This window comes from Heptranchias perlo, chromosome 9 (assembly GCF_035084215.1).
Source record: "Heptranchias perlo isolate sHepPer1 chromosome 9, sHepPer1.hap1, whole genome shotgun sequence".
NCBI classification, from domain to species: domain Eukaryota; kingdom Metazoa; phylum Chordata; class Chondrichthyes; order Hexanchiformes; family Hexanchidae; genus Heptranchias; species Heptranchias perlo.
The window spans coordinates 25,697,505-25,900,641 of NC_090333.1; the positions used below are offsets into that span (position 1 = coordinate 25,697,505).

Sequence of the window (203,137 nt, forward strand, 5' to 3'; positions counted from 1 at the left end):
AAATCTAGGCTTATATCTTCAGTAGGTTAACAAATTGACGTATTCACAAACATGTAATCGGGGGCATAAACTCAAGCTCAGAAGAGGGAGCCTCTGTGTAAGGTAGTTAAATCCAAACTGACAGGTTAAATTTAACAGCCTCACTGAGAGTGTGGTAAATAGGTGGAACAGTTTGGCCGGGAAAATAGTGGAGGCAAACAGTGTTGTCTAGTTGAAGAGGGCGCGGATAGTTTTTTTAATGAAAGAAGTTCTAAAGGATGGGGTACAGTGTGTTTTTTTTAACTTTGCGATTGACCAGATGGTATAATTTTTTTATCATCCACAATACAGAAGAAGGATTATTAATGGTTTTATTGGTGCTTGTTTCTAACATGATTTCATTGAACTTTCAAAACAGGGTAATTTCTTCCTAAAATCAATTTGCTTAATTGATATCTGCACAGTGTGGTTCAGTAGCAAAGTGAATTGTATTAGCTTGCCCGGATAGGAATGTAATCAGCTTTATAAGTATTAATCAGTTAGCATTAAGTCCCATTGCTTTTTAATGGCACTTCTAAATCCAATAAGGAATATTCAGGAGAAACTTCTGTACCCAGAGAGTGGTGAGAATGTGGAACTCACTACCACATGAAGTAGTTGAGGCAAATAGTATAGATGCATTTAAGGGAAAGCTACATAAATGTATGAGGGAGAAAGGAATAGAAGGATATGCTGATAGGGTGAGATGAAGTAGGGTGGGAGGAGGCTCGTGTAAGGATAAACACCTGCAGAGACCTGTTGGGCCGAATGGCCTGTTTCTGTGCTGTAAATTCTATGTAATTCTGTGATTAATGTAAATTATTACTTAGTATTCATGCCTTTCACAAGCAAGAGCCATGTTTGTTGTTACTTTTGCATTTTTGTCCAATATTTTGACCGATACTTAGAACTTTTTCCAACTTTACATTCAGTTTTGCCAACTTCTTTTCCATTTTTTTCAATGTCCATGTTTTTTCCTCCTGTGCCACAAATGGTGGCACTATAGGTCAGCAAGGACACGGATAATGGATCAGTGGGACTTGGTATGGGATAGGATATGGGCAGCAGAGTTTTGGATGAACTGTAATTTGTGGAGAATGGAGGATGGGAGGTCGGCCAGGAGAGCTTTGTAATAGTCCAGTCTGGAGATGACAAAGGCATGGATCAGGGCTTAGTCAGTAGATGGGCAGAGGCAGGGGCGGAGGTGGGCGATGTTATGATTTTCTGTTTTAAAATTGGATTATAATTGTAGTCAAACCTAGAAGGAATAATAAGGCAGATTTTTGACTCTGTTCCTGGTTCAAAGAGTAATTATTTTCCTTTAAAATATGCCGCTTCAGTAGGCATCCCCCAGACAGAAGACTGAAACATTTTTCTTTTTCCTCAGACAGTCATTATAATCATTGCCACCCCTGCTCCTGACACTGCAGACAGTCGATGAGGCATAAATACAATAAACTGAGTTTTCTCAATAAAGGATGAGACCTTCTCTCTGCAAAACCCAAATGTATTGTTGCATTGCAGAAAATCCTATTATCAGCCTGCAAGGATATAACATTTGCAGTCACTGTGAGCTAATTATTGGGATTAGACTTATCTTTGTAGGGAAGAAATGCCTGCCCTTTTTGCTAAATGATGCTGTTTTGCTGCATCAGATCCCTGTGGAAGTGAGACAGTCTGACTTTTCATTTTGTCTTTCCTCTCTTAGTCCAGAATGGATCTACAATCTTTTCCACTTTATTGTAAAAGCAAGATATAAGAATGTAGTGACTGTTTTTATCTCTTTAGCATTGAAGATGGATTTTTTTTTTGATCTGCCTTTGTTGCCCTCTCTTTGCCAAGCATCAATCCTGGACGACAGGGCAGGAAAATGAATTGTCCTCAAACTGTTGCAAACCCTGCCTAGAAACCATCAGGCAGGAGTTGCATGAGAGGGGCCTGGGAATTATTTTCCTTACAATTTTCTTTCTTTATCTCCTTGTGGAGAAGTGTCTGTTAACCACTTGCAACCTCTTCAAGATATTACAGCTCTAATCAAAATCCTGGAACTCCCTTCCTAACAGCACTATGGAAGAACCTTCACCACACGGACTGCAGCGGTTCAAGAAGGCGGCTCACCACCACCTTCTCAAGGGCAATTAGGGATGGGCAATTAATGCCGGCCTCGCCAGCGACGCCCACATCCCATGAATGAATTTTTAAAAATCGGGAACCTACGGATTTGAAGTTTCAAATGGGCCTGGGTGAAACTGGGATTGCCCCACTGGGGACCAGTAAATGGGACAGAGCCTGGTTCCACTGGGATTCCACAACGTGTTTTTGTTCCACTATTTCTCTGGTGTGGGGGTGGGGGGAAGGAGGGGGGTAAAGTGCAATGGAGCGCAATCTTCCTTTCATCCTCCTATGTCAAAGGGGAGTTCTCACCTACCTCAGGAATTCCACCCTTTGCACCCTCTGTAGGCCTCTTTGGAACTCAAGCCTGTAAAAAGGCCCTAAACCTTTACTAAAGAAAAATAATCAAGCCCAGAGGGGAATCAATGATCTTCTCCAAGATGCATGCTTGCACCAATGGCAGCAGAAGAACTAAAGCACATTTCTTTGGGGCCTCCACCATCAGAGCGGCATGATGTTGCTCTGACATTCAGCTGGCAGTTCGGCTGCCCACCCCAGTCATGCAGATAATCCTGTCCCCGGGATTTGGGATGGGGCCTCCGGCCTAAGGCTAGGGAATGTGGGGGTTCTGTTCTACCAAACTTACACTGGCAGAGTGCACCTCCAAGAATTTTAGACCTATGCTCTAGGGAATCATGGAAAAGAACCTTTGTCCTACTGGTCTACGGTATAGACTGATGGATCTGGTCCTGCCTCGCTATCTTCAGCAATTCTTCAGGAATAATTCATCCTTCTGCTTTTTATATCTTGGTTTTACTGGTTCCTTAACCAGAGATGACATGTTGAACAATATCATGATGGCAGAGCTACCTTATAATAAATTATAGGAGTCAAGGTTCTCATTTCTGGCTAGCTAAACTGCTCAAATTAAATTTTCAAAACATATTTTTGTCTGATGGCCAAAGTTTACAATCAGTGGTTAATTACCATGCAGAAATGCAGACAATGGCAGTCTAACGGTTGGATGGTAATTACACTAATACAACACCTAATTGCTGGCAAAATAGCCTCAACAACAAGAGACAAGATGATTCAGGTCATAACCTTTTATTAAAGTAACAAATTTTCTTGTAGCTATGCTTTCAGACTAAAACTGTCTGCAACATCAGAAGCAAGCCCAGTGGTAATTAAAATCTGTCTAAAATGAATTTTTTATTCTACTGTCTTCAGGGTACTTACTTAATTTGCATGCCTGAACTGGGAAGGGGGCTAAAACATTTCAAATGAATAAACAATTACGTTTCTTGGAACTTTTTTTTAAACTGCATCATTTGTTTTTCGGAAAACACGGCAGGGATAAATGTTAAACATTATTTTGACTCTGAATCAATCTATATTAAGCTGATTATTTATTGGGAAAAGTAAATAAACTTTTATACAATCCAGTTCTAAATTGTCCCATGAGATTCTGGTGCCAGAACCAGACACTGACAATTGAAGAGCTGCTTTTCATTCTCCCCCTCTCAGGCCACAAGTTCTTGGCCAAAGGGACAGCTGACCTGATCCCTGGCTTACACCAATGCTATTGTATAACTGGCTACTAGAAGAGTGTTGTCCAATATAAATTGCTGACTAGCCACACATGTGGCTACGGCAATACCATTTTAGCCAAATGCACTAATTTTAATAGAAAACACCTTACATACACTCACACGATACAGGTAAGTGTAGTTCACACATGTATTTTTAGTTAACAAACATCTACCACCATTCAGTAACCAGCAACAACAACAATTTGCATTTATATAGCGCCATTAACGTAGGAAAATGTCCCAAGGTGCTTCACAGAAGCATTATCAGACATAAATTGACACAGAGTCTAAGGTGATATTAGGAGGGGTGACTAAAAGCTTGGTCAAAGAGGTAGGTTTTAAGGAGGGTCTTAAAGGAGCAGAGAGAGGTGGAGAGGTTTAGGGAGGGAATTCCAGAGCTAGGGCCCCAGATGGCTGAAGGCATGGCCTCCAATGGTAGGGTGAAGGGAGTGGGGGAATGCATAAAAGGTTAGAGTTGGAGGAGCACAGTGTTCTCAGAGGGCTGTAGGGCTGGACGAGTTTACAGATATAGGGAGGGGCGAGGCCGTGGAGAGATTTGAACATAAGAATGGGAATTTAAATGAAAACACTCACAACGATCAAAGAGCACGCACACACTCCGCTTTTCGTCTTAACATTTTACCAACAAACATACAAAAAGATTAAAGTACACATGCCTATTTTGAGAATGAGATCACATACCCAACAACATTTTTTATTTATTAATCAATAATGCAATTAGCCACATCTAGATTCCTAAATAGTCACATGTGGCTAGTGCCTAACGTATTGGACAACTCAGTACTAGAAGGCATTCAACTTTTCATTTGGATGCAGGTTACTGGTCTCGCTCATACCACTTGTATTCAATCCACAAGCAACTGATGTAAGGCAAGTTGTCACATTAGTGCTATTCATTGGACTATTGGATGTTTACTTGTTTACTGCCTTCACCAATTCGGAGGGGGGTGAACAATTCAGCATCTGTAAAGCCTGTAGGATTAATCTAGTTGTTGATTTCTCTTTATTTTACATTTATATTTTGAATAAATTTTTCTTCCTATCAGGGTGTGTAAATGTATTGCAAGGTGTAGAAATAAAGCATATGAACCAGAAGGTTGCAGGTTTGATTCCTTGTCTGTACTGATTAATCCATTTTCATGCAAGGCGACAGTCAGGGCACTATATTTTGCCTCTGTGCTCTGGATTATGGATGAGAGAGAGAAAAAAATCAGCATTAACAACTTCTTAAATTTTTTCTTGTAATACAATTGCTTTTCTGGTTTCAAGGAACATTTAAGAGTGTAAAAGGTTAAATAAGATTGAAACAATCAACATTTTTTTTCCTTTCTTGCCTGAGTTGAGCCCTGTCCCTTGATGTGCTGCATGTGGCATTCTTTTTGCCACAAGTGCAAGGTTCGCTCTGATTTTGGTCATATATAATGAGCTGCATGTTAACTGTTCTGTGCCTTAATGATCAATGATAAGGCCACAGCCATCTCAGTAATGAACCCAAGTCTATGACTGTGGTCTCAACATAACATTTGTCACACATGGCATATGAGCTGAAAAGAAACTATTTAAACTAATCACCTTGAGTTCTTCTTTACCATCATACTTTCCATAAGGGATGATGTCATCACATTGGAGAATATTAAGGTAGCATAACTTCCTGGAATAATGAGGCAGAATCATTTTCTGAACAGTCAGTAATTAACTTGGTTAGAGTGTTTTGCTAAGAATGATACAAAACTTGGCAACATAGTAAATAGTGAGCAGGATAGTAGCAGACTTCAGAAGGATATAGACAGACTGGTGAAATGGGCAGAAACATGGCAGATGCAATTTAATGCAGATATGTGTGAGGTGGTGCACTTTGGGAGGAACAACATGGAGAGGCAATTTAATCTAAATGGTACTATTTTGAGGGGGGTGCAAGAGCAGAGGAACCTGGGGGTGCATATTCACAAATCTTTGAAAGTGGCAGGGCAAGTTGCTAAGGCGGTTAAGAAAGCATCTGGGATACTTGGCTTTGTAAATAGGGGCACTGAATACAAAAACAAGGAAGTCATACTAATCCTTTACAAATCACTGATTAGGCCACAGCTGGAGTATTGTGTACAATTCTGGGCACCACACTTTAGGAAGGATGTTGAGGCCTTGCAGAGGGTACACAGGAGGTTTACCAGGATGATACAAGGGATGAGGGTCTTCAGTTATGTGGGGAGATTAGGGAAGCTGGGATTGTTCTCCTTAGAGCCGAGGAGGTTAGGGAAAGACCTAATAGAGATATTCAAATTATGAGGGGTTTATTGCAGCAAGTACAGTGGAACTGTTTCTTCTGGCAAGTGGGTTGGCAACCAGAGGTGATAGATTAAAAATAATTGGCAAAAGAACTAGAGTTGAAATGAGGAGAATTTTTTTTCACACAGAGGATTGTTAAGATCTGAAATGCCCTACCTGAAAGGGTGATGGAATCAGTTTCCATAGGAACATTCAAAAGAAAATTGGACATGTACTTGAAGAGGACTAATTTGCAGAGTCATGGGGAAAAAGCTGGGGTGTGGGACTAAATTGGACAGCTCTTTCAAAGAGCCGGCACAGGTAAGATTCTATGATTCTAATCTTCCATATTAGCTGCTGGAATAAATTCATGCTACCAGTCATTAATCTCCATCTCAGCCTCAAGCACACCTAGATTTACTATAGCATAGGTTAGACTAGGGGTGTCCAACATGCAGCCCTATAGCCACAGGATCCTGAACCCTGACAATCTGACCCTGGCAACTCCATCCTATTTGTGCTTTCATTTCTTATTCACTGTTTCGTTCTGTTTCAATTTTGTAGGGTTTGATGGTTTGGAAAGGGTAGTGCTGTTGCATCATAGGTGGATAAGTCCTAAAGCAGGACATCAGTTTGTATCAGCAATTTAAGATATATGCAAATGAATAGGAACATCAGGGGTGAATTTCCAGGTGGATAATCCTGCTAGTCTACTGTAACTTCAGTGGAAGAGCCATGGAAATCCTGAGAAAACAGCAAAATCTCCGCTTACTCCATTGCTGGGGTTCCCGCTGCTCTCTGCTGAAGTTACGGTGGACAAGTGAGAAGATCCCCATAGAAATCCACCTCCATAAATTTAAGCTTTATCTGTAGCCCTGACATGCATCTGTACAGTCCACGAAGGCAAAAGCTTGGACAGTCTAGGTTAAATGCCTAGAAGAGCTGTCTCTCCTCTGCTGCAAAAACACAACTACAAAAGCACTCTTACTGAATCAGTGTGACACTTTTAAAATTTTTTATTCATTCATGGGATGTGGGCGTCGCTGGCAAGGCCAGCATTTATTGCCCATCCCTAATTGCTCTTGAGAAGGTGGTGGAGAGCCGCCTTCTTGAACCGCTGCAGTCTGTGTGGTGAAGGTTCTCCCACAGTGCTGTTAGGTAGGGAGTTCCAAGATTTTGACCCAGCGACAATGAAGGAACGGCAATATATTGCCAAGTCGGGATGGTGTGTGACTTGGAGGGGAACGTGCAGGTGGTGTTGTTCCCATGTACCTGCTGCTCTTGTCCTTCTAGGTGGTAGAGTTCGCGGGTTTGGGAGGTGCTGTCGAAGAAGCCTTGGCAAGTTGCTGTAGTGCATCCTGTAGATGGTACACACTGCAGCTATGGTGTGCCGGTGGTGTAGGGAGTGAATGTTTAGGGTGGTGGATGGGGTGCCAATCAAGTGGGGTTGCTTTGTCCTGGATGGTGTCGAGCTTCTTGAGTGTTGTTGGAGCTGCACTCATCCAGGCAAGTGGAGAGTATTCCATCACACTCCTGACTTGTGCCTTGTAGATGGTGGAAAGGCTTTCGGGAGTCAGGAGGTGAGTCACTCGCCGCAGAATATCCTAATTCTATTTCCCACAGCAGACATTTTGGTGACCTCCTTTAATAAGATTGATAACAGTACCAATTAGAGCAGAATTATGGACAGTTTTGTACTGTGAGCTGAGTTAAGGCTATAGGAGCTGGGGCTAGGTGATGCTGTACTTCAAACACTAATAGCCAGAAGAGTCACTTAATTTGTCAGTTTGGCTGAATTTGAATGATGATCACAGATGTAAAAAAACAGGGTTCTAACTGTGCCTCTTCTTTTCCGGTGTCCTCAGTATTGTTCCTGCTGGATGGCTTGCCATCACAAATGATGTCTCTGTTGTTGCTTTCCATTAAATTCCCTGCCATAGCATCTCACTGAATCAATTCTGTTGCCAAGAAGTGATCTCTGTAGTCCTACTGAGAGGGTTTTACTTTCAATCATCCACAAATATGTGGTCAGCATTCACAGGTATGGTGACAACACCCAACTCCAAAGATGTCACTATCTGTTTGCCCATCCAACATCAAGTTCTGGATGAGCCATAAATTCTTTCAACTCAACATCAGCAAAACCAAAGCCATCCTCTACAGTTCATGTCAGCACCTGTATGCCTCTGGCCCCAGCTTCATCAACCTCCCTGGCTGCACATTCATGCTGCACTAGAGGATGCCCAACCTCAGCATTCTGCTCGACCTTGAACTGTGCCACTTGGTCCACATCCAGACAATTGCCAAGACTACAATTTCCCTCCTCTGCAGCATTGCCTGTTTGCACTTAACCCTGTTATCCCTTTTCTCCCAAAACACAATTCCACACTTTCATCGCCTCACAAACTCCACTTACTCCAGAACTCTGTGGCTCAAGTCCTACCCCATACAAAGTTCCACAAAGTATCACCAGCATGTCCTTGCCAAACACCACTAGCTCCGCATCCCCCAAGGTATCAATTTCTAAGACCTCAATCTCATTTTTAAAATTCCTTTACAGGCGTACTTCACTTTACCTCTGTAATCTTCTCCACTTATATGTTACACCTCACATACTCCGCTCTTCCAACTCAGGACTAATGTTTATCTCCCACTCCCTCCACCCCAACACTGGAAGCCAGTTTTTCGGCCAAAATGACCTGCTCTTTGAAACTGTCTTCCTAAAACAACCTTACCTTGCTACCTCTCTCCTTTCCCTTAAATGCCTCCTAAAAATATTTTTACCATACCTTTGATTCTTCCTCTCTTCCCCTTGATCCTCGCCATCTCCTATTCAGCACTCTACTCTTCTCCTCATAAAGTACTCAGGGATGTTCTTCTACATGATGGGCACTTTAGATTCAGGAAAACCAATGAATTACGAGAACAGTTCCTCTCATAATTAAAGGATGATTTCAGCTGCATTTTCAATTCTGTATAATCGGTACTAATTGCTGATGATATGTAGTGGGCAAAGCTCCCCATTTGTTTTATTCTGTGTATCACAATCATAATTTCTTGTGCCTTTAATGCCTATGGAGCTGAAATTCAGCTGGTGGCATGAGTGAATTTGTTCTGCCACATTTCACAGGTCAACTCTCTTTTCATGAAAGGGCCTTGAAGGTCATGCTGGGGGAAGTGATACCAAGGAGGCAATGCCATTTTTGGATATGAAGAACACCCTCTTCAACAACCAGCAGTCAGGGCTGCCTGGGAAGAGGTGGCGAAGCAGGTCAATGCAGTTTCTGCAATAAAGAAGTCGAATTGGATAAATACTTGAAAAGGAAAAAATTGCAGGGCTATGGGGAAAGAGAAGGGGAGTGGGACTAACTGGAAAGCTCTTTGAAAGAGCCAGCTCAGACATAAATGGCCTCCTTCTGTGCTATATGATTCTATGATTCTCCCAGATAAGGAAGAAATCCAACACCTTGAATAAGTTTGTACGCTAAGTGATTGCTGTATTTTACTCTTTAAAGTACTTGCAAAACACATACACATAGACAATCAGGTACATAACTGCATACTCACATGGGATGCTTCCTTACCGTACATAAATTCAGGCATGACTCACATTTTGTCGTCCCTGGAAACTTCACAATGCTCTCACTGATGGAGAAGGAACCAAGGCACACGTACACACTGCATGGTCTTGCACTCTTGTTTAGGACACCAGAGTTCATGGTGGATATTTGGAGGTCCCATTGCAGGAACTGGCAAGGTTCCATGACTTCCTCCCTGGTGAAACACAAGATACAGCTTCTCCGACATGTCCAACAGAATTGTGGGCTATATACACGGCTTCTTGGATCTGCTGAGTCCTCCTCTGATATAGGTCCACCTGTGTCCTTTCTTGGCTGAAGAATCCATCTTCATCCTTTATCTCCCTAAAGGCAAGGAAAATTTGCAAAGAAATGCCCACAGTGTACTCAGGGTGATATTACCTATACTTGGGCAAATTGTCTTGAATAGTAGGGTGCAGTAGGTAAAAACAAACAAAAGGGAGGAAATTACTCATCTCCCTCAAAATGACCATTGAGTGATACACCAAGGCAGTAGAACAGGCAGTGAAAGGAAGCTCAAGTAGATCAGCAGATATATACAAATTTAGGTTTTCTCCTCAGCTTTGCTTTACAACTGGTGTTAACCTATTTAAAACAAATGGGTTAATGCTGGAGTAAAAATAACACTTAGGTTACATGGTGCATTTACACACTAACTATAACGTGGCAGCAGCTTCCACTGCTAAAGCTGCTGTGTAAACAAGGATTCATACTTTCAATCTGATTATGCATCAGGCTAAGACATTGTATGTGAAAACCCCAGGAGATGGTGGGGGGAGGGGGTGCAAGATATCACATCCAAACCGCAGATTCCAGACTGCAGTGTAAACACCATCCTCTGGAGTTCTCTGGAGTTAGAGTTTGACAGTTGGTTTGTCCCCAGCTGGAGTATTGTGTCCAGTTCTGGGCACCGCACTTTAGGAAGGATGTGAAGGCCTTAGAGACGGTGTAGAGGAGATTTACTAGAATGATTCCAGAGATGAGGGACTTAAATTACGTGGACAGACTGGAGAAACTGGGATTGTTCTCCTTGGAACAGAGAAGGTTGAGAGGAGATTTGATAGAGGTATTTAAAATCATGAAGGGTCTAGACAGAGTAGATAGAGAGAAACTGTTCCCATTGGCAGAAGGGTCAAGAAAAAGAGGGCATAGATTTAAGGTGATTGGCAAAAGAACCAAAGGTGATTTGAGGAAAAACTTTTTTACACAGCGAGTGGTTGGGATCTGGAATGCACTGCCCGAGGGGGGGGTGGAGGCAGATTCAATCATGCCCTTCAAAAGGGAACTGGATAATTACTTGAAACGAAAAAATTTGCAGGGCTACAGGGATAGGGCGCGGCAGTGGGACTAGCTGGATTGCTCTTGATTAGAGCCGGCATGGACTCGATGGGCCGAATGGCCTCCTTCCGTGCTGTAACCTTCTATGATTCTATGAACACTGCACAGTACTAATGGGGGCAACCTTAAAAGGCTGTAGTGTTGCGATATTAGAGCAACAACCTGATCTCAAAATAAGGAAATAAGATTGAATTTGGGGGAGCCAGTGTGGAGCAGCTCTCCGAACCCACAGTCAATACGAGATTGATCCACTCTCAGCTCACTTGGGGGAAGCATAAATGCTCTCTCGATGTCACCTGTCTGCATGTATGTGTCCATGGGAATTCAGCCCCTTCAAATGGTGGGCTAGTAACCATCCAACCAGTTCTTCCAATGTCAGTAGCACTCACTGCTTAACAAAAATATTCAAAATAATAATCAACAGAAATAGACAGGAAAAATGAAATGTTACAGTTCATTTAGAATTCACTGTGCTAGATTTTTAGTGCAGGGCACTGATGAGTTTTCTCTTTAGATTAAATGTAGCTTTTTTATTTCCTTAGGCAGTTTTATTATTATTGTTCAGCTTTTGTTCTTGTCATAGTGAATGTTTTAAGAACTTGATACTTGCTCACTTAAAGTACATTGTATCAGCACGAACAGAATGAGTCATGACCTTTTGAGATGATTATGTGTGTTGTTCAAGAATACGTCAGTCAAACTGAAACTGTAAGCTTCAATTGTAGATCGGCTGTGAGGATTCAGCAGCATTCATATTTTGGCTGCGTTTCTTTTATTTGTAAAAGTCTCTCAAAAGCATATGCTCGCTTCTTGTTGAGAAATGAAGAAAGTAGTTTGGGTATCTAGAGAAGGCAGGCTCATTAGTGTGATGGCTCACCACACCACAAGACCCTAATGGTGACCAAAAATTGATAATGAGGTTTTGTTTTTATTCGTTCATGGGATGTGGGCGTCGCTGGCGAGGCCGGCATTTATTGCCCATCCCTAATTGCCCTTGAGAAGGTGGTGGTGAGCCGCCTTCTTGAATCGCTGCAGTCCGTGTGGTGACGGTTCTCCCACAGTGCTGTTAGGAAGGGAGTTCCAGGATTTTGACCCAGCGACGATGAAGGAACGGCGATATATTTCCAAGTCGGGATGGTGTGTGACTTGGAGGGGAACGTGCAGGTGGTGTTGTTCCCATGTGCCTGCTGCTCTTGTCCTTCTAGGTGGTAGAGGTCGCGGGTTTGGGAGGTGCTGTCGAAGAAGCCTTGGCGAGTTGCTGCAGTGCATCCTGTGGATGGTACACACTGCAGCCATGGTGCGCCGGTGGTGAAGGGAATGAATGTTTAGGGTGGTGGATGGGGTGCCAATCAAGCGGGCTGCTTTGTCCTGGGTGGGTCGAGCTTCTTGAGTGTTGTTGGAGCTGCACTCATCCAAGCAAGTGGAGAGTATTCCATCACACTCCTGACTTGTGCCTTGTAGATAGTGGAAAGGCTTTGGGGAGTCAGGAGGTGAGTCACTCGCCGCAGAATACCCAGCCTCTGACCTGCTCTCGTAGCCACAGTATTTATATGGCTGGTCCAGTTAAGTTTCTGGTCAATGGTGACCCCCAGGATGTTGATGGTGGGGGATTCAGCGATGCTAATGCCGTTGAATGTCAAGGGGAGGTGGTTAGACTCTCTCTTGTTGGAGATGGTCATTGCCTGGCACTTATCTGGCGTGAATGTTACTTGCCCAAGCCTGGATGTTGTCCAGTAGACAGTTGAGGTACTTGAAATGCTAGCTGTACTTAATGCAGATAAGTCACCCGGTCTGGATGGGATGCATCCTAGGTTGCTGATGGAGGTATGGGTGGAAATTGCAGAGGTACTCGTCATAATCTTCCAAACATCCATAGATACGGGGGTGGTGCCAGAGAACTGGAGAATTGCAAATGTTACACCCTTGTTCAAAAAAGGGTATAAGGATAAACCCAGCAACTATAGGCCAGTCAGTTTAACCTCAGTGGTGGGGAAACATTTAGAAATGATAATCCGGGACAGAATTAACAGTTACTTGGACGAGTATGGATTGATTAGGGAAAGCCAGCACGGATTTGTTAAAGGCAAATCGCGTTTAACTAACCTGATAGAGTTTTTTGATGAGGTAACAGAGAGGATAGATGAGGGCAATGCTGTTGATGTGGTGTATATGGACTTTCAAAAGGCGTTTGATAAAATGCTGCATGGTAGGCTTATCATCAAGATTGAAGCCCATGGAATATAGGGGGTAGTAGCAACATAGGTACAGAATTGGCTAAGGGAAAGGAAACAGAAAGTAGTGGTGAACGGTTGTTTTTCGGACTGGAGAGAGGTGTACAGTGGTGTTCCCCAGGGGTCGGTGCTGGGTCCACTGCTTTTCTTGATATATTTTAATGACTTGGACTTGGGAGTACAGGGCACAAATTCAAAATTTGCAGATGACACTTGGAAGGGTAGTAAACAGTGAGGAGGATAGTGATAGACTTCAAGAGGATATAGACAGGTTGGTGGCATGGGCGGACATGTGGCAGATGAAATTTAACGCAGAAAAATGCGAAGTGTTACATTTCAGTAGGAAGAACGAGGAGAGGAATATAAACTAGAGGGCACAATTCTAAAAGGGGTACAGGAACAGAGAGATCTGGGGGCGTATGTGCACAAATTGTTGAAGGTGGGAGGGCAGGTTGAGAAAGCAGTTAAAAAAGCATATGGGATCGTGGGTGTTATAAATAAAGGCATAGAGTACAAAAGGATGGAAGTCATGGTGAACCTTTATAAAACACTGGTTCGGCCACAACTGGAGTATTATGTCCAGTTCTGGGCACTGCAATTTAGGAAAGATGTAAAGGCCTTAGAGAGGGTGCAGAAGAGATTTACTAGAATGATTCCAGGGATGAGGGACTTTAGTTACGTGGATAAACTGGAGAAGTTGGGGTTGTTCTCCTTGGAACAGAGATGCTTGCGATGAGATTTGATAGAGGTATTCAAAATCATGAAGGGTCTAGACAGAGTAGGTAGAGAGAAACTGTTCCCATTGGCGGAAGGGTCAAGAACCAGAGGACATAGATTTAAGATGATTGGCAAAAGAACCAAAGGTGACATGAGGAAAAACTTTTTTACACAGGGAGTGGTTAGGATCTGGAATGCACTGCCCGAGGGGGTGGAGACAGATTCAATCATGGCCTTCAAAAGGGAACTGGATAAGTACTTGAAAGGAAAAAAATTGCAGGTCTACGGGGATAGGGTGGGGGAAAGGGACTAGCTGGATTGCTCTTGCATAGAACCGGCACGGACTCGATGGGCGTAATGGCCTCCTTCCGTGCTGTAATCTTTCTATGATTCTATGATTCCAAGAAGCAGCTGCTTCCTCACAGAGAGTGAGGGAGGGAGGAAGGAAGAAAAATTGTTGGACAAGCCAAAATCTTTGACCATTGGTAAAAAGGCCACTTCCTGCTTAAATCCCTGATACTGGGTTGAAACCAGTTTATCAGGCTCCCTCTGAAATATTAATATATTTCATAATTTGATACTTCAGAATTATCCACATTTTATATAGAATTACATAGAATGTACAGCACAGAAATAGGCCTTTCGGCCCAACTGGTCTATGCCAGTGTTTATGTTCCACTCCAGCCTCCTCCCTCCTTATTTCATCTAACCCTATCGACATATCCTTCTATTCCTTTCTCCCTCATGTGTTTATCTAGCTTCCCCATAACATCTATGCTATTCACCTCAACGACTCCTTGTGGTAACGAGTTCCACATTCTAACCACTCTCTGGGTAAAGAAATTTCTCCTGAATTCCTATTGGATTTATTAGTGACTATCTTATATTTATGGCCCCTAGTTTTGCACTCCCCCACAAGTGGAATCATCTTCACTACATCTACCCTATCAAATCCTTTCATTATCTTAAAGACCTCTATCAGGTCACCCCTCAGCCTTCTCTTTTCTAGAGAAAAGAGCCCCAGCCTGTTCAGTCTTTTGTGATAGGTATAACCTCTCAGTTCGAGTATCATCCTTGTGAATCTTTTTTGCTCCTTCTCCAGTGCCTCTATATCCTTTTTATAATATGGAGACCAGAACTGTGCACATTACTCTAAATGTGGTCTAACCAAGGTTTTATACAAGTTCCCTGCTTTTCAATTCTATCCGTCTAGAAATTAACTCCAGTGCTTTGTTTGCTATGTTTATGTCACTACTTCTAATGATTTGTGAATCTGTACCCCCAGGTCCCTCTGCTGCTCTACCCTATTTAGACTCTTATTATCCAAGCAGTATGTGGCCTCCTTATCCTTCCTACCAAAATGCACCACCTCACATTTATCTATATTGAAATTCATTTGCCAATTACACACCTCCTGTCACTCAAATATGTTGGTTCATATCAGAATTCATATCTGTAAATATTGTGGCATTAGATGGTCGACAAAGGACAATTCTGATGAGACTTCCCTGTTTAGACATTTTCTTGTATTTTAATTTCTTTCCTATATATTTGCTCTGTAGACAAGAGTATAAAATGGAATATTAAAGTCTGTTCAGTGATGATTTTACAATCCTAGCCCCTTTGGGACTATCCCGAATCAGGCGTACATCTCAGGCATTCACTCTCAACCTAAGGTTGAGGTAGCCAAATCCTAAAGACACTGAATGGGTCTGAAGGTCTGGTCTATCTCTCCCCAAGGGCAAGGGATCACCCGAGAATATTACCGTCCTCAGATAGCGTTTTTTAGTAAGTTCCAGCCAGATTGTAATATCCCGGATATTGTGAGGGTCCAGGGGTTTCTCCTCAGTAGTGTACCTCTTCGCCAAAAGAGTGTACAGAGATGAGGTTCACGAGTTAGTGATACAGAAGACTATGCAAGACAATATAAAAACGATACAGAGTTTTATTGATGAAATAATTTGCAATCTACAGCTGGTGAGACCAGTCAATTGCAACATTAACAGTTTCCCACCTAGTGGTATTTGGGCAGTAGCACCCCAGAAATCGTGGGGAAAAACTTGCCTACCCGTTTCTGCTGTCACCATTATATCAGGGTATTTGGAATAGGTAGCCCGGGCGGTTACCTGAAGTAAGCACACGCCTAATTTAGGTCGTTAAATTGGGGCTCTATAATGTCAATTAGGATCCTGATGCCATTTTAGGACTCAATTGTGCGGAGCACATGCCTCCCTTCTTCTGGGCCCAGAGCTGGAGGGCTGCCCCTTGATGGGGGCATGTTTTCCAGCTGCAGCCAATTGGCTCTATGTTTATGAGGCCATCCTCAAAATTTACTGAGCCTCCCACTGGCACTACTGGGCAACCGGCCACTCAAAAACCACACCGAGGGAAAAATCTGTCAACTGATAGAAAACATCATACTGACAGATGTCAGCCATGACTCATTGATAGCACTCTGAGTCAGAAGGTTGTGGGTTCATGTTTCACCCCAAAGGCCTGAGCAATAATTCTAGGCCGGCACTCCAGTGTAGTACTGAGGGAATGCTGCACTGTCGGAGATGCTGTCTTTCAGATCAGATGTTAAATCGAGGCCCCGTCTGCCCTCTCAGGTGGACATAAAAAATCCCATCGTACTCACACCCCCTCTTTCCCCCCTCCCCCTGCCATCCTCCTTAACCTTTGCTGCCTTCAATATCCAATGTGGGTGTGACAGTAGCTCACTGCTCTCCTCTGTTCCCCCCATCCCTTCTTCCCCCCCACTCCCCCCGCCTTCCCCTCATCTTTCTCCCTTTCCCCCCACCCTCTCTCTTCTTCCCCCTGCCGTCCTCCTCAACCTCTGCTGCCTTCAATACCCAATGCGGGTGTGACAGTGGCTCACTGTGCCCCCCCTCTTCCCTCCCTCTCTTCCCCACTCTTCTGTCCCTCCTTCATCCTCCCCTCCCCTCTCTTCTTCCCCCCACCCTCTTCCCCTGTTCTTCCTCCCCTCCCCTCTCTTCTTCGCCCCACCCTCTTCCTCCCTCTTCTTCCTCCCCTCCCCTCTCTTCTCCACCCCTTTCTTCTTCCCCCTGCCATCCTCCTCAACCTCTGCTGCCTTCAATACTGTTAATCACTCCACCTTCATCAAATATCTCTTCCACAGCTCATCTGCCTGGCACTGCTCTCTCCTGTCACCTCCAATTGTTTTATTCCTCTTGTGATCATATGGTTACCTCTTACGTTATCTTTAGAAATGCTGGGGAAAAATTTGATAAGGGCCGTTTTTGGGCACAGGTAGCATGATGCGCTATTACCCCACGCCCAATGACCCCTGCGCAGGCAAGACTCAAGTTTCAGCCCACCCGAGAACTTACCTGCAATCAGTGTTCCATTCCAGGCCTTGCACGTGGAATCGATGCAATTCGCACTTTACACCAACAGGGGGAGCTCAATCTCTTAAAGGGAGGATGTTTCTTAGAAATCTCTTAAAGGTAGCTGGTACCTGTTATTTGCTGAAAATAACTGTCTACTGTCTGCGCGGAGTCTGAACGGAGATCAGACATCGCACACGTAAAACACAGATGCAGGTTCCATCCCTATGTTTACATACTGATGAGTTATGTTAAAACATTGAATAAAGGTTGCACACTACTAAATCCCACATCCTCCAACCTGCACGCCAGACCTTACCAATCTGCCGATCTGAGTTGGTACCAGGCCTGCGAGAGTGCATGCACCAAGGTTCTTGGATGATGCACTAGAGGCCTTGGTGCAAGAGGTGGATAGAAGGTGGGACATCCTATATCCGAGGGGGAGGAGGGGCCAGAGGCCCACCAGACATATATCCAAAAGGCAGTGGGAGGCAGCGGGGGACGAAGTCAATGCCAGGCGCACAGCATCATGAACATGGATGCAGTGCAAGAAGTTGTTCAATGCTTTGACATGAGTGGTCAAGGTGAGTGAGGTCAACTGTCAAGTGGTGTCTCATACCAACTGCACCATGCACAACACCCCCATCACCCACATACCAACAAACTCTTTCCATCAGTACTCAACTCTTCCAACCAGATGCTTCCTCTCACCCTTACACATTACCACTGTTGCAAGCCACCCAACCACAACTCACAGGCCACACACACTGGCAGCTATTCAACCATGACAGGCATATCACCCAGATGCATGTCCTGCTTTCTTGCAGGAGAAGGTGGCGCATATCAGGAGGCAGCAAGTGGCAGTGGCATTTAGCCCCTCAAGCCTGTTCGCCATTCAATGAGATCATGATGGACCTGTGGCCTCATTCCATATACCTGCCTTAGCCCCATATCCCTTAATACCCTTGATTCACAGAAATCTATCAATCTCAGATTCAACATTTACAAGTGAGCTAGCATCAACTGCCATCTGCAGAAGAGCGTTCCAAATGTCTCCCAACCTTTGAGTGTAGAAGCATTTCCTAACTTCACTCCTGCACGTCCTAGCTCTAAATGTTAGGCTATGTCCCCACGTCCTAGTATTCAAGTCCAGGAGACCTCCAAAAACAGTTAACAAATGCCTCGGCAGTCAGAAGCAATAATCCAGCCACTAACCTGTAAATCCTGCATGGTCCCTTTAAATAGCGCTGCTGGTGGGTCCTCCATGCACTAAGACACGTTCAGATGGTCGGGGTTAAGACTGTGCATTGAGTTGAGCATTAAGTCCCAAAATGATGTCTATCACTTTAAATCAGCATTGCACACTGATTGAAGCCATTTTCTCCCTACTTTACATGATTCCAGTGTTCGTTATCTGCGCCTGCACGAACTCCTATACCAAGATGGCGTCCGGCGCATGTCATGCTGGAAATGTGCGTGCGCATCCAAGACACCAAGTTGGATGTCAGAGAGGCCGTGTAGCGCTGAAACAACGGGCGCCACACGGCCCAGTTTAGCGCCGTTAACTGGATGATTAAGGTTAGATTTCACATGTATGCTGATAACACCCAGTTCTACTTTGCTATCTCTTCCATTGACCCCATGTTGTTGCCATGTCTCAATTTGCCTGGATGGTGCAAAACTTCCAGCTTAATGACAAAACTGAAGTCATCCTCTTTCGCTCCTATAAACACCTATACTTCGCTGGCCTCAAATGCATTAACTTCTCCGGTTGCTACCTTAGGCCAAGCCCCGAAGTGTGGACCTTTGGTGAGCTGCATCGGCCCCCACCACGTACTCCATTCCCTCACCACTCATTCCATCCCTCTCCCTGGCCACTGTCTCAGTCTGAACCACACAGTTTGCAACCTCGGCGTCCTTTTTGACCCTGAGCTGAGATACCGTTCTCATATCCTCTCCATCGCAAAGACCGCCTACTTCTACCTCCATAACATTGTCCGTCTCCGTCCCTGCCTCATAACCTATATGCTGCTGAAACCCTCATCCATGCTTTTGTTACCTCCAGATTTGACTATTCCAATGCTGTCCTGGCCAGCCTCCCATCTTCCACCCTTGAATTCATCCAAAACTCTGCTGCCCATCTCCTAACTCGCGCCAAGTCCTGTTCACCCATCACCCTTGTGCTCGCTGACCTACATTGGCTCCCGATCCACCAACGCCTCAAATTTAAAATTCTCATCCTTGTGTTCAAATCCCTCCATGGCCTCCTTTCTTCCTATCTATGTAACTTTCTCCAGCCCTACAACTCTCAGAGAACTCTGCGTTCCTCCAACTCTGTCCTCTTGCATATCCCTCACTTAATGCGCACTACCATTGGCAGCTGTACCTTCAGCTGTCTAGGTCCTAAGCTCTGGAAGTTCAAATTTCCAGCATTTCTGGTTTGCTTAAACTGGCATTTGGAAAGAGTGATTACCACAAGAATCCTCAGCTGGTAAGAAATGTGACACATTAACCACGGTAGTACTCAAGTCTGCCACAGTGTTCCCATCAGATTGGCTATCAGGGAAAGTCCAAGAAAGCCTATTTGATAACACTTCTACTTGGGAGAAGCTATCAGGTGGAAGCCTAATGTAGTTAGCAGACTGACGAGCACAAGCTACTTGTCTAACTCTGTGAAAAAAATGCAATTTCACTATACAGTTGAACAGAACCAGCCTGTGGCGTACCATTGATTACATTTTCTAGGCTGAGTCTGTCCTTGACCTCTTGGTCTTTCCTCTTCCACAATCTAAGTCTCACTGTCCTTCCTCGATTATGTCTCCGCTACCGTAAAAGCACGAGCAACCGAAGTAAAAATTGCAGTCATTTAAGACATTGCTGAACTTACAAACATGCTAAAAGAAAAGTAATTAACCCTACTATAACAAAAGCTCAAAAGTTATTTAATGTGGAAGATAGTACGCTTGTTTATTTTAATCGGAATTGGCCCCAATTACTTGCTTAAATAATATTTTAGTTAAAGTACACTATTTCATTAGCCCTCAATTTAATATTACATGAAAAATGTAGAACAGTAGTAATTATCATCAGCAAGGACGACAAACCACAATTTATATATATCTGGTAAAATTACAGCAACCAGCACGATGTGGGCAGATTGATCTATATATTTAGATTTGCTAATACATTTGCTGCCTAAAGCACAAGTTATATTTTAGTAGTGTTGCAAAAATATAGCCTGACTCATTAACAAAGGTCAAGTTGTTAATATAATCTCAAGCCGAATAATTTTCAATGATTACAGCAAACAGCCACTGAACTGAACGATACCGGCAAGAGACGTAAATATTGAAATAATGGGCCCATCTCCAAGGACAACACAGCTTTGGTGGAGATGGGATCTATATCCAGCAAGTGTCAATTGCAAAATGCCTACAATGGTATAAAAATGGTTCAATAGGACCAACATGTATATTAAATAGTAAAGACACAACTTCGGGCCAAAAATGCTCAGCCCACTCTGCCAATGAAAGTACAGTGCAGCGGGCATCTGTGACCTCCATTGGCGGGCACTCAGACCATGTGGGTGCTCCTTCGGCACCTGCCAGAAGAGGGGAAGATGGGAAAGGTGTCACAGGCAAACCACTTTGCCCAACAGACACCACCGGCGCTGACTTCTTTTTCACAGAATGGCCATTTATGGGGACACTGAAAGGCCTTTGTGCTGGAATTCTTCTGGGGGGGGGGAGGAGTCAAAACCTGGATCTCCAGGTGACCACTTCAGTCACTCAAAGGACCTGGACGCTGGGTGCATCCCGGTGCTCAGGTCATTAGTGAGGCCAGGGCCGAGGAAATTCGCATTGTGATAATTCCCTCCCCTCGGCCCAGCCCCCTCTGATATCAGGGGCCATGCTTGCGGCAGATAGACGTTCCAATGGCCCTAGACCCCGGCACAAAATTGCATCGAGCAGTCTTCTGGGCAGAGACCTGCCGCCTGACAACTACTGCCATCTCGCTCATGGACCTCAGCATTTTCGGGCCAATGGCACAAAGTCTCCTCCTTCAGATAATTAGCTGCTTAACTAAATCTGAATGGCTTTTTTTTAAGACATTGGTCATATTATATAATTATATCAAGCAATACTACTGATTATTCACTGAATGGTCTAGGTCAGTAAAAGGGATGCCTTTGCCTGGGACCTTTAATGTTAGAGGTAAGTCTTGTTGGCAAAGTGGAATTCTCTAGCAACAGGTTACTGATCTTGGTTGTGTCTTTGTGAGGGTAGGAACCTCGCAGAGTTGACATTTGGCTACAAAGGGAGGGAGGGAAAATTAGCGGTTAATTCACTCTACCCTGCTGTTGCATGCTGCATCACAGGTCGACTCATCCTCGATATCAGCAATGGCGCTTGGTACTAGAGACCTGAAAGAGGGAGTCGAAATTAATAATTTTTTAAAAATTATCCTATTGTCCAAAGACTCCAGTTCTTTAAAAACAAGCAACCGTAATCATATCTATATTAACATAATAGAGCACAGTATTTCCTCTTTCCATGTTCAACCAGTCACAATCTTCAACTTACTATGCAAGAAATCACAGGTTTCACAAGAAATGTCTGCACGTTCTTAACAAGTATTAATGAAGTTTAAATGTGATCTAAAAGGAAATCCAGATGTTCCTCATACTTGTATGAAAGGCACACCCACAATCTTTGCACCACCTGGTGGATGAAATCTCAGCATTATACTGGTGAATAAATTACACTTACTAAACTAGCAAACAATATTCTGTCTCAGGTCAGTCAACCCATCAGCCCACACAAAATGCTTGGATTCCCCAAACTCATTTTTAATTAACATATAATTGCAAGACCCTGTTCATTTAAGTACCATTACTATATCACCATAAAGCTTTATTTCGTATTCATGATAACAGAAAGGTACACCTATGCCAAATGCTTACAAAAGCATGAAAATGACTGAACCCCCGGGCTGCTAAAACCATATATATATATACACAAAATAACCTGTTTGAGGAAACAACAATGGGAATAAAAATCACACTTTGACCAATAGTCTTTATAATTTTTTTTAAAAAGTAATTCCTTTTGAGTTTTTCATTCATATGCACATCAAATGATGATCCTGTAGATTTCAATTTCATTCTCTCCCCTCCGACCCCCAGCCCGCCCAGGAAGTGGGAATGGGGTGGTAGCACAATGAAAATTGCGGCACAGCAATTATCGCCTCATTCCTGCGGACATCTGTAGCGCAGTCCTAATCGAGGGGTGGTAATAGGAGAGCTTTCCCATTAAATCTGGAGTCAGGCAGGGCTGTCCTCTCTCCACGGTCTTGTTCATATGTTGTATTGAGCCGTTTGCCGCGTCCATCAGGAAGGAAGCAGGTATCGGGGGGTGACGATCCCAGGAAGTGGAGGCTCTCAGGTTAAGGCTTCCCTGTCCGTGGACAACGTCACCGTTTTTTGCTCCGATTAGCAGTCGGTCCACAGACTGTTAGGAATCTACGACAGTTTTGAGCTGGCCTCGGGGCCAGAATGAACCGAAGTAAGAGTGAGGCCATGCTCTTTGGCAGGTGGGAGACCGATCCTTTGACCCCTTCACCATCAGGTCCGACTACTTGAAGGTGCTGTGGATCTGGTTCGGGGGGGCCCTAGGCCTGCACCAAGAACTGAGAGGGGCGGGTCATCAAGGCCAAACAGAAGCTTTGTACCTGAGTGGGGTGCTCCCTCCCCATAACCGGCAGGAACCTGGCGATAAGGTGTGAGGTACTCGTGGTGTTGCTCTACGTGACCAAGGGTCTGGCCCATTCCCCGCCAATCCACCATCACAGCCACCCGAGCTATCTTCCACTCTGTTGGGAGGTGCAAGGTAGAACTCGCCCGCAGGGACACCATGTAAAAGCCCCCGGACAAAGTGGGGTGGGGGGAAACAGTGTCCCCAATGCCTTTCTGATCCTGATGATGGCCACCTTTGCGTGTGGCTGCCTCAGGATGTGTGTAGAGCACCAGTATGCAAACACCAAGGGCTCGATTTTAGGGTCGGGTTACCTGCGGGTTTCCAGCGGGGGGGCCCCGAAAATCCCGATCTCCGATCACGTGACCGGATTCGGACGAAATCCCGGCCACTTCCGGGTACCGCGCTGACGTGCGGGGCTGCGCGTGCAAGCCCCGCTGGTGGGAATCCCGCAGGCAATTAAAGCCAGCGGGGTTCCACTTGAGAGCACTTAACTTGCTCGTTGTGGTCAGTTAATGAGCTGAAGCAGCTGTCAAAAGAGGAAGTGTGGGATTTTACGGTCAAAGCAGTCAGTTTCCCACACTGGGGGAAACAGGACCCTTCAAACCAGGCGTGTTGCAGCCAGCAGCCTGTGCCAGGTGCCAAGGTGCGCTCCACGGGGGAGCGCCCTCACCCACGCAGGAGGCCACCGCGTCACATAGGGCAACCCCTGCCCTCCACCAACCCCCGCCAAGCCAGAGGACAGACCGACACGAAACCGCAGCCCCAGTCCGAGGACCCACCCACCTACCCTGCACAACCCCTCACACCAACACCTGCCAGATGGGTGGTGCGTTGACATCGTCGGAGGACGAACAGGATGACCAGCCCCAGCAGCCTCGCAGTCCACGCCGTCCGCCTCGGAGAGGTGGGGCCCCCCAACACGGTGCTGCGGCACACCCACCTGCACAGCAGGAGGGAGGGCAACCGCAGAGAGAGATGCGTCGCAGGAGGCACTACCCTCCGCACAGGGTGTACAGAGCGAGGCTCAGCTTCATGGACCTCTCCGAGGAGCAGTGCATACGGAGGCTCAGAGTCAATCGCCAGGTAGTCGCCGACATCTGCAGCCTCCTTAACGACGAGCTGCTCCCTGATGGACCAAGCAGCATCTTCTTACCTGTCGCCGTCAAAGTCACCACTGCCCTCAACTTCTTCGCATCTGGTTCCTTCCAGGGTGCCACCGGGGACATCACCGGGGTCTGTCAGTCCTCTGCACACAAGTGCATAAGGCAGGTCACCGATGGGTTGTTCCGCAGGGCCTCCCACTACATCAACTTCGCCATGGACGAGCGCAGCCAGATGGAGAGGGCGGTTGGATTCCATGCCATGGCCGGCTTCCCACGGGTGCAGGGTGTAATCGACTGCACCCACATCGCAATACGGGCACCTCCGCATGAGCCAGGGCTGTTCATCAACAGGAAGGGGTATCACTCCATGAACGCCCAGCTCATCTGTGACCACCGCCAGAGATTCCTACACGTGTGCGCCAGATACCCCGGCAGCTGCCACGATGCCTTCGTCCTCAGGGAGTCCGCCGTCCCGCCCATCCTGCAGGCACCCAACGCCGGCAACGGCTGGCTCCTCGGCGACAAGGGGTATCCCCTCCACACGTGGCTCATGACACCTCTGAGGAACCCCATCACCGAGCCGGAGCGTCGGTACAATGACAGCCACACTGCTACCAGGTCTACAATTGAGCAGACCATAGGGCTTCTCAAGATGCGCTTCAGGTGCCTTGATCGTTCTGGGGGAGCGCTCCAATACACACCATTCAGAGTGGGACGAATCATAGTTGTCTGCTGTGCCCTGCACAACATGGCCCAACAGAGAGGGGTGCCGCTGGAGGAGGCCCCATCCACACCCGCCACCCACATTGAGGAAGGCGAGGGCGAGGAGGAGGAGGAGGAGGAGGAGGAGGAGGAGGTGGAGGCGGAGGAGGCGGAGGAGGAGGACGCGCCCGAGGATGTTGGACGACCCATGCGCCGAGCCGCGACTCACCGGGATGGTCGCCGGGCCAGGGACGCACTCATACGTCAACGGTTCTCCTACAGTCAGACACTGCGAGGCGCTCGCATCTCCTCACCTGCACATGCGAGCGGCCATACCAGCCCCCTCCACTGAAGAGTGCTGCCAGTAATCCTGCACCCACAGCAGTGTGCCCAATGGGTGGCAGCAGGTGTTCGCCGTCATGATGGCCTCCACGGAACGCAACTACTGCACAAGCCGCGGAAGAATGGACGAGAGGTGGCAGGAGTGGTGAGAATAGACTATTTAATATGTGGAATGTGACATCATTTAAGAAACAAAGTACAAAATAATAAACACCCTGGTGTATTCCCTTTGTGATTATAAGGCCTTTGGAATTCTTCTCCGGGAACCCCTACGTGGTGCTACCCCTGTGGCTCCAGCAGAGGTAGTGGCAGGTTGCTCGTCTTCTTGCCTTGACCGGGTAGATGCTTTTGGCGGACGGCCCCTGGGTTTCGGTGCCCGTGAGGGCACCTCCACAGACTGCTCCTCCTGCACCGGGGCAGGGGCAGACTCGGCCACCTGGAGAGGAGGCACCATTGCGGGTGCTGGTTGAGAGGTGGGCGACGGGTGGGACGTGGGGACGCCTTGAGAGGCGTCCCCGCTTCCATGTCCCCGGTCACCATCATCCCTCTCTTGGCCTCGGCCCACATCACCCCTTCCACCCTGATGGACGGCAGTTTGGATGGCATGTGTGAGGCCTTGCAAGGCCACCCCAAGTGTATCCCTCAGCCTGTTGGTGGCGTCGGAATGTTGCTCACCCTGAATCCGTACAGACGTTGTGAGGGCCTGCAAGGACTCGAAGTGGAGCTGTGCGTGACGCTCGAGGGAGGCCAGCCTGTCCTCCACCGCAGACAGTCCCGCACCTACCCGCGACACTGTGTCGCCGGTACCCTCCTGTGCCTGCGCCACCAATGCCCACATGCAGGAGGTGGACTCCTCCATCGCCTGCGCTATTGTGGACAATGCGCGCGGCACCTCTGCCAGCACCTCAGCAATTAGCTGGTGGCCCTCGACGACTCTCCTTTTCTCTGGTGGCCCCCTGGGTTCAGCATCTGGGTCCGGCTGAGCAGAGCCTGGAGATGAGTGCTCCCTCCGTCGCGGACCCTCCGCGGCTGCCCCTGCCACCAGGGTCTGCTCATGCTCACTCGTGCGCAGTGACTCACCAAGTGCTACCCCAACTAGTTGGCGAGGGGGACCCACCGAGGTGCGTGTCTCTGCGCTGGTGGATGGTTGGCTCTGATGTGACGATGCACCCTCAGAGACCGCCATGTCCTCTGAGGAATCGCCCTCCATGCTCGCTTGATCCAAAGACGCACCTGCAAGAGAACAGAGGGCACTTTGAGGCATGTGGACCAACTTGACAGTGCGCCTGATGGCAGGTGATGATACGGTCACTCGCGATCATGGGTGTTGAGTGTCAGCTTTCCCTTACCGGCCGTTTCGGCAGCGACACACTCGCCATCGGCCACCGACAGGCAATGTCGCGTGCGGGCGAGGTCGAGCGCCTCCACCTCTGCGTCGGTGAGCTCCACCACTTGCGGCGGCCCACCTCCGGTGCGTGCCCTTTCGCGGTTGTTCTTGCTACTCTTCTCCTGTGAAGGCAAAACACAGATGTGTGAGTGGGTGCGTCTTGCATCGTGAGACGCATCGAGCATCGGTGTGGTTGGGTTGAGCGTGGCGCGGAACGGATGGGAGGAAGTGTGGGCCACGTGCCCATCCCATTGCATGGGGATTGGGGTGTGTGGTAGTGTTCGGGTGGGGTCAGGGACGGTGGGTACTTGCGTGCACGGCGAGGATGGTGAATGAGTGGCTGTGAGGATTGCTGATGGAGCGCAGTGGTGGCTGTGCAGGAGGGGGTTGTGATCTGCTTGGCGTGATGGTGGGGACGGGATGTGGGAGGGTGCGTTGGTGTACTCACCTTGCCAGACCTAGTCAGGTCATTGAAGCGCTTGCGGCACTGCTCCCAAGTCCTTGGGGTGTTGCCCCTGCTGCTCACCTCCGCCGCCACCTCTGCCCATGCCTTCCTGGTTGCGGCGGCAGGGAACTTGCGCCCATCTTCTGGGAAGAGTGTTTCCCTCCTCCTCCTCACGCCCTCCAGCATCAGCTGCAGTGCCAGATCTGAAAAACGGGGCGCAGCCTTTCCCCTTGGTTGAGCCATTCTCCCAGACCTCTTGCTTGCAGCAGGAGGGGCTTTGGGAGACTGCCCCTTTAACTGGAGCTCCTACATCGCGTCGACGGTACTGCGCATGCGCAGCCGGCCGGCACGCAGCTGGGGAGCGCAGAACCCGGAAGCAGGCCTTAATGGGTCCAATTATCCCGCGATCGCGTGGGGGACGCACACAATTACCCGTCCGCGTTTTCGACGCTCCCGGAGGACCACCCGCTGGGAACCCGCAGGCCTGCTAAATTCGAGCCCCAAGTGTCAATACGTGCTGAGTTTCTACCTGTCCACCACACTGAGAAGGCTAGGTCTGGCCACGCAGGCTGATCGGACACAGGATGTCCCATCCAGCTGGACCATACCCCACCACCTATCCCAGGTGGAGAAGTTCCTGAGGAGGAACTCCTTCAACCACAAGGCCATCAGACAGTGGTCGGCATGGAACGTTCTGAGAGTTCTGCAGGGAAAGGAGACGGTGGATCCAAATCGGGAAGTCCCCCGTACAGACGATCGATGTCATTTGGCAGAACATCTCGTCTCCAGAACTGACCAACAGGTACCAGGACATAGCCTGGATGGTGGTGAGAAGGGCCATCCCAGTGCAGTCCTTCCAACACGCACGGTATCTTAGTGCCACCGCGAGCTGCCCTCGAGGCTGCAGCGGGGTGGAGCCTGTAATCCACCTCTTGATGGACTGAAGCGAGGTGCGGCCTACACAAAGGCTCTATGGGGAAAGGCTAGCGTGTATATACGCACTGTTTTTGAATTGTAAAAATGAAATCATAGTGAGTTCAATCTGCTTTGTATCGGTTTGAATTATATTGATTGAAATTGTGTCTTTTTACATTGAACTGTATGTATCTTTAAATGTTATGAAATAAAGTATATTTTGAAATATTAAAAAAGTTAATTGGACCCTAATGCAATTTTGAAGCACCAATGGGCAGAACATGCACTGCCACACACTCCACCCATTGGTACTTGATATAGAGCAGCTTAACCAACGGTCCTTAAAGGGACTGTCCAAAAAAAAGTAAGAAAAGGATTTTAAATTATTTTTTGTGGGGTCAGGAAAAACATTCATGCCCCCCACCCCCCCAACCCTCTGCAGTCCTTCTCTGCAATTGCCTTTGCTTCTCCCTTTAACCTACCTGGTCTGGCCTCCGTAAAGGAGCTGCCGGATTTACCACCCTCCCTGATCGGCAAACTGCACCAACAGTGTCACCAGCTTCCCAACAGAATTCAAATGGAGCCCAACCATGAAAATATTTGGGCCTCCCTTCAATCGCTTCCCTCGGGCAGACAGTGAGCTCACTCTGCCTGCCTCCTGACCGATGGAAGCGATCACTTCAAAACTAACCCCAAGATGTCAATATTTTAGGTCTGAATATTTGTTACAGACATTTTAGTTCCTTTTCTGAATTTTCCTTGCTTTCTTATCTTCTCCTCACAGCTAAAGAAACGTCAAACTGCATTCTCGCGTACATTGATTTTCATTTGTAAACACACCAAGGAGTAATAATCCAAAGCAGCTGAAAACAGCAATCTTCTCTTCCTCACGTTCACTTTCTCAATTTCTCGCTCCTCCTCTCTCTCTCTCTCTCCCTCTGCATCCTCCTTCTCCACTTTTGAGTTTATTTTATTGAATCTTGTAGCCAGAAGAAAGCAAGCACTGGTCTGGTGTCAGCTTATCACAGCAGAATGACAAAGCCAGATCAATATTTGACAAACACATGACTCAAAACACCACCCTCTAATAATATTTATTGCAAACCATTCTGCTAGAAGACTCTGAGGGTTAGATTAATCATCAGAGACCCTCCAACCACAGCAGGGTTCTCATTAGACTCAACTGCATCATAGGTATCTCTGTTACTCTAGTATAAACTGTATGTTGACGTTCGATTATGTGACAAATGGTTCATAACAAACATATTTGGATAAATAAATCAAGGTTCAGTTTAAAGTGTCTTGATTGCCATGTAAGTAGGATATAGTCAACACATTCTTCATCACTGCGTGTTGCAGGAATGGAATTTCAACGAGTGAAGCCATGTACTGAAAGAATTCAGACCAACCCTTGTTTACTAATCTATCTGAAACACTGTCCTCCAGCTCCCTTTATAAAGAAATAAAATTTTGATGTGACATCAGGACAGCATTAATCTTTTTTATATTTTGTACCATAAACACCTTGAATACTGGCTAGAAGGCGTCTTAAATATATAATGGGCTGAACTTCAGAATTAACCCTTTCTCCCTTGCAAACATATGAGCGATCTGTCAAAATTTGTGTATTTTGAGCCCAGCTTTTACACTCTCACATTAAACATCCTGGTCGAGAAATTGGTTCATGTGGAATGATTCCTGTGCAGAACGGGTAGGCCTGAAGCCCACGTGATATTGGGCATTGGGCCTAATTTATATCAGACCGGCAAGCTGCTGACACCTACTGGGAGACCCCAGCCAGCTCACTAGTTATTTTTAAAGTCTCACATTTACCCAGGTGGCATTGAACATTTGTTAAATAATTGAGCACATTAGCATTGACTGCAGAATAGTGAAGGATTAAAAACTGATTCCCTCTTCCCAGAAAGACTAATAGGGTAAATTTTGCACGGTCCTGCGCCACATATTGAGAAATCACAGACAACAAGCTTGTTATTTTCCAACATTCTCTGGCTGCAAACCTTACCCTAATATCGAAACTCCCCCTCCTGGAGGTACAGAATACCTCTCTCCTCCTCCCAAAACCGACACTTCTGATATTGATGATTTACCACCATAGGGTGGTCTCGAGCACCCTGGTATTGTATTAGACTGTCAGCAACATCTAGTCAAGGAGGCCCAATCTCTTTGAACTCTGGAACTCAAGGATCAAGCATAGGATGTATTCAGCGGCAGTAGTCACCTAAATAGCACAGAATGGGATAATTGTCCTCTTCGGAAATTATTTTAATATTTTCTCACCTTTTCCGCTTCTGAATTTCCTTGTGATATGCAAGACACCTGTCTAAGACACAACCTTCCTCCAGGGATGTGCCACTAAAGCTCTTGGACTGTATTTTAGAAGGAATATTTAGTAGCTCAAGGTCACTCTTTTTATTCTCCCTCCCTGTGAAAAACTCCACCTACCCTCCCTGTGAAAGCACAGATGAGATTGACAGCTCACCATTTGGGGAATAGCAGGTGGATGCCCCTACATTTTATGGAACAATACGCTGGGCACCCAGTGTACCATGTCATTGTATCTCCTTCAGACTAATATCCTTATACAGAGCACTTATTAAAATGGTAAATATTAGCCTTATGTCAGAGTCTTCTCTTATTACCAAATGCACAATTTAAACTGTAATGTGCAGACCAAGCTTGCTGCATCTCACATTTGTATGACTAGATCACCTCTTGTCTGAGCTACCAAGAGCTCTAGTAAGATGGCTCCAGTCAATAATAAAAGAGCACATTGTAGCTTGGATGAAACTTTCTCAGTGACAATTGGAGAGCTGGCTCTTCTGAATATCTAAATGTACAATGAAGCCTGTTCCAGGATTCAACTTATAGGTTTTTACACTGTGCAATACTAGTCGAGTGAGTCAGGTGGACTTGAGAAAGAGAGGATAAACAATCCAACGCAGGACAAAAAGGGGCAGGGCAGGTAGTCAGTGAAAAATAGTAAGAAGGAAAAAAAATAACAAACAGCTAGAAATTAAACAGAGCACTTATTAAAACGGTAAATATTAGCCTTTAGTCAGAGTCTTCTCTTGTTACCAATGCTGTATTTAAACTATAATGTAAAATGCTGTCCATTCTTACCATATTGCCTCCTATTACAATGTTGTCCTTTCCTGCCTTTTGGGTGTGGGAAGGGGAAACAAATTTGCCAACCTTGCTGCTAGTGTATGAAAAGTAGGTTACGGAGTAAAATGGTGAATACAATTCTGGACGTTTTATATTCAGTGACATTCTGCTTTTGCCATTTTATAATTCATTGACATAGTAAGGAGGTGGCAGCAGACCTGGAAGTAATGACTGCCTTCTGCTCAGTCCTTGGTTTGGATTCAAGTTTCTAGATATTGGTCACAGGTAAATAGAAAGCAGAACCTTCACAGATACAGTCAGAGTATTCTCTGCCACTTTTCATCCATGTATGATCTGTAGAGATGATTCACATACCAAGATCGATTTTAGAGTTCTTAGATTCCAAAAGTGCCATTGAATTATCTTCTTTTCTAACCAAAGTCCACCAATGTTTGCAGATTTTTTGATGCCCCTAAGATGGTCACCAACAGCGTTCGGCATTTCTTTCCAAAAAAAGTTAATCCTAAATCTCGTATCTGCCACAAGACTTGGGCTGTTCTGCAGGATGGTGCTCTACGCATGTTGTGCAACAACATTTGTCTCTCATGTTTCAGTGGTCAGAACTTGGACACTGCTGTGCAGGATCATCTCCAGGTCTCACAGCTGCACTACAACATCCATTAGACCTAGTACTTCCTGTAAGGGCATTCTCCATAGTTCTCAAAGATCTATTATACCACTGGCTGAACATTGCATTTCCTGTAAGAACCCTCCAACAGGTCTCGTAGCTCATTTCTATACATGCTGAACTTAAGTCCCAACGATGTCCCATGTAGTGGCTCAATACCTCTATTCCCAAAACAGAAACTAGCCAGTGAAAATACCAGATAAGAAAAGGATGGTTTAACAGTCAACGAAGAGCACACTGAGATTCTCCCTGTAAGAATCAAATAGAGATTGCAGTGAGACTGTTCCTGTATCTATCAGTTAAATGAGGAGTGCCGTGTCTTCCTAGATCAATTACTAGTATATCCACATATAGAAACTACATATGATGCTTTTCACCATGTAGTAAATTGCCATAAATATTTGCAATTCTTTTCCTGAGTGCATTTTTATAACAGACATTTTGTGCTACATTCTGTTTTTAAATAGTTTTTGCAGTGCCTTAGTTGACTTCTATAAGTATATTGAGAAATATATTGTGATGAAATGGAAGAGGCATCACAGATCTTGGGATATATGTGCGAAAAATTAAACATTTTACCTACAATTTAGTTCGGTATTGGCTTCTGGAATTCTGCACAGTGCATAAGGGGGTTAATAAACCACTTCACTCATAGAAATCATGTCCCTGGGTAACACAATACAATGTTGCACCTGTTGTTCAGTTGATCTCCGAGCAATTTATTGAAGAGCTAAGCCACTCAATTCAAATGCTAACCTGGTGTGTGATTTGTTCAGATATGTGTCTGGTTTTTGAATTGAACAGAGACTTATCTTAATTCACAAAGCTTTGGTTAATGTTTCCGATCCATGGGAAGGCCAAGTGATTCCCCACAGGGAGGAAGGGAAAATTGAAAGAATCACCTGGGTCCACTCTTGTGAAGTTCCTAGTGGCAGAGTAACATCGGTGGACTCCTGGGAACAGGCAAGATGTCAATTTTCTTAGCTGAGGAATGTGCGGGATACGGACAGGAGAGCAAAAAAAGGGAAAAGTAGTAAAATTAGTTACAAAAAAGAAAATCGATATGGAGAGGTTAATTCACTATTATAGCAACACATACGTAACTACAACATACAGCTTGATGGAGGTTTGGGTTTATGTGCTGGCTGCAAAACCAAAGTTTAGAGACCCTGCTGGTTAATGTATTTTTTTCCATTTAAAGATATTTATTTAAAAAAATTATTTGGACAATGCATTGACTGGGATGGGTGCAGCTGCAGCAACACTCAAGAAGCTCGACACTATCCAGGACAAGCAGTCCACTTGATTGGCACCCCACACACTAACTTAAACATCCTCTCCCTCCACCACCAATGTACCATGGCTGCAGCAACTCACCAAGACTTCTTCACAGCACCTCCACCACCTAGATGGACAAAGACAGCAGGTGAATGGGAACTCCATGACCTCTAAATTCCCCTCTATGTCACACACCATCCTAACTTGGAAATATATTGTCGTTTCTTCATCGTCGCTGAGTCAAAATCCTGGAACTCCCTACCTAACAGCAATGTGGGAGTACCTTCACCACATGGACTGCAGTGGTTAAAGAAGAAGGCCCACCACCACCTTTTCAAGGGCAACTAGGAACAGGCAGCGACGCCCACATCCCGAAGAATGATTAAAAATTCTGTTCTTGTATAAAATGCCTAATGTTGAAGCACTTGAAGAACAAAAATAAACTTAAAATGATCTAATGCTGAGAGACAAGTTAGTGAACCTGGAAATATTATTTAAATGGTACTAATAATTAAACTGACATCTAGTTAAGGCCTATTAATAATCTCAGTGTTTAATACTGTAGTTCTCATTGTGAGTTTGCTGAATGTAATTTCTAAACAGGCAACGTAATGGAAAATGTGTTTGTACAAAAACAAAATATAAAAGTCATTCCATCCCCAAAGGTTAAAGCTGTATTATATGTGCCATTGACTGTTTCCTAGGAGACCAATTCCTGCTAAACAAACTGAATCTTTTGTAATAGCATGTTAAGACATTCTATAGTGACTTAGTTTCATTGCAGTCATTCTTTTTCTTTCCCTCAATGTCACATAAACCATTGATTTTTTTGTAAAATATATTGCATAAAGGAAGGAGGACAATGAGGTGCAGAACAAGTAGGCACAAACAAAGCGGGCATTCATCAAATGTATGTGACAATGGTGTCAGTGGAATCCAGTTCTGATAACCAATCTGTGGAAAATATTATTCATCCATTTGATGGAGTGAATCTGCCAGTTATGACATTGGTCCTGATAAATGGAGCGGGGTACTTCGTTATTGTGTGAAGCAGGTCTCAAACTGCTGAAATCTTAGGTAGAACCCACAACTCTGAAACAGAAAAAATATGCAGCTTGCTAGTGAGGCACCAGTATGCAATGTTACCTGGCAACCAAGACCCTCTATTGGTGTTATTGGTTGTATGTCTAAAATTTGTTAAGAGACTCACACTGAGCTCAGCACTAACCTCACGAAAGAAACATAGATCTGACTCCGATGTTTGAGGCCCAATTCGCCTAACTGTAAACAGTTGGATGGATATGTTTAGGATAGGCAAAATTTATTTTATACAGTTGGGAAAGCAGGAAATATTATAATGGAAAATTAATATTTTTGTACCAAATTATTTTTATATAAGTGTTAGAAAGATGTTTGACTCTTCATATATATACCGTATCTAAAATCTTATATAAGTGAGAAATATTTCTACAGCTTTACTGCCAGTCATGCAGTCTTTGTCACCCATAAACATAAAATGTATAAACTATTTACTGGCCATGGGTTTTCTCAACAACAAACTGAAAACTTCCAGTAATAATGTCATATTCATTAATTCTATGATGTGGAGATGCCGGTGATGGACTGGGGTGGACAAATGTAAGGAATCTTACAACACCAAGTTATAGTCCAACAAATTTATTTTAAAATCACAAGCTTTCGGAGATTATCCCCTTCGTCAGGTGAATGAGTGAAAACGTTCTCAAATCGCATATCTTATACTAGGCTGGGACAGCATCACACCAATCAAAAGATGTCGTTGTTATTCAAACAGGCCAGTTATGGAGAACAGCACGTCCCAGTACACTGGATATACATTGTGTCAATTACACAGACAGACAGAAAGAAATCCAAATGGCAGAGAGAGAGAGAGAGAGAGAGGGAATATTAAAAACATAATTTTTTTTCCCCTTTTTGCTGGTGGGGTTATGTGTAGCGTGACATGAACCCAAGATCCCGGTTGAGGCCGTCCTCATGGGTGCGGAACTTGGCTATCAACTTCTGCTCGACGATTTTGCGTTGTCGTGTGTCTCGAAGGCCGCCTTGGAGAACGCTTACCCGAAGATCGGTGGCTGAATGTCCTTGACTGCTAAAGTGTTCCCCGACTGGGAGGGAACCCTCCTGTCTGGCGATTGTTGCGCGGTGTCCGTTCATCCGTTGTCGCAGCGTCTGCATGGTCTCGCCAATGTACCATGCTCCGGGGCATCCTTTCCTGCAACGTATGAGGTAGACAACGTTGGCCGAGTCACAGGAGTATGAACCATTCTAATTCTAGACAGTGACTGACAACTTGCACCAACAATATGGAGTGAACTAGCAATCAGCATTGGTACCTACCTGCTACCAATATAAAACAGACCAAAAATTGTATAAAAATATATTACAAAATTTATACTACGTATATTACAAAAAACAGGTACCCTAGAGTGATTTGAAGACTGCAATCTAATCTCTGCAAATGTAACGAGAAGACACATCTTTGCTTTTTCTTTAGAAAACAAGTCATTATTTATAACATGAGCCCTGAATTAAACAGAGAGCTGAGCAGATCAGTGGCAAAATCAGCAGGATAACTCTCACATGTTCACGTCCTATCTGCCCTCTTAAGAGTGTGATTGGTTCAGTCAGACCTGAGAAAAGGGAAGAAAATAATTACTTACAGAAAAATAATCTACAGAAACAAATAACTGAAAATGCTGATATGTGTGTCTATATCTGACGCTCCTTAAAACCTACCTATTTGCCAAGCTTTTAGTTACCTGTCCTAATATCTCCTTATGTGGCTCAGTGTCAAATTTTGTTCGATAACGCTTCTGTGAAGTGCCTTGGGTCGTTTTATTACGTTAAAGGCACTATATAAATGTAAGTAGTTGTTGTTATTGTGTCATTCTTAGAAGGCACTGGGGAGGAATTTTCCATTGAGTTTATCTGGCCTCTAACCATTTTCCATTGGACAACCACTCAAGTAGTCATGGCATACCACCTATGTGGGTGGATTCTCTTAATTGAGTGGGTGCTGGAAATAGCTGTCTGGTTCAGACCTTGCTTTTTAAAGATAAGCATAGTGATCATGACCAAAAAAGCAGCTCTCATCACTTCATCACCCAGCAAAAAAAATTTGCTGTTGTCCTTCAATATTGCTGGTGGTGTGTTCTCAGCAGAGCAAAGATTCAAGCCATGTGAATTCACACCACATCCACCATACTTCATTGTTGACTCATACATAGCTTCCTCCCCAATATCCGGTAGTATTCCATATTTCAAAGGTATAAAGACATTGGAATATCAGCAGCAGCAAGTTGAAGTATTTAAATGAGGTAACTATATCTTCAGCAGTGGAAAATAGTGATGGTGAAGACAGAAACTATTTTCCAGCAATCTAGGGCAGACAGGGCTGGAAATGTGCTCAACAGCATGCTCTGTATCAGCCATAACTCAACGGTAGCAATCTCGCTTCTGAGTCAGAGAGGTCATGGGTTCATGCCCCACTCCGGAGACCTGAGTACATAATTTAAACCTACACCTCAGGACAGTGCTGAGGGAATGCTGCTCTGTCAGAGATGCCATGATTCAAAGAACAGGAGTAGGCCATTCAACCTCTCAAGCCTGTTCCACCATTCAATTAAATCATGGCTAATCTATACCTCAACTCCATTTACCACCTTTTCTGCACATCCCTTACCTAACAAAAATTCACCAGTCTCAGTCTTGAAAAATTCAATTGACTCAGCATCTACAGCCTTTTGGGGGGAGAGTTCCGGCTTTCCACTACCCTTCGTGTGAAAAAGTACTTCCTGATTTCACTCCTAAATGGCTCAGCTCTAATTTTAAGATTGTGCCCCCTTGTTCTGGATTCCCCTCCAGAAGAAATAGTTTCTCTGTTTCTACCCTATTGATTCCCTTTATTATTTTAAAGACTTTTATTAGATCACCTCCCAAACCTTCTAAACTCAGGGAATACAAACCAAATTTAACCCTTTAAGCCCTGGTATCATTCTGGTGAATCTGCACTATACACCCTCCAAGGCTAATACATCTTTCCTGGGTTCGGTGCCCAAAACTGAACGCAGTATTCCAGATGGGGCCTGACAAAGGCTTTAGACAACTGAAGCATAACTTGTCTTTTGTTTTCTAACTTCTTTGAGATAAAAGCCAACATTCTATTAGCCTTTTTGTACCTGTGTACCAGCTTTTTGTGATTTGTGTACATGGCATCCAGCATTCAATGATCGGCAGAGGGGGCATAGGAGGTAAGATCAGGAAGGGGCCTCTGCAAATTCTTTCTCACTACCTTTCTCCTGCTGGCACCCCTCGCTCGGCCTGCTGCAGCAACTCTGCCTGTGGCTGTCAAGGTTACCGAGGCTCTCAACTTTTATGCCACAGGCTCCTTTTAGGCTGCAGCTGGTGACATCAACGACATATTACAGTTTGCAGTCCACCGAGGCTTTCTACACCAGGAGGAACCCCTACATCACATTCCCCATGGACAGAGTGAAGCAGGAAGAGAGAGCACCAGGCTTCCCCAGGATCAAAGGTGCCACAGACTGCACCCACATTGCCCTGCATGCTCCCCATCACCAGCCTGGCATCTTTCTTTATAGAAAGGAATCCCACTACCTGAAGGTGCAGCTGGTTTGCGACCACAGGCAGTGCATCATGCAGTTCTGTGCCCGGTATCCTGGCAGCATTCATGACTCATTGGTCCTGTGCCAGTCCGTCTTTATTCCAGCCAGGCCATCAATTTACAGGCTAGCTACTGGGTAACTAGGGTTATCGCCTCCAGACACGGCTCATGACTCCTGTCAGGAATCCGGGTACAGCTACACAGTTGGCCTACAACGAGAGCCAGCCCGCCACCAGGAATATAATTGAACAAACAATCGGCATGTTCAAGCAACGCCTCCGCTGTCTGCATCGTTCCAGAGGAGCTCTGCAGTATACCCCTGAGCGGGTATCCAGATTTGGGGTCATCTGCTGCATAACTTTGTCATCATGAGGGACCAGCCCTTGTTCCCATTTGAGCAACAAGAAGTGCAGCAGCAGGAGGAGGAGGAGGAGGAACATGGAGGAAGAGCAGGAGAGGCATTGACCACCAGTGTCACGAGCTGTCAGAGTTCTGAGAGAGTAATTCATCTAAGAGCGCTTCACCTAATCCATCTCTCCCATTCCAATACACCAACAGATCTGCAATCCTTATCACCACCATCCTTATCGCCACCATCCTTATCGCCACCATCCTTATCACCACCATCCTTATCACCACCATCCTTATCACCACCATCCTTATCGCCACCATCCTTATCACCACCATCCTTATCACCACCATCCTTATCGCCACCATCCTTATCGCCACCATCCTTATCGCCACCATCCTTATCGCCACCATCCTTATCGCCACCATCCTTATCACCACCATCCTTATCAGCACCATCCTTATCGCCACCATCCTTATCACCATCATCCTTATCACCACCTTCCTTATCACCATCATCCTTATCACCACCATCCTTATCACCATCATCCTTATCGCCACCATCCTTATCACCACCATCCTTATCGCCACCATCCTTATCACCATCATCCTTATCACCACCATCCTTATCACCACCATCCTTATCACCACCATCCTTATCACCACCATCCTTATCACCATCATCCTTATCACCACCATCCTTATCACCACCATCCTTATCACCATCATCCTTATCACCACCATCCTTATCACCATCATCCTTATCACCACCATCCTTATCACCACCATCCTTATCACCATCATTCTAATGCCGTCCTTCAGTCCAGCTTTATGAGTTTGCCCTCACTTCACTACAAATATAAATACCAACACTAAAAAACAAATTTATCAAACAACTCAATTACATATGTGCCTAATAGTTAACAGATATAATTAATAATCACCCTCGAGCCAGCCCTGTAGTGCCTGTCCTGTATGCTGCTTTCCCTATCTTAGTGCTCCTATGAGTTATTTCCCCAGTGGCTACAACTTGAGAGTTGGAAGGCCGCTGAGCTTCCATTGAAGACACTTCAGACGGCTGTGGTGGACGACCTCGATCAGCTCTGGACCTTGTTGGCCCAGCTACAGACTGCACCATCTTGGTCTGGGCCGAAGCAGTCCAGCCCAGCTGGCTGTGTGGAAACAACAATAGCACTGGTGGAGTGAATGGCGGGGCGTAGGCATGGAGCCATGGCCACTCTCCTAGGACTGTGCCTCAGCACTCCTGTGGCTCTGCGCGAGAACAGGTTGCAGGAGTGACATGACACTCTGGAAGCCCCTGTCAATAGTGGCCCCCAAAGCCAAGATGGCAGCCGGAGCTTCCATGACAGTTGAGAGAGCTGTCAGGAGAGGCTCCATGACGGTGGTCGCTTGCTCCATGTTGGCAGAATAGTCTTCAAGCTCTGCGTGAAGCCTTGATACAAGTTGGAGCTGGATTCCTCCATGCTCTATGACATTGTGCATAAGCTCGCTGGCCAGCTGCCCAGTGCCCCTAGTATATTTCCCGGAGAATGCCCAACAGCCTTCTTCACTAGCCTAAGCCCTTGAAGTCAGCATCTGAGTCCTCTGCAGCAGAACTAGTATGTGATCTTATCTTTTGGCGAGCTGGCACCTGTGGTGTCCTATCACCCAGCCCTAGCTCCTGCACACTTGTGATTCACTACATGAAGACCCCTCCTCTAGCCTAATCTTTAAAGTACGCGTGGCACCAGTGTCTGAGCTGGTGCTTGCAAGGGTGAGATCAAGTGACGCTGCATCGTCAGGAAGGCTGGCCTCCGTCTTCGTGAAGTGGTAAAGGTATGTGCACACCTTCAGCACAAGGAAACCTCCTGCTGATTACCATCTACCGTCCTCCCTCAGCTGATGAATCAGTCCTCCTCCATGTTGAGCACCACTTGGAGGAAGCACTGAGGGTAGCAAGGGCACAAAACGTACTCTGGGTGGGGGACTTCAATGTCCATCACCAAGAGTGGCTCGGTAGCACCACTACTGACCGAGCTGGCCGAGTCCTGAAGGACATAGCTGCCAGACTGGGCCTGCGGCAGGTGGTGAGCGAACCAACACGAGGGAAAAACTTACTTGACCTCGTCTTCACCAATCTACCTGTCGCAAATGCATCTGTCCATGACAGTATTGATAGGAGTGACCACCGCACAGTCCTCATGGAGATGAAGTCCCGTCTTCGCACAGAGGACACCATCCAACGTATTGTGTGGCACTACCACCGTGCTAAATGGGATAGATTCAGAACAGATCTAGCAGCTCAAAACTGGGCATCCATGAGGCGCTGTGGGCCATCAGCAGCAGCAGAATTGTATTCCAGCACAATCTGTAACCTCATGGCCCGGCATATTCCTCACTCCACCATTACCAACAAGCCAGGGGATCAACCATGGTTCAATGAGGAGTGTAGAAGAGCATGCCAGGAGCAGCACCAGGCGTACCTAAAAATGAGGTGCCAACCTGGTGAAGCTACAACTCAGGACTACAAGCGTGCTAAACAGCGGAAGCAACATGCTATAGACAGAGCTAAGCGATTCCACAACCAACAGATCAGATCAAAGCTCTGCAGTCCTGCCACATCCAGTCGTGAATAGTGGTGGACAATTAAACAACTAACGGGGGGAGGAGGCTCTGCAAACATCCCCATCCTCAATGATGGCGGAGTCCAGCACGTGAGTGCAAAAGACAAGGCTGAAGCGTTTGCAACCATCTTCAGCCAGAAGTGCCGAGTGGATGATACATCTCGGCCTCCTCCCGATATCCCCACCATCACAGAAGCCAGTCTTCAGCCAATTCGATTCACTCCACGTGATATCAAGAAACGGCTGAGTGCACTGGATACAGAAAAGGCTACGGGCCCTGACAACATCCCAGCTGTAGTGCTGAAGCCTTGTGCTCCAGAACTAGCTGCGCCTCTAGCCAAGCTGTTCCAGTACAGTTACAACACTGGCATCTACCCAACAATGTGGAAAATTACCCAGGTATGTCCTGTCCACAAAAAGCAGGACAAATCCAATCCGGCCAATTACCGCCCCATCAGTCTACTCTCAATCATCAGCAAAGTGATGGAAGATGTCGTCGACAGTGCTATCAAGCAGCACTTACTCACCAATAACCTGCTCACCGATGCTCAGTTTGGGTTCCGCCAGGACCACTCGGCTCCAGACCTCATTACAGCCTTGGTCCAAACATGGACAAAAGAGCTGAATTCCAGAGGTGAGGTGAGAGTGACTGCCCTTGACATCAAGGCAGCATTTGACGAGTGTGGCAGCAAGGAGCCCTAGTAAAATTGAAGTCAATGGGAATCAGGGGGAAAACTCTCCAGTGGCTGGAGTCATACCTAGCACAAAGGAAGATGGTAGTGGTTGTTGGAGGCCAATCATCTCAGCCCCAGGACATTACTGCAGGAGTTCCTCAAGGCAGTGTCCTAGGCCCAACCATCTTCAGCTGCTTCATCAATGACCTTCCCTCCACCATAAGGTCAGAAATGGGGATGTTCGCTGATGATTGCACAGTGTTCAGTTCCATTCGCAACCCCTCAAATAATGAAGCAGTCCGAGCCCGCATGCAGCAAGACCTGGATAACATCCAGGCTTGGGCTGATAAGTGGCAAGTAACATTCGCACCAGACAAGTGCCAGGCAATGACCATCTCCAACAAGAGAGAGTCTAACCACCTCCCCTTGACATTCAACAGCATTACCATCGCCGAATCCCCCACCATCAACATCCTGGGGGTCACCATTGACCAGAAACTTAACTGGACCAGCCATATAAATACTGTGGCTATGTGAGCAGGTCAGAGGCTGGGTATTCTGCGGCGAGTGACTCACCTCCTGACTCCCCAAAGCCTTTCCACCATCTACAAGGCACAAGTCAGGAGTGTGATGGAATACTCTCCGCTTGCTTGGATGAGTGCAGCTCCAACAACACTCAAGAAGCTCGACACCATCCAAGATAAAGCAGCCCGCTTGATTGGCACCCCTTCCACCACCCTAAACATTCACTCCCTTCACCACCGGCGCACAGTGGCTGCAGTGTACCATCCACAGAATGCACTGTAGCAACTCGCCAAGGCTTCTTCGACAGCACCTCCCAAACCCGCGACCTCTACCACCTAGAAGGACAAGAGCAGCAGGCACATGGGAACACCACCACCTGCATGTTCCCCTCCAAGTCACACACCATCCCGACTTGGAAATATATCGCCGTTCCTTCATCGTCGCTGGGTCAAAATCCTGGAACTCCCTTCCTAACAGCACTGTGGGAGAACCGTCACCACACGGACTGCAGCGGTTCAAGAAGGCGGCTCACCACCACCTTCTCAAGGGCAATTAGGGATGGGCAATAAATGCTGGCCTCGCCAGCGACGCCCACATCCCATGAACGAATAAAAAAAAAATTAAAAGGGAGGAACAGCGGTTAGCTTTTAGTGTGAAAGGAGAACCAAGAGAGAAGTGGCTGGTAAAAGCAACTGCAATTTGTCATGCAAGGTGTGTCGGGTGAGATGGAACGAATAAGGGAAAAAGAGGATACAGTGATAAGAAAATTGGCGCAACATCTCCTCCAGTGTTGCCAGTCGCCACGGCCATGACTCTGCTCCTGCCCACAATGCCCCAGCACACTTTCTTCGAGGGGGAAGAGGGTGTGCTGGTGGGCTCGGCCTCCTCTGTTGGCAGCCTGCTGGCTGGAGTTGTGGGTGACCTTCTCCTGCAAGAAAAAGGGAGTGTGTTAGTGACAGGGTCGTGAGGTGTTTAGAGAATATGCCTGTCATGATCGAATAGTTGGTATGAAGTGTGTAAGATGTGAGTTTTGGGGAAGTGAGGGTTGCAATAGTGGTGAATGTGCGAGTGTGAGGAGAAGGAGGTGTAGTGACATGTGGTGACGTATGATGCAGTGACTGTAGGAGTGTGAAGGGAAGCGAGGGAGGAGAATATTGTTAGTATTGTGACTAGTGAGGCAGGAGGTGGTGGAGGTGTGAGCAGAGAGTAAGAGTATTGATACTTTGACAACTCTGGTGAGATCGTTGCATTCTTTCAGCTTTGCAGCCATGTCCTGGGAGCTAAGCCTCTGGAACTGACCTCCTCTGCGATGTCTTCCCATTGCCAGCAGAGTTGTTGCCTGGAAGGCTTTCTGCCCCTCTAGGGGTTACAGGACCTCCCTTCTCCCATCCACTGTCTGCACCAGGACCTTCAAGACAGTATTGGTTAACCTTGGTGCCCCGTCAATACTTGCTGAAGCCATTTCTGTGTACAAAGCTGTTTCCCTGTAGTGTGCAGCTGGAGTGCACCTCCACTTTAAGAGGTGCCTTTAACCGACGTCAGAGATGCCCAATAATCAGCAGGCCGCACGAATATTATGTGCTGCCTGGGACGACACCAAACAGGCACATGCAGGTTCTCAATTTCTGCTCCAAGTGCATCTGGCTGAAGTTGAGTAGAGGCATCTGCAATTCCATAGCAAATCTGTTAATATTAAGAACATCCATCTGTTTAATACCGAGGACACAATTAAACAGCTATTAGATGAATTTATATAGGGGTTGTGAGCAAACTGCAGGTAGTCACACAAATTATGATTTCTAATTTTATATTTTAAAAAATTCCACAGTGGTTTTATTGTTGCAAAGTATGATTTATTAAGAGTGTGGGAGTTTTGTTTAATTCACAGCAGTAATGCAGAGCTCTAATTTGTCACTAAAAAAAGTGAATTAATTGGAAAATAATCACTCATCGAGGTATAATCATCAGAAGGGAGAACACATTTGACTAAAATCGCCTCAGGATTCCATTAACCTGAGTTTGTATTCACAATGAGATCACTTTCTCTACATGATTAATAATGCTACACAGCTGTGTGACATCAAGAGCACAGGATAAAGAAACAATTCAGAAATGATTTACTTTTTTTGTATTTGGATGAGAAATATCAGTGCTTTACATTTTTGGTTTCCAGTGTCAGCATGAAACACTGCCAGATCAGGTATAGCATGGGCCAGGTGCAAAGTGAAGCATTATCTACTTTGCTCCAACAACAAAAAAATATAAGTCTTTATTATAGCAAGACATAAGAACTACTAGATGAGAAAAGACCAAGGTCCATCTAGTTCGCCTTCTACCATCCTGGTAATCACATACTAGAAGGATAATGGACTTCAAAAGTATTTCATACCAGGGTGAGAGGGGGAACCAGGCACTGAGCAAGAGTGACTAAAGATGAGACTGGAGAGATTTTGACGAGGCTTATGAAAATGGGAAAACTGATGTTGTAAGGTGGAGGAATTTAGCGTGAGAATTCTAGAGCGCCGAAGAGTACGATGGTAAAATCTCTGCTGCCAACGGTGGAGCGGGGGTGGGGGCTTCACAGTTTACCGAAGTCAGAAGAACAAAGCTGGAGGAGGTTGCAGTGGGGCAAGACTATGGAGGTATTTGTAAATGAGGATTGCAGTTTTGAACTCAATGTGATGGGGAATGGGGAACAAATAGAGGTCAGCAAGGACAGTGTGATAAGTGGATGGGACTTAGTATAAGATAGGACTACTGCACCAATTGGATGGTTTTCCATTTCTCACACCAGTCATCCTTTACATCCTTCCATGCACAACAACTTGCTTCACAGGAGCGTAATCAGGCAAAAATTAACACCGATCCAAAGACGACGACATTAGGACAGGTGACCAAAAGCTTCAACAAAAGAGGTAGATTTTAAGGAGCGTCGTAAAGGAGGAGGGGTGGAGGGCGGAGAGGTTTAGGGAGGGAATTCCAGCACTTGGGGCCTAGACGACTGATGGCAAGGCCACCAATGGTAGGGTGACGGAAGTGGGGGATGTACAAGAGGCCAGAGTTGGAGGAATGCAAAGTTCTCGGAGGGTTGTAGGAGGTTACAGAGATATGGAGGAGCGACGCCATGGAAAGATTTGAGGATGAGAATTTTAAAATCGAGGTTTTTCTAGAGCGGGAACCATTATAGGTTAGTTAGCATAGGGGTGATGGGAAAATGGGATTTGGTGCACGTTAGGTTATGAGGATCAGAGTTTCGGATGAGCTTAAGTTTATGGAGGGTGGAAGATGTGAGGTCGGCCAGGAAAACATTGGAATACTGGAATCTGGAGGGAACAAAAACATGGATGTGGGTTTCAGCAACAGACGACCTGAGGAATGGGTAGAGATTGACAATATTATGGGGGTGGTAGTAGGCGGTCTTTGTGAAGGAGAGCTCAGCTCAGGGTCAAATAGGACGCCAAGGTTGCGAACAGTCTGGTGCAGCCTGAGACAGTGGCCAGGGAGAGGGATGGAATTGGTGGCTAGGGAACGGAGTTTGTGGCGGGGGCTGATGTCAATGCAATCATCCACAATAAGGTCATGAGCGGCAAGGTTCACAAGTGAGCAGACATTCTGGAGGGAGATGCGGAGAGGGGCGGTGATTGTTGATCTGCTATCAGATTCCACGGGGTCAGTGGTGGGACAGGAAGGAAGTTGGCAAGATTAGCCCCCAATGGGGTGGGAAGGTCGGCGAGAGGATAAGATGGGGCAGTTGGGGTTGCTGCTTATAAGGAGGCAGCGACGAGGGACTCAATGGGCTCTTCGGAAAATACCACGCGAGGCACAGAGCCGCAGTATTTTGCTATTGATACCATATCCCTTCGTAGTTATTAATGCTGCTAACTCTCCAATTTTGTTTTGAATGCTTTGTGTGTTTATATACATACCACTCAATCCTGACTCCAGATTTTTGACCTTTATTCTTTTTCCTCGTTTTCTCATTTTTTTTGTTATTCCTCGGCTCTTCTGTGACAATGATAACAGGAGGTTTCCCTGCATTGCCACCTCTGTGTCTAACGATGGTAGTGTAGTAGTTATGTTACTGGACTAGTAATCCAGAGAAAGTGGGGATAAAATTGGGCCGTGTAGTGCCCAAACCTCAAAAATGGGGTCCGTGATGCACGCGCACACTTCCAATGGGAAGTGCACAGGACGCCATCTTGGTAAAGAGGTTTGCGCGCACACGCCTAACGACCGCCGGTATGCAACGCTGATTTGAAGGCATGCTGCTATTTTGGAACTTCACACTCCAGCCAATGCCCAGTCTTAACCTTGCACAGCTGAACATGATTTAAACGGCACGAAGGACCCCGCCCCACAACCACCAGCGCTATTTAAAGGGATGATGAAATTGTTACAGGTTAGTTGCTGCATTATTTCTTCTGGCTGCTGGTGCATTTGTACTTGTTTTCGGAGGTTTCCATTACTTGGATAAAGTTTCAATACTCTACAGGGAGTGGGCTGGCTGGCTGACAGGCAACAGCAAGGGCACTGGCGGAGTGGCAGCAAGATGCTGTTATCCTGAGAGAGGACAGCAGGTTCATGTTCCATGGGGCCACTGCCATTTTCCGCCTCCTGTTGTGCGCCACCTTCTCCTGGATGAAAGAGGGAAGTCTGTCAGTAAGTGTCTTGCGAGATATTTGGGTGATGTGACTATCATGGTTGAATAGCTACCAATGTGTTTGAAATGTAAGTTGTGGGTGTGAGGCTTGCAACAGTGCTAAATTTGTGAAGGTGAGATAAAGTATATAATTTGAATAGTTGAGTACTGATTGAAAGAGATTGGTGGTAGGTGGGTGATGGGGATGTACTGAATTGAGTAGTGGATGAGGCTAGTGGTGTAGTTGGTATGATCTGCTACTTGAAAGTTGAACTCACTCACCTTGACAACTCGTGTTAAATCATTGAACTTCTTCCTGCACTGCATCCACGTTCTTGGAGCTATGCTCCTGGCATTTACCTCCTTGATTACTTCCTCCCACTGCCTCTTGAGCATATGTCTGGAGAGCATCCTGCACCCCTGCAGATACAGGATGCCCCTCCTTATTTCCACCTCTTGCACCAAGGCCTCCAGTACACCATCAGAGAACCTTGATGCACAGGCGCAGTCATTCTTCAAAGTATCACTGCACAGATTCTGTTTTGAAACAACTCCCACCACTTCTTGCAGCCACAATGCACCTCTCCTTTAAGAAGTTGCCTTTGAGAAGTGCAAGCCACTTGCGATATCGGGGCCCCCTGTATATGCGTGCAGCCAATCAACAGCACAGGTAGCGCTGGCTGCACACAGCAAACATTTAAAACAGCAGGCAGCACAAATGTTACGTTGGTTTAAGGTTTTTAAAAAATATGTACGACAGGATAAGCAACATGAAAAGGACAAGTTTCTGTGTCTTTGTAACTCAGTTCTGATAAAGGGTCAGATTGAATGATGTGGTATTATTTACCCTCACCCTTCTCGAAGCTACTGAAAAATGAAAGTTGACTGTTTTAAATTAGTTATATCAGCATACCCTCAATCCAGGTAATTCTCCACCTGCCTTTGGGCTGCTGTGGGGTCTGGGACTGAAACTGAAGTGATAGTGAGCCAGTTTATTCTTATGAATGCAGAATGCACTACCAGTTGAGATTGTCATAGGTGTGTGTTGTAAAAGGTTTCAGTTCATAAGTTAACAATGTATCTGGGCTTAGATCCCCAATAAAAAGGAAACAAGCGCTGTTAAAGTAGTTGTTTAAACTTCGATACAACTTATTTTCATATTTATATATATCTGTAATCCTTCCAGGATAAATTAATTTTTGGCTTGAAAGGCAGTAGGCTCCAAAATGCCAGAAAATGCACCAAATAAAGTCAAAAATCAGCATACTCAAATTCATGTTATGGATAAGGAAGGCCAATCGTGTATGGGCTTATACAAAAAAGTACAAAAGTAGGCAGCCAAAGCCTTATAGGAAAAATGCAGGAAAAACATGAAAAGCCTGCCAAAATCTGAGAACTCAGCGTGAGGCATTTCAATCACACATTTCAAATCTGCTGTATTCATTTTATTAAATTCCAAATCCTCCCCCATGACACACAAATAAATATATTCTATTAACCTGAGCTATTATCTCAATGATAGATGTGTCATAAATGGCACTGGATTATGAAGTGCAGAATTACATTTCTCAGTTCCAAACGTGTGTTGCTAGAATCTTAGCATTACCGTGACAAATCCTCATTATTAATTTACTGTAAATCAACAAAACTGCCCCCTGTTCTGTCATCTGCAACATCACTCTGAAGTTTGCTTCTGATCAGGCTGCATCAAACATGTCTTTAACAGAACAGGATCCTAACATTGCTGCAAAAGAACAATGAATTTTGACAGCTGGGCAATCAAGCTGCTCAGTTAAGTGCAAAAGCAAGCATATGTGATCAGTTACACACTGACTGTGTCACAGGAAAGATAATTAGGTGTGAAATGAAGCAGGGCAACTAAATGTCTGCAGGGTGGACGAAATAATCAATCCATTCTCCCCTCTCTCACTCCCCAAGAATTGTAAACAATTTTACAACACCAAGTTATAGTCCAGCAATTTTATTTTAAATTCACAAGCTTTCGGAGGTTTCCTCCTTCCTCAGGTGAACGATGTGAAAATGAAATCCTCGAAATGAAATCGCATTTATAATTCACAGAACAATGCTTGGTGATTACAGACAGTTTTTTCAACTGCCCGTTGCCAAGGCAATCAGTGTGCAGACAGACAGGTGTTACCTGCCAGGTCTCAGAATATACAAATCACCAAAAAAAACAACAAACAAAAAAAAAACAGAGATAGAGAGGTAGAAACATAGAAAAGACAGCAACTGACCCGTTATATTAAAAACAGATAACATTTGTTCGCTGGTGGGGTAACGTGTAGCGTGACATGAACCCAAGATCCCGGTTGAGGCCGTCCTCATGGGTGCGGAACTTGGCTATCAATTTCTGCTCGACGATTTTGCGTTGTCGTGTGTCTCGAAGGCCGCCTTGGAGTACGCTTACCCGAAGGTCGGTGGATGAATGTCCATGACTGCTGAAGTGTTCCCCGACTGCTGAAGTGTTCCCCAAGAATTAGCAGTGTTGGAATAGATTACCAGGGCTGCTTACGTTAAAGTCCTCTTTGTGTATCGAAGCTGCAACTACACCAAATTAGCAATTAGCTGTGAAATTTAAACTGGTAATTGCTTGTGGGACTAGGAGGTGTCACTTATTGGCATATGTTCATTCACTTCTGGGGTGTGGGTTTGAATTCTGTCCAAACTGACAGGAAGAGATTTTTCTTTTTTTCAGATTGTTAGTTTGTCACAGTTGATGGTACTCTCATCTTTGAGTCAGAATGTTGTGGGTTTAAGCTCCACTCCACAATTTGAGCACAATCTCGGCTGACAGTCTACGGCAGTATGACATTTTCAGAGACATTATTCTTCAGATGAGACATTAAACTGGAAGTCCCACCTGCCTGTTCTGGTTGTTTAGGTGGACATTAAAAATCTCAGTGCCCTTGTCAAAAGTTCTTCCATCAACCAACACCACCAAAAACAGATTACCAGTCATTCATCTCATTGCAATCACTACACTTCAAAGTAATTCACTGTATGTGAAGTGCTTTCAGAGCTGATGAAGTGCTCGATAGCTGCAAATCTTTCGGATGTTTCGCTGCAGTAACACGGATTGGGGAATTAGGCACAGCAACTATGAAGGCAGATTATGGAAGCTGGAATATTTACATGGGCGAAAAGGCTTGGGGGAAGAACTTGTTGAATTCTTCAAGAGTCTAAGGGCTACCGATAAACTGAACCCTAATAAATTGTTTGACATAAATAATTAACCAGAAAAGGGAAGGTGAACTTGCAGTTTAGGTTCAATACTTCTGAAAGTGGGACAGACTGCCCAAGGAGATAGTGGAAGTGGAATGTGTCAGCAACTTCAGGAGGGAGCTGGATAGTTTTTAGACAGAAGAAGCAAATCAGGGTTATGAGAAGTAGAGGTATAGGTGTGATTTTTTTCTGAACTTTAGGATAGCCAATAGGATTGTAAGTCTTTACAAGTACTGTTCCTTCCTATATCTCCATGCAGTTGAAATGCAGGATATGTATGATTGTTGAATTAGAGAATAGAGTATTTGCACTCATGGTGCAGGTGAAACATTCATAGTTGAACAGGAGTAGGCCATTCAGTCCCTTGAGCCTATTCCGCCATTCAATTAGATCATGGCTGACCTGTATCTTAACTCAGTCTACGCATCTTCATTCCGTAACCCTTAATACCCTTGCCTAACAAAAATCTACCAATCTCAGTTTTTAAATTATCAATTGACCCCCAGCCACAACAGATTTTTGGGGGAGACAGTTCCAGATTTCCACTACCCTTTGTGAGAAGAAGTAGTTTCTGACATCACCCCTGAAAGGCTTAGCTCTAATTTTAAGGTTATGTCCCCTTGTTCAGGACTCCCCCACCAGAGGAAATAATTTCTTTACCCTATCAACTCCTTTGATCATCTTAAACACCCCAATTAGATCACCCCTTAATCTTCTATATTCAAGGGAATACAAGCTTGGTCTATGCAACCTGTCCTCATAATCTAACCTTTTTAGCCCCAATATCATTCTGGTGAATCTGCACTGCACCCTTTCGAAGGCCAATATATCCTTCCTGAGGTGCGGTGCCCAGAACCGACTGCAGTACTCCAGATGGGGTCTAACCAGAGCTCTGTATGGCTGTAACATAACTTCCACCCTTTTGTATTCCAGCCCCCTTGAGATAAAGGCCAACATTCAATTAGCCTTTTAAATTATTTGTTGTACCTGTCTACTTGCTTTTAGTGATTTCTGTACTTTGACCCCTAAATCTCTCTGCTCATTCACAGTTCCTAGCTTCTCTCCATTTAGAAAATACTCTGATCTATCTTTCTTGGGTCCAAAGTGGATGACCTCACACTTTCCCATGTTGAACTCCATCTGCCATAGTATTGCCCACTCACTTAATCTATCAATGTCCCTTTGCTACTTTTTGCTCCCATCTACACTGTTTACAGTACCACCTAACTTAGTGGCATCAGCAAACTTGGATCTACAGCTCTTTATTCCTTCATCCAAGTCATTTATAAATATAGTGAAAAGCTGATGCCCCTGTACAGATCCCTGCGGGACACCACTAGTCACATCCTGCCAATTTGAGTACATACCCATTATCCCTACACTCTGCCTCCTACCTCCTAACCAATTCTCTATACAAGCCAATAGGTTGCCTCCAATTCCATGCGTTCTCATTTTTGTTAAGGGTCTCAGGTGAGCATTGGGAACAGCTAAAGGATGGCATAAGGAGCATGAGAGAGAGGTGAGGGAGACAAAAGAGGCTGGCAGAAGTGGCAGGGATTGGGTTACAGTAAAGAAAGGTGGTGAGAAAACCAAGAACACCATTGGAGTAATATAGGGAATAACAATGTCATATTGGGTTCAGGCATTGGATAATACTAAGGCTGTTACTGAAGACAACGAAGGGGTAACTGAGGAAAAGCCAGAGCAGCTTGATTGGACAAGGTTAAAAAGCTAGGGTGAAGAACGGAGAAGTTATAGTAGTTGGGGTTAAATAGCAGGACGTGTGGACAGTTACTTTTGTTGTAAAGAAGAGCAGTCAATGGTCATTTGTGAGAGAAAGAGACCAAGGTGTTCTGTGTTGTGAGGAAACTGGAAGAAAGGGGCTATAAAGTAGTGTACTCTGGGTTATTACCAATCATTAGAAAATGGAGTACATAAATGGGTGGAGATCTGAAATAAGAACTGAAAATGTTGGAACTATGCAACAGGTCCGTCAGCAGGTCTGTGAGATGGATATCTGTGATATTTCCTCTCCTTTTTTTTAAAAAATTGAACTCTATTAAGGGGTTTGCTTATCTTTCAATTTTGGTGCATAGTCTAAACCCAAAACATTAACCAGCCTTTTCTCTTTACAGGTACCGTATTTTCAGCATTTTCAGTTTTGCGTACAGAAATAGAACCCTGGAAGCAAGTTGAGTGACAAGCCAGTTGGTGATGGTCAAATAACCTGGATAATTTTAGTGATAAACCAAGTTGGTACGGAAGAGATACGATGCATCTAAACAGGGCAGAATAAGAAAGATTGGTTACTAATGAAGGGGAAAGAATTGCGATTAATTGAACTAGATATGGAGGGAGAAGGGGAGAAGACTGCAATTACATATAAACATAGCTTGGTCCAGAAGGGGTAGAAAATAACACAAAGTAAAATGTAATTTCAGGTAAAGTAATGGAAACTTAATAAACTTAGGAGAAAGTAGAGTACAATGAAGTTACAGTGTAACAGCAGGAAATTATGACAATAGAGATTGCAGAAATATGGCTCACCTTAGAAAGACAGGAATAAATTCACCCCTCTATACCTTGCCCTACCCTTGTCCTGGCACACCTTTCTGCACTTCCCTTACCCCCAAAATTCACATCAGCCCCATCTACTGTTTCTCCACCAACAAACTCCTTTCTATATCTCCTGTCACTTCCAGATGTGCTCACAGCTTATCTTTGATCCAACGGAGGCATTCTCTGATGCACTCATTGTGGTACGTTGGTGGTTTTGCTCCCCATCCAAATTGCCCAATTATCCTATTTCGGCATATCTCCCACCTAACCTACTCCTCTGGATAATCTAAAATGGCCATCCTATAACCTTTCCTTTGATGCTCCCTGGAACACTTCTCCTTTGTCCCCTCAGACAGCGCACAGTTGATCAAACTCCTTTGCATTGCCCTTCAAAATGTCCATATCCTCATAAATAAATTCCTTATCATCCACAACCTCATTGTGGAGGAGTGCATCAACATGTTAAACCTTAGAGACTTAGATTGTAGATGACAATTCTTTCCATCTCACTGAGGACGTCACCCCTAGTTTTTCATTCAATCACATCACCCACCAAACCACCATGGTGGTGGCATAGCTATCATCTCCAAATCCCTCCTCAGCCAATCTCCCTACTATTACAGCTTTCTTTACTTTTGAAAACCTCATGCTTACCTGTGCTTCAAAATCTTCTTCACCTACCAACCACCTCAGTCTTTTCTTTACTGAAATCTCCTCCCCAGGTCACCTTCAGTCTCTGTACAAAGTGATTCCTTATAATTGGTGTCTTCAGTCTCCATATTAACTCACCCGTTTCATCTCCACTGTCTTCTTTGCCCTCCTTTCCTCAATCTCACCTTCAACATTGACTCCCCCACCCACACTCACAGCCATCATTATTATACAGGGCCGAATGCCTCAGATGTCTCTCAGATCATATCATCTTCCTCCAAAATGAACTGAAAAATATAGGAGATTGCAGTTTAAGTTCCAGCGTTGCCAGACTATCAAATATGTTGGGCTCAAATATATTAGTTACATAATCTCAAAAGTCTTGGTGGCATGGGGCGGGAAGAGACAAACAGGATCATACACTGAGATACTTACAATGTGAGGTTTCTATTATTCTAGCTGCAGGCAGTAAGCATTAAATAAACCCAGTGGAGTACTGAATCTTCATTTGCTATCTTGGAACTGCTGCAGAATCAAATAATAAAAGGAAACCTAACCACATTGCTGAATACTACAAAGTGATGGATACATCACCAAAGTAGTAAAGGTCACTAATATGAGCAAAAAACTTTTGTATTTGCATCGATTTTTTTTTTCCACTCACATTAAGAGGACGTGATCTAATAAAGCATCATTAATTTGACTTGTCTGCATTACACCATCTAAACAAGTTGTATTTTGAATAATATTACCTGTTTTACTTAGAATGTAATAAAACAGATGAGGTTTGAATACAAATACATTTGTACTTGTTCTGACAGTTTGGCAATGACTTTGTAGAGAGGAACTGTCACTATCGTGTCTGAAATTAGATTCACACTTTCAGGAATAATTATTTAGAATGATTCAAAATGCAGGAGCCAGGTCCATCAAAATATGTTTTTTTAACATCGAGTTACATCGAAACTACAGCACAGAAACAGGCCATTTGGCCCAACTGGTCTATGCCGACGTTTATGCTCCACGCGAGCCTCCTTCCTCCCTACTTCATCTAACCCTATCAGGATACCCTTTTATTCTTTTCTCCCTCATGTGCTTATCTAGCTTCCCCTTAAATGCATCTATACTATTTGCCTCAGCTACTCCTTGTGGTAGCACGTTCCACATTCTTACCACTCTGGGTAAAGAAGTTTCTCCTGAATTCCCTATTGGATTTATTTGCGACTATTTTATATTTATGACCTCTAGTTTTGGACTCCCCCACAAGTGGAAACATTTTCTCTACGTCTACCCTATCATTGTCCTGAAGACCTCTATCGGGTTACCCCTCAGCCTTCTCTTTTCTAGAGAAAAGAGCCCCAGCCTGTTCAGCCTTTCCTGATAAGGATATCCTCTCAGTTCTGGTATCATCCTTGAAAATCTTTTTTGCATCTTCTCCAATGCCTCTATATCCTTTCTATAATATGGAGACCAGAACTGTGCATAATACTCCAAGTGTGATCTAAGCAATGTTCTATACAAGTTTAACATAACTTCTTTGGTTTTCAATTCTATCCCTCTAGAAATGAACCCTAGTGCTTGATTTGTCTTTTTTATGGCCTTATTAACCTGCCTCGCTACATTTAGTGATTTATGTATCTGTACCCTTGGATTCCTTTGCTCCTCGATCCCGTTTAGACTCCTTTATCCAAGCAGTATGTGGCCTCCTTATTCTTCCTACCAAAATGCACCACCTCACACTTATCTATACTGAAATTCATTTGCCAATTACATAGCCATTATGTAAGTTTATTAACGTCCTCTTGTGTTTTGGCACATTCCCCCTTTGATTTAACTACAACCCACAATTTGGTGTCGTCCGCAAATTTTGAAATTGTACTTCGGATTCCCGAATCCAAATCGTTAATGTAAATTGTGAACAACAGTGTTCCCAGCACCCATCCCTGTGGAATACCAGTTCCCACCATTTGTCAGTCTGAGTAGCTACCCTTAACCCCTGCTCTCCGTTTTCTGTTTTGTAGCAAGCTTACTATCCATTTTGCTACATGTCCCGAGTCCATATGCTCTGACCTTAGCCATGAGGCTACAATGGGGTACCTTATCGAAGGCCTTTTGAAAATCCAAATATATAACACCTACTACATTACCCTTGTCTACTCCTTCCGTTACTTTTTCAAAGAATTCAGTAAGGTTGGTCAAACTTGACTTTCTCTTCTGAAATCCGTGCTGACTATTCTTCATTATATTTTTGTTCTCTAGATGTCTTTCTATTACATCTTTGAGTAAAGATTCCATTATCTTTCCGACCACCAATATTAAGCTAACTGGTCTATAGCTCCCCGGACTTGTTCTATCTCCCTTTTTAAATATATTAATAACAATAGCTGTCCATCAGTCCTCTGGCACTATTTCCTTTTCTCATGAATTTTTATATATATGCATTAGTGCCTCCGCTATCTCCTCCCTAACTTCATTTAATATTCACAGATGCAATCCATCCAGACCAGGGGTCTTATCCTCCCTAAGTTTGATTAGTTTATCAATTATCTCCCCCCTTTTCTTCTTAAATGTTTTAATATCTTTTTCGATCTCTTTCTCTAATATCCTACCCACCTTGTTAGTCTCCCTGGTAAATACAGAGGCAAAGTAATTATTCAATATTTCTATCATTTCGCTATTGTTACCTGTGAGTTTATCATGTGCATCTTTAGTAGCCCTATCCCTATCATGATTTTTCTTTTGTTATTTATGTGTCTGTAGAATACTTTATTATTTCTTTTTATATTCCTTGATAATTTAATCTCATAGTTCCTCTTTGCTTTCCTAATTCTTTTTTGACTTCTTCCCTAACCTCTTCATACTCCCTTTTGTCATCCTCTCCTTTATTGTCTATATGCTTGGGGTAAGCCTTTTTCTTTAGTTTCAATTTTACCCTTATCTCTTTATTCATTCATGGTGTTTCATTATTGGCTAGTTTGATCTTGCTGTTTAGAGGAATATATTTCTCCTGAACTCTATTGATGACCGTTTTAAATATTTCCCACTGCTGTTCTATCTTGTCTGTCAAAATTTTTTTCTCAGTTTACCTGCCCTAGTTCCATTCTCATCCCCTCAAAATTAGCTTTTTTCCAATTTATTACTTTGGTCTTTGTCTGTCTTGTCTCGTCTTCTTCAATCATTATTTTAAACCTTATAATGTTATGATCGCTGTTGCTTAGATGTTCCCCAGCGTTCTGGTTCATTTCCTATTACTAGATCCAGCAGTGATTCCTCTCTTGTTGGGCTTCTCACATACTGGGTAAGAAAGGAGTCCTGCACACACTGTAAAAACTCCATTTCATTTTCTCCTTTCCTTTCTTCTTACCAGTTTATTTGGGGCTAGTTGAAATCTCCCATGCTTATTGTTCAATGATTTTTTTATTCATTTCATAGATTTGTCTACATATTTCATCCTCCACTTCCCTTCCACTATTAGGTGGTCTGTAGAATATACCTATTAACATGATCGATCCCTTCTTACCCTTTGTCTCAATCCATATGGATTCTGTTTCTATCCTAATGTTAAGTATGTCTCTTTTTTCTATAGCCATTATGGTATCTCTATTAATACAGCTACCCCACCCCCTTCTTCCATCCCTATCCTTTTTAAATACATTAAATCCTGCAATATTTAACTGCCAGCCCTGTTCCTTATATAATCATGTTTGTTATCCCTACCACTTCTGGCTCCTTAGGAACATAGGAACAGGAGTAGGCCATTCAGCCCCTCGTGCCTGCTCCGCCATTTGATAAGATCATGGCTGATCTGTGATCTAACTCCATATACCCGCCTTTGGCCCATATCCCTTAATACCTTTGGTTGCCAAAAAGCTATCTATCTCAGATTTAAATTTAGCAATTGAGCTAGTATCAATTGCCGTTTGCGGAAGAGAGTTCCAAACTTCTACCACCCTTTGTGTGTAGAAATGTTTTCTAATCTCACTCCTGAAAGGTCTGGCTCTAATTTTCAGACTGTGCCCCCTTCTCCTAGAATCCCCAACCAGCGGAAATAGTTTCTCTCTATCCACCCTATCCGTTCCCCATAATATCTTATAAACTTCGATCAGATCACCCCTTAACCTTCTAAACTCTAGAGATTACAACCCCAATTTGTGTAATCTCTCCTCGTAACTTAACACTTGAAGTTCCGGGTATCATTCCAGTAAACCTACGCTGCACTCCCTCCAAGGCCAATATGTCCTTCCGAAGGTGCGGTGCCCAGAACTACTCTCAGTACTCCAGGTGCGGTCTAACCAGGGTTTTGTATAGCTGCAGCATAACTTCTTCCCCCTTGTACTCTAGTCCTCTAGATACAAAGGCCAGCATTCAATTAGCCTTATTGATTATTTTCTGCACCTGTTCATGACACTTCAATGATCTATGTACCTGAACCCCTAAGTCCCTTTGGACATCCACAGTTTTTAACTTTTTACCATTTAGAAAGTAACCTGTTCTATCCTTTTTTGATCCAAAGTGGATGACCTCACATTTGTCTACATTGAATTCCATTTGCCACAGTTTTGCCCATTCACCTAATCTATCAATATCGCTTTGTAATTTTATGTTTTCATCTACACTGCTTATAATGCCACCAATCTTTGTGTCATCGGCAAACTTAGATATGACACTTTCTATGCCTTCACCTAAGTCGTTAATAAATATTGTGAATAATTGAGGCCCCAAGACAGATCCCTGCGGGACTCCACCAGTCACATCCTGCCAATGTGAGTACCTACCCATTATCCCTACTCTCTCTCGCCTTTCGCTCAGCCAACTTCCTAACCAAGTCCGTACCTTTCCCTCGATTCCATGGGCTTCTATCTTAGCTAACAGTCTCTTATGTGGGACCTTATCAAATGCCTTCTGGAAGTCCATATAAATAACATCCATTGACATTCCCCTGTCCACTACTTTAGTCACCTCTTCAAAAAATTCAATCAGTTTGTCAGGCATGACCTACTTTTCACAAATCCATGCTGGCTCTCTCTGATTAACTGAAAATTCTCAAGGTGTTCAGTCACCCTATCCTTAATTATAGACTCCAGCATTTTCCCCACAACAGATGTTAGGCTAACTGGTCTATAATTCCCGGGTTTCCCTCTCTGTCCTTTCTTAAAAAGCAGAGTGACATGTGCAATTTTCCAATCTAGAGGGACAGTTCCTGAATCTGGAGAACTTTGAAAGATTACAGTTAGGGCATCTGCAATGTGCTCACCTACTTCCTTTAAAACCCTGGGATGGAAACCATCTGGTCCTGGGGATTTATCACTCTTTAGTGCTATTATTTTCTTCATTACTGTTGTTTTACTTACGTTAATTTTATCGAGTCCCTGTCCCCGATTCAATATAAGTTTTCTTGGGATTTCCGGCATGCTATCCTCTTTCTACTGTAAATACTGACGCAAAGTAATTGTTCAACATGTCCGCCATTTCCCCATTGTCAATGACAATATCCCCACTTTCAGTTTTTAAGGGGCCAACACTGCTCCTGACCACCCTCTTTTTCCTAATATAACTATAAAAGTTCTTTGTATTGGTCTTGATATCCCTTGCAAGTTTCTTTTCATACTCTCTTTTTGTAGCTCTTACTATCTGTTTTGTGACCCTTTGTTGATCTTTGTATCTTTCCCATTCGCCAGGATCTGTGCCATTTTTTGCCTTTTTGTATGCCCTTTCCTTACGTCTTATACTGTCCCTCACCTCTTTAGTTGTCCATGGCTGTTTTTTTTTGGCAAGTTGAGTTCTTGCCCCTCAGGGGTACAAACTGTATCATGTTAAATGTTTCTTTAAACATTTCCCACTGATCATCAGTCGTTTTACCCATTAACAGATTTGCCCAGTTTACTGTGGACAGTCTCTGTCTCATCCCATTGAAGTCGGACTTACCCAAGTCTAGAATCTTAGCAGCTGATTCACTTTTTTTCCTTTCAAACACTACATTGAACTCGATCATGTTATGATCGCTATTGAATAGATGTTCGCGTACAGTTAAGCCGTTAACTAAATCTGGTTCATTACTCATTACTAAATCTAGTATGGCTTGCCCCCTTGTTGCCTCTAGGACATACTGCTGTAGAAAACTATCCCGGACACACTCAAGAAATTCACTACCTTTCTGACAGTTGCTAGTCTGCTTTCCCCAATCTATGTGAAAGTTAAAGTCCCCCATTAAGACCACTATGCCTTTCTTACACGCTTGTCTAATCTCTGCATTTATACAATCTAGCACTTCAGAGCTGCTGCCAGGGGTCCTACACACAACTCCCACTATAGTCTTAGATCCTTTCCTATTTCTCAATTCAACCCATAAGGTCTCTGTTGGCTGCTTACCTCTCGTTATATCCTCCTTTATCATTGAAGTGATTTCCTCTCTAATCACTAAGGCTACTCCTCCCCCTCTTCCATTTTCCCTATCTCTCCTGTAGACCTTATAACCCGGTATATTTAGTTCCCAATCCTGACATCCTGCAGCCATGTCTCAGTAATAGCTATCACGTCATACCCTCCAATTTGAATTTGAACCTGTAGTTCATTTAATTTATTCCTTATACTCCGTGCATTTGTATATAGAACTCTTAGTTGGGCCACACACCCTAGCCTGACCTTCAGCTTTGATGCTGGGTTAATCGCCTTACACCTTCAAGTTTTCACTTCATCTGTAGTGTCTAAAGTGCACTTTCTTTCTGCTGACCTACGCTTTTCCCTTTCACTTGTTCTTGAACAACTTTGTACTATTTGTATTGTAAATTTCCCCTGGGTCTTCCCCTCTGCTCTCAACTTTACTCCCTTCTGTCTCCCCGCTCAGGTTCCCATCCCCCTGCCACTCTAGTTTAAACCTTGCCCAACAGCACTAGCAAACACCCCCGCGAGGACATTTGTCCCGGTCCTCCTTGCTATGAATTATTGCCTCCAGTTCCTCCATTTTGTTTTGGATGCTGTGCACATTGCTGTACGGGCAAATTAATTTGTTTTTAGTAATTGTTCCCCTCCCTTAGTTTTTAACAGTCATTTTGCACTTACGTTCTATAACTATTAGTTCCCTGACCATTTATGTTACTCTTGTTCCTTAACTTGATCTGACTTTTACTCTCATTTCCTATTTCTTTTTTCTTCAGACTTGTGATACCTTCCTCAGAACCCTCCCCCGGTCTTACTGGTTTAAAGTCCTATTGACAACCCTATTTATCCTTTCTGCTGGGACACTGGTCCTGGCCCTGTTCAGGTGGAGCCCTTCCCAGTGGTACAGCTCCATCCTGTCCCAGTACTGGTGCCAGTGTCCCATGAAATGGAACCCCTCCTTCCCTCACCACTCTTTCAGCCACGCATTCACCTTCCTGATCTGTCTATCCCTATGCCAATTAGCACACGGCTCAGGTAGTAATCCGGAGATTACCACTCATGAGGTCCTGCTTTTTAATTTAGTTCCTAGCTTCTGATATTCCCTTTGCAGGACCTCCTCCCTTTTGGTCAAATGTAAAACTGGTGAAACTGTAAAAACACTCAAGATTTGGATGTTTGTTCAGCTTCATTCTTGTCGAGTTATTGTAAAATTGCCATTTAGGAATATAATAATTGCTGTACCTATTGATATCTTGGAGCCAAAGGTAAGTCCCACTTTCACAGCAAGTATTGATGGACCATGTGCCTTGTACACTCGCACATCACTCTCACACATATGTACTTCAAAAGTACTTAATTGGCTGTAAAGCGCTTTGGGGCGTCCTGAGGAAGTGAAAGGTGCAAGTTCTTTTCTTTCTTAAAGATATTCAGGGTGAAAAGTGCAATCAAAAGCAGGTCCATGAGGAGTCCCATCTAGGCTTTCAAGCTTGCAAGTGGTCTCATTCAAGATAAGATAGGAGGAAACTTTGTTCTTGTAATCATGTGTGTTACAATTCAGGCTTATCTCAACACCCTTTATTCGTGCTCAATGCAATAAGGCTGTTTCCACAGCAAGCCTACATGTCCAAGGAACTGGGAGGGAGGTGAGAGGGAATGCAAGCCGCAAGCAGGGGCTGGTTACAACCAGCTTTGCAGGAGGTCTGGAGCTGTGCAGGAGAAGACGAGGAAGCAGGGCACTATTTTACATTTATTAAAATTCAATGGGTTGTTATTTTATATCTATTTATTAAAATTAAAAATACATTTACAGAGGGAAGCCATTTCGTAGGGGTAGTACCCAGAGGCCCCAGGAGAATGTGAGGAGGTGGCCAGCACCAGGGGGAACAGGCAGGAACCCGTAATCATTTTAAATTTTAGAGGGGAGGCAGGAAACTGAAAGGCAAGAGCTTACATGGAGAAGGATGCCAATTTAAAACTGAAGTGTAAAAAAATAGATAACATTTAAAAGAAAGTTACCTGAAGAGAAAACAAGTCTGAAATTTTTCAAAGACTGCACAGGGCCACTCAGTGGCCAAATCATGTAACTGCAATTCCTGTTTTGTTGGTACAGGGTTTTTCCATTATATAATGGGTAAAGCCGTCAGAAAACTGTGACAAAAAAACGTGACTGGAAATGTGCACAGGCATGAGGTTTATAATAAGATATATAGATATTGCATAGAATAGCACTTCCTGTAAATATCATGCTTACTTCTTGTACCACTTTTTCCATCATGTAAAATACAGGACCAGAAAAAGGTCACTGGTGTCCTTCTGGCTGGTCCCATAGTCGAGGGAACATTATATCCTATGATACCTCTCACAACCATCTATCAGATTTTTTCTCCAGGTATTTATCCAATTTCCCCCTGAATTTACCGATACAATCAGCCCTCACCGTCTTCCTGACAGTCCATTTCCATACATTTACCACCCTCTGCGTAAAGAAGTTCAATCTAAACTGGCTTTTCACCCCCTAAGTTTGAGGCTATATCCCTTGTTGTAGTATCTGAGTATTTTATCGACATTTATCTTGTCTATACCCTTTAAGATCTTGAATAAAGCCACACTTACCCCAATCACACTTTGTTGACAAGCTCTATTACTAATGTATCCTCTAACTCACCATAAGCAATGTCGTGTGTTATCTATCTATCTATCTATCTATCTTTTCTATAGATCGTGGGAAGTCAGGCAAAATGTTCGATAAGCAGAGGATTATATGTTGTGACAGAGAATGTATTATTGCGATGGTACCTTTTAGGTGTTAGGAATAAAGGAAATGTTGGTAAAAATAAATTAAATGATATAGAAAAATTATGTAGAAGTTGATAAAGTAATTTTGAAAATAAATGAAATTGTATATTGGAAGGTTTTATGTAATTGTAGAGATTTGCATACAAAAGGAATTTTAAAACTTAGTGAAATATGAAATGGTGTATTAAAATGTATAATGCAATGTGTGTATAATTGCATATTCTGTGCAAAGTAAATATTTTTAATTGTATGGCATATTTTGTACATAGATATATAATTAAAAATATTTATAGAATGTTATATTTGTGTGTCTGCTAAGTTTATTTTAGTGAGTGTGTAAAAGCAGGTATACAATATGTAGGAAGTTCTTAAGCAGAAGATTTGTTGTTTTCAAAGGAGTTGGGGTCATGCTGGAATTTGTTATGTATGTGTGAAGTTGGATATGTGACAGATGGTCAGGGGTGGTTTGGAGAGTTTGTACTGGGGAGGAATGAAATGTTAAGGGGGGAAAGAAGAGGAAACAGTGGGGCTATGGGGAGGCTGGTGATAGTGACAGCAGTGAAGACGGATAGACTGGAGCCCGTAAATAGATGGCCTGGTGAAGACTAAGGTCAGTGTGGGAGCTCCACAGTGATAAGGACGGTAGGCTAGAGCCAGTAAATAGGAGGCCAGACAAAGATCAACGGGGGGAATCAGGACGGCAAGGAAGCCCTGCAGCATTGAGGACATTAGGGGCTGGTAAATAGGAGGCAGCAGGCCACAACCTGGGAGGCAGGCTTGCAATTCACAAGATGTGGATTGGCTAAAAATACAGTGTTTTTATTATTTTTATAAGTTGGGAGCAGGAAAGCTGGAAGCAAAATACTGCAGATGCTGAAAATCTGAAATAAAAAGAGAAAATGCTGGAAGCACTCAGCAGATCAAGGCAGCATTTGTGGAGAGAGGAAGATAGGGTTAGTGTAGACTTTGTCTACCTGTACTTTCAGACAGCCTTTAATATGGTACCTCACACTAGGTTACTTCACAAGATATACTCTTGTGGTATCAGTAGGGATTTGAAACGCTGGATTAGGAATTGGCTCCAATCCTACTGCCAAAAAGTTGTAGTTAACGGATGTGGTTCAGCCTGCAGGCATGTTACTAATGGTGTCCTCCAGGGATCGGTCCTAGGCCTACTACTCTTCACTGTCTTTATTAATAACCTGGATAGTGGTGTTGGGAGTATGGTCAGTAAGTTTGCAGATTACACCAAAATCTGTGCAAGGGTTTAGACAGTAGAGGAGTGCAATCAAATGCAAAAAGATTTAGATGTGCGAGGGGAGTGGGCTACACAATGACAAATGGCTTTTAATCGAGATAAATATAGCTTCATGCATGTTTGTAGGGCCAACACAGAATACACGTATCGTTTGCAGGGAACAATATTGAAAGAGGTTAAGAGAAAAAAAGATCTTGTGTTATTGTGCACAGATCATTGAAGGTTCTTGGCCAATGTAGAGAAACTGTAACAAAAGCCAACAGGGTATTGGGTTGTAATAATAGAACCATTCAGTATAAATAGTGAGTAAGATGAAACAGAAAAAAGGGACATATGACAGATGTCAGGTCGATAACACAAATGAGAACCAGGCAGAAAATAGAAAGCTCAGAAGGTAAGTTAAAAAGGAAATAAGAGGGGCAAAGAGAGAGTATGAGAATAGACTGGCAGCCAACATAAAAGGGAATCCAAAAGTCTTCTAGAGGCATGAAAACAGTAAAAGGGTACTATGAGGAAGGGTAGGACCGATTAGGGACAATAAAGGAGATCTACTCATGGAGGTAGAGGGGATGGCCGAGGTACTAAATGAGTACTTTGAATCTGTCTTCACCAAGGAAGAAGATGCTGCCAGAGTCTCAGTAAAGGAAGATATAGTTGAGATGCTGGATGAGCTAAAAATTGATCAAGAAGAGGTACATGAAAGGCCAGCTGTACTTAAAGTAGGTAAGTCACCTGGTCCGGATGAGATGCATCCTAGGTTGCTGAGGGTAGTAAGTGTGAAGCATCCTAAAGGCGGAGAGAGAGGTAGAGAGGCTTAGAGATTTAGGGAGGGAATTCCAGAGTTAGGGCCTAGGCAGCTGAAGGAACTGCTGAAGGCAATGGTGGAGCGAAGAAAATCCGGGATGCGCAACAGGCCAGAATTGGAGGAGTGTAGAGATCTCGAAGGGTTGTAGGAGATTACAGAGATAGGGAGGGGCAAGGCCATGGAGGGATCTGAAAACAAGGATGAGAATTTTAAAATTGAGATGTTGCCAGACCGGGAGCCAATGTAGGTCAGTGAGCACAGGGGTGATGGGAGAACCGGACTTGGTGCAAGTTAGGATACGGGCAGCGGAGTTTTGGATGAGCTCAAGTTTACAGAGTAGAAGTTGGGAGGCCAGCCAGGAGAGCATTGGAATAGTCGATTCTAGAGGTAACAAAGGCATGGATGAGGGTTTCAGCAGATGATGAGCTCAGGCGGGGCAGAGGCGAGCGATGTTAAGATGGTGGAAGTAGGCGGTTGATGATGGTGGGGATATGGGGTCGGAAACTCAGCTCAGAGTCAAGTAGGACGCCAAGGTTGGGAACAGTCTGATTTAGCCTTAGACAGTGGCCAGGGAGAGGGATGGAGACCGAAGACAATGGCTTCGGTCTTCCCAATATTTTATTGGAGGACGTTTCTGCTCATCTAATACTGGATGTCGGACAAGCTGTGTGACAAATCAGAGGCAGTGGAGGGAGTCGAGAGAGGTGGTGATGAGGGAAAGCTGGGTGGAACCACTACAGTCCATGTGGTGAAGCTGCTCCCAGTAGGGAGTTCCAGGACTTTGACGATGAAGGAACAGTGATATATGTCAAAGTTGGGATGGGTGTGTGACTTGGAGGGGAACATACAGGTGGTGGTGTTCCCATGCATCTGCTGCCCTTGTCCTTCTAGGTGGTGGAGGTCACAGGTGTGGGAGGTGCTGCAGTGCATTCTGTAGATAGAACACACTGCAGCCACGGTGCACGGTGGTGGAAGGAGTGAATGTTTAAGATGGTGGCTGGGCTGCCAATCAAGCAGACTGCTTTGTCCTGTGTGGTGTCCAGCTTCTTAAGTGTTGCTGCAGCTGTATCCATGCAAACAAATGTTTGCAGTGTTTTGTACTAGACTGGGTTCCTAGATCTGCAAACTCCACTTCAGAGCCACCTTATTCAACACCAAGGAACATTCTTAATACAGTTGATTCTATTTAAAAATAAAAGGAAAATACTGCAGATGCTGGAAATCTGAAATAAAAACAGAAAATGCTGGAAATACTCAGCAGGTCAGGCAGCATCTGAGGAGCGAGAAACAGAGTTAACGATTCAAGTCAATGACCTTTCAGTTCTGATGAGGTATTTTCTGTTTTTATTATAGTAGATTCTATGTCTGAAGTGCAAACTACAGCAGTGTGATTGTACTGAGCTTACCATAATTTTCAAGTTATGATCATGTAACAACTTTAGCAACGGCCGTGACCAATGGTAGAACGATATCATCCAGTGATTGATTTTTCTGTTTACAAACCTATTAAAATTTTAAAAAACTATTGCAAACTGCAGTGGCTGAACGATTTTTAAATGAAGTCTTTAAATCCTACTGCTCCTTATCCTCTGTTCTGGGGACTTTAAAAAGTTCATCCAAATTCTCTCCTATAAAACTTTCGGAGGGCTCTGCATTTCCCCCTGCCTTTAAAAAAAACTGGAAATGTGAAATAAAAACGAACAGTTCACCCGAAGAAAAGGTGTAAACTCCCCTAGCCTGTTCTCCTGGTGGATAGCGCCTGTCCCCAATGTAAGTTTCCAGCTCCCTTCCTGCCTGCTGCACGTCAATTTCACTCCGTGCTGCCGAACGCCCCGCAATGACGTCACAATGGAGAGTACGACCCCTGACCCGTCCCGTCGCGATGCACGCGAGTGTGATTGGCTAACAATTTAAAGCTCCCTGCTCTGATTGGTGTCATTCGCGCCGGCAAATTTGAAAGTTGTGGCGGGAGTTTCGGAGTGAATGAACCCGGGGGGACCCGCGCCTCGCTCGGAGTGAATGAACCCGGGGGGACCCGCGCCTCGCTCGGAGTGAATGAACCCGGGGGGACCCGCGCCTCGCTCGGAGTGAATGAACCCGGGGGGACCCGCGCCTCGCTCGGAGTGAATGAACCCGGGGGGACCCGCGCCTCGCTCGGAGTGAATGAACCCGGGGGGACCCGCGCCTCGCTCGGAGTGAATGAACCCGGGGGGACCCGCGCCTCGCTCGGAGTGAATGAACCCGGGGGGACCCGCGCCTCGCTCGGAGTGAATGAACCCGGGGGGACCCGCGCCTCGCTCGGAGTGAATGAACCCGGGGGGACCCGCGCCTCGCTCGGAGTGAATGAACCCGGGGGGACCCGCGCCTCGCTCGGAGTGAATGAACCCGGGGGGACCCGCGCCTCGCTCGGAGTGAATGAACCCGGGGGGACCCGCGCCTCGCTCGGAGTGAATGAACCCGGGGGGACCCGCGCCTCGCTCGGAGTGAATGAACCCGGGGGGACCCGCGCCTCGCTCGGAGTGAATGAACCCGGGGGGACCCGCGCCTCGCTCGGAGTGAATGAACCCGGGGGGACCCGCGCCTCGCTCGGAGTGAATGAACCCGGGGGGACCCGCGCCTCGCTCGGAGTGAATGAACCCGGGGGGACCCGCGCCTCGCTCGGGCCACGTCAGTCGCTAGCACCCTCGGTCCTGGTATCGGCCGGTGTGATTATTAGACGGATACTAGGGCGGAACATTAAACTTACACGAGTCTGTGTGGAGGGAAGAAGGGGACAAGTATCCAGCCTGAGGATTGATCCAGGGAAACAAATCCTGAGAGAGATTCTAACTAACTTGTGGATTGATCCATAGAATTAGAACTACACAAGGTTTAGAAACGTAAAACGGATAATATGTACAGTGAATTAGTGATACCCAGTAACTGAAATCTGCTGCAGGATCAATCCACATTCTGTGATTGACCCAGATAATCAAGTAAGTAATGCAAATGGTTCGGTGTGTTGTAGGAATGTTATAGATAATCCCGTGTACAATTAGGAATGAAGCCAATCCAGCACCACCAAGTAACTTTCCAATGGTACGATCTGCGACTGCAATTTGTTTGTGCATGGCAGTTGGATACACCAGAGTTACACTGTAATTCATCTGTTACATCCTTCTGGTGAAGGGAAAGCCAGTTCTGGGTCCCAGCATATGCACATAACGTATATGTCGGTATAATGACACAGGTACACATAATTATTTATGGGAACATGTGCACATCATACAAAGTAGTTTGGAAATTGTTTAAATGAGCTGGAAAGCGGTGAATTCCGTTTTAGAACAAACAACTGGTCTCTGAGGGAAACAGCTTGTAAATTATTTCTGACAAGCAGAAAATGCTGGAAACACGTAGCAGGCTGGTCAGCAATTGTGGAGAGAACAGACAAGTTTTCATTTCGGGTGCCAACCCTTCTTCAGAACAAGGGCCTTCAGATGAAGGGTTTGTACTCAAAACATAAGCTTGTCCCTTGGTCTGGGTGGAATTCTGACTTTCTACTACTTTTGGAGTCCAGAGCTTCTTTTCTGTTGTTTTTACTCTGTGGAAAAGCAGACTCTTAAGTGTTCCCATTTCAGTGAAACTTCATTTCATTTCACTGCTACCGTATTGACTTCAGTGAGTGTGGATATAGTAAAACTTCGGGGACTGAGAGGTATAGTCAGAACATTCTCCTTTAACCTCTGGGATTGGCCTTGAAGCCAGGTCATAAAGATAAGTGGAGTTCTCTTATACAGATAAAAAACAGAGCCTTTAGTCATCTGTGGGCTCAATGAAGTCTGTGCTTTTTGTTTGCTTGTGTGTGTGCAAAATGTCCAGTGTATTTGAAACCAGCCTGGCAATCATAGGAAGCAGAATAGAGTATTTTCTTGGTGTTGAGTGTCTGAGTCTCTGTGCTGACTGCCACAATTTTCACTCAGTGATGTAACTGAATCTGTGACTTTGCTATTTTCTCCATTACACGAAACTCAGTTAGAAATACTCAACATGCCAACACCTGATACAATAATACATCTAGTAACTAATGGTTTTATTTCAAATTGCTACGACAATTTTTGTTTTCATTCCAGGAATAGCATGTCCCCTGACCCTTCGAGTGCTGAGGTCCAGTGTAGTGTTACGATTGAATACCTCAACCAGGCTGGCCAGGCCACCAAGCGCAAAACTATTCGTAATGCCTTCCTCACCCTTGGACGCAATGAATTCCGAGACATTCTTCTCCAAGTACATGATGGGAAGCTGTCGCAAAACTTTGTCCTACGTGAAATCCAACTTTTCACGCGATTTATTCGGGATGGGAAGAGTTCCATCAAACTGGTTCCTGATAATATTCAGATCTTAGTTTCGAATTGTCCACCAGATAAGCTGAAAGTACTCTTTAAAACACTTTCTATCAAATACGCTGCAGATAAGAAGATCAGCAAACAGGTGAGTGACCGAACGCGGCTGCTCTCCACACTCCCACGAACATTTGATACAATCAGTCCTGTACAGGCTCGGGATGTGAAAAGAGCCAACGAGCTTCAATCGCAGGGAAATGTGCAGATACCAATTTCTACTAAAGGACTGAAGAATCAAATAGGTAACACTGGCCCAAGCAAGCAGATCAAACGACCACGGACCATTTCATCAGAAAACTGCCTGGTATGTAATCTTTTCCTAAGCTTCTTTATAGCGCTAGGTGGCAAATCAGAATGCCAAAGGGAAAACAGAAAGGTGGTTGGTTTGGAGGCTGATGTGGTATCACAGCTTTGGTGTACCAGTGCACTGTTATGGACCAGTTGTGCCTATAGCCAGTTTAAGTGTTAAGAAAGGCATCAAGCAGGAAATCTCTAACTTCTTCCAGTTCTGACGAAAGGTCATCGACCTGAAACATTAACTCTGTTTCTCTCAACAGATGCTGTCTGACCTGCTGTGTATTTCCAGCATTTTCTGTTTTTATATGCAGGAAAGAGATGCTTCTTTCATGGAGAGATGGAGAAGGTTGTAGGGTAGTTTCCCTCTGCTGTCCTTGTGCATCTATCCTTCTAGGGATCAGGGATAGGGCAGCATTGACAAAGGTCTGCAAGCAGTTTACCTACCTTCTAGGCCAAGGGACTGTGTGGAGATGGGGGCAATAGCTTTAAGAAGTTTTACTATGGTATTTATTATATAATGTGCCTAAATGAGGAGAAGCCTTACCAGCCCACATACAGCAAAAAATACTACATTTTTCATACTAGAGACTACATATTTTTTTTTGTTCTAATGTGCAGTTGGTGAACATTCCTATCCTTTTTACCTTTTGAGTACTGGGTTTGACTTCAGCCCAGGTGAATAGGGTGAAAGTCTGTTCTCTTTGTTAGCTGTAAGACTCCAGCGTGAAATGAGTTTGAACCAGTCCCAATTTCTACTGCGGGTGAATTTGCCACAATATCTGCCCATTATTTGACAATGTAAAACCAGTGTATCTACCAACCCCATTTGTAGGTTAAAAATTCTTGGCCCTTCTGGCACACTCTCTCGGCCATTCTGACGGAAGTGTGCTGGAAGGGCCTGGGTACAAATCTTTGAGATCTGATCTTGCCTGGGAGCTCCCTGAGGCCTTTGTTGGAAGGCGGTGCCTCTTCCTGTCCACAAGCAAGGCCATAGACACAGAAGAGGCAAGTGTAGGGCCCAAGGCCAGGTCTCCCTACATTGGGAGTTTCCACTTCCCTGGCCTAGGAGCAGGATGGGCAGATTTGGCGGCTGGTATGCCCAGTGAGAAGGCCCACCTTAGGGGTGCAAGCTAGAGACTGGCCTCGAAGATATAGGAATAGGAGTAGACCATTCAGCCCCCTCAAGTCTGTTCTGCCATTCTATTAGATCATGGCTGATTTGTATCTCAACTCCATTTACCCACCTTTGCTCCATATCCCTTGATACCCTTACCGACAAAAATCTATCGATCTCCGTCTTGAAAGCTTCAATTGACTTAGTATTCACAGACTTTTAGGGAGAGAGTTTCAGATTTGTACCCCTTTGTGTGAGATTTCTTTTTAATATATCGATACCCTTACAAATGGGCCCAAGTGGGCACGTTGCTCTTCTTTCCAAGGGGTAGGGTCAGCATTCCCCCACCCACAGTCTCAGCTGACTATGCCGTAGTGCATGGCCTCGGTAGGAAGGCAGGTGCCCGAGTTGCGCCAGTAGTGGTGTGGGTGCCCGCCGATGACATCTTGTATTAGGTGGCTTCCCCTGACTCAGCATACTGCTGTGTTGTCAGTGACAGGGGTCACTGGTGCGTGAGATCCCAATGTAATTGCTAGGATTGCTGGCACACTGGTTCTCTGGGCCTGTCTCAGTCAGTTTTTACTGGCCAAGCAGTAAAGCTTTGCTTGTACTGGTATATAAGTCCCAATTATGGTTTACAGGTCATTTACAAACCTGTGTGAAACTGCTCCAGCACAAGAGTTTACAGCAATTGAGGTTAAATTATTAGCCTCTTAGAGAAGCATGAGGATGGTTTGTATAGTTAATAGAATGCTATTCTTATGTAGTGGAGGATAATCTGTGTTTGGGCTCAATATTAGAGCTCTCTCTACATTTTATCTTTGCTATATCTGATATGGAAGTGCTTGATGCTGACACTGTAGCAAGAAATTAAAATAAAAAGAGAGCCTTTTTGATGTTTGTGTGTTGTCCTGATGCAGGTTACAGAACTGAAACCTGCCAAAAAGCCCATCTTGTCAATGCTAGTGGGAAGGAAGCTTTCGAAGGAACAGTCACATGTCCTTGGCATGATCCTCAAAGGAAAGAATATCTTCTTCACTGGAAGTGCTGGTAATTCAATAGCTGTCGTTAGGTTTAAAGAGGCAGATTATGGAGATGTTTCCTATAGAAAAATACTGTGGTCCGTGGCTCAAATTATAAATTATTTAGTCTGAGGTGGTTCAAAATATTATACAACAGTAAAGTAGAATGTTTGTTTGGGTCTATGATGAGTCCAAGTAAGGAACAGGCGGAGGTTTAACTTCTAGATTTATCCTGGAAATGGCAGAAATCCAACACAGCCAGGCCCTGCCATCTTCCAGTGGGTTCAGCCAGAGTTAGGACCAGAGTCCTGTGGAACTCTGAGGAAATTTGGGACCCCTCTGTTCCTACCTCTTGACCCTGCATTTTTACTCCAGGCCAGGATAGCTTAATTCTTTATTAATTTTGTCAAATGAAGTCTGTGTGGACCGGGAGGCTTGGTTAGTTAGCATGTTGTTATTTCACCTCTGCAATCTGGGTTGAAATCCAGGCCAGACTAATCCTTTCTCTGTTAGCTCTGAGGAATGTAATCAAAATTAGATTTTGCTAAATCAGTGTTTTGTGATTGCAAGTCCACAATACAAAACTTTCTATACGTAGGCATTGCCTGGAGCTAAATGGACAAGTATTACATAGAGAAGGGGAAGGCTAACATCTGAGGCAGAAATGTCCCACAGGATTGATTTTCTGAGGTTGGATCTAAGACACGTTGTTAGGACAGAGGTGACAGAGCTGCACCTTATTTCAAAGCTGTAATGGACTTGACTTGAGGTCCTTGGTGTTGACTGAGATAAAAGTTGTAAAATATCCTTTTACCGACACTGATTCTTCTCACCATATGTGTATAAATGTGTACTTTCCTAACCACTCACATGTTTTTTAATTTGTTTTAATTCCAAGGAACTGGGAAATCTTTCTTGCTGAAGAGGATTGTGGGAGCATTGCCACCAAAGAGTACGTATACCACCGCCAGTACTGGAGTGGCTGCCTGTCACATTGGAGGGACAACCCTCCATGCATTTGCAGGTCAGTTGTGTACCATTGAGAGATTTTACTCTCAGTTGCCAGTAATGAACCTGACTCCAATTTGGTTAAATTGGGGCTGAGATGATTGGCCTCCAAACAACCACTACCGTCTTCCTTTGTGCCAAGTTGTGTACCATTATTTAGTCTGAGGTGGTTCAGGTAAAGACGGCAAGGCCGGGCTGTGTTGGATTTCTGCTATTTCCAGGATAAATCTGGAAGTTGAACCTCCGCCTGTTCCTTATTTGGACTCATCATAGACCCAAACAAACATTCTACTTACTGTTGTATAATACTTTGAACCACCTCAGACTAAATAACGGTACACAACCTAGCACAAAGGAAGATGGTAGTGGTTGTTGGAGGCCAATCATCTCAGCCCCAGGGCATTGCTGCAGGAGTTCCTCAGGGCAGTGTCCTAGGCCCAACCATCTTCAGCTGCTTCATCAATGACCTTTCCTCCAACATAAGGTCAGAAATGGGGATGTTCGCTGATTATTGCAGTGTTCAGTTCCATTTGCAACCCCTCAAATAATAAAGCAGTCCGAGCCCGCATGCAGCAAGAGCTGGACAACATCCAGGCTTGGGCTCATAAGTGGCAAGTAACATTCGTGCCAGGCAATGACCATCTCCAACAAGAGAGAATCTAACCACCTCCCCTTGACATTCAACGGCATTACCATCGCTGAATCCTCCACCATCAACATCCTGGGGGTCACCATTGACCAGAAACTTAACTGGTCCAGTCACACAAATACCGTGGCTACAAGAGCAGGTCAGAGGTTGGGTATTCTGCGGCGAGTGACTCACCTCCTGACTCCCCAAAGCCTTTCCACCATCTACAAGGCACAAGTCAGGAGTGTGATGGAATACTCTCCACTTGCCTGGATGAGTGCAGCTCCAACAACACTCAAGAAGCTCGACACCATCCAGGACAAAGCAGCCCGCTTGATTGGCACCTCATCCACCACCCTAAACATTCACTCCCTTCACCACCGGTGCACTGTGGCTGCAGTGTGTACCATCCACAGGGCTGCTTCGACAGCACCTCCCAAACCCACGACCTCTACCACCTAGAAGGACAAGAGCAGCAGGTACATGGGAACAACACCACCTGCACGTTCCCCTCCAAGTCACACACCATCCCGACTTGGAAATATATCGCCGTTCCTTCATTGTCGCTGGGTCAAAATCCTGGAACTCCCTTCCTATCAGCACTGTGGGAGAACCTTCACCCCACGGACTGCAGCGGTTCAAGAAGGCGGCTCACCACCACCTTCTGAAGGGCAATTAGGGATGGGCAATAGATGCCGGCCTCGCCAGCGACACCCACATCCCATGAACAAATATTTTAAAAAGTCATATCACCTGTTCTGCACTGGGTAGAGTTGCGTCTGTCTAGGAGTCTTGAAGAAAGTGTGCTTTCCACCCTGCCTGGGGTACCTTCGTCTTCTGTTTACTTCTTACGTCTTCTGCCCCGCCAGGGGTGACCTCTTGGAACCCTTGTCCTCAGTCCTACTCCGCCTGGAGCTACATCTGTTGATTCGGATCGTTTGTTGAATTTTCGAGTAGCTGTTTGGCTGGCTTCAAATGCTACAAGTCCCACTCCTGCTAAATCTCTACAACCTGATATCAGTGCGAGGTGCTCTTTTTATGCCACTTTTGGGGGGTGGGCCCATGGCCAGCTATTGACAAGGGTCCTTGCTCTATTGGGGTCTCCCAAAAAGGCGAGGTGTCCAATGGTGCCTTGAGTTCTTTGTCTCGAAGAGAAAAAGGGATCAGCCTCCCTGTTATCTCCCACCCTTCAGGGGATTGCAAAAGCAGCTTGTATCCCACCTCTGGCCTCAACCAATCAGGACTTTACACAGTGGCTTGAGGCTGTTTTTGCCTCACGTTATCGGGTCTTGCCTTTGTGTCAAGGCTGGGAATCCATGGTTCCCTCGGCCTCCCCTGATTCCCTCAGATTCCAGACCAGGTCCTCCCTTCACTCCTTCTAATTCCAAGCCAGGTTTTATGGGCCTGCCTTGTAAGGCTCCATTGTTTTATGACTACCCTGTATCTGATAAGAGTCCTAGCTCCAACCCAATCAAGAATCTTTCAGCAGATAGCATGAGCAAGCCAGAGGGTGGAATGCGGAGGCTGGGTGCCTTTCTTGCATGTTGCTGTAATCTGAGAGCCCCCTGCCCTGATATCAGTCCTGCTCGATTCATACATCCAGCACCAGAGTATTTAATGACATACAATCATACAAAAGAAAAAGATACACGTGCAGACAGCATTATAGCTACCTCACTTGCCCACTGTACTATGAGCAAGGTACAGCATGGTGCAACTTTCTATAGTAAACTGGCACAAGACTAGGAATGAGCAAAAGGTTGTTTGGTGATATTTCAGCCACAGGACCACCAAGAGGGTCCAAATCAAACTGCACGTAACAAAAAAAATAAAGCACACAGTGGAGTGGGGAACTTTCCCGTGCCACAAGGCCTCTCAACAAGCTTGTAGCAGCAATATTCACTAATGCTGTGAACCTGACGATAAATTTTTTATAAGTCTAAAACTATTCAGTTTGTGTTTTCAACTGACCATATACAGTATAATGAATTCTCTCAAACTTTGAACTGTGGAGGTTTAGGACACAGGAGGAGGCTATCAATCCCATCATGTCTGCCGATTTTTGCTAGAACATTCCAAAATTAATCCTGCTACCCTGCTCTCTTCCCATTGCCCTGTATCTTCCTATGCTTCAAATGTCTATCCCCTTTTCCCTTAAAAGAAAGTCTGTTTAATCTCCAGGGAGTGATTAGCAACCCCAGATAAAATTCAAAAAAGAAGTGTGATATTTTTCTGTGGCATCCCAAGGTAATATAATGAAAACTCCAGGATATCAGCCATTACTGTCCAAATTGTTAACCAGCTCATTGCATTCCATACTGGAGTACAGAACTGGAGCCATTTTGTCTGTATTTTTGATGAAGCCGGTGACCTTCACTCTCAAACTTACCCAGCCTATCTGTCTGAACAAACCTCTCACTTCAGATGACATTAACACTTATTAATATTTTTCATTTCATTTATTTTCACTTGATTGAAAAATTCTTCAAACTTTTGTTGTCATTTTTTCAGTTGAGGGACTATTTTAGACTTTATTCTTTTATTACAGTTCCTACAATTTTTGGAATTTTTCTTAAGAAATGAGAACAGAAACAGGTATCAGCAACAGGTTGTCAATCATCCTCAGCACCAACTTGGCCATAAAACTTGATAGGGTCCCACTGGCTGCTGAAGAACCCACATTCACCGTACCCTGTCATAGGGCTTTTACCATGTTCTATGATTAGACAAAGTACACCAAGACCTTGTGAGAAAAACAGAGGGGCGAGAGAGAAAATAGGCCGCACACCCAATTGGTCCTTTACCAATATAGATGGTGGCTAATCGAGAAAACTGGATCAAATTCACACCGCTCAACCTGCCTCTATTTGTGTATACATGTGTCTTTCCGTGACAAAGTTATATAAACCATTGTATTATTAAAACAATTTATCATTGACACCTTTTGAGTAGAGGGTGTAGTTCACAGCTCAGATTATCTGGCTGTGCAGGTCCAACTGGCTAAGGATTCCAGATATCTTCATTTACCTACAGGCAAAGCTTCAAGCTGTTCCTTTTTAAGAGGAAGAACTCTTTGAGGAGCAAATTTAGAAAATGTTTGTTTTTTTAATGAAAGAAACACTAGGATAACACACAAGCCTCCCAATTATGGCTAGTGATGAGGTTCTATGAGTCTATCAAGTGAACAGACTCCTACCCTTGGTAAAAGGGGGGGATTTTTTTGAGGCAACAGGGGAATGCCTAAACACCTCAAATTAACAGGCCCTGACAAAAAAAAAGCAAAGAGCCAGGATCGGGTTGTCTCACTGCCAAAGTCCAACTATCTTGTCTTAAGGAACTAGTAGGGGAGTAGAATTGGACACTGTAAATGATTAAAACATTGTCACAAATGAAGGGGACTGTCTAAGAATTTGATGAGATTGAGGTAGTGGAAGGACCAAAGTGAACATTCGTCTCCTGTGTTACAAATTTTTAATTTATTTTGTCATTAGGAATCGGTTCAGGAAAAGCTCCCTTGCAACAGTGTGTCGAGCTGGCTCAGAGATCTGGGATCCTAAGACACTGGCAAAGCTGCAGACACCTTATCATAGATGAAATCTCCATGATAGATGGAGAATTCTTTGACAAACTCGAAGCTGTGGCCAGGTATGTCATATGAGCTGCAAGACCACTGATACAGTTTCTTCCTTTTCCATCTCGATTAAACATTCCTGACTTTATAATAAAACTGTATGTTGTAATGTTATCACTGCTTCACCTACCGTTGCTGCACCCTGTCAGTGGTTGAGAGGACATGTTCTCCATGGTTGACCATTAGGAAATGTGTGAGTTCCCCAGAGTAACTGGCTGTCAAATGTTGCCATCTTGCTTGTAAGGAGTCATCCGGCCTGTGCGCAGTGCTTTCACACAATAGCACATGAGATCTATTTTGTAAGTCCATTTGACCAAGGCTGCTAATGTTCCTTTGTACTTTGTGCTGTTTTACTGGTTATCCATTACAACATGCAGCTTATTACCTGTCCCTAAATGGTGCATTTCTAATGAACCTGCTAATGCTGCAGTGGTTTCTGTAAGTATAACTACTGTTACCAAGATGAAAATACTTATGGTCTCGCAGCTTGCTTTCTGTTCATGTAACATGATTGTGGTGATATTTAGCAGACCATTATCATAAATAGGGTAATTTGGCGACATCATCCAAAGACATGGGGTTAGCTTCCATATGTACACTAACGACACCTGGCTCTACCTCTCCACCACCTCTCTCAACCCCTCCACTGCCTCTATGCTGTCTGATTGCTTAACTTAGACGAGCCGCAATTGGGAAGATCGAAGCTATCATCTCCGGCCCCTGTCATAAACTCCATACCCTCGCCACTGATTTAATCCTTCAATTTCCTTCTTTGGCTTGGTGTCAATTTTTGTCTGATTGCGCCTCAGTGAAGCGCTTTGGGACATTTTTCCATGTTTAAGGTGTTGTATAAATGCAAGTTGCTATTGCAGTAAACATAAATGGATGTGATTACAATGGGTTTTTATAGAGTAGCGGCACTGAAGTTTTCAGTGGGTTCTTGTTGCCAAAGGGCTGATTGTTAGCTTGTATTTTAATCTACTTGAGGTGCTCTGTCCCAGAATGGAACTTGCTGGAGGCTGCAGTATACTTAGAGAACAGCAATGTAGAACATGACACACGTGCAGGGATCTTGACTTGAGAGACACTGGCAACTGCTTTGTTGACCTTTTTTATCGCTACCTAATTACAACACGACTGAGTGAGGCTCAGAAAATCCCAAGTATTAGTGCAATATAATTTTCTCAATTTGATATAAAAAATAAATAACCTATTCATGAAATGTTTCTGGATGACTCTCCCATTCCCTTGTAGTCACTGGTCAGTGAATGCCTTGAGGTTACACAGTGTTCTTTTTTGCTGTTGCAGGATTGTCCGAAAATGCAATGAGCCATTTGGTGGAATCCAGCTGATAGTTTGTGGAGATTTTCTACAGCTTCCTCCAGTGGCCCGGACCAAGGAAAAATACAACTTTTGCTTCCAGGTAATGAGTTGACTTATTTTACTTGAGAAACAGTATTTTCAAGGAAAGAAAGATTTCCACCACCATGTTTCTCAAGCGGTGCTCAGTACAATGAAACACTGATAGGCTCAGGTAGCTATACCATTGTATCTGATCCTGATGCAAGAGCTGTGATTGGGTTTTCTTGCACAGCCAGTACCTAACAGAAGACAATTACAAGTTGTCAACATGTAGTGCAGAGCAATCTGTATTTTCACTGTAAATATATGTAACTGAGAATGGCAGGTGTTACCATTTTTGAGCATGTCAAAATGGTCAGCGATTCAGCATCAACTGCCAAAAGTGTAAAAAGCTGGAGAGCCAGGATAGAATACTAGAGCCTGGTCTTCTGTTGCTTCCAAGCTTTTATTCACAGAGATCACCCTTACACATCACGCAGCCCCCTAGATAAGCTCCTTCCTATAAATGGACACATGAAAGTCCCCAGTTGATACCCACCACCTGAATACAATTAACACTAATATTGATATAAACCACATGGATACAATTAACAAAAGGGATTTCAGCCACTCCTTTAACCACTGATGATGTTTTGAGGATTTTGTTTCTAGTTCTTTGTGTTTGTGTTCAAAAGATTCAGTAGCCGTGCAATAGGTCTTTGGGAGGGAGAAGTAAAATGGCCAACTTGAACGAGATGTAGGGTGTTGACTGATCTGACTAGATTTGGGAGTTGGTTTTTATTATGATCTTGGTTGATACCGGATCATAATGAAAGGCTGCTCACAGAGTTATTTTCAGCTGCAAATTATGAAATAATTCACCATCCTCCATTAAATGAAGAGAACATACAATGGAAGATGGAGGGAAGAGGATACACTATGAGCGGAAGGAGAGAAAGTGAAACAAAGAGGAAAACAAACCTGGAGAATACAGAATTGTGCACACTGCAATGCATTATTTATTTCACAAACAGGAAAGAATTTACAGGAGATGACATTCTGGTCTGTTCCATTTCTTGGATTTCAGGAGCCTATGTTCAATTACTCAGTAAAGTGAATGTACTTTGCACTTTATTTAAGGCTAAGAGTTGGCAGAAGTGTATCCACATGAACATGGAGCTGATGGAGGTGCGAAGACAAACTGATAAAACTTTCATTGCAATGTTGCAGGCTATACGGCTTGGGAGGCAAGTATCCATCTTCGCAATGAGTATCTTGCATAAAAAACATCTTGTACCTCCAATTTTTAGTGATGCATTTAGTGACTAGTTCTTGTGTGTATGTGTGAGAGAAATTAGATATTCCATTAAGATGGATGAAACTTGCTATGTTTGACAAAAGGAAAATCTGTCCAAAGCAGACCGGGTATAGCCAGTCTGAAGCAGACTATATTAATGAATTTAAGCGGCAATTGAATGTGTTTATGGAGTGATGGAGAAAAAGGGATTGAGGGATATGGTAAGTAAGTGCCATTGATCTTCAAAAATTGATGAACTTTTGGGCCTAATAGCCTTTTCCAATTTCCAAAAGTTCTTGTATATTCTTACTAAAGGTTTTCTAAGTGTCAAATAAAAGTTCACCATGATTTAAATACTTGCAATTTTGTTAGTGATAACATCACTGAGCTGGGCCAAAAAAGGATCTGTCCCCTTCTCCAATCCCATGTGTTGAAAATAGCAGGCCATGATTTATTTTCTGTATTTTTCACTTAAGAGCAACATAGTAGGACAAATTATGTGGGCCAGTGAGAAGTAGTTGTGTCAGCCTTGGCTCAGTGGTAGCACTCTCTCCTCAGACTCAGAATGTCGTGGGTTCAAATCCCACTCCAGAAACGTGAGCACATAATCTAGACTGACACTCCAGTGCTGCACTGTTGGAGGTGCTGTCTTTTGGATGAGACGTTAAACCAAGGCCTCATCTGCCCTTTCAGGTGGTTGTAAAAGATCCCATGGCATTGTTTGACGAAGAGCAGCGGAGTTCACCCTAGGGTCCTGGCTGATATCTATCCCTCAACCAACATCGCTGAAACATCACCAGATAGTTGGTCATTATCTCATTGCTATTTGTGGGACCTTGCTGTGCACAAATTGGCTACCACGTTTCCCCATATTACAACAGTGACTACATTTCAAAAATAGTTGATTGGCTATAAAGCGCTCTGGGACATCCTGAAGTCATTAACGGCGCTGTATTAATCTCTTTCTTTCCAAATATAATTTTGATTAAAATTAATGGAGGTTCTGTTTTAATTCAGTTTTGAAGTCCATATTCTCTTGACTTTTTTTAAACAATGTTATTGAGGTAATAGCCACATCAAATAGAATTTATAGGACCTCAAAGGTAGACAAATCACCAGGCTTGATGGTTTACATCCGAACATCCTGATGAAAGCTTGGGAAGAAATAGCAGAGGCTCAGAATATAATTTCCCAAAACTCTGTTGAATGGAAGATTGTGTCAAGAGAACTGGAGTCTGGCAAATGTGAGGCCAACTGATACTGGGATAAGCTAGAAAATTATCACTCAGTTAGTCTCACTTCAATTATTGGTAAAAGAGTAGAGTCTATATTATGGGATCGTATTAGAAAGCACTTGTTAACCAGGACCAGTCAGCACAGATTTCTAAAAAGCAGGTTAACCAATGTAAAAGAATTCTTTGAAGAAATAAAAAATGATAGATGGAAAAAAATGCAGTGGATTTTTAAATAGCATTTGGTAGGGTGCCACATAGGAGACTTACCGAATTGAGGGGAATGTGGCCACAATAGATAGAGATATGGTTGGAGGGTAGAAAGCAAAGGGCAGGGGTAAAAGGACTGGACAGATGTGTTTCACAGGGGTCTGTGTTTGGGCTGCTCATACTATATACGTAAATAATCTAGATTTGGGAATTGAAGGAACAATATTGAAAATTGCCAATGACACTAAATTGGGTGGTATTGCAAATTGTGACAAGGATTATGAAAGACTGCAGGAGAACATCGATAGGCTAGCGGGATGGGCCAATAGGTGGCAGATGTAGTTCAATGTAGAAAAATGTGAAGTAATACATTTTGGAAGTAAAGACAGGGAAAGGAAATGTAACTTAAATGGTAAGATTTTAAATGGAGCAGAGTGACCTTGATGTATAGATAGCTAAAAGTGGAATTAGATAGGGCACAAAAAGGTAAAAGGAATCCTTGGTTTTGTATCTGGAGGCATAGAATACAAAAGCAAGGAAGACTTTAGGCCACAACTGGAGTATTATATGAAGTTTGGGGCAGTTCATTATTGGAAAAATATAAAAGCGACAGAAAAGGTGCAGCATAGATTTACTAGGATGTTACCGGCGATGAAGGGGCTACTGTTACAAAGACAGACTTGAGAAGTTAGAGCTTTTTTCATTCGCTGAGAAGGTTAAGGGATGACCTGACAGTAGTCTTCAGGATTATGCAGGGTTATGACAAGGTCAATAGTGATTGACTATTTGCATTGGTTGGCAACATGGAAACAAATCTAAGATAATCACAAAGAAATAAAAGGGAATTTAGGAAAAAAACATTGAGGGTGGTTAGAATGTGGAATTCTCTGCTACAAACAGTTGTTGAAATAGAGTCCATAAATTCTTTTTAAAATAAATTAGATGGTTGCTTGAGAAAAGAGGAATATTAAAGGGGATGGGGAATGGGCAAGAGTGTCGATTGAGACTATCTGGCTCATGTGGAGAAACAACATTGGTGCGGACTTGATGAGTTAAATGGCCAGTATCTTTGCTGCAATGTTCTGTGATTTGGTGATTAGCTTAGCAATAAGTAGTTGCCTCATGTGGCCCCTATTATCTTCGCCATTTCTTCTGTTTTATAACTCTGGACCTATTTAGTAGTTAATGCACTGGGCTTCTGACTGGAATATCACATTAACTGGCACTCCACTGCACCTGCCCCCCTGGGGTATTCTGTGTTGGTGGAGTGCACTATATATTTGAATAGGAAGGCGTAGATGGTGAAACACGGGCAAGATCAATCCTGTCACTGAAGGAAGACTCATTCTGTTGACTGTCTTGAAAGCAGCATCAATGGTGGAGGTCTGATTATTCTGTAGATGTATTTTGGAAATTACTTAAGGCTGTTCTGAAAAACAAATCTCTTGTAATCAGATGCCCAGAAGAGGTTGCAGTCCGATTGATCAACACAGCCTATCAGAAGATAGATCGAGATGGAATCCTAGCAACGCGACTTTGCACGCACAAAGACGATGTGGAATTGACCAATGAGAGAAGGCTCCAGCAGTTACCAGGTAATGGATGAAGATCCTGTGTAGAGTTCTGTGACTGATCCAGCCAAAGCCTGCCCTGTACTGCTGACAGACTTATTAAGCATTTACTTTATTGCAAACTCCAAATGTGCCTATTTCCAACCAGATTATCTGACCCATCAGGTTTTTAACCATTCAGCATTATTTGTAATTCCACAGCAACTGTTTAGTAAACAAAGGGTACACTTTGGGGATCTCATTGGATATAATCATTATCCATTAATGGGCCATCCAGTTTGTATTTATTGAGTTACATTGAATTATTCAGTGGACCTCCGTTGTGGGTCCTGATATGTTTTCTCTTTACACTTGGGTTTGTAATTTTATTTAATTTGAATATATTTGTGTTCTGGGAACTACATGCAGTGAAGATGAGAGAACTGCTCTGATGTCCTGATGATGTAGCTGCTTGTTCTGTGGGTGAGCAGTTGTCATGACAGTGCAGAGAGGAACTGCTCAATATGATGTCTGACTGTTAGTAGATTTGTGAGGTTGTCTGTTAGGAACAGGCCATTCAGCCCCTCGAGCGTGTTCCACCATTCAATGGGATCATGTCCAATCTGTATCCTAACTCCATTTTCCTGCCTTGGTTCCATATCCCTTAATACCCTTGGCTAGCAAAAATCTATTGGTCTCCGATTTAAAATTATTAATTGAGCTAGCATCTACTGCTTTTTGTGGGAGAGAGTTCCCCTTTGTGTGAAGAAGTGTTTCCTAACTTCTCTCCTAAATGGCCTGGCTCTGATTTTAAGGTTACGTCCCCTCATCCTGCACTGTCCCACCAGCGGAAAAAGTCTCTCTCTATCTACCCTATCAATTCCTTTCAAAATCCTAAAAACCTCAATCAAATCACCCGTTAACCTTCTATGTTTGAGGGAATACAAGCCTAGTTTATGTAATCTTTCCCATGGTGCCCGAGTAACACTGTGGTGAATCGACGCAGCTTTCCATCAAGGCCAATATATCCTCTTTAAGGTGTGGTGCCCAGAACTGTACACAGTACTCCAGATGTTGTCTAACCAGTGCTTTGTATAGCTGCAGCAAAACTTCCTCCCCTTTATATCTAGAGGGCTAGAATATTAAGGCTAACATTCCATTAGCCTTTTTGATTTTTTTTTGGTACCTGACCACTACATTTTAGTGATCTGTGTATGTGGACCCTTTAATCTCTTTGGACCTCCACTGTTCCTAGATTGTCACCATTTAAAAAAATACTCTGATCTATTCTGGCCTAAAATGGATAACCTCGCACTTGCCTGCATTGAAATCCGCAGTTTTGAACACTCACTTAATCTATCAATTTCTCTTTGTAATTTTATGCTTACATCTACACTACTCACTATGTCACCTATCTTTGTGTCATCGGCAAACTTGGCTTTATGGCTCTCTGTTGCGGTTTCTAAGTCATTAATAAATATGGTGAAGAGTTGAGGTTTCAGCACACATCGTTGTGGAACACCACTCGTCACTTCCCTCCAATTCGAGTACATACCCATTCTTCTAGTCAAATTAAAATAGTTTCAGTACAAATCTGATCAAGCAGGTAATACTTGTTTTATGACTTCAAAGTCTCTTGCTTTAGGTCTTCATAGTCTGTAAGTTGTGGTGATCCCCTGATGAAATCAGCTACTTTCAATGTGCAGCTTTCCATTTTGTTTTCCTTCACCAGGTGAGGAATGCTGGGAAGTAGAACATTATCACAGTCAGTATCAAGCAGTCCCAGTTCTGCTGTAACACAAGTTAAATGCAGGGTAAAGCTCCTCCCATGCTGTCTTAACCCCAGCCTCAGAAGAGCACTGCACTTCATCAGCATGAATTATTCTGTTTTCCTTATGACCTCTTCTGAGGGAGATTACAAATTTAATGCTTAATTATGGGGAGCTTTCTGTTGTAGACCCATTTTCTGTAGGATCTGGATTGAATCCAATTTAAATGTATTTCACTCAGTCCCTAACATCCAGCTGTGAATAAACTTCATCTTATTGATCTGGACTTGAATACAGCTCCCATTGGTGAAGGGACATTGTGCTAATCCACTGTGCCAAATAGCCAAAGCTTTCTGCAATAATTAAAAATAAATGTAAAGTAGCACTGGCTGAGTATCTTTGCAGCTTTAATGTTAGCAGGATACACATTGGGGAACAAACAGTAAGATATCGGCTAACTCCTTGCTATTATAATACACAGGAGGAAACATAGTAAAGCTGCTCAGTGAGGAGGTGAGCATTATTAGAAACTTTCTTTACATGTTTTTAGAAGTTTTTTCAAATGCTGAGTTAAAAGTCTTCTGATGGTCGCAGTGGTGTTACTGATTGGGGGGAAAAAACTGCTTGATAGTCCCAAGACTTTAATTAGTATCGTGTGAAGTCCATTGCAGCAATTTGCCAACTCCCCTTTCTCTTTATTTTCATTTCCATCCTCTTCTCTCCTCACACATTACTCCCTATTCTACAGCTGTGAGGGTGGTTCTGTGAGATACTACCAAATAGTAGACCATAGGGATCATTAGGAGATGAATTAGAGTAGCATGCGTGGGCAATTGTTCCATTTTTAAAAAAATTGAGAATCCTTGATGCAGGGGCCTGCAGACAGTGCAGAAAACTATGACAACTGGAAAAAGTAAGAGGGAGGTCATGAGTTAAATCAAGTAATTGTCAGATAACGCCATGTTTGGGTTTTAAAAGTCTGTGGAAATCTTTGCCTCCTTAATCTTTTCCTCCTTCTACAATCCACGGATTTGGGAAAGAATGCTGTCATGAGTCTTTATTTCAAAGCAGTGAAGTTGTAGAATGTTAGATTTGGAGGTTGAGGAACAGGAAAGAATAGTTCAGAGGAGCAAGGACCATAGTATTGATAAGAGTAAGACCATAAGAGATAGGATTAGGAGTAGGCCATTCGGCCCCTCGAGCCTGCTCCGCCATTTAATGAGATCATGGCTGATCTGATTTTTACCTCAACTCCACTTTCCTGCCCTTTCCCCATATCCTTTGACTCCCTTGCTGATCAAAAATTTGTCTAACTCAGCATTCAATGACCCAACCTCCTGGGGTAAAGAATTCCAAAGATTCACAACCCTCTGGGAGAAGAAATTCCTCCTAATTTCTGTCTTAAACGGGCAACCCCTTATTCTGAGACTATGCCCCGTGGTTTTAGATTCCCCCATGAGGGGTAACATCTTCTCGGCATCTACCCTATCGAGTCCCCTCAGAATCTTGTATGTTTCAGAGAAAAAACAAAAGAATTGGATACCAAGCTTTTTCTTGCATCCTAATAGGAATGGGTATTAGAATGGCCTCCTTCTGGTACGAGCACTTGATTTTCCTGGCCTCTGTTCAGCTCTCTGATACTGAGATCAGAAGCTAGCTATGTGCAGGAATCGCAGCTATAGGCATCAGTCCTACCACTCTGTGGTTACAACGTCCTGGAGCTCTGGTGTGTTCCATTGCCTTTAAGCTCTCACCTCTTAACATTCAGATAAGTCATAGGATTAGGAGTAGGCAGAGCAGCCTTGAGGACGAGTTCATTGAGTGCATCAGGGATGGATTTCTTGAGCAGTATGTAACTGATCCTACAAGGGGGCAGGCAACCTTGGACCTGGTCCTGTGTAATGAGTCAGGATTAATTAATAATGTCCTAGTTAAGGATCCCCTTGGAACGAGCGACCACAACATGGTTGAATTCCATATCCAATTAGAGGGTGAGAAGGTTGATTCTCAAACAAGCGTACTGAGCTTGAATAAAGGAGACTATGAAGGTATGAGAGCGGAATTGATTAAAGTGGACTGGGAAAATAGATTAAAGGGTAAGACGGTACATGAGCAGTGGTGTTCATTTAGGGAGTTATTTTACAACTTTCAAAATAAATATATTCCACTGAGGAAAAAAGGGTGTAAAAGAAATGACAGCCACCCGTGGCTAAGTAAAGAAATCAAGGATAGTATCCGACTAAAAACAAGGACATATAAGGTAGCCAAACTTAGTGGGAGGATAGAAGATTGGGAATTCTTCAAAAGACAGCAAAAAGTAACTAAAGGATTGATTAAGAAAGGGAAGTTAGATTATGAAAAGAAATTAGCAAAAAATATAAAAACAGATAGCAAGAGTTTCTATAGTTATATAAAAAGAAAAAGGGTGGCTAAGGCAAACATAGGTCCCTTAGAGGATGAGACCGGGAAATTAATGGTGGGAAACATGGAGATGGCAAAAATGCTGAACAAATATTTTGTTTCAGTCTTTACAGTAGAGGACACTAAGAATATCCCAACACTGGACAAACAGGGGACTCTCGGGGGGGAGGAGCTAAATACGATTAAAATCACTCAAGAGATGGTACTCAGTAAAATAATGGGACTCAAGGCGGATAAATCCCCTGGACCTGATGGCTTCCATCCTAGGGTCTTGAGGGAAGTGGCAGTAGGGATTGTGGATGCTTTGGTGATAGTTTTCCAAAATTCCCTGGACTCAGGAGAGGTCCTGGCAGATTGGAAAACTGCTAATGTAACACCGTTATTTAAAAAGGGTAGTAGGCAGAAGGCTGGAAATTATAGGCCAGTTAGCTTAACATCTGTGGTGGGTAAAATTTTGGAGTCTATTATTAAGGAGACAGTAACGGAACATTTAGATAAGCATAATTTAATAGGACAAAGTCAGCATGGCTTTATGAAGGGGAAGTCATGTCTGACAAATTTGCTTGAGTTCTTCGAGGATATAACGTATAGGGTGGATAAAGGGGAACCAGTGGACGTAGTGTATTTAGACTTCCAGAAGGCATTCGACAAGGTGCCACATAAAAGATTATTACTTAAGATAAAAAATCACGGGATTGGGGGTAATATTCTGGCATGGGTGGAGGATTGGTTATCAAACAGGAAGCAGAGAGTTGGGATAAATGGTTCATTTTCGGACTGGCAACCAGTAACCAGTGGTGTTCCACAGGGGTCGGTGCTGGGTCCCCAACTCTTTACAATCTATATTAACGATTTGAAGGAGGGGACCGAGTGCAACATATCAAAATTTGCAGATGATACAAAGATGGGAGGGAAAGTAGAGAGTGAGGAGGACATAAAAAACCTGCAAGGGGATATAGACAGGCTGGGTGAGTGGGCGGAGATTTGGCAGATGCAATATAATATTGGAAAATGTGAGGTTATGCACTTTGGCAGGAAAAATCAGAGAGCAAGTTATTTTCTTAATGGCGAGAGACTGGAAAGTACTGCAGTACAAAGGGATCTGGGGGTCCTAGTGCAAGAAAATCAAAAAGTTGGTATGCAGGTGCAGCAGGTGATCAAGAAAGCCAACGGAATGTTGGCTTTTATTGCTAGGGGGATAGAATATAAAAACAAGGAGGTATTGCTGCAGTTATATAAGGTATTGGTGAGACCGCACCTGGAATACTGCATACAGTTTTGGTCTCCATACTTAAGAAAAGACATACTTGCTCTCGAGGCAGTACAAAGAAGGTTCACTCGGTTAATCCCGGGGATGAGGGGGCGGACATATGAGGAGAGGTTGAGTAGATTGGGACTCTACTCATTGGAGTTCAGAAGAATGAGAGGCGATCTTATTGAAACATATAAGATTGTGAAGGGTCTTGATCGGGTGGATGCAGTAAGGATGTTCCCAAAGATGGGTGAAACTAGAACTAGGGGGCATAATCTTAGAATAAGGGGCTGCTCTTTCAAAACTGAGATGAGGAGAAACTTCTTCACTCAGAGGGTGGTAGGTCTGTGGAATTTGCTGCCCCAGGAAGCTGTGGAAGCTACATCATTAGATAAATTTAAAACAGAAATAGACAGTTTCCTAGAAGTAAAGGGAATTAGGGGTTATGGGGAGCGGGCAGGAAATTGGACATGAAGCTGAGTTCGGATCGGTCAATGCCCTGTGGGTGGCGGAGAGGGCCCAGGGGCTATGTGGCCGGGTCCTGCTCCGACTTCTTGTGTTCTTTAGATTTGTGGTTGGGATCAGATCAGCCATGATCTTATTGAATGGCGGAGCAGGCTCGAGGGGCCGATTGGCCTACTCCTGCTCCAATTTCTTATGTTCTTATGTTCTTATGTTCTTATAACTCTTTGACTGCGAGAAATGTTAGATCTTAAGCATGGCTTTCAAATCATGGACTGAGGTTGAGAGGAAGTGTCTGGTGTATTTTTTTAAAAATTGCAAGTTTACTCCCAATTTTCATGGCTTGTATTTAAAACCTATGGCTATTCAGCACTCGCATTTCAGCTGTGGAAAATGTTAGATTTTGTCTGAATTCTGGTTCACTGATCTCCATTTGATGCTAAACAGGGTCCTGTTTGGTGTGTTTTTAATAGCAAACTGGAAGGAAGGGGTGAAATATATTGCCCTAATATTCACGTTTTTATAAACTTGTTCCTGTTACATATGTATCTTTCGTGTCTGGACAAGAAACTTGTTGATTTTTCAAAACAGTGAAATTAATGGGGCAATCTTATTCCATAAAATTTCAATGTCATGAGCAAGTTTGTATGAAAAGTAATTTGTTTTGGTTATGCAATTATTGAAAAAAATGACTTCAATTTAAGTGATCGACATAGAATCATAGAATGGTTATAGCACAGAGGGAGGCCATTCGACCATCGAGTTCATGCCGGCTCTCTGCAAGATCAATCCAGCTAGTCCCACTCCCCCGCCTTTTCCCCTTAGCCTTGCAAATTTTTTCTCTTCAAGCACTTATCAAATTCCCTTTTGAAAGCCACAACTGAATCTGCCTCCATCACCCCCTCAGGCAGTGCATTCCAGATCATAACCATTCGCTGTGTAAAAAAGATTTTCCTCATGTCGCCTTTGGATCTTTTGCCAATCACCGTAAATCTATGGCCTCTAGTTCTTGACCCTTCCGCCAATGGGAACAGTTTCTCTCTATGTACTCTGGCTAGACCCTTCATGATTTTGAACACCTCCATCAAATCTCCTCGCAACCTTCACTGCTGTAAGGAGAACAACCCCAGCTTCTCCAGTCAATCCACATCGCAGACACTCTTTGTACAAGTATCTCTTAATGTGGTTATATGAATGTTAGTCACTATTCTCTGCATGTGGAAGTGATGTATTGATTCTGCATCCAGGTCTAATCACCAGATTGAGGTTTTTGTGCAGCCTCCCTTCAGGAGCAAATTGGGTCCCTTTATACCTGGACAAAGCATGATCTGTTTAGCTGTACTGGCTTGTTAATGAGACAGTTGGACTTGAGCAGGACTTTGTAACAGTTCAGTATTATCCTATAATACCTACATTTTTATATTATACTTATTTTTTTTGGTGCTCATCATGTTGAGGGATATTAGTGTTGGACACCCGGTATCAGTGTCGAACACAGATACAAGCTAAAGCTCCTCCTATTCTGGCCCAATAATGTGCTTCAGTCCCAACCATGGATGAGCACACCCTATTGCACCAGTATCACTAATCTTTTTCCATTTGTCATACCAACCACCCTTGGGCCTTATAAATGAGAGACATAGAGAGGAGGGCAAAATCAGCAGCAGTACCTGGGATGGGATACAGGGAGATGGTGAGACTGTGCCCTCAGACCTCCTTTTTAAAAAAAAAAAATCTTGTGTGTTCAACATTTGTATCCTTTTCAGGCTTTCATGCACTTCAGTATTGAGTATAACTACAGCTTAAGTTATAATCCCATCTCGCAGTGCACTTTTAGTGTAATTACTTGCTTTTGCATGTTATAAGCTTTTATTCAGGATTGTTCTTGAGTTGTCAGCTTTGTGGGAACTGTGTCAGTTTTTTAAAAACTGTGGGTCTAGATTGGTAAATATGAAGCCTAATAGAGTAGTTTAGTGCTCTTGCCCATTATAAGCTGAATTAACACTCATGTAGGACCCTTGTAACCAGCAGACAGAAAAGATTTCATCCCATCAGTCTACGCTGGATTTGAATGCCAGTTCCAGAGGTGAAAGCCCAGTGTCCAACCCACTACATTATCCAGTTCCCTTCCTATGTATAATTTTAGTTTTACGATGCCAGGGCTGGCATTTTGATTTGGAGCAGTTTGAGGAACCTCAGCTGTGTATTATTGTCCAATTGTTGCCTGATTCTGTTTCCAATGTACTTCGTACTGGAAATGATAGACTATAATGTGTGTGAGAGACAGCAAAAGTATAGAGGCCACAGGGAACTGCAGGAATAAGAATGTACTTAAAAATATATTAAAAGCTTGTTTTTATTCGCACTAAAAATATTCTCCAGAAGGATGAGGGTCAATTTTTTTGGTTTTGGGGTGGGGTGGGGCGGGGGGGTGGTGGGGGAAGAGATGGAATTTTTTTGGGTTTTTTTTTCCCTTACGCCTAGCAGCATTACACCGACACCTTTGGTAATGTTGAGCTGGGAGCTAAATGACAGTGGCTTCTTGATTTTTCTGGTCTCTGCTCAGGTCTCTGACACTGATCAGAAATTAGCTGTGTGTGTAAAATCACAGCTCTAGGCATGAGTCCTACCACTCTGTGCTACAATGTGTTGGAGCTCTGGTATGTTCCATTGCCTTTAAGCTCTCACTTCTTAACATTCAGATAAGTCACAATAAGCCACTCTTTGACTGCAAGAAATGTAAGACCTTAAGTAGACTTGTGACCTATTACCCTTGTACTGCAGAGGAGGAGCTAGGTGACTGAATTGACTGTAGTCTCTGTGAAGTACTCTCCTGCTCATTTTTATCTCTGTGTTTACAGGAGAGGTGCACACATATGAGGCTGTTGATAGTGATCCCATGTTCACACAAACATTAAATGCACAATGTCCAGTAGGACAGACACTGCAACTGAAGAAAGGGGCACAGGTTAGTATTTACTATCAAAGTCTACTGTCTCTGCACTAGATCTGGTTAGCTCTGGTATTTTAACTTCTTACTCCTTTTATTTATTCCCTCTTTTCCTTCCACCCCCTTACTGTGGGTAGCTGTCGATTTTCTTTCTCCATTAGACCCTAGGATATGATTTATATTTAAACCTGTTTGATGTCCTGGCTCAAAACAGTGCTAGACTATATTGCCCATTGATAGCCAGAGGAAAATCCTGGATGCCAGTGTAGAAACAGGGAGACCCTGTTGTCTGAGGCAGTAACCAAGGGATATTTCATGTATAGGGACACCTCTGACCATACCTGTTCTCCATCTTGAACTGGTTTGCTTTGTTCCGTAGGTGATGCTGACTAAAAACTTGGACATACAGCAAGGGATGGTGAACGGTGCTCGAGGAGTTGTCATAGGCTTTGAACCCGGAAATAAATGTAGGTGCTCATGCGTGACCACTGAAGCTGTCGTGAGGTGGATGAATGTGGTTATAATTATTTCAAAAGTAGGAGAGGTGGGAAAATGTTTTTATGCTGACTGATTTCCATCCAGCAAAACAGAACAATAAGGAATTTTAGTGGTACTTTTGATAGTAAGAGGGCAGTCAGAAAAAGAAGTGCGACCCATAAAAGGTAAAAACAGGGCACAACTGAGGATGAAGATATGGTTAACCATCCCTAGGCTTTATAAACGAGACACTACTGGGGAAAAACACAAGTAACATGTTCTCTAATTGCTACCAATCCTGTGTTATTTAATTAATTTATTAACTAAATAAATTAAATAAAATTAAATTTTTTCATTGTAAAAAAAGTTAATAAACATACCTTAAACAATGTCGCCTGGACCTCCCTTCTCTGATCTCGATATCCGATGTCTCCCCTCTGGCCTGTCAATCAGGCTGGCTGCCGGGCGCGAAACCCATAAGAGGCATTGATTGGCCTCGTTAAGGTCGCAATCTGTGATCATGGTCCGCCTACTTCCCTTCCGCATTCTGCACCTGCAAATACCCCCAACCTACCCCAGCACTCTTCCCGCTGGCATGAAAATCATGCCCAATATGTCAGTGGGCAGAACAAATGCAAAACGTTGCATGCAGGAGGAAAAAATGGATATTGTAAGTAGCCAGTGAGTTATGTCAAGATAGCTAAGGGTCAAATTGAGAGAGACCGGGAATATTAGACTCAAGACTTCACAGTGCTTAACACTAATAAACCAATTATTGTGTCGCAGCAATCAAAACAAATGGAAAGCTGAACTATACAGCCAAAATGTTAAAATACAGGTGACAGGAAATTACACTTAAATTGCACAGTGCTCTGGTCAAACCATTCCCTGTGTACGGTGTCCAGTTCTGGTCACCGAGATACAAGGGAGGAGTCTTGGAGACATGAGACCGATCCCTTGTTTCAGGGGATTGAGGTATGGGGAAAGACCGAAGAAACTTGATCTTTTCAGCTTTAAAATAATGTGATTTGAAAAGGGAGTGCATCGAGGCATATAGAATAATAGTGTAGAAAAGGTAGATCTGCAACATTATGATACATTAAACTGATAATTGGCACAGTGAAAGGAAGATTTAGGACTCCTGTCGGGTAGATCATAACAAAGAGTCACTACCTGTGGGATGGTGGAGGTAGAGTAGTGAAGGCAAAATCCCTGGAAGATACAACTGGATGCTGTGATGTGGAGGGGCTAAATGGTCTTCCTTGTCCATACGGTGTTTCCAGGGACTCGAGAAACTGTTTTGGATATATTAAAGATGCCCTTTGTTGTATTCAATATTCACTTAGTGCTGATTTCCCTGGCATTGCATGTACCATTGGGAAGGGTTCAGAGCAGAATTTGTCCCTAAGGCACAAGGGAAGTGGAAAGTTGAGTCACATCCTAGGTGCTACTCTTTTGTACACTTGCTTATGTTGAGCTTCAGAACAGTTGAGAATGGAAAGAAAGTTGCAGGAGAATAATGTGTGATCCAGAGAAACCTAAGGATCAGGGGAGGGAGGAGAATAACATTAGGTATTGAATGAGAAGTTTTTGAGTTGAATGTGAGAAACTAGGTGGTTCTCCATACATTTTTGGTTTTGACTGTGTTGGGTCTCTGTATATATCATGTGCCAGCCACAGAGTGGTTATATGTTACACAGACCTAACTCAATAATTGAAATATATGTTCTATTGAGAATTTTTTTTTCCCATAGCATTGCCCCAGGTGCGATTCTTGTGTGGTGTAACGGAAACGATAAAGCCAGAACGTTGGTTGGTTAAAGCTTTAGGTGGGATCTATTTGACGAGACAGCAGCTGCCTCTGAAGTTGGCCTGGGCCATCTCAATTCACAAGAGTCAGGTATGCAGTCTCCTTTAAAGGTGCACCTTGCACAAGATGTTGTGGTTTTGTGGCAGAAGGATTATACACTCTATAAAGATGTATTTTGGGATTTTTGAAAGAATGCATTTATATATCACTTCTCTCATAAATCTCTCCAAGCACTTCATAATTAATTACTTTAAAGTGCAGTGAGTGCTATGTTGGCAAATGCAGCAGCATTTTGTGCAAAGGTAGTGTTGGTTGAATGAGGAATATTGGCCAGAACATTGGGATAAATCCTTGCTCTTCTGGTGGTCCAGTTGGCGCTATTCTAAGAACAGTCAGACCAATTTAATGTCTCATCTGAAGGACAGCACCTCTGATCGTGCAGCATTCCCTCAACAGTATCAGCATAGATAATGTAGATCTGTCTGGAGTGGGCCTTGAAGCTATAACCATCTAACTCCAAGGCAAGAGTGCTGCAAACTGAGCCATTTGAAGTTATACTGGAAAATATTTTCAATTTAAACTAACTTGTATGTGTAAATTTGAAAATTCAGATACTATTTTCCCTAATTGTTTATGGATCACATCCTCCTAAAAGCTGCTGATAAATGCACGTAAACCCTTGGTATTAACATCTTAGACAATCAACCCACATATTTGGCTGCATTACCTCCTTAAAATGGAAGTCCAGGAGCCTTTTATGTTTAAAGTATTTCCCAGTACTTACGTTTTTTTTAAAAATGCACAACTTAAAAAAAAATCATTTATTTTTAAAGAAAAAACTTTGGATTTCCACACTGAAGTGAGACCTGATATTTCAGGTTTCCTTCCTTCCTTGGCAGCTCTGGCAGTGTTATGAACTGAGGTGCTACTTGCATCCTGGAATGGTCCATTAATTTTAACTGGGGTTGCAATTTCAGAACGCAACGGGAGCTAATCAGACAACACAATACCAGTCGTAAGCCAGTTCCTCATATCTGTGTTTATTTTGTTTTGGTGTTGAAATCCTCATTCAGTGCTCCAAGGGTTAATATATCATTTTTTCACACTGAATGCACAAGGAACGGAACAGACATTTCATAGACTGACTGTGGCTGATATTTTCATTCTGTAGCTTCAAAGCCTCTCCTCCAAGCCTCCTGGGCACAGATATAGATTCTTGTAGGTGGGGCTCTTCAGCTTTGCCAGTTAAGCTTGTGATCTATGTATAAAGATTAATTAAGAGATGGCTTAGGGCTCTGCAAGCTTTTGTTGGAGAGGGAGTCAGTTACTGGAAGAGATTACATTTGATGGACACTCTAGGCACTGCAGTTCTTTTGACACGTTTCCACTAACCAGAGGGAACAGTCTGTGCCTGGAATTGGCAAATGGAGAGAAAACAAATACACGTGTCCCTTTTGTTTGTTTCCGACAAATGCAGACAAACAGATACAATTCATAATACAGATTTTTTTTTAAAAAAGCAAACTTGGAAATCTGAAATAAATAAATGCTGCAAAAATGCAATGGGGTACATCTTGACTTTGTGCGATGGTGTAAAACATGAGATAGCGAATTGGCAACGCATTGTACATCTCTCCCAATATTTTATTTTTTTAAATTTTATTTTCATTGTGGAAATAAAAATCAGGAGGGATGTAAAATGGGCTGCCGATTCGCTATCTCGATTTTGTGCAATAATGTCAAACATGAGATTTACCCCAGTGGGTCTTCACAGCATGTAAAAAGAGAAAAATTAGATTAATGCTTTGGGTCATCCCTTCATCAAAATGTTCTGCAATTCTGATGAAGGGCCTATACCTGAAATGTTAACCTACCTTTTCTCTCTTTCAGATGCTGACATAAAATAGAAGATACTATTGTCTACTTAATTCATAATTTGTTCCAAATTTCCTATACAATCAGAATTTTTTTTTAAATCCTTGGTTTCTTATTCTTTGTTAGTGCGCCTCACCACTAGAAGACTAAGTTCTTCTCAGAACCTTCTCCAAAATCGCTGTTGAGATTATGAACTCCCTGCATTGGGAAATCATGGTGTGAACCTACATCCTAGCACTCCATTTAAATATGAAAACAATTCTCTTTTGTGTGGAGTTTGCTTTTGGTCTTGCATGTCTTGTTGATCTTAATATGTTGATATATTGAATATATCTAGCTTTACAATGTTAGGTGGGGGAGCGAATAGGAAGATTGGGAAGAATGGGCTAGAATACAAATCACTAACCCTCCCCCATCTAATTTCTCAACCAACACATTAGACAATATTCGATTTTAAGATGAGACCATTATTTATCCTTTTTGTGACTCTCCTTACACCATCTCCAGGATGTGACCTGCTCCCAGGCTCTTCTGAAACAGGCAGTAAAGAGATGCATGGGAGCCTGAGGTGACTGACATTTTCTCTTTGTGTGTGTCTCTCTCTCTCCCTCTTCCTTTCCCTTGTATCCCATCCCTGGTGACTGCTTGCTGTCTTCCCATAATAACATGGATGAAATTGGGAACTTGAAATGTAACTGCTGACCCATTACCTTTAGCGATGGCAGCTTTACTTGTGGTCTCTTCAATTTTTATATGTATAAATATGGACTGGTTTATGCTCTTCAGAAGATCACACAGCCTCATGGTCTGTCTGCACACTCAATAAAATGAAATGGCATATTCCTTTTTTTTTTGAAGCTTTGTTTCTATTCCTTTGCTTGCTCGCCTCCCTCCCCCCACTCCTAATCCCATGAGAAGCTCCTAGGTTCTCCTTGCAACCTTCCCGACACCATAGTTGAGACTAAGTGCTTGCTGCTTGAGGAAATCGGGTATTTGTGCTCCTGCCTGTGGCAGCAGCATTTCTCCAGCATGTCTCAATCTCTCAAAGATTAGTTCTTAAAAGCTGTGCTTCATCCCATTATAATCCCCCAAACAGAAGCAATATTGAATAGAAAAATCATTTGACTTTGGCTTGGTTGTGAACTGCTGGGACTCCATGTGTCGAACCAGGAAAACACACATGATATTTGTTGAACATTTTTTTATTGGACCAGCATCATACATTTAAATGTTATTCCTGATTCAAGAATTCTATGTAACTGTGGGAATTGTGCTTGGTCAGGTGTGTGTGTGTCTGGAGTAACAATATTGTGATTTATCTTATTTGTCTCAGGGCATGTCATTAGACTGTGTGGAGATCTCGCTTGCACGAGTATTTGAAAGCGGTCAGGCATATGTGGCTCTCTCTCGTGCTCGAAGCCTGGAAGGTCTTCGAGTGATGGACTTTGACAGAAAAGTGGTCCATGCTAACACTGACGTCCTACGTTTTTACAGCAGATTAAAAAAAGAGCGGATCCTGATGCAGGTGAGCGAGATCTGAAGGGGGGAAGGTACGTCAGGCCTAAATTTCAGTCCTCCGAATTTGTCAACCTGCAGCCCAGGTTCAGAGGAGGGCACAGCTCCAATATTCACAAGGTCTACTTTGGGTATAAATTTGATTTGTTTTAGTTTTCAATATATAATCTATTTTATCATGGAAACTACTGCTCTGCAGGAACCCTGACATTTTTTTATACTCTGAACTAATCAAATATTTTTCATATTCTAAATCCGTAGGGCCGATTTTAACTCCCGATGGGAGGATGGTAATCCCGCGTTGGAGTATGAGTCGAAGGCCCGGCAGGTTTTGACTGTCGGGCCTCATTTGAATGCCGCCAGTCAGCTGCTTAGCCATTTTTGGCAGAAAGCATCAATTGGCTGGTGGGGGGGGGGGCTCGAAGATTGGGCGAATAGGAGATGGAGCTGCTCTATTTTAGCTGCTGCCTGCTCCTTTCCCACCAATTGGGGAGAGTTAAAATTCCCCAGCATATGCCATTTTCTGACCTGTTACCAGATCTTTGCCACTGTTGCTTGCCACCTTTCCAAATAGATTCATCTGATGAATGGATAATTGCAGGAACAAAATGTGTTCTATTGCTTGGTACTGCACTGCATTTGTACTTCAATTACATTACTTGTCTACCTCCTTTACACACTACGAAAAGAAACTTGAAGGGATTGGCTGCTGTAGTTGGTTAGTAAATTGTTCTTTCACCCCTGGGACCTTGGTTTGAATCTAGGCTAAAACAATAGAATAAAAAGTCTCTCATCTATTCTATCCCGGCTGGAAGATTACCATGTGAAAAGAGCTGCAATAGCACAGATCCTAGAGAGTTCCAGATCACAGAACAAAATTGTCTATTATTAAGCACTAAATTGGCAATATCACTTTTGCCACAAAGCTGGAAATGGAAAGGCCTGTCTGGAGCATTGAGGTGTGCTTTTCTGTTTTTGAGGGTTAAAGTAGAGGCAGGGTAGAACAGTGAATATCAGGGTTTTCTGGGGAGGCCTCACAAATAATGATAAACACTCCTAAGGATCCCTTATCCTAACTTCCAAAAGACAGTCACCCACCCAAAGGATAACACTGTAGAAATGTTTTTTATCAGCATACCGCAACAGAAATAACATGCTAGTGAGTCAACAAATGCAAAAAAAATATAGAATAGAAAATTCCCAAGACATTGGGCACGCTTTTATCATGCTGGCGGGAGGAGAGCGGTGTGGGAATTTTCTGGTGCGAAACCTGGAAGGGAAGTAGGCAGATCGATCACAATGAGGCCAATCAATACCTCATCCGGGTTTCACACCCTGATTGACAGGCTGGCTGCCTATCAGCAGAGACCAGCTACGCATCTGAGAAGGGGGAGGGGGGGAGAGAGAGAGAGAGAGACCTCATCAGCCGTTGGCGGAGATGTTAAATTCGGATTCTGTCTGTCTATTCAGGTGGACATTAATGATCCCAGGGCACCATTCAAAGAGGAGCAGAGAGTTCAAGGTGTCCTGGCCAACATTCATCCCTCAACATTTTCACCTGGTCATATTAACCGATTGCTGTGTGCAAATGGCTGTTACATTTGTCTACATAACAGTCACTGTACTGCCAGAGTATTCATTGTACGTGAAGCACTTTAAGACATCTAGATGATGTGGTACGATGTAAATACCCTTCCTTTCTTTCTTTCCTTCCTTCATCTAACCATTCGGAAGGTGTTTTATCATTAGTAAAGAGTCATGAGCTCAAGAATGATTCCGTATTAACTGCAATTTCCAGCCTGCAATCTTGCGCATTTCAAGCCTGTGTACCCAGTGATTCATCAACACAGCATTTTTTTAATAAAAACTTGAAATGGGCAGAACATAATAAAAGTTTTATCACTGCACTTTGGCTGAATTTTAAAAGGAGGTTTAATAGATCATTGAACTAGTCAACTGTTGAAAGTGGTGTTAGGAACTTCGAGAAGCAATATTAATGGTTAGAAACATATTGATTTGTTGCAAATGATAGGTTGTGCCTTCAGCATAGTGTTGGGAATTTCTCCAGAATCTATAGTAACAGGAGTGTAAACGTTTTTCCTGGAAAGTTTGCAAGAATGTTTGTGCTGCAATGCCTGTTGAATTATTTTCTCTCTTTTAACTGTTCTTTGTTTTGTTAATTGGGTGCTGATGAGCTTTGAACTTATTTATTCCCCTTCCCCTTTGTTTCAGTCCTCACTGAATGGCTACATTGAAATGGAAGATCAGGAAAACCAGATTCCTTTTAGACAGCAGAGCGTGCTTTGATGAAGATCCTCCTCTTCTCCAGGCCTTTGAGAATCTCCATTTTAATCTTGATTTGTTGTACCTTGTGCTGATTTTTAATATGTATTTTAAACTTGTCTTCCATTTTTAATATTTTAAACTAGCAATGAAATAGCACTCTGTGGTATATACAGTATCTGAGAAGAAACCAGTGGTGTTGAAAATGGAAATGTCAGTGGCAATTTTCTAATCCCCAGGAAGGACGTTTGTCTCCTTCACCATCACATAAATCAACCCTTGTTTAATAAAAAAAAATGAATTAAACTGACTACATCCTGCCTATTAATTGAAATGTTTCTCTCCACCCTTGTATGTTGTACAATTAGCACCTCACCCCAAATCGCTCCTCTCCTCTTTCTTTCCTCTTCTCCCCCCCACCCCCCACCCACCCATGCAAATAAATATATACTTTTCTCCCTTCCCCTCTCTCCTCCACTCTTCAAAATGTTGACTTTTTGCTGAGTTATTGTTCTATGCTTGCAGAGTACCCTCTGGTACCTCACCCACATTGCCATTCTTCATATTTGAGCAATAACCTGGCTACGTACCTTAGGCAGCACATTACTGCCTTTGAAATAAACAAATAGGAAAATTTAACGGGCTTTGTATCCCATGAATAATTGTTCTGTCCCTTCAGGTATATGAGACCAATTGTATTGCTTCCCTGCAGCTGCCTTTTAATGAACCTGTACAGACCCAGGATTGGATCTGGAATCATCCTGTTCTGTTTACCTCAGTTGCTTGCAGGCTTCAACAGCACAGCTACTGAGGGAGTTAAATAGTTTTCCGCATTGTGAAAAAGGCTGAGAAGGAAGAACTTTAAATTCCTGCAGTTGAGCACATAATCTAAGATGACAGTTCAATGCAGTAGTGAGTGAGTGCTATCGGTAGAGGTGCTGTCTTTCACATAAGATGTTAAACCAAGGCCCCCACATAAATGTAAAAAATCCTTTGGGATTACATGAAGAGCAGGTAAATTTTCCAGGTATCCTGGCCAACATTTATCGCTAAACCAAATATGAAAACAGATTAACTGGTCATTTATCTCATTGCTGTTATTTTGGGATCTTGCTATGTGCAAATTGGCTGCTATGTTTCCCTACATTACAACAGTGACCACACTTCAAAAGTAATTCATTGGCTGTGTAATGTTTTGGGCTGTCCTGCTGAAAAATGCTATATAAATGCACATTCTTTCTTATTAAATTTCCATGTTTGTTTTTAATTCCAGTGCTAACAAGTGGAATATACAACCTAAACATTCACTGCCTTCACCACCGGCGTACAGTGGCTGCAGTGTGTACCATCCACAGGATGCACTGCAGCAACTCGCCAAGGCTTCTTCGACAGCACCTCCCAAACCCACGACCTCTACCACCTAGAAGGACAAGAGCAGCAGGTACATGGGAACAACACCACCTGCACGTTCCCCTCCAAGTCACACACCATCCCGACTTGGAAATATATCGTCGTTCCTTCATCGTCACTGGGTCAAAATCCTGGAACTCCCTTCCTAACAGCACTGTGGGAGAACATTCACCACAAGGACTGCAGCAGTTCAAGAAGGCAGCTCACCACCACCTTCTCAAGGGCAATTAGGGATGGGCAATAAATGGCCGCCTCGCCAGCGACGCCCACATCCCATGAACGACTAAAAAAAAGCTCTGTGCCCCCCTTAAACTGCAAGGATGACTGCTTAGCAGGCATACACGCAATGACCACAAATGTGACAAATTCTTGATTACTATAATACGTTTGAATGTAACCATTTCCTTACAGCATGTTTTTATTATTAATTTCAGGACATTACCTGAGGTGCATCGTTTTCTTATCCCATCTGAACTGCATTATTAATCTAGTGCTACTTTGACAGCTCTAGTACTCCATCTGCTGGTAGGGAAAAAATGGCATCTGTCAAGATGCAAGATGCAGAAGATGACTTGAGAGCAGAAAACCCACAGGCAGTCCCTCCCAGCGTAGGGTCACCCAATTTAAAGACTAGAGGCAGATTGTGACGCCACTAGGGGAACATCTGGTGGTTATGCTGCAAATTGCGACTCTGGGTGCCTGTCCTCCCTCCCCTTCCCCCAGGAACATTACAGAACAGTTTACAATATTCACAAAATCTTTGGGGTCCAGGCCTGGAACATGGGGCAGGTAGGGCCCACTTCTGCCACTAGTATGCTGCTTTCACTAGGTGTACCAGTTGCCGACCCTGCCCCAATCTGTTCATTCGTCATGGAGATAGGAACCACTGTTGTGAGGTGCCCGTTCCATTATACACCACTGGCCTTGTTAGTTAAGTTCTGATAAAGATAAATATTAAGATTCATTAAGTTGTCATGTGTAATAGGATACGTATCAGCAGAGTGCTTTCAACATAAAATACTCTCTCCCCATGGTAGGGCGTTGGGGAGAGTTATAGAACAAAGAGATCTAGGAGTACAGATTCATAGCTCCTTGAAAGTGGAGTCACAGGTGGATAGGGTGGTGAAGAAGGCATTCAGCATGCTTGGTTTCATTGGTCAGAACATTGAATGCAGGAGTTGGGATGTCTTGTTGAAGTTGTACAGGGCATTGGTGAGGCCACACTTGGAGTACTGTGTACAGTTCTGGTCACCCTATTATAGAAAGGATATTATTAAACTAGAAAGAGTGCAGAAAAGATTTACTAGGATGCTACCGGGACTTGATGGTTTGACTTACAGGGAGAGGTTAGACAGACTGGGACTTTATTCCCTGGAGAGTAGGAGGTTAAGGGGTGATCTTATAGAAGTCTATAAAATAATGAGGGGCATAGATAAGGTCAATAGTCAAAATCTTTTCCCAAAGGTAGGGGAGTCTATAACGAGGGGGCACAGATTTAAGGTGAGAGGGGAGAGATACAAAAGGATCCAGAGGGGCAATTTTTTCACTCAAAGGGTGGTGAGTGTCTGGAACGAGCTGCCAGAGGCAGTAGTAGAGGCGGGTACAATTTTGTCTTTTAAAAAGCATTTGGACAGTTACATGGGGAAGATGGGTATCGAGGGATATGGGCCAAGTGCAGGCAATTGGGACTAGCTTAGTGGTATAAACTGGGCGACATGGACATGTTGGGCCGAAGGGCCTGTTTCCATGTTGTAACTTCTATGATTCTATGATTCTATGAAGTAAAAAGTATAAAATTGATGTATCCCATCTTCGACATCTCCCAATCACCATCCAGTACCAAATGGATAATAACCTCCTTTGTTTTCCATTCAGCCAGTTGCTAACAGCTCTCGTAGCTAACAACTAATTAGTGGCTTTGTATAGGAGAATAAACTATTGTGAGGTCCCACATTGCTATCGGGAGAAGTAGAAGTTATAGGAACATAGGAATTGCTAAATGAAAAAACACCAAGGTCCATCTAGTTTGCCTTCTACCATCCTGGTAATCGCATGGTACAATGATAATGGAGTTATCTCTGTTAACAATTAAATTAACATTAAAAAAGCACTCCCTCAATGCTCACCCTCCCAGTGTTAATAATACTTGATGGTTTTAAGTTATTCCTTCCCTTATCTGGAACTTTTTAGCAATGCAGCATGTTTTGCAGGTGGTATACCATCTTAATTCATAATTATTAATGGAAATACATTTCTTGAGGAATAAAAACTCCATGGGAAAAGTGATCCAACTGTGGCTAACTAGAGATGTTAAGGATAGTATTAGATTAAATGAAGAGGCTTATGTTGCCAAAATGGTGCCAAAAAGAGTAGTAAGCCTGAGAATTGAGAGGGTTTTCAAAATCAGCAGAAGATGACCAAAAAATTGATAAAGAGGGAGAAAACTGAATGTGAGAGTAAACTAGCAAGAAATATAAAAACAGATTATAAGCGGTTTGACAAGTATGTAAAAATGAAGAGAGAGCGAAAGTAAACAAGGGTCCCTTAAAGGCACAGACAGGAGAAATTATAATGGGGAATAAGGAAATGGCAGAGACATTAAACAAATATATTGTATCTGTCTCCACAGTAGAAGACACAAAAAACATACCAGAAATAGTGGGAGGAAGAGTGAGGAACTTAAAGTAATTAAGATTAGTAAAGAAAAAGTACTAAGAGAAATTAATGGGACTAAAAGTCAATAAATTCCCTGGACCTGATGGCCTACATCCAAGGGTTCTAAAAGAGGTGGCTGCAGAGATAGTGGATGCATTGGTTATGATCTTCCAGAATTCCCTAGATTCTAGAATGGGCCCTGTGGATTGGAAGGTAGTAAATGTAACCCTGCTATTCAAGAAAGGAGGGAGAGAGAAAACAGTGAACTACAGGCCAGTTAGCCTGACATCAGTAGTAGGGAAAATGCTAGAATCTGTTATTAAGAACATAGTAACAGGGCACTTGATAAATCATATAATTAGGCAGAATCAACACGGTTTTATGAAAGGGAAATCGTGTTTGACAAATCTATTAGAGTTTTTTGAGGGTGTAACTAGCAGGGTAGATAAGTGGATGTAGTATATTTGGATTTTCAAAAGTAATTCGATAAGGTGCCACACAAGAGGTTGTTATACAAGATTAGGGCTCATGGGATTGGGGGTAATATATTAGCATGGATCGAGGTTTGGTTAATGGTCAGAAAACAGAGAGTTGGAATAAACTAGTCATTTTCAGGTTGGCAGGTTGTAACTAGTGGGGTGCCTCAAGGATCAGTGCTTGGGCCTCAGCTATTTACAATCTATATCAATAACTCAGGTGAGGGGCCGAATATGTTTCCAAGTTTTCTGACCATTCAAAGCTAGGTGGGAAAGTAAGCTGTGAGGAGGACGCAAAGAGGCTGTAAAGGGATATAGACAGGTTAAGTGAGTGGGCGAGAAGGTGGCAGATAGAGATATGTGAAATTATCCACTTTGATAGGGAGAATAGAAAAGCAGAATATTTTTTAAAAGCTGAGAGACCAAGAAATGTTGGTATTCAGAAGGATTTGGGTGTCCTTGTACATGAATCACAGAAAGTTAACAAGCAGGTGCAGCAAGTAATTAGGAAGGCAAATGGTATGTTAGCCTTTATTGCAAGGGGGTTGTAGTATAAGAGTAAGGAGGTCCTGCTGCAATTATATAGGGTTCTGGTGAGACCACACCTGGAGTATTGTGTACCGTTTTGGTCTCCTTACCTAAGGAAAGATATACTTGCCTTGGAGGGGGTGCAACAAAGGTTCACCAGATTGATTCCTAGGATTAGAAGATTGTCCTATGAGGAGAGATTGAGTAGAATGAGCCTATATTCCCTGGAGTTTAGAAGAATGAGAGGTGATCTCATTGAGCTGTATAAAATTCTTAGAGAGCTTGACAGGGTAGATGTTGAGAGGCTGTTTCCCCTGGCTGGAGAGTCTAGAACTAGGGGTCATAATCTCAAGATAAGGGGCCATTTAGGATCAAGATGAGGAAAAACTTCTTCACTCAAAGGGTTGTGAATCTTTGGAATTCTCTACTCAAGAGGGCTGTGGATGTTTAGTCGTTGAGTATATTCACGGCTGAGATCGATAGATTTTTGGACACTAAGAGAATCAAGGGAAATGAGAATAGGGCGGGAAAGAGGACTTGAGGTAGAAGATGATAGAAGCATAGAAAATAGGAGCAAGAGTAGCCATTCGGCCCTTCTGGCCTGCTCCGCCGTTCAAAATGATCATGGCTGATCGTCTAACTCAGCACCCTCTTCCCGCTTTTTCCCCATATCCCTTGATCCCTTTAGCATTTAGAAATATATCTATCTCCTTCTTGAATACATCTAATGACTTGGCCTCCACTGCCTTCTGTGGTAGAGAATTCCAGAGGTTCACCACCCTCTGAGTGAAGAAATTTCTCCTCATCTCGGTTCTAAATGGCATACCCCATATCCTGAGATTGTGACTCCTGGTTCTGGACTCCCCAGCCATCGGGAACATCCTCCCTGCATCTAGTCTGTCTAATCCTGTTAGAATTTTATATGTTTCGATGAGATCACCTCTCGTTCTTCTAAACTCTAGTGAATATAGGCCTAGTCAACCCAATCTCTCCTCATATGTCAGTCCTGCCATCCCAGGAATCAGTCTGGTAAACCTTCGTCGCACTCCCTCCATGGCAAGGACATCCTCAGATAAGGAGACCAAAACTGCACACAATACTTCAGATGTGGTCTCACCAAGGCCCTGTATAACTGCAGTAAGACATCCCTGCTCCTGTACTCAAATCCTCTTGCAATGAAAGGCCAACATACCATTCGCCTTCCTAACTGCTTGCTGCACCTGAATGCTCGCTTTCAGCGACTGGTGTACAAGGACACCCAGGTCTCGTTGCACCTCCCCTTTTCCCAATCTATCACCATTCAGATAATGATCTGCCTTTCTGTTTTTACAACCAAAGTGGATAACCTCACATTTATCCACATTATACTGCATCTGCCATGTTCTTGCCCACTCTAAATCACATTGGAGCCTCTTTGCATCCTCCTCACAGCTCACATTCCACCCCAGCTTTGTGTTGTCTGCAAACTTGGAAATGTTACATTCAATGAGATCAGCCATGATCTCATTGAATGGCAGAGCAGGCTCGAGGTGCCGTATGGCCTACTCCTGCTCCTATTTCTTATGGTCAGGGAGATAGCAGCACGCAGGTCAATCAGACAATCTGCATCCCTGATTATTCTGGTATTTCAGATAATCTCCCATCTCCAATAATTACTCTTAAACTATTCACTACAGGGCTCTTCTGAACACTGTTTCATATCTACCTTCTCCACTAATGACATCCTCTTCACAATATTCTGCACAGTCCATCCCCTACCATCTTGGTTCACCTCCGTGGCACTGCCCTTGCTTGTTTCTATTGCTACCTGTCCCACCGTAGTGAATGTATTTTCTACAAGGCCTTCTGGCTCCAGCAGAATCATCACAAGGGTACCACAAGGTTCCAACTTGGGCCCTTCCTTTTCCTTATCGACATGCTACTTCTTGGTGACATCATTTATAGGCAATGGGTCAGCTTTTATATGTATGTTGACAATATCCAGCTCTACTTCTCACCAAGGCGACTAAGAGATGAAGGAGGCAAGCTTGTACTGGAGAGTGATAGGTTAGCATGTAGAATCATGGAATGATACAGCAAAGGAGGCCATTTGGCCCATCATGCCTGTGCCAGCTCTTTGAAAGAGCTATCGAATTAGGCCCATTCCCCCACTCTTTCCCCACAGCCCTGCAAAATGTTTGCAACATTTCCTCTTGTGCTTGGAATATCTATTTCTCTTTTCCCCCTGTCCTTTTTCTGATTATTGCTCATCTTTTCATTTTCAGTTCTGAAAAAGGGCACGGTTGTAAACGTTCACCCTCATGTTCTCCCACGGACCGACGGTGTGCTTCACCATTATATATTTTTCCAGCAGTTAAAAGTTTTTTGCCTTTCACTAGAATGACAATGTTGTACAAAAATTCTCTATTTTTTTTCCAAACTCACAAACAAAATGAGATTGGGGCCGAATGGCCTACTCCCGCTCTTAATTCGTATGTTCGTAAATCTGTTAACAATTTGCCGAACACCTTTTCATGAAGACGGTGTCTCTTTAAAATCGCTGATTTAAAGTCTGGAAATTTTAATTAAACTTCTTCGATTCCCAAACGATCAGAGGAACTCCCGGACTGGGACGGGAGGGTTTCAGGACAGGCGGCTCTGGTCGCGGCCGCGCACCGAATGTCAGAGCGAAACGCTGAAAAATATTCTCACTTTTCCGTTAAACGCAACAAAAAAAACAAATACGTCACCAGACCGTTCCCGGCGGAACTTCGCCCGCGGGTCAGATCATTGGAAGAGGAAGAGATCGGTGAAACGCGTTCCGACCGGACCGGACCGGACCGAGCCTCAGCGGCATCCGTAACCCGGGATTGCGCAGGCGCGGTCTGGTGCTTGGTTTTGTCGGCGGCAAATTTGAGCGAGAGAAAAATTAATGGAGAAAAAGAAAGAGATAGAAAGAGAGATAGAGAGAGAGAAAGAGATAGTGATAGAGAGAGAGAGAGAGAGATAGTGATAGAGAGAGAGATAGTGAGAGAGAGAGAGAGAGAGATAGAGAGAGAGAGATAGTGATAGAGAGAGAGAGATAGTGATAGAGAGAGAGAGAGAGAGATAGAGAGAGAGATAGTGATAGAGAGAGAGATAGAGATAGTGATAGAGAGAGATAGAGATAGTGATAGAGAGAGATAGAGAGAGAGATAGTGATAGAGAGAGAGATAGTGATAGAGAGAGAGAGAGAGAGATAGTGATAGAGAGAGAGATAGTGATAGAGAGAGAGATAGTGATAGAGAGAGAGATAGTGATAGAGAGAGAGAGAGAGTGATAGAGAGAGAGAGATAGTGATAGAGAGAGAGAGAGAGAGATAGAGAGAGAGATAGTGATAGAGAGAGATAGAGAGAGATAGAGAGAGAGATAGTGATAGAGATAGAGATAGTGATAGTGATAGTGATAGAGAGAGAGATAGTGATAGAGAGAGAGATAGAGAGAGAGAGAGATAGTGATAGAGAGAGAGAGAGAGATAGATAGTGATAGAGAGAGAGAGATGGAGAGAGAGAGATAGTGATAGAGAGAGAGAGAGAGTGATAGAGAGAGAGATAGTGATAGAGAGAGAGAGATAGTGATAGAGAGAGAGAGATAGTGATAGAGAGAGAGAGAAAGAGATAGTGATAGAAAGAGAGAGATAGATAGATAGTGATGGAGAGAGAGAGATAGTGATAGAGAGAGAGAGAGAGAAATAAGAGAGATAGTGATAGAGAGAGAGAGAAAGAGATAGTGATAGAGAGAGAGAGAGAAATAAGAGAGATAGTGATAGAGAGAGAGAGAGAAATAAGAGAGATAGTGATAGAGAGAGAGAAATAAGAGAGATAGTGATAGAGAGAGAGAAAGAGATAGTGATAGAGAGAGAGATAGAGATCGAGAGAGAGATAGTGATTGATAGAGAGAGAGAGCGAGAGAGATAGATCGTGATAGAGAGCGAGAGATAGATAGAGAGAGAGATAGATAGATAGTGATAGATAGTGTTAGAGATACCCCGAGTCACTGCCAGGTAACAGCGGCAAAGCGTAGCGCAGGGGGAAAGTGGTGGGGGTGGGGGGAAGGCGAAGAAAGAGGCCTGGGGATAGCAGGTAGGACAGGACTGGGCGAGAAGCTACTCATCGTACTGTCTGAACTGGGGTAGGTGCGCAGAGAAACTGACCTGAGACTGGCACAGGGAGATTGACTTGTAACCCGAGGATTGGTACAGGGAGACTGACTTGTAACCCGAGGATTGGTACAGGGAGACTGACTTGTAACCTGAGGATTGGTACAGTGAGATTGACTTGTAACCCGAGGATTGGTACAGGGAGACTGACCTGTAACCTGAGGATTGGTACAGGGAGACTGACTTGTAACCTGAGGATTGGTACAGTGAGACTGACTTGTAACCTGAGGATTGGTACAGTGAGATTGACTTGTAACCTGAGGATTGGTACAGTGAGATTGACTTGTAACCTGAGGATTGGTACAGTGAGATTGACTTGTAACCCGAGGATTGGTACAGGGAGACTGACCTGTAACCTGAGGATTGGTACATGGAGACTGACCTGTGACCTGAGGATTTGCACATTGAGACTGACCTGTGACCTGAGGATTGGTACAGGGAGATTGACTTGTAATCCGAGGATTGGTACAGGGAGACTGACCTGTAACCTGAGGATTGGTACAGGGAGACTGACCTGTAACCTGAGGATTGGTACAGGGAGACTGACCTGTAACCTGAGGATTGGTACAGGGAGACTGACCTGTAACCTGAGGATTGGTACAGTGAGACTGACCTGTAACCTGAGGATTGGTACAGGGAGACTGACCTGTAACCTGAGGATTGGTACAGTGAGATTGACTTGTAACCCGAGGATTGGTACAGTGAGACTGACCTGTAACCTGAGGATTGGTACATGGAGACTGACCTGTGACCTGAGGATTTGCACATTGAGACTGACCTGTGACCTGAGGATTTGCACAGGGAGACAGCTGCAATCTAAGGACTGGAACAGAGACAAACCAGGGAGGGACACAAACAGTGTAATTCAGGGATTGGGACAGAGGGATGCTTTTTAAATAGCTTGAGTGGAGCCAACCGTGAATATAATGGTGCTCTGTTTGATTTAGTTATGTTCAAGAAATGAGGCAAATCAGGAATTGGGCAGAGATCTGATCAATTAGTGGATTTTGAGCTAATCATGTTTACATTGCATAAGAGATATACTGTAGGAGACGGAGTGTTTGAGATTGTTAGTGTTTAGTATTTTTTGAAAAATGGAGAGTAATTGATATAAAATTGAAGAAAGTGAGATTGTAAAGGAAATGATACTATCCAGGTAATTTCATACCATAAAGAAAAACAAACAATTAGTAATGAGAGGGGAAACAAACCAGCTCTACATAAAATTGAAGAATAAGATTGTGGAATGGTATCTAAGGGCACAGTAATTGTATAGCAGCGATTTATAAAGTAGCCCAAATTTATCAAAATTTAAAAAATTTTAAGAAAGCTCAGTCCAAAGGGAGAAACCACACAAGTGGAAACTGGAAAATAATTGCTAGGTGATGGTTAAAACCTGGTGACTGCCGTCACTAAAACAGTAAATAATCTGCTCAACAATGGAATAGAGAATGGAAGCTAAAGAAATCCCATTGTTCAATGATTGTGGACTAGAAGTTGGATGAGACAAATGGTTCAGCTAGCTATTCAAGTGAAGAACATCATGGATTTTTGATGGGGGAAAAAAGAAACTTTAAAACTAATCGAATAAATAAATATTCTGAGTTGCAGTGGAATCACATTTACAGAAAATGGTAAGTATAGTAGAAGAGTGATTGAATCAGCTGAGTATTTAGGACATAACTTTCAACTGTCCTGTTTTTAATCAGGATATCCCAACCAGAACTGCTGAGGAAAGTGGCAGCAGCATACTCATTTGGTAGCGCACTCAACACTGAGTCAGAAAGTTGAGGGTTCAAGTGTCATGACAAGACTGGAGCACATAGCATAGGCTAATATTCCAATGCAGTGCTAAAGGAGTGCTGCATTGTCAGATGTGCCATCATTTGGATGAGATATTAAATCCAGGCCCCGTTAGTCTTTTGTGGTTCAGGTCGATGTTAAGGACCTCATGGCACTATTTGAAGAAGGACAGTGAGTTTTTCCCCAGGGTCCTGGTCAACATTACTTCCCCAACCAACACAACTGAAAACTGTTTAACTGCAGTTTGTGAAATCTTGCTGTGTCCAATTGGATGCTACATTAATCTACATAATAGTCACTGCACTTCAAAGTGCATTATATGTGAAGCACTTTGGAATATTTCTGAGGAATGAGTAGGCACTATATAAATGCAAACCTTTCTTTCATACAAGATTCCCAAGCTGGCAAAATCAATCGATTTGCCAACTGTACAGAAAACCGCCCTCTTGCCCCAAACACCAACTTAACTTCTACCCTTCAACACACTGCAGGTTCAGATGTATGTTTAGGGCTTAACACCAATTTTCTTTATATTTACTTGCCAATCTGCTTTACACTTAAAATACACTAGAAGCAGTTCTTAGATGGGTTGCCATTTGTAAACAGAAATGTTAGTTATTTGCTAGTTATGGTGACCTTTCAAACAGATGCAAAAGCTAAATTGTATTTTTAAACTGACTGTTTACATGTTGTAGTAAGTTGAAGCTTATTACAATGAAACTGTTGTCCTAACTGTTTTTGTAAATTTGTCATTTTTCCTTCCATAGAGAAGAAGTCTTGCCCCAAGTCAGCTTGCCAAGCGAAAGCCAGGGCATTTATCTGATGATGAGGATGCGGTACAGTAATCTAATGCACATTTGAAATGGCTGAACTATTAATGTCTTTTATTTATGTGCTTGTGTGTAAGTTGAGTCTGTGTAATGTGCTTTGTAAAAAAAAGTTTTTTTCAATTGATTATTACTGCACCTAATGCGAACAACATTGTGACAAAATAATGGAATGTATCCTTTATAGTATTGGTTAGGGGATGGCATATGACAAATGTAAGGATGCAGCTCTCTGTCCATGAAGAGCAGAACATCAATGTGATGGCTTATCAGTAGAAATTGCAGTTCTTCAGGTGAGCCCAATTGAAATTCAATGAAAAGCAAGTTAAGACAAAGAAAACGTGTTCCATACTTTGTTGTTGTTATACAAAAAAAATGGCCTGCCCAGAACACTTCTTGTAACTGATCGTGTGCAAATTGCAATGAAGTGGACTCTCCTATTTACGTAATTTCCAGCGTACTACTGGGAGGGCTTCAGTAGGCCAATGGGTTTTTCTCATCCTAGACTTTACTTATGCTGTTCGGAATATCACTTCGAAAAAGTTAACACTGGAATTTCTTCCTCACCACTGACAATAATCATGTTTAAAATATATAAAATAATTTATAGAAGTGTGAAATCAAATAAGGTAGGATAGGAGGGGTGAAGGTTGGCCAGAATTGAAGTTTTTTGATTTTATAGATCTATGTACTTTAGGGCTGGTAGGTCAATTCTTGTCTCATTTTCCCATCTGTTGTTAGGGAGTCACTGGACTAAAATCCTCATATGACTACTTCTGCTCCACACGATGGAGCTCTTGAATGTACAGTATCTTCGAAATCCCTGATATTTTGGCGGTAGGAATGGATGAGAGACTAATGAAAAAAGCTAAAATATGTAGTTTCGTATAAAATCAAAAAGTGTAAGATCTTGAAAAAATTAATTTCATTTTTTTATTACAGAATCCAAAACGGCGAAAGCTAGGATCCGAGCGTAACAACTGTGAAAGTTTTCTATCACCGTTTCGGAAACCACTAGCACAGCTGACCAATCGGCCAGTGTGCCTTGACAGCAGCCAGCACGTGAGTGGCCAGTGCTACAAGTAATTGATTATGGGGAAGGAACTTGAGAGTGGAAGGGTGTAACATTGGGGTAGAGCTGGGGGAGATTGAATCCTGGAAAGTGTATATGTGGACAGCAAGTGAGGATAGGATTAGATTTGATTGGGATGCCTTTAACCCCATGATTTAAAAACTGAAGATTTTAAGCTTATGTGTTTTTAAAATTTATTTATTTTCCTCCTCAGAAGAGGAAGAGTGAAAATGAACAAATTAAAAAAAACATTGCTCTGGCTGCGCGGAGGTACATGAGAATAGCATGAGTTCGCTCGGCTTTCAAATTATATATTATTTACAAAGAAGTTCTTTCCCAAAGCATGTTTCCAGTATGGCTCAGTTGAGATCTCAGTGTATGGTAATGAAGTGTTTCAGGGGAGGGGGAATAGGAGACAGAAACCTGGGTTCTATACTTTGCACCAAAGTGCTGTGTCATTGGGCTGCCAAGGAAGCTGGTCTGGATATAACGCCTGTTATATAATGAGAAAAGGCCTTCATGTTACCTAAAATATTATCATTTTGGTTTGGGTTATTCAGCGTGCAAAATATGGTCCTAAGACAGCAAATAGGATTTTTTTCTGTAATTCCTAATACCAGGCCATCTTTGGGGTCCTCCTAGTTGCATTGGTGGAGGCCCAGATAATAAAGAATTTGCATTTATATAGTACCTTATCACCCCTCTCAGAAAAATTCCAAAGTGTTTTACATATAATTAATTGCTTTCAAGTATAGTTGTGCAGATGAATGTGACAGCTATTATGTGAGCAGCAAGATTCCACAAACCAATCAGACGAATGATCAGTTAGTCTATTTTTGATGGTATTGGTTGAAGGAATAATGTTGGCCAGGATACCGAGGGAACTCCCTGCTGTTCTTTGAATAGTGCCATAGGATTCACTTAAATCGCTGGAACAGGCATATGTACTACATCAGTACTACACACAAAATTAGTATGCAGGTACAGCAGGCAATTAGGAAAGCAAATGGCTTGTTAGCCTTTATTGCAAGGGAGTTGGAGTACAAGAGTAAGGAAGTTTTACAGGGCTTTAGTGAGACCTCACCTGGAGTACTGCGAACAGTTTTGGTCACCTTATCTAAGGAAGGATATACTTGCATTGGAGGTGGTGCAACGAAGGTTCACTAGATTAATTCCTGGGATGAGAATGTTGTCCTATGAAGAAAGGTTGAGTAGAATGGGCCTATACTGTGGAGTTTAGAAGAATGAGAGGAGATCTCATTGAAACATATAAGATTATGAGGGGGCTTGACAGGGTAGATGCTGAGAGATTGTTTCCCCTGGCTAGAGAGTCTAGAACAAGGGGCATAGTCGCAGGATAAGGGGTCGGCCATTCAAGACTGAGATGAGGAGGAATTTCTTTACGCAGAGGGTTGTAAATCTTTGGAATTCTCTACCCAAGAGGGCTGTGGTTGCTGAGTCATTGAATATATTCAAGGCTGAGATGGGTAGATTTTTGGACTCTAGGGGAATCAAGGGATTTGGGGATCAGGCGGGAAAGTGGAGTTGAGGTCGAAGATCAGCCATGATCTGATTGAATGGCGGAGCAGGTTCGAGGGGCCGTACAGCCTACTCCTGCTCCTATTTCTTATGTTCTTATGCAGTCTTAATTTAACACTTCATCCGAAGGACAGCCCCTCTGATAATGCAGCACTCCCTCAATACTGCACTGAAATATTGGCCTCAATTATGTGCTCAGGTTCAGGAGTAGAGCTTGAACCCACAACCTCCTGACTGACTATTAACCTCTATTCTAATGTCTTGGTTTGTGGGATCTTGCTGTGTGTAAAATAGTTGCCGCATTCATCAGTAACTACAATGTGTGAGAATGGCTTTTATTCTTTTTTGTTTTCTCCCCCTGCTTATTAAGGTGACCACTTTTACATGTTTGGCACCCACTCTCACCATTACGCAACCATAGGTCAGGCACAGCGCTGATTAGATGCAGAGTAATGCCAGCATAATACTGCCCCAACAGTCTCTGAAGACTATTTCTTCCTTTACCAGTGTCACCATTTTATTTCCCACATTGGGCGTGGTGCTAAATTGGGGGTGATTTTGTGATGGGAAGTCCCATCCATTAGGAACTTGATTGAGGTGGCCAAAACTTATTTATTGTAGGACCCATATAGCCATTAGATACAGGTGACTTTTATCTATCAGTTTGAGCTGGATTTGAACTCAGATCCTAGAGATGAAATGGCACTGCACTTTATTTTGTAGTTTTGCACTCCTATTTTCCATTGGAGGTCTTCACTTGAGAACTATGTCAGGTGGTACGACTAAATTTAGGAACTTGCCAGAGGCCATATGTCACAGTAGAGGGAAATCTCAAAAATCAGACTTAATTTCAACATTATTAATCAGGATGTCAATAGGAATATACAGGACTGTAAAGGACTATTGCAGCCAATCTAGCCAATCTCAATGGCTATTCGAAAAAGTATTTTAAAACTATTGTTCATGATTGTATTAGTAAAAATGATATACTTGCTGACATTTTCTTTTTCTGTTCCCACAGGAAGCTTTCATTCGCAGCATCCTGGCCAAACCTTTCCGAGTGCCTATTCCAAACTACACAGGTATAAGCAACAGCCTGTCTAGTAAAATCTGCTCTTTGTCAGTGAAATACTATCAATAGCTTCTGGTAGAATAGTTATATAATAGCGTGACTAGATATAATAACTAGATTATGTATTGTAGGGCAGTAGTGTACTAGCTGCCTCAATAGTAAGAATTTTTAGTTGATCTGTTAACTTTGAATATTGTAACTGGATCACTTTTATTTATGAAATAATGGATATCGTAGAATCATAGAAAGTTATGGCACAGAAGGAGACCAGAGTGAGTTCCAAGACTAATCTAATCCAGAAGTTCTTATGGTTTATATATAAAATTATTGTGCCGATTTGAAAATTATTACAGTAATCCAACCAAGGAGATCATAAAGAACAATGGTGAAGCTTGAACAATTCACATCACCTAAACTCTGCTATTAAATTGTAACCCTGAAATAATTACCTGGTTTCTAATGTTATTTACAATATTGATATCTTGTGGCATTTATGAAAAAAGTAATTAAACTTAATTTTAAAATATTAAACAATATTAAAAATAATCTGTTATCCCCTTATTATTTATACATTATTTGCTCTCCATATCAAATTTATTTAAAAATGTCTTCATTCTGTTCCAATATTTAGCTTGTAATCCTCAGTTTACATTTGTACTTTGTGTAATTATCTGTCATTCCTTCTATTGCTTTAAAATGTTTACTTGTGCAAAATTACATTTACCTTTTTCTATTTAGCAACCTATGCATATGGTTTTTAAGGTATACTATAACTGCATAATATGTGATTACATTTGAGATTTTTATTAAAGCAATTGTTATGTTCATATATTTATAAAAGGAGGGAAAGGAGTGAGCATTGAAGTTTGAGGCATGCCTGTGTCTGGGGGGCAGATTGGGGGTGGGGGGAAGAAAAGAGAGAGAGGGAGTGAGAGTAAATGAATGATGAAGTCTGGTATGTAGTGGGGTCCAAGCAAGGAGTGCCACTAAGGCAGGAATAGGGAGGCCTGAAATTGAAGGAGTGAGTGTATCTGGACTGAGGAAAACGGGAGAGTGCCTCATATCAGGAAAGAGTGGAAGAATCTATTCTTATGTGGGAGCAAGAGTGGATTGAGCAGGGCCTATAAATTGGGAGTGCAGGCTTGGGAGCGGGAGATAACTATATCAGGTTTACGGCTGGGAAGGAGCAGAGAAGTGTGCAGCTTAAGCTGCTGCAGGTTGAATGGGAGTGAAGGAGTCTGCAAAGAAGTCCAGGACCTGGAGTCGTGCAATGACTTCTGGGAGTTGCCTGATTATATCACAGCAGCCCCACAGTGCTTTTGTGTTCTTTGAGCATGTGATGGAGGCTGGGTTGTAGGAGTTGTATGGTTCAGAACCATGGACCTCAGCTGGACAGTTTACGTCCAGGGATCCTGGGGGAAGCAATGGCCGAGGCGAGGACTATAATTTTCCAAAATTCTTTGGAAAGGAACATTTTGGCAGAGGACTGGAGAATGGGTATTGGGATATCTGTCTTCAAAATCCAGAAAATTAGTCTTCCTTCAATAAGAATATGTAAATGGAATCTACCTTAAATGGGAGGTTTTAAGAGGAGCAGAGGGACTTTGGTGTGTACATAATACAGGTCATTAAAAGTGCCAGTATATGGGGCACCAGAAGGCAAACAGAATCTTAGTTTTTATTTAGAAGCATGCAATACAAAAGCAAGGAGGTAATGTTTGAACTTGTACAACATTTTAGGTCACAGTTGGAGTATTGTGTGGAATGTGGGGTAGCTCATTGTAGGAAGGATATGAAAGCAACAAAAAAGGTGAAGCTTAGATTCATGAGGATGTTACCAGGGGTGAGGAGTTACAGTTATGAAGAGAGACTTCAGAAGCTAAGGTTTTTTTTATTATTGAGAAGGTTGGGGGAGGGGGCAACCTGACAGGTTTTTAGGGTTATGATAAGATAATAGTGATAGACTCTTTTCACATGTTGTGACATTTAATGAAGGGGCATAAGTTTGTTAATCGCAAGAAAAATTAAAGGGAAGGTTAGAAAAAATTTTTTTTTACACAGGTGGTGGTTACAATGTGGAAATTTCTGCCACAAACTTGTTGAAGCAGAGTCTGTAGAATTAGTTAGTTGCTTGATAAAGAGGAATATTAAACAGGGACGGGGGAGTGAGCAGACAGTGGAATTGTACAGGGCGGCTCATGGAGAAGAACGCATGCACATACTTGATGGCTTCTTTATGTGCTGTAACAGACTATGATTTATGTATTTTGTGTGTTTGCTTACTAAAATGCCATAGCAAAGGGAAATTTAATAATCAAAGTGTGGGACCTGTTCAGAAGCCATGGATGATATGCACCATTGCATATGTTCAGTCTTAACCTGGGCTCTGCATGGGAATCTGAGTGGAGTTGCCCTCTCTGGGTATATGCATAAGTATATTTTTTAATTTTCCAATGCATACACGCATGCAATGTTTGGGTATCCATCACATGCAACCAAATAAATGTGTGCTAGATTGGCTAACACTTGTGCCTATGGATCAAAATACTGTGGGTTTGAGCTCATAAATTAAGCTGACACTCCAATACATTAATGAAGGATTGCTATATTGTCAGAGGGGCTAACGTTTGGATAAGATATTAAACTGAGGCTCCATCTTTTTTATGTTAAAGATCCCACAGCACTATTCAAAGAAGAGCAGTGTTCTGGCCAACATTTCTTTCTCAACAAACAACTGGACATCCATTTAATTACTGCTTGTGGAATGTTGTTAGCATAGAACGGCTGCAGTGTTTGTATATGCAATGATCACTCCACTCCAAAAGTAATTTAACATGCGACACCTTGACATAATAAGGTGAATACTAATGCTAGTAGTATTTTTTAAAGTTCATTATTAAGGAGTGGACGCCACTACATTTCTGGTAATCACCGAGACTTCAATGCTTCCAGAATTGTTCACAGCGTGAAACCTAGCTCGAGGCTAATTTTATATTGGGTGCAATTCAGAGCAAAGAACCTTTATCAGTCTGGAGACTGAATCTGCTTTGGGCACCACTTGTCTTTGATAAAGGAGCAAACGAGACAAGACCTGCACGGCCTATTCCACATCAATGTTGTGTGAAATATTTGTGAATAACTATCTCTTGCACGCATGTCCTACTTAGGTTCCCTTGGACTGAAGGCACTGGGAATTAAGCGTGCAGGAGCCAGGCGATCACTCCATGATCCGTATGAAGATGGTGCTTTGGTACTCTACGAACCTCCACCTTTGAGTGCACACGACCAACTAAAAGCTGACAAGTGAGTAATAAATATCAATTCTTCTTTATCAAAGGATTTATGGGGTGTAGCCATGTCCAATAACATTGTTAGCTTGCACTTAAATGTTTGTACCAAGTTATATAGATCAACTATTCCAATGCAGTCCTGGCCAGCCTCCCACCTTGAACCCTCCGTAAACTTGAGCTCATCCAAAATTCTGCTGCCGTATCCTAACTCGCACCACGTCCCGTTCACCCATAACCCCTGTGCTCACTGACCTACATTGGCTCCCAGTCTGGCAAAGCCTTGATTTTAAAATTCTCATCCTTGTTTTCAAATCCTTCCATGGCCTTGCCCCTCCCTATATCTGTAACCTCCTCCAGCCCTGCAACCCTCCGAGATGTCTGTGCTCCTTCAATTCTGGCCTCTTGTGCATCCCTGATTTTCATTGCTGCACCATTGGCGGCCATGCCTTCAGCTGCCTGGGCCCTAAGCTCTGGCATTCCCTCCCTAAACCTCTCTGCTTCTACCTCTCTCTCCTCCTTTAAGATGCTCCATAAAACCTACCTCTTTGACCATGCTTTTTGTCACCTGTCCTAATATCTCCTTATGCGGTTCGGTGTCAAATTTTGTTCGATAATGCTCCTGTGATGATTGTTGGGATGTTTTACTAAATATAGTATATATATATATATATATATATATATTCAAGTTGTTGTAAATCCATGATAACTTTATCTGTTTTCCTCATTTTGTCTTATGGGAATCTGTTAAATAGAATCTGCTTAGTCAATCAAAATATCTGATCTGACTGATTGTACTATGGTGGCAGTACAAGCATAAGATTGGAGGGCGCATCCAGCTGGATGATTTTGGAGTACTAGCGCATAACAGATTCCTAGAAGCTGCTGGTGACTGTTGGTCACAGCATGGAACTGTTCCAGCATACCAGACCTCAGGATTATAATTTGTCTTGCATTAATCAGTACAGTACAGTTTGGAGAGACCATTTCCTCTCTTTCCCCAAATAAGAATGCTGTATTCTCCAGGTTGCTGATAAAATTGGTGAAATCTGTGATAAAAATAGATATTTTTTTGTCTAGTTTTGACTGAGTTGCTGTCCTGTTTAATTCAGGCACTAGTCCTAAGGAGTTTTTAAAAAAATGTAGCTACAGTTAGATTCTTAGCCCAAGTTTCACTCAATACAAATATTGCAAATTTCATTGGTTGTCTGCAAAGCTTGAAGAAGGAACCAAGCTACTTTCAATTAAACTCAGCCGGTATGATTTGTTCACTCATGCGTCTGACAGCCATTTATTTTCAAAGGTGGTAGACTATTCACATCTAAGAAGTCATGCCAATGGTCTTCCTGGTTATTTATGGAGCTGCAGCTGTTCAAATCTGACAGTCAGTTTCCAACTTCCAAAAGATGTCATTTAGACCACCACAGCTCCTGCAGTGCTCAGAAATAGAACAGCTCAGTGTTTATAAAAGTTATCTATAAAAGAGCAGCCTAGCATTTTAGATTCTAACTTTTCATTACTTCCCTTTCAAAGAGCCAAGTAGAAGGATTTCTACTATAAATATATATAACAAATATGTATATTATCACTTTTTTATATGCTTGTTCGTCTTGTGTTTGCTTAAACTTAAAATGAGGTCTGGTGTTGTGATGCTCTATTGCTTATTGAAGATGTGAACGTGAACGTGATCCTATGGAAGCACATTTTAATTTCAGTAGCTAAAATAATTAACAGAAGGTTGTTCTGTTCATTAACAAAAGCTTACAGAGATATCAAGGTTCGTGCTCTAAAAGACGTAAGAATCTCAGACTCACTTTTGAAAACAGGGTAAAATATGGAGACTGAAACTTGTAGAGTAAGAATAATATAAAAGACCCAAAAATATAACTGAACCCAACACCACTGGCCAGATTAAAATGCCCTCCTTTTGAAATGAGTGTAAATTTTACTAAATGATTGACTTTCTTCATAATTGGCTTTTACAGTATGAGAATGAAAGCAGGGAAACTTCAGGTCAGCACATTGGGATTATACCTATGATCATCTGACTTAAAATGATTACTGATTTTTAAATAAATGAGAATGGAAAGAGAGGAATCTAAATATAAGAAAATTAAACCTGATCAGACAGAACTGGCAAAACAATTTGAAAATGATTAGTGCAGTGAAAAAATCTGGATATTGGGGCAGTACAAGGACTGAAATTGCCTCACAGAGCCTTCTTTACTGCACATTTTAAACACCAAAAATCAAGAAAATTAGGAAAAAAATAAAAAATGTTCTCATAAAACATAAAATGAAAAATGTGATGAGAGTCGGGTAAATAAGTAGTAAAGCCAGGCGGTAGCCTGTTAATGTCAAGAAGAATCAACATAATTTGCATCAATCTGTTGTTTAAATTTTCCTCTTCCCTTAGAGAGAAGCTTCCAGTACATGTGGTGGTGGATCCTTTCTTGTCCTCGGTCTTAAGACCACATCAGAGAGAGGTGGGTTCAGGAACATTTTCGGTGTAAAGCTGTTAATGTCATTTGTGGCTGAGAATATGCTTTGTTGATGTATCGTGATGCACTTCAACATAATTATTGCACTGCTTAAAAAATGGGCAAACCCTCAAATAATATGTAGCTAGCATGAAGTAGATTTATCTTGATGTGTTGGGGCAGGGGCAAGGGAAGTTGAATGTTGAGGTGTCACAGTGTTTTGAAATGCTACACACTGGCATGAATCTGGGCTTGTGCCTGCAGCTTCTCCACACTGTGAGTTACTAATCTCGGCTATGTCACTACAGGGAGTTGCTTCCCTGCAGAGAGAAGAAAAATTGAAGGACCTGATTAAGGCAGATCTTGGGTATGTCCTAACATCTGGCTATAACGTGGCAGTGATCTGAGAGTATGTGCCCAATCCATCCTCTCAGCTGCAGAAGATTTGTGGCACGGAGAGACGACAGATGGGGGCAGGAGGAAAGAAAACATCTCAGGAGAAACTCACCCTTTTAAATCTGAATATTACTCTGTAACAATAATGGTCAGTGGGCAACCTGCTCCTAAATCTCTGCCTATGCAGTTTGTGACCTGGCTAATAATAGGTGCACCTGAGTAGAATAGGGATGACACTTTATATTTTCCCTCCCCACTACCTGTAGAGGAAGGACCTGGCGTCCACTGAGTGTCTTCCATCAGACAACATGGGATCTGTTTAAAATCATGAATATAAATCTGTGACTTTCCCCTTGAGGTCCCAAAAGTAATTTGCTGCCTCTGCCTAGTTTGAAGTAGTAGTTCAATACATGTCTCTCTTTCAGGGTGTGAAGTTTATGTGGGACTGTGTGACAGGCCGGCGTATTGTGGATGGCTGTGGCTGTATTATGGCAGACGAGATGGGATTGGGGAAGACTTTGCAGTGCATTTCCCTGATGTGGACCCTCTTGCGACAAAGCCCAGATGCCAAGCCAGAGATTGAGAAAGTCATTGTAGTGACTCCATCCAGTTTGGTGAAAAACTGGTATAATGAGGTGGAGAAGTGGCTGGCAGGAAGGTTACAACCACTGGCTATTGATGGAGGAACTAAGGCAGAGATTGACAAGAAATTGGGTAGGTAAATTTATTAAAAATTTGTAAGACAGTTGTTTGTCAGATTGGCTCAGCTTGTCAGATGGTTTTGGGTTCAAACCCCACACCAGGACTTGAGCACATAATCTCAGTTGATATTCAAGTACGGTACTGAGGGGTTGCCGTCTTTCAGATGAGGTGTTAAATCAAGGTCCTATCTGCATGTCAAGGTGGATATGTTTTTAAAAACTAATGAGAGGATAGTACTCTGGAAAGATGAGATCAAATGGGCTGTAGGTTTGGGTGAAGAAGACCCCATCTTGTGAACAGTAACTTCACTTAGCAGCTTTTTGGCTAGAAGCCAAGGATGGTTGGAAAAAATGGACTCTGCTTGGTGGCTGCTGACTATGCTGCAAATTTGGACTGATGTGAAGCAGGCTTGGCAATAGTGCAGGAACACATACAATTAATTGTAATTTAAAATATTTTTTATTCTTCTAATCCTATTTACAAGGTTTCTCTAGTTTAATTTTGCAAAAACAGGAGTGAATTTTATATTCCTCTATGAATGCATTCCTTATTCTAAGTGTTAGTGGGTTCAGTCTGTTTGGAGACTGATCTTGGGCACATTTCTCTCTCTTTTCTACATGTCAGCCTTGGTTCAGTGGTAGCACTCTCACCTCTGAGTCAGAAGGTTGTGGGTTCAAGTCCCACTCTGGAGACTTGAGCACATAACCTAGGCTGACACTTCAGTGCAGTAATGGGGAGTGCTCCACTGTTGGAGTTGCCATCTTTTGGATGAGACGTGAACTGAGGCACCGTCTGCCCTCTCAGGTGGACGTAAAAGATCCCATGGCACTATTCATTGGTCAGAGGAAAGTAGAGTTCAGAGTGGGGGTTCCAGGCTGGAGGAGATCACAGAGATGGTAAGGAGTGAAGCCATGAAATGGTTTAAATACCAGATGACAATGTTAAATTTGAGGTGCTGAGGAACTGGGAGCCAATGTAGGTCAGCAAGGTGATGGGGCTTGGTGTGGGATAGGACACAGGCAGCAGAGTTTTGGACAAGCTAAAGTTTACAATTGACAGCGATTATAAAAAGTTTTAAGTACATCGTATCATACTGCAGAAAATTATTTTACTGATAAACTTTATTGTTTGAGAATGCTCAAACTTGATAGGCCTCCATTGTAACTTGCTGCTTTAAGTAGAAACCCATATCCTGACTGTATGATTTATTTCATATTCATCTTTTTCCTCCCTGCACAGCCACGTTCATGAGCCAGCATGGGTTGCGGATTCCAACTCCAATTCTCATAATTTCTTATGAGACATTCCGGCTACACGCTGAAGTGCTTTGCAGGGGTGCTGTTGGTTTGGTCATCTGTGATGAGGTAGAATGCCATGTAACTTAGTTCAGTCTTCATGTTATGCTGCAATTGAACCACACTGCCATTCTGTGTGAAATCTGACCAATTAGGGTATATTTAGTGCTTGACCAACTTTCATTTGCTTCATATTTTGCTTATATTAACTGTCGCAACGTGTATACATGATAGCATATCTACTCAATTCACAAGATTACAAGATAATTTTAGATGGGGGAAGGCTATTTGGCCCACTTTAATTCATCCATCCAGAGAGATCCTAATGAATGTCCCCCCATTTGTAGCATCAAATTGTTTCTTAAATGATTTGCCTGCACTACTGTATCTAAAGTTTATTCCACACACTGATCGTTCTTTGTGTGAATTAGAATTTTCTGATCTCAGTCCCAAAATTACATCTTAGTAGTTTGACCCTACAGTTTATTTTAAAGTAATATTCTGGGTTAAGTTTTTCTGTACCCTCAACAATATTGTATGCCTCTATAACTTCACTTTTAGACACATCCTTTCTAGGCTGATTGCCTAATAAGCAACAACATTAATTCACAATGTTCCTTAAGTTCTACATCTTACCTACAGATTCGGAACACACCGTGTACAAGCTGATTATTCACTTATGACATATGCCTCAGTATCGGTTCCTGTACGAGTGTAGTGTGCAGCAAAAGCTAATGTTTCATTTAGGTCTGGTATGCTGTGGGTTGTGTGTGACTTCTATGCATGATGTATGTGTAACCACCATGACAGAAATTTGAGGAGAGGTTACATGATGAGGTTAAGGATCTTCAAGGGTACTGTACCTCTGTAAATAGTGTATATCTGCTGTACGAGTGATGTACGATCCTGTGTGAAATATATTTGGTATCTGCGTGCATGCAGTGTGTATTGTATAACTTTGAAAGGAACATTTCACTTTTACCACAAGTTAAATTTTAATTTCTTCCATATTTTTGTAGGTTTTTAAAATTAAAAATGATATTTTAAAACATAAATAGAATTATGCAAGCGAAAGCTTTCTAAAGTACTCTGGTCTGTTTCATTTAAATCACAGGGCCACAGGTTGAAGAATTCAGAGAACCAGACATACCAGGCTCTGAACAATCTAAATGCCAAGCGCCGTGTGTTGATCTCTGGAACTCCAATCCAGAATGACCTGCTCGAGTACTTTAGCCTTGTACATTTTGTTAATGCAGGAATACTCGGTAAGTATTTGTTTCAGTTGTATGATTTGTACAGTCTTATTTTGGTTAAAATTGGACCATTGCAAACATTTACCATAACTGCAGAGTCCTTTCTATAACTAGTCGTTGGTTGCACTCTACAAATGAAATATCAGTTTCTGAATTGAATTCCTTTCTGCTCAACATGATGAGAATTAAAAGCTGTAAAGATAATCTAGTACCTAAAGGTTCACTTCATGTAGCTATTGGGACTTAGTTCTCCAGAAGATTCATATTTGTTCAAACCTTTCTTCTCTTAAGGGACTGCACAGGAATTTAAAAAGCGATTTGAACTGCCCATCTTGAAGGGCCGTGATGCAGATGCAAGTGAGAATGAAAGACAGCATGGTGAGGAGAAACTAAAAGAATTGATCAGCGTTGTGAATGGGTAAGAGAACAGGTATTTAAGAAAATAAATCTTTGGCAAGAGAATTACTGGTATTATGCTGGAATACCTCCTGTATCTTTTTTTGTATTTGTTCTTGGGACATGGGTGACACTGGCAAGGTCACATTTATTGCCCATCCCTAGTTGCTCTGAGAAGGAGGTGGTGGGCCTCCTCCTTGAATTGCTGCAGTCCTTCTGGTGATGGTGCTCCCACAATGGTGTAAGGAGTTCCAGGATTTTGACATAGTGACGATGAAGGAATGCCAATATATATCCAAATATGAATTAAAAACAGAAAATTCTGGAAATATTCAGCAAGTCAGGCAGCATCTGTGGAGAAAGAAACAGAGTTAACATTTCAGGTCGATGATCTTTCGTTAGAATGGAAGAAGTGAAAGATTTAACAGTTTTTAAGCAAGTACAGAGCCAGGCAAAAGGGGGGATGGAAGGAGGGTGGGGAGGGGAGGAAAGAACAAAAAGTCTGTGATAGGGTGGAGGGCAAGAGTGATTAAATGACAAAAGGGATGATGGTGCAAGGCAAGGAGGGCGGTAATGGGACAGGTTAGGAAACAAAAGATGGGTCTGTACTTGCTTAAAAACTGTTAAATCTTTAACTTCTTCCATTTCTGACGAATGATCATCGACTTGAAATGTTAACTCTGTTTCTTTCTCCATAGATGCTGCCTGACTTGCTGAGTATTTCCATCATTTTTGTTTATTGTTTCAGATTTCCAGCATCTGCAGTATTTTGCTTCCAAATATGAATGTTGTGTGTCCTTAAGGGGAACTTGGAGTTGATGATGTTCCCATGACATTGCTGCTCTTGTTTTTCTCAGTGATAGAGGTTGCAGGGGAGATAGGTGCTCAAGTTTACGGATGTAAAATATGTCAAACTGTGACTTGTATACTTCATCTTACAATATTTACTTTTCATGGTAAAGACTCCTTCCTTGTTTGTTGCTTATATGTGATGGCCTCAATTGATAAGTGCTGTAATCATTAACACCCCAAAACTAGCAGAAGTAAGGATCCCGACGAAAAATTTGTGAATGCATTTAGTTATAAATCCAATTTATTTCTGACTTTTTTCACTCCTTTTTTTAACCTGGGTTAACAGATGGTGCCTTCACCTGGGTATGCGCTTTCTGATTTGTTCTATCTTACTTATTGCCCCCCCACAAATCCTCATTTCAGGTGTTTAATTCGAAGAACATCAGATATTCTCTCCAAATACTTGCCGGTGAAGATTGAGCAGATTGTCTGCTGCAGGTAATATCACTAATTTAATATTGTATGTGTTTAGTTATATTATGCCTAATCCAGATTCTTTAATGCAAAAGCCAGTCGACCTACTCCTTGTTTCAGTTTAAGTCCTTCATCTCGACTCAGCAGGTCTGAACCAGGACACAGGGTAATATACTCCTTATTTTATACTGACACACAAGTCAACACTATAGAGAGCAGAGGGGTAACGTGCTCCTTATTCTGTAGTGATACACAGGGGTACTAGACGACGACTCCTGCATGTAGTTTTGGCCACTGAATCTCAGGAAAGATATATTGGCCTTGGAAGGGGTGCAGTGCAGATTCACTAGAATGATACCAGAATATAAAGGGTGAAATTATGAGTACAGGTTGCATAAACTTGGCTTGTATTCCCTTGAGTTTAGAAGTTTGAGGGGTGATCTAATCAAGGGGTGTAAAATGATTAAAGGATGTGATAGAGTAGATACAGAGAAACTATTTCCTCTGATGGGGGAATCCAGAACAAGAGGACACAATCTTAAAATTGGAGCTAGGCCATTTAGGAGAGAAATCAGGAAACACTTTTCCACACAAAGGGTAGTGAAAATCTGGAACTCTTACCCCCTAAAAAGCGGTAGATGCTGGGACATTTGAAATTTTCAAGACTGAGATTGATAGATTTTTGTTGGCTAAGGATATCAAGGGGTATGGAACAAAGGTGGGTAAGTGGAGTTGAGGTATGGATCACCATGATCTAATTGAATGGCGGAACAGTTTAGAGGATCTGAATGGCCTAATTCTGTTCCTATGTTCTTCCCATTGAACATGATCAGGACTGACTGCATAATGCAATCCTTATTCTTTATCGATAAGCAGGAGCAATCTTATGGTGAGCACTGTGGAAGGAACTAATACACTCTAAAATAGCACAGCCATTTCAGTGCAATTTTATCAGAATCTGTGCAATGACTTCTATTCCGAGTATCAGGGAATTACTTCTGTTGGAGGGGAAGATAAAAAATTATTTGGGGAAGCTCAGCTCTGTAAATCCAACTAATGTGCTAACAGAGGAAGCTTTTGCTGTCTTTAATAATGATTGTAAACAATTTTACAACACCAAGTTATAGTCCAACAATTTTTATTTGAAATCTACAAGCTTTCGGAGGCTTCCTCCTTCGTCAGGTAAATGTGTAAATGTACATTTACCTGACGAAGGAGGAAGCCTCCGAAAGCTTGTAGATTTCAAATAAAAATTGTTGGACTATAACTTGGTGTTGTAAAATTGTTTACAATTGTCAACCCCAGTCCATCACCGGCATCTCCACATCTTTAATAATGATCACATTCATCACTACTGCAGTCTTATTGGTTTTGCTCTGCATGACATTTTTTAAATCAAATAATATATGACTAATATGACCTGGGCAGTTATAATTGAATTACAGTTGTCCAGTTGAATATATTTACACCCATCTTAAGCAGATAGATGCTTCTATCACTGGAGCCTGCTTTCTTTTGAACCCCCCACCCATCTGCAGCAGAAAAGGATAAGAAAATTAGATGAATCTGCACTTCTCCTCCCCCATGTCATTCACTTCCATAATTTTAATTAAACTTCTTCCTCTTCTCTTTAGACTCACTTCTCTGCAGTCAGAGTTGTACAAGCTGTTCTTAAAACAAGCCAAACCGGCATTAGAACTGGAGCAAGCTCACAGTGGGAAGATGAGCGTCTCCTCTCTCTCTTCGATTACCTCACTGAAAAAACTTTGTAACCGTGAGTAGTAAAATAATTGGATTTGGATTCATTGCTTTTGTGTCTTAATGTCTGAAAAGCTAGCTGTTTGAAATAGAGATTTCATGCTTTATCAAAAGCAAAATACTGCAGATGCTGAAAATCTGAAATAAAAACAGAAAATGCTGGAAATACTCAGCAAGTCAGGCAGCATCTGAGGAGAAAGACAGTTTTTTTTTCAAAAAATATACTTTATTCATAAAATTTGCAGAAATACAATACAGTTGTCATATCACATTCCAAACGTACGCAGTACAGATTATACAATTTGCAGGTTACATCAAGTACAGTTCAACGAACACATTGTACATAATTACAGTTCATGACACTCTTGGGTGCCTCATTGCATTACACTCAATACAGATTATTGATTACAGGTATGTTACAGATTCTTTACAGGTACATTACATCAATTTGAATTTTACATTCTGCCCGAGGGGGTTTTTCCCTGATTGCAGCCCCTCTGTATACAATGGCGGGAAGGCTCTAAACGGTTGCCTTTCCCCACAGAGCCTTTTCGGCGGCCGCACCCAGCTTCAGTGCGTCCCTGAGCATGTGGTCCTGGACCTTGGAATGTGCCAGTCTGCAACACTCGGTCGAGGACAGCTCCTTGCACTGGAAGACCAGCAAGTTTCGGGCAGACCAAAGAGTGTCTTTCACCGAGTTGATGGTCTTCCATCAGCAGTTGATGTCTGTCTCGGTGTGCGTCCCCGGGAACAGCCCGTAGAGCACAGAAACCTGTGTTACGGAACTGCTCAGGACGAACCTGGACAGATACCACTGCATCTCTCTCCAGACCTTCTTTGCAAAGGCACATTCCAGAAGGAGATGGGTGACGGTCTCGACTCCACAGCAGCCTCCTCTGGGACAGCGCGCGGTGGCGCTGAGAGTCCGGGAGTGCATGAAGGATCTGACGGGAAGGGCCCATCTCACCACCAGCCAAGCTATGTCTTGGTGCTTGTTTGAAAGCTCTGGCGATGAGGCGTTCTCTGCCAAATGACATTGGCAGCCTGCTCGGGGAACCAACGGACAGGATCCATCATCTCATTTTCCCGCAGGGTCTCGAGGACGTTACGTGCGGACCACTTGCTGATCGCCTTGTGGTCAAAGGTGTTTTTCTGCACAAACTTTTTAACGAAGGACAGGTGGGGCGGAACAGTCTAACAGGACGGAGCGTTCCGTGGCAGCGTGGCCAGGCCCATCCTTCTCAACACCGGTGACAGATAGAACCTCAGCACGTAGTGACACTTTGTGTTTGCGTACCGAGGGTCTACGCACAGCTTGATGCAGCCGCACACAAAGGTGGCCATCAGGATGAGGGCCATGTTGGGCACGCCTTTCCCCCCTCTCTCTGGAGATTTGTACATCGTGTCCCTGCGGACACGGTCCATTTTTGATCTCCAGATAAAGTGGAAGATAGCTCAGGTGACTGTCGCGGCGCAGGAACGAGGTATGGGCCAGACCTGTGCCACGTACAGCAACACCGAGAGCACCTCGCACCCGATGACCAGGTTCTTGTCCACGATCGAGAGGTATCGTCGATCCCATAGTCCCAGTTTCTGCTTCACCTTGGAGATACGCTCCTCCCAGTTTTTGGTGCACGCCCCGGCCCCCCCGAACCAGATCCCCAGCACCTTCAGGTAATCCGACCTGACGGTGAAGGGGACAAAGGATCGGTGGGTCCAGTTCCCAAAGAACATGACCTCGCTCTTGGTACGATTTACCCTGGCCCCCGAGGCCAGTTCGAACTGGTCGCAGATGCTCATCAAACTGCGGACAGACAGCTGATCCGAGCAAAAGACGGCGACGTCGTCCATGTACAGGGAGGCCTTGACCTGAGTCCCTCCGCTGCCTGGGATCGTCACCCCTCTTATGCCCGCATCCTTCCTGATGGACTCTGCAAATGGTTCGATGCAACACACGAACAAGACGGAGGAGAGAGGACAGCCCTGCCTGACTCCAGATTTGATCAGAAAGCTATCTGATTCCCACCCGTTGATTGAAACTGCGCTACTGATGTCAGTTTAGAGCAGTTGGATCCAATTGCGGATTCCCTCCCCAAACCCCATTTTGGAGAGCACGTCCATCTTGTATGTGTGGAATATTCTGTCAAAGGCCTTCTCCTGGTCCAGGCTGATCAGGCAGGTGTTCACCCCCTGTCCTGTACGTAGGCAATCGTATCCCTGAGTAGCGCCAGGCTATCAGAGATCTTCCTGCCGGGTAGGCGCAGGTCTGATCGGGGTGGAACACCACCTCCAGGGCTGACTTGACCCGATTGGCGATGACCTTGGACAGAATTTTATAGTCCACGTCAAGTAGTGAGATGGGTTGCCGATTTTTGATTTCTTCCCTCTCCCCCTTCTGCTTGTAGATGAGGGTGATGATGCCTTTCCGCATGGAATCTGACATGCTGCCTGCCAGGAGTATACCCCCGTACGCTTCCAGCAGGTCTGGGCCTATCCAGTCCCACAGAGTCGAGTACAACTCCACCGATAGTCTTACTCCTCTCGAAGGAACGGACGGCCTTTGTCATTTCGTCCAGAGTTAGCGGGTGATCTAGACTCTCCCGCTTGCTGTCGTCTAGAACCTCCGTGATAGATGACAAGAAGGACTGGGAGGCCGCGCTGTCTGTGGGCTTCGTGTCGTACAGTCCGGCATAAAAGGATTTGCAGATCCTCAGTATGTCGGGCTGCGAGGACATGACCGAGCCGTCCTCTTCCTTCAGGCTGCTGAACACGGAGCTCTCTCTGTGCACCTTTTGGAAGAAGAAACGCGAGCAAGTCTCGTCCTGCTCCACGGAGCGGACTCTGGACCGGAAGATGATCTTGGAGGCCTCGAGGCAAAGAGCGAGGCTTGCTGGTCCTTCACCTCTCTGAGTTCCTCCCCGACATCGATCCCCATCGACTGCAGCAGGAGAAGATTCTGCATGCTTTTCTGGAGTCGGGACGTTTCCCTCTGCCTCTCTCTCGCCTTCTGAACACCTTTGAGGATGAAGAACCTCTTGATGTTCACCTTGATGGCTTCCCACCAGTGCGCTGGGGAATCAGAGGGGCTTTACGGTTCTCCAACCTTTGTAATCCCTCTTCAGTTCCTCAATGTTTCCCAGGGTCAACAGTTTCACGTTGAGCTTCCATATCCCCCTGCTCAGAGTTAATGTATCAGGTCAATGACCTTTCATCAGAATTGGAAGAAGTGAAAGATTTAACAGTTTTTAAGCAAGTACAGAGCCAGGGAAAGGCAGGGGGAGGAAGGGGAGGGGAGGATAGAACAAAAGGGAAGGTCTGTGATAGGGTGAAGGGCAAGAGTGATTAAATGACAAAAGGGATGATGGTGCAAGGCAAGAAGGGTTGTTATGGACAAGTAAAGAAACAAAAGATGGGTGTAGAGGAGCTGTAAATGGCAACAGCAGAACCATTAGCAGCACCTGCTGTCTGAGAAAATGGGTGCAGTGGTTATGGTCTGAAGTTATTGAAATCAGTGTTGAGTCTGGAAGGTTGTAAAGTGCCTAAACGAAAGATGAGGTGCTATTCCTTGAGTTTCATTGGAACAGCGTAGGAGGTTGAGATCAGAGAGGTGGGAGTGGGACGGAAAATTAAAATGTCAGGCGACCGGAAGGTCAGGGCCCCCCTTGCGGACCTTCCCACCATCCAGGGCCCCAAACACTCTTTCTAGGTGATACAGCGATTTACTTGTACTTCTTTCAATTAAGTATACTGTATTCGCTGCTCATGATGTGGTCTCCTCTACACTGGCGAGACCAAACGCAGATTGGGTGATCGCTTTGCTGAACACCTCCGCTCAGTCCGCAAATGTGAACCTGACCTTCCGGTCGCTTGCCATTTTAATTCTCCGTTTTTGATTTGAACATAATGAGATGTAGGAAAAGCAAGCAGGAAGGCATATTTGAAGCTTACAAGGAATTAAGGTTCAGAGAAGCACTGATCATTGTAGTGTCAGTAAAATAAAGAGTTTGTGATGGGTTTTGCCTATTTTGTGCACAACAAGGTTCCACAAACAATGTGATAATGACCAGATAATCTGTTTTTTTAGTGATGTTGGTTGAGGGATAAATATTGGCCAGGATACTGGGGAGAACTCCCGTGCTCTTCTTCGAAGAGTGCCATGGGATCTTCTACATCCACATGACAGGGCAGACGGGACCTCAGTTTACCGTCTCATCAAGTGTTGGTCTAGATTTTGTACTCAAGTCCCTGGAATGGCACTTGAACCCACAACCTAGTGACTCAGAGGTGAGAATGTTACCACTGAGACAGGGCTGACACCTAATGTCAATAGATAAAAAATTAAAGGTGAAGCTGTCAAAGGTAAGATTGCACTTTTGCAACTGAAGAATTGAATAAAGGCAAGATTTCATTCCCCCATTGAAGAACAAGATCAGACGAATTATACCAGTAAACACTATATTTCAGACTATTAATACTAATTATGAGATTGGATTATGCAATGTCACCTTAGGCCTGGGACCCGGTTTCAAATCTATCCCAGACTGAAGGGTTTAAAGTCTCCTCTCTCAGCCTAGTTCCTGTGGGCATGCAGAACAAAACTCTCTGTATTTTTGCCATAAATTGGCCTTGCTCAGATACCACTAGGATGACTGATGTGCAGATGGGAACATTCATAACTGTTGTAGTAGATGTGTCCTTCTGAGGTTGGGAGTTAAGTCACATTGCTGGGATAAAGTAGAGGGAACAGGCTTGCTGTACGTCTCAAGGCAACCAATTGCAATGCAAAGGCCTGGGAGCAGTTTGCCTTGGAAGTTGGCGGAATCCAAAGAATGGGAGGGAAAAGAAATAAAAAGTAAAATTGTACAGAAATCAGGGTACACTTTTTTTTGACACCATGAAGGAATTAGATCAAAAACGAATAATTCCCTTTATGTGGGGAAAGCTGTCACTTCTGTTTTTCCTAATGTTCAGTATCATCTTTTCTGCCCAGACCCAGCATTGATCTACGAGAAATGTGTGGAAGGTGAAGAAGGATTTCAGGGAGCACTCGATCTCTTTCCATCAGGATACAGCACAAAATCAGTGGAACCTCAATTGTCTGGTAAAACTTCAAGTCAATGCATATTAAACTTGGGCTGGGGAAAAAATCCTTTTTTAACTCAGCAACTGGTGAAATGTCATGTGGCTTTAAAAGCAATCAGATTGAAGTACATTTCCAGGTTTAATATTTAGGTTTGCATAAAGAATTCTCACTCCTGACCGCTGTCCAGTGACCATGCTGTAGAGTGTTCATGTAAGGGTGTCAGGTGAGGACAGAATTGGGCTTGACAGTGACATCCCCATAATTGAATGGCATGTTAACTGTTACTGTCTAGAAGGAAGGTCACTTGGGTGAGGTGCCTGCAGGTGTCCGGAGTTCATAGATCCAATCTAAACATTCTGTGCATTCCTTCTATTTGCTGAGTGTAATTGACAGCAGCCTCTCTCCCTGTGATGTCTGCAAAACAGTGGTGTCACCAGATGCTTTTGTATTGTTTTTTTGGCCCGTCTCCTGCAGCTGCCAGCCACATCAACCTGCCAGATCCTTTAGATCGGTGAGAGTAAGTCCTGTTTTTCACCTGGGTGTTGCTGACTGTTGCCAATGATAGCAGCATGTTTCAGTGATGATGTTGTGATTTTCTGTCACGAGGTTATTAGGCATGAATGTCTCCATTCCTCTGTAGTGACGTCATGACGTTCCCACGTGCACGTTTCTCCAAAAAGTCATGGCCAGCCTGCATGTGTACTGAACATTTGGTTCTCAGTGCAGCTCATTTACAAGAAGGCTGATCACATGTTACTAAACTCACCTCACTGTCCTGAGACCAAGGATGCAATGTAAAAGCAGCTGCCACTTTCAGCCTGACAGCAGGCAAAGCTTTATTTTTTTTAATACTGTATACACATGCGTGTGCCAACAACTAGTTGTTAACATTATAGGATTTAAATGAATGTTTGGAATGATTGGGTTTAGATAAAGTAAATAAAGAGAAACTGTTTCCATTGGTGGAAGGGTCGAGAACCAGAGGACACAGATTTAAGGTGCTTGATTGGCAAAAGAACCAAAGGCGACATAAGGAAAAACTTTTTTACGCAGCGAGTGGTTGTGATCTGGAATACCCTGTGGTGGAAGCAGATTCAATTGTAGCTTTCAAAAAGGAATTGGATAAATATTTGAAAGGAAAAAATTTGCAGGGCTACGGGGAAAGAGCACGGGAATGGGACTAACTGGATTGCTCTTCCAAAGAGCCAGCATGGGCTCGATGGGCCATATAGCCTCCTTCTGTGCAGTATCCATTCTATGATTCTATATTTTGTAGCTGATACTGGTACTCGAAAATTTTGCAAAGGAAGTGTCAGGGAACAAAGTAATAGGATATCAGTCAGATGACTCACTGATGCACGTCTAGCTTATATTATTTCTACATTATAGAAAAATGTTTGCTTACAAATATTTATTATGGGTGCGTCAATACAGTGGTGCATCCCAATGCACTGCAGATCAGTGATCTAATCACTATTTTGAAAATAAACCACCGATGCTTACTAGGATGTTAAAAGAAAATGTCTCCCACTCAGAACAGGCCTGTGAAGAGCGACTGTTAGGTATTTTTTCCCTCGGTATGTTTTCTAGTATTACTACAGTTCTGGAAATTTCAGACAGAAGGAGGTCATTTGGACCATCATGCCTGTGTCAGTGAGCTTGAGATTGAAGCTAATTACTATAATCCCATTTCAAGCTCTTTCCCTGTACGCTTTAATACTTTTCTCTTCAAATGTTTATCTAATTCCCGGTTCCTGCGATGAACTCTACTTCAATAGCCTCTTGCAGTGAATTCATATCCTAGTGACCCTTTGCATGAAAAGAATTCCTCTAAATTCTCCCTTTATGCTTTTAATACTAATCCTAAATGTATGCTCCCTTGTTACTGTTTCACCACCTAGTAGAAATGATCTCTATTTACTCCCTCAAATGCTTCAAATACTTCGAACAACTCTATTAAAACTCCCATAACTTTCTCAACTCTCTCATCATAACTACTGTTGGGGGCAAGGTCCGGTTGCAGCATCTGTATAAAGTACAAACTGTCCCCCTTTATTAAGGGGGGATTTTGCTGGAGCAGAATTTTCTTTCTGGAATGTTCCGGGCCAAGACCTCAACCTGGAAGACTTGTCGTGGTTGTCATTTGTGCTACTCCATTGTACTAAATGCTGGACCAGCATGCAGTGCATTCAGGGAAGATGATATGCGAACGGTGGGAATTCTGGCTGAATGTTTTTGATATCTGGCTTCCTGGGGGCAGGCAAAATTACGTCCCGCCCATGCTGCCAGAGGAAATTCCCTCATTGCTATCTTTGGGCAGAGGCCTGCGTAACCGGGTTCCACCCAATTTTCCACTCTGCCTGCAATCACCCTGGGTAACTCCCTAGGTATACCTCAGGTCCTGAGGAAATTCAGGGTCCGGGCTTTACAAACAAACACCTTTGTCTTGAACAGCATGTGAAATACTCCTATTTCAATATTTAAGTGACAGCGTGGAAAATATACTTTTAATACAAATTCTTTTAATCCTTCCACGTTTTACTGTTTTTTGTTCCAGGCAAGATGCTTATCCTTGACTATATCTTGGCCATGACTCGAAGTACTAGTTCGGATAAGGTGGTGCTAGTATCAAACTACACACAGACTCTGGATTTGTTTGAGAAGCTCTGCAGAGACAGGAGGTGAGTTGTATGACATTATAAGTAAACAAATGATATATTGGACCAGTTTGGATTTCCTACATAATGTGGAAAAGAGGAACTCTCCTTACTTCAAAAACCTTTCAACATGGAATTATGTAACTTAAATCCTACAAGATACTAGCCGAAGTATTTTGGGGAAAAAAAACAGCAACAAGAATTTGGTTATCTGATTTGGGCTGAGGATGACAGCAGCTATAAACGTTGGCTGTTATGGGTATAAATGGTGTTGAATCAATTTATTGTACATTCAGGGCATCCCAAAGTGGGAGATCTCCCTGCTCTTCAAATAGTGGGTTCTTTAATGTCAACTTGAACAGTATAAACGTGGTGATTAATAACACACCTGAATGACACCAATGCAGCATTCCCTCTGAACCGAAGAGTGAACCTAGATTATGTGCTGAAATCTTAGAGTGGGGCTTGAACCCACAACTTTCTGATTAAGGTGAGAGCGCTACCAGTTTGACCAATTGTGCTTCCTTTCTGATGCTGCAAAATCATATCAGATATTGACTTAAGTGTGTTTGTGATGTCAGTCTTTAGACTTCTGAGTGTTGCTGGATGGAAAAAGGAACCTTTGGCACTCATATTCAACCAGTCAGAGGCCTTTTTATTAATGTGGATTGAATCTCCAAAATGGATTTTGAGATACGAGCAATACAAAAATAAAAAGTACAGTATTTAAAAATTTCTAAAAATGTTACCAGGTGTCCGCCTTGGCTCAATGGTAGCATTCTCGCCTCTGAGTCAGAAGATTATGGGTTCAAGTTCCATTCCAGAGATGAGCGCATAATCTAGGCTGACCAATGCAGAATTGAGGGAGTGCTGCACTGTCGGAGGTGCCGTCTTTCAGATGAGGTGTTAAACCGAGGTCCCATCTGCCATCTCAGGTGAACGTAAAAGATCCCATAGCACTATTCGAAGAAGAGCAGGAGAGTTCTCCCTGGTCTCCTGGCCAATATTTATACCTTAACCAAGATCACTAAAATAGATTAACTGGTCATTATCTCATTGCTGTTTGTGGGACCTTGTGGTGTGCAAATTGGCTGCCACGTTTCCTACATTACAACAGTAACTACACTTCAAAAGTACTACTTTGGCAATAAAGCGATTTGAGACATCCTGAGGTCATGAAAAGTGCTATATAAATGCAAGTCCTTTCTTTATAGAAATGTTGAGATTTATTATTTTGAAATAAAGTAATTGTAACAAAAATAGAAGAGAATGGGGAAGGAGAGGTGGCAAGCAGAATATTAAAACGGAAAGAAAATAGTGTTTTTTTTGTAATTTGGGGATATTACAGTAATTAAACTACTTCTTGCAACTGAGTGGTTTTTTTTCGACATTGTGGTATTTGAGCTGAAAACAATGGATAGCTGAGGGGAGCTGAAGCTGTCAGCAATCTAAGGGTTATATTTAAATAATTTATTTTGAGGATTGGGGTAGATGCCATAAAGGTGGTGCGACAAAGGTGAACACGCAATAAAGATGATGGAGATACAAAACCTGAAGTTGTATGGGCCACATGATACCATGCAGCTTTTGCTTCTAGATCACAGCTTTAGTCACAGGGAATTGTATATATTATATATGTATGCAAATAAAAAAGTGAGACGGTCCTTTGGTTCATTTCTGTTCCAGTTGAGTTTTTATGTTGCTGTAGTTTTAGTTCCATATTCACACTGCAGACTAAGTGGATCCTGTAGCTGAACCAGATGGGCTGAATGTTTGTTTCTTGTTGTTTAGTATTGTATAATATTTACTTCTCCCTGAAGGAAGAATAACATTTTAATGTGTTTTCCTTCTGTCAGATACCTGTATGTTAGATTGGATGGTACCATGACGGTAAAAAAGAGGGCCAAGATTGTGGAGCGTTTTAATAATCCCACAGTAAGTGACAGCACATGTCTTTGTCAATAATTTATTGCCATACAGTAATTTCTGATTCCTCTACATGGAGATAATGTGCCACGGGGCTTGAAATGTAAAACAACACAACCAATAGTTGACAAGTCACTGGCGCTCCAACATAGTAGTAACTAAAAATGGAGTTGCTCTACCTATATATAGAAGTTCCATGTTTATGAAAGCATGGTAGCGTAACTATCCATTGACACTTGGCAAGCCCCTGATATCCTTATTTGATGCTAACTACACATTTATCGAAGCTGCATCCTGTTTCAGGCTGACCTGGCATTATGGTTTTCAGTATTTTATCATACCTTTCAGGGTTCTTGTACTGAGATTAGTAAAATGAAGCTGCAGATAGGAAGTAATCAAATTCTTAAAATTAATTCAAGGTGAGCCAACAACTGTCTCATCTTCACCATATCAACAAATTGAGATGGTGAAGATGAGACAGTTGTTGGCTCACCTTGAGATTGAGATGCCAGATTGCTTTATTTGCAATGAAACTGGTGGTTTTTCTTTTCTTAATTTACACAAGTATAAAGTAGTGTATCTTTCACAGATTCAATAAAGTCGGTAACATTTTAGATATTTTTAGCAAGATTTGGTTTTGGCTGTTTTCACTGTGTGACTTCTGCTGACGTGTGTGATATGCTATCTAGTTAATTTCCTAAATAATTTATTGCAGGGTTCTCAAACTTAGATGAGCTGAGAGGTTGGGAGAATCTGAATCAATGCTCTTTTTTTATTTGGAATGGTGCTAATACTGCTGCAGTGTTCTTCCTGATTGCCTGGAATCTGGCTCGTATATCTGCTGTTTCAGCTGCCTGCATTTCCTTAAATTCTCTTGGTCTCTCCACACATCATTCCAAACTCCAGAAAAGGGAGGGGGGATGGAAATGTTGCAGTGACAAAAGTTATAACAAGAAAGCGGAGGAATAATGGCACTATATGAAAAGAAATGGAAGAAAAGCAATAAAGCAAAAGGGAAAGGAAGTGGAGAATGAGAATGGATGTGGAGGAGGAGCAGGAAGAGAGGGAGAAGTGGAAGAGGAGCAGGAAGAGAGGGAGAAGTGGAAGAGGAGCAGGAAGAGAGGGAGATGTGGAAGAGGAGCAGGAAGAGAGGGAGATGTGGAGGAGGAGCAGGAAAGATAAAGAGTTAGCATTTATATAGCATCTTTCACATCCTCAAGATGTCTCAAAGTACTTCGCAGCAATTAATTACTTTTGAAGTGTAATCACTATTGTTTTATAGATAAATATGGCAGCCAATTTGCACACAGCAAATTTCTCATTAATTAGCAAGATGTGTGAAGATTAGAAAGCTCAGTGGGAGAAAAATTGTCACATGATGTTAAGCTCAGCCTGTGTTAAAACGAGTGATATCTGCTGACAAATCCTTTGCATATGCTCTTGCCTTCATTACCCTCTCCTTGTTATGATTCTCCCTGTTGTAAGATCACTGCCTCTTCCTACCTTTGTGTGATTTTTGATCATTAGAAAGTCTAACTATTAGCACATGAATTACAATCAAACCTCTTGATTGTAAACAATGGTTGTACAGAATGGTTCCTCGTGTTTGATTCCTTTCAAAATCCCTCCATGTAAAATGGTGCACAAATTCCAGCTATATACAAACTTTTTGTAAAAGTGGATTTCTATATTCATCCCAACTGAGTTATCCCAATCAAAATGGTAGTTAAGCTTCTCCATTCTCATTGTATATTTCTCAATAACATATAGTATTTTATTCAATGCCAAACATCGTGATTAAGTACTGCTATCTAGTTTAAATAATTATGCAACTAGTTTTTCATGCTGAAATTCAGTTCTTACGAAGTATCTCTATCAGAAATGTTAATCCATTCTGAAGTTTTACTTCCTGGCCATTTCTTGGCCTGTTGAGAAGGTCTTCTAATGTCTTAAAATGATGCTCCTTGATTAGTCAGGAAAGCCGTGAATATTTATAATTCTATTTTATAATTGTCATAAATTTTCAATTGGAAGTTGGGTTTTGCAAGGGTTTCATTATTATTCCATTTCATTATAGAGTCCTGAATTTATCTTCATGCTGAGTAGCAAAGCTGGTGGGTGTGGCTTGAATCTGATTGGTGCAAACCGACTGGTCATGTTTGATCCAGACTGGAATCCGGCTAATGATGAACAAGCGATGGCTCGTATATGGCGAGATGGACAGAAGAAGATTTGTTACATCTACAGGCTTTTGTCGGTAAGAATCTGATGGTTTGTTACAGTTGCTGTCCACAGATTCTCACAAGATCCTAAGATGCTGCATATAAACGATGAAGATCTGGAACTTAATTTGAAGGCAATAATCCAGTCAAGAAGTTTGTATCATCTGCTAAATCATGAGAGGTGCAGTTTATGATGCACCAGAATCCAGAGCTTGGATTAGTGATTTAATTTCCCTTTCAGAAGATGTAATTCCTGTATCAGTCAGTAAAGTAAATCTAAAAATTGTTGACTGTCAAATCCTGTGATTCACTTATGGGCTGCTTTTCGAAAACTCCCAGCCAGCCAAAATGTTGCATGTTATTAAATGGAATGATCATTTTTTTTTCGGTATGTTCCGATTTGGTAGTAATGTCCTGGGGTTGAGATGACAAATCACTAGAGGTCACTGCTTTCAGAGGCACGTATCCTAACCGCACCAAATTCCACTCACCCATCACCCCTATCCTTGCTGACCTACATAGGCTCTCAGACCCTAATTCCAACAATTTAAAATTCTCATCTTTGTGTTTAAATCACTTCATGGCCTAACCCCTCCCTTTGTAACCTCCTCCAGCCCTACAACCCCGTGCACTCCTCTATATCTGGCCTCTTGTGCATCACCCACCTTCCCCTCGTCCCACCACTGATGGCTATGCCTTCAGCCATCTAGGTCCTACCCTCTGGAATTCCTTCCCTAAACCTCTCTGACTTTCCATTTTCCTCTACTTTAAGATTCTCCTGAAAACCCACCTCTTTGGCCAAGCTTTTGGTCATCTCTTCTAATATCTCCTTTGGCTCGCCAACCATTTTTGTCTGATTACGCCTCTGAAGCGCCATGGGATGTTTTTCTATGTTAAAGGTGCTATATAAATGCAAGTTGTTACGTTATCCTATATAGAACAAAGCAGTTAGTGTGGCTTAAAGTTTTGTGTTTTCTGTCTGCAGTGATTGAGATACAGGGGTAGTTTTAAAAAACAAGAAAGATTCTATTTCTCTTGATAGGGATTGTGTGTGCGATATTTCACTAAACTTTGTTAATTATTCCTGGCTGATAGTATTTTGAATAGAAATTTGGGACAAAGATTAACAAATTTGATGTAAATCAGAGGCACAATCTTCATGTGAAACTGTGATCTTATGTCTTTTGAGCTTCTAAAATCTTCTTACCCTATATTATTTCGGCTTTCGTACCTTAGATCTCTCTGAGTCCCAAATCCCTGTACCTTTCACAATGTCTATTCATGCCTTCAGATGTAGGTAAGTTTTTGGTAACGTGCCAGGTGGGGCCGGGACAGCAAACTCTTTCGTAATTGCTATTAGGCATTGGACTTTAGCATGCTTCCATAAGTTCTCACTTCTGTCTTTGAAAGCAGTGGAGCATCACAATCAGCCCTCTGTTTATTCGCTTGATATCTTAAGCTTAAAAAATAAATAATGATATAGTTATATATTTACAGTAGAAAGTCTTTCATCCAACTTCTCAAGTAGACAAAATAATGAATAATATAATGCAATACTGACTTACTATTTTACTATTAATGTTTAGAAATGTTGTCCTTTTCTTTCTTGCAACCTCTTCTGACTTTGGGAGTCAGCTAATCTACCTCAGTTTTTTCCTATAAAAGGTGCAATTGTTTAACCACCTTCTGATAACTCATCTTGATGAACAGATCCAGCCACTTAAATACCCTTTCACCAGTTGCCATAGCTTATTTGGATTTTTCAGAACTAACAGTTGGATTAAAAATAATTGACTGTCATGGATTTAAGCAAATAAATCATACTTGTCTGTATTTGTTCAGTTAGCTTGGTTTCTCAATCCTACTTTTAAGTGTCAGGTTGGCTCTGTCGCTAGCACTCTTACTTCTGAGTTAGAAGATTGTGGGTTCAAGCCCAACTCTAGGGTTTAAGTACATAATCTAAATTAACACTTCAATACACTACTGAGAGAGTAGTACACATTGTGAATTGATATTTTTTGGTTTAACGCTTAAACCAAAGCCCTATCTGCCTGTTTGGGTGGACATTAAAGATTCCGTGGTATTATAAAAGCAGTGAGTTCTCCTACTGGTCATTCATCTCAATTGCTGTTTGTGGGATTTTACTGTGCACAATTGGCTGCTCTGTTTGCCCATATAACAACAGTGACTACACTTCAAAAGTAATCCATGGTTGTGAAGTGCTTTGAGTCATCCTGATGATGTGATATGGTGCTACCTAATTCAATGACTTATTCTTTAAAGCACTTTTGGCAGTGCCATTAGCATGTACTCTTTGGTACTACAGCATTGATATCTCATTTTGCAAAGCAGTTTTTTTTTTGCAGGGGAAGGGAAAATATAGCATCCCCGTAATAAACTTTGAGCTTTTCTGTAGATAGTTTTGGTAGCAAACATTTTCTAACATAAATTCTGACAAAAAAAAATTTGAGCTGAGCTTTATTTATGTCTTTAATTTTAATGAAGCTGTTTTTGATCACGTGCAGTGTCCTATCAGAAGTTAATGTGGTCCAGGTTTCAAAATATTATGAAAAATGATTGCTTCAGTAGAGAGAGGCTCAGTACTCAAGAAAATAATTCATTGTGTGAAGAGCTTTGAGACATTAGGATGTGGTAAGACACAAAATAAATGGAAATAATGTATTAAATGGGACCAAAGATAATTTATCCTAATAGTGTTCTGTGATGTTTCAGACAGGGACAATTGAGGAGAAGATTTTCCAGCGTCAGACTCATAAGAAGGCACTGAGTAGCTGTGTAGTGGATGAGGAGCAAGATGTTGAACGACACTTCTCTCTCGGAGAACTTAAGGAGCTCTTTACTCTAAATGAGAGCACAATCAGCGACACACACGATAGGTAACTATTATAATGGATCAATTTTACAGCTAACTTGAGCAGCAGTTATTTTGAATTGTACCAATTCAAGGAAACTTAGAGGTATAACGAGTTGGTGTAGAGGCAGGGTATGGATTGATGTTGACCTTGTTCTCCTGATGTTGGTAAGGTCATTGGGTATATGAAGAATAAGGGCAGGTGACACAAAGCAGAATTAAAACCCCAAGGAGAGAGAGGGAAATCAAGATATGACTTATTTAAAATGGCACTTGAGAATAGGAAATAGTGCACACTACAAGAGGGGGAGATGACCTAATAGAGAAAAAGTGTAAAGCACAGTTGGGGGTTTCAATATACTTTTTATTATTCTTCCCCTTATATCCCTGTACCACACATTGTCCCTGACAAGAAAACTGCTGTCTAGCAAGAGAGGTAGATCAGCAATCCAGAGTGACTTTATTTTTTCCCCTTCTGACTATGGGGAAATGACACACTGAAGACTGGTTGTTGTGTGTTTATCAGGGGATCCTCAAATCATAGCTGATTCCCCTTGATCAAAGTTGAATCTGTAGCATTCAGGTCAGAACACTGGCGTAAGGCACTGAAAGCAAGAGGAGTACTTAGAACATCCATCTAGTTAAAGGTCTAAACTGTGACCTGTCAATCGTTCTCGAATTCAGAACAGTGTCCCTTATTTCCTTAATTAATCACCCGCAATGGGTTTGTAAATTTCTGTACATTTATTAGTTGTGCGTATCTGAAGCTCACTAACGTGACCACCTGTTTCCTTTCTGCAGGTTGAAGTGTCGTCGATGTGTGAATGGACACCAGGTGCGCCCTCCCCCTGAAGGCTCAGATTGTACATCGGATCTCTCTCAGTGGAATCACTGTGCAGATAAACGTGGACTGCGAGACACCGTCCTTCAGACTGCTTGGGACGCTGCAGTCTCTTTCGTGTTTCATCACCATTCCCACGAGGAACAGCGTGGAGTTATCTGAGATGGGTAATTGCAGATGCAAAATTGGAATGAGGAAAGACTTGTCATTAATTGACAGTGCGTGAAATGGATTTGATGTCTCTATGGCGTCTGATTGCATTGCAGACTCTTAACAGTGTTGTGCTTTCAGCGGCGTCCCTCAACTTCATTAAGGAACGTGAATGAGCGTCAGCAGGCTCCTTAGTCTACCTTCACTTCAATTGATATAATTTGCATATTGAAGATATGCTGCCTTGTACACGTGCTTAAAAATATTTATCATTGTGCCTGGAAGTGCTCTTGGATGTTGTATCGTTTTCATTTAAAATATACCTGAGCCTTCTCCAGTGTATTGTCATTAGAACATGAAGGACAGTACAGCATATTATGTAGTTTTATAATCTATTCTGTGAATGGAGTAAGTGTTTTTCTGAACTACATTATGTATATAATATACATATTGCACAAGGCATTGGGAAGTTGTAAATTCGAGGTGGGGGGAAGAAATCAGTGGTGTTAAAGTATAAGTACAATGAGGAAAATGCAGTGCTTCAAATTCCACTTTTTTGAGGGATTTCTAGCTTGAAAATTCAGACAGTTTGATTATGTGATACCAACTTCCTTGTCTGTTGTCATCTCTGATACTGTCCAAAAGACAATTTATACAAATTTGAGCTTCTTGAAGACCATGCATCTTTAAGCCACATACTGTGTGCAAACATTTAAATACTACTGTACAATGGTGGTCAATTCAGATGTGTTATTGTAAGAATCACTGGTCCTCTGGAAAATGTACGTTTTCCTCCTATATTCATTTTTGCTTCCTCCTTGAAACACCAGGGCCCGATTTTTGCGGCGGCGGCGGGGGGGGGGGCGGGAAACCCGGAAATGCGGAGGTCCTGTTGAATTAAAAAATGTTTCCCGTTTTCTGACCGGCAGTCGGGCAGGAAGGCCTGTGGTGGTAGACCACAGCTGGGGAACGGAAAGGAGGGAGGGAGGGAGGTTGGGGGGAAAGAGATCGGTGGGTCAGTTAGTGGATCATGGGGAGGGAAGCACACCTTACCCACAAGCAGTGCTGGAAAAGCACTTACCTGCTGGATCAAGCCGTTCTCACCTCCCTTTAGCTGCTAGGTTTCCCAAGTCCTGGAAAACCCGGCCCGCAGCTGTTAAATGTAAAACTCTGGTAAAATTTGAGGCAGGCAGCCTCATTAAAATATTTAAATGACCGACCCGCCTCTCGAGAGGTCACCCCATCAAAACCGGACGTGGGATGGGGTTTCCGATGTTTGCACTTTTAAGGCCCTGCCCATCCTGGGGGCTTCAGGTTCCCTCCCTCCCTGGTTCATTCGTCTGTGTCCCTCCCGAAAATACCTCTGGTTAATCTTTAAATGACAGCTGGAATGTGTGATCCACCATAATGACCAGGGAAGGCATAGCTATGGCGGTCGACCGATCCTGTCCTCACCCAATGTCCATACATCGGCTGGAAAGTATAAGTCACTGGATAGGAATGATAGATATGGACCCATTCCTTTTATTCATATGAGGAAGAAAAGTTAGACTGCCAAATTTGAATTACCTCAGATCAATTCCTAGATTCTGATACCACTCGGTTAGGCTGATTAGCGGCCCAGTAGTTGCTGGTGTACCCAGGATATTAAGCCCAAATAGGTCCTATTCCTTTATTGGGACAGAAGTTATAATCCTAGATTCATTTTTGGATGTTCACACAGCTGATGATTCAGAAACTTCACTCCCCTTTTTCCTGATTTGTTGTTAGCAATGGGATACCTGAGTTAAGCGTATTTCTACTAGGACCAAAGCTATGTCTATTTCATTACAACAAAGTACTGCAGTAGGAAGCCTGAGAGAACATTTTCCAGCACCATCACTAATGTTTCTGCGGAGTATGCAATCTTAGCAAAGTCCTACTCTAGAATTCTGCATCTGGCAACAATTGCATCTTAATCTCTTTAAAAAATAGATCACCAATTCCCGTTCCATATATCTACCTCTGGCAGTCACTTTTGTGAAGGATGATTCTTGACGTGATAGAAAGCAACCTCCCTTGGCAGACTCCAAACCAAAGCTTATTATAAACCACTTTGCTGAGTAATGAACTTTATTTACAGTTGAAGCTTCACAATAATTACAACATAAAAAAGAAACACTTTAAAAAACCAGGCAATGTAAGGGGAGCATAGGAAAGTTATATTTATCAACAGTGTGGCCCAAGATGAGCATTGGCACATGCTGGGAAGGGGTTGTCTACTCACCCTCATAAAAAGGAAGATGTCTCCCTCCCTCATTTTTTTTTTAAAATAGAAAAAAAGGGAAATAAAATACTTTAGTACATATGAATTCTAATAAAAATTGAGAAACAAAATCCAATTTCACAACTCATTTTGCCTCCCAAAAATCTATTCAGAAATTATGGGTGTAGCCCATACATTTGTATTTCAGTAGGTGCTTTGCACCAACTTGGAGCCTGAGCCAACCAAGCAAGAAATAATTATTGCTTTCTAAGTACATGATTGGTACTATATTTTCTAGGCGCTACACTGAATCCTGTAAAAATTAATGGTGGCACTCCCATTACAAGCATCAGAATGGCTCTGGTTATAAATGAAGTAAAATGAGAGGGGAAATTACAGAAATTTAAATAAGGATACACCTTGGAGGAAGCAATTTTCTACAAGTACACCACTACATCTTTCCCTTTGGCCCTAATGATCAAATGCATCTTCATAACATTATATGCATGATGGATCATTTTCTCTCACTTTAATGCAGTTCCACTGGTGCCAGCAGCCCTCCTGTTCCTGATCTAAATGGCTATTCTTCACAGGTGAGTATTGGCAAGTTATTCAACCGTGAGGGGAGGGCATTGCCGCCAAGCCTGGTCCTTTAGCAAAGCCACCACCCTGGCTAAAGTCAACAAAGACCAAAGATTGATCTAGGTTCTTCCTGTTTTTTTTTAATTTACAAACAAAGTGGTGTGTTTACTAACCAAGACATTTGAACCTAGTAATTTATAACAGTTCACAAAATGAGGCCACTGGACTCGCACCATATTGGAATGTCTACATTACACTGATATGGTCAGCAAATGCCTGTAATGGGTCAGTAAGAGACTGTACTGTGATTACATGACATTTATTTTTAAAGAGTTCAAGTGCCTCCTGGGTAAGTGCAGGATCTCTGAAGAATAGATTCTCGCTTACATTTAGTTCCTTTAGCTTCAGCCCACCAGGTAGTTGCGATTCAAAACTCAGAAGGAGCTTTGCAAACTCGAGTAATCCATCTCCTCGAATACAATTTGCACTTTAAAAAAAATTGCACAGCATGGTCATGACATTTGACTCAATTAGAAATGCACCAATGATTTAATTTTGTAATATTCTGTTAAATGTATTATGTAATAAATACTATGACTTGAGGTTAAACATAACTAGCTCAGTGATCCCGTTAGCTTTGCTTCAAATGCAACCTCTAGCTATGACCCATTCTCAATGTAATCTGCAGTAATTGTATTATAAATCACTTGACTATCACGCTCTGCTGCTCTGTTTAACACAGCAACATGGCAGGGACTGGAAAGATATACACTGCTTCTAAAACTCTAGCACAAAATTGAAACACTTCACTCTTTAGCCTTTTACTGGTGTTGCATACTATGTTTCTCAACTTGCAAAAGAGGAAATTGGGTTGCAGTTGTGACGACTCCAATGAGAAAATTAATGAACTGCTGAAAAATAATAAGCCAAAAGCCCACTAAGATGGTTAAAAAATAAAACAAGGCAGAAAACTGCTCATAAACAAATTGGGTGTAAGAATAGGGGGGAAAAAAAAATCAGGGAAAAGCATACAGTTTACAGGCGGGGAAACCCAACAGGTTAATCATGGGCATGAATAAGATGGAAAGCCGACACGGGCACAACTGAGAAGATTTGAAGGGCTGTTTGGACAGACAGACCTAGCCACAGCCACGGGGAGGTTGGACTAACAGGTCATATGCATTATATGATGAATGAAAGAAAGAAAAAGAAATGAATTGGTTGTATTTGCATTTGTATTAAAAGAAATAAGAAAAAGGAAATATACTGTCTGCCTGTCTTTGTTTCTGAATCACATCAAAACCTAAACAAACCACATAACTTGTCAGCTGGCTATGCAACTTGAACTGAGTGTTTTAGTCATACAGTACGAGGCAAAAAGCTTTGCTGGACTGGAAAACACAACATCAGTAAGAGGTATTTTGACCTATAATCACAATATGCTATTTAAAATAGCTATACCTGGGCAGAGTGGTGGGGCACCAACATAGTGTCACATAAAAGTAATTTCACAGCTGTCAACCTCCATAATCTGGGTTGCTGGTCTCAGCTATAGCACTAAGTGCAGGTCAGTCACCTTTCTACTACGGACAGTTACCCTGGGCTGTTACCATACATCTCAAAACAACCAGTTTCAAAAGAGGGAAAACAGAGGCCTGAACCCAGATGACCTGAATTGTCAGCTGAAAACAATGTAGGGAGACTTAGGAAAAGGGGACATTTTGAAAAGAGGGAATAAAGGAAACTTTAGCCTTATTTGAAAATGAACGAAGATAAATGTACATCACCACCTTTTGTTGTACTGAATGCTCAGGCTATTCCCATAGAGGGCCGGAAACCTTTTTGCAGTTTTGAAATCTGAGCCATTTTTGAACACCCAGTAACAGGAACCTATGACCAGCTGATGTCACTATCTCCTCAGTCAACCAGAGAATGGTGAATTTTATGGAATGGGAAAAGGGAATTAAATAAAAATTAATTACCTCACATTCAGGCAGCAGATGCATGATAAAGAATCCTGAGTAAAGAGTTTCGCCAGTGACAGCAAACCTTTGTTGCCTAGTAACAAAAAGAACAGTAATGTGTTTTATAACCTACTAATTAGGAACTGCCACAACTCTGGATTTTTAAAATCATTTTTCTACAAAAAGGATTTGAAATAAAAATGTTTACCTGTTATGTTTTTGAAGCAAGGTATAGTCACACAGGTTCGGAGCGAAGGGAAAGCATTTAGATGAAAGAAGGTTAATATGGTAATAGAAGTTGTTTTTCCCAAAGACTAAACAAGCAATTGGTTAGCTTATCTTGGTAATCAATAAACACCTCACACCCATTGGGTTGGGAAGTCACTGGTCTCCCGGGTGCTCAGCTGTGGTTCTCTGACAAGCCTTCACTTCTAGATGTGAACAGATGGAAATTTTAAAAAAAATACAGGCAACCAAGAAACAGAATGCTGCAAGGATATTCATGTCCAGCATAGGCGGTGAAGTAATTTAGGTTTTAAACAGAAAGCTGCGTGGGCAAGCTTTGGCCAGGCTGAGAATGAGAATACAGAAGGGTATTTAGCAGTTCTTCTGTTTAAGTCAAACAAAATAACCCATTGGTGTGGGGAAGTGTAACTTATTCTTTAAGTTTGTATTATTACAGAAATACAAGTTGTACGATTGAATTAAGTGAGCCAGATTTCAGGATAGTGTGTAATACAATAGCTTAACTGCTTGGTATAGACAAGGAGCATTGTGGGTTAATTAGTAGAGAGAGAGAGATAACAGCATGTGCTAGCAACATCTCTGTGCAAAACAGACAACTTGAGCAAGATAAGGCAGCTGGTGTAGAAGTAATGAATTGTATTTAGGCAAGAGAATTGTGGATGAAATTTATATCATATGATTTTAGGAGTGTACAAGTTAAATTAATTGGGGGGGGGGTTGTTACCATGGAATAGACAAGTCTAAGTATAGTAGAAAAGTACTGAGAGAACTAAGAATTTTGCACTGAGACTAGGCAAGTGATGGACTGCAGAGCTGGACAAATCTGGTTTGAATCAGTCTTCAGACAAATGGATAGGTTACAACATATTTTATGACTAAAAGTAGGTGTATTATAGAAACGGCATCAATGTAGAATTCAATCCATCTTGGAGGGGCACTTTTGACCATTTGGACAGATTCCAAAGGTGGGTTGGGAATCTTAATATTTAGAACTGGTTCGTCAAGAGTCATGAAGGAACTTAAACATTTCAATGTCTACAGGCACCTGAAACAGACTGAAATACTCCTAGGAACAGTAGGTCAAAATACTTCTTTTACTTAAATGTTGGTTTAAAGTCAAGTAACCATTTCCACCAAAGTGGAATGGTATCAAAAAGTGAGTGAATGATGGCAAGACATGTGCCATTATATTTGAATGCATGTTTATGGGACCACTTTCACAGCAGAAATTGAATTACCACCATTAACACAAAACGTAGTGCATTTCAGTTGCAAGAATTATTGTTCTTTCATATATTTGTCAAAAACATATAAACCCATTGATAGACTGTGCATATTCCTCTTATAGAGAGGCACAACCGAGATTTGGCTGGGGAACAGTATGTAGCATGAGTGACAAAGACTTGAGGATTTTTCTTAAAATAAAAGAGACAATAATTAACTTTGTTTCAAGTTTATAACAGCAAAGCTAAACCACCAGTCATGTTTGGGAGGGGGAGGTGAGGCTAAATAAAATAATGGGGTATACCAACCTAATCGATTTGCTGGTAAGGACAGGAATTTGAGGAACTGATTTTGCTTCAGAGCAGCAACGATTTCAGACCCAGTTCCTGCTGCATGCCTTTCAAACAACCGACAGTTATCCAATGTTAAACCTGTGAATGTGAAGTGCAAAAGACATTCCCTTAGCCATTGCTCCAAACATAGAAACATAGAAAACAGGAGCAGGAGTAGGCCATTCGGCCCTTCGGGCCTGCTCCACCATTCAAAATGATCATGGCTGATCGTCTAACTCAGTACCCTGTTCCTGCTTTTTCCCCATATTCCTTGATCCCTTTAGCATTAAGAAATATATCTATCTCCTTCTTGAATACATCTAATGACTTGGCCTCCACTGCCTTCTGTGGTAGAGAATTCCACAGGTTCACCACCGAGTGAAGAAATTTCTCGTCATCTCAGTTCTAAATGGCATACTCCGTATCCTGAGACCGTGACCCCTGGTTCTGGACTCCCCAGCCATCGGGAACATCCCCCCTGCATCTAGTCTGTCTAGTCCTGTTAGAATTTTATGTTTCGATGGGATCACCTCTCATTCTTCTAAACTCTAGTGAATATAGGCCTAGTCGACCCAATCTCTCCTCATAAGTCAGTCCTGCCATCCCAGGAATCAGTCTGGTAAACCTTCGTTGCACTCCCTCCATGGCAAGGATATCCTTCCTCAGATAAGGAGACCAAAACTGCACACAATACTCCAGATGTGGTCTCACCAAGGCCCTGTATAACTGCAGGAAGACATCCCTGCTCCTGTACTCAAATCCTCTTGCAATGAAGGCCAACATACCATTCGCCTTCCTAACTGCTTGCTGCACCTGAATGCTCGCTTTCAGCAACTGGTGTACAAGGACACCCAGGTCTCGTTGCACTTCCCCTTTCCCAATTCACCATTCAGATAATAATCTGCCTTTCTGTTTTTACAACCAAAGTGGATAACCTCACATTTATCCAGGTTATACTGCATCTGCCATGTTCTTGCCCACTCACTCAACTTATCTAAATCACATTGGAGCCTCTTTGCATCCTCCTCACAGCTCACATTCCACCCCAGCTTTGTGTCGTCTGCAAACTTGGAAATGTTACATTTAGTTCCCTCATCCAAATCATTGATATATATTGTGAATAGCTGGGGCCCAAGCACTGATCCCTGCGGTACCCCACTAGTCACTGCTTGCCACCCAGAAAAAGACCTGTTTATTCCTACTCTCTGTTTCCTGTCTGTCAACCAATTCTCAATCCATGCTAGTATATTCCCTCCAATCCCATGAGTTTTAATTTTGCACACTAACCTCTTGTGTGGGATCTTATCAAAAGCCTTCTGAAAATCCAAATACACCACATCCACTGGTTCTCCCCTATCTATTCTACTAGTTACATCCGCAAAAAACTCCAGTGGATTTGTTAAGCATGATTTCCATTTCATAAACCCATGCTGATTTTGTCCAATCCCGTTAATGCCCTCCAAGTGTTCTGTTATCACATCTTTTATAATAGACTCTAGCATTTTCCCCACTACTGATGTTAGGCTAACTGGTCTGTAATTCCATGTTTTTTCTCTCCCTCCTTTTTTAAAAATAGTGGGGTTACATTTGCCACCCTCCAATCTGTAGGAACTGTTCCAGAGTCTATAGAATTTTGGAAGATGATCATCAATGCATCCACTATTTCCAGGGCCACTTCCTTTAGTACTCTGGGATGTAGATTATCAGGCCCTGGGGATTTGTCAGCCTTTAGCCCCATTAATTTCCCTAGCATTTTTTTTTACTAATACTGGTTTCCTTCAGTTCCTCCCTCTCACTAGACCCTTGGTTCCCTAACGTTGCTGGCAGGTTATTTGTGTCCTCCTTTGTGAAGGCAGAACCAAAGTATGTGTTTAATTGTTCTGCCATTTCTTTGTTCCCCATTATAATTTCCCCCATTTCTGACTGTAAGGGACCTACATTTGTCTTCACTAATCTTTTTCTCTTGACATATTTATAGAAGCTTTTACAGTCAGTTTTTATGTTCCCTGCTAGTTTACTCTCATACTCTATTTTCCCCTCTTAATCAATCTCTTTGTCCTCCTTTGCTGAATTCTAAACTGCTCCTAATCCTCAGGCTTGCCGCTTTTTCTGGCAATTTTATATGTCTCCTCCTTGGATCTAATACTATCCCTAATTTCTTTTGTAAGCCACAGTTGAGCCACCTTTCCTGTTTTATTTTTGCGCCAGAGAGGAATGAATAATTGTTGTAATTCCTGCACATGTTCTTTAAATATTAGTCATTGCCTATCCATCGTCATCCCTTTTAGTAAAGGCCTGTGCTGTGGAGTCATAAGTTGTAGATTCACATTTGCAATTTCTCAAACAGTCAATATGTAAAAAGAAAGAACTTGTACTTAAATAGGGCTATTCACAACCTCCGGACGTCCCAAGCGCTTTACAGCCAATTAAGTACTTGTGAAGTGTAGTCACTGTTGTGTTGTAGGGAAATGTGGCAGTCAATTTGTCCATAGCAAACTCCCACAAAAAGTAATAAGATAATGACCAGATAATCTGTTTTCAGTGATGTTGGTTGAGGATAAATATTGGCCAGGAAACCTTAAGAACTCCCCAGCTCTTCTTCAAATAGGGCCATGGGATCTTATACGTCCATGTGAGAGGGTAGACAGAGCCTCAGTTTAACTTCTCACCCAAACGTTGAGAAAAAATTGGAAGAATGACTCGTCACAGATCTTTTCTGAGCACCTCCAGCAAACAATTTAAGGTGACAGTTGCAGAGAACTGTGAACTGATCACATTCTTGGCTAGGGCAAAGATTTCCTAAAAGGTAGATGGGAAAAATACATACCAAAACAGGGTAGGAAAGAGAGGAAGATGACTAGCTTGGGATGTGTATCTTGCAGCAGTAGCTGCCACTTCAGATTAGTAGTGTGACAATTTACCATTTTATATTGTGTTACCCTCATTATTGATACCTACACTCAGTTGACACAATAAAGCTGTCCAACATTATTTTTTTTTAAAAGTCACTATTACTACATCATCTGCTTGTTCTCACCTTTAAGAGGAGCACTACGCAAAAGATCCAGAACTTCCTTAAAGCAAACAGCAAGGTTAATGTCTTGTATGGTAAGCCAATCTAATGCAGAGAGAAAGACTAGGAGACAAAATGTTTGTTATATCATTAAACCATGCTGCTTTACAAATATAGACAATATTTAGATATGGGACTTTATGCTCCCAGATCAGCATTTGGCAGACTTATGCCTTCAGTGTACATTACCACACACTTGTAGTTGCATTCAGCAGTTTGCCAAGGTCCTCGGGAGATCTGAATGATGCCCTGTGCAGACACAGGCGTCTGAGGAATTTCAATCCTCTTAAAACAGGCAGGAGCAAGTCAATCTGTAGGGGTTTGTTTGTGCAACTCAGACTCAAATCCTCCAAACAGCTACCTGAGAAAATACAGAAGTAAGCAATTAGAAGACATTCCAACGTTATCTTAACAAATAGAATTATCAACCGTTTTGTGATTAAAAAGTTAAAGCATCGTTTGTAATTGCTGGATGACCATTAACTAGGACAGTTAACTGAACTTAGACCAGATGCCTTAAATTGGTATAGTCAATGGAATACTAAATTAAACAATATACATTTCAACCTAGGTGACAATCCTGCTACCCCACCAATCTTCTGTAGCCTGACCAGAATTTCACAGGGAGCATATGGGTCGGACATGATAGATGTAGTAGTTCTCTCTCAGCCAACCTGATGACAAGGTGGAGTAAAGCAGGAACTTCAAGAGCACATTTTTCTTGAAATGAGGGTACATTCAATTTATGTATTTTTAAAAAAGATACTCTAAAAACTTATTTCTGACCTGATACCTCTGCAGTTGGCATCAACAACTCATTTTCCAGGGACTCATTTTGTATTTCCAGCAGGAAGCCCACGTGGAATGTGCGCAAGCGGGGGAAGATGCCAAGTAGGATTTTAACCAGCTTTATCATGGGAAGGTGAAGGATATCATCTTTTAATACAAGAATGGAAAGACTGTTGTCATGGCAGCGAGAGAGGACAAAGAGTTCCTTGAGAATCAGAACGATGGCAGGACCCAGGCCTGAAAGCAAAAGAAGCAACATAACATGACCAGTGGTGTCCAATTAAAACATGAAGCATTTATGTGACCATGATTTCTCATGTGGAAAATTTCAATTTTTGTGGAGCTCTGTGGCTGAGCCAACCCAAATTACTTCATGGTTACAAGATAGGTTGAGGGCTACTAACAGATTACCTGCTGATCCTAGCTCAGCTGAGGAATGGTGCAGATACAGAAATTAACTTAAAATAAGAAAAAAAATGTTGCAGCAGCCATTCATTAAACCATTCACAGATTAAAATACCAATATAAAGGAACATAGTTGAGATACTGGATGGGCTAAAAATTGATAAAGGTACTGGAAAGGCTAGCTGTACTTAAAATAGGTAAGTCACCCAGTCCAGATGGGATACATCCTAGGTTGCTGAGGGAAGTAAGGGTGGAAATTGCAGAGGTACTGGCCATAATCTTCCAAACATCCGTAGATATGGGGGTGGTGCCAGAGGGCTAGAGAATTGCAAATGTTACACCCTTGTTCAAAAAAAAAAGCGTGTAAGGATAAACCCAGCAACTATAGGCCAGTCAGTTTAACCTCGGTGGTAGGGAAACTTTTAGAAACAATAATCCTGAACAGAATTAGCAGTCACTTGGATGAGGGTGGATTGATTAGGGAAAGGCAGCTCGTATTTGTTAAAGGCAAATTGTGTTTAACTAACATGAGAGAGTTTTTTTGATGAGGTAACAGAGAGGGTAGGTTAAGATAATGCTGTTGATGTGGTGTATATGGACTTTCAAAAGGCGTTTGATAAAGTGCCACATGGTAGGCTTATCAAGATTGCGGTCCATGGAATAAAGGGGGCAGTAGCAACATGGATACAGAATTGGCTAAGGGACAGGAAACAGAGAGTAGTGGTGAATCGTTGTTTTTTGGACTGGAGGAAAGTGTGCAGTGGTGTTCTCCAGGGGTCGGTGCTGGGACCACTGCTTTTCTTCAAATATATTAATAACTTGGACTTGGGTGTACAGGGCACAATTTCAAAATTTGCAGATGACACAAAATTTGGAAGGGTAGTAAACAGTGAGGAGGATAGTGATAGACTTCAAGAAGCTATAGACAGTCTGGTGGCATGGGTGGACACGTGGCAGATGAAATTCAACCCGGAAAATGCGAAGTGGTACATTTCAGTAGGAAGAACGACGAAAGGTAATATAAACTAGAGGGCACTACTCTAAAAGGGGTACAGTAACAGAGAGATCTGGGGGTATATATGCACAAATCGTTGAGGGTGGCAGGGCAGGTTGAGAAAGCGGTCAAAAAAGCATACGGGATCCTGGGCTTTATAAATAGAGGCAAAGAGTACAAAAGTATGGAAGTCATGATGAACCTCTATAAAACACTAGTTTGACCACAACTGGAGTATTATGTCCAGTTCTAGACACCACACTTTAGGAAAGATGTGAAGGCCTTAGGGAGGGTGCAGAAGAGATTTACTAGAATGATTCCAGGGATGAGGGACTTTAGTTATATGGATAGACTGGAGAAGCTGGGGTTGTTCTCCTTGGAACAGAGAAGATTGAGAGGAGATTTGATAGAGGTGTTTAAAATCAGGAAGGGTCTAGACAGAGTAGATAGAGAAAAACTGATCCCACTGGCGGAAGGGTCAAGAACCAGAGGACATAGATTTAAGTTGACATGAGGAAAAACTTTTTTTTTTTACACACAGCGAGTGGTTAGGATCTGGAACGCACTGCCCGGGGGCGGGGTGGAGGCAGATTCTATCATGGCCTTCAAAAGGGAACTGGATAAGTACTTGAAAGGAAAAAATGTGCAGGGCTACGGGGATAGGGCGGGGAGTGGGACTAGCTGGATTGCTCTTGCATAGAGCTGGCGTGGACTCAATGGGCCGAATGGCCTCCTTCCGTGCTGTAACCTTTCTATGATTCTATAACTTGCCAGCATGAACTGGATCAAAATAATTACAGCTCCATCCTTTTTCTCCCCAACCCCAGACATAAACTGAAAAGAGGAGGCAACTAACATAAAAAATTCAAAACGTTAACCCGGTAGCATTTCTGGCAAGTTGAACACAGTCCTATAATACTTTGAAGAGAATTGCAAATGGCAAAAGTGATTTTTTTTTAAAAAATGGGGTGAAACTTCCAGTTAAGTGCTCAAAACTTAGTATCTAATGCCTGATTTATTTTTTCTGGGGGTGGTGGGGAGTGGGGGTGGGGGCGTTGTAGAATAGCTAAGTAGAGATGCCTAATGATGCTAAAGGTTGCTGTATATCCAAGCTGAAGCTTTGGAGTAACTGTAGTTCCAAACTGTACAATGCTTTTACTTCATCTCCACAAACCTCACCAACTAACCATTATATTCCAAGACTAGTTTCTGGAGGGACACCCATGAACTGAGCAACTTGCATAGCATCATGGAAGACTTGTATGACAATGAGACTGATGTCATTTCCAGCACTGACACACTCCTCAAGTAGAGCTCAGGAGGGCAGGAAAGAAGTGTTTTGTTGGCTTGTTCTCGGCCAAAGAAATCACAGTCATTCAAACCTTCTAGGAGGTTGGCATTGTTTTCATCAGTGCCTGAGATGTTGTGCTCAGTGTCTGTTTTATTTCCACCTATCATGAAAATATAATCATAGATGTCCTCTGGCTTCTCAATCGCTTCAGATAACCCAGTAGTCTTTGCTTTTTCAGGTGGCTTGATGTTACACACATCAGTAAGCCGTGGCTTTTTGCATGTTCGATTATTTGTAAAACATGACACCAGATCTTCTGCAGTCCAAGTGCTTGAATTGAGAAGATATGGTTCTTCCAAAGTTCTACCTTGTGTATTTGTTGATTCAAATTCCCCAAAAGTCATACCAGGAGATCCTGGATCTTCTGAAAAACCATCAAATGCATTTGGGTACATTTGCTCCTCTGCAATTGCAGAGTCTTGTTTTTCAAAACTACTGATACATTCACAATGAGACACTAGACGTTCTGAAGTCCCAGTAAGAGCACCAGATGATGTTGGCTCTATAAACATTCCACCATTAGCTTCATGGGAATAGCTTGTTTTTTCTTCAGGACCATTGTGATGTTGATCAGGACACCCAAGCTCTTTCACAACTCTGCTGCATGCATATGGATACAACTGCCCTTTTAGAACCTTCTGCCCATTACAACAATCGTTTTCTTCACAAGTCCTGACAGATATACAAGAGGACCTCTGCTCTAACAGACTGTTGTGTACACAAGAATATGGTTCTGCCAAAGCCATACCACGATTTCCAGAAAAATGCTGCATTTCTGAAACAACATGGTGCACATCAGGACACTTCAGCGCATCACATGTTGTGCCAGTAGATTTGCGCTTTTTGGGATAAGTTCTATGTGTTTCACAACAACTAGACTCATCTACCACCCAAAGTTCCCTGCATGATGTTTCTTCCAAAGTTACACAATGTGCACTTGGAGATATCAGATTATCAGAAGACATATTAACACTTGGAGACATGATTTTCTTAGCACTGTTGCTTTCAGTAATGGGGGTAAATGTCCGATCAGATAAAGTACAGTGTGCAGTCTTTTCAGCCCGCTGATGGCAGCAATCCAGGATATTTCTCTGAACTGTTGACTCCACTGCTTTAATGTTCATCTTTAATCTGTCCTCATCACAACAATCAGCACCCTGATATTCCCTCTTCCCTTCACGCCAAAGTCCTGCACTTGTCCTCAATATGAGAGCCAATAGTTCAGGATGGGGCTCATTCCAATGTGACAATACCACCTCCTTCACAACTCCATGATGAATAAGGCTATGAAGTAACATCAACAGTGAGTGTTGTAACAGTGGATCCACAGAACGCAGATGTTGAAACACCAGCTTATGCACTGTGCAGGTCAAACGGGTACAAATGCTTGGATTATCAGCAAGTTCTTTCACTCCTTGGAGCTTGTTGCGTATGACCAACTTGCTTACATGTTGGGATCCGAGTACCAAGGCAGAAGAGCGAGAATTATTTAAACGCTTGTCATTCAAGATATCCAATGTTCCCCACAAGACACCGTGAAAGAATGTTTGCAGGAATTTTTGCCTCCAGTTAAAAGGTTCCTGTAATATTGAAGAAAAGACTGGTCAGTACATAGAAGCGACTACATCCTACAGTGACAGCTCTAGAATCAACTTAATACCTAAAAAGAACCTACAATTTTTCTCTACTCTTTAGGGCCCTTGTTACTAGGCAACTCGTAAAATGCCTATGCCAATATTACTAGGAAATGCACAAGAGAATGCGATCTGCTTCTCTATGGGGGAAATCACCTTAGCATCCACCCAGTGAATCTGGTAGGTCCAGTTTTTACACTGCAAGGAAGCATCTTCTGTGGAGAATTAGCACAGGAGCAGCAGGGTATTATGTTGCAAGTAAACCGTACAGATGCTGGTCAGTATTATGCAATGTTACCAAATTTTTGACCAAGGTGCATATTTGCCATAGGGACTTCTATTGATGTCAAACGAATAGGAGGTCCACCACTACATCATCACTTCTGTTAGGCTAACTAGCTCCAGATCTGGCCCAGTAAAAATAGTCACTTTTCAATTTGACTATTGCGGATTGATGCATGAACTCATCATTAGTCACCCTAATGAGGTCTCAGTAAGAAAATTAATTAATTTTTCTTTACCCATTTTAAACTTCTCGATTTTGGAGGGTAAATTTCATCAGAGCAAGACTAAACACAAATGAATAGTCTGCTCGCGCTTTCCATCAATACAACAAGTTTTTGCTGAAGTCTATGTTTTTACATAATTGGCAAAGTCAATAACGAGACTAGTTATCAGCAGTGCTGAATTCCCTACTTTTAACCTTTAAATGTATTAATAGTCACATAAAGAATTGACAGGATAAAAATGAAAGAGGACAGGGTGGGATTTAACTTACCGTTTTAACTTTAGGGTTTGTCCCTATCACATCCTTCCAAAGCTGGAGCCAAAGAGCCTGAGTTGAAATGCCTATAAAACATATTAAGAAACAAAAGTAAAAAAAAGAAATTCAGAAAGACTTGCATTTATATAGTGCTTTTCACGACCTCAGTACGTCCCAAAGCGCTTTACAGCCAATGAAGTATACTAAAGGGACTTGAAAATCTTTAACATACTGCAATCTGGGAAGATGTGGCTAACAACAGGCACACTGGAGGGCTGCTCTGCATCAAGGAGCCCAAGGAGGCTGAGAGGGAAGAGAAGAGAACAAACGGGAAGTGCATCAAGTTTCAAGAGTCAATACTGCGTGGTCATCTGATTCCGTGATTTATGCCTGCACCCCCTGTGGCAAAGACTGTCGCTTGAAAATGGGAAGCTTCAGCCAAGGCAAAGTAATTAAACTGCTTTGGCGCTTACAATATTGTCTTTTGAGATGGATGGCTGCCATTAAATTACTGTATTGTGTGTGGGGGGGGGGGGGGGGCAAAAATGCTCCAAATGCATTAACCTTTACAGGTAGGAATAAATGTGGCATTTTTATAAATTTACTTCCACTTATATAGTGGTTTTCATGTCAAAACATCTCAGAGCTTCACAACGTGCATTGACTTATGTATGGAAAAGAAGCTGCCATTCTGTGTCCGCAACATCCCACACACAGCCACAAGATGAAAAGCCAAGGAATTATTTATTTTCATAATATTGGTTTATGGAAAAAATGTTGGCCAGAACACTGGATAGTTCCCCTGCTCTTCTTCAAACCTTGCCATGAGATCTTTAATATCCATCTGTGCTAGTAGAACAGGCAGATGGGACTTCAGTTCAACATCCCACTTAAACAGTAGCCAGCTACATTTTTCTTAACATAACTATACAAGTAAAAGCTTACCCATACTGACACATACATCTAAATGTTATACAGTGGGATTTATGTACAACAGCTTTTTTCTCTCAACCCTCCCTTGTTCCCACATTTATCTTTCAAGCTGCTGATCTGATGCCATTTTGGAGTAGGCATTTGTGAATGGATTCTGATCTGAGCAGTAATTTAAGAAAAAAAATAATTTGGCTAATCATGGCATTATCCAGGAGATAACAAAAAAAAATTGAAAAATTCAGATGGTCAAAAATTAGATATGCTACTTTCCCCTTCATTTGTTACAATGTTAAAGGAGATTCACAGTATCAAATCAGCTGTCTGGATTTTTGGTTCTGATTACAGAATACCATAACTAGTTACCTTATATGTCAATTCAGGATATCCACCTTCAGGAGGAGAAATTCCTCCAAAACTGTTCCTCTGATGAAGTCATCAATATTTACAGGTTAAAAATATACAAAATAGAGAGAAAGGGGATATTAAAGTTGATATTATTTATAACTTTTGATTTATAAATAATCCTAAGAGCATTTCAATGATCCAAATTCTAGAAATTTCCCTACCAGATGGTTTACAAGAATCTGAATCTTTAGGGTGCAATCCCTTCAAAAAATTTACCTTTCTTTACAGCGACCTCTTCAATCCTCTCCAGGTCATAAATGTTAAGAAATTGCAGCAGCTCTCGAAGAATTGCTGTTGGCAAACCTGCGTATGGAACACAACACAGAAAACGGTATAAAGAAGATTTAGAAAGTGAGAGTTATAAGGAAGTGCAAGTGTTCAGCTGAATATTAAACAGTTCCTCGGAGAAATAGAGCTGCACTGAACATAGGCATCCGTGGGAAGGACTGGTGGGAACCGGGTCAGAGAGTAGTGTCTAGACACATACACAATAACATGATGATTTAGTTTTATAAATTTTCTTTTGGTTTTGTTGAAAGTAGACTTCATGTTTAAATTATTTTATTAGTTGTGCCTCCTTAAAAATGTGTTTCTCTGTTCATGGCACTGGGAAAACCCAGTGTCATTTTTATGGATCGATTTAAGAAACTTCTCTGCCCAGTCACATTTTAGGAGAGTGGGCCTCAGTCTCCGAGAAACTCAGCCAGTCTGTGAGACATGCCTGTAATTATAGCTTCAAATCTTACCCCTCGCCCCTTGCTCCAGCCTGGCCATGTTCTCACTGACATTCTTCGCACAGACAGTAAATAAAGTGGGCACATCAAGGCCATCCTCCCGCTGACCGCTCGACTCCATCACCTGCGCTGTTACTCCGCTCCCGCCGTTGCTACGCCGCCATGTTGAGAAGGTCGACGTCACGGCTCCTGCGTCCGCCATCCTAATGAAGTCCGCCAGCTCGATAAATTTGACATAGTATGAATTTATATTGATGGCATGTATGTCAGTAGCTAAATCCAGCAGTAGTAGTAATTAGCCGTTAAATTGCAAGAGCGCATTTTATGTAACAAAATGAAACTAAAGGAATATTTATACGCAGTTAATTCTCTAAATTGTAATTTAGGGTTTGGAGTGTGGAACGTTTTTCATGGGACGCGGTTTCCTCTGTGCCGTGTGATGTGCACGATGGCGGCGGTCAGGGAGCTGTGGTCATTCTCTAACCGGGCCCTGGCAGTGAGGAGCCGCTGTCACCTTCCCCTGGGGCTTGGTGTGGTTTCTAACCAGATCCGCACATTCTCCATGTCCGGCATTTTAAACCGGGCAGAGAAGGAGAAGGAGCTGCAGGAAAATCCATTTTACACCAAGTACCAGGCCAAGATCCAGGAGCTGTGGAGGTGAGAGACGAGCGACTGTCACCTGTTGTGGTTTAAAATATGATTTACGTCCACCTGGAAAGTTAAAACAGCACCGTGAGTTTAAACTAATCCCACGCTGTGTGGCTCAATCCTGTTACCAGCCCTAGTACCACTAATGGGGGTGTCACAGCTATCTGCCCAGCCAGAGACTTTTCTGTGTTGATGCACGGGAAAGCGTGCAGATGTGGTGCAAGCCCGTTGCTGCAACTTCATTTTTATCGGTTTCAAAACGAAGATAAAAGTATCAAACTGCATTATAAATGTCTTTGCATTTGCGCCTAGAAGCTGTTTGTTGAAACTGCACCAACATAAGAATACTGACACTGTCCCAACAGTAACACCTTTATATAGCGCCTCGTCCCTTATGTTCTAATAGCAGGTTAGAGCGGTGTCTCACTTTTCCAGATTGGTTGGGTTATTACATAGTTACGTAGAATCTACAGCAGAGAAACAGGCCTTTCGGCCAAACTGTTCTATACTCAACAGGAGCCTCCTCCCAGTCTAATTACTTCTTCCCATCCTGCCCCCGTATCCCTCCTCTTTCCCCTCCTCTTTCATGTATGTATTAAGGTTTCCGTGAAATGCAAATATTTTTGCATTCTAGGACAAAACCGAATGAGTATGAGGTTCGTGTGGCAAAGAAAGAAGAGGTTAAGAGGCATCCATTAGGACATTCCAAACAGGGCGAGTTTATCAAACTCATGGAAGAGAAGGCAAGAATATGTATAATTTTCTTTATTAAAATAAGTTTTAAAAAAGACTCTCCTTGTCAACACCCTGTATAAATTAAATCAATAATTACAATTCTTTCTCGCATCCTTTTTTGTTAGAGTGTGAGTTCTACTTAGTTCTGTGGGTTTTTTTTTCGTTTGAACATTTCTAATAGTATGGATGCAATTGGGGGAATTGCCTGGGTGGAATTACTGAGTGTGACAGTGCAAGAGAGCTCCATAAGCTGCACATCACTTGGATGGTAATCACTGAAGTACCCTGCATTAGCTATAACCCTATCCAAGTTCCTTGCCTTTTTTAAGGGCCATATGAAACTGTACACTGGGTGGGATGAATTTCCTTAGGGCTTATCCCATTCTGCCTTTGTAATTTCAGCAGAAACCCTGTTTATATGTGTAAATACAGTGGCAAAGCAGGAGAAGCCCTGAGGAAATTCCCAATAATTATGTTCTAAACTATTAGTTGTTTTAGAGTTAGAAGCCTAATTACTTTAAAAAGTGAAAGTAATTAAATGGGTAAATACTCACTTAGATTTCTGCATATCATTTTCCATTGAAGATTTGATAAATATTTAACAATCAGATCTTTCAAATTTTATGATAACCTTTGTGACTGCAGTTAAGTGATGATACATTTTTAATGACGGCCTTTTGTTACATTGCTAAGTTATAGTTTTATTAGCTCATTACAGGCATCAATCCATAGAAGAATGAAAATTGCTCCTGTGCAATATCTGGGAACTGCCAGTATTGGATCAGGAATAGTCGAGATTATCTATGTGAAGTAGTTGGCAACATTGTCTATGCTGCAGTGTTTCACTATTATTTTTGCTCGCTGAGGAAATCTAATTGAGGCCCTCTAGTGGCAATCACTGCAGCTTTACAAGCTACCTTGCAACAGGATTGCTTCTATTTAGATTCAAAATATTAATTTTAGAATATTTTTTTAGTTATGACTATTTGGATGGGTCAAGTCTATACTCGGATTTTCATAAACCCACTACCAGGTTAATTTGCTACACCAGGACAGACACAAACAATTTTTTTTGGTCCAACAACGTGAAGAGTCTATCTCCAGTTCACAACCATTTTGCATTACAGTTCTATTATAGCAGCACTAGTTCACAGGTTTCTTAAATGCAATGCAGACTTCATATATGAAAATCATTTTTTTGGAATAATCTGTGATGTACCCATTGAACTTAAAACCCTTTTAAGTGGAAGGTATGCGTAAACGGAAAGTGTGAAATGAAACCAATGATCAGTCTTATGGAAGCATTTGAAGGTCCATTTAATTAAAGTACCAGATGCCTGGATTTGAGCAGCAGAATGACATTGATTGCTGTTGGAGTCTTTGTAAAATGCTTAAAGACTTGAATGTTTAGTTGGTGCTAGGTCCTGCGATAGCCAGACCTTGATTGCGTTTAAGTTATTTTGTTGCATGCTAATTTGTGTTTTCTTTCATAGTCAGAAAAACTAGGTAAAAGAGCATCTGGAAAGGGAATTGGTTTCAATAAGGATAAGGTAAGAGATATCTGTTCTCCTGAAACTGTTCCATATAAAATTATAGATGATTGGCAGTGAATAATGAGGCTGCAATTTAATAGAGAAGTTCAGACATTGCTGTCATGCTTGATGACCTTACTTGAGCTTTGAGATTAAATTGCAGCCTTTCACAGTCATTTTTTTGATAATACTAAGGCTTAATACAGTGAGCACTATGACAGTTAAAATTAGTCCTGTGAGAAACCTGAAAATGTTTTGACCTCATTATTGCAGAATAATGCAAAGGGCTCTCAGGCGGTTAGATTAAGGAGATCATTTTGCAGTTGTAAATCTGAATTGGATTACTGTTGAATCAATATCATTGCTATGATTGTCTATCTCAGAGTGTTAAGCACCTCGTGTACTTGCTAACAATATGGGGTTTCGAATTTTTCATGCTCCATGATGAATAGAAGCGAGCTGCTTTTCAGAGGAAGGCTAAAAAAAAAATCTCACAACTCTAGTGCACTTCCTAACAGCTGTTTATAGACCAGCAGATTTTTTTTGCATAGATCACCTTCTTGCCCTATCAACCAGGGAATGGTGTACAACTCAGAAAGGAAAGACGAAGAAGATAAAAATCAAACATCAGCTTGCACTACTGTTAGGTTAACAAATCTGCTTTATGTTGAATCAGGTTTCTGTTTCATTTATTTCTTATGCTTCAGACAAGTTCTCCTTCAGTTTGCCAGGTGACGATCAGTTCCATAAACTGTTAACCCCACGTCTGAAATAATTGATCCTGATTAACACGTGTAAATATAAATCAACATTTCTAACTTCAATATACTTCATTATTTTTCCTTTGCTGAGTTGATTTGTCCCTAAGGTTTGTTGAATCTTTTTGATTTATTCTTGTTTTAGACACTTCATTCAATTCTCAATCTGGATATGGTGAAAGAAAAAACTCCAGATGAAATAGGACAGGTGAGTATTTAAAGTAAGAAATCAAATTTTAAAAAGGAAGCTCCAGTCATGTTATTAAAGTATCTTATTTGGTTTGTCATTCACTAACAAGCTTTATGTTTCTTAATTTGTTGGCACACACTGACCATTATTAACCCAATCCTCATAATGGAAGGAAATTGACTTTCAAGGGATCAAGAAGAATGTGACCAGCTTTTGTAACTTTCAGGCATGTTTACTAGACTGACAGGAATAAAATATGTTTTATTGTGCATGGTTTGATGGGAGCAAGAGATAACCCTGTAAAACTTTGCTCCACCACTAGGAAATCAAGCTTACAAGTAGCAATTTTTTTTAAAAAACTTCCAGCTCCCAACAGTAGATTGCTTGAAGCAAAGAATGATTTTTCATTTTAAATACATGCGCATTTTCAGGCTGCATTTACACCACAACTCTAGTATTGGTGCAAAGCAGTTTCACTTTGCTTTAGCGCTAAAGTTGTAGTGCAAATATTGACCTGATTCTGGAGCGATGTGGAATGAGAGGGTAGTGGAAATATGGAACTCTTCCCAAAGGCTGTGGACGCTGGGTCAGTTGAAATTTTCAAGACAAAACAGGCTTAAGCGGCTCAATGATCTGCTCCTGTTCCTATGATTCCCTGAAGGAGGCATTCTCTCTCCACTTCAATGACTGTATTTGCACTGCAAATTCATGGAGTTGGTGCATAGTAAGATTAACACTACAATTGCAGTGTGTAACAGATTCGGACGTGACACCAAATGGTAATAAATGTCTCATTTATTAATAGTCAAATCAAACATGTAAAGATATCAAATATTTAGACAACAAAGGTCAAAACAATATTACCCCATTTGATCTCTGGGCAGAGGTCGTAATTAAGTTGGCGACATGGTCATTTCAAGTTTTCAGTCAGTGAGGTAGTCTTCTGATAATCAGGTGGTGTTCTCACAGCAGTGTCGTCTTCAGGCAGCTAAGTGTTCTTTCAACTGTTGGGTGGTCTTCGCTGATTCCTCTGCACTCAGCTCAAAAGACATTGGGTTTTTTCCGGTCGGAACCTCACACCATATATAGAACAATATATATAAACAGTGATATACAGTCAGGAGGCAGTGGCTCTGGGAGTCCTCAACATTGACTCTGGACCCCATGAAATCTCATGGCATCAGGCCAAACCTGGGCAAGAAAACCTCCTGCTGATTACCACCTACCGCCCTCTCTCAGCTGATGAATCAGTCCTCCTCCATGTTGAGCACTACTTTGAGGAAGCACTGAGGGTAGCAAGGGCACAGAATGTACTCTGGGTGGGGGACTTCAATGTCCATCACCAAAAGTGGCTCGGTAGCACCACTACTGACCAAGTTGGTCGAGTCCCGAAGGACATAGCTGCCAGACTGGGCCTGCGGCAGGTGGTGAGCGAACCAACATGAGGGAAAAACCTACTTGACCTCATCCTCACCGATCTGCCTGTTGCAGATGCACCTGTCCATGACAGTACTGGTAGGAGCGACCACCGCACAGTCCTCGTGGGGACGAAGTCCCGTCTTCGCATTGAGGACACCATCCAACGTGTTGTGTGGCACTACCACCATGCTAAATGGGATAGATTCAGAACAGATCTAGCAGCTCAAAACTGGGCATCCATGAGGTGTTGTGGGCCATCAGCAGCAGCAGAATTGTATTCCAGCACAATCTGTAACCTCATGGCCCGGCATATTCCTCACTCTACCATTACTAACAAGCCAGGGGGATCAACCCTGGTTCAATGAGGAGTGTAGAAGAGCATGCCAGGAGCAGCACCAGGCGTATCTAAAAATGAGGTGCTAACCCGGTGAAGCTACAACTCAGGACTACATGCATGCTAAACAGCGGAAGCAACATGCCATAGACAGAGCTAAGCGATTCCACAACCAACGGATCAGATCAAAGCTCTGCAGTCCTGCCAAATCCAGTCGTGAATGGTGGTGGACAAGTAAACAACGAACGGGAGGAGGAGGCGCTGTTAATGTCCCCGTCCTCAATGATGGCGGAGTCCAGCACGTGAGTGCAAAAGACAAAGCTGAAGCGTTTGCAACCATCTTCAGCCAGAAGTGCCGAGTGGATGATCCATCTCTGCCTCCTCCCGATATCCCCACCATCACAGAAGCCAGTCTTCAGCCAATTCGATTCACTCCACGTGATATCAAGAAACGGCTGAGTGCACTGGATACAGCAAAGGCTATGGGCCCCGACAACATCCCGGCTATAGTGCTGAAGTCTTGTATTCCAGAACTAGCTGCGCCTCTAGCCAAGCTGTTCCAGTACAGCTACAACACTGGCATCTACCCGACAATGTGGAAAATTGCCCCGGTATGTCCTGTCCATAAAAAGCAGGACAAATCCAATCCGGCCAATCACCGCCCCATCAGTCTACTCTCAATCATCAGCAAAGTGATGGAAGGTGTCGTCGACAGTGCTATTAAGCGGCACTTACTCACCAGTAACCTGCTCACCGATGCTCAGTTTGGGTTCGGCTCCAGACCTCATTACAGCCTTGGTCCAAACGTGGACAGAAGAGCTGAATTCGAGAGGTGAGGTGAGAGTGACTGCCCTTGACATCGAGGCAGCATTTGACCGAGTGTGGCACCAAGGAGCCACAGTAAAATTGAAGTTAATGGGAATCAGGGGGAAAACTCTCCAGTGGCTGGAGTCTTCCCTAGCACAAAGGAAGATGATAATGTTTGTTGGAGGCCAATCATCTCAGCTCCAGGGCATTGCTGCAGGAGTTCCTCAGGGCAGTGTCCTCGGCCCAACCATCTTCAGCTGCTCCATCAATGACCTTCCCTCCATCATAAGGTCAGAAATGGGGATGTTCGCTGATGATTGCACAGTGTTCAGTTCCATTTGCAACCCCTCAGATAATGTCCGAGCCCGGATGCAGCAAGGCCTTGGGCTGATATGTGGCAAGTAACGTTCGCGCCAGAAAAGTGCCAGGCAATGACCATCTCCAACAAGAGAGAGTCTAACCACCTCCCCTTGACATTCAACGGCGTTACCATCACCGAATCCCCCACCATCAACATCCTGGGGGTCACCATTGACCAGAAACTTAACTGGACCAGCCATATAAATACTGTGGCCTCAAGAGCAGGTCAGAGGCTGTGTATTCTGTGGTGACTGACACACTTCCTGTCTCCCCAAAGCCTTTCCACCATCTACAAGGCACAAGTCAGGAGTGTGATGGAATACTCTCCACTTGCCTGGATGAGTGCAGCTCCAACAAGACTCAAGAAGCTCGACACCATCCAGGATTAAGCAGCCCGCTTGATTGGCACCCCATCCACCACCCTAAACATTCACTCCCTTCACCACCGGCGCACAGTGGCTGCAGTGTGTACCATTCACAGGATGCACTGCAGCAACTCGCCAAGGCTTCTTCAACAGCACCTCCCAAACCCATGACCTCTACCACCTAGAAGGACAAGAGCAGCAGGCACGTGGAAACAACACCACCTGCACGTTCCCCTCCAAGTCACACACCATCCCGACTTGGAAATATATCGCCGTTCCTTTATTGTTGCTGGGTCAAAATACTGGAACTCCCTTCCTAACAGCACTGGGAGAACCTTCACCACATGGACTCCAGCGGTTCAAGAAGGCGGCTCACCATCACCTTCTCGAGGGCAATTCCCCATGAACAAATTAAAAAAAAATATTCATATGACCTTTATAGATTAATGAAGTTTTTTAAAGCATTCAAGACGGTCAGCTTGTTTTAACATTACTCATTCAGCCACAAGACCCTTCGCAAGGTAGTTTTTCAAGGTGGCCAGTTTGTTTGACCGTACTCGTCTAGCTAGCTCATCATGGTTCTGGACTTATCGCTATCTTTGGATTATTCCGCTATTTGGGTCATTGTTCCTTCTTTATCACGTAACTGCCTTGTCTCACTGAGGGTAACAAGTGTCGGTCACTAATCAAAGATTAATAGTTTACAATTCAGCAAAATAAGCCGCACAATCAGCAAAATATGCAGCACAGCCTGCAGAGCATGATGGTTAGTAGCGTTAAGAACAAGATGTCAATTTTTCCCTATTTCCAATATTCTTAGATTCCCCAGCTTGAGAATGAGAAAACCCTAAGGGCTTCGATCTCTCATCTATCCTTCAATAAGCCGGTCAGTTCTAAGCAGCCCTGCCTCCATCTAATGTTCCTGATAGAATGTTTAAGTACACTTAATGCTTTTCGGCCAAAATCTACAACCACCTGTAAGCTTTCTGTCTGGAGGGTGAAGTTTACTTGCATTTTTGTATCATTGTAGCTTTAACAGGCACCAATATCTTAGCCCCAATGTAGTAATTCTGGTTGGTGTAAAGCAAGATGTTAACCACCAAACCGGACATATAGTGTCGCCGTGTGTATAGTGCTTCTTGTTAGTTGTAACGCAATATCTTCCTCTCTCTGAATAAACGACGTTGGTCTTTTTCAAATTCAGTAGTACAATTAGGGGATTCTTCATCCAGAGTGAAATCACAAGCTGGTAGTGCACTTTGTAAAACATCACATCTGCACAACCAGGATCCAATTTTCCTGGAACAGCATGAAGTGTTTGGTGCAATCCAGAACTCTTCTTTTCCCCTTTACTGATATTTTCGATCTTTGGATAATTTATAAATTCCTTATTTATATCATCCTCCAACAAGCCCTTCAATTCCACTTTAAATACTTCCATTGATTTTACATCAGCAGATAGCAATAGTGTTGCCACCACCACGGGAATCAGTCATGAAACAATGTCACTTTGCTTGCAAGGCTTCCTGGCATAATACACTAATCCAAGTCTTTGCACCTTATACCAATCCATATTCCCAACTGATTTCCAGATTTTCATTTGTCTGTCCAACATAAAATTTGGGATCCAATTGTTTTCTATAGCATTTAACCCCATTTTGAATCTGAACATTGTAAAAACCCTCCATACATAATTACCTTTAAGATCAGTTCCTTAGTCTTTGTTATTCTGAATGATTGCCAATATCCCAAACCTGTCTCTCTGCCAGTCATTTTATTAAAACCAGGGATGCCCATTGTTCTGATATAACCTCCCCGTCTGCCTGTTCATTCCTTTAAGTAATCCCTCTATTTGCTTGTGCATTGTTTTATCATGTTCCCTGTGTCTCTGTGAGTTCACCTAAATCTCTTCCTGATTGCGCTTAGTAAAACTCTGTACCATTTCTCTTAGCATGATAAAAATCTACATTCATTCAATTACATAAATCAGAAGGAAAAATTTAACAGAGCAGGAATAATCTTTAACTGCAAATTATAACAAGCTTCTCGTGTTTGTGTCACCATAAATTTATACACACATCTTTTTCTGTGCTTCCCATTTTAAAGGTTTGATTACATTAGTGTCAATTTTAGCTCACGTTTACACCGTCTGCACTCAGGCATGCATGCAAGGAAACATCCACATCGGCTTAGGTATCGGTTCCCCTGCTTGACACAACAATCCAAATTGAGCACTTTCTATGATGCAGTTTTCCTGTCATACACTGTTAACTTAGGCGAGTTTACACTTCTCCCTCTAAGTATCTCACAGAATGTGGTTCTGCCAATTCGGTAAATACTTGGGTTATAATATCCACAGTAGGTAAGGATAGGGTAAAAATCGAGGTTTACTCTTGCCCCTAACTTGGCCCATTGGGTGAATAGTAGCGTATCCCAGGTTGCGGATTGTTGATACAGGTGGAACTTCAGCCCTCACATTTGTATCACCATTTCCCTTCGAATATCAACAGACAAGGCCGTAGTCACTTAATACATCCGGGACTTCTCCCCGCATCAAAAATTTCAGTGTTTGATCAATAATCAAAAGCACATATGCTCCCTATGTCATACAAATGGTTGCCCATCCTATTCCCTATGCTTGCTCATTTCCTTTGTATATCATCTCAGTTATTTTATTCTGTGTCTGAGTGAAAAATTTGGCAATGTTGTGCATGTTATAGACTGTATATCGTTCTTCCCGTGCTAGCTCATTGATTGCGTTTAGGATTGGTGCATCGACCAGTTTGGCCCGCGCATGTTCATAATGACGTGCATGCTTCTTTATAGTCTCAACATCTATCCAATTCCAAATTGACTTTCCTAATCCAAATACCCCCGTTATGTTATCCATCACTCTCTACCTCTCATTCCCATTTTAACTGCATGTCTCTTGTGGCCATTTACCACAGTACCGTAAATTGGAGGTTATTCCTCCTAGCTATACAAAACCCTGGTTAGACTGCACCTGGAGTACTGTGAGCAGTTCTGGGCACCGCACCTGCGGAAGGATATTTGCCTTGGAGGGAGTGCACCGTAGGTTTACTAGAATGATACCCGGACTTCAAGGATTAAGTTACGAGGAGAGATTACACAAATTGGGGTTGTATTCTCTGGAGTTTCGAAGGTTAAGGGGTGATCTGATCGAAGTTTATAAGATATTAAGGGGAACAGATGGGGTGGATAGAGAGAAACTATTTCTGCTGGTTGGGGATTTTAGGAGTAGGAGGCACTGTCTAAAAATTAGAGCCAGACCTTTCAGGAGTGAGATTAGAAAACATTTCTACACACAAAGGGTGGTAGAAGTTTGGAACTCTCTTCCGCAAACGGCAATTGATACTAGCTCAATTGCTAAATTTAAATGTGAGATAGATAGCTTTTTGGCAACCAAAGGTATTAAGGGATATGGGCCAAGGGCAGGTATATGGAGTTAGATCACAGATCAACCATGATCTTATCAAATGGCAGAACAGGCACGAGGAACTGAATGGCCTACTCCTGTTCCTATGTTCCTATTCACTTATGGCACATTTTACAGTCCCTATCATATTATACTCCCCAATTATAAATGTAATTAATATCACATTGTTCATTTCGCTTCATCTGTGGAGAAAGCACAAAGTATTATTTCTTCCGCCTCCAGTTTCTTTGGCAACTTGGAGTAGAACACCCTACACAATCTTGACCTGATGTCTCAACTGTGTTGTCTTGGACGATCTTTACTTTGCTACCGACTAACTTCCCCCGTTGGATGGCTGTAGACCCACAGGGTCAAAGTCATCCCAAATGTGGAACTAACTCTGTGTACGGCAACATGATTCTAATACTGTTAATAATTCTTCGCAATACTGACTGAAAAGAAGGCAGAGCCAGCTTCATACTGTGGCAGTTTTCAACTAAATTTAAAGAAACTTTGCAGAATTGAAAAGAAAACAATCAATTTAGATCTCAAATCTCACAGACATAAAATAGGACATAGTCCCATAACTGTATAATAATTCTCCAAACTTTTTTGACTTGTACATTTAACAGTGGTACTATGCTTAGAAAACACAACGATTTGAAATGCTTATATTAAACAACCGGGACTACAAATGGCGAATGCTGCTTCTGTTTTGTGAAAAAGGAGGAAATGGAGCCAGCTGCAGCCTGCATGCTGCGGAGTGCAACACACTTAGAGACAGTACACTTACAAGCTACTGGATTTTTCTTGAGTTTTTAACAGTAGGAGAGACTGAATTTTCCCTTATCATCTTTTCCCTGTTTGAAATCATCTATCCTTTATCTCTCATCTGAATTTTCAATCTCTGATGTTTCCTACTTAACTCAATTTTGTTACGATTTAAAATCTCATGTGGGAAAGACCATTTATCAGGCTTGTATTAGCTCTCTTGTTTAAAATTCTTCTCCTTCTCCGTTGCTGGAAGGATGGGGTATAGTGAATGGAAAGGGGTTACTGGGGAACCAGCTGGGAGTTCTAGTCTCTTTCTCAGTTCACTTTCTAGAACCTCTACGACTGCCTCTCTTCCTCCTAGTCTTTTACTCTGTAACACGCTTTGGGTTTGCTTAAATGATTCTTTGACTTCTGCGACTTTCATTTCGCAGTCTACATCTAAGCCTTCACAATGTACTTTATTCTCACCATTGGCTCATTGTGTTGTCAGGGGAGCGATAGTTCACAGCCTCCTCTGCTAACCCTTCCCCTTCTACCTCGACTCCATCACCATCCGCTTGGGTCAGTGTACCTATACTATCTCTCTTAACTCAACTGTTCTTGGAACCATTGTATCCGTTTCTGTCGTTGGGTAGTCAGGAGGGTTATTAAATTATCTAATTTTTGTTCCACCCCTCCTGGTTTTTAGACAGTCATGGTCCAGTTTCCCTCATTGTTTCTCTGCCGGGGGGGACGCTACATTACTCCGGCAGTCTACAGCATAATGACCCATTCTTTGACATCGGAAGAACCTGTTGTTGCAACCTTCTGTTCCTCTCATGACTCCTTGCGTTACAGCAGCTACCACAGCACCTTCTGGGCTCAATTTGCCCCATAACTCCTGAATCATTAACTTACACCATGTGTGGTCTGCTGAATTTATGGGTCAACACATAATCTCCCTTAAAGCCACTCTACAGTCGGTGAGTTCCGACTCTCGTCTCCCTTTTTTCTCTTAAGTCTTATCTCTCTCTTGTAGTATTTTCTGACTCCCTGTGATGTCGCAGTTTTAGCCATCAACTGCGAACTCTCCAGCATAGCCAAGACATCAGTCAGACGTTCTTTCAACCTCACGTTTCCGTCTGACTGTCTTTTAATTTACCTGTCTTTTTCATCTGACTATCTCTTAGTTTCCTCTAACTGATTCCTATTTTCCTCTTTTAACTGTTTAATACATTCTTCACTCTTAAGTGCACACATGTTGGCCGCCCACATAAGGAGCCTTTTGCCAACTCTCACCTTCGTCTTTCTATTTCGAACTTGATCCTCGATCCATTCTATGGCCGTCTCATAAGCCTCATCCTTCTCCACTATTTTGGAGATTAATTCTAAAGGTTCCATGGACCCGTTAGTTTCCTTTTCAGTTTCTTTTCTAACATTTCATGAACACTTGCCATGATCGCTTACACTAAACCTCACTTCTGGAATTTGAACAATTCGCGTCTTTCAGGATTAAATTAAATCTGTCGATTTTTAAACTTTTTTCCATTAGGTGTTTGATTTTATGTCAACACGAAACATTGATTAGTCACCTCCTGCCTGACTCACCAATTTGTAACTAACAATTCGGATATGACACCAAATAATAATCAATGTCTCGTTTATTAATAGTCAAATCAAACACGTAAAGGTATCAAATATTTAGATAACAAAGATCAAAACAAAATTATCCCGTTTGATCTCTAGGCAGAGGCTGTAATTAAGTTGGCGACTTGATCGTTTCAAGTTTTCAGACAGTGAGGTAGTCTTCTGATGATCAGGTGTTCTTCTCTCAGCGGTGCCGTCTTCAGACAGCTAAGTGTTCTTTCGATAGTTGGGTGATCTTCGCTGATTCCTCTGCACTCAGCTCAAAGGACGTTGGGTTTTTATGTCTCCCCTGACAGGAACCTCACACCATATATGGAACAGTACTCATAAGACCCTTATAGATTAATGAAGTTGTTTTTTAAAGAATTCAAGACGGTCAGCTTGTCTTAATATTATTTACTTAACCACAAGACCCTTTGCAAGGTTGTTTTTCAAGGTGGCCGGTTTGTTTGACCGCACTTGTCTAGCTATCCCGTCATTGTCCTGGTCTTATCGCTATCTTTGGATTATTGTTCTGCTTTTTGGGTCATTGTTCCTCATTTATCACGTAGCTGCCTTGTCTCACAATAAGGGTAACAAGGGTCGGTCACTAGTCAAAGGTTAACAGTTTACAATTCATCAAAATATGCAGCACAGCCTGCAGAGCATGATGGTTAGTAGCATTCAGAAAAATATGTTAATTTTCCCCTATTTCCAATATTCTTATAAGTGCAACCTTACATTTGAGGTGGACAAAGATTATAGCTAAACTTCAGCAATATATGTTTTGGGGTTCCTCAGAGTGTCTATTTAATTAACAGTAACACTAAGGTATGTTCCTATGTGATAGTCTAACTGCAGGACTGTAAAGGCCTATTTTGTAATACCATTTGTTGCAAATATGCAAGTTCTGACTAATCAACTTTGATCCAGACAAAATAATTGGAGCATTATCACAAAATATTTTGTGGCAGTTGGGACCACTGCTGTATACAAACAAAGCAAATAGTCTTTCTTTTTAATCATATAATGAAGGCCATCTAATGGCACTAGAAGTGAATTGCAACTGAAAGTTGCTATATTTGTCCTCCTCTTTTAGGAACATAGAAATTGCTAGACGAGAAAAGACCGAGGTCCATCTAGTTTGTCTTCTACCATCCTGGTAGTTGCATGGTACAACAATAAGGGAATTATTGACTGATCATAGACCCAGACATGATGCGAGGAAAACCCCAGCGGTGGTTGTTAATTGTATCCATGTGATTTATATCAATTAATTTTAATTGTATTCAGGTGGTGTGTATCAAAAGGGGGTTCTTTTGTATCCTAATATAAGAGAGCTTATTATAGGGTGTGATGTGTGTAATGTGGAGCTCTGTGAATAAAGGCCTGGAAGCAACTAAAGACCAGGCTCCAGTATTCTATCCTTCATCACCAGGCTATCCAGCTTATAACAGTGGAGAGTTTTGCGAAACATAGGTCCAAAGTCACCTGTTCCTCCCAAGCATGCTATACTTACCACATGTCATGTCACAATATCATTTTTTTTTCTTCCAGTTTTTTGTTTTTAAGCTTGGTGACCACAATATGCACACAAACTCTCATATGTGCCCACAACCCTGAAACAAACATTTTTTTTGTTTCCAATTCTCGCTCTTTTTCATCTGAAGGAAGCAATTCCTTCCAGATGGGATGAATCCTAGGTTGCTGAGGGAAGCTAGGGTGGAGATAGCAGAAGCTCTGACCACAAGCTTTCAATCCTCCTTGGATATGGGAGTAGTGCTAGAGGTCTTGAGGATTGCAAATGTTACACCCCTATTCAAAAAAAGGGAGAGGGATAAACCTGGTAACTACAGGCCTGTCAGTCTAATGTCAGTGGGGGGGAAACTATTAGAGACCATTGTCAAGGACAAATTTTAATTCTCGCTCGTGGAAACATGGGTTAATAAGGGACAGCCAGCAAGGATTTAGTAAAGGCAAATCGTGTCTGACTAACCTGATTGAGTTCTTTGATGAAGTATCAGAGAGGGTTGATGAAGGTAGTGCAATAGATGTTGTGTATATGGACTTTCAATAGGCATTTGATAAAGTACTACCTAACAGACTTATTCGGAAAATAGAAGCACATGGGATTAAGGGACGGTAGTAACTTGGGTAAGTAATTGGCTAAAGGATAGGAGGCAGAGACTAGTGGTGAATGAATGTTTTTATGACTGGAGAGAAGTATGCAGTGGGGTCCCCCAGGGATTGGCTTTAGGACAATTGCTTTTCTTGGTATATATAAATGACCTGGACTTGGGCATAGGGAGTACAATTTTGAAGTTTGCGCATGAAAGAAAATTTGGCATCGTAGTAAATAGTGAGGATTATAGTAGCAGACTTCAGAAGGACATAGACAGACTGGTGAAATGGGCAGAAACATGGCAGATGTAATTTAATGCAGATAAGTGTGAAGTGATGCACTTTGGGAGAAACAACATGGAGAAGCAGTATAATCTAAATGGTACTATTTTGAGGGGGTTGCGAGAGCAGTGGGACCTGGAGGGTGCATAGTCACAAATCTTTGAAAGTGACAGGGCAAATTGATAAGGCGATTAAGAAAGCATCTGGGATACTTGGTTTTATAAATAGGGTAATTGAATACAAAAACAAGGAAGTTATGCTAAACCTTTACAAATCACTGGTTAGGGGTCAGCTGGAGTATTGTGTACAATTCTGGGCATCACACTTTAGGAAGGATGTCGAGGCCTTGGAGAGGGTACGGTGGAGGTTTACGAGGATGACACCAGGGATGAGAGACTTCAGTTATGTGGAGAGATTGGAGAAGCTGGGATTGTTCTCAGAGCAAAGAAGGTTACGGGGAGACCTAATAGAGATATTCACAATTAATGAGGGGTTTAGCAAGAAGGGAGAAATTGTTCCTCTGGCAAATGGGTCCGAAACCACAGGTCATAGATTTAAAATAACTGGCAAAAGAACTAGAGTGGAAATGAGAATTTTTTTCATGCAGAGGATTGTTAAGATCTGGAACCCATTACCTGAAAGTGTGGTGGAAGCAGATTCCATAGGAACTTTCAAAAGGCAATTGGACATGTACTAGAAGACTAATTTGCAGGGTTATGGGGAAAAAAACTTGGGCGTGGGACTGAATTGGATAGCTCTTTCAAAGAGCAGGCACAGGCATGACTGGCCAAATGGCCTCCTTCTGTGCTGTAAGATTCTATGATTCTAATTTATGTTGGCATAAGTTCAATAGGCCAAATTGCTGTTCTTCATACATGAGCCTAGACAGTGAGTTGTTTCACTGCCAAGCCTGATCCTCTTCTCGACCCACATCCAAATGCACTATTTCAATTAAGGATCAATAGGCAGCAGTCAGGAGGGGGGGCCACCCTCCCCAGCACAGGATTACTAAAGTCAATTGAAGTACAGTGCTCCTACTGTCACCTCAACTGAGATGCACTTAATCCATCACAGGCTAGGACCACATCTTGATCATACAGCTTGCCTGACATCCAGTATTGAATGAGCAGAAATTTCCCCCAATTAAATATTGGGAAGACTGAAGACAATGGCTTCGGTCTCCACCACAAACCCTGTTCCCTAGCTACCGACTCCATCCTTCTCCCTGGCCACTTTCTGAGGCTGAACCAGACTGTTTGCAACCATGGCATCCTATTTGACCCCGAGCTGAGCTTCCGACCGCATACCGTCTCCATCACCATCCATTTCTGTAACATCGCCCATCACCACCCCTGCCTCAGTTCCTCTGCTGCTGAAATCCTCTTCCATGCCTTTCTTACCTCTAGTCTCAACTATTCCAATGCTCTCCTGGCCAGTCTCCCACCTTGCACTGTCCGTAAATTTGAGCTCATCCAAAACACTGCTACCCGTATCCTAACTCGCACCAAGTCCCATTTACCCATCAACCCTGTGTTCACTGATTCCCGGTCCGACAACGCCTCAATTTTAAAATTCTCATCCTTGATTTCAAATCCCTTCATGGCTTTGCCCTTCCCTATCTCTGTAACCTCTTCCAGCCCGACAACCTTCCGAGCTCTCTCTGCTGCTCCAATTCTGGCCCCTTGCGCATCCCCGCTTTTTATCGCTCCACCGTTAGTGGCTCTACCTTCAGCTGCATAGGCCCTAAGCTCTGAAATTCCCTCCCTAAACCTCCACCTGTCTACCTCTCCCTCCTCCTTTAAGATGCTACTTAAAACCAACCTCTTTGATCAACAGAACTGGTTTATACCCCTGAGGGGCAAGAACTCTGCCAAAAAAAACAGCCATGGATAACTAAAGAGGTAAGGGACAGTATAAGACGTAAGGAAAGGGCATACAAAATTCAAAAAATAGCACAGATCCTGGCGAATGGGAAAGATACAAAGATAAACAAAGGGTCACAAAACAGATAGTAAGAGCTGCAAAAAGAAAGTATGAAAAGAAACTTGCAAGGGATATCAAAACCAATACGAAGAACTTTTATAGTTATATTAGGAAAAAGAGGGTGGTCAGGAGCAGTGTTGGCCCCTTAAAAGCTGAAAGTGGGGATATTGTCATTGACAATGGGGAAATGGCGGACATGTTGAATAATTACTTTGCGTCAGTATTTACAGTCGAAAAAGAGGTAGCATGCCGGAAATCCCAAGAAAACTAATATTGAATCGGGGACAGGGACTCGATAAAATTAACATAAGTAAAATAATAGTAATGAAGAAAATAATAGCACTAAAGAGTGACAAATCCCCAGGACCAGATGGTTTCCATCCCAGGGTTTTAAAGGAAGTAGGTGAGCACATTGCAGATGCCCTAACTATAATCTTTCAAAGTTCTCTAGATTCAGGAACTGTCCCTCTAGATTGGAAAATTGCACATGTCACTCTGCTTTTTAAGAAAGGAGAGAGAGGGAAACCGGGGAAATTGCTGGAGTCTATAATTAAGGATAGGGTGACTGAACACCTTGAGAATTTTCAGTTAATCAGAGAGAGCCAGCATGGATTTGTGAAAGGTAGGTCGTGCGTGACAAACCTGATTGAATTTTTTCAAGAGGTGACTAAAGTAGTGGACAGGGGAATGTCAATGGATGTTATTTATATGGACTTCCAGAAGGCATTTGATAAGGTCCCACATAAGAGACTGTTAGCTAAGTTAGAAGCCCATGGAATTGAGGGAAAAGTACGGACTTGGTTAGGAAATTGGCTGAGCGAAAGGCGACAGAGAGTAGGGATAATGGATAAGTATTCACATTGGCAGGATGTGACTAGTGGAGTCCCACAGGGATCTGTCTTGGGGCCTCAATTATTCACAATATTTATTAACGACTTAGATGAAGGCATAGAAGGTCTCGTATCTAAGTTTGCAGATGACACAAAGATTGGTGGCATTTTAAGCAGTGTAGATGAAAACATAAAATTACAAAGGGATATTGATAGATTAGGTGAATGGGCAAAATTGTGGCAAATGGAATTCAATGTAGACAAATGTGAGGTCATCCACTTTGGATCAAAAAAGGATAGAACAGGGTACTTTCTAAATGGTAAAAAGTTAAAAACTGTGGATGTCCAAAGGGACTTAGGGGTTCAGGTACATAGATCATTGAAGTGTCATGAACAGGTGCAGAAAATAATCAAGAAGGCTAATGGAATGCTGGGCTTTATATCTAGAGGACTAGAGTACAAGGGGGCAGAAGTTATGCTGCAGCTATACAAAACCCTGGTTAGACCGCACCTGGAGTACTGTGAGCAGTTCTGGGCACCGCACCTTCGGAAGGACACATTGGCCTTGGAGGGAGTGCAGCGTAGGTTTACTAGAATGATACCCGGAACTTCAAGGGTTAAGTCACGAGGAGAGATTACACAAATTGGGGTTGTATTCTCTGGAGTTTAGAAGGTTAAGGGGTGATCTGATCGAAGTTTATAAGATATTATGGGGAACGGATAGGGTGGATAGAGAGAAACTATTTCTGCTGGTTGGGGATTTTAGGAGAAGGGGGCACAGTCTAAAAATTAGAGCCAGACCTTTCAGGAGCGAGATTAGAAAACATTTCTACACACAAAGGGTGGTAGAAGTTTGGAACTCTCTTCCACAAACGGAAATTGATACTAGCTCAATTGCTAAATTTAAATGTGAGATAGATAGCTTTTTGGCAACCAAAGGTATTAAGGGATATGGGCCAAAGGCAGGTATATGGAGTTAGATCACAGATCAGCCATGATCTTATCAAATGGCGGAGCAGGCACGAGGGGCTGAATGGCCTAGTCCTGTTCCTATGTTCCTAAGCTTTTGGCCATCTGTCCTAACATCTCCTTGTGTGGCTCGGTGTCAAATTTTGTTTGATAACGCTCCTGTGAAGCGCCTTGGGATGTTTTATTATGTTAAAGGCGCTATATAAATGCAAGTTGTTGTAGTCTGGCTCAGTTATACAATGTCTTTACATGGGAAAACATTTATACCTTGCAACATCCTACCCAGGTAGAGGAGAAGGCCTCCTTTTCAGATTTAAATATCCTATTGTTGTACTGATTTCTTTTCATTTGGACTGTTTAATTGATTAGTGCGGATATGCCCATTGGATCCATTTCTTATACTGGGTATAAATCTGTGTGTTGTTTGGGGGAAGGGAGGGAAAGTTATGTGTTTATGGATTTGACTATTGAAAAAGAAAATTTGCTTGTTTCAAAAACTGTTTAAACCTTGGAAATGTCCTTGATGAGCTCCATTCGTATTTACATATTTTTCAGATTTGGAATCAGTATTTTGCCCAGAAGAATACTATTTCTGCAGTAATTCCTGTGAGTATGCTTTTGATTTGGGAATTATATGATAAATTATTGTTTTTAACTTTTAAAATTGTATTTTGTTTTGTTCTTAAAAGGGTGCAACATTTGATCTGATGCACAGCAGGTCACAGAAATGTCCTACTGTGAGTAAACATTACTGTTCAATGTCAACATATTGGGATCTGTGTGTTTTAAAATAATGTATGACCGTGAGCAGTTGAATTGTCGAAAATTGATTCAACATAGTTCTCGTGCTCTGCATGTTGCTTTAGTGGAAATTTTGTTTGTACTTCATATATTTGAGCTGCAAGCATTCAATTTGTCAAATTGATCACAAAAATGAACACGAAGGCACATCAAATATTTTAAAAGTCTTGCATATTGCACGCTCGCACTTGTAACTAACACTTGTTTCCCATAACGCTTTCCTGTCATTATATTTCTGTCACACTTTTTCTGGCTTGCTATTTCTATCCCACCTGTCCGTCACACATTTTTGTTACAATTAAATTTGCATATTCAATTTACTTACCTCTGAGTACTCCAAGGTAGGTAGCATTGTTGCCTCTGAGACTCCCAGCACCGTTTCCACAGTGCCACCTGCTTTGGAGAAGCTAAAATTGAGCCTGTGGCCTGATGCTGCCTGCCCCTCGTGACTGTCATTCTCTGCGCCTTGATAGTGGGGAGAGGTGGGGGTGGTGGTGGCTGAGGGTCTGGTTGCATGGGAAGTAAGTGGTGGTGGGGATTTCTTAAAATAGTCTTCAGCAGTGATCAGGGAAACTTATTATTTAAAACAAAAAGGCTATGGATGCTGGGATAATTGGACCTGTCAAGACTGAGATAGATAGTTTTTTGTTAGGCAAGGATATTAAAGGCTATGGAGCAAAGGTGGGAAAATGGAGTTGAGGTGCAGATCAGCCGTGATCTAATTGAATAGCAGAGCAGGCCTGAGGGGCTGAATGGCCTACTCCTGCTCCTAATGTACCTAACTCAGCAGAATCTATTTTAAATAATACAGGTTTCACAGGTCATTCTTGGGGAAATACTTTTCTACACTTGTGAGGAATAAAAGGAATTAATTGTAGGAGGAAAGAGAGAAAAATTGAGGGAGGTAAAGAAGTCCTCAGCCTTGTGGTCCTGAGGAAGAATAACTCGCAGTAGGAGACTGTCCTGGTGATGCAGGGAGGAGGAAGGACAGTACATATGCAGCTGAGAAGGAACAAGATGGGAAAATTCAAAATAGAACTGACCATATTAGTATTGATAAAAGCGAGTTGAGGACAGATGCAATTGGCTGGAGTGGGGAGTGTAGAAGAGAGAGAGAGAGAAAGGGGGTACTGGGATTTAGAGGTAAGATTGGGATTGCCTATCAGACCGGGTTTTTCTTGTATTTTATCCAAATGTGCAGGAGTGGTTTTAGAAGAGCCTCACCAAATACAGAAACAATATTCAAGTCTTAAGAATTACTTGGCACTAAAGTGGAAATCAAGCTTCTTGATATGTAGATATCTAGCAATGGAGCAGATAGAGTCCAAGCCATTGCGTAGGAGAAATCCAGTATTCAGGGAGCACTTTCCTTTTTGCGCTTTTCTCTTTACATTTCTTCTCAGTGATGCAGCTCAGATTCAAACCTTAGCTGTGTCTGGGTTCAGAGGTATGATCTCATGTCCCAACCTCCTTGGCACTTCAAAGAATAACATGTCAAAAAATAATTCTCCAGTCTTAGTAACCAAATTCTAGAAGGGGTTCTGGTGGCAAGACTTCCTCTCTCTGAACAGTGTGGCTTGTCATTTATTGTTATAAACTCAAGATTTCAACCTGTACATTTTAACATTTTCCATGCCAAAAAAAATGTCTGAGTGTTCCTCATGTAGTTCCTGCAGCTCATGTGTTTATAACTATCCTGTTCTTTTCCAGTTCTTGTATGCTTTGCCAAGACAAGAAGGCTATGAGTTTTTTGTGGGTCAGTGGTCTGCGACTGAGCTTCACTTTTCCTCCCTAATAAATCTTCAGGTATGTGACTGAATGTGGAAGAGGAGCTCCAGAGTAATAAACTGATGTTGGAATAAGTACTACTTTGGCAACTCAGTGATGCAGTTGATGTGTTAAAAATTACTCTTAATAATGAAGCCTGCAGAATTTACCTTCTCACAGTTACTCAAAAAGGGTACTGTATAGAATTTCCTCTCTTTAACACAGTGGCTCCCAAAGAGCACGTGGTGGAGTGGGTCTACTCTGTATTTTACAATGTGCGTTTGCAGCCTCCAGTCACAGGTGGTCAGTATAGGTAAGTATAGAGAAGAGTTATAATTTTATACATCTGTACTGCTGGTGGGTGAGACTTCCTACTGGAAGTGGAGATTGGTAAAATTACCCTTATCAGGCCCTTGGATAAATTCAGTGATTTGTGCAAATCTTAGAAAAGAAAAAAGAAAACTACATTGGAAAGTGCTTCATTCTAAGGCCACTGTTCTAAATGGACAAATCCAAGTAATTGTAACTACTTAGAAACTGATACATTCAATGCAGTTGTACTTGAAAATTTCAGGCTCCGGGTTAATGATGAGCTTTTTTTTGCTTATAAAGACTGTTTTGCATATGTGACAAAGTGTGAAATCTAGTGTGTGTGATTGGACATGTTCAAAGGTTGTCCTGTGGCGTTGCTAACCAGTAGTCTAGCGTTTAGCTGCTAATCGGTTCTGTCCCTTTCAAGAGTACTATTTAGGCAATCCCTTTGGGAATCCAGATAATAGTAACTGTAAATTCTTGAAGTAAATTAAAAGTCAGTATATTTGTAAATTTCAGGCTCCTGATTCATCTATGGCTTTTTTTTGTAAATTGTTTTGCGTCTGTAACAAAATATAACAGATACTTGTCAGATGCAAAACTATTACATATGAATTATATTTAAATGTATTTTGTGATCTGTTTGAGAAGAAACTTTATAGCATTTTTAAAAAATTGATAGCTGTGCACACAACCTGCAGTTAACTGCTTTTACACACCTAGTTTAAAGTTGGAAAACACTAGAGCTTGTTGCAACATGCGCAGTGTCAGCCTTGCATTAAAAGGGCAATGGATGTCCATACGTGGCACTAAACCTAACCTAAAACTTTGTGGAGTGCCATGATTCCAAATATATTCTCTAAAATGCCAACGTTTTTGATGTACAAAAAAATCACGTGATCCAGTAAAAATACACAAACGTCAAGCATCAATTTACATTGTCTAATCACAATTTAACAATTGCAGCATTGCTGAGAAACCCCAAACTGTCCTTATGATAGTTTATTCTAAAATTCAACAGATTAGCAAAATTAAGACAAGTGACAGTAGCTAGATAAATGCTATTTCAACTGTTGCATTGCATGATCGGTCATCACTATTTACTTCTGTTCAGTAATGTTGATTCAAATGTCAGTGCGTCTAATTCAGGAGCTCAAATTTTTTCATGCCATGTCCCACCAAAAAAAATTTTGCCACTTCCCATGCTGTATTAGCTATGGCGGGCGATGGTAACATTTGCTATGTGTCTTTGTATTCATTATGGTTGCACTAAAGCGCTATGTTTTTAATCCTTTTCTGTGCCATTTCTGGATAGACCATGCATCCCACTGTTTGAGAACCACTGGAGCAACTAGCGTCTTGAGTCCCTTTCCACTCTTTCCAATGAATTATTATTTTTTCTTCGCCTTGCAGTCTTTGGGGGTGAATGCGCCAAGCCAGCTTATAATATATCATTACCCTGATCTCCAGAAGGAGAAGGGCATCGTGCTCCTTACCGCAGAAATAGACACCACGTTTCTGGTAAGAAATTTCCTTTTGCTACATAGTAATAGTAAATGTGTGGAATAAATCTCCATCAAAAGTAGTGACTATTGTGGCAATTAACTCCTTTCTGGATATCTGGTTGTGAGTGGAATTGAAAGTTATATGTGAAAGGTCTTCGACCTGAAACGTTAACTCTGTTTCTTTCTCCACAGATGATGCCTGACTTGCTGAACTTCTTCAGCATTTTCTGTTTTTATTTGAAAGTTACAGACATTTAGATAGAACACAATCACAGGGTTGTATTAAACAGATATATTGGATATCATTGGATATCTTTCAGGATTAAAGAGGAACGGCCAGCAGTATCTTTGACAGTTGAATGTGGTATTCACCAAATGAGTATGTTGCACATGCTGTGCTAGAAGGATAGGCCTTTTCTTATCCCATACATAATGTTCATAAGCAGGGTGTTTTTTAATTGTCGTCTTTATCTCCTGTATAATGGGGATATCTGCATGCTGATTACTAAAGACGTCATGAAGCAAGATAAGTGATCTTGTTATACTCTTACTGTCTGATTTAACATTGATTTCCCACAGATGGTGCTGTCAGCTATATTGCAGAACTGCCCAGTATCAACCCTATTTACCTTTATCCCTTTCACACAGAAAATCAGTTGTTATGGACACACTCGTGAATTAGAGGAAACACATGAAAGTAACCTCAGAGAGGACTTAGCCCCTATTTCTTTTTTACTCTTCTGTGGGAAAGGTGCTTATGAACATTATGTACAGGATAAGAAAAGGCCTTTCCTTCCAACGCAGCATGTACAATATACTCACTTGGTGAATACCATGTTCAAACATCAATGACACTGGTGGTCGTTCCTCTTTAACTCTGAAAGATATCCAATGAAACACTCCAATATATCCGTTTAATACAACTCCTTGTGGTTGTGGTCTATCTAAAAGTCTATACTTAATCCTATAATTTTCAATTCCACTCACAACCAGATATCCAGAATCAGCATGTCTTGGCCACCCCAAACTCCAGTGTCTCAGCTGAGACTGAGTATGCATCACAATGAGTGGAGCAGACAGTAACACATATCCATGCTGCACCACAGCCAATCAGTGTTTAAGAAATTTCAAAATTTGAAAGGAAAATAATAATAAACATTCAAGATAAAAAAGACGTTAAGGCCTGATGTTTTATTCACTTGTTGGTGACATCTTCAGAAATAACAAAGGCTACTAAGCTGTTTAAGAATGGCAAAAGGCAGTGCTTTTAAAACAGCAATAAATGTTATAGATTGTAAATTTTTAAAAATGTGAGCCGAGCGGAGGGAGCGTCCGATAAAAGGCGGGATTTCAGAGCGCTGAGAACAGCTGAGAGGAGCCGAGCCGAGCGGAGGGAGCATCCGATAAAAGGCGGGATTTCAGAGCGCTGAGAGGAGCCGAGCCGAGCGGAGGGAGCGTCAGATAAAAGGCGGGATTTCAGAGCGCTGAGAACAGCTGAGAGGAGCCGAGCCGAGCGGAGGGAGCGTCCGATAAAAGGCGGGATTTCAGAGCGCTGAGAGGAGCCGAGCCGAGCGGAGGGAGCGTCCGATAAAAGGCGGGATTTCAGAGCGCTGAGAACAGCTGAGAGGAGCCGAGCCGAGCGGAGGGAGCGTCCGATAAAAGGCGGGATTTCAGAGCGCTGAGAACAGCTGAGAGGAGCCGAGCCGAGCGGAGGGAGCGTCCGATAAAAGGCGGGATTTCAGAGCGCTGAGAGGAGCCGAGCGGAGCTGCGACCGAGTTCGAAGTGACGTCAGGAATCAGATCGGGACGCGACACAGGGGAGGCACCTGATTGGTGAGTAGGTTCAGGTGAGTATTTCTCCTTATCTACAGTAACTGAAGTAAAAGGAAAGGGAAGGTCTGCAGGTCTTATAGGAAGTAGCGTTTATTTTTTAGTGAATCAAGGTCCCTAGTGTAGTTAACATTCTCTAAATTGAGAACAATTTAAAGGAGTAAACTCCTTAAAGGGAGTGGTAAGTAGTTTTTCTTTCCTTTTTTTTTCTCTTGACATTGTAGTTGTTCTTAAGCTAATTTAAGGGTTAAGTCATGGCAGGAGATCCCAGCGCCGTGTCATGTTCCTCTTGTGGGATGTGGGAATTCAGGGCTCCTTCCTGTATCCCTGATTCCTTCACCTGCGGGAAGTGTGTCCAGCTGCAGCTATTGTTTGACCGCTTGACGGCTCTGGAGCTGCGGATGGACTCACTTTGGAGCATCCGCGATGCTGAGAAAGTCGTGGATAGCACGTTCAGTGAGTTGGTCACACCGCAGATAAAAATTACTGAGGGAGATAGTGAATGGGTGACCAACAGACAGAGGAAGAGTAGGAAGGCAGTGCAGGGGTCCCCTGCGGTCATCTCCCTCCAAAACAGGTATACCGTTTTGGATACTGTTGGCGGAGATGGCTCACCAGGGGAAGGTGGCAGTGGCCAGGTTCATGGCACCGTGGCTGGCTCTGCTGCACAGGAGGGCAGGAAAAAGAGTGGCAGAGCTATAGTGATAGGGGACTCGATTGTAAGGGGAATAGACAGGCGTTTCTGCGGACGCAACCGAGACTCCAGGATGGTATGTTGCCTCCCTGGTGCAAGGGTCAAGGATGTCTCGGAGCGGCTGCAGGACATTCTGGAGGGGGAGGGTGAACAGCCAGTTGTCGTGGTGCATATAGGCACCAACGATATAGGTAAAAAACAGGATGAGGTCCTACAAGCTGAATTTAGGGAGTTAGGAGTTAAACTAAAGAGTAGGACCTCAAAGGTAGTAATCTCAGGATTGCTACCAGTGCCACGGGTTAGTCAGAGTAGGAATGACAGGATAGCTAAGATGAATACGTGGCTTGAGAGATGGTGCAAGCTGGAGGGATTCAAATTCCTGGGCCATTGGAACCGGTTCTGGGGGAGGTGGGACCAGTACAAATTGGACGGTCTGCATCTGGGCAGGACTGGAACCAATGTCCTAGGGGGAGTGTTTGCCAGTGCTGTTGGGGAGGGTTTAAACTAATGTGGCAGGGGGATGGGAACCGATGCAGGAAGTCAGTGGGAAATAAAGTGGTGACAGAAACAAAAGGCAGTAAGGGAGAGTGTACAGAACATGACCGGACAGATGGTCTGAGAAAGCAGGGCAAAGACCAAGGGAAGTCTAGATTAAACTGCATTTATTTCAATGCAAGAAGTCTGATGGGCAAGGCAGATGAACTCAGGGCATGGATGGGTACATGGGACTGGGATGTTATAGCTATTACTGAAACATGGCTAAGGGAGGGGCAGGACTGGCAGCTCAATGTTCCAGGGTACAGATGCTATAGGAAAGATAGAGCAGGAGGTAAGAGAGGAGGGGGAGTTGCGTTCTTGATTAGGGAGAACATCACGGCAGTAGTGAGAGGGGATATATCCGAGGGTTCGCCCACTGAGTCCATATGGGTAGAACTGAAAAATAAGAAGGGAGAGATCACTTTGATAGGATTGTACTACAGACCCCCAAATAGTCAACGGGAAATTGAGGAGCAAATATGTAAGGAGATTACAGACAGCTGCAAGAAAAATAGGGTGGTAATAGTAGGGGACTTTAACTTTCCCAACATTGACTGGGACAGCCATAGCATTAGGGGCTTGGATGGAGAGAAATTTGTTGAGTGTATTCAGGAGGAATTTCTCATTCAGTATGTGGATGGCCCGACTAGAGAGGGGGCAAAACTTGACCTCCTCTTGGGAAATAAGGAAGGGCAGGTGACAGAAGTGTTAGTGAGGGATCACTTTGGGACCAGTGATCATAATTCCATTAGTTTTAAGATAGCTATGGAGAAGGATAGGTCTGGCCCAAAAGTTAAAATTCTAAATTGGGGAAAGGCCAATTTTGATGGTATTAGACAGGAACTTTCAGAAGTTGATTGGGAGAGTCTGTTGGCAGGCAAAGGGACGTCTGGTAAGTGGGAGGCTTTCAAAAGTGTGTTAACCGGGGTTCAGGGTAAGCACATTCCTTATAAAGTGAAGGGCAAGGCTGGTAGAAGTAGGGAACCTTGGATGACTCGGGAGATTGAGGCACTAGTCAAAAATAAGAAGGAGGCATATGACATGCATAGGCAGCTGGGATCAAGTGGATCCCTTGAAGAGTATAGAGATTGCCGGAGTAGAGTTAAGAGAGAAATCAGGAGGGCAAAAAGGGGATATGAGATTGCTTTGGCAGATCAGGCAAAGGTGAATCCAAAGAGCTTCTACAAATACATAAAGGGCAAAAGGGTAACTAGGGAGAGAGTAGGGCCTCTTAAGGATCAACAAGGTCATCTAAGTGCGGAACCACAAGAGATGGGTGAGATCCTGAATGAATATTTCACATCGGTATTTACGGTTGAGAAAGGCATGGATGTTAGGGAACTTGGGGAAATAAATAGTGATGTCTTGAGGAGTGTACATATTACAGAGAGGGAGGTGCTGGAAGTCTTAACGCGCATCAAGGTAGATAAATCTCCGGGACCTGATTAAATGTATTCCAGGACGTTATGGGAGGTTAGGGAGGAAATTGCGGGTCCCCTAGCAGAGATATTTGAATCATCGACAGCTACAGGTGAGGTGCCTGAAGATTGGAGGGTAGCAAATGTTGTGCCTTTGTTTAAGAAGGGCGGCAGGGAAAAGCCTGGGAACTACAGACCAGTGAGCCTGACATCTGTAGTGGGTAAGTTGTTAGAGGGTATTCTGAGGGACAGGATCTGCAGGCATTTGGAGAGGCAGGGACTAATTAGGAACAGTCAGCATGGTTTTGTGAGAGGAAAATCATGTCTCACGAATTTGATTGAGTTTTTTGAAGGGGTAACCAAGAAGATAGATGAGGGCTGTGCAGTAGACGTGGTCTACATGGACTTCAGCAAAGCATTTGACAAGGTACCGCATGGTAGGTTGTTACATAAGGTTAAATCTCATGGGATCCAAGGTGAGGTAGCCAATTGGATACAAAATTGGCTTGACGACAGAAGACAGAGGGTGGTTGTCGAGGGTTGTTTTTCAAACTGGATGCCTGTGTCCAGCGGTGTGCCTCAGGGATCGGTGCTGGGTCCGCTGTTATTTGTTATTTATATTAATGATTTGGATGAGAATTTAGGAGGCATGGTTAGTAAGTTTGCAGATGACACCAAGATTGGTGGCATTGTGGACAGTGAAGAAGGTTATCTAGGATTGCAACGGGATCTTGATAAATTGGGCCAGTGGGCCGATGAATGGCAGATGGAGTTTAATTTAGATAAATGTGAGTTGATGCATTTTGGTAGATCGAATCGGGCCAGGACCTACTCCGTTAATGGTAGGGCGTTGGGGAGAGTTATAGAACAAAGAGATCTAGGAGTACAGATTCATAGCTCCTTGAAAGTGGAGTCACAGGTGGATAGGGTGGTGAAGAAGGCATTCAGCATGCTTGGTTTCATTGGTCAGAACATTGAATGCAGGAGTTGGGATGTCTTGTTGAAGTTGTACAGGGCATTGGTGAGGCCACACTTGGAGTACTGTGTACAGTTCTGGTCACCCTATTATAGAAAGGATATTATTAAACTAGAAAGAGTGCAGAAAAGATTTACTAGGATGCTACCGGGACTTGATGGTTTGACTTACAGGGAGAGGTTAGACAGACTGGGACTTTATTCCCTGGAGAGTAGGAGGTTAAGGGGTGATCTTATAGAAGTCTATAAAATAATGAGGGGCATAGATAAGGTCGATAGTCAAAATCTTTTCCCAAAGGTAGGGGAGTCTATAACGAGGGGGCATAGATTTAAGGTGAGAGGGGAGAGATACAAAAGGGTCCAGAGGGGCAATTTTTTCACTCAAAGGGTGGTGAGTGTCTGGAACGAGCTGCCAGAGGCAGTAGTAGAGGCGGGTACAATTTTGTCTTTTAAAAAGCATTTGGACAGTTACATGGGGAAGATGGGTATCGAGGGATATGGGCCAAGTGCAGGCAATTGGGACTAGCTTAGTGGTATAAACTGGGCGACATGGACATGTTGGGCCGAAGGGCCTGTTTCCATGTTGTAACTTCTATGATTCTATGATTGCCTTTGACACCCCAATTTACAGGCTGCCAGAAATCGGCGAGTTAACTTTTGGGATAATTCCTTCCTTATCCTTTTAACACATTTGAAAGCTAGAGACAATAATATGTCTGATAAATAACTTCATTTATTATTGTTTCAAAACATTCATCTTAAAACTTCATACAGAATAGTACACATTTAGCCCTATATCTAAAACCATCTGTGCAGGAAACTTCGATTGGGAAATCACAAGCATAGCTTATCCAAGCCCATTCACATTACCTGATCCTGAAAGTCCCTACTGAGTGAAATGTTGGATCTCTTTTTTTTATATACCATTTTCTTTTATGGTCTAGTTCCTGCTGGATTCAACACTACTGGGTGTCTTATGACCCTTAGATCTTTGAACAGGTTGTTAGAGAATGATGAGGGGCCCCTATGCTTGTTTTTCCTGAGTCACAGTCTTTATTATTCAAACCTTTGATGTTATGCTTTATAGTAACATGAACGTATTGCCTTTTTATATTGCAGTAATTTTCTTTTCTTGCACTCCCCCCTCCCCCCGCCCCCACTGTGATCAAAAGCCTGAGTTTTAAAAGCCTATGCATTTTAGCTCCATATTATCCAACTAGCTTATTTATTTAACAATCTGTATGTGCCTATCCTGTCTTTGGCCCTGAAATTCATCCCCTCCATTGTTATCAGCGTCATTGAGGGGAAAAGATAGGATTTGCGAGCACACAGTTTAAATCAGTTCTGTCTAGATTAGCTGTTCTGTCTTTGTTCTGTATTAGAACAATATAAAAACATATATCTATATTCTTACATTAACGAGGACTCTTCAGTCTTTGCCGATCTGAACAATGGCCACTTGTAAAAGGGATAAATGTAAATGGTGTTAGAAGGATGTTTGCCCCTGTGGAAATATATCCTAGTTTGAATCATCCTTTGGGAGAGAAGATGATGGAACCACCAATAGGTCTTAATTTTTCCTATCATAATGCAACGATAACCATTAAAACGAATAGGCTACTGACAGCATTACAATGGGAAAACCTAGGCCATAATGTTTAAATGGTGCCATTTACTGAACTTTGTGGTTCTGACTTGCAGGGTGTACATGAGGCACAGTGTCTGGCCAATGAAGCACAACTCTTTTACGCCACAGACTGCCAGGAAACCTTCAATCTGGTGGAGTCATTCAACCATAAACCCAGTGATTTCAAACATATGTCAGTCATCGCTGAGATCGAGCAGCATGGAATTGGAGGCGCGTTGATGAGAAATGGGAACGCAGAGACTTAGGACCGTGTACCTTTTTGTAGAAAAGGCTGAGAGGTTTAATAGGAATTAATCCATGTGAGCTTCGTCATGGATTTAAAAAGGATAACATTGAAAGCCATACAGTGTATTTTGGCACTATTGTTGGCCAGTTTCTATGAACAACACTGTCTGGAACTAGGCTTTTCCAGCATCTAGGGATGACCCCTATTACTTGAGACTAGCAACCCCCTCACAGGGGGTTGAAGTTCAGAACTTTGAATGTGATGAAATGTTGCTTGACTTTGCAGAGTTTCAGATGAAGCTGAAGCACTATAGCATATAAGCAAGAGACTTGTTAAAACAGGGTTTCAGTTTTGGGGAGGATATCCACTTATGTGCTAGGTGTAGTGAAATCTTAATTGTGTTTATAAAGAATAGATTTAAAATTTTGCTACGCCCAGTGCACAGAGGAAAGTTGACAAACAGACACTATACTTTGGCCAAACTGTTTAAGTCCCATTCCTACCCCAGTAAGTACCATTGTTGATCCAGTGAGCAAGAGACCTGGTCTCCCACCTCCGACAGTACAGCTCTGTAATTCGATGCAAGGAAGTCTACAAAAGCAGCTGTGGGGGTGACTTTTTTTCCCTCCCTCCCTGTGGTGAAACTTCTCAGGCCAGCATCTCCACTGTGAGGAATTGCAAGCGTGAACATGTATCCTTGCAGTCCATGGCAATGGCTGTTGACATTTTAAGAGAATTTTACAAAGTTAATATTGGAACTGAATAACTAGATTGTAATGTGCATTTGACTATTTTAAACCAGCAATATTTGGAATGACAACTTGTAATTATTGTACCACTATTTGACAATATGTGCAAAAGTAATTTGTGTGTTTTTTATACACATACCAGTAAATCACTGATGTGCAATGTATTGAGAATAGCCAAATATCTCCTTTGGCCATCCTATGTGTGTGAGCTGTATTCTGACCTTGGTCTCAAAAGTGAAAGGAGAGTGTTGTAACTAACTCTGCCATTTCTATGCAGATTGGATAAAGGTTTAGTCCAAATCTGTTAAGGCGAAACAGGACATTTTCTATTGGAGATGTGCTGAAATGATCATGATCTAACCTAGTAATATATAATAAAGACAATTCGCTATAAATATTTTCAAATGAGTGCAATCTAGTTTTGATATATTCTAAACCTGCTGTTAAATGTAAAATTCATTACAGTTTGTGTATATGGGCTATGATAGTTAACATAAGGTGAGACACCTTAAATTATTCTTGTGTGACTGCAATACAGCAAAGAAGTTGATTGGTGGAAGTTAGATCTGAAGACTCAATGGGAACACATTATGTAGATCTCAAGTGAGAACTCAATAAGTGAGTTACACATACATTTCAAAAATGGATTGGGTTTCCACAATAAAGGAAGTCTTATTGAGATTGTCATATAAAAACAGATTTTTGCTGCATTTGCAGTTTTACTGAAATGTCACTTGCAAACCTAGTAATGCAGAGCTTCTAAATTTTTCTTAATCTGCTGCTTTTGCTTAATTAAATGGGTTTAAGAGTTCTGTGGAATTTTGCCACATATGGAATCTTTTAGGCACAATTCCTGTATCTAGAGAGATTTGGAAAATTATGACTATCATTTGATAAAGTACCACAAATTGGCTTGTTAGCAAATTTAAAGCCCTTGGAATTAAAGGGACAGTGGCATCATGAATACAAAATTGGCCGGGGACAGAAAGCAGAGAGTAGTGATGAATGGTTGTTTTTCAGACTGGAGGGAAGTATACAGTGGTATTCCCTAGGGGTCAGTATTAGGACCACTGCTCTTTTTGATACATATTAAAGATCTGGACTTGGGTATAGAGGGTATAATTTCAAAGTTTGCAGTTGACATGAAACTTGGAAGTGTAGTAAACAATGTGGAGGGTAATAACAGACTTCAGGAGGACATAGACAGACTGGTGAAACAGGCAGACACATTGCAGATGAAATTTAATGCAGAGAAGTATGAAGTGATGCATTTTGGTAGAAAGACTGAGGAGAGGCAATATAAACTAAATGGTACAATTTTAAAGGAGGTGCAGGAACGGAGACCTGGGGATGTATGTACACAAATCTTTGAAAGAGGCAAGGCAAGTTGCAATGGTTATTAAAAAAGCATCTGGGATCCTGGGGTTTATTAATAAAGGCATAGAGTACAAAAGCAAGGAAGTTATGCTAAACCTTTATAAAACACTGGTTAGGCCTCAGCTGGAATATTGTGTTCAATTCTGGGCACCACACTTTAGGAAAAATGTCAAGGCCTTAGTGTGCAGAAGAGATTTACTAGAATGGTGCCAAGGATGAGGGACTTCATTTATGTGGAGAAGCTGGGGTTGTTTGCCTTAAAACAGAGAAGGTTAAGGGGAGATTTGATAGAGGTGTTCAAAATCATGAAATGTTTTGACAGAGTAAATAAGAAGAAACTGTTTCCAGAGACACAAAAGTCAGTAACCAGAGGACACAAATTTAAGGTGATCGGCAAAAGAGCCAGTGGCGACATGAGGAAACATTTTTTTACGCAGCGAGTTGTAATGATCTGGAAGGGTAGTGGAAGCAGATTCAATAGTAACTTTCAAAAGGGAATTGGATAAATACTTGAAGGGAAAACATTTACAGGGCTAAGGGGAAAGAGCAGGGCAATGGGACTAATTGGAGAGCTCTTCCAAAGTGCAGACAGCTTCCTGTGCTGTACCATACTATGATAAAAGAACGATGAGCAAAAACACACTGTGAGCTGTCTGTTGAAGGGCACAGCATTAAATGGAACTTGACCCTGCAGCAATTGTGGAAATGAATGCTCATTGCTGTTTACAAAACATTCATATAGTTTTTACTGTGATATTATGAACATATCTGCAATTTCCTTATCTATTTTAATATTCTGGGATGGAAACAAAGCTAGGTGGGAAAGTAAGCTGTGAGGAGGACACAAAGAGTCTGCAAAGGGATATTCACAGATTAAGTGAGTGGGCAAGAAGGTGGCAGATGGAGTATAATGTGGGGAAATGTGAGGTTGTTCACTTCGGTAGGAAAACGGAATATTTTTTAAATGATTCAAAACTATTAAATGTTGGTGTTCAGAGGGATTTGGGTGTCCTTGTACAAGAAACACAAAGTTAGCATGCAGGTACAGCAAGCAATTAAGAAGTCAAATGGCATGTTGGCCTTTATTGCAAGGGGGTTGAAATACAAGAGTAAGGAAGTCTTACTACAGTTGTACAGGGCTTTGGTGAGACCTCACCTGGAATACTGCATATAGTTTTGGTCTCCTTATCTAAGGAAAGATATACTTGCCTTAGAGGTGGTGCAACAAAGGTTCACCAGATTAATTCCTGGGATGAGAGGAGAGTTTGAGTAGAATGGGCCTATACTCTCTGGAGTTTAGAAGAATGAGAAGTGATCTCATTGAAACATATAAGATTCTGAGGGGGCTTGACAGGATAGATGCTGAGAGGTTGTTTCCGCTGGCTGGAGAGTCTAGAACTAGGGGGCATAGTCGCAGGATAAGAGGTTGGCCATGTAAGGCTGAGATAAGGAGGAATTTCTTCGCTCAGGGGGTTGTGAATCTTTGGAATTCTCTACAACAGAGGGCAGTGGATGTTGAGTATATTCAAGGCTGAGATAGATTTTTGGACTCTAGGAGAATCAAAGGATATGGGGATCGGGCAGGAAAGTGGAGTTGAGGTAGAAGATCAGCCATGATCTAATTGAATGGCGGATCAAGCTCGAGGGGCTGTATGGTTTACTCCTGCTCCTATTTCTTATGTCCTTATGAAACCATTAGGTTCTGGAGATTTGTGTATCTTAAGTAGCATTATTTTCTCCGTTAACATTTTTTACTTGTATTAAATCAACTAAATTCTTCCCCTTATTTTTAGGTTCCCATGTACCACAGGTATTTTGTCAGCTTACTCTATTGTGAAAACAGATACAACGTACTCATTTAACAAGTCTGCCATTTCCTTATTGTCTCGCATACATCAGTCTTTAATGGGCCCATGTTGCCCTCTACACCCTATCTTAATATATTTATAAAGAACTTTTGCTGTTAGCTTTGATATCCCTTGAAAGTTTTTTTCATATTCCCTTTTTGCTCCTTGTTACTTTATTTGTATTCCTTTATTGCTTTTTATAGCTCTTCCACCCCACTGAATTTCCACTTTTCCTTGCATTTGTATAAGCCTTTTCTTTTAGCTTGATACTGTCTCTTTACCTCATTTGTTGACCATACACAAGTGGAGTTTTTGCCTTTTAGGGGATGTACTGGTTTTGTATTGTACCAAATACTTCTTTGCATACTTCCCACTGTTTGCCAGTAGGTTCACCCGTTTACAGGTCAGCCCAGTTTACTGTCGTCATTTCATTTTTTATCCCTTCAAAATTTGCTTTAATTATAAAACCTAGGTTTGTGACTTCTCCCTCTCAAATCTAATATCAAATTCAGTCATACTATGTTCACTATTTCCCTTACCATCAGATTGTTGATTAATTCTGGTTTGTTACTCATCACTAAATCTAATGTGGTCTGTTCCCTGGTGGGTTCTAAAACATATTGTCCTAGAAAACTGTCCCGAATATTAGAAATTCATTGCCTTTACTACTTGAACTTTTCTGCTCCCAGTCTATGTGAAAATTAAAATCTCCTATTATAACCACATTGTTTGTTTTTTTTGCTTCTTGCATCCCTGATCTCTATATTTATACATTCCTCCACTACATCATTACTATTAAGAAGCTTGTACACAACTCCTGCCCCAGTATTGCATCCTTTGCTGTTTCTTTAACTCCACCCTTGGTATTTCCATTGCCTGATGACCCTTACTAAAATCCCTTCTTTCCACTGTTGAAATTGTGTTGTTTATCACCTACTTTCCCAATCTAAAGATCCTATAGCCTGGAATATTTAACAATCAATCATGCCCAGCTTGTAGCCAGGTCCCTGTAATGGCTACGTCACCATACTCTTTAAGGTGAATTTGTGGATCAAAGAGCATAAATTTAAATTAGTGAAAAGTAACTATCACTAAGTCACTAAAAGTAGCAACACAGGTTAATAAGGCCATAAAAAAGGCAAACCAAGCACTGGGCTTCATTTCTAGAGGGATAGAATTGAAAAGCAGAGAAGTTATGTTAAACTTGTATAGAACCTTGGTTAGACCACACTTGGAGTAGTGTGCACAGTTCTGGTCTCCATATTATAAAAAGGATATAGAGCCATTGGAAAAGGTACAAAAAAGATTCACAAAGATGATACCAGAACTGAGATGATATACTTATCAGGAAAGACTGAAAAGGCTGTGATTCTTTTCTCTAGGAAAGAGAAGGCTGAGGGTCTTTAAGATAATGAAAGGGTTTGATAGGGTAGATGTAGAGAAAATATTTCCACTAGTGAAGGAGTCCAAAACTAGAGATAATCAATGTAAGATAGTTACTAATAAATCCAATAAGAATTTAGGAGAAACTTCTTTACCCAATGAGTGGTAAGAATGTGGAACGTGCTACCACAAGGAATAGTTGAGGCAAATAGCATGGATGCATTTAAGGGGAAGCTAGATAAGCACATGAGGGAGAAAGGTTTGCTGATAGGGTTCGATGAAGTAGGGACGGAGGAAGCTCGTGTGGAGCATAATCGCTGGATAGACCAGTTGGTCCAAATGGCCTGTTTCTGCACTGTAGATTCAGTGTAACTCAATGTATCTTTAAAATATATATACTGGAAATATTTTCTTTACTGAAAGGATAATAGTCTTCCTCAGAAGGTAGTAGAATCAAAAACATTAGGGTGTTCAAAATGCAGCTGAATGCTAGGCCGGGGAAACTGGAATACTACAGGTATCAGCTCAGATGGTCCGAATGGTCTTTTCTCATTTTAACTTTTTCTTCAAGTGTATAAACTGCACGCTTACTGATGTTAATTACATAGATCAATGAGAGTCTAACTCATTAGTAAGCATGGAAGTGTGCATTTTTTTTTCCTTGCAAATGATTTAGTATTTTCCTTGCTTAGGATCCCTTGCATTTCTGTCCTGCAATCTTACCAGGTAGATAGCACCAATGGAAAAAGATTCATCTCTCTCTATCTTATCTCTGTCTGACTGTTCTATTATTGATGTATCTGTCTCAGTTTTATCCAGCTTTAATTAAATCACTCCTCTAATTAGAGTTTATATTCTCTATGGTCGTCTTGTTCCAAAGGGGAGCAGAACTATTAATCGCTGAATGCTCACTTCTCATTGCAGAGCCTCTTTTTCTAGAATTACCAAGTACTGGTCTCTGTTAAGGTGTCTGTTAGGTTTAGATTTTTTTTCTATCACTTTCAATTAGTTATATATTTTTGAGAGAATGTCTAAGCTTGAGCTGGCTGCTAAGAGGTGTGCAGTAATGGACCCGGAATGACTCACCTGTCGATTTTCCTTCTCCCCCCACCCCCGCCACCCCTTCCCTGTGCAGAAGCACCTGTCATGCTGGTGGGAGAAATAGATGGAAATGCAGGAGTTCTCACGTTTTAAACCAATTGGTTCTCTTGTACCAGCCTGCAAGATAGGCATTGATCCAGAGAAAAGTAATCTGCTTTAATGCTTCTTAAAACCTATTATGAAAGCTATTTAGTAAAAGATACAGATACAGTTTCTCTGTATATTTTAACATGCAGCAAGCAGAAGACTGATGCTTGTTAACTGCTGGGTCTGGAGGTAAGCCAAGGATAAAAGCTGCTAAAGTCAACTCTATTTGAATGCATAAATCTTAATATACGGAGCATGAATAAAGCCCGAACACCAAGAAGGCACAGGCAGGAACATAACACGTGTAAATATGAACCTTTAGCAACCTCACATCTCGGATAAATTGATGAATTTTCAAAGCCCAATTTGTCAACTTGTATTCACAGATTTAAACTACAGTATATACTGTTGAAACTAATTTTGATGTCATTTTTAAACTGTAAAATTAGCAATTTCTGAACGTTAGTGATTGAAAGATGCACTATTACTAAAAGTAAAATGTCACACTTGTAAAATATGTGAAAAGAGCAGTCAATCATACATAATTATTCAAATGGTTAGAGAATATCTTTAGGAAAATAAAATCAAAAGCAATAAATATCTCTTGCAGATGTAGCCAGATTACGTAGAAGATCTGAAATAAAAACAGAAAATGCTGGAAATGCAAAGTAGGGCAGTCAGCATATAGGGATAAATAATCAAAAAAATGTCAAATCTCTCTGGTATCTTAACAAGGCGGCACAGACTCAAGCTCAGCAGAGTGAACATCTTTACACAGAGGGTGGTAAATATTGGAACAGATTGTCTGTGGAAGCAGTGGAAATAGATAGTGTCAGCAATAACTACAGAGAATTTGATAGCTATTTGGCAGAGAAAGTGACTGAGGAGTACAAGAATTAAAATAGTGAACAGCAGGGGGTTCATGTTTTAATCTTCCTGGGCCACATCGCTGCATACCATAATCCTCCAGAGCCACATATAAAACTTAAACCCATGTTCCTCTTGAGTTGCCTATACCAACGGATCTTGTTATTCTGTTTTAGGATTTACCAATGAGGCAACAGTGCTGAAAACAACCTTTTTAAAAATTTCCAAATTCAAACAGGAAAAATAAGAAATATAAACGCAAATAGGATTGGGTTGGATTGTCAGGGTTCAGGGCGGCACGTGATCTCAGGGTTACAGATTGGTGCATGTTGTTTTTTGAACTTTGAACCAACCAGATGGCCTGCAGTTGTCTCTTCCAGTTCCACACATTCCTATGTTCCTTTGTATCGAATAGGCCGCTGTTTGGATGAAAAAGAAGGAAGATGAAGTTTAAGATGTAATATTTATGCTACTGACTATTCCAATGCTCTCCTGGCCAGCCTTCCACCTTTTGTAAACTTCAGCTCATCCAAAACTCTGCTGCCCACATCTTAACTCGCACCGAGTCCCATTCACCCATCGCCCCTGTGCTCATAGACCAACACTGGCTCCTGATCCGGCAATGCCTCGATTTTAAAATTCTCACCCTTGAATGCAAATCTCTCCATTGCCTTGTCCCTCCCTATCTTTAACCTTCTCCAGCCCTACAACCCTCTGAGATCTAGGTGTTCCTCCAATTTTGGCCTCTTGTGCATCCCTGATTTCCATCGCCCCACCATTGGCGGCCATGCTTTCAGCTATCTAGGCCCTTAGCTCTGGAAATCTCTCCCCAAACCTCTGCCTCTCCATCTCTCTCTCCTCCTTTATCCTGCTCCTTAAAACCTACATCTTTGATGAAACTTTTGATCACCTGTCCTAATATCTCTTTATGTGGCTCGGTGTCAAATTCTGTTTGATAATGCTCTGTGAAGTGCTTGGGACATTTTATTGCATTAAAGGTGCTATAGAAATGCAAGTTGTTTGTTGTACTGGTGCAAGAATACAACAAAATTCTTCCATTGCAATCCATATTGATATATGGAGTGCAGCACTTAACCACATCAGCACATGATGAATCTGCAAAGCTCTGTTGGAAAAATGCATTTGGTTTTCAAAGATCCGTTGAACTTATTAAGTCTGCAATTAGTAGTTTAGTTTGTAATTGCTGCCAAAGTCACTGGATTGTTATTATTTATCTTCAAGAAAGAACTTCCAGCTTGATTAAGAATTCATTCAGAGGCACGAAGAGCTGTGAAATGATAATTGCTGCAATTCTCAAACACACTGATTTACAGTTCATAGCTAACACAGGAAGGAAACACATCACAGCGGAAAGCATTCAAGACAAGTAATTTTAGAATCAATGAAACAATCCCTCTGAGCTTCCGGTTAAAGTGTAACGAGAACTATAATTGGCCCCAAATCGCCTGACATTTATGTTTAAGCCATCTTGGAAACAGGTATTTATTACTTTCTGACCTTAATGTATGTACCATTGCTGGGGTTGTGTGTAGGAGCAGGTTCACCAATGAAGAGAAGCAGAATATAAAGAGTTTAGTGAAAAACAGTGAGGATTTTAAAAGGCAGTCCATATTGATAGATTGATAAACATCTCCTTATGATTATTAGATCTCTGCAGTTTTGTAAACGTATCAGGAGTTTGAGTTACTACATTGAAATAACTTTTTTTTAATATTCGTTCATGGGATGGGGGCGTCGCTGGTGAGGACGGCATTTATTGCCCATCCCTAATTGCCCTCGAGAAGGTGGTGGTGAGCCGCCTTCTTGAACCGCTGCAGTCCATGTGGTCACGGTTCTCCCACAGTGCTGTTAGGTAGGGAGTTCCAGGATTTTGACCCAGCGACGATGAAGGAATGGCAATATATTTCCAAGTCGGGATGGTGTGTGACTTGGAGGGGAACGTGCAGGTGGTGTTGTTTCCATGTGCCTGCTGCCCTTGTCCTTCTAGGTGGTAGAGGTCGCGGGGTTGGGAGGTGCTGTCGAAGAAGCCTTGGCGAGTTGCTGCAGTGCATCCTGTGGATGGTACACACTGCAACCACAGCGCGCCGGTGGTGAAGGGATTGATCGTTTAGGGTGGTGGATGGGGTGCCAGTCAAGCGGGCTGCTTTGTCCTGGATGGTGTCGAGCTTCTTGAGTGTTGTTGGAGCTGCACTCATCCAAGCAAGTGGAGAGTATTCCATCACACTCCTGACTTGTGCCTTGTAGATGGTGGAAAGGCTTTGGGGAGTCAGGAGGTGAGTCACTCGCCGCAGAATACCCAGCCTCTGACCTCCTCTCGTAGCCACAGTATTTATAGGGCTGGTCCAGTTAAGTTTCCTGTCAATGGTGACCCCCAGGATGTTGATGGTGGGGGATTCTGCAATGGTAATGCCGTTGAATGTCAAGGGGAGGTGGTTAGACTCTCTCTTGTTGGAGATGGTCATTGCCTGGCACTTGTCTGGCGCGAATGTTACTTGCCATTTATGAGCCCAAGCCTGGATGTTGTCCAGGTCTTGCTGCATGCGGGCTCGGACTGCTTCACTAATTTGAGGGGTTGCGAATGGAACTGAACACTGTGCAATCATCAGCGAGCATCCCCATTTCTGACCTTATGATGGAGGGAAGGTCATTGATGAAGCAGCTAAAGATGGTTGGGCCTAGGACAATGCCCTGAGGAACTCCTGCAGCAATGTCCTGGGGCTGAGATGATTGGCCTCCAACAACCACTACCATCTTCCTTTGTGCTAGGTATGACTCCAGCCACTGGAGAGTATTCCCCCTGATTCCCATTGACTTCAATTTTACTCGGGCTCCTTGGTGCCACACTCGGTCAAATGCTGCCTTGATGTCAAGGGCAGTCACTCTCACCTCACTTCTGGAATTCAGCTCTTTTGTCCATGTTTGGACCAAGGCTGTAATGAGGTCTGGAGCCGAGTGGTCTTGGTGGAACCCAAACTGAGCATCGGTGAGCAGGTTATTGGTGAGTAAGTGCCGCTTGATAGCACTGTCGACGACACCTTCCATCACTTTGCTGATGATTGAGAGTAGACTGATGGGGCGGTAATTGGCCGGATTGGATTTGTCCTGCTTTTTGTGGACAGGGCATACCTGGGCAATTTTCCACATTGTCGGGTAGATGCCGGTGTTGTCGCTGTACTGGAACAGCTTGGCTAGAGGCGCAGCTAGTTCTGGAGCACAAGTCTTCAGCACTACAGCCGGGATTTTGTCGGGGCCCATAGCCTTTGCTATATCCAGTGCACTCAGCCGTTTCTTGATATCATGTGGAGTGAATCGAATTGGCTGAAGACTGGCTTCTGTGATGGTGGGGATATCGGGAGGAGGCCGAGATGGATCATCCACTTGGCACTTCTGGCTGAAGATGGTTGCAAACGCTTCAGCCTTGTCTTTTGCACTCACGTGCTGGACTCCACCATCATTGAGGATGGGGATGTTTGCAGAACCTCCTCCTCCTCCCGTTAGTTGTTTAATTGTCCACCACCGTTCACGACTGGATGTGGCAGGACTGCAGAGCTTTGATCTGATCTGTTGGTTGTGGTAATCGCTTAGCTGTCTATAGCATGTTGCTTCCGCTGTTTAGCACGCATGTAGTCCTGAGTTGTCGCTTCACCAGGTTGGCACCTCATTTTTAGGTATGCCTGGTGCTGCTCCTGGCATGCTCTTCTGCACTCCTCATTGAGCAAGGGTTGATCCCCTGGCTTGTTGGTAAGGGTAGAGTGAGGAATATGCCGGGCCATGAGGTTACAGATTGTGCTGGAATACAATTCTGCTGCTGATGGCCCACAGTGCCTCATGGATGCCCAGTTTTGAGCTGCTAGATCTGTTCTGAATCTATCCCATTTAGCACGGTGGTAGTGCCACACAACACATTGGATGGTGTCCTCAGGTGAGGACGGGACTTCATCTCCACGAGGGCTGTGCGGTGGTCACTCCTACCAATACTTTCATGGACAGATGCATTTGCGACAGGTAGATTGGTGAGGACGAGGGCAAGTAAGTTTTTCCCTCGTGTTGGTTTGCTCACCACCTGCCGCAGGCCCAGTCTGGCATCTATGTCCTTCAGGACTCGGCCAGCTCGGTCAGTAGTGGTGCTATCGAGCCACTCTTGGTGATGGACATTGAAGTCCCCCACCCAGAGTACATTTTGTGCCCTTGCTACCCTCATTGCTGTTCAACATGGAGGAGGACTGATTCATTAGCTGAGGGAGGACAGTAGATGGTAATCAGCAGGAGCTTTCCTTGCCCATGTTTGACCTGATGCTATGAGATTTCATTGGGTCCGGGGTCAATGTTGAGGACTCCCAGGGCCACTCCCTCCTGACT

The 203,137-nt window shown here is 42.6% G+C and overlaps 4 protein-coding genes across 12 annotated transcripts; 3 read left to right on the plus strand and 1 right to left on the minus strand.

Annotated features, from left to right (window-relative positions):
- The first annotated feature begins 66,126 nt into the window (after nucleotides 1–66,126).
- pif1 (PIF1 5'-to-3' DNA helicase homolog (S. cerevisiae)) lies at nucleotides 66,127–98,978 on the plus strand. The gene is made up of 13 exons (XM_067989671.1): nucleotides 66,127–67,120; nucleotides 68,255–68,828; nucleotides 70,856–70,985; nucleotides 71,856–71,981; nucleotides 76,085–76,238; nucleotides 77,533–77,647; nucleotides 78,706–78,812; nucleotides 81,760–81,899; nucleotides 90,620–90,726; nucleotides 91,088–91,175; nucleotides 92,940–93,085; nucleotides 96,204–96,395; nucleotides 98,618–98,978. The coding sequence occupies exons 2-13, from the start codon at nucleotides 68,262–68,264 to the stop codon at nucleotides 98,690–98,692; spliced, it is 1,947 nt and encodes a 648-aa protein (XP_067845772.1). The 5' UTR covers nucleotides 66,127–67,120; nucleotides 68,255–68,261; the 3' UTR covers nucleotides 98,693–98,978.
- Nucleotides 98,979–109,262: 10,284 nt separating this feature from the next.
- Nucleotides 109,263–143,103, plus strand: rad54l (RAD54 like). The gene is made up of 18 exons (XM_067989672.1): nucleotides 109,263–109,548; nucleotides 110,485–110,553; nucleotides 111,487–111,606; nucleotides 114,177–114,237; nucleotides 117,395–117,530; nucleotides 119,931–120,000; nucleotides 120,816–121,104; nucleotides 122,332–122,456; nucleotides 123,502–123,652; nucleotides 123,932–124,058; nucleotides 125,252–125,326; nucleotides 126,937–127,076; nucleotides 132,051–132,161; nucleotides 134,701–134,824; nucleotides 136,657–136,735; nucleotides 138,804–138,983; nucleotides 141,682–141,845; nucleotides 142,622–143,103. Exons 1-18 carry the CDS (start codon nucleotides 109,546–109,548, stop codon nucleotides 142,821–142,823), a joined length of 2,226 nt encoding a protein of 741 aa, XP_067845773.1. The 5' UTR covers nucleotides 109,263–109,545; the 3' UTR covers nucleotides 142,824–143,103.
- A 1,802-nt stretch (nucleotides 143,104–144,905) lies between these two features.
- lrrc41 (leucine rich repeat containing 41) lies at nucleotides 144,906–160,641 on the minus strand. 4 transcript variants are annotated; one of them, XM_067990041.1, is made up of 10 exons: nucleotides 160,498–160,641; nucleotides 159,968–160,054; nucleotides 158,429–158,499; nucleotides 155,853–157,596; nucleotides 153,264–153,503; nucleotides 152,674–152,838; nucleotides 152,442–152,540; nucleotides 149,381–149,503; nucleotides 147,621–147,696; nucleotides 144,906–146,125 (listed from the first exon to the last, which is right to left on the minus strand). In XM_067990041.1, the coding sequence occupies exons 1-10, from the start codon at nucleotides 160,604–160,606 to the stop codon at nucleotides 145,885–145,887; spliced, it is 2,955 nt and encodes a 984-aa protein (XP_067846142.1). In that variant the 5' UTR covers nucleotides 160,607–160,641; the 3' UTR covers nucleotides 144,906–145,884. The 4 variants fall into 4 exon arrangements, 2 of the variants coding, with proteins under 2 accessions (XP_067846142.1, XP_067846144.1); XR_010963838.1 differs by lacking the exon at nucleotides 144,906–146,125 and adding an exon at nucleotides 147,811–148,033; XM_067990043.1 differs by lacking the exons at nucleotides 144,906–146,125; nucleotides 147,621–147,696 and having other exon boundaries at nucleotides 149,418–149,503; nucleotides 152,442–152,478.
- A 202-nt stretch (nucleotides 160,642–160,843) lies between these two features.
- atpaf1 (ATP synthase mitochondrial F1 complex assembly factor 1) lies at nucleotides 160,844–192,503 on the plus strand. 6 transcript variants are annotated; one of them, XR_010963840.1, is made up of 10 exons: nucleotides 160,844–161,142; nucleotides 161,768–161,876; nucleotides 163,362–163,418; nucleotides 164,304–164,366; nucleotides 180,189–180,239; nucleotides 180,323–180,370; nucleotides 182,145–182,240; nucleotides 183,927–184,034; nucleotides 185,334–185,865; nucleotides 191,174–191,261. XR_010963840.1 is itself a non-coding variant. In XM_067990044.1 (9 exons), exons 1-9 carry the CDS (start codon nucleotides 160,925–160,927, stop codon nucleotides 191,363–191,365), a joined length of 942 nt encoding a protein of 313 aa, XP_067846145.1. In that variant the 5' UTR covers nucleotides 160,890–160,924; the 3' UTR covers nucleotides 191,366–192,503. The 6 variants fall into 6 exon arrangements, 3 of the variants coding, with proteins under 3 accessions (XP_067846145.1, XP_067846146.1, XP_067846148.1); XR_010963841.1 differs by having other exon boundaries at nucleotides 185,334–185,851; nucleotides 191,174–191,255; XR_010963842.1 differs by having other exon boundaries at nucleotides 160,845–161,142; nucleotides 185,310–185,865.
- Nucleotides 192,504–203,137: the final 10,634 nt, after the last annotated feature.

What these genes read in the sequence shown, in the direction of transcription:
- pif1 (XM_067989671.1), top strand. Translation starts at nt 68,262, where the DNA reads ATGTCCCCTGACCCTTCGAGTGCTGAGGTCCAGTGTAGTGTTACGATT. An exon ending in AACCCTCCATGCATTTGCAG is followed by an intron (nt 71,982 to 76,084) that starts GTCAGTTGTGTA and finishes TTTTGTCATTAG; the next exon opens with GAATCGGTTCAGGAAAAGCT. An exon ending in CTTTGAACCCGGAAATAAAT is followed by an intron (nt 91,176 to 92,939) that starts GTAGGTGCTCAT and finishes TTTTTCCCATAG; the next exon opens with CATTGCCCCAGGTGCGATTC.
- lrrc41 (XM_067990041.1), bottom strand. Translation starts at nt 160,606, where the DNA reads ATGGAGTCGAGCGGTCAGCGGGAGGATGGCCTTGATGTGCCCACTTTA. An exon ending in CAAACCCTAAAGTTAAAACG is followed by an intron (nt 157,597 to 158,428) that starts GTAAGTTAAATC and finishes TCAATATTACAG; the next exon opens with GAACCTTTTAACTGGAGGCA. An exon ending in GCGTAGTGCTCCTCTTAAAG is followed by an intron (nt 149,504 to 152,441) that starts GTGAGAACAAGC and finishes TCACATTCACAG; the next exon opens with GTTTAACATTGGATAACTGT.
- atpaf1 (XM_067990044.1), top strand. Translation starts at nt 160,925, where the DNA reads ATGTGCACGATGGCGGCGGTCAGGGAGCTGTGGTCATTCTCTAACCGG. An exon ending in CTCCAGATGAAATAGGACAG is followed by an intron (nt 164,367 to 180,188) that starts GTGAGTATTTAA and finishes CATATTTTTCAG; the next exon opens with ATTTGGAATCAGTATTTTGC. An exon ending in CCTCCCTAATAAATCTTCAG is followed by an intron (nt 182,241 to 183,926) that starts GTATGTGACTGA and finishes TTCGCCTTGCAG; the next exon opens with TCTTTGGGGGTGAATGCGCC.
- rad54l (XM_067989672.1), top strand. An exon ending in GCCTATTCCAAACTACACAG is followed by an intron (nt 114,238 to 117,394) that starts GTATAAGCAACA and finishes TGTCCTACTTAG; the next exon opens with GTTCCCTTGGACTGAAGGCA. An exon ending in ACTGAAAAAACTTTGTAACC is followed by an intron (nt 127,077 to 132,050) that starts GTGAGTAGTAAA and finishes TTTTCTGCCCAG; the next exon opens with ACCCAGCATTGATCTACGAG.